This window comes from Canis lupus, chromosome 28 (assembly GCF_011100685.1).
Source record: "Canis lupus familiaris isolate Mischka breed German Shepherd chromosome 28, alternate assembly UU_Cfam_GSD_1.0, whole genome shotgun sequence".
Classification (NCBI taxonomy): Eukaryota; Metazoa; Chordata; class Mammalia; order Carnivora; family Canidae; genus Canis; species Canis lupus.
This window is the reverse complement of record NC_049249.1, coordinates 4,394,582-4,623,782: the sequence shown is the minus strand read 5'-3', so window position 1 is coordinate 4,623,782 and position 229,201 is coordinate 4,394,582. Positions and strand designations below refer to the sequence as shown.

Genomic DNA, 229,201 nt, shown 5'->3' with positions numbered 1-229,201 from the left:
TTTTATATGCAGATAATCTAAAAAGTTAAATAGTTCCAGAAGACTAAGAAAAAATAGCAGTACCCATGTTTTCTTTTCTTTTTAAAAGATTTTATTTATTTATTATTTATTGGGATCCCTGGGTGGCGCAGCGGTTTGGCGCCTGCCTTTGGCCCAGGGCGCGATCCTGGAGACCCCGGATCGAATCCCACGTCGGGCTCCCGGTGCATGGAGCCTGCTTCTCCCTCTGCCTATGTCTCTGCCTCTCTCTCTCTCTCTCTCTATGTGACTATCATAAATAAATAAAATTAAAAAAAAAAATTATTTATTATTTATTTATTCATGAGAGACACATTGAGAGAGAGAGAGAGAGAGAGGCAGAGACACAGGCAGAGGGAGAAGCAGGCTCCATGCAGGGAGCCCGACACCGGACTCAATCCCGGGTCTTCTAGGCTAAGGCAGCGCTAAACCGTGAGCCACCCAGGCTGCCCCCATGTTTTCTTTTCTCTTTGTTTTTCCTCCCTCTTTCTCTTTACACTTTATTAATGACACATGATACTTTCTCGGTGCTTAAAGGCAAAGCCAAGGGCAGGGAAAGAGTACTTGGATATGTCAGACCACCAAGGTTGTAGCTAAGACTCATAGCCACAGGGACTGTTTTGGTTGGTTGGAAGATTTGGGGAGAGGGGTATGCTCAGCATTCCAACCAATGCCTGGGTATATTTTTATCAGGAACTCATTTTTCGGGATCCCTGGGTGGCGCAGCGGTTTAGCGCCTGCCTTTGGCCCAGGGCGCGATCCTGGAGACCCGGGATCGAATCCCACGTCGGGCTCCCGGTGCATGGAGCCTGCTTCTCCCTCTGCCTGTGTCTCTGCCTCTCTCTCTCTCTGTGTGACTATCATAAATAAAGAAAAAAAAAGGAACTTATTTTTCAACATTGGCTGCTGGGCTTTTCTTGTTTTATTTCATTATTCTGAACAAAGCAGCTTCCCAGATAAGGGTAGGGTGATGAGGGGAAAAGTTTGAGTAGCTTTATGTCTAAAATCTTCTAAAAATATTTTTATGCTATGCTCATACTCAATTGATAGTTTGGCAAAGTATAGAATTTTAGGTTAGATCTTTTTCTTCAGAATTCTGAAGGCATAGCACTATTATTGCCAAGCTTCCAGTGTTGCTGTGAGAAAGCCTGATGTCAGCCTGGCTCCTGATCTTCAGATGTAACTATTTCCTCCCTCTTTTCTAGAAGTTTTTAGAAACTTTTCAATTTCTGGTTTCAACCAATCCATCACCCTCAACCTTATCAGAAAAAAAGGCTAAACAAACTGAAAACCAATGACTTTTCTCAGACCTATCAGAGAATTGAGGTCATAGAACAAACTGCCACCCTAAAATTTGAAAAGACAAGGAATACTGAAAATCACAGCTGAATCGATTTACCTATCACCCATAAACTGGTAGGAACACTTAAATGGCAATTTTGACAAACTGATGGAAGCTAAGTGTGGACTTACATAAGAGTGAGACATTCCTGGGGACCCGTGGTCTTAGGGAGGGTCCCCACACTTCCATGAGTCCTACCTCCAGGAACCCCACCCAGTTCTCATGGTGAAGAGCTGAGAAAAATTCTCCTATGTCTCTGGCAGGAGGACAAAGTACCATTCTGAAATTTATCTATAGTGCTCTCCATGAAAAAGGGCTGCTTTCCAGGGGACAGGATTTTATCAGAGACTTATTTTACCCCAGGGGGAAAGGAAATTACCTAACTTCTGCCTCCAGTTGTGTTCCGTCTCAACTAAGGCTGAAAGGGGGAGAGGCTGCTGGAGGAGAGAATGGGAAAAACAGGAATGCTGAAAAACACTGGAGACCACAGCCCAGGGACACAGGCCCTCTGAAAGGCTGAGATTTCTTTGTTTTTTTGTTTTGTTTTGTTTTTTTTTATGATAGTCACACAGAGAGAGAGGAGAGAGAGTCAGAGACACAGGCAGAGGGAGAAGCAGGCTCCATGCACCGGGAGCCCGACATGGGATTCGATCCCAGGTCTCCAGGATCGCGCCCTGGGCCAAAGGCAGGCGCTAAACCGCTGCGCCACCCAGGGATCCCCAAGGCTGAGATTTCATCTTGAAATTATGGAAGTCTCTCCTCCCCCTGTCCTCCCACTATGTCAACACAGCTTTAATATAGTAACAGTGGATTTCAGCCGAAAGAGACCTGTAAGGTGCAGATTCTATTTAAGAAGAACTTATTAGGGAAACTCAAAGAAAATGGAGAGTTAAAAACAAGGACATAAGAGGAATTTGAAGCCTCTGGTACCTACAGCTACAGCAAACATTAAACAGCCCAACTTCTAGCTGGATTCACAATAAACCTCACACTAACAGCCATTTTACCTCAGTTTCTATTACCTGATACATCCCATGTAGCTTGCAATAAAAGAGTATATGACATGCTTAGAGGCAAGAAAAAAAGAGACCAACCAAACATCAGACTCCAATATGACATAGATTTTGAAATTCCTAATCAGAGAATTTAACATAAATATGATTAATATGTTAAGGACTTTAATGGAAGAAGAACAAGAAGTGATTGGCAATGTAAACAGAGAGATAGAAAATCTAATGAAGAATCAAAAGGAAATGTTAGAAATTAGAAATGTTGCAAAAGAAATGAAGAATGCCTTTTTTTTTTTTTTTTTTTTTAAGATTGATTGATTCATGAGAGAGGCAGAGACATAGGCAATGGGAGAAGCAGGCTCCATCCCAGGACCCCAGGATCACCAAAGGTGATCTGAACCAAAGGCAGATGCTCAACCACTGAGCTACCCAGGTGCCCCAGAGAGTGCCTTTGATAGGCTCATCAGTAGACTAAACATGGCCAAGAATCAGTAAGCTTGAAGATATGTTAATAAAAGCTTCTAAACTGAAACTCAAAGAGAAAACAGTATGAGAAAGAACAGAATACCCAACAGCCATGGCACATTTCGAACAGTAAAAACATATACATCAGACACCAGAGGAGAAGAGAGAATGGAGCAGAAGAAATATTTAAGTAATAATGGTTGAGAATTTTCCAAAATTAATGACAAATACCAAACCACAGATCCAGGAAGCTCAATAATCAAAGTGAGATAAATACCAAAAAATCTACACCCAAATAAATCCTATTCAACCTAGAAAGTCAAAGACAGGGGATCCCTGGGTGGCTCAGCAGTTTGGCACCTGCCTTTGGCCCAGGGCACGATCCTGGAGTCCCGGAATCCATTCCCAAGTCGGGCTCCCGGCATGGAGCCTGTTTCTCCCTCCTCCTGTGTCTCTGCGCCTCTCTCTCTATGTCTATCATAAATAAATAGATAAATCTTTAAAAAAAAAAAAAAAAGAAAAAGTCAAAGACAAAGATAAAATTTTGAAAGAAGCTAGGATTTGGGAGGACTTGCTGGTGAATAATTGGGGAACAATGTGAGGACTTACAGTGAACTTCTCAGAGACCACACAGTGATAAGAGAGTGGGTTAAAAATATTTAAACACTGAAGAAGCTTTCCTGCATCACCAGTATTCTGAAAATGTATAATAATAGGCTTTAGTATTTTCATCAACTAAGTTGGTTCCATAATAGATTCCTTCAAACTAGAAACATATCCTTCACCTCTTAGAAATTTTCTTAAATTATTTCTTTGGTAATAAATTTCTCTGATATCTTTGAAGAATTACTCCTGTTTGGATGTTGGACTTCCTGTATTGGCTAATTCTCATATTGGTTTTCTTTTATTTTTCATCTTAATCTTTTTGCTTCATTTCAACTTTATCTTCCAGCTCTTCTATGGAGTTATTCTATTATTATTCTATTATAGTTATTCTATTTCTACCATCATGCTGGAGGTCCCAAGAGCTCTTTACATACTCTCATTCTTTTGTAACCTATGTTTTATTTCTCAAAAGATACATTGACTTTTATGTTTTTACATTTCTGAATAATCTCCCAAGTTGCTTCTTTTTTTTTTTTTTTTTCTGTTTTTCATTTTAGAGTCTTTCCCTAGGTGTCTTGTGATCCTTCACTGTGTGACAAAAAATTGATTGAAGATTTAAGTAAGCAGTGTTACTTGTTGATTGGACTTTATTGTAAAGTGATCTGGCTCAGCTGTTCCTTTGAAGAGCCCTACTGTCAGTATATTTGGAGCTTTTCTCTGGGATTGGTGATACCCTCCAGAGAAGGTGTTTTCCATGTCTTTTCTGGAGGTATACTCTTGACTGCAGCATTTCTAGAAGTGGAATGGGAGGAATTTGAACTTTCAGAGTAAGAGGCAGTGAGGTGTAGGTGGTACTCTGGAGCCACTTACTGTATGAATTTAGTCGAGTTAACTTCCCTGTGATTCACTTTCCACAACTGTTTTTTTTTTTAAGATTTTATTTATTTATTCATGAGAGAGACACACACACAGAGAGAGAGAGAGAGGGGAAGAGATACAGGCAGAGGGAGAAGCAGGCTCCACGCAGGGAGCCGGACGTAGGATTCGATCCCAGGTCTCCAGGATCATGCCCTGGGCCAAAGGTGGCACTAAACCGCTGAGCCACCCAGGCTGCCCATTCCTCAACTGTTAAATGTAAACATAATTTGTTGGGAGGATTAATCCAGTTAAATTATGTAAAATGTTGTAGAGTACCCAAGCACCAAGTAAGTGTAGGCCATTATCATAAGTAGACTGACTTAAGGGGATCCCTGGGTGACTCAGCGGTTTGGCACCTGCCTTCAGCCCAGGGTGTGATCCTGGAGTCCTGGGATTGAGTCCTGTGATTGAGTCTCGCGTCGGGCTCCCTGCATGGAGCCTGCTTCTCCCTCTGCCTGTGTCTCTGCCTCTCTCTCTTTCTGTGTCTCTCGTGAATAAATAAATAAAATCTTAAAAAAAAAAAAGACTGACTTAATTCCCCTATTTTCAGTACTCTACCTTATCCAACAATGCCAAATGTTGATCCATCCAGGTCTCTCTCAATCTCTCACTCTTTCCTATGTATATGCATATAAATATATAAATAATAAATAAGTTATATATAAATATATATAATATGTTTATATATGTTATTTTGTTTTCACAAAATTATTCATCAAACAGCAAAAACATTGACAGAGCTACCAGTAAGAAAACAGGAAGGAAATAAAATGTTTGAGAGACATCTTGAAAAGCTTCAAAGGAATACACAACAGGCTAAAACTCTATAGTTCAACCATGCTTGCACAGCAGGTATATTCATTCTTGCATTTTCCCAAATATTATATTTACCTTTCTCTTTTCCAACTTGTCAAGATTTTACTTTGTATTCAAGAATTATTTTCCCAATCTTTGTCCAGTTTTAGCCTGATGATGACTACCTCTTGGGGTAAGAAAACAGATCTCGCTGGGATGCATGCCCACATGGACAGTTGTACCATTAGCCTTCTCACACTGCACCCACTCCATGTAGATGACATATATCTTTCTGTACACCTGGACTACCTCGCCAAGATGCTGACCTTTACAGTGTCCTTGAACAACCTGGATCCCATCATCCTTGCAGATGGGCATGGCACGCTGTACTCCTGCTGCAGCTCCTTGGACAGGGGGGAAGACAGTTCTTCCTGTGCATGTGCAAGTGGGCGTTGATGAGATGTTTGAGATTTTTGCTGCAGCCTGAGGTCACAGAGGGGTTGAATTTCCTGGTGACGATCTATCTGGCACCGAGCAGTCTCATTTGTATTTTATTTTTTGATAGTTACTGCCAAATTGCCCTCCCAAACAATATGAATGTACACATTGTAGATGATTTTGGTAGTGCTTATTTTCCTACACACTTACCCACACAAGGTATTATCAATCCTTTCATATTTTCCAATCACATAGATGAGAAATAGGATCTCCTTTGAAGAGCATAGAAAGTCTTTGAGATCTTCTCAATTTGGAGCTCGTGTGGATCCCTGGGTGGCTCAGCGGTTTAGCGCCTGCCTTCATGCCCAGGGTGTGATCCTGGAGTCCCGGGATCGAGTCCCACATAGGACTCCTTGCATGGAGCCTGCTTCTCCCTCTGCCTGTGTCTCTGCCTCTCTCTGTGTGTCTCTCATAAATAAATAAATAAAATCTTTTTAAAAAAATCTGGAGCTCATGAGTCTAATGTTGGGAATTACAATGAACTTGTCAAGTCAAAAGAGAAGGTATCTTACGGGACTTTGGAGGGCAATGCATTTAGGTGAATTGGCAAGAAACCCTTCTGTAATGAGCCTGCTTTGGTTAAAGCCTGTCGTTAAGCTACAGTGTGACCTTGGGTGAATCCCCTAATCTCTGAAAGCTTCAGTTAGTTCATCTGTAAAATAGGGATAAAGTTAGTTATTCCCTCATTTGATTGCAAGGATTAAATGATGATGAAAAAGAGCTGAGGATTCCATGCTGGTGCTCATGCTCTGCAAAAGTCAGCTACAGGCAACCTCAGCGAAATCAGCCCTTCCCACTGCCTCTGCCCCCCAAGAATTGTGGATGTGACCTGCCACATTGTCTTGCTTTTTTTGGCTTTTCACAAATGCTGGTTTTTTTTTTTTTTTCATGTGTGAGCAATCATTTTCTTTTTATGCAAGATCTGTAAGTGATAAAAGTGCACTTATTAAGTACATTTAATGTTCAAAATATGTTACTAATTGGTTATTTTATCCTCATGGTATCCTTTTGAACTAGGCAAACAGGTGATGTTATCTCTATCTTACAGTCAAGAAAATCAAGGCAGAAAAAGCCAAAGCAGCTTCTCTAGGTTAAAAGAATAAGTTGGTAGCAGATCTTGGATGAAAATTTTGATTTTAGAAGTCAAGAAGTGCCAAAGTGTGGCTTTATTCCAGAAGAGCTAACTTGGTGTAATATATGAATGCCTACTGTAATGAGTCGGTAAGGATGAGTTATAATTAATGTAAGTTATTCACAGATAAATGTGCTTCATTTCTAAAATGTCTAATGGTTTTTGGAAACTGTGCAAAGTAGTTAAAACATTCTCCTTACAAATACATTGGAATTAATAGTAATACATCCATTTTGTAAAGTAATGAATTAATTTGTATTTGTATTATAAAATAAGGCAAATCAACCTAACTTTGCCTATTGTTTAATAGTAGGGGGACCACTGGGTGGCTCAGTGGCTGAGCATCTGCCTTCGGCTCAGGGCATGATCCCAGGATCCTGGGATCAAGTTCCATGTCAGGCTCCCTGCACGGAGCCTGCTTCTCCCTCTGCTTGTGTCACTGCCTCTCTCTCTGTGTCTCTCATGAATAAATAAATAAAATCTTGAAAAGAAAAGAAAAAAATCCTTTGAATATTGCACAAATGTGAAATTATGATGTTAATAATTAGATGTCCTTTTTTAAAAAATCCAAAAATAACTGGCATCATTTTTAATTTTGTAAAATAGTCTACTTGTTGTTTCGCTTTCCCACTGTTTTTTTTTCCTGTACATTTCTCGAATTATCACATTTTTAGACAAAATGGCCAGGTGCATTTAGTCAAATTTGTGTGGCCTAAAGTTGATGTGGTGACAGTAGGGGCCTTGTGGTATAAAGGCAAATAGCCTCAGCCCCAGTTGTGTCAACTGCTGGATTTTTTTTAAGCAAATGGATTTCCTTTTTAAATTTTGCAGTTGCAGCTTAAGGAGAGTTTTGAATTTTCCCTTAGGTCATTAAGCAACGTGAAAAAATTGGACCCTTTAAAATATATTACATTTTTTTCTCTCTTCTCTTCCTCCATTCACTCAATTCAATGAGATTTACTGTTGCTATTTTAGCCAGGTTTGGCATCTGAAGAACTTATGCCATTTGGCTGCCATGACATGGTTAATGAATTATGTCTACGTTAGCACATGCTATAAGTGAGACAGGTGGATCTCATGTGTCTTTGAGAGATCTTCTTGTGTATCTTTAAGAGGTTCCTAAATTTTAATTTTGAAGAAAACTATGAATTTTAAAATAATTGTTTTCTGGGATCCCTGAGTGGCTCAGCAGTTTAGCGCCTGCCATCGGCCCAGGGCGTGATCCTGGAGACCTGAGATCAAGTCCCACGTCGGGCTCCCTGCATGGAGCCTGCTTCTCCCTCTGCCTGTGTCTCTGCCTCTCTCTCTCTGTCTCTCATGAATGAATAAATAAAATCTTTAAAAAATTGTTTTTCATTAAATACTCAAATTTATTTAACTTGACATAGTAAATATGTTTTCATAGTATATTCTCAGACTGTGTTTTCTAGACTGTTTTCCAGCATTTATGGTGTCTGTGTGTGTGTGTGTGTGTGTGTATGTGGTGTATGGGAAAAGAGATAAATCTCAAGTTAATCATGCAAATAACGGATCTGGAGTTTATATCAAAACTGTAATTTTGGCAGAATATATTTTTAAATTAGATATCTGAATAGTCTGTCAAGTGACATATTATTTTAAATATAGATCAAAAGTGCTTTTGTATTGAGCTCCAGAAGTGTGTGGGTTGAAATTAGGCAAGTTAAATGCAACAGGAACAGTTTTAAGCATTCTCCTTTGAGGTTTGATTGCTATTTATATTGGATTTATACATTTTGAAATGAGCAGTCACTCTTGAACTATCTGTTCCTGTGCCAACATCAACATTGAATTTATCAAGTAGTTATTTATGCAATGTTTAGACAGGCAAAGAGGAGTTGAGAGTAGATCCTACCCACACAATTTCCAGCAACTTCAGAGAAAATGGTTTGGTTGTCCAGAACAATTGAGTTTTGTTGGCTCTGCCTTGAACATTTAGTTGATTACACAATTCTTCCCGTCCTTTAGCCTGTGTCTACGGTACACGTCTGACCTTTGCTGTCTGTGGCAGTCACAGTGGTGGTGGTGAATTAAACATGAGGTCTGTCTCAGCAATCAATATTAGCCTGTAAGGATTGCTGCTCATTATAAAGCTTGGTCTCAGAACCCTAACGGTGTTTTCATCTGTGGCATAATCTGTTTTGGTGGCCATCGAGAAAGATATTACCAAGATGTAACCTCTCTTGGATATAAGAAATTAACCTTTTTAAAAGGGTAGATGGCGTTAAGATTGGTCTTAAAAAGAAAACACCGAACTGCCTAGTTTTGGGATGCCAAGCAAATTCTAAATACAGTGGCATGCAAATTCTTAGATAAAGGGGTTTATAAACTCATTATATAATGTTAATTACTGATTAATTACTACTCACATTCAAATGCCAGCTATTACTCATTGATTCGGTGCTACAAAAGAGCTTTAGTGGAAGCAGTAAGTCTTGCTTTTCAACTCAGAAGTTAACTTTGATCATTCAAGTGGTAAATTGCAAAACTATGCTAAAGGCCTTGCCCAAAGCAAGGTTACCAAGGATAAGAAGTGGAAATTAGACTTTCCACTGTCATTCTAATTTAAAAATTCCTAAAGAAATGTTCAACAACTGTTTAGAAAATATCTGTTCAGGGAGGTGTCAGACCATTCGAGTGAATTCTTAAGAATTCTCTTAAGCCCTCACAGGATTCTAACCTAGCACCAATGAAGAGAGAAGGCCTGGAACAGAGATGATCTTTAACAGCCTCCAAACCTAAGCCTCTGTGATTCTGAGCTTCAGGCACTGGGCCTGCCCTTTTACAGAGCTATCACAAGGGAATAAGTGTTTACACGGAAGGGAGTTCATAACAATGGCAGCACTGACAGATTAAGCCCCTCATGTGCTTGGAGCTCCTGCAACCTCCTTGAATCCACCCAGACAGTGAAGGAGGTGAGGGTTCCTATCTTTATTTTTTAAAAAAGATTTTATTCACTTACTTGAGAGAGTGAGAGAAAGAGAAGAGGAGAAGAGTTCGGAGCAGGGGGAGGGACAGAGGGAAAAGCAGACTCCCTGCTGAGCAGGGAGCCCTATGCAGGGCTTGATCAGGGGACTCCAGGATCATGACCTGAGTCAAAGGTAGACGCTTAACCACTGCGCCACCCAGGTGCTCTCCCCGCTCCCCCCCTTCTTCATTTAACAGGAGAGAAGGCTGAGGCTTGAAGAGGTAAAAGACCATGTCCCCAATCATGTGCCAATAATCAAGAACCCTGAAATGGCCTTCTGGGGGAAACTCAAGTTTTCTATGGGTCCAAATGATCCAGATATTTGCTTCCATTCTCCAAAAGGGATTTATAGAGGCAATGCTTGACTGTGTAACTGTTACTCCTACAGTTCATCTCATTGAAATTTCTTCACAATTTCATATTGGTTGGTCTGAGGTCCTAGCTCAGGTGCCTTCCTTCTTTGTTATTCTGTTAATATTAATGCTCTTTCATTTGGTTCTCTCTTTTTTCCTTCATACTTCCACCACCTTTTACACCAGCACCGGTGCTAGACCTGCACATACTAGAATATTTTTTTTAAAGGTTTTATTTATTTATTTATTTATTTATTTATTTATTTATTTATTTATTTATTTATTCATGATAGTCACACACAGAGAGAGAGAGAGGCAGAGACACAGGCAGAGGGAGAAGCAGGCTCCACGCAGGGAGCCCCACGTGGGATTCGATCCCAGGTCTCCAGGATCGTGCCCTGGGCCAAAGGCAGGCGCCAAACCGCTGCGCCACCCAGGGATCCCTAGAATATTTTTAAAATAAACAACAAACACAGAATTTATTGACTAAACTTCTTTGTGGTTAAAATAAAAAATATTTCACCTTGTCCAGGAAAATATACTGGACTCTACAAAATACTAATTTGTCATTGTGAAGACCTATGCCAGAATTGTTTTTGAAAAATGAAACAATTATAAGTTTCTGTATCAATTTTCTCTGTTATGAATTGAAACAGATATTTTCTGTTTTATTCAATAACTTGCATTTCTTAGCTCTGATGTTACTTTTGAATATTTATATTTTTCATAAAAACCAGTTCATCTTGATGTGATTTCTTTTCTTCTTTAATCTTTCAATGATAAATTTTGGGAGAGAGATATATAGAAATTATGGCATTTGGATTTTAGTATTTCTCATTAAATTTAAATTTTTGAGTGGTGATACAATTTTTAGTTTCAGTGAGTAAAACTCTTTTCAATAGCTAATCAATTTTTTAAATGACCTATCATTGTGTCATGATTACAACTTATATGATACTTTGTCTTCTAAATCTCTTTCTATCCTTAAAGATGGTTTACAAAAAGAATTTTTTATTGAATTATGTTTATTTCTGTTCATTTTTTCTTTTTTTTGTCCCTAGAAATGATGTAGGTCAAAGATACTTTTCTTTCTTTCTTTTTTTTTTTTTTAAGATTTTATTTAGTTATTTATGAGAGACACACAGAGAGAGGCAGAGACATAGGCAGAGGGAGATGCAGGCTCCCTATGGGGAGCCCCATGCCGGACTCATTCCAGGACCCCAGGATTAGGCCCTGAGCCAAAGGCAGATGCTCAACCACTGAGCTACCCAGGTGTCCCCAGTTTTTTTCTTGTAAATCAAATTCTTTGTTTTCAGTAATTCAGCCTACCTCAATTGCTTAAGTAATAGTAGCATTTCAGATGTTAGATGGCTATTATTGAAGAAGATGCTTATAATACAGAGTATCTTAAAGTGTGGTCTAGGCCAACATGTCTCAGAATAATCTGGAGAGTTTCCTTAAAGGCCTGTTTGGGGACTTTTCCCAAGACCCTTTGAATCCAAATCTCTGGGACTGAGATCCCAGAATGCATTTTTTAAAAAAATATTTAATTTATTTATTTGAGAGAAAGAGAGAGGGCACGAGTGGGAGGGAGGGTCAGTGGGATTCCCCACTGAGAAGGAAGCCCAACTCAGGGCTCAATCCCAGGACCAGGAGATCACAACCTGAACTGAAGGCAGATACTTAACCGATTGAGCCACCCAGACACTCCCCAGAATGCATTTTATTTTTTTTTTTATTTTTTTTTTTTTTAATTTTTTATTTATTTATGATAGTCACACACAGAGAGAGAGAGAGGCAGAGACATAGGCAGAGGGAGAAGCAGGCTCCATGCACCGGGAGCCCGACGTGGGATTCGATCCCGGGTCTCCAGGATCGCGCCCTGGGCCAAAGGCAGGCGCTAAACCGCTGCGCCACCCAGGGATCCCCCCAGAATGCATTTTAAAAAAATCTCCTCAGGGCAGCCCAGGTGGCTCAGCAGTTTAGCGCTGCCTTCAGCCCACCGCAGTGGCGTCATCTTGGAGACCTGGGATTAAGTCCCACGTCAGGGTCCCTGCATGGAGTCTGAGTCTCCCTCTGCCCATGTCTCTGCCTCTGTGTGTGTGTGTGTGTCTCTCATGAATAAATAAGTAAAATCTTTAAAAAAATAATAAGAAGAAAATAAAAAATCTCCTCAGATGATCCTTAAATACTTAATATTTGAGAATCACTGTACAGGTTATGTTGCTACAAGCATTAATGATGATTTCCACACTTCACACAGACCTTCCTGATTTTTTGGCAGGTTAACCCAATTGTGAAAACAGCATCCATTCTGTCAGTTCACATGGAAAAACTAACACCAGAGGTCACATTGCCTACAGGCACCACAGGACAGGCCAAGGAACACAGAGGCCTAGGCTCAAGGGAGAAAAATGTCCAACTGCCATTCAAAGGAATCTGTAAGACAAGTAGTTAATCAGCACTACCCTAAAGATATAATCACTAGACGTGAAATAAGGATAGTTTTCAGATTCCAGGCATTTTGAGATGGAACAGGCCTCCACAAAACCTAAGTGGCATCAGAAGTTATTAAGTAACATCTGCTCACATGATCCACTCAACAGCTCCACCTCCCCGGAGACCCGTGCCCCCAATTTTACCTTTAAAAACCCTGAGCGGGGATCCCTGGGTGGCTCAGCGGTTTAGCGCCTGCCTTTGCCCAGGGCGCGATCCTGGAGTCCGAGGATCGAGTCCCGCATCGGGCTCCTGGCATGGAGCCTGCCTCTCTCTATGTCTATCATAAATAAATAAATAAATAAATAAATCTTTAAAATAAAATAAAAACCCTAACTGGCAAGCCATCGAGGAGTTCAAGACTTTTGAGCATTAGCTCCCCCTTCTCCTGGGTGGCGCCATATCAATATATAGCCTCTCTTTCTTCACTGCAAAAGCTCAGTGTCAGTTTTTATTGTCTTGCTGCATGTTGGGTGGATAAACTCCCATTTGGTTTGGTTACAATTGTTGGAAGACAGCATTGTTTAATGGCCAACTACTGATCAAACGCACCCAACTATTAGCTCAATGTTCAAAATGATGGCACCACATCAGTCAGCCATGGCTACTACAAGATGGCTGGGTCTCCCAAAAAACAATACACAAACATGTCGGCCACACTATGTTGAAATGTTTTGCACTGGAGTGTACTTTGGCTCTCCAGTTTTCACCAGCAGCTTTACTCCCATACTTTTCCAATACCTCCTTTGGCCTCAGAAGGGAATGTTTTCAGTTTAGTTTGTAAGGGAGAAGAAATCTCTTGGCTGGGCAGTTCCTCTGCTTCAGACTGTCTGAAGTTCATCTCAGGTGAGTCACTATCCTCTCTCCAAACCTGGCATTGACAAAGACATCTCCACCAGGTCAGCCTGCACTTACTGTTGCTGTCGTCTCAGATTACACAAACACTTTGCATGTTCTAAGCACTCTTCAAACACACCGGAAATTTTCAGGACAAGTTGCATGGAAACGTAAAAATTCCATTTTTTTCCAAAAAAGACTGTTGTCCTGAATAACAGAGGCAGTGTTGTGGTGTAATTATTTTAGGCTGTGGGAAAACAGCAATCACACCTTATAGCCATGTAGTCCTTCTTCACCTAAGGATGCTCCAAATTTTCTCCAACAAGAGCAAGAAAAATGATGACCAAAAACTCAGCTTTCTCACAGAGACCATGTTTATAAAGGCTTCCATGACAGAAGTTAATTCCTGTTTGTTAATCTCCATTCCACAAAAGACTGTTAAATTCAATAAGTATTTGTTAACTGCTTCTTGCGAGCCAGGCATTGAGTTTAATCCTAAAATTCACCTCCAGGTTGGCACAATCCAGAGCCCTCTCATCATCTTCAGAGATTTCTTTCTACTGCCTCCAAATTTAAACATAAAAATAATTGAAATTCATTACTTCTTTTTTTTTCCAATAAGTAAGCCACTATGGAAGACAGTATTAAGCTTCCTCAAAAATTTAAAAATAAAAAAATAAAAAAATAAAAATAATTTAAAAATAGATGGGGATGGGTGAAGTGGGTGAAAGGCATTAAGAAGACACTTAGGTTGATGAGCACTGAGTAATGTATAGATTTGCTGAATTACTATATTGTACACCTGAAACTAATATAACACTATATGTTAACTACCTTGGAATTAAAGTGAAATTAAAATGAAAAATTAAATGAAAATAAATAGTGCCCTCCATGAATTGAGAAAATGAGAGAGGTTGTTTTATTTATTTATTTTTTTAAAGATTTTATTTATTTATTCATGAGAGACACAGAAAGAGAGGCAGAGACACAGGCAGAGGGAGAAGCAGGCCCCATGCAGAGAGCCCGCCGTGGGACTTGATCTCAGGTCTCCAGGATCACGCCCTGGGCCGATGGCAGGCGCTAAACTGCTGAGCCACCCAGGCTGCCCGAGAGGGGTTGTTTTAAATTCTTCAGGCCCTGGAATGCCAAAATTCCCAAATGACTGCAAATCACTAATTCATCTACGCATTTAGATTTCTTTACAAAACTCTTAATTTCAAGGACACCGTGTTACTTTGAAAAACTTGTACCACATAAAATTAACGATTATTAAAATAAACATACTGTCTTCAACGGTTACTCTGTAATTGCTAAAATTTTTCTCTCCAGTGTCTTTTAATTTATCTAGAACTAGAGATGTTTTTTTCTCACTAATGAGGTGATAATGAACTGAAAATATCAAGAAAAATGCCTACTTTTTTGTTGTTACTGTCAATTTATGCGATATTATTCTGAAAACATAAGCTGCATTTTGAAAGCTTAAGCTATAGGAAATAATTTCACTGCAAAGATATATACATGTATCTACATCTAGGTCAATATTGCTGTTTCGGGATCCCTGGGTGGCGCAGCGGTTTGGCGCCTGCCTTTGGCCCAGGGCGCGATCCTGGAGACCCGGGATCGAATCCCACGTCGGGCTCCCGGTGCATGGAGCCTGCTTCTCCCTCTGCCTGTGTCTCTGCCTCTCTCTCTCTCTCCTCTGTGACTATCATGAATAAATAAATAAAATCTTAAAAAAAAAAAAAAATATTGCTGTTTCATGGACTTACCATGTGCATTTATAGATTGCTATTATGTTTTATCATTAATAAGCATTTATATTATATTAAAAACTCTATTCAAAGTAAGCTTTTTAAAATTGTTGGATTTCACGCAATTATGACCTCCGAAAGTTTCCTTGTTCTACTTTGATAAAGAGTTAACAGGGAATATGCAAAATCCCAAATGATTTTTGACACTTAAACCAATTATGTTACTGAAGGCAAGGCTCATTGTTCTTTAAAGTGGCAGCTGGCTGTATGAATGACTGGCAACCCCCATTCCCCTTCCCTGCTAAGTACAGGCATTTGTTCAGACTTTTGAAGCACGGATTCTGCTTCCAGAATCAACACTGCATAGTGATTATTTCTCTCTCCCTCCCCATTTCTCACTAGCTTTGTCTGTTTGTTTCTCTCTCCATTTCTTTATTTCCAATAATACTTTCCTGAAGGCACTGACATAGAGAGTGGGGTTAAGCAGAGACCACTTCTTTCAAAGGAGGGTTAAAGTTGGTATTTTATTCAATCGAAGGCAGTGAGCATAAAGAACATTCTAGTCATGTGACTACATTACATTTTTCTGTTTAAATCAAATCAGGGTTACAATGGTGATTAATAAGACACATTGACTAAAAAAGTCAACTGGCATGATTATGAAAGACAAACTTTTCTGGTTTTAGTGAAGAAACAGAATAAGCATATAATTGACCTTTACATTCCATTCTACTGGGAAAGGCTTTCTAGCCTTTTTAAAAAAAATCTGTATACTTCTGTTACACATCAAGCTTAGAATCATATGCTTTAAAAAATACTATTAGCAAAAGTTCATCTGGGCAGCTGGTTCAAATATTTATTGAAGACTATGTAGCATTTGTGGCACTCATGATTTCAAACAGATGGCAGGACTACGCTGGCACTGTGCATTAATAACCAAAGTAGTCTATTTGAATTTCCTTAAATTTTTGTTGCTTTGAAGTTTGAGGGGACATAATTTACCCTCTTTTACTCTGTCCTTGGGAGCGCAAAGAAGGTTTGGAATGCCCGCTCAAAAATGATAACTCTGCAGATGTGTACAGCTGTTCAGGGGAGTAAATAGAAGTAGCCTATACCCTCAGGATTCTTGCCCCTCATCCCCTTCCAGCTCACTCACTCTGTCCTCTCGTTAGGACATTACCTTCCTTGTAGATTCAGTGCTCAGTCAAAACACTGAGAGAATTCATTTTCCTCATCAGCAAAGAGTAAGAAAAAGAGAAATGTATAAAGGCAGAATATGTGTTGACATCATTTTTCTCCCCACCTCAGCCATTAAAAACCAAAAAGTCCTAATTTTGGCAGAATCTTAATGACTCTGGGGTTCAACACTGGGTCTGGTGCAGAGCACGTACTCGGTAAATCTTGCACAATTGGGGCACCTGGGTGGCTCCCTCAGTTAAGCATCTGCCTTCAGCTCAGGTCATGATCACCAGGTCCTAGGATCCAGCCTGGCATCCGGCTCCCTGCTCAGTGGGGAGCCTACTTCTCCCTCTCCCTCTGCTCATGCTATCTCAAATGAATAAATAAAATTAAAAAAAAAAATCTTGCCAAGTGAGTGCTCCCTCCAGTTAGACTTTCTTCAGCCTTTTGGACTCACTGGTAATATTTTTTTAATTTGTTCAGTTACTTCTCCATCCATTCGACCAAAAGATATTTCCTGGGAGCCTTCTAAGTACCCGTGACAACGTGAGGAATTGGACAATTCTTTTGCCTAGACATTTGATTTCTACCCGCAAGATTTTATTATAAAAACAAACATCATTCTATTTTTCAAGCATTTTTTTCCTGTAATATTGAGCAGTTTTCTACCACACAAGATACTTGTTTTGTTAACAAGACCAAGAACCATTTAGATGTCTCAGGCAAGTGTTAAAATCTGCTTAATGTTTGGTTTGTGTTAAAGCCATTAATGAGCTTAGAAATCACTTGTGAGACTTGTTAGAATGTAGATTCCTTGGCCCCGTCTGCAGAGTCGTCAGTTAATTCGTCAAGAAAGATATCAGGTGGCCAGGATTTTGAAACTCCCCCTAAATGATTCTAAGTGTGAAATCAGGGTTGAGAGCCATTGGATTCAACGCAGCAGAGAGTATTGACGGTAAGTACACATAAACATGAGTGAGAGCTCCGGCTGCAGGACATTCTGTGAGGTGAAGGCAATTAGTGAAAGATTTTCTGAGCAGGATAATGTGATCTAAATGTGTTTCTTTGGGGGCATCTGGGTGGCTCAGTTGATTAAGCTGCAGCTCTTGATTTTGGTTCAAGTCATGATCTCCGGGTTATGAAAGCAAGCCCCATGTTGGGCTCCATGCTGGGCGTGAAGTCTGCTTCAGATTCTCTCTCTCCATCTCCCTCTGCCTCTTCCCCCTGCTTTCTCTCCCTCTCTAACTCAATCAATCAATCAACCTTACATTTTCAAAAATAAATAAATACATAAATAAACAAACCACATTTCTGTTTTGTTGTTGTTTTGCCAATTTAAAAATTATAAAAGCAGAGGTTCCTGATTGGCTCAGTCAGGGGAACATATGATTTTGATTTCAGGGTTGTGGGTTCAAGCCCCATGTTGGATGTAGGATTACTTAAAAAAATTATAAAAATAATAAAAAATAATTTTAAAAATATAAAACTAATATAACTTTCTTGTGATAATTCAGTAACACATTAAATGAGAATCTCATTTTACCCTTATTTACCCTCCATCTCCTCAGAAATGAGCACAGATGGTAATTTGGTCTATATGTTTAGAGCTTTTTTTTCCTATTCATTTGTATGTATAGGTACTCATGGAAATAAGTGATCTTTAACCTACAGATTGGTTATGGAGACATACTTGCATATTGGAAATATAAAACCACACATGGTGGTTCCCTGGGTGGTTCAGTCAGTTAAGCATCTGCCATTGCTCAGGTCATGATCCCAGGGTCCTGGGATCAAGGCCCAGGGTGGGGGCTCCCTGCTTCTCCCTCTCCGTCTGCTCCTGCTCCTCCTGTTTGTGCTCTCTCTCTCTGTCAAATAAATAAATAAGATCTTAAAAAAAATGAAAACACGCATGGGACTAATAAACATGAAGTTCAAGATAAGGTTATGTGGGGAGAAAGGCATAGATAACATGAGGTGGTTTCATATGTTGAGAAATAGGCTGGATTTGGGGTAAATGACTATCTTTTATATTATTACCTATACTTCTCTAAATGCATGAAATATAATAAAGATCCATGCCTTTATCGTGTGTTGAAACACACATTTAAATATATTTTTACTTTAAAGCAGCTTTAGGTTTAGAGAAAATAAAATGAGAAGATAGTACAGGGCTCCTGTATACAGTATACTGGTTTTCTCTCTCTTAACATCTTACAATAACAGGATACATTGGTTACAATGAATGAAACAATATTATTTTTTAAATTTTTATTTATTTATTTGAGAGAGAGAGAGAGCATGAGCAGGGGAGAGAGACAGAGGAAGAGGACAAGCAGACTTCCCATCAAGCAGGGAGCCCCACGTGGGACCCTAAGATCATGACCTGAACCAAAGGCAGACGCTTAACCAACTAAGCCACCCAGGCTCCCCAGTGAACCAATATTACTAACACTTTTTTCAGAGTTCTGTAGTTCTATTTAATGTTCTTTTTCTGTTCCAGGATCCCATCTAGGATACTGCATTACATTTTGTTGTCATATTTTCTTAAGTTCTTCTTGGATGGGACAGAGTCCTTGTTTTTGATGACCTTGACAGCAGTAAGTATTGGACAAGCATCATGTAGAAAGTCCATCAATTGGGATTTGTCTGGTGTTTTCTCATGATCAGACTGAGATGATGGGTTTGGGGAAGACCACAGAGGTAGAGTGCCATTCTTACCACCTTATATCAAGGATACGTACTATTAACATGGCATTGCTGCTGAGGTTTGCCTCAACCACCTGGCTGAGGTAGTGTTTGTTAGGTTTCTCTACTGTAAAATTTCTCTTTTTCCTCCTTCCCATATTGGGCTCTTTGGAAGGAAGTCTCTGAGAAGCCTAAGAAGTGGGGTGTTATGCTCTACTTCTGCATAATTTATTCAGAATTCTTCTGCTTGGGAGACTTGTCTTTTTTTACCCACTTATCTATTCATTTATATCAGTATGGATTCATAGATATTTATTTTATTCTTTAACCCAATACTATTTTATTGATTTTTTTGCTCAGATTCTTCCAGCTTTGGTCATTGAGAGCTCTTTTAGATTATATATTTGGTAAATTGCTTTTTATTTTATTTCTTTTTAAAGATTTTATTTATTTATTCATGAGAGACCAGAGAGAGGCAGAGACACGGGCAGAGGGAGGAGCAGGCTCCGTGCAGGGAGCCCAATGTGGGACTTGATCCCGGGACTCCAGGATCAGGCTCTGGGCTGAAGGCGGCGCTAAACCACTGAGCCACCCGGGCTGCCCCACAGACATTCTTGTACAAGATTTTGTGTGTATCTGCGCATTTAAGTTAAGAACACTATACCTATATTATTCTGTGTTCTTGCTGTCACATCTATGGTAATTCTACCATGGGCTTAAGCTATTTTGCCTTTTAATGCAATTATGACCAATCACTTGTTGAAACATTTTATATTATAAATTGCTGTCCTTTTTATTCCTTTGTATTAATTTCAGTGTATTACAAAGGGTATTTAGGGTGATTCTTTTAAAATTCTGTTAGGTAAGTTGTATCCAGGAATCTTATTTCAGGATAGCCAAAGGGGCATTATAATGTATTTCTTACTTAAAAGGAAGGGGTGTTGGAGTTCATAAGATTGGAGAACACTGGTTCTTTTCTTTCTCCCAATCAGACTTCAGGATTCCTCTCCCTGAGCACCCCTGTATATACTGTCACTAAAGCAAATTATGTGACTATATGATCATGGTTAATGGATAAGTTCTTCAAAGACTACAAAACCCTTTGTGTGCAAGAATGCTGTCTTTATTTATTTATTTATTTTTATGTTTCCAAGGTTTAGACAGTTTCTGGTACTCAGCAAGTATTTGCTATATGATGAATAATAGGAAATAAATGAGATGACCACCCAAAATACTAGGTAGAAAGAAGGAATGAGTATTGTGTGCCAACATCTGAGTCCAGGCTCTGCTCCCTCGCTTCTGGTCTAATTCTCCAAGTTGACCTCCCCAGACCTGGGTTCTGAATCCATCAGGTGGAACTCCCTTAAGCCACCACCCTTCACCATCACCTGCCTCAGCTCTGGGTGACCAGGACTCCACAGACTGCCCCTACCTCTCAGCAATGCAGTGTAGTGGGAGTTCAAGTCTACCTATTGGCTTTGTGCCCTCTAGGTGAGAGCTGCCTTCCAGAATATTAGTGCCTCATCTGGCTGCTAGAACAGGCATCAGCGAGATGCACACTCCTACACTAGTTGGGCTCAATGGCAGCATATTTAGATTAAAGCTGAGGTTCTCTGCACCTGTATGCTGGTTTCCATCAAGCTCCGGCTCTGGAAACTTTTCAGAGGTCTTTGCTAACGGCCACCCTGCCTCAGCCTCCCACCTCCGAGATGTTGTGCCCTTCTCCAATTGACTAGAGTAGTTTTCTTTCCTCTCCCTTGTGCCACTTATCACATTCCACATTCTACTATTGTTATTTGAATGTACAAGGCTTCACCACTACATTGTAACTTTTAAGGACAGAAACTGGGTTACACACCTTCATACCCTCATAACACCTAGAACATTGCCTCAGTCAACAAATGACAGGACATATGTGGTTTATTATATGTTTCGCGTAAATTCAGTTATTACAAATTAATATGTTTCATACATGTATTTTATTAAAAGTATGTCTTAATGAAGTGAAATTCATACAACAAAATTAACCATTTTAAAGCAAGCAATTCAGTGACATTTAATACATTCACCACCTTATGCATCCACTATCTAGTTCCAAAACATTTCTGTCACCCCAAAAGAAAACCCTGCCTACTGAGCAGTTACTCCCCATTCTCCCTTTCCCCTAGCCCTGGCAAGCACTTACTGCTGTTTCTATGGATTTACCTATTTTGGATATTTCCTATAAATGCAATCATACAATATGTGACCTTTAGTGTCTGAGTTCTTTCACTTGCCACAACGTTTTCAAGATTCATCCATGATGTTGCAATTAACAAAATTTCATTCCTTTTTATGGCTGAATAAATTATTTGCAATTATTGCAGGCACCTGATCTTACCACTAGATGGCACTACTTTCCTAGCAATTTCCTGGTGGTTGTTCGTGAAATTAACAAAACTGAACTTCCATCAATTCAGGGACTCCTTTCATTGCAAAGCCTAATGAATTAGCCATTATGAGTGCTTTGACAATACAGCATACAAAATGCCATGGATCTAGCCATTCTAAGTTGTTATGAGCGACAGTGGCTTCCACCAAATTAGATACTACTTTCCAGATCTATTTAAAGTATCCGTATCATATTGAATTATCATAACATAAATCTTTTTATCAAGCTATCAGTGAACAACAATATCACTGTCAAGAGTGGAATAACAAAATACAACAGAGGAGTTTGTAATGTCATTGTAAAATCTGCATGATACTTGGCTTGGTTTGGACTCTGGCTCTGCGTATTAGCTGAAAGACCATGAGCAAACCTTACTGGGCATACTTAATCCCCCAGAAAGAAATGAAAGTAAATTAAAACTTTCCTTCCAAGGATTTATGAGTATCAAATGAAATATGTCTGTGAAAATGCCCCACTATCTGGGAAGCATTATGCTAATTGTTACTAATTTTGAAGATTTAAAAAATTCACACTCAGTATTTACATAATTCATAAAAATGTTATTCTCTTTCAGGTAGTATAATTAAGCTTAGAGCTTATCAAGAATTTTAATAATTATGGGGCACCTGGCTGGTTTAGTCGGTAGAGGGGGCAATTCTTGATGTCAGTGTTATCGGTTTGAGACCTTCATTGGATGTAGAGATTACTTAAAAAAAAAAAAAAAAAAAAAAAAAAACAACTTTACCAACTTAAAAAGCAATTCCATTTTGAGCACTTCTCTAAGACCACCATCAGAGAGCGTGGTTTGAGAAGATTCTATGAGGAAACTACAGCAATTTTAAGTAAGTGACCTCTGTACTGGAAATTCCTAGTTTAGTTTAGTTAGATGAGGTAACTTTGACTTCTTCCTTCCTTCCGTCTTTCCTTCCTTTCTCTCTTTCTTTTAAAAAATAAGTAATCTCTGCACCCAATGTGGGGCTGGAACTCACAACTCTGAGACCAAGAATTGCCTGCTCCACCAACTAAGCCAGTCAAGCACCCCAACTAGGAATTTCTTTAAGGTAACAAATATTTTATTTATCAAATTCTCCTTACCAAATAATGCCTGGCCCTCAAAAAAAAAAAAAAAAAAAAAAAAAGAACAAACACAAGTGTTTATTGGATGCATAAGTGACTAGATAAGTACATTAGTTCTCGGATGCAGAACATACAGGTTTAAAATTGTTATGTTTTTAAATCATCAAAGGTCTGGGGGATCCCTGGGTGGCGCAGCGGTTTAGCGCCTGCCTTTGGCCCAGGGCGCGATCCTGGAGACCCAGGATCGAATCCCATGTCGGGCTCCCGGTGCATGGAGCCTGCTTCTCCCTCTGCCTGTGTCTCTGCCTCTCTCTCTCTCACTGTGTGCCTATCATAAATAAATAAAATAAAAATAAAAATTAAAAAAAATTATCAAAGGTCTATTTCAAAGTTACAAATTCTCCCCCAGTTGATCTAGCTGCTTAGTTAAAAGCTATGCAAGCAGTTAACATCTATAATCATCTTCTGACAGATGAAACCAAGGCAAGCTGGTGGTGTTCATAGGTAGGTTGGCAAATGATTCGTGTGACCTAAATTTCTTAAAATGTAAGCAATATGGAGTTCTTTGCATGTGTAGAAAGCACTGGGATCTTGAAAGCAGAACGGGTGGGGTGTGGGACAAATGAATTAAATGAGATTAAATCCACACAAAGAATTGAATTCCATACCTGGCTCAGAGCACCTCTGTGCTAATTAGGTGAGCACCTCTCTGGGCCCACAGCAGGCAAGCTGAATGGGGATTGGGTTTCCATCCCCAAGCTGCTTTGGTGGGGGGCAACCTTGTAAGACGAACAATATGCAGAGCTGTTTTTGGAGGCCCTGGGGCTAGCTATTGTCATTAAGAGATGGCATAGCAGAGCAGTTAGACTGTTTCCCACATTTTACCAGTGGATGGTTAGTAACAGAGTGATCTTTCTGTGCCCTCTTGCTGACTTGTAAAGTGAGAAAATATTAATGACTCACTGGGTCGTTTTGCAGACTGAGTGAATGCTGCCTACTGACCTATCAGGACTGCTGGCTAATTCTGACATCAGACAAAGAGGTTTACTCAATCTCTTCCTCTGAGATCATTATTTTTTTTTAAAGATTTTATTTATTTATTCATGAGAGAGACACACAGACAGGCAGAGACACAGGCAGAGGGAGAAGCAGGCTCCATGCTGGAAACCGGATGTGGGACTCAATCCCCAGTCTCCAGGATCACCAGGCTAAACCACTGAGACACCCAGGCTGTCCCTGAGATGATTATTTATGAGTACTTTCCCAAATACTGCAGTAGTCTGAAACATATTCTCCTGCATCTCCTACATTTGCTGTCACCTCCACTTTCTCATCAAGAATATTTCTGTTCTGGGGATCCCTGGGTGGCGCAGCAGTTTGGCGCCTGGCCCAGGGCGCGATCCTGGAGACCCGGGATCGAGTCCCACGTCGGGCTCCCGGTGCATGGAGCCTGCTTCTCCCTCTGCCTGTGTCTCTGCCTCTCTCTCTCTCTCTCTGTGACTATCATAAATAAATAAAAATTAAAAAAAATTTTTTTTAAAGAATATTTCTGTTCTGGAATGGCAAGATATATAAACAAAGACAATTCTTGGAGTGCGTTCTCCTCAATTTTGAATAGAAAAATTTCTTGTCATAAACTTAAAAAACATGAGTAGACTTTATTTTCTAGAGGAGTTTTAAATTCACAGCAAAATTGAAAGGAAAATGCAAAGAATTCCAGTATACCCGTCCCCCACAACAGCTTCCTCCACTATCAACACCATGCCCCAGAATGTTATGTTTGAACCAACACTGACACATCATTGTAAACCAGAGTCCACAGTTTACATTAGGGTTCACTCTTTTCTTTTTCTTTAAGATTTTATTTATTTATTTGAGAGAGAGTAAGAAAGAGAGAGCACAAGTTGGGGTAGAGGCAGAGGGAGAAGCAGACTCCTCACTGAGCAGAGAGCCTGATGTGGAACTTGATCCCAGGACTCTGAGATCATGACCTGAGCCGAAAGTAGACACTTAACCAACTGAGCCATCCAGGTGCCACCAAGGATTCACTCTTGGTGGTGTACATTCTATAAGCTTGTGCCAATGTATAATGACATCTATCTACCATTATAGTTTCATACAGGACAACAACAACCCCGCCCCCCCGTGCTTTGCCTATTCATCTGTCCCTCCCCTGAACCCCCAATGACCACTGATCTTTTAACCATCTCTACAGTTTTGCCTTTTCCAGAATGTCATATACTTGGGATCATACAGCATGTAGCCACTTCGGACCGCCTTTTTTTTTTTTTTTTTTTTTCATTTAGAAATTTATATTTAAGGGCAGCCCGGGTGGCTCAGTGGTTTAGCATCGCCTTCAGCCCAGGGCATGATCGTGGAGACACGGGATCGAGTCCTGCGTCAGGCTCCCTGCATGGAGCCTGCTTCTCCCTCTGCCTGTGTCTGCCTCTCTCTCTCTCTCTCCAAATAAATAAATAAAATCCTTAGAAATATATATTTAAAGTTTTATTTCTTGTCATGACTTGATAGCTCATTTGTAGTGCAGAATAATATTCCATTGTATGGATGTACCATAGAGCGTGTACCCATTCATGTACAGAAAGGCATCTTGTTTGTGTCCAAGTTTTGGCAACTATGAATAAAGCTAATATGAGCATTCCCGTGCAGGTTTTGTGTGGATGTAACTTTTCAGTTCTTTCGGGTAAGAATCAAGGAATGTGACTGCTGGATTCATGGTACTAATATGTTTAGTTTTGTAAGAAACCACCAAACTCTCTTCCAAAATGGTTATATGTGTTGCATTCTCACCAATGAATGAAAGTTCCTTTTGCTCCACATGTTCACCAGTATTTGGTGGCTTTTGGGCTTTAACCATTCTAATAGGTGTATAGTGGTGACTCATTGTTTTAATTTGTTTAAATTAATTTGCAACTCCTTAATGACATATGATTTTGACCATCTTTTCATATGCTTACTTGCCATTTATCTATCTTCTTTGGTGAAGTGTCTGTTCAGGTCTTTTGCCTAGTCCTTATTTTTTTTTTAAGATTTTATATATTTATTCATGAGAAACACATACAGAGAGGAAGAGACAGAGACACGGGCAGAGGGAGAAGCAGGCTCCATGCAGGGAGCCCATTGTGGGACTCGATCCCAGAACTCCGGGATCACTCCCTGAGCTGAAGGCAGACGCCCAACCGCTGAGCCAGCCAGGCGTCCCTCTTTTGCCCAGTCTTAACTGGATTCATTTTCTTATTGGGTTCCACCATAATTTTTTTTTAAGTTGTGGAAACTTTTAGTAAATGCAGGAAAGCACAGGGGGAAAGAAATAGAAACTTCTGTAACTTAGAAATAACCAGAACACTGTTTTATACCCTTTGGACCTATTTTCTCTGTACATATATAAATATTGTTATACATGGTACATACAATATTAGGAAATAACAACTAGAGAAATGCCAGATTCATAAATGTCCCTCCTTCAGTAGGATCTGGAGTCTTCATGTCTTCATGTCACCTCAGTTCCAGATGCTCTTCCTATATTTCTTGTTGCAAACTCTGCCAACATCTTCACAATGGCTGAGTGATTGGCAGATGGCCTTCCATCTTTTTTTCCTATAAAACCACAGTGATGTCAAGCAATATAAATATAGTATGGGAAGATTTTTTTTCTTTCTTTCTTTTTAAAGATTTTATTTCACAGATAGAGCATAAGCAGGGAGAGTGGCAGGCAGAGGGAGAGGGAGAGGCAGGCTCTCTGTTGAGCAAGGAGCTCGATGTGGGTCCTGTGGCTCCAGGACCCTGAGATCATGACCTGAGCCAAAGGCAAATGCTTAACTGACTGAGCCACCCTGCTGCCACCTGGAAAGATTTTCTATGAATCTCTTACAGATGATACTTATTTCTCAAGAAACTTGGAAAATTATACCAAATTTAGTTTCTCATCCACATGTGTTCAATTTACAGCTTGGTGTAGTTTTGGATTTAGATAAACTTGGATTCAAATTCTGGCTCTGGGTGGTAGAATGTAAGTTTTTTTAAACCCATCTCATTTTCTCATTTTATTCTTCTTATAATTAAAGGTAAGAATCAAAAAAAAAAAAAAAGGTAAGAATCATATCTACTTTGTAGGACTGCTGGAAGATAATGAATAATGACCAATGATAATCTGCCTGATTCATTTCAACGCCTGGCACCTAATGACCCTGCACAGTTGGTAGAAAGTACTAGAGGCCGACACACCAAGTAAGCACCACAGTCCAGGTTGGTATTATTAAAATGAGTGATTACTGATATTATTTATTCATTCAACAAATATTATCTATCTTAATGACCTATTATGACCATATGGGTCTTTACGCATTGAAGATATTGGGGAAAAAAAAGAGAAAGAAAGCTTCTTGCTCTCAAGAAGCTTGTTTTCTAGTGCTCCAGGTAGATAAATAAGCCATCAGCTAGAATACAGGGATGGAAGGACAGGACAGAGCTGTGCACTAGGTATCAAGGTATTCCGAAAGGATGCTTGCCTCATCAGGGTGGGGGAGGCTTTCCAAGGCAGGCCATGATTAAGCTTGACTTGATATGTGATGAAGAGTCAGCCCAGATCAGCAAAGAAGGCACGGAAGGGTGAATGAGTATAATCTATCTGCAGAGCTGTGAATGGCTGTGTATAAGGGAGTAACATCACCTTGGGCAGCCGTAGGAGATGAATCCAAGAGGTAATTTCAGCAGACATCATTATCTGGCATATAGTTTGCCTTGCCCTGACCTCACCTCTTCTACAACTCCCTCCTTGCTCCCATCCCACTGGCCAACTTTCTTTTCCTCCAATACACCAAACACTCCAAACTCAGAATCTGTTCCTTTGTGGCAGGTCCCTCTGGAATGTTCTCCTTGCAGATAGCCAGGCCTGCTCCCTCAGCCCCTTCAGGTTTCGGCATACATGCCCCTTCCCTGACCACACTGTGTTTTCCCTGTGTGGTCCCTCTCCATGGCATTTGCCATCACCTGACACACTACATACTTTACTAGTTATTTGTTTGTTGTTTGCCGCTCTCCCCACAACTTTGGGAACACAGCCTGACCTAGGCCAGGCAACTCACATGTTTTCATTTTTACCTGAGTGCCACGTGATTGCCATTATTTTGAAGTTATGACAATACATCTCATTGAATGATAATTCTGTTCATGTTTGTACATCTTTTTTTATTGTATAGTCATGTAAAAGCTAAAGATACACAGAGTTCTTATCTAATCTTTTTTGATGTCTTAAAGCAGCCAGCACTATGATCAAAATAATTTAAGTTGCTCCTAAAAGATGCTCCAAATCACTCATCATGAGGGAAATGCAAACCAAAACCACAATGAGAAACCACCTCACACCAGTGAGAATGGCTAAAATCAACAACACAGGAAACAAGTGTTGGCAAGGATGTGGAGAAAGAGGAACCCTCCTGCACTGTTGGGGGGAATGCAAAATAGTGCAGCCATTCTGGAAAACAGTATGGAGGCTCCTCAAAAAGTTAAAAATAGAGCTATCATATAATCAGCAATTGCACTACTGGGTATTTGCCCAAAGAATACAGAAATACTAATTCAAAAGGATACGTGTACCCTGATGTTTATAGCAGCATTATTTACAATAACCAAACTATGAAACCACCCCAAATTAACATTGACTGTGAATGGATAAAGATGTGGTATAGATAAACGATGAAATATTATTCAGCCATCAAAAAGACTGAAATCTTGCCATTTGCAAAGATGTGGATGGAGCTAGAGAATATTATGCTGAGTGAAATAAGTCAGTCAGAGGAAGACAAGTATATGATTTCAGTCATATGTGGAATTTAAGAAACAAAAGAAATGAGTGAAGGGAGGGGAGAAGCAAACCAAGAGAGAGACTCTTAACTATAGAGAACACTCTGTTGGCCACCAGAGGAGCAGTGGGTGGGCAGGGGCGGAGGGGCGGGGGGGGGGGGGGGGGGGGGAGGAGTGTGAAACAGGTGATGGGGATTAAGGATTAAACACTTGTCATGATGAGCACCGGGGAGTGTTATAGGAGAGTGTCAAATCATTATATTGTACACTTGAAACCAATATAACACTGTTAATTAACTGAAATTTAAATAAAAACTTAAAAAAAGAATTTAAGTTGATTTTGGGAAGCGGTGATGGAGAAATCTGTGAGAAATTTTTTATTCCTTTTTTTTTTTAAAAAAGATTTTATTTATTTATTCATGAGAGACACAGAGAGATAGAGGCAGAGGCAGAGACACAGGCAGAGGGAGAAGCAGGCTCCATGCAGGGAGCCCGATGTGGGACTTGATCCCTGGCCCCAGGATCACGCCATGAGCTGAAGGCAGGAGCTAAGCCGCTGAGCCACCCAGGGATCCCCAATTTTTTTATTCCTTTAAAGGGGGTTCACACATTCCTCATATTCAAGGAACACTGTTATAGAATCTTGGATTGTTTATGTGTTTTTTTTTTTCACTTCGTAAGGTATATATGAATTGAACTAAATTAAACATCTTAGTACGATTACCTACAAGCTCTGTGTTCTTGTGCAAATTATTTATCTATGAACTACCTGTCTACAGTTTTTAAGAGGATGAGATAATGCATAAGAAGTGTTTAGCACAGTGCCTGGGCATAGAAGGCTCTCAATAAACTGAGCTGTGTTATGATAACTATCTTAGGAGGTGAGGAATAAAGCTGAATCATTTTCAAAGAGCCATATCCTTTCCTCCAGAATATGTATTTGAAATACAAATTCCATATGTATTTGAAAGATGGGCGTTTCTCTCACGAGATCTCAGTGGCTTTTGCTCACTGCGGTTCTCTAGCTCCTAGCCAGATGCCCGGTGTGCCCATGGGGGACCATCTGTCAGGCTGTCCGCACAGACAGGCCATGTAAGTCCCAATGGTGAACACGAGGGGACAGTGTTGCACCGCTTATCCCCACCCTGGCTCCATTTAGAAAACATGTTTGAGGAAAATGCATTTTTTAAGCCTACTTTTAGTCATGGAAGCAAGTTCTTCATTTCTTTAAGGCTTGGGCTCTCTGTTTCTGCTTCATTACTGCCTGGAATATATACCTATCCTTTCCATAGAAATTAAAGTAAAATCTAAAAGCTTGACTGTGTTTGTACCCAAGACTTAATAGAGAGTTTAAGCGACAACACATTTAAGTCAAAGCAATTTAAACTGGTTATCCCTCTGTACTGGGTCACATAAAATACAATGATATTGCAATTAAGGTGATTATCTGGGCTCTCTTAAACACTAATTTTCTCAGTTTATCATTGTGGACACTTTCCAAAGGTAATTACTAACCTTGAGTACTTCATTCTACACATATTTACTGAGTGCCTTCCAGGTGCCAGGGATTTTTCTGGGCGCTGAGGAATCAATGAGGCAGACAGACAATAGTTCTGTCTTTGTGTTTAGCTTCGTGGGTATTCTATCAGGACAGGGAAGGAGGGATATACCTGCCTGCAGAGGCTCAACACTCTTGAAAGCATATCTTAGAAACATTTAGATGTATTTAGAGGGACGGGGACTTAGAGATTATCTTGTGGAAATTCAGATGCCTAGAGAGGCCAGACAGATAATATAAATAAAATGGACCAGGTTGGAACTGGCATTAAATGAAGAGCAGCGTCCAATTTAAAGACCACTCCCTCTCAATCAGTTCAGGCTAGAATTTTCTTCTTTCTCTGTCTCTTTGTCTCTGTCTCTCTTTCTTTTTTCTTTTTTTTTTTTTTTTTTACAACCAAAACCCCACTGCCCTCAGCACACACAACCTTTTCCTCAGGTCACCAGAAAGAACTGCTCTCAGAAGGGCGAATTCTGAGAACCAGGAACAGGGCATGAGCCTCATCATCTTCAGGTGCTACAGAAAAGGAATGAGGTGGGCAATTGGGCCTTTCTCCGTGCCATTTGCAAATGTGAGAAGCATGTGAGACACAGAAGGGAGTCGCTGAGGCCAGATTTTCCCAGGGAATTCAGATTTGGATTTTGCAAAATCTTGAATTTCATGGGAAATCTCCTAATTTTAGAAGGTTGCCTATGAACTAATTTTTTTTTTTTAATTCTGTGAGGGCCAATCCCCAAGCTTAGCTGAGAGCTAATTTGTCTCATTGCCCAGTGGTCTAATCTCTACCCTAATTCAATCCTCTAATTTCATACAGCAAATAACAGACTCAGAAACTAATGGCTTGCACAACATCCCTATTCTTTCCAGTCAGTAGTAAAATAGCTGAAAAAAGTGGAGGAAATGTCTGCCAACTATGAGACAACTCTTGTCAACTTTAAATAAGTTGGGCTTGATATGAGCCATGCTACTTGGCAATGTTGGTGCTAGGATGCTTCAAAGATTTATCCTAACAACGAACATAGTACCCAATGCAGAAAATGGTGATTATCGCCAAGGGGCCAGTATGAAAGCAAAAGATGCACTCCAATGGCAGCCATGGGTTCCAAACGGGCACTGTGATGGCCCTGTCAGACATAAGTAACAGGAACATAACCGTGTATGGAAAATCAGCTGCAGGATAACACATCAAGAAATCCTGGGTAAGTTTGCCATCGTACTATTTCACAAAACAAATAAGAGAAGTGCTTATGGATTTTACTATTAAGAAAGAAATGGCTCCATATCACACAGGAAATACAGTGAACATGTGGGTCTGGTGCAGAAGCTCAAATGAAGAGAAATGGAGAAACATTCAGAAGACAGCTGGAGATTCAAATTTTGGGGCCATTTCCAATGCATCCAGTGGTCCTTTCATGGAAACAGGAACTAAAAATATTTTGGTACCATTCAAGAAATTCCATGTTTTTATTGTTCGCTCCACATGGCTAATTCTTGTGTCTTGATATTCCAAGGGGAGAGCCAAGTGCTGACGTCATCCTCAGGTTTTGTGAAGTCTTGTTCACCTCCCACTTATTCTGTTAGGGCAGAGCAGGTGTCTGAATTTTCACTGTTCTATTCCTAGCGCAGTTTCTGACACTCAGAAAGCCCTCAATAACTTTGTTTTAATTGGGTTGAATTGGCTTAGATGGAACTAAAAAATCAGAAGCAATTGGAAGGGATCTTAGACATAGTTCTCATGGTCCACATACACTCCCACCTCCTTTAGTGTGACAATACCCCCTCCTCTCACACATCCACTTCCATCACCAATGGGAAATGCGATATACTAGTGTGCTATAGTTGGCAAGCAGCCAAACCTAATTGCTCTAGACCCTCCCCAGATGATAATGACTAACTCCAAAACAGATTGTCATAATGTTCTTGGCCAAAAGCCCATAGTTTTAAAATGAGATTTCATGTGATTCATGGATTTTAATATAACTATAACAAGTATTAATAACACATGCTGCGTAATCAATTGGCATTCTCCCTCAAAGAGCTCTAACTCTTCCTATTTCATATTGTGCTATCTTTGTACTTACAAATGAACATTAATAAATCTTTCTTCATAAGGGGCAAAACAAGCTTTTAGCTCCATGGAACTTTCCCAACAACAATGTGATCTAGCTCCGCTAGGCTGGAAGAGCAAAGGGCTTAGGAATTTTATTTTTTATTTACTTTTTTTTTAATTTTATTTTTTAAGTAATGTTCACACCCAGTGTAAGGCTCAAACTCACAATCTCAAGATCAAAAGTTACATGCTTTACCTACTAAGCCAGCCAGGCATCCTATAGACTTGGGAATTTTAGTCACTGAGATAACTCCAGAATGGCACTTAATTTCTGAATGCACACTCTCACTCCATCCAAAATGAAAGTTTCTAACTTGTTTAAATCAGGGACTTCCACACCTTGAAAACTTTGTGTTCTTTTATCAATTCACCCAATAATTAAGTTCCTCATATATGTCAGGCACCATGCTAGTTACCAGCGACACAAGGCTCCTGTTCACACTGAGCTTTCTAGTTTAGAGCCAAACAAAATGAAAGCAAAGAGCAACAAAAAGCTCAAGTTGCAAAAAAAAAATTATGAAGGAAAAAATATGCTAAGATGGAGGAAAATGGAGAATCAGGGAAATTGAGTTTAAATAGAATGGTATCAGAAGACCTCTGGGGAGATGACATTTTTAGCTGAGGTCTTTGCAAAAAAAGATGCAGGGCTTTCTAGGCAGGAGGAAGAGGGAATACAATGGCCTCTACTTCCTTGGCTTGATGCTGAGGAAAAACAAAGCGTGACCACAGTTCTAGCAAGACATGGGATGTGGCACCAGATGGTGTACAGGGACATGACACACTCATGGGACATGCTCAGAGGGGCCCAGATTTTGTTTCAGGGCTTGGGAGCCACCAAAGAGTTTTAAGCTGTGAGGCAATGTGGTCTAATTTAAATTTTGAGAAAAATGTTCTTGGTGTTCTAATGAGAATGGTCTGGAGGAGGCAAAGAGCAGAAACAAGTAGATGGGTTAGGAGGATACTACCCCAGGAGTGGAAGACCAGACAGCAGGCTAGATTAGGGTGTTGGCCGAGCAGATGGAAAACAAGTGATGTGGATCGGGTGTTCTATTTTGATGAGGTAATTGACGGGACTTGCTGATGGATTGATGTGGGAGGTAACAGGATGACTCTTGGATTTCTGGCTTGATAAATGGAATGCATGGAATCTCAATATAATAAAACCATAAATAGAGCTGCTCCACTTAAAGAGGAAGAAAAGAAAAGGGGCTGGCTGGGTCCCGTCTACTGGGGTGCCTTCCTCTTTTCCAACTCTCCTTGGGTCTCCCCAGAATACCCACATGTGGTTCTCTGTTTGTAGGGTGCTGAGCCACTTGCAAAGCTTATTAAATGCTGGTTCCTACATGTAGTGTTACTGGAACAGAGCACTTAGAGCAGAGACAGATCAGAATGGTTAATCTGGATGTGTCTCCTGATAGGAACTACATATCCACTGCTTTCAACTAACCCGTGGATTGTTGATTAGAAATACCTTAAAGCAACTGGCAAGCAGTTTGCTGGCAGGCTTATGGCTCCTTTTTGTAAGCTTTTTCTTTTTTTTAAAGAAGTGGGTTTTTTTTTTTCTTTTTTTTTTTTGTGGACCTTGTGCTTTTCTATTCTTCACACTCTACTGAAATACAATAGAGCCAGTAGCTATTATTTATATTCCTAGAAACTCTACCAGTGGTTCTTCCAGTGGTTGGGATGAATTGTCTGTCCTTCCTTCCTTCCTTCCTTCCTTCCTTCCTTCCTTCCTTCTCTCTCTCTTTCTTTCTTTCGTAGGCTTCACACCCAAAGTGGCACTTGAGCTCACAACTCTGAGATCAAGAGTCAAATGCTCTACAGACTGAGCCAGCCAAGTGTCCTTGAATTGTACTTTCTTAACTTAATGATGTTGTTGTGGTGTCATCTATAACCACAAGAACTAAGTAACAAGTAACATGGATGTGTAAATATGTGTCTCTGCTGAAAGCAGTAGAGACAATAGTGTCCCATAGTGCAGCTTCAGAACATTTTGGATATACTTACAGCATATAAAAAACTAAAAGAAACTAAAAAAGGATTTGGCCATTGTTTGTTTCCCATGATGCCTTATCTATTTGAACTGGCTTTACCCCCATCTTTCATCAATTTATACTTTCTGAATTTATTAAAATGAATAAAGGTGAAGCAGAAACATGCTAATTAATCCATTAAGAAGATTCAACACAGAAGGTCACAAAAGGTAAATCAGCCCCAAACAAAGCTGGCTGGTTTTTGTTTTCCGTTATAATGGTTTGGGTTTTTTGCTTTTGCAAGTAAGTGTAACCAGTCTGTAATGTGTTTCTGTTGTTAGCAGGTGAGTTGTCCAGCTGGAGCCACGCATCCCTCTGAATGACTTTCACAAGCCATGTGGTCCTGCTGAGAGCAGGTCCTGCCCATGATCACTCGTTCTTCTCTTGAAAGAGAATGTTTCCACTCTGCTGGTGTGTATCTCTTGCCCTTCTCTGAATCATTATCACACCTCTGTGACTCCTCTGGCACTTGCTACATCCTGCTCAGCAGTCCGCTGTACATCTTTCTTATCTCCCCTACTAGACATTGCAGACATTCCCCAAGATCCAGGCCTTGCCCTTCTGCTCTGGTTTCATCTTGGCTTGCTTGCACTGAAGATTTTCATGCCATATCTCTCATTTTGACCTTTCCCCTTAGCCCCTGACCTGAATTTCCAACAGCCTGCTGAGCATTTCATACCCGCCTCAAGCTCCACGTGTCTAACATTGCAGAGTTCCCCAGCTGCTACCACCTCTTAACTTCTGTTAATGATCACCATCCTCCTGGCTGGAGACACGCACAGTCCTCACGTCTCTCCCACTCCATCTCTCATCAGGCACTCTATCCTATTGATTTTCTCTGCCCTCATCAAAATGACTTATTTACTCTCTGCCAAATACACCTTGCACTTTCCCTTTGCTAATAATATTACCTGCAGTTGCGCCTACCAAGACAGCCCTCCTATCTGCTTACTGAAAGGCTCCCAGAGAGAGTTCCAGCCCCACCTGTAAAGTCAGCCTCCACCTGGGCAGCTTCTCTGCCAAGAATTCCACTTCTGACTTCCTTTTTCAAAATGGTCACACATCTTTTCCTTTTGAGACATCAGGTTGTAGTGCAGGGTTCTTGAAATCTTTTCTCATTATTCAGTTTCTCTCATTTCATGGCTACCTATATGTCGGACTGTAAATTTCTTGAAGACAAGAACCATGTCTTAAAAACACTATTGTACTGTGCACAGTGCCTGAACAGACTAGACACTCAAAACTATTGGTTGGTTTGCACTGGATTTGTCTGATGAGAGAAATGAAGGAGAGACACACACTGCAATTCGGTTTGCAATTTAGCTGCTCATTCAATTGACCCATGAAATGCAAATTATTTCTTTTCAAGTATATTGCTCACAGTGTGTTCCCCCCCCCCCCCCCCCCCCCCCCCCCCCCCCCCCGTGATGAATTGAAAAGAACAAAGTAGCATGATAAAAACTGGGGGAAAGGACTTCTGGTAGATGTGTTTGCAAAAGTGTATCCCTTCATAACATACAAGAGTTGCTGGCTGGTGAATTTATTTTCTTCCTTGGCTAAATGATGCTACATGACAAACAAGCACAACACCCCAGTGGCTACAACAGTAAATCATTATTTCTGTGTGAGTGTGTGGGCTGGCTGGGCAGTTCTCCTGATCCGAGCTGTTCTCAGTGCGCTCACTAATGTCCCCCAAACCGGCTGTGGGGATCGTAGCCAGTTTTGCTGATCTTGGCTTGGCTTTCTTGGCATCTGGGGCCTTGGGTAGGGTGGCTGAGCTGACTGAACTCAGCCCCATGTGTTCTCCCACCTAGCCCAGGTTTGTTCTTGTGGCCATGCAGTGTTGAGAGAGAGAGAGACAGAGAGACAGAGAGACAGAGCTCACCAGGTTGGGGCATGGCCTCTTAAGATTCAGAGGTAGCCCATTGCTATTACTCTTTCCCACTGGTTAAAATAATCACCAGACTAGCTGGGATTCAAGGGGGGAGTAATAGACCCCACTTTTGATGGGGAAGATACAAATTCACATGACAAAGTATATGGAACTAGAGGTGGAGAGCGTCCCAGTTGTTTTGCACTCAGTCTACTCCAGACTTGACCAGGTTCCACGTACCAGCACTGCTTTCTAGTTTGCATAGTATTGGGCAATCCATTGAACTACTGTGTCGGGACCAAGGGCAGGCTGCCCCAAGATGAGCTGCTCCGGTATGAAGATTATTTGAAGCCAAAGACAATCGAGACCCTACAGGTTGAGAGACTTTTGCCTCTCTGTGAACTGCCTAGAAGAATCTAAATTGGGGGTGGGGTCAGGGAGGGCCTTTCCCAGAATAAGGGTTATTGGTAGAGGTAAATTTTATCTAAGTGACCATCTGTATGGCGGGGCAAACATCTAAATACCAAGCATCTACTCTTTTTGTTTCCCTGTGATTTGCATTCCTTGTCTCTGAAGTCCTAGACCTTCTTCCCCTCTTCAGGAAAATAAATATGCCTCACCTCATTTTGCCTGTTTTCAGAATTTCTGTGTCTGTGTGGATTCCCTATAAATGCACTAATAAATTTAATTTTCTCTTGTTCATCTGTCTCACGTCCATTTGATTCTTAGTCCAGCTAGAAGGACCGAGAAACGGACAAGAGCTCTTACTTCCCAAAACTCTGAGCTACTTTCCCTCACTTGGAAAATTGGCACTGCAAGAATGAATGGAATACACAGGGCTGGAGCACTGGAGGGGATTCAGTAAACCCCCTCACAACCCACTTCCAGCCACATCAAGGTGGGAAACAAGTGTACACCAGCTGTGAACATTATGGACATTAACTTTATTTAAATTTAATCTGGAGAACAAAAATGCTAAAACCAAACACATACATTGGGGAAAAAATGACCTAAAAGTTTCAGCAATAATTTGAAAGATTGTGGATAAATTAACTGGGAAACAAAGCTCAATGTTATTAAAATCCTCAGGGCCTTGTGCTCCTCCAATGGGAGCAAGAAAGGGCAGGTCATGAAGTCTGTGGGTCAGGCCCTGGGGAACTTCTCACCTCCTTTTTTTCCATACTCCACATCTGGTTGGGACAAAACCAGTAGCTTTTGTCTCTTTCCCATTCTTTATGGAAACATGCATTTCCATCCCAGATGTGTTCCCTGAAGGAATCTCAGCTTGGTCAGAGAACTCTCAAACTGTACACACAGCAGCTCTGAGACAGGGAGACTGTTGATTTCAGGGAGAAAGCATTGGGTTAGGTCTGAGGCTATCATGGTCCTGCCCATGGCTGCTGACTTTGTTCTGAGTAAATGCTTCATAAATAGTAATTGAATGAATCTACCAGAGGAAGAACAGCAGAGGTAAACAAACAAGGTGATGCATAGCTACCTTCACTCATCTTGCAAAGATTTCTTGAAATTCCTATTCTGCTAGCATGAGGTGTGTGTGTGTGGGGGGGGGATTGTAAATGGACAGGGTTCCTGCCACCAAGTAGCCTATCCTCTATGTGCTCAAGAGAGGAGTATTTGTTATTTTCAGCTAATATCTATTTTTTTCTTTTTTAGATTTTATTTATCCATGAGAGACACAGAGAGAGAGAGAGAGAGAGAGAGAGAGAGAGGCAGAGACAGGCAGAGGGAGAAGCAGACTCCATGCAGGGAGCCCGATGTGGGACTTGATCCCGGGTCTCCAAGATCAGGCCCTGGGCTGAAGGTGGTGCTAAACCACTGAGCCACCCGGGCTGCCCAGCTAACATCTATTTTTATTTTTTCCCAGCTTTACTGAGATATGATTGGCAAATAAAGATTGATCTAATATGCACAATGTAATGATGTGATATATATATATATATACACATTATGAAATGATTACCACAATCAAGCTAATAAAACATCCATCATGTCACATAGTTACTTTTCTTGCGTGTGTGTGGTGAGAACACTTAAGATCTACCCACTGGGAAAATTCTAATATACAATAGAGTACTATTAACTATAGTCACCATGCTGTACTTTGGATTCCCAGAGCTTTCTCATAAGTAAAAGCGTATATCCTTTGACCACTATTTCTCCATTTCTTCCACCACCGACAATGGCAACCACTACTCTACTCTCTGCTTCTGTGAGTTGGAATTTTTTAGATTCTACATGTAAGGAATATCATACAGGAATTGTCTTTCCATGTCTGGCTTATTTCACCCAGCATGATGTCCTCCAGGTTCATCCATGTTGTTCCAAATGGCAGGATCTAGTTCCTTCTTTATGGCTGAATAATATTCCATTTTATAAACACATACCACATTTTCTTTATCCATTTGCAGCAGCAGATATTTAGGTGGTTTCCTAAATAGTGTATAATTTCCTAATAGTGAATAATCACTTCCTATAGTGAATAATTCTGTGAACATTTATTAAGTCCTTACTGTGTGTCAGCTCCTGTGCTAGGTACTTTAGTGTTATGCCTCATTTAACTTCCACAACAGACCTACAAGGAAGTTGTTCTTATTTCATTTTGTAGGTGTAGAAGCTGAAATTTTGCATTGCCCAAGGTGGAGCTGACTTTGAACTCAGATCTACCTAAAAGCAGAGCCTGAATTCTTTTTTTTTCTTTTGAGCCTGAATTCTTAATCACTATGGGCTAGAGTTAAATGGGAAGGCTTTGATATGTTTGTTTTATTTTTTTAATCTCATTTATTTTTATTATGACAATTTTCAGAGAAAATGTTGAAAAGGTATATATCTGCTGCTTCCTAAATTCTAGGTTAACATTCAACTAAATTGCTTATCACCTGACTCTCCATCTCTCTCCCTCCATCCAACCATTCACTTTTTTTTTTATGCCTTACAAAGGAAGTTACAAGTGTCAGTAGAAGTTGGGATTTGAATTAAGCCTGGAAAGATGTTACCAAGTTTATAAAGATGGAAGAGAGAGAAGAAGCAGAAGTCCAGGTATGGGGAAAAGTGTGGGTGAAAGAACACTGGGCAGGAATGTGCATGATGACTTCACAGAGCAAGAAAGAGACTATGACAGAGGGTAACAGGTGGAGAGAGTGATAATGAAGGATGGACAGGAAGGCTGGATGAAAGAGAACTTTGGCGAACCAACAGAGGAATTCCATTTCAATGAGAATAAATAAGTAAAATAGGAACAACCAGAGTTTCCAGCAGAAAGAATGTAGGGCATGAACAGTACCGTAAAGGTTAGTTGTCCAGATTGGCAGGAGTAAGGGAATACTAAACTAATAGAAGGCTCTGCATAAGGAAATCTGAGTCTGGGGATCGGTAAGAATAGATAGGGAGAGAACATAATTATTAAGAAAATTTAATAAGAAATTTGTTTTATTGTTTTATTGTTGCTTAAATTCAAAAACAGTATTTGCTAGGATAGAATAATAATGTAGAACAACACAATCTAAATTAATTTTTTTCTAATAATGTTTTTCACCTGTGATCTTCAGAAAATACCTTCACTTGACAGAGCTTCGTGAGTGAGTGGATATCCATGTTCTGCAGATGTTGACCTGGTCAGGCTCTGTGCCAGCTGCATTCATGCCCATTATCTCATAGAATCCTCATAGACCCAGAGAGGGAGGCACTTCTTCTCCTCTCAGCATTCCTCTAACCCAGTGGTTGCTACAGGAGGTGATTTTGCCCCTGCCCAGGGGACATTGTGGCAACGTCTACAGACAATTTTGATTGACATGACCAGGAGGGTTACTGCTGGGTAAAGACCAGGGATGCTGCTGAACATCCTACAATGCATGGGGCATCCTCATGATGAAGAATTATCAGGTCCAAAATGTAATTAGTGTGGAGGATGAGAGTCTAACCTAATTAGTTCAGAAGCTGGGATAAGTAGCTGCTCAAGTCATATTTTTTGAAAAGTACTATTGGTCTAAGCTTATAGATGAGAAGCATGGGCTTAAGAGGGTTAAGAAATTTCCTAAGTTCATACTGCCAAGGGTGGAAAAATGGGGTTTTTACTTTGGTCTTTTGGTTCCAAATTCAATGTTTTCCAGTTATATTAAGGACTCTGAGAAGAAGAAAAAGGGGTTAAAATAATCCCATTGTTTCAAGTCACAGGAAATGGGAGAATTTTAGCACCAAAGACCAAGGTGGTGATGTCTAAGAGGAAAAAACAGAAAGTCAGGGTGTGGGGGGGTGGCTAACCACAGAGTGTACTAATAACTTCAGTTCCTGATAGGTTAACATTTGAAGGGATGGGGGTGGGGATAAGTTAAGTGACTATGTCCACTGGGGATCTGGCAAGAAGACCTGAAACTCAGAAAGAGGTCAGAATCGGAAATGCACTGCCTGTGACAGGCAGGTGTTAGCCATGGGCATGACAAAAGGGGTGTGGGATATGGGTTAAGAAAAGAGAGCAGAGAAATAGAGGCTGAAGTCTAAGAAAATCTTCGTAAGAAAAGAAGTGCTGAAAAAGGAACCGAGGAAGACAATAAAGAAAATGGGATCCCAAAGCTGCCCACAGGATGTGATTTTATTAAAGAAGCCAGAAGATTAGGAGTTTGAGAAGAAGGTCATTCAGAAATTTATGTTTCTTGGTGTGCCGGGAACAAGGTCCCTGTTTCCCACTCCACAGATTGCCCTAATTTGTATAACTGGCAGCTGACAATACTCGCATCTTTTGTATGCTGTTTGTCGCTTTCCTTAGAATTGTGATTAGTCATAAAAATAAGCTTTCAACTTCTATTTAGGCAAAAGCCTCAAATTGCCAGCCCTAACCCTTAAGCTTCCAGTAGCTTCCGGTCTGACGTGGACACCCCAAATATTACTTACCTGGAGCCAATGTTCTCATTTCTCTCTGCTGAGTCCACACATCCTTGTTTGACCAAATAACAGGAACAAACAATTCCCTCTATAATGGATGTACCCTAAGGTGTCACGCTTCCAAGAATCTCAGCTGAAAATTGATTCCTCTGAACTATGGTGCAATATGATTTTAGTTAACACTCTTCCTATTACTGGACCCAAATGGTAGGGATTTGAGCAAGTATGCCTAGCCTCCAGGCCAGGACAGTAGAGGCAGCGCCCAGCTCTGAGCAGGGAGGAAGAACGGAGGGGTGGGGTTGGAGCACAGCTCTAAATGGTAGCTGCAGTCCCAGAGCAGCTGACATGTCAGCAAAAGGCCATTTAACTAATAATGATGTAACTGTAGTGCTATGTCCCCCCAACAACTTTATTTTTTACAGCAAAATGGCTATTAATGCATATACTGGTAAGATTTTTTGCATGTTTGCTATATGCAGGGAATTACATTCAGTGCATCCTATGGATTACTCCATTCTGACCCTCACGAGGATTCAGTGACCACGAGGACTCAGTGGCCTGCATTTAATTATCAATTCCTCCATCCACCTTAGGACAGCTGAGGTTCTGACAAAGATTTGAAAAGCTGGAGTATTGGGGCTCGCTTCCTCATCAAAATCCTGGCTCTAAGCACCACTGTACACTAAAACTTTCTGTGATGAGGGAAAAATGGTTTATATGCTGCCCAATACAATAGCTACAAGCCACACCTTGGTATGGAGCCCTTGAAACTTGGTTAGTGCAACAGACTAGCACTAAACACACACACACACACACACACACACACACACACACCCCACCTGAATTTTCATTAAAACATAAATATAAATTGCCACATTTCATAGCCGTATGGCATGCGAAACATTTTCACCCTTGAAGGATGTTCTATTGGGTAGCGCTGCTTAGGAGAAATGTTGCCTTTTCCCTTTCCTCCCTGGTTGGATTCCAGGGCAAGCAGAAGGGTCTTTCTCCTCGCCTCCCACCTCCTCCAAACCTCCAACCTCTGAGGAAGGAGATTCCTCTCCTCTCCCCTTCTTTCCCTGCTCCACTTCCACACTGCCCATCCGCAGGGCATCAGATTGTTCAACAGCCTTACATACGCAAACGGAAATGACCTTTCCAAATCAGGCACTGCCAGGCGGCATCACCCTCTTCTTCATCAACAATCTGCAATTACTCCACTCTCACAGGACGGAAATCATTCTGCCAGAGCCACAATCAGGCAAACTAAATCTGAACATTCCAAGAATCAAAAACAAACACAAAACCCAAACACATAGCATTTAACGAAATAAACAAAGCACATGCTTTGGGCTTTGCTAGAGCCGCTCTGTAAGTGGTGACTTTAGTTAGACAGAAAGGAAGCCTGTGAGGTTTCCTTCTATTCTCCAAAACTTTTTTTCCTCAAAACTTTTTCATAGAACTGGTTGTCCTACATTATTTAAATGGAGAATGGACCTTATTTGCCACCCAAAACAATGTTATGAAATGCAAAAGTGTTCAAGCCTGGAACCTAAAGACCTTCACAGATGAGTGCTCAGGGCTTTCCAAGGTTCTGCATTTATAAATCCATTTTCAGTGCTAATGAATTCTTTTACAAGCCGTATTTGCTAATTCTTAGGTGTGTTTTAGACATAGATTCGCTAATCATTACTTAGATGTAATCCAGAGGTTATTGCAGGGAAAATAGGACATAAAGTCCAGATTTATAAAGAGCAGAAGATTAGGGGGAGAAGGAACGATCAGGGGTAAACTGAGGAAGGGCTTTATTAGTCTATTTTTTAAATATCCTGAAGTATTGGGTGGGTACTGCTCAGTAACTGTGCAGTTCCCTTTTCAAATTTTCCTAAAAATCTAACTCATACTGAAACTTTGATATGCCACTGATCGAATCACCCAAGGATTCTTGTTAAGATGCAGATTACCACCCAGAGGTGCTGGGGTTGGGCCGGAGGTCTCCCAGCCCTAGCAGGCTCCCAGATGACCGCGGTGCTGTTGAGCAGCGAAGGGTGGAGACGGCAAGAGGTTGGAATCAGACCGGCAGATGAGGGAACTTGCTTCCGACAGAGTGATCTACAGGAAGGTTAGCCTAGAATCTGCCTTAGGTGGGGAACGTCTGGGCAAAGCTGGGACGCCGCTTCTGCAGGCCCCTGAGACCCCAGCTTTCAGGCAACATTGGCGGGATGGGGCGAACCTCGGCAGGCCAACCGCAGTAACGTCTCGCGGGGGCGTCTTACGCGCCCAGCACCTGCACCTCCTTCACCGGGTCCGCCCCGCACACACAGGGACTGTGATTATTCTCCCTTCGCAGGAGAGGACAGTGAGGCTCAGGGGCTTAACTCGCTCAAGGGCACAAGCGTTTCAGGAGAGTTGAATCCGGCTTCATCTAACTCCAAGACACCACGCTTTAGACTAACACTTTGGAGCCTCAGTTTCCCGAGCTGTGGCCGGCGGAAGACGCATCCCTGCCATCACCGTGTAAGGGAGCCCCCTGCCCGCCTTCTCCAGGCCTTGCTCGCCGACCTGCAGGGAAAAGTTCCTTTGGAGAGCACGGAGCTCCCTCCGCTCGCCCACGGCTGCTCCGGGTCTCGGCGGCCCCCGGGAGCGCAGGGCGGTCCCCGGGCGGGCGGGCTCGGGACACGCGGGCGGACCCGCCACAGAACCGCGCCGGCCCCCGCCCCCGCCCGCGCCCCCGCCCGCGCCCGCGCCCGCGCCCGCGCCCGCGCCCGCGCCCCGCCGAGGGCCGATCCCCGCCGAGAGCCCCTTCGGCCCGCGGGGCAGGGTCCGCCGCGGCGCGGGCGGGCGGGGGCCGAACCTGCGGCGCGTTTCGGAGTCCGGGCGCCGGGCTCTTCCCCGCGACGCCCCCCGCCCGCGCCTCCGCCCCCGCCCGCCCGCGCCTCCGCCCCGAGCGCTCCCCGCCCCGCGGAAGCGCGGACCGCGGCGGCTGCGGCCCGGGAAGGGTGCGCCGGGGGCATGTCCGCGCGCCGCCGGGTACAGCGGTCCACGCGAGGTGAGGGCGCGGCGGGCGCGGGCGCGGGGCGCGGGGCGCGGGGAGCGGCCGGGCTGGGCTGGGCTGGGCCGGGCTGGGCTCCCCGGGCGCAGCCTCCCGCGGGCGGCCGTTCCTCTCCCGGTTCCCCGGCGGCGCGGGGCTCAGGGGACGCGGGGCTCCTGCGCGGCGGACCCGGGCCCCTCGGGCCGTGCCCACCTGTCCTGCGGGTGTCGGGCCCGCGCCCCTGCAGGGTCCGCGCAGGTGGCCGCAGAGGAAGCGCCTCTGACCCCCCCGCCCCCCCCGTGCTTTCCAAGGGCAGATTTCCCGGTGGGAGAGAGACTGCTTTTCCGCTGGACTGGGCTGTCGGTGTCTTTTTCAAAAAAATGTTTTAAATCTTCTGCCTCAGGTAATGATTTTCATCTATCGTGTGTAATGTACTAACAACACGTCAGCCTTCAGAACCCTCACTTTACTGAACTTAATTTCTCTTCCGTTTCTTGTCCTCAAGGAGGGCCCTGATAGCTGTAGTGCACACTTAGGGACAAGTGTTGGCAAGCAAAATTTTAAAGCGCGATTCCAGTAAGCCCTGGGGCTATTTGGTTAGCCTTCCGTTTCCACAACTCAGCTTTCGGACCATCTTACAACTCTCCCCGCCCCACCCCCCATGTTGAGTCAGATGGAACCTACCAGAACACTGGTTAAACCATTCCATTCTGATGGGACTCAAATTGTTTCATCCAACTTGTTTGCTGAGAGCTGGGCACTCTAAAGGCGTAGCCAGCTGAACCCAGAAGAAAGACAAGGTCTGACAATTTTTTTTTTTATATTTTTAAATTTAAATTCAATTTGCCAACATATAGTATAACCCCCAGTGCTCATCCCATCAAGAGATGCCCTCTTCACTGCCCGTCATCCAGTTACCCCATCCCCTTAGGAGTACCCACCATTTGCTTGGAGGTGGAAGCCTGACAAATTTAGAAACACATTGTCTCCACAGATACCTGAGATCACTAGCTTTTAAAATCATCAACGGATCCTGCAGTTTGTCTCCCTGCCCTCTACCACCCCTTATCATGCCAAACTAGGCTAATGGTGTCTGACTCTCCCCAGGTGCCCGAAGTATGTCTGTTAACGAAATAAATGATGAAAATAAAGAGTCATAAATAAGTGACTAGATTTGGTCACATAATCACAGGATCTTGGAAATTGAAAAGGGATTTAGGGATCTTCTACTCAAACCCTTTACCTTGCCTGCCAGGAAGCTCAGATGCCCATTGGCAAGGATTGGCTAAACTCATACTGTTCATTGGTGATGGAAGCAACACCACAGTCCAGGCCTTCTCCTCTCCACTTAGTTCTGCTTTCAAAGCATCTTGCTTCTAGGCATTTTGAACAAAAAGGATATAAGTAGAATCACCTGGAATGATATCATTTTCCTGTTCTTATTTATTTATTTTAACTGGTGGAGTTTTGAAATAATTGAGAGGTTGATTTAGTCAAACCACCTCTGTAGTACAGTTTTAAAATTACAAACCCTTAATTTTAAGTAATATTTGCATTCTTGAACAATGATGAATAAATATGCAGATATATCCTAGACAAATATCCAGAGAAGAAAGGTACTCAAAACAGGTGGGCTCAGTTTATCTCCATCTCTCCTTGGAATCTCAGCTCCCTGTGGAGATGACTGGTTAGAGTGAAAGGTACAATGTATGACTTCAGGGCCAATTTGAGAAAAGGAGGATATGAGGATCATTTGTGTGCCATGATGAACAGCATGAACTTATAACAGAGCTGAGATGGGAACACTAAGCTGACTTCTTCAGCATTTTGGGCATTGCACATTGTTTATGTTTTTCAGTTTAGTTCAATTTAACAGAGATATTTATTCACCTACTATATTATATAGTGCCTACTATGTGCCTGGTGCTGTTCTGGGCATTTGGGATCTATCCGCCAACACAGCAACGAAGTTTGTTTCTGTGGAGCTCAAGTTGTGATTCATTCATTGGAATTTTTTCTGGATTTTGTTTGGCAGATAGAAGAGAATTTTGGTTTTGCCTAAAGTGGGGAAATGAACATAAATGTTCCAAATTATCTTCCTTCCAATCCCCTGATCCTGCTGATTTTATAATCACTGAAAACAAACAAAAGAAGGGAATTCATATAAAGTACTTTGACTCCTATGAATGTATATCCTCCTGTACATGAAGAGCGGGTCCCACAGTTGTCTATTTTATGTATGTTCATTTGGAGACCCTTAAATTATATTTCCTTTAGTGCAGGGACATCATTGTGCTGACATTAAACTTAATGAAGTGTGGGAGAATTCGTGTTCTTGATAGCGTTAGCGCTAGCCATGTTAGTGTTGCATACGGTAATTGTACCAATGTGTGAGATGGAGCTTCTTATTTATTTATGAAGATGGTGTTCTGCTTTCATTTTCTCTCACTTTACATTCTGTCCCCCACTCCCCTCCGCATCCCCAGGCCTCACAGTGTTGTGGCTTCTCGGTAAATCCGTTACCACGGAAGGTTTTATTCAGACATTCCAGTTTTAAGCATTTTTCTAGTTCCCCCAACTGCTTTTTCTTCAAAATGGCATGGTTTGCAAGCTTAGGCATGTTTATTGTTTTTAACAAAGGCTTATCAAAATGAACTTGGCAGTTTTTCAGTCGTATACAGCCAAAAAAAAGTATTCAGTGCAGCTTTTGTGGTTGTTTATGCATTCCTTACCTAACCTATTGCTTTGCTTTTAAAAATCGCTAATTTGGAAGCTATTTGCTTCTGAGAACCTTGGTAGGATATCTCAAAACTCACCCATTAAAGTGGTAGAGTATAATAATTTAATTGAGAAAAAATCAAATCCACATTTGATGTTGGGAGATTCTGAGTACCAAGATTTTTCTGTTTTTAATTTGTTCGACATCAAAGGATGTCAGAAAGTGTCATTATCTAACAATGTCCTATTTGAATATGGTCTCTGTTAAACACTTGGAGAAGAGTCACGATTTTTCTTTTTTCTTTTTTTTTTTTTTTTAGATTTAAAAAAAATATTCACCACACACACACACACACACACACAGGCAGAGACATAGAGGGAGAAGCAGGCTCCTCGCAGGGAGCCCGATGTGGCACTCTATCCCTGGACCGGGACCACGCCCTGAGCCAAAGGCAGATGCTCAACTGCTGAGCCACCCAGGCATCCAAGAGTCATGATTTCTGATGGCCGCTAGGGACCCAGATTAGTTGATTGCCTTCAGCTGGCCACCACGTTGCCCCATCAGATGCTCAACTCCGCTTTCCCTCTTCTTTTATCCCACATTGATGGATGGGGTGAGCTGCTGTAGCCACATAGGAAGTCACACACCTAAATAAATTATTTAATGTGCTCCTTCTTTGTTTACTTAATAAATAATAAATACTTATTGAACTTCTCCTTATTTTATATATTTGTATGAAGATGGGGTTTTGAGCACCTCTTTTTCCATGCTGGTGGCAGTAGGGGATATAAAGCCACAGAACCTGCCTCTGCAATAGCTTACAGCCTCGTATGGGGAAAAAAAAGACATTGTATGACTAGCTATAAGACAGGTTGTGAACACCATGAGGTAGGTAAGTACTTTGGAAATTAAAGAGGAGGAGAGAAAGCATGCAGAGCATGCGGATGCTGTGAGGAGTACAAGGTTTGGGGAAGACATGCTTGAGCTTCTCCTTGAAAGACAGGTAGGATGGTAAAGCTTCCTAGAAGCAGGAGGGTAGATCTGTCTTTATGGGAACATACCTTTGCTTTTTTTTTTTTTTTTCTTTTTTAAAGAACTATCAAAGAGTTCCTTTTAGGGGCCAGGTAAAGCTGTGTTGGGTTGCATGATAAACACTTATCACTTCTGCATGCTTCGCCCTCCATCTTGGGTAATAGAGTACTGACCCACACTAAAATAACTCGGGGTTGGGATGTTTAGGTGGCTCAGTTGGTTAAGTGGCCAACTCTTGGTTTCGGATCAGGTCCTGATCTTGGGGACCTGATCACCTTGAGCCCTGCGTCCGGGCTCCGCACTCAGCAAGCGTCTGCTTCAAGATTCTCTCTCGCGCTCCCTCTGCCTCTCCCCCTACCCACTCTCTCTCTCTCTCTAAAATAAATGAATAAATCTTTAAAGGAAAAAAGAACAACCAACAACTCAGGGTTAGCCAGTACTCTCCTTCCCTCTGAAACCCCTCCTGGTTGTTGCTGAGAGCACAGAGGTCACTGTGGCAAATAGCTATCATCACAGTAAATTGGTGTACTTTGCTTTTTTATGAGCTCTTGTGCATGCTTATAGTAGTGTTTGCTCATAGTCCTGTGTATTCCAGTAGCACTGGCCATTATAATTTTGCAGTTTAATGAAATATTACATAAGGTGATACAATGATACATTTACATAAGGTAAATGCCAAAGAATGCTTTTCTATAAAAACTAAATTGATTGCCATAGGCGCATAAAAGTAAGTTATTTCGAAAAACAATGTCAACACATGCTATAACATGAACCATGAAGACATTATGCTAAGTGAGAGAAGCCAGATGCAAAAGACCACAGATTGTATGATACGTCCACAATAGGCAAATCCATAGAGACAAAAGTATGTCCGTGGTTGGCGTGGTGTGGGGGCGAGGAAAATTGATCATGACTGGCAATGGGTACGTCATTTCTTTTTGGGATGATGGCTTTGTTCCAGAATTAGATGGTGGTGATGGCTTTATAACATGTGAGTGCACTAAAAACCACTGTAGCCTTTAAAATGATTAAAATAGAAATTTTATCTCAACCCCTATTCCAAAGACAATGAAGCTAAAAAGAGAAAGGGCAACATCAACAAACAGCTTACTACTGCTGAGATGTGGTAAAGCTGTAAAAGATTAGAAAACTATATTAAAATACAGAAAGATTTTGTACTCAGGCTTTTCCACAAGTAACTTTAAGGTACAAGTACTTTTATTGTCTTTGAGAAATGTGGTACCGTGATAGACAAAGTGAAAAATGCTGATCTAGTGGACTTCTTAGAAGTGATCTTGTTTTTAATGACATTTGTTCTTATTTTACATAGTAATGGGAATTCTTACCCCTTGTTACCAGTTAGATATCCCCAAATGTATCTTCACTTTTGATTTTTGTATTAAAAGTAGCACTGTGATGGATTTGACCAGTCTGAACTCTGTTTTGCAGATTTCTGTGAGTTTTCAAAGAGTCTCGGGAGCTGTTAGGGACATGGGGACAATGCGGGGAAAGATGTCCTTCATCCAGCGTGGGGTTCTTTATGGTGATCTCTTCTGTAACCTGAGCAGGTGTGCTATTCTAGATTTCACAGTTTGGGTTTCCAAGTAAGATTTTATCTGAACAATGGATTTCTTGGTGAAAATAGGTTTGTAAATGATTGGGCCACGTGTTTGTAAGTTTCTGTTTCCCTTTCCCTGCCAAATTTGGTTATGTCATTCTGGTAGTTCCTAATTATTTCAAAATACTACTGTGTACCTGTGTTGAAAATGCATGGGAAGACATTGGTCTTATTAACTTTATATCCTCTGTGCCTGAGAGAGAGCCAAATGAGCAGTTAGATATTCTGGGCAAGAAGCATAGATTGGGAGTTATTAGCATAGAGTCAGTGTAAGTCCTGTGTGTATGGAGGTAACCACCCAATGAGAGTGTTGATAGAGAGATGTGTGGTGAGTCAAAGATAAAATTCTGAAGAATGGCTGTGCTGGGTCAGGTACTCTCTGTACTCACATTGTGGTCAATAAAGTTTTCTCTTTAGTTTGCTATTTCCCCACATATGCTTGGGCATAATTGTCAAAAGAACTGGAACCTGAGTGTATACAAGTGGGGGTGGGGGTATGGGGTAGGGTCGGAGCATAGGCTGTGGAAAGCAGCCAAGGAAGTTTTCTCTTTCTTTGAATACCCTACATATCCTAGAGGGCTCCTTCTATATGTGTATTGATGTACAGAAGGAGAAGATAAACTTGAGTGTTTGCCTCATGGATTTGGTACTGAGAGAGCCATTGCTGTGTTTTTGGCATGCAGTGATTTATTAAGAAGCATTATGGTTTCTTGGTTTTTAAAAACATGGACTCCACCCCCCCGCACCTCACTCCAGGTCTTCATTCTAAACTTGTGGTGCTAAAGTGGTGACTGCTAGGTTCTGAGTATGGTCCCAGTGAGACCTCAGGTAAGTCCCCATTCCAAGGGGTCTGAAGCTTTATTTTGTTTCTTTGACACAGATCCTAACTTCAATGCTGGCCAGCTGTTTGGCAAATTTGTTACAAGTCTTAATAGGCAACAGCCTGTTAACATAATTTATAAACTCATAAACCCTCTCAGAAAAAAATCAAAGTACCATGGTAAAGAATAAATAAATGTTCATGAAGAAGACACTGGCAAAAATATTTTACTTAATAGTTAGGGAGTTCCAGTGATAAGGGTCATTGTATCAAAAAATTAAGCACTACATATTTTTCCCTCTTGTTTTTACTTCTTTCATTTGACTCCTTCCACATTCAAAAAAGATAAGTTCTAGGGACACCTGGGTGGCTCACCAGTTGAGCACCTGCCTTTGGCCCAGGGCGTGATCCTGGAGTCTCAGGATCGAGTCCCGCATCGGGCTCCCTACATGGAGCCCGCTTCTCCCTCTGCCTGTGTCTCTGCCTCTCTCTCTGTATCTCATGAATAAATAAAGTCTTTTTTAAAAAAGCTTTAAAAAAAAGATAAACTCTAGATAACCATATATTCTAATTTTATGAGAAATTAAGGTCTAATTAAAATTTCAAATTTCATTAGAGGGTACCTGGGTGGCTTAGTTGGCTAAACATTTGACTCTTGATCTCAGCTCAGGTCTTGATCTCAGAGTAGTGATTTCAAGCCCTGTGTTGGGCTCCATGAAGCCTACTTAATCAATAAAATTTTATAAATTAAAAAAATTTCAAATGACATTGAATAGCTGATGCATATGAGTTGGCATTTCAGAATCATTCTGGCACATTCTGCTTTCTTTACAAAATTTTGCATGATCATATATCTAATTAGCAGCAAATACAGGCTGTGTTAAGGTAAAGTTTCAGTTTTGTTTTTAAAAATTTTTTGTTAGTTTTAAGCTTGGAAGAGACATTTGAATGAGATAAAATAGAATTAGTTACTTTTAAAGCCTCTAATAAAAAAATACTGGGATTAAGCAATGTTAAAATAACTCAGTGAATTTATCTTTTCATCAGGCAAATGTTTGCTGAGTACCCAGCATGTACTAGACACTGTGTCAGGTGCTGAAGGCCCACAGGGAATAGACAGGGTCTTACCCAAAGGTTTACAGTCTCCTAGGGAAGGCAGATGTGTGGACAAGTAGTTAGGGCATGGTGATGAGTCACCTAAGCGACCACTTGCTTTGGTTCAGAGCCAGAGGTACTTAATGCTGTCAGGTACTTAATGCTTCCTCAGGTGAACAACCTGAGGAAGGGCATTCTAGGCAGCAGGCACAGTTTGTACAAAGGCGCTGAGGTAGGAAAGTAACACTGGGCACTGAAAGACTCGTGTGGTTCTTCAGGGGGGTTAGGTGTAGCTGACCTGCAGGGCGAACATGTGGCTGGAAGCCAGATGGGATCAGAGGAACTGGCGGGAGCAAGATCATTCAGGGTCTTGATGTACCACACAGAGGAGTTTCGGTTTTGCTTTGGCTTCTAAGAGGAGTTCTTGAAGGCTTTTGAACAGAGGAGTGGGGGTGGGAATGGGGGTTTGGTGATAAAATTAGCTTGTGTCTCAAACACACATTTCTGGATGAGGCTTGAAGAAAGGTCCAAGAAGGTGATGAGGTAGGGGTCTGTTGAAATGGTACAGATGGGGAGTAAAGTTCCTGCCTCATGATGAAGACTTCTACTTTATTCCTATTTATACTTCTTGGTGCTTGATGACCTTTAGGGCATTTGGTGGAGATGTCTGATAGGCAATTTGATATTCTGGGCGAGCAATACAAGTGTGGACACCATCAGCTAATAGGCTCAGTTGAACATGACAGGATTGGACAAACGAGACATAATTGGGTGTAATTACCCGAGGAACATATAAAGAATGAAGTGTGAAATGGGTCAAAAAATTGTGGAGAATAATTAGGGTATGTTCACATTATACCTTGGGCACATGTTGGTCATTGTACCTTTCTTTTTCCCTCAGGTTACATGCTGATCTTTTTCTAGACCAACAGAGAGGGCAGGGACTATGTCTTCTTTCCAATGTCACTGCCATTGTTCGCGGTTCAAGTCCTGTGTTTGGAAATAATCAGGGAGAGTGTTTATAGAGAGACGTGAGATGGGTCAGAGATAAAATCCTTGTGCAGTTCCAGAAAGCACCACTCATGTGTCTGAGTAGATGCGCCTCACTGGGAAGAGTGCCTTCTGGAGTTGTGCTTCAACTGTTGCTGCTTCGCTCGGCCCAGCAGCTGTCATGGTACCTGAGATGTGGTAAGTGTTCCATGTGTTTGTTGAATATATGAATCAATGACAGAACATCTAATGAGTGGTCAGAGAAAGAAGAATCTAGCAAAAGAAAGCAAGAAGTGTAGATCTATAGGGAAGAAGAATAAATAGGGAAGACTCCTGTCATGGAAATTCAAGGAAGAAAGAGTTTCAATAATGAGGGAGTGCCAGATGCTACAGAGAGGTCAACTGATGAAGGATGGCAGAGTTACCGCGGGCAGTTAGGAGTCACTGGTGCTTAAAAACAGCTTGAGTGGCATATAGGGGAGGGTGGAGGCAAATTCCATTCCATTGAGGTGGGAATGAGAAAAGAGGAGAGTATAGACGGGTCCTTAAGAGGCTGGGTTTGTGAAGGGAAGAAGGTAAGTGGGGGCTGCTGGGAGGCAGGCAGGGTTGACCGGTGTGGGGCCGTCTTCCCGTCTTCAATCCTCTTCCCTTCTTTCCTCTCTTGCATTCCTCCTTCCTGCTTTCAAGGTGAGAGATATTTGGGGAAATTTATAGGCTAAAGAGGATCCAGTGTAAAGGTCTAGGTTCAAAATAGAGAATCCAGGAGAGGGGAGACTTACCTGAGAAATTAAATACGAGAGGGAGCATCTTTCTTTGTCAAGGGAACAAAAGGGATTAAGGATGCATGTGGATAGGGATGAACTGGAGGAATAAAGCTGAAGGAAAAAATGGAAAATAAACAGCCCATGTGGGCAGCCCGGGTGGCTCAGCAGTTTAGTGCCGCCTTTAGCCCTTCAGCCCGGGGCATGATCCTGGAGACCCACATCAGGCTCCCTGCATGGAGCCTGCTTCTTCCTCTGCCTGTGTCTGCCTCTCTCTCTCTCTCTCTCTCTCTCTCTCTCTCTGTGTGTGTGTGTGTGTCTCATGAATAAATAAATAAAATCTTTAAAAAAAAACAGCCCATGTTTTCTCTACAAACTAGTAACTGGTATCTTGGGGACATTTTATATGTTCTAAGCATTGTTAAAACCACTATGTATGTTAACTCTCTGAGTTCTTGCAACAGTCATGTGAGGATGGAGTTCATCCTAATTTTACAAATGAGACAATAACAGCAGAGATGGGCTAAGCATCTTGCCGGAGGTTGTGCAGCTGCTCAGAGGCCGGACCAGGATGCCTTTCAAGCTGGTCCTTGCTGAGGAGTACATGGAGTACTTAAGATCTTGAATAAGCAGTGTGCATGTGGAACAGGTACAAGTGTTGTTGCTGAGTCACTCCACGCATTTAGTTTGGGTTGGAAATCATCACTGCGCCTTTAATTTGCAAGGTTGAGAGACTTCCTCTAGCAAAACTTGCCTTACCAGTTATAGGAACTGAAATGTTTGGATGGTCAGATTGATTCAAAATTGGGGATTGGTGGCTTGGAAGGAGTGGGGGTGTCAAAAAGAGAGCAATTGACATGATGGAGAACAAGCTCCAGTCTCTAAGGAGCAGGCAAGCTAAGGGAATGGGAGAGGCCAGGGGCCTGGGAGCTCAAGGAGGTTGGAAACCAGGTGCAAGAAGAGTTAGGGAATTGTGGAGGAGAGAAGGCTGGGGTTAGGGAGGGATACTAACATCTCACAACTACCGTAGATTTCAAAAGTGAGGATTGGTGCAGGTGACCTTGGTTGATGACTTGGGGAATACATGGCTGAAATTGAATGGAGGTGAATCTTACAGGATGTGATGAGGTCAAGATTGAGGCTGAGATTGGCAGAGATGTTGGGCATGTGTTTACTATACTCTGATTCTTGTTGGAAGATGGTGCCCAGTAGCCCTAAGGACTGCTCTGGACTTTAGAAAGCTACAACCCAAGCATATTATGGTTCTTGGAAAAGATGCAAAAGGTTGGCTGATCTCTGGCATGCAATAAATATCATCTGATAGTCTCAATAGAACATTGTCAAAAAAATGGTTGAATAGCTTCTATTTTGCATGGTAGCTTTTGAAAAAATAACTTGCAAGTATCCGTTGGCAAAAACTACGTTTCACAAGCAACTTCATCATTATCACCATGGAAAGAAAGGACTGTGTGCTCAGATGAAACCTCCTCTTCTTCTTCCTTCTCCCCCATCTTTCTTTTCTCTGGGAATGTGCAGTACAGCACTCTGGGTAGAGAAGCAACTGAAGATCATCAGGCTTCCAGCTGTTGAGCTTTGTTGTGATCTGTGGAGGTGGGGGTCATGGGAGAGGGGCCAGAAACTTAAATGAGGACTCAGTGTGGTGTCTTTGCCTCCACAGCTGTGCATACCACTGTCTGCTTTTCTCTTCTGCCCATTCAGGATTTCAGGAAATCAAAATTAGATCTGATGTAAGCTCAGCAGCCCCACACGTGAAGACATGGAACTACTGCCTAGGGACAGAATATGTGTGCTGAGCATGATATGAATATGAGTGGCATGTGTAGATAGTGAATCAGGTAGGCTGTTCTGGGGTATAAGGAACAGAAACCCCAACGTGGACTGGCTTCACTGGCAAGTAAAAGGATTTCTTCATTTAGGAGAAAGTCTGGGAGCAGAACATTTGGGCTCTGATGTTATTTTTCTGTGATTCTCTTGGCTCTGTCCCTGCCATGTGTTGGTTTCATTCTCAACCTGATTGCCCTGTGGTTCCCAGATGGCTACAATTATTCAAAGAGTCACAAGGAGATAGGAAACATCCAGTGGAGGGGGAGAAGCTGCATCTTCGTGCCTTCTCAGTAGTGAGGAAATCTTTCCCAGAAGCTCCCAAAAGACTTCCTTATCCCTGGCAAAGATGGGGTCACTGCCCTTTCCTTAAATCAGTCCATGACTGGCAGGCCCAACAGGATTGCTGTAATTCTTGATTAACCACTTGGGATGGACTGGATGTTGGGAATCACGTCCATGATAGAAGGCTTGAGGCCATGGTTATAAATTTCCAGCATTTTCAAGGGTAACAAGCCTCGGATGGCGGTCAAGCCCCACTTCAGCATTTGCTGGCAGTATGAACTCGGGCAAATCACCGGCTTCTGTGAGCTTCTGTTTTCTCTTAGAGGATCATCGTGGTCTGGAAAACACTTTATATAAATGTTAAGGAGCTAATTTGTCATTTAGCAATGATGATGATAACGATGATGCGAATAACAGTTCCATTTACTGAGCACTTATGTGATCCAGGCACTTGCTATGGGCTTTGATGCATTTTCTTTATTACTCACTAAACACATATTAAGCAACCATCATACTCAAGGCATTCTACTAAATGCTTTATTTCTGATCTCTTTTAAGCTGGGATCTGGAACTGTAAGGCTAGGGACAGAGAAGGGGGTGGTGTTCAGTTCACCTATGCGTTTCAGTTTTTTTGGCCTGTGTGACCCAGTAGTGGAAGCTGGCTCTGGGGCCTCTGACAATTGCTCCCTTGTCTGCCGATGATGGTCTTTAGCTAACTAGTTCAGGGCTCACCTTGCCAGGGATTTGCAATACACAGGTGTACAAGTGCTTTTAGAATATTTGATACTCTTCTTTTCCTTGTTCCTTTATTTCCCAAACATAAGTTTTTTTGTATATTTATGCTTTAGAAATATTAGATGTTTATTAGATGCTTGTCTATATTGTCTCTGAGCCTCATGAAGAAGTCAAGCCTGGATTTGCATTTGTATTGAGGCTTAGTGGTCATGAGATCCATCAGGTAATGATGTCAGTAGGTGGTGGGTGAAGTCAGTAGGTGGTGGGGCGTCATTTTTCGTTGTTGTTGTTGCAAATTACCCTGCTTTGAACGTTGTTGTGAAGTGAACTTTTCCCATATTTTGGTTTCTGTCCTTAAGATAGTTCCCCTGAAAGGGAGAATCTAGACCAACGGGTTTGAAACTTTTTATATGGATTGCCCGATTGGTTCATGGAAGGTTTTTGTTTTTGTTTTAAATATTTTATTTATTTATTCATGAGAGGCACAGAGAGAGAGAGAGGCAGAGACAGGCAGAGGGAGAAGCAGGCTCCATGCAGGGACCTTGGCGTGGGACTTGATCCTGGGTCTCCAGGATCATGCCCTGGGCTGAAGGCGGCGCTAAACTGCTGAGCCACATGGAAGGTTTTTGAATGGTGAAAATGACACACTAGAGTTATTTGGGCATTATGCATTTTCTCGTTCTACTATATTTTATCTGTCTGGGATCATAAAATATTTTGAACTGTTCTAAAACCCCATCTAACTTACATTTTCCCAGGTCCCCCTTGCAATTATAGTAAAAACAGTGTTTCTGTGGCTCAGCCTATGCTGGATTTTGAGGAAATCCAGCCTATGTCAATTCCTTCTCATTGGTTCGTAAAGTCCTGGGGAGAAACTAGTCCATCTTGGTTCATCCTTTCCTTAATGTGAGTTATTGCCCTTGAGGCTTCTTGGTCTGCCTCCCTGAAGGTCTCCCTGAAGAGATAGAGTCCCTGAGGGTCTTTGATATACATCTGCTTTTTTTTTTTTTTTTAACATCTGCTTTTTATTCATAGTTCTGGCTCTCATGCTGGGAACTCTGCTCTTAGACAATATTCAAGTAGGTTGTTGCAGACAATGAAGTGAGATATACTGGGTTTTTTTGCTGATGCAGTATGAATATGGAGAATCTGTTTTGGCGTTGTGGTAGAAATATGAAGACTTGTATTCATATGACTTTACTTCCCTTGTAATTCTCTCAACGGTTCCTAAAAAATGCCTCTTCCCACCTCTTCCTACCCCATCAGATATATTGATGAATAAAGCTATGTGAGCAATGGAAAGTCAGAGGAAGGAACTGTCCTTATTCTTAAATAGATTTTTAAAAAATTGTAGTTGCAACCATAGCATATACAAATTGTATTTGTATTTGTCCTTTGTACATTTCCTTTTTTTTATAATAAATTTATTTTTTATTGGTGTTCAATTTGCCAACATACAGAATAACACCCAGTGTACATTTCCTCAGCTAATTTTAAACACAAGTGTGTCAAGTGGGATAATAGGAAGAAGCAAAAGAGTGGGACTCTGGAGGGGACCATCAGTAGACCACACAGTGTGACCAGGACTGGGGGGGACACAGAGAGTGCTCTGGCAGTGACAAGTTGTTTGGGGGAGGGCCCGTACCACCCTGGGCAGCAGTAGAAACTGGAGACCCCAGGATGCCCCTCCTACCTGGTTACACAGCAAATCAGTGGGAGAGCCTGAATTTCAACCCAGATCTTTCTACATTCAAATAGCACCTTCTTTATTTGCTTCTTTTTCTAGATTTGAATTTTCAAAATTATCTCTAAAATAATTCAGACTTTACAGAAGGGAACGGGAGGGCATACTGCTTCTCCTACTTTCTCTTATATCTCAGATTTACATTATTTTTTATTATTTTAATTCCAATATAGTTAACCTACAGTGTTATATTAGTTTCAGGTGTACAGCATAGCGATTCCACATGTCTCTACATCACCTGGTGCTCATCACAAGTGCCCTCCTTCATCCCCATCACCTGTTTCACCCCTCCCCCCACCCTCTGCCCTTCTGGTGACCATCAGTTTGTTCTCTAGAGTTAAAGTCTGTGTCTTGGGCTGCCTCTCTCCCTTCCCCCACTCCCCCCCCACTCTCATTTGTTTTATTTCTTAAATTCTACATGTGAGTGAATCAGGTTTACATTTGATATTTCTAACCTCCCCCTTCTACCAATAGGATTTTTGTTTTGAATTTTTTTTAAAAAGGCTCTTAAACATTTGAATTTTTCTTGAATTAAGCCTTGTCAAGAACTGTTTGCCTATCATGGATTCAGTGGGTTCCTGACCCTTATTGGAAATATCAGATTGGCCACAAAACTCTTGTAACTTGGCCAGAATGTTGACCCAGAAGAAGTGCTACAATTCAAATGGGAAACTACAGCACCACTTAGTTCCTGTCATTTGCCAAGTAGTACGAGGGGATTTAAAACAGTTACTCACTGTCTTCCTCTTCAGTTTGGAGAACTTTCCAAGGGCAAAGACCAGGCACTGAGCTAAAATTTCCCTTTCCAGCTTGATTCAGCCAATTTGCCCTAATAACAAGTTTAAAGGAGTTTATAATTGAGTAGGAAACAAGGTAGGCATTTACCTTGCCAGGTAAAAATAGGGTGCTAAGCAAGTAACTTGTAGAAACAAGATCACAGAGAGAATATATATATTCCTACAAGAAATCTTATCAGTTATTTACAGTATCCGTTTATAAGTAAATGATCGGTCATGGCACTTAAGCCAGAGGTTGCAAAATCCCCGGTCTTTAGGAGCTCAGGCGTGAATGTGATCTAACAGGGAGTGGCCTGGATCTCGCCAAATTAAGAACATTCTTTCTATTCGTTTTTGAGGCCCTGTCACATGGCCAATGTTTCTGGATAAGTGAGATGACTGTAACTACAATATAAGCCTCAGCCTTCTGCTTGTTCTGTTGTCTTAATTTGCCAAATAACCACAATTCTAAAATATTAGTGGCTCTACAAGGCAGCCCTGGTTTAGTTCATTCTAGTTTTGCTATTTCATGGAAAATGCAGCATTGTGAAAAATTCCACCTGTCCTCATATTGATTGTGACGACTGCTTGATGATGACTTGTGCAGTTTCTGAGCACCCCGGAGGACAGAGGACGGATTCCCTGGCTCGGGGCTCCCCCATCCCCGAGCCCCAACACCTCCACCCCCACCCCTGACAGGGAGCAGTCCTCTCGTGGGCCTGGTTTTCTGCCTAGCAGTGTGGCTCTGATGAAGTCACTAGAATAACAAGCCCGGACCTAGGAAACCATGTGCCTTTTCTTTGAGCTTGTGGGAAAATGGGGATAGGAAGCATCTGTGACTGTACTTTTATCTCATTTTCACAAACGGAACTTCTGCTGGGCTTGCAAAATGAGGTCAGATTGATAGTTTTGAAGAGAGAAAATGCTGGCTGCTGGCAGGTGTTAAGAGACCTCTGTCCTTGAGAGACTGTCTTTAGCAATTTAGCAGGTACTAAGGACATGAATGTGTGTGGGCTGGATTCCTGTCTTGGGAGCTTGTTGGCATGTGTGCCTGGGAGCTCCTGTTTTTCTCGCACTTCGGGGGTGCTGTGCTGACTCGGAGGCAGCAATCCTGCCCAGCCAGGGTCTCAGCATCCCCAACCTGGAGCATTTTCAACTGGGGGGACCTGCGAGCCCTTATGACCACACCTATTACAGAAGCGCCTTGGGTTGTTCTAGTGAATCCGTGCGCCCCAAGTGATCATATCACCCACTGAAACCGTGGCCAAACATCTCATGGGCACCTTTACATCTACACAAAGTCCCATGGGCACTTTAGAAGGCCAGTGTTTGTTTCTCCCCTTCATATATTGAAGCCCCAACACGTAATGGGGCTGTGTTAGAAGTGGGGGCCTTTGAGGTTTAAGTCTAGATGAGGTCCTGAGGAGGAAGCCCCAGGATGGGATTAGTATCCTTAGAGGAAGAGGAAGGGAGAGAAGAGCCAAGGGAGGCCGTGGGAGCACGCAGCCAGAAGGTGGCCCTCTGCAAGCCACAGAGAGAGCTGTCACCAGAGCCCCACCCAGCTGGCAATCTGCTCTCGGACTTCCAGCTTTCAGAACTCCAGTAAAATAAATGCCTGTCGTCTAAGCCAACCCAGACTGTGGTATTTTGTGGGGACAGCCTGTGCAGACTAGGACAGGCTCCGTGCCTCTTCTTAGGGTCTTACCTGATCTGTCCATAGGCTTGATAAGCTTTTCCCTTTCTTCTCGGACCTCTGACCCTGTGCTTTCCTGGATTTATCTTTACCTTTCTCAATTTCCTTGCAGCCTCTGCTTTTTCTAACCTTCCCTGAAAGACTGGCATTTCTCAGAGTCTGCTCTCTCTTCTCTTCCACCCACCATCAGGATACCTTGCTCCTCAAACTGGGGTCTGTGGACCAGCATAGGCCTCACTTGTGAGTTTGTCAGAAATTTGAATCTGCTGAATCTGAATCTGCAATTAAGGAGATACCCACAGAAGTCTGAAAGGCCTATTCTGTAATATCTCCATGACCTTTGCTGTGCCCCAACACCAAGTATACGTCTGGACACCAGATCTCTCCTGGGCTCTAGACCAACAGAGCCCCTGGTCTGTCTACATCAGGATCCCAGGATGTCGCACTTTGCCAGTCTAGAGTTTAGCTCCTCTTTTTTCCAGATATGCTCCTCTTCCTCTGGGCAACCAATAAAAGATAGGGGCTCTTCAGAAACTTCTACTTTAGAACTCCCATTCAACCTCATACTCCTAGTTTAATGGTTTCTTTGGGGTTGGGAGGGCTAATAGCCAGGCTAATAGCTCTGATCTGGCTGGCCCATTGTTCAGCTTGCCTCTCTTCTGATGGATTGGTGCCACTAACAGCCTTTTGTTAAATATTTTGAATATCGCCCATGGTGTCATGTTCAATTAGTAACTTGTCTCACTTTTTTCTTCTGTAGTAAGTTTGAAAGTACACAGGTACTGAATATTTAAAATTATAGTTAATGACAAATATGAATAATTCTAATATATTAAAGGTACTCATACTTAATTTTTGATCGTGAGCAAATAGGAGGTTCTCTGACTGAAGTGTAAGATTTTCAGAATATTTGTGAATGATCATGGATAGCCCGAGGAAGTTAATTGGGAATGTAGTATGACCTGATGTGTCACATGATTAAATCCTACAACATCTTTTTGGGAGAGAAAAATCAGAGGCAATATGACTGTCCACCAACAGAGGATTGGTGACATCAATCATGGTGCAGTCATACAAATTCTTTGTAGCTATCAGAATGATCAGAGTATATTTGTTAACATTCATGGTATCAAACTAAGTGAAAAGAACAAATTACAGATAAAATGATAAGTTTTAGATTTTTTTGAAGTGTGGAGAAATGTATATATATATATATATATATGGTACAATTTACCGTTTTAACCATTTTAAGAGTATAGTTCTGTGACATTAAGAACATTCATATACTGTTGAGCCACTATCCCCACTATCCATCTCCAGAACTTTTTTTTATCATTTCAAACTGAAACTCCATACCCATTGGACCATGACTCCCCATTCTTTGTCCATCCAGCCCCTGGCAACCACTGTTCTTTCTGTTTCTATGAATTTGACTCCTCTAAGTACCTCGTATAAGTGGAATCAGATAATATTTGTCTCTTTGCAACTGGCTTATTTCACTTAGCATACTGTCTTCAGGGTTCATCCATGTTGAAATGTGTCAGAACCTCCTTGATTTTAAGGCTGAATAATGTTTCATTGTGTATCTGTACCACATTTTGTTTCTTCATTCATTTGAACATTTGAGTTGCTTCTACCTTTTAGCTATTGTGAATAATGCTGTGAATAATATGGATGTATATGTATCTGTTTGAATCCCTGCTTTCACTGCTTTGGGGTATATATCTAGCAGTGGAATTGGTCAATTGTATGATAATTTTTTTTTAATATTTTGAAAAACTGTCATATCATTTCCAATGGAGGCGGCACCATTTTACATTCCCACCAGCAATGCACTAAGGGTTCCATTTTCTCCGTGTCCTTGCTAACACTTGTTATTTTCTGATTTTGTTTTGTTCTGTTTTGTTTTTTATAATAGTCATTGTAATAGATGTGAAGTGTCAGTTTTGTTTTTAAAAAGACATACTTACATACATATACATAATATAGAAAAAATTTCTCCAAGGACTGACTCCAAATAAAAGCAGTGCCTATTGGATGGCAGGACGTAGATGATTTTTACTATCGTCCTTTTGCTTTATTCTCTCCTTTTTCTGCATTAAGGATATATGTTATGTGTAATTAAAGATGCCTGAAATTCAGAGTCATGCTGTGTAAATTCAGGTGTTGGCAGTAACTTGTTTGCCTCTGGCTGTGCAGCCTTAATGTGGGCTCTCATATTTGCTGATTTGGGACTCAGTGCTGCCCCAACATTACCATGTTGCCACTCTTCCTGTCAAGGCCGTCCACGGACGCTCCAGTGCTCCAGGCCTGGCTGCCACTCCTTCCTCTGCAGAGTGGAACAGCACCAGGCTCTCTTGGTAGTGGATGAGGTGAAGGAAACTATTATAACCAGGTCTCAGCATGTGGCCCTAGGCCACCTTCCTTCACCATTTGGATTTTTAGCACAAAGAAATCTCCTTTTGGTGTCTGTTTATTCAGCAAGGTTTTGGCTGGTCCTCTTAGTTGATGACAATTGAAAGGGAAAGTTACTTTCTTCTTATTCTGTGAATTATATATTCTGTAATTTTCCAAAGAGTTTCAAGGCTCCTTCATCACAAGAGCCTGTGTGCTTCCAAAGCAGTAAGGATTACACATGTACCAGTTCAGAAAGAGTCAAAAGTAATCCTTTCATGGAGCACATTACTACATTTATGCAAATGAGAGTTGTCCAGTTTACAATAATTATTCCTTTCTTTTTTTAAATTATGTGCAGGCAGCAAAACGGTGGCTTTTTGGCTTGTTTTTGAGGGAGCGAGAGGGAACAGGGTGGGGGTGGGGCAGGTGATAAAGAAACACAGCTTCCGTTGAGACTCTGTACCTGTGACTGGGTGTTTTAATCAATTATCAGTGACCTTTTGTGGGAACCTTCTCATGGTGGTTTTGTTTTGACCTGATGGTGCTGGCTGCCTAGTTTGAGGGCCAAGATGTTGAAGCAAAGTCAAAGCGACTGTTGAACGGTTCAAATTTGAACTGTCAGCACCCGGTGCTGGTTTCAGGTCGACAGGAGAAAGACTGGCTAAGATCTGACAACCTAGTCTGGGGCCTCTTAGAGATAGACGGAGTTGAAGCTGAGGGCAGATTGTGTACCGGGAGGCACAGGAGCAGCTGCACGTCTTCATCATGTTCCATCTGGACAAGGTACCACTCTTCCTTTTCTCTCAACATTTCTTTCTTGTACCCAGATGTCTCACAGACTTCTCAAAGAGAAGCAGTCAGTGACTCTGGGTATGGCTTTCTATCACCTTCCTCCCTCACTTCCCGTGTCCCAACTAGGCGGCTCGTCTTCCTCCATGCTCGCCATTGGTTTCTGGCACTGTGGCCCCACCTGGCACAGGCCTTGGTGGCCCAAATCATCTGGGGACGACTGCGGACCCCCCTGCAAAGCACTCTGCCTGCCCACAATCGGAGTGTGGGCTCAGCTTCTCAGGTTAGACAGAGCACACCTGCCCCCTACCCTGCTGGCCCCATGGTCTTCCTCAGGTCACTGCCTATGACTCACCCACTTATGTCTCTTCTTTCTTCTTTCTTTCTTTTTTTTTTTTTTGTCTCTTCTTTCTTTAGACACATCTAGAAAAATCCATGTGGTCCAGCACTCACTGGACTTTCCCTCCTCTCTTTCCCCACAGGGTGCAAGCCAGCTTCATGTTTGTCTGTTCACCATTGTGTATATGTGCATGGAGAAGGCAGCCAGCCATTGGGAGAGGCCCTTCTTAGGTTAATAGGGTTTTTACAGGGAACTTTTAAAATTCTAGATGGGATAGCAACTGTGGATTAAAGGGCATTGCATTAACTATTTGTCAGTTTTCTTCTTCTTCTTTTTAAAATTTATTCATGAGAGAGAGGCAGAGACACAGGCAGAGGGAGAAGCAGGCCCCATGCAAGGAGCCAGACATGGAACTCAATCCTGGGTCTCCAGGATCAGGCCCTGGGCTGAAGGTGGCGCTAAACCGCTGAGCCACCCAAGCTGCCCTGTCAGTTTTCTTCTTACCAAAGTTAAGTCACCACCTTATTTTAAAATCTTTCTCAGATAAAAACAAGACCATGTTTATGTAATATGGCTAATCCAGGACCTACCACTTCAGTAGGACATATTTAACATAAAAAGAAAGTAATGAAAAAAAAGGTAGAAGTCACAAGAAATAAGTCATATTTATTTATTTATAAATTTTATTTTATTTTATTTATTCATGAGAGACAGAGAGAGGGAGAGGCAGAGACACAGGCAGAGGGAGCATGCAGGGAGCCTGATGTGGGACTCCATCCTAGGACTGCGGGATCACACCCTGAGCCAAAGGTAGATACCCAACCACTGAGCCACCCAGGTGTCTCCGTTTTGATGTATTTATAATTTAATAAGATTTGTTATTCAAAGAGAGGGTCGCCTTATCCTTTTTAAAATTTATTGTTTTGAATGATGTGGGGCTGCTTCTGAGAACATTCATCAGAGAGAAATGAACTAAGTGCTAGTCTGTTCTGCAAGATACTTATTACCTAACGGGACCCCCCTGACCCTGGCCTCAGATCTAATTTTGGTTAAGGGGAGAACACACGTTTTCTATAAGTTTTGCTGGGCACTGTTGCTTCTCATTTTTAAAATTTTTTGCTGAAGAGGTAAGAGAGAGCCAATTGCTGGCTTCTTTGGACAGATGGAGGTCTAATGGATATGAAGTTGGGGAATTCCTGATCCCCTGCCAAATTAATATTTATAAGCATCTGTTGGTCTCAGTCTGTGGCAACCCATGTGATTTGGTAGCTGGAAACTTAAATGTATGCTCTTTATGGAATGGGTATTGACTTTATCGATGCCTGGCAAATGCATAGCCAAGATGAGTGATATTTATTTGCTTCTGCAATCCCAAGGGCTCAACGCACTTGACACATTTTTGATAGCCCTCCAGTGCCTGGCTCTGAAATCCTGCAACCCCTTGGGCAAGATGTTGAATTCTCAGGAGCATTGCCCGTCAGCTGGTGAACACATGCAGGCTCCAATTCTGTTGTACCAGGAATATTTCTGTGGATGCCCCTCCTGCTTGAATTCCAGCATCGGATGGTACTTGTGTGAGCTGTATATTCCCTTCACTCCTCTCAGGCAGGGCTCCTAAGCAGTTATGAATTTGTGAGTAGCCAACCTATGTAACTGAAATGAAAAGCAACATGGTAAGGATCAAACTGTTTTCTTTTTTTTTTTTTTTTTTTTTTTAAATCAAACTGTTTTCTATGTATGAGGCCATTAATCTCTCATTTTCAATAAATATTTGTTGGGGGCTTGCTATATGTTAGACTTATTCTAGGTATTGGGACTCCAGCAGTATTCAAATAAGAAAGGCAAGATTCCCTCCCTCTGGGAGCTTACAGTTTTGTAGTGACGACAAATCAGAAACAATTAATGAATGAGACTTCAAATAGAGGTAGCTATAAGGGAATGAAAAAGTCTAATTAGTAGAAAGTTACTAGGGGTTGTGGGGATAAGAGACATTGTAAATTATGATGGTGAGGAAGAGCTGTCTTAGAAAGAGGCATTTGACCTGACATCTGAATGACAAGAAGGAGCCATCTATGTGACCATGCAGAACAAGGGGGCTTTCAAGGCGTAAAGGAGCAAGTGTCATGAGGCAGAAATGAATTTGGCAAGTTCAGAGAACAGAAAGAAGGCATAGGACCCTACTCCTTCATGATTTCATGAAAGGAGGAATAGTAGAAGGTAACATTTGAAGGTTTGAAAAGGATCACATCAAAGGGCCTTATGGGTTATGAGGAGGTTAGGCTGTATTTTCAGGGCAAGGCAGAAGCGATTAGAACATTTTAAGCAGGGGAGTGATATGATTTGATAAATGGTGCTGCCTACTACCCGACTTTGCGTTGCTAATTCATTGTCTTCCCTTTTTGTATCCTGACCTTTTAACATGTAATATTCCAGATGTTTTATAAATATTTTATTTATGTTTGATAAAAATGGGGTAGATCATGCATAGTTTGTAACTTAGTGCATTTACATTTCTATATATTTGGAACAACTTTCCTTGTCAGTAATTATACTTTAGCCCACCGTATGTAAATGAGAAATCATTTGTAATTAATTACAAATGTAATTAATCTCAATCAGTTGAACTAGTAAATGTTACTGTCTTTATTTTTACTGGTCATAAAAGTAATACTTGTTTCTTGTTATATTTTTTATTTGCTTTGTTTTTTTCTTGTCACATTATTTTTTAAAGATTTTATTTATTTATTCATGAGAGACTCAGAGAGAGAGAGGCAGAGACACAGGCAGAGGGAGAAGCAGGCCCCATGCAAGGAGCCAGACATGGAACTCAATCCCGGGTCTCCAGGATCAGGCCCTGGGCTGAAGGTGGCGCTAAACCGCTGAGCCACCTGGGCTGCCCCATGGGGGATGTTTTTGTAGTGTTTTTCATCATATATTTTCTCTGTTTCTGGGACACCTGTTATCTGTATGTTGGATCTTCTGAGTTAATCCGATAATTTTCTTAGGTCTCCTCTCTAATATTCTGTATCTTTGTGTTTTTGTCTGCTTTCTGGGCAGACAAAAATTTCCTTTCCAATTTTTCTATTAAATTTAACATTTCTACTCTCATTTTTTTTTAAGATTTTTAAATTTATTCATGAGAGAGAGAGAGAGAGGCAGAGACACAGGCAGAGGGAGAAGCAGGCTCCGTGCAGGGAGCCTGATATGGGACTCGATCCTGGGACTCCGGGATCACGCCCTGGACTGAAGGCAAGCACTGAACTGCTGAGCCACCCAGGCGCCCCTCTACTCTCATATTTTTGTTTTTTAATTCTTATTTTTAATTATCTTTAAGTGGGCTCCATGCTGAGATCAAGAGTCAGATACTTATCCCACTGAGCCACCCAGGCATACCTCTACTGTCATCTTTTTTTCTTTTTTAAGATTTTATTTATTTATTTGAGATAGAGAGTGCACATGCATGAGCGTGGGGAGGAGAGGGCAGAAAGAGAGGGAGAGAAGCAAGCTTCCCAAGGAGCAGGGAGCCGGATGTGGGGCTCGATCCTAGGACTCTGGAATCATGACCTGAGCTAAATACAGATGCTTAACCAACTGAGCCACCCAGGTGCCCACTGTTGATCATTTGCTTTTTAGGTGAGGGTCTCTCCAAGTAGAGTTAAAAACAGCTATTGGCAAACTATATATATCCATTCTGGCTTGGAAACACCCCCCCACTCCACCCCACCCCCCATATAAAGAAAGCACTCTTTCCCAGTTGAAAAGCACACATTTCCCATTTCAGCAAATGTCCCATGGCTGACTCTTACTGGTCTAGCTTGACTCCCAAGTCTCTGGATAAATTGGTGTCTCTAAGTGGTCTGGCCTCTCCAGGAGCATGTAGGTTCCCAAGCCATGTGGACTGAAAAGGGATAGGATGCCCAAGGAAGGGCCATGGATGCTGGGCAGAAAGAGAAGCAAGAGCTGACCATTACCCTTCCCTGCTTTTCTCACTAGATTGTTGGAGACTGAAATACAGTAATGTTTTGAATTATAAGCTCCATAGTGCTATATAACCAATGTAAGATATTCTTTTTATACATTTTATGGATACTCATCTATGACCAGGTAGTACAGAGTTACCTACATAAATTGTTTGTAGTTAATTTTTTCAAGCTCTTTTAGGCCTGAACAGAGTGTCCTTGTGCTTGTTCCTAAACTGTTCTCATCTCAGGCTCCATGAGCTGAAGAATAACTTCAAGGGAAGATCGATAATCTTTAGTGGATAGTCTATGTTCATTTATCATCATCATCTATATAGAGTGTTGTCAGTGAAATAATGATCATGATAGATTATTCTGTCTTGGTGCATAACAGTTATGGCCAATTAAGATATGCACAGTTTTAAAACATTGAAATTGATCTTTTGTTTGCTTGTAGGTATCACACAGAAATAAAAGAAGCTAATGGGAAGACATGGTTATTATGTTAGCACAAAGTATGACAGCATCTTCCAAATACTCCCTTTTTCTCTTGGCGACCTATTTTGATATTATTTATTTGATAGAGAGCAGGGGGAAGGACAGAGAGAGAAGCAGGCTCCCTGCTGGGCAGGAAGCCTGATGTGGGGCTGGATCCCTGGACCCTGGGATCATGACCTGAGCTGAAGGCAGACTCTTAGCTGACTGAGCCACCCAGGAACCCCTTGAATCTATTTATACTTAAGTTGGTATTGCCTCTGGAGCTGAGTTCCAAAACTTTTTTGTGGGTCCTATCAATATACCCTCATTTTGTATAGATGGTATTTTGAATGAGCACTAGTTATAGGATGTAATAAAGCTGCAATTTTATTTTTATTTTTTTGAATTTTTACTTATTTATTTATTTATTCATAGAGACACAGAGAGAGAAAGAGAAGAGGCAGAGACACAGGCAGAGGGAGAAGCAGGCTCCATGCAGGGAGCCCAATGTGGGACTTGATCCCGGGTCTCCAGGATCACACCCTGGGCCGAAGGCAGGCGCTAAACCACTGTGCCACCCGGGCTGCCCTGCAATTTTATTTTTCATCTCCTATTTTCCTTTAGAACTTGTTCAGTGGAGAAGAGCTCTCTGCCATATCCGAATAAAGACCTAGACAGGTACCATGGCTTTCTGTTCAATGTTGGATAATAGGTGGTCCCTCGTCACCTCAAGTCACAAAAACGGTCTCGATTCAGAAATTAGAATAGCTAACCCATGCAAATAACAAGAACATAGAATTTAATTTAATGCCAATCCTCAACCTCTCCCCCAGGCAGGGCCACTAAAAAATTGGCTGTTTGAAGTGGGAGAAGGAGGCATGATTCTTTCGTTTTGGCCAGCCTAATGTTCCTTCCTTACTAGCTTGCTACAATTTTTTTTTTCTTCTAGGGCCTGGCTCAAGTAGGAGAGGGGATGAGGAGAATAGGGCACAATCTTACACTTGTCAGCTCTTTATCTAGTGGATGGTGTTTGTTTGTTTGTGGCTCTTGTTTTTTTGTTTTGGGTGAGTTTTTTGTTGTTGTTGTTTTATTTTTGTTTTGTTTTTTTGCTCAACCCTGGGAGGCATATGGTACTTCTCCTCTGGCTGGTTGCAAACTGTCTTGACTCCTGGTTCTCCAGCAGTTTTGGACTTTTGATGTTAGAGAAGCACCACCCCCAACCCTGGCAAGAAGCCCCCTTGGTCAGGACTCTAATGGCTCTAGACAGCTCTTCCCTCAGCAATGTCTGGGCCTGGCCTCTTGAGTCATTGTGAGAGAGGGGGAAGAGTCACTCTACTTTGTGGCAAGGTCAAAGCCATGTATCAGCCATTCTTCTGATTCACTGCGCCTGGAATCAGATCCCCATGACTATGTTTTCTTTTTCTTTTTTTTTTTTTTAAAGATTTTATTTATTCATGAGTGAGAGAGACAGAGGGAGAAGCAGGCTCCACACAGGAAGCCTGATGTGGGACTTGATCCCGGGTCTCCAAGATCAGGCCCTGGGCTGGAGGCGGCGCTAAACCGCTGAGCCATCCGGGCTGCCCTTGACTATGTTTTCAAATGTAGAGTCCCAAGTAGGATCTCCAGTGGTTTCACTGATACCTACTTTTCTAAGCTTGAGGCAGGATGGGGGCATTCTCCATCTCTAAAAAAATTGCCTTAAAAGAAAAAAAATCTTTTTTTAAATTTCCACTCTCTCAGCTTTTTTGTATTTTTAGAGCCTGATGAAGAGCCCAAGAACTGTGGAATGAGGTTTTTTGTGTGTAAATTCTGAAGATAGTCATCTGGCCAGTCACAATAGGATTTCACATTTATTTTACCTGAATGTTTCAGATGAGACTTTAACATTAACATATTTCTGGTATGATTAAAAAATCTATTTGGTCTTTGTTCTTGGCTCCTGGCACAGCACTCCTAAACTCTTGGAATTTCCTGAGTGTTAGGAGAATGTCTTTTGTCACTTAAATGGAACTGCTTTTGAGCTTACTTGAGTTTGTGCTAATGAGGTAGCTTAGGGTGGGGCCCCTGATAGCCTCAGGATGGATCTGATTACTGGAAACACCATGTGATTTGGGTTTTCCAACCCTCACTGATCTCCTGGAAGGGGAAATAAGTGGAATTGGAGATTAAGCACTATGACAACTCTTGAACAGTAAGATTCAGAGAGTTTCCGGGTTGTTGAATACATCTACATGCATGGACCTGCCAGGAGGGTGGATCACCCCAAGGCCATAGGCAGAAGCTCCCAACTCAGGACCCTTCTGGACCTTCCCCTATATACCTTTCCATCTAGCTGTTCATCTGTATCCTTTATAATAAACCGGTAATCATAAAGTGTTTTCCTGAGTTTTGATAGCAAATTATCAAATCTGAGGAGGGGGTCATGGGAACCCCAGTTCCTAAGTGGACGGTCAGGAGTATAGGTGATCCAAAACTTGAGAGGGTGGCTAGCTAGAGTGGGGGCAGTCTGCAGACTATGGCCTTTAACTTGTGGGGTTTGATGCTAACTCTGGATTGATTGTGTCAGAATTTAATTGTGGATACGCCGCTGTGGAGGATTGTAGGAGAGTTTGAGAGAGAACATTGTTTCATGTATAAGCCACCACAATCTCTTCTAGGCTTTAGGAATTGCCAGCAGGTTCTAAGTTTGTTGCAAATCCAGATTCATCATGATTTTGTAATCCTTGAGCCCTTCAACATTTGATCTATTTTTTTGCCTGCTGAAGAAGAGCCCTACTTTTTAATTCCTCTTCCTGTGAAGACTCTTGAAGTCTTGAGACACTGTAGTTATCTATCTCTGACCCTTCTGAAATTGTTATCTTTTTCTTGATTTTGAAATGAACAGAACTGTAGCATTATGGATGCTGATGTTTGATACAAGGGGAATTATATTTTGTAGTTTGTTCCTATTTCCAGTTGGTGATGACCAGTAATTATTAATTATATTGATCCTCTTGATTGTAGAAGTGCATTGAACTGATACCATTAGGAACCAGTCAACAATAACTTATACACCTTTTTTTCATCATTTCAGAAATAACCTTATTATTTTTCAAAAAGATTTTACTGGGATCCCTGGGTGGTGCAGCGGTTTAGTGCCTGCCTTTGGCCCAGGGCGTGATCCTGGAGCCCCGGGATCGAATCCCATGTCGAGCTCCCTGCATGGAGCCTGCTTCTCCCTCTGCCTATGTCTGCCTCTCTCTCTCTCTGTGTGTGACTATCATGAATAAATAAATAAAATCTTAAAAAAAAAAAAAAGATTTTACTTATTTGACAGAGAGAGCTTGCGCGTGCACAAGCAGGGGGAGGGGCAGGTAGAGGGAGAAGGAGAAGCAGGGCAGGGCTCTCGGGGCTCCATCCCAGGACTCTGGGATCATGACTTGAGCTGAAGGCAGATGCTTATCCGACTGAGCCACCCAGGTGCCCTGTATAACAAACCTTATTATATGTTCACATATTTAGTTTTTTTTCATTTAAAGATTTTATTTATTTATTCATGAGAGACACAGAGAGAGAGAGAGAGGCAGAGACACAGGCAGAGGGAGATGCAGGCTCCATACAGGGATCCCGATGCAGAACTCGATCTTGGGACTCCAGGACCATGCGCTGAGCTAAAGGCAGAAGGTCAACCACCGAACCACTCAGGTGCCCCCACATGTTTAAAAATTTTAATACAATATTGACTAAAAAAAAATATATATATATATCTTAAAAACAGCCACTTTAGGCATTTTTAAGGTCAACCTATCATCATTCACAATATTTTAGAGCCTCATTTTTTTGAAAGTACTTTAAACTTTTAGCATGGTTTTTTTTTTTTTTTTTTTTTTTTAATATTATCAACAGTGGCTCTTCACTCCAAGAAAGTGCTGTGAGTTTTGGAAACATCAGTCATTTGGAGCCATGTTTGAGGTGTGATTTTTTTTTTTTCCTGAGGAGCGATATTGATGATCACATTGAGCGGTACTGTTTTGATCAAAATAATGTGCCTATATAAAGAGGTAGGCCTTCCTTATTTAAAGGAAAATAATACCAAGAGTAATTTTAAAGGTTTCTTGACAATGATAATGCCACTGATACTAATATGCCCACATTTTCTAGAGCTGACTATTTAAATAAGCAAAGAGCACAATCATTCTTTCTTTCCTCTGAAAGACTCCTTCCCTGAGGCTGGACAGTATCCAGAGCTGACAGAGATGAAAGCCACTCACTTGTCACTTTTCTGACATGTCCATTTTCATTTTGACTCTTGTCACATCAAAGCTTCTACTTAATCCTGATACTGTGCAGAGTAATCTCAACCAGGCCTGGGTATCACTTGGTAGAGCCTGTATCTTAGTTCCCTATGGGCTCTTTGCATCTTTGACTGTATCCTTCCTCCTTATTTCTTTTACAAAAAGGTGGTGGTCCTTTGGGAATCCATAATGCTCAGAAAAGGAGCATCTCTAGATTTCTAAGGCATCTGGTGGGAAACTGTCACTTTGGTTTGTTGCTGCTCCTAGCCCAAGTTATATGCATTACAGTGACCAAATTAATTAAAGCTAGATTATTTTCAAACTTCACTGAACCTTTCGCACAGCCTATTAATTTGAGGGAGAGGGTGTTTGATTGCCAAGCTCTTATTAGCACTTCTATAGGCATGGTATCAATTTGGAAAGGAAAGTGAAATTCTGCTAAACAAAATCATGGTACCACAATGCCAAACTCCACCGACAGTGAAGAGCAGGTACCCAGATCCTCTTCTGAAAGACCACTATGTATGTGAGTCCCTGAGCACAGTGCCTGGCCCATAGATCAGTGCTCACAAAACAGGTGCTGTTGCTATTATGATGATATTAATCTATAGAATTAAAATGTTGAGTTGTCTTTTTTGCCACACCATTCTGGGCATTTCCTTTAAATACCCAATTAGTCAGTCAAATGTTCTTTCCCTTAGAGAAGACTTATTGCCTTGTGCATGATGGTCATGCTTGTTTGGAGGAATCTGACCCTTTATACAAATTGCACAGAGCCTATGGCCTCCATCGTAGCTGGCTGTGAAAGGGAATCATGGTGGCTGCCCACTAGCTTTCTGAAGCACTGCCTACTGGAGTGAAAAAGTCTGCGATTCATCCCATTCTTCCAAATTTCATCCTTCAGTGTCTTTTGCCCTGCAGGGATTGATTTGCTACCAGGAAGCACACACATCTCTTCTGGAACACTGTGTATTTACTGTTTTCTGACCTAGGACCTTTGACCTGCCAATTGCAAAAGTAACTTTTCTTCAGAATCACATTTCCATATTAGAAGCAAAGCTGAGAAAAAGAAATAAGAGATTGAGGAGGCTTCTGTTTCTGTAACATTCATTTCCTTTTTTCTTTGTTTTTAGACTTATTTGTATTTATTATACATCAGAGTCACAACATAATTTGCATATGCTAATCACAAACAGCATTTGACTCTGTTTTTTAAAAATTTTCTTCCTCAGAGAAATTTAATGATTCTTTTTGGGGGGGGCACCTGGGTGGCTCAGTCAGTTAAGCATCTGCCTTTGGCTCGGGTCCTGGGATTGAGCCTTGCGTTGTGCTCCCTGCTCAGTGGGGAGTTTGCCTCTCTCTCTGCCACTCCCCCTACTTGTACTCTCCCTCTCTCTTTCTCTCAAATAGGTAAATAAAATCTTTAAAAAAAATAATGATTGTTTTTTTTGAATCCTGAAACTCCTTCTTTGACTGAGGTGAGGGGATGTCTATTTCTCAGTCTTTGTGGACTTTTTCTTTTTTCATATATAGAAGGAAACCATATGGAGCGTTTACATCCAATGCCAGATGCTCCTAGTGCCAGGTAGTGAGCTGGCTGCCCACCAGTCCTGCAAGTTCCCCTTACATCGCTGGGGACCAAACAGCTCATTGAGGACCCTTTCAGCTGATGGGCACAAATGCTAGAGATTTCTGCCTCTGCTCTGGTTTATTTAGCAAAAATGACTCTAAGCTCTTGAATTTACTGGATCTTTTCTTTTTTTTAATTTTTCTTTCTTTTTTTTTTTTTTTCTAGGTCATCTCTATTGCTCTTAGACCCTTAGCAATGATCTCACATTTGGTTACAGATTTGTCTGTGATACCTCCCTCTCCCTTCCGATGATTCCAGCTTATCATTGGTGGGCCTGAAACCCATAACTTATTCATGTAGAATACACAGTAAAAATACACTGGCCTTTGAAATGTAGACTTCGGCCATTCAATCAGCCTTTTTTGCTGTGTTCTTCACTGGTTGTGTTTTTGAGAAATGAGAAGCAAAATGAATTGAATTTATATTATTTGACACTTGATTTTTAAAAAATATTTTATTTATTTCTTTATGAGAGACAGACAGAGTCAGAGAGACAGGCAGAGGGAGAAGCAGGCTCCATGCAGGGAGCCCGATGTGGGACTTGATCCTGGGACTCCAGGATCACGCCCTGGGCCGAAGGCAGATTCTCAACCACTGAGCCACCAGGCGTCCCTTGACACTTAATTCTAAGTGAGGAATTTCAGTTTAAGACATGAGTAATTAAATACACACAAAGCTATACTTTTAAGTCTTATAGATGATGGTTTTGTTGAGATAAAAATGTTTATTGGGCAGCCCAGGTGGCTCAGTGGTTTAGCGCTGCCTTCAGCCCCAGGCATGATCCTGGAGACCCAGGATTGAGTCCCTCGTCGGGCTCTCTGCATGGTGCCTGCTTCTTCCTCTGCCTGTGTCTCTGCCCCTCTCTCTCTCTTTCTCTTTCTCTCTCATGAATAAATAAATCAAATCTAAAAAAATAAAAAAGTTTATTTTCTCTGTTCAGATTATTCTCATTCCAAGATTCTAGGAATTATCCAATATAATTCAAGCCTGTATTCTTATCCTGAAGACATTAAGTAATGTCTTCCCCCAGTGAAGATGATTTTGTCATTGTCAGAGTTCCCTCAAAAAGATTGTCAAAGAAGAGAGAATGATGTTCTCATGTGAACCTCAGATGCTGTGAGCAAGGACGTCACATTCTCATTTTCTCCAGTACAATTGTCCTAAGCAGACTTTTTCATGCTGTTACTTACCCATCAAATATTGCAACACTATGTAAGAGGAAAAGAAACTTGAAAATTATAGTAAAAGATCAGGAATAAATGTCTTTATTTTATACACACAAATACACACACATTATACCATACATACATATATATATGAAAAAAAACAATAAAACTAAACTCTGTCAATTTAATCTTTTCTTAGACAACCTTAAATATGATCAGAAAGCTTCTCTTCGCACAGGTACATTTCTTGTTTTCTGCCTGTTGGGAAGAAAGGAAGTGAAGGATGACTTTTAACTCATGTGTGAGAGGGTGGTCCCAAAGCAAAGCCTCCTTAGGTATTACTGGGAGGATAAAATCTTGACAAGTTGAATAAAGACAGCAAATGTGATCAATATATTCAATGGGAAATATCATGTATGTCAAATATATAAGAAAGCATATATAAACTGATGTAAAATGGAAGAAACAGCAAGTACACACTCAATTACAAGTATGTAGAAATGGTTTTATTACTTTTTATAAGAAGACCGAGTCTTCCAAGAAATTCAGAAAAGAACATTCATAATCTTACTTTCTTCACACAACTACTTTCTATTTTTGTGCATTCCTTCCTCATTTTGTCTTTATGCATATGTATTTTCTGTAGTTGTACTCATGGCACGTACATTTTGTGTTCTGAGTTAGCTGAGCATTGGCGTGGTTTTGGTGCTGCTATAGTCCTGACCATCACTAGGAAGGGTTTATTGTAATCCATGCCTGGGACGTGCTATACGTTTACCTCTTAGGAAGAGTCATCAAAAGGGAAGACAATGTGGATTCAGATATTTGGTGTACAGATAATTGCCTGCAAAGAATTTCAGTGTGCATTTCCAAAGAACCAACTAAAATACTGCAAAGTGAAAATTGATCTAAAAGTTCAAAAACTGAGTTCTGCTCGAATCTTTATTAACTCTCTTCTTCTGCTGGGTGTAGGATCTATTTGCTGTTTTTTCTCTAGCTCCTTTATGTGTAAGGTTAGCTTTTGTATTTGAGTTCTTTCCAGTTTTTGAATGGATGCTTTAGGACTGCTTTTGCTGCATCCCAAAGATTTTGAACGGTTGTATCTTCATTCTCATTAGTTTCCATGAATCTTTTTAATTCTTCCTTAATTTCCTGGTTGACCCTTTCATCTTTTAGCAGGATGGTCCTTCACCTCCACGTGTTTGAGGTCCTTCCAAACTTCTTGTTGTGATTTAGTTCTAATTTCAAGGCATTATGGTCTGAGAATATGCTGGGGATGATCCCAATCTTTTGGTATCGGCTCAGACATGATTTGTGACCCAGTATATGGTGTATTCTGGAGAAAGTTCCATGTGCACTTGAGAAGACTGTGTATTCAGTTGAGTTTGGATGTAAAGTTCTGTAGATATCTGTGAAATCCATCTGGTCCACTGTATCATTTAAAGCTCTCGTTTCTTTGGAGATGTTGTGCTTAGAAGACCTATCGAGTATAGAAAGAGCTAGATTGATGTCACTGAGTGTAAGTGTATTATTATCTAAGTATTTCTTCACTTTGGTTATTAATCGATTGATATATTTGGCAGCTCCCACATTCGGGGCATATATATTGAGGATTGTTAAGTCCTCTTGTTGGATAGATCCTTTAAGTATGATATAGTGTCCCTCTTCATCTCTCACTACAGTCTTCGGGGTAAATTTTTATCTGATTTATCTGATATAAGGATGGCTACCCCTGCTTTCTTTTGAGAACCATTCAAAATTGAGACCAGAAGAACTGTGAAACAGATCAACAGAACCAGGAGTTGGTTATTTGAAAGAATTAATAAGATAGATAAACCATTAGCCAGCCTTATTAAAAAGAAGAGAGAGAAGACTCAAATTAATAAAATCATGAATGAGAAAGGAGAGATCACTACCAACACCAAGGAAATACAAACGATCTTAAAAACATATTATGAACAGCTATACGCCAATAAATTAGGCAATCTAGAAGAAATGGACGCATTCCTGGAAAGCCACAAACTACCAAAACTGGAACAGGAAGAAATAGAAAACCGGAACAGGCCAATAACCAGGGAGGAAATTGAAGCAGTCATCAAAAACCTCCCAAGACACAAAAGTCCAGGGCCAGATGGCTTCCCAGGGGAATTCTATCAAACGTTTAAAGAAGAAACCATACCTATTCTACTAAAGCTGTTTGGAAAGATAGAAAGAGATGGAGTACTTCCAAATTCGTTCTATGAGGCCAGCATCACCTTAATTCCAAAACCAGACAAAGACCCCACCAAAAAGGAGAATTACAGACCAATATCCCTGATGAACATGGATGCAAAAATTCTCAACAAGATACTAGCCAATCGGATCCAACAGTGCATTAAGAAAATTATTCACCATGAGCAAGTAGGATTTATCCCCAGGACACAAGGCTGGTTCAACACTCGTAAAACAATCAACGTGATTCATCATATCAGCAAGAGAAAAACCAAGAACCATATGATGCTCTCATTAGATGCAGAGAAAGCATTTGACAAAATACAGCATCCATTCCTGATCAAAACTCTTCAGAGTGTAGGGATAGAGGGAACATTCCTCGACATCTTAAGAGCCATCTACGAAAAGCCCACAGCAAATATCATTCTCAATGGGGAAGCACTGGGAGCCTTTCCCCTAAGATCAGGAACAAGACAGGGATGTCCACTCTCACCACTGCTATTCAACATAGTACTGGAAGTCCTAGCCTCAGCAGTCAGACAACAAAAAGACATTAAAGGCATTCAAATTGGCAAAGAAGAAGTCAAACTCTCCCTCTTCGCCGATGACATTATACTCTACATAGAAAACCCAAAAGCCTCCACCCCAAGATTGCTAGAACTCATACAGCAATTTGGTAGCGTGGCAGGATACAAAATCAATGCCCAGAAGTCAGTGGCATTTCTATACACTAACAATGAGACTGAAGAAAGAGAAATTAAGGAGTCAATCCCATTTACAATTGCACCCAAAAGCATAAGATACCTAGGAATAAACCTAACCAAAGAGGTAAAGGATCTATACCCTAAAAACTATAGAACACTTCTGAAAGAAATCGAGGAAGACACAAAGAGATGGAAAAATATTCCATGCTCATGGATTGGCAGAATTAATATTGTGAAAATGTCAATGTTACCCAGGGCAATTTACATGTTTTTTTTTTAATTAAAATTTAGCAATTTACACGTTTAATGCAATCTCTATCAAAATACCATGGACTTTCTTCAGAGAGTTAGAACAAATTATTTTAAGATTTGTGTGGAATCAGAAAAGACCCCGAATAGCCAGGGGAATTTTTAAAAAGAAAACCATATCTGGGGGCGTCACAGTGCCAGATTTCAGGTTGTACTACAAGCTGTGATCAAGACAGTGTGGTACTGGCACAAAAACAGACACAGAGATCAATGGAACAGAATAGAGAATCCAGAAGTGGACCCTCAACTTTATGGTGAACTAATATTCGACAAAGCAGGAAAGACTATCCACTGGAAGAAAGACAGTCTCTTCAATAAGTGGTGCTGGGAAAATTGGACATCCACATGCAGAAGAATGAAACTAGACCACTCTCTTTCACCAGACACAAAGATAAACTCCAAATGGATGAAAGATCTAAATGTGAGACAAGATTCCATCAAAACCCTAGAGGAGAACACAGGCAACACCCTTTTTGAACTTGGCCACAGTAACTTCTTGCAAGATACATCCATGAAGGCAAAGGAAACAAAAGCAAAAGTGAATTATTGGGACTTAAGATAAAAAGCTTCTGCGCAGCAAAAGATACAGTCAACAAAACTAAAAGACAACCTACAGAATGGGAGAAGATATTTGCAAATGACGTATCAGATAAAGGGCTAGTTTCCAAGATCTATAAAGAACTTACTAAACTCAACACCAAAGAAACAAACAATCCATTCATGAAATGGGCAAAAGACGTGAAGAGAGGGATCCCTGGGTGGCGCAGCGGTTTGGCGCCTGCCTTTGGCCCAGGGCGCGATCCTGGAGACCCGGGATCGAATCCCACGTCAGGCTCCCGGTGCATGGAGCCTGCTTCTCCCTCTGCCTGTGTCTCTGCCTCTCTCTCTCTCTCTCTCTGTGACTATCATAAATAAATAAAAAAAAATTAAAAAAAAAAAGACGTGAAGAGAAATCTCACAGAGGAAGACATAGACATGGCCAACGTGCACATGAGAAAATGCTCTGCATCCCTTGCCATCAGGGAAATACACATCAAAACCACAATGAGATACCACCTCACACCGGTGAGAATGGGGAAAATTAACAAGGCAGGAAACCACAAATGTTGGAGAGGATGCGGAGAAAAGGGAACCCTCTTACACTGTTGGTGGGAATGTGACCTGGTGCAGCCACTCTGGAAAACTGTGTGTAGGGTCCTCAAAGAGTTAAAAATAGACCTGCCCTACAACCCAGCAATTGCACTGCTGGGGATTTACCCCAAAGATACAGATGCAATGAAACGCGGGAAACCTGCACCCCGATGTTTATAGCAGCAATGGCCACAATAGCCAAACTGTGGAAGGAGCCTCGGTGTCCATCGAAAGATGAATGGATAAAGAAGATGTGGTTTATGTATACAATGGAATATTCCTCAGCCATTAGAAACGACAAATACCCACCATTTGCTTCAACGTGGATGGAACTGGAGGGTATTATGCTGAGTGAAGTAAGTCAATCGGAGAAGGACAAACATTATATGTTCTCATTCATTTGGGGAATATAAATAATAGTGAAAGGGAATAGAAGGGAAGGGAGAAGAAATGTGTGGGAAATATCAGAAAGGGAGACAGAACATAAAGACTCCTAACTCTGGGGTGGTGGAAGGGGAGGTGGGCGGGGGGTGGGGGTGAATGGGTGACGGGCACTGAGGGGGGCACTTGATGGGATGAGCACTAGGTGTTATTCTGTATGTTGGTAAATTGAACACCAATAAAAAATAATTTTTTAAAAAACAAGACCATCTACAAAAAAAAAAGTAAATGTTCAAAAACTGTAGTATTTCTTTGATGTTTTCTCTGTCATTTTCTCTCTGCATTTTCTCTCTCTGTCCATTATTGAACTCTTTCGTATTGTCTGTATATCATAAGAGAAAGTTGACATAGCAACATGAAGTCATTGAACATCTCCTTGCCTTTTTTCCCTTTGGATGCTTTAGGAAGGGAAATATGGGTGCTTTCAGCTATGATGAAGATATTCATTTACTAATAATTTGGTAATCTTGTCACTATTTGAACTGGTATAAGTTTAACTTAGGTAAGCATGTTTTGAGTGTGTACTGTGTTAATATGAGAATATTTTAATAGGTGGGAGGTGCTTCTACATGTACCTTGCCCTTTACTCCTTATTAAAGCCCTATTAGAGAGGAACTAGTAATTCAGATGTACACAGCAGGAGTCTGGGATTCAGAAAGGGAGGTCACGTGTCAAGGTCGTTCAGCCAGTGGTTGTCTGAGCTGGGTTTCCAAGCCAGACAGGTCTGAGCCACCCCAAATGCACTGTTCTGTGTGTTTAATAGTGTGATGCAATGTTCGTATTTGTGGCAGTTTAAAATGCCCAAGGTGCAGTAGTAGAGGAGACAGAGAACCCCTGCCATCCTTTAGAGAGGGGTATTCAGTCAGAGGAATGTGGGTTTCTTTTTATGTTTTTAAAGATTTATTTATTTATTTATTTATTTATTTATTTATTTATTTATTTATTTATTTTAGAGAGTGGCAAGGGCGAGGTGCAGTGCAGAGGGAGAGAAGCAGCCTCCCTGCTCAGTGCAGAACCCAACGTGGGGCTGATCCAACAACCCTGAGATCATGACCTGAACCCAAATCAAGAGTTGGACACTTAACCTGCTGAGCCACCCAGGCACCCCTCTTTTTTCTTTTAAAAAATTGTTTCTGGCCATCTTATGTTACTGTTTACCACTGTATCATGGCCTGAGGGCCTCTTGTAAGCCTCCTTCTCAGAGAACTGCTCTCTCAGAACATTTTTCACACCCAGCCTCAGAACACACATACATGCTCCAGTGTGAAGTCTCTGGACAGGTAAAGATGATAGGTCTTTTTTTTTTTTTTTTTTTTTTTTTTTTTTTTTTTTTTTTAAAGATTTTATTTATTTATTCATGATAGTCACAGAAAGAGAGAGAGAGGCAGAGACACAGGCAGAGGGAGAAGCAGGCTCCATGCACCGGGAGCCCGACGTGGGATTCGATCCCGGATCTCCAGGATCGCGCCCTGGGCCAAAGGCAGGCGCCAAACCGCTGCGCCACCCAGGGATCCCAGATGATAGGTCTTCATTTGCAGTTTATAAAGTTCTACCGGGATGTACCTGTTACTCTCCCATGCTATCTCAATATAAAAAATTATAATAATCATAGAATATGGAAATCTTAAGTTCCTCACCCCTCTCTTAATGCCCATAGAGGCAGTCTACAATAACAAGACTAATAGTAGCTACCATTTATTTGAATGCTTATGCTGTGGGGAGAGCCTATGCTTCATGATATAATATGGATTATTTCATTTTTTTTTTCCAAGTAACTCCATAAGGCAGGAATTGGGATTTGAAAGGATCAATGAAAAACATTCCTCCTTTCTCTAAGCTCAAAGCCAATTTAGAAGTAGGAAGAGGAATCCAACTGATGAAGATCAAAATGCCACCTTCAGTGTTCATGATACTAATAATCGGAAAATGAGGCTTATGACTACCAGCCAAGTAGGATTGCAATACTTTCCCCTGGGTAAGTCTGTAAAAAACACACACACACTTACCTAGTCACGATCCCTGCAACTTGCAAGGGTACCTGGCCCTATTTCATTTATGGGAGACCTGAGAAGGATGAGCACTCTCTACTAACAGGCAGATCCCAGGAGGAGAGAAAACAAACAGACACCAAAGAGGAGAAGGGCTGAACCGAGCATATGTGCACCTGTTATCTGTTTCTCCCAAACTCACAAATCAGATAACTGCTTTCCTCCTGTGGGGAAAAGTCCGTGAGGAGGTGGAGAAAGGCCAGGATGTCACAACTACCAGGGTTCCTGACACATGAATCAATGTAAAGGAAGTCTTTGTGCCCAGTTGTAGGTATTGTCCACAGATCTGTCCTGCAGATAAGGTAACCCAGGCCCTGAGAGACTAAGTAAGAGTTTGCGATTAGTGAGTAGCAGAGAAGTCTAAATAGGGTCAGTCTCTAAGTGATGGATCAAGCTGGACAGGTTGGGGCAGGCTCCAACTCCATCCCAGGTACAAGACAAAGGGAAATAAAAATGGAAAGGCAGATGTGAGAGGCACACAAGCAGAAGTGATAAGAGTTCCCCCATGGGGCACCTGGGTGGCTCAGTTGGTTCAGCATCTGCCTTTGGCTCAGGTCATAATCCCTGAGTCCTGGGATCAATCCCTGCGCAGGGCTCCCTGCTCTTTGAGTGGCCTGCTTCTCCCTCTTTATTGCTTATGCTCTCTCATGTGCACATGCATTCTCTCTCTCTCTCTCTCTCTCAAATAAATAAATAAAATCTTTAAAAACCAAACAAAGAGTTGGCCTCACTTGTTATGAGAGCTGGGGAGTTGTTAAAGGGACCCAAAGCGTTCTAGTATGCCTAGTTGGAAAATGCTGAAAGCATTACACACATACACACGTTGTGTTTCCAGGGGAGAAGAGCCTGTGCTTTTTGCACAGGTGAGTTTGAGATACCTTGTCGGCTGGGCTGTTGGAAGTTTGAGGGAAGGTTGGCAGTGGAGATGAAGATTTTGACATTGTCCCTTTAAAGGTGACTGCTGGCTGAAATTAAGGGAGCACTAAAGTCAGAGAAGCAAAAGAGGCAATCAGTTTCACAACTGAGTTTTGTTTTCGAAATAAGCCAGATCTGAGTTGGTAACCTTGAGTGACTTGATGTTTAAAGGTGAGCCCATAACGACTTAGGGACTGACGTCATCTTTTAACCATAGCCCTGGTGCATGACACAAGCTGACAGCCCACACTGGAGTGCGGGCCAGCTGCCATTTGTCCCTCTAAGTTCACTGCCCATCCTTTTCTACCCTAGGAGAGTGACATGTAGGAGCTGCATCAACTGGATCCCCATTGGGTCCAGCCGCTGGGAGGACTTGGGAGGCATCAGGAATGAGAGGCTAGTGTATTTGTGTCCTTGGCTCTTTTACTGTCTGATCCTCGTGGACTTGCTGCTTTCCTTTGCCCAAGACTTCCTATGGTAATTTTATAGAAGGTTCCAGTAATTGCTCTCTCTCTCTGTCCTTCAGGCCTAGAGGTGGTAATATCTTCCACTATTATGAGCCCCAGGGGACTCAACTGACCTTTGTTAGAGTTTATGAACACAGCTCACATATTTTTTTAAAAAGATTTTATTTATTTATTCATGAGAGACAGAGAAAGAGAAAAAGAGGGGCAGAGACACAGGCAGAGGGAGAAGCAGGCTCCTCACAGGGAGCCCGATGTGGGACTCGATCCCAGGACCCCAGGATCATGCCTTGAGCCGAAGGCAGACACTTAACCACGAGCCATCCAGGCATCCCAGCTCACATCTTTATAAATGTCTTTGTTGAAGCCTTCCCAACTTCCTGGCCCCTACTAGGACCATGGATAAATAATATATCTAGTAATTCAGAAGGAATTTATGTTCTCTAAAGTACTAGCCTTATGCTTAATAAACAGAGAAGGGCTTCTAATCTGAGGGTCTCCGACCTGGAAAGGGACAAGAGAATTAGTACAGGGTATGCAGATCCACATGTACATGCAGCACCGTCCATGAACAGAATAATAGCTTACACAGTTGCTAGGCTTTTTCAAATGTTTGTTAAGTGCCTTAGTGATTTCTAAAATTAAAAAAAAAATGCATTTGAAAATACCATGAAAAAAAAGGTTTTTTTAAAGATTTTATTTATTTATTCAAGAGAAAGAGAGAGAGAGGCAGAGACACAGGCAGAGGAGAAGCAGGCTCCATGCAGGGAGCCCAACATGGGACTCGATCCCGGGTCTCCAGGATCAGGCCCTGGGCTGAAGGTGGTGCTAAACTGCTGAGCCACCTGGGCTGCCCATGAAAATGGTTTTAACTGATATCTTTATATATTTCCTTTTATAAAAATTTTTTTGTTTGTTTGTTAGAGAGAGAGTGAATGGGGGGCAGAGGGAGAAGGAGAAGCAGACTTCCCACTGAGCAGGGAGCCCAAGACAGGGCTTGATATCAGGACACTGAGACCATGACCTGAGCTGAGCCAAAGACAGATGCTTAACCAACTGAGCCACCCTGTCACCCCTTTATATATTTTCTTAACCAACAAATAACATGTAAAAAATATAACTATTGCCATGTTTGGCTAAGGAAATATTTACTTTTAGGAAATATTTAAAAATATATAGAGTGAATTCACATGTGAAAATGTTGGTTGGGAACTTAACTTCTAAGACCTTTGTTGTTAAAGTTCACCAAACCTTTCCTTGGGTCCAAAACTAGAAGGAAGTAGAATGACCCAGGTCAGTTATAGCTATTTCTCTCAGGATGGAGACAGACGACCACCCACATCTTGAAAGAATTTTTGTAAAATCGTTTCTAAGTTTTTCATTTCCAGAATGAAATTCAGGTCCTTGGTCTTACACTAAAGAGTACACCACATTCTCAGCCTTGTCAACACCTTGTCCTTTGTGTGACCTACTGTGGCTCAAGCAGTGAGCAGAGTCTACAGAGCGCAAAAATAAACATCTCTAAGGGCCTGTGGAATTTGATGGCCTGTGCAGTGTGGGGCAGACAGTGGGCTGAGTGCCAGGCTCTGTAGGTGAGCCCTCCAGCAACCCGCCTGCATTTTCAGCCGCTCTCTTGGTCACCAGAAAGGCCAAGCCGTAATTAGAAGCTTGGGATTTTCAGCCCCACACCCACCTCCCTTTTTCAGAGAGAGGAGAGGGGCTGAAAATGGAGTTAATAATTGATCACATCTATGTGAGGAAGTTTCCATAAAATCAATAGTATGGGGCTCAGGGAGCTTCTGGGTTGGTGAACACATGTAGGTGTGGGGGAAGTGTCATACCTGGAGAGGGCACATACCTTGCTGTATGTGTCTCTTGCATCTGGATGTTCATCTGTATTCTTTGTCACAGCCTTTCATAGTAAACTGGCAAACATGTGTAAGCGTTCCCCTGCTATGAGCTGCTCTAGCAAATTAGTGGAACCCAAGGAAGAGGTAGATCAGCGGTTGGTTGGTCAGAAGTTAAGATGATACCCTAGGCATGTGACTAGTGTCTGAAGGGAGGGCAAGGGACAGTCTTCTGGGACTGAGCCCTAAACATGTGGGATCTGACACTTTTTCTGCATAGAAGTGTCAGAATTGAGTTGACATCTTGGATACATTATTGGTGTGCAAGAATTGCTTCTTGGCGTGGAGGTCACCAGAAGTGTCAGAAGTGAAGCATCCTATGTAAGTGGTAAAGGAGGCTCATGGGAGAGAAACACATAGTAGGGAACAACTGGATTTTCCCTACTCAGGAGGGAAAAAAATCTGAGTTTTTCCATTATACTGACAATGATGTTTCCAGGTTTGGCCTGGTCTGGGATTAGTGAGATATATTCACTTAAGGCTCTGTTACCCAGATGCTGGAAGGCTGGTTAATCTGGTTTGAGTGGATAAAAAGAATAAAGAACTGATGGGTAATTCCTTGCCCCCATCCCTCAAGCTCCCCATACCCCTTCCCCATGTGATTTGAGAAAAGATCCATAACTCGAGAGTTAGGGATGTTCATTCCCTAAATATCTACTGAGGGCCTCTTCTCTTCCAGGTTGTGTCAGAGGCAAAGGAGCATCAAGGGCCCCCCGGCTCTTAGGGAGCTCATACTCCATGCAGACTTGAGTCCTGCCTACACTGTCTTACAAACACCAGTTCTCCACAACACTGCATGACTTGAGGGGTTAACTTCTAGCCAACTGAAATATTTGACTGGTTGCCTCTCCCATTCCAACAACATGGCGGTGGTAGTGATTATAGAGTGAGGAAACTGTTGTGGTATAGACAGGCAGCGCTGTTCTTCAATAAAAGGTTCTCTGTGAACTAACAAAAAAGACTCTGTGCGATACATCTCAAGCCCCGAGATTCTCCTCTGCAGCCAAGCAACCTCTGATAGAACATATTCTGACCTAATAATTCTATTCACTGTAAGAGTACAAAATTCGAATTAAAGACTTCTGCAAGGCCACAGAGTTAGACACAGGAATTTATTCCCTGAGCCACACAAATGTTGAACATCAGCTATATGCCAGAAACTGTGCCAGGCACAGGCATCCCTGACTGTGTATCATATTTTTTTTTTATCGGAGAGGGCTATAGCCCAGGCCTATCACTTCTTTTATTGGCACTTGCAAGGAAGAGAGACAAGAACTCCATCACTGTAGAAAATGGTCATGGGGGCAAGCTCCTGGTTATGAATTACACCATCAACAAACTATTAGGTGCAGAAGTAAGCATTTTTCTGATGTTGTCTAGAATCAGTGACTCTGGGGGTTAGGAGCTGGCAGGGAGGGAAAGAAGGGTGCTTTCTACTCTCTGTGTCTTATGTGGATCACAAGTTGTACCTTTCTCTCCCTTTCTGTAAACCAAATGCCATATAAATTGCTCTGCTGTTTATTCTAGGTCTTATGTAAAGTCTTCCTGTCCCCAGGGTCTCACACCCAGTGTAGGCACTCAGGCAGCTTCGTTACCAGTAGCCAGTGTTTAGTGCTCAAAGGCACCCGACAGACACCCCCACCCCACACACAAAATTTCTGGTTGAAGTCTATAGTTATGTATTCCCTGTTACCAGAATCCGTGGGAGGACTAAGCAGAGAGAAGCAGAAAGGAGAGGGGGAAAAAAGCAAATGACTAGTTTTTCTTTACTAAGAACAATATTATTTTTCATAGCACATGTGTAATACCATTAAGCAACAAAAATAAATAAATCCATATGCATTAGAAGGCATCTCTAAGACCAGAGACTCCAGATGGAAAAAATAGTTGGCTCCCTGGGCCAGAGACCGTGCAGACCCAAGCAGGAGTTTCTTTAATTTCCCTCCACATTGAGTCCTTTTCAGAGCTTGTGCTTGCCCCAGGCTAGAAGTCTGTAAGGCTAGCAGCTGGAACACTGCTCTGCTGCTAGGAAGGCTGGGCGGAAAAGTGTTGGAATCCTCTCCCAGCATACTTGGAGGATTGCCCTGCGGTACACAGGCTGTCCTCTGTGATTCCCGGCCATTGAAAGTTATCAATCAACTTGGATAGACGACATCGTCCATGGAAGGAACATAGTATCTCCCACTCTCTTTTAGGCATTTATAAACTCCTCTCAGCACTGTTTTGTAGTTTTTAGAGTAAAAATAATGCAAAGATTATGTTGTTTATTCCTGGACATTTTGTGGTTTTGGATGCTACCAGAAAGTGATATTTTTAAATTTTAATTTGTAATTGCTGACCATGAATATATAGAAGTACGATTGACTACACAAGAGAAAAAAAAAAGAATAAATTCCAGTTCATCAAAATTAATAGTTTCTGCTCTTCAGAATGTACTGCTAAGAAACAAATGGGCAAGCCACAGAATGGGAGAAAATGTCTACAGAGGACATGTATTACAATTTTTAAAAATTTTTTTTTTAAGATTTTATTTATTCATGAGAGACAGAGAGAGAGAGAGAGAGAGAGGCAGAGACACAGGCAGAGGGAGAAGCAGGCTCCATGCAGGGAGCCCGATGTGGGACTCGATCCCGGGTCTCCGGGATCGCGCCCTGGGCCAAAGGCAGGTGCCAAACCGCTGCGCCACCCAGGGATCCTGGACATGTATTACAAATACAAAGAAATTTTATATCTCAATAAAAAGACAAACAACCTCCCCCAAAATGTGCGTGATATTTGAATAGACAAAAGAAGATGTATGAATAATAAGTACATGAAAAGAAAAGATTAACATTCTTTGCTGTCAGGGAAGCATAAATTAAAACTACAATGAGACTCCATTACATGCTGGGGAAACTGGACTTCTATTACTCATAATATTGTGTAGCCATTTTGAAAAATACTCTGGGAGTATTTAACTCTAAAGTTAAATATATACTTACAATATGGGGACGCCTGGGTGGGTGGCTCAGTGGTTGAGCGTCTGCCTTCGGCTGGGCATGATCCTGGGATCTAGTCCCACATCGGGCTCCCTGCAAGGAGCCAGCTTCTCCCTCTGCCTATGTCTCTGCCCCTCTCTCTCTGATTCTTATGCATAAATAAGTAAAATATTAAAAAAAAACACATAATGACTCAGTAATTTCATTCCTACATATCTATTCAATAGAATGAAAGTAGATGTCCACAAAAAGACTTGTATATGGATGTCACAGAATCTTTGTTCATAATGGTCTAAAACTAGAAACAACCCTAATGTCCATCAACAGGTGAACGCATAAATAAATTGTGTGTATTGTTGTATGATTTATGTATATCCATAATACAGATTTCAGCAATTAAAAGGAAGCTGGAAACAAAATAGTCCATTTTGTGTGATTACATTTTTACAGAATTCTTGGCTGACAAAACTAATCTATATTGGGCAGAAAGTAAATTAGTGGTAGTGTGGTGCTGAGGTTGGTGGAGATTGACTGCAAAGGAGCATAAAGGAGTATTTAGGGTGAGGAAAATATTCTCTATCTTGGTTGTGGTGGTTGTGGTTGCGTGAGTTTATACGTTGTCAAAAGTCACCAAAACATAGATTTAAAATGGGTGTGTTTTATTGTGTATAAATTATACTTCAATTTTAAAAAGTTTGCAGCAGTCTTTGCCAGTTTAAAGTACTTTCTTTTATCTTAATCTTTTTTGGATCAACAGTTAGCGAAATCCAAGGTTAACCTCTAAGTAAGCGATGTTTCTTTCTGTGGTATTTTTCCCTCCTTCTCCTTTCTGCCCATCTGGTTTAGGGGAGAACTCCTGTGTGTCCTCATGAGGTGGTTGGCCTGCAGGTCCTTGAATTCTCATTGGCCTAAGCAGAGCTTTCCTTACTATTGGTGCTTAGGCATTCTGCCGGTGACACTCATCTTGCTGGCCTCTAGGTACTGGCTTCTGTCCTCACCGTCTCCCGTGCCACATGTCTGCTGCTGGTGGAACTTCTGGTTCGTACTGTCTCTATGACCAGGACCCAAGGGAGTTGCCTACCTTTCTTGTTGCAGGCTCAGACTATTTCCCTTTTGCCACAGCTCTGCCTCTCATCTCTTAGTTGTAGTCCATGTCTCCACTGAGAATATGGGAGAGCATCTGTTACACTCCTGTGTCCCAAGGGAGGTGAGGGACAGACACTGAGCCTTGTCTTTGGCTTTCTCTCTGCCCAGACACGTCAGAGGCCAAGGGCACCCAATGAAGTTAGGTCTTTTCCCAGGTACCCAAGGGGTACATAGCACAAGCCTCCTTATTGCAACTCCCTCTCCCAAATACCCGGTTTCCTAATTCTTCACTCTTCCACTTATCTACTCCTGGTCAAGACTCAAGACAATGGGAAATGCATTCCTGAAAAACCTAGGCAGCTCATCACTATTCCTTTATAAAAAAAACAAAAACAAAAAAACCAAAACCTTTCCCCCTTCCTCTCTGGGTAGGTGTCTACTTTCCCTTGGTATAGTAGAAATTTCCCCTACAGTACAATCCTATGATTTCATAGTTATAGATGAATTTATTATGGATGGGACTCATCTTCCTGTGTCCCAGAGCAATAAACTTCTTGGCTTAGCTTTAATGATGGAAGGGGACCAGTGAGAGAAAACCAGCTTGCCCGCAAAAGGGAATAAGTACCTCAAGAGATATTCCAAAAATATTACCTGCAGTATCAGAATATTTTAGAAGTGCCCCAGAAAACAGAGAGACTGGCAAATGTCATGATTCTTAAATAAAAACAAAGAGTAGAATCAATTAGAGTTTACTGAGAAGTGCCCAGTCTACCAGAAGAGATACCTAATAATCAATTACCTGGTTTGAAGGATAAACGTCAGTAATCCAACTCCCTGGTTTTATAGATTAGGAAATGGTAACAACAAATGTTGTGTCACTTGGACCCAATGGTCTTAACTCCCGCTCTTGATATCTTTCTCCCACACACCTTTATCTGGTTTGTGGCTGCAAAGCAATTTATAAAGAAGGGTATATAAAAAAAAAAAAAAAATAAAGAAGGGTATAGCTAAAGGTTAAGGTGCTGGAAGTAAAAGGGAATGGAGGAAGGAACGAGCAAGAAAGACAGTTTGGAAGCCTAACAAAACAAGTGGTTCCAGGACCACTGTCAGACTTTTCTCCTGTAAGAAGTACAGTAGGTCTGCTACCGACAGAAGAGATCACTTCAGAAGACTTTACCAAGGATAACACGAAAGATTTGCCCCAAAAATGCTATGCTTTACTGGAAAGTTCTTGACTGTTAGCAAGAATTCTTTGCAAATGGTTAGATTTTTGAAAGCAAGGAGGATGAAGTGAAATTGAGCATATATCCTAATTTGTACTATTAAGGAGTAATCTTAGAGGAACATCATGACATAGAGCCTCTCTTGTTCCAAAAAGATTTTTCTGGAACTAGAAAGAGATGCAGAATGCAATTATATTTTAGTGGTTGGATGTCAAAATGAAATAAATTGGAGGCTGATTAGTAAAGTGAAGAATTATGTGATGCTAACATGCTTCCTTTGCATATAGTTTTAGGTATACTATTAACTCAGTAAAGGACTCTTTTTCCCCTTATATTTGTGCCATATCAGGTCAGTTAATTATTTATAAGAATGCGCAGGCTAATATTCTAGGGGAACTGCAGGCTGCTCCAAAGTCTCTATGAAACTAGATTAGCCTTGTGTAACCTGTGCGTTCTTCTGAATACATATGGATCTATTAAATGACCTGTTTTGAAAGAAACACAAGTTGTTTTTTGGGCAGTATACCCTTGGGCAGGCTTTCCCCTGTCTTTTGTCGCGATCACTCACACAAATGGGTACTCAAGCTTTACCATTGTTTGCACAGCTTATTGACAGAAATGACCGATAGCGGTTTTGAAATCTGGAGGGTGGATGGGCAAGTGCACTGTCCAAAATCTGCCAGAGCCGCTGGTCTCCATCTGTATCTCCATGGAGAACTACCAGGTGAGTCTCTTCACTTCTTAGGGCTTCAGCTTCATCATCATGAAAGGGAGAAAACCTGGAGGATCTGTCCCTGGGGCTTGTGAGGCTCAAGTATGCCTGTTTATGAGGAATCATTAATCATAGTACTGCATACCGATGCCTTCAAAGCCATTCCTCCCCACCCTGGAACCCTGTGAGAATGTTCCTGGTTCTGTGGTTTTACCCAGGTTGACTTTAATTTACAACAGACTGCTGCTCACTGTGCTGTCAGAAAATCACTGCTTGGGCATGTTACTCACATCTTTAATTCGGACTAAGTAAGTGTATCTTTTGAGAGATCCTCACAAATTGCTTCTTAACTCGGGCGCCTGGGTCACTCAGTGGTTGGGCGTCTGCCTTCAGCTCAGGTCATGATCCCGGGATCTGGGATCGAGTCCCACGTGGGGCTCCCTGTGGGGAGCCTGCTTCTCCCTCTTCTCATGTCTCCACCATTCTCTCTGTGTCTCTCATGAATAAATAAATGAAATCTTTAGAAAATTACTTTTTAACTCATAAAATGTGGGAATGCCAAAGAGAGGTTGCTCAACTAAAACAAATGAAAATAGAATCATCTGGAGACCCAAGAGGCAAAGTAAAAGTTAATGATGCTTAATATTTTTGTAATGAAACGGAACATTTTATTTTGCCAGGGCTTGTTACCTATATCACATCCTCTACTGTAAAATCACCTAATTTTTATTGTGTTGTACAATAAATGATATGGTTCTTTCTAGTTCTTGAGATACTATCCAGGGGAAATTTTTGTGCTCATATTTACACCGCAGGAATAGACCTGAACTATCTAAGAAAACTATATATAAATTGGTATTGGGGGTGCCTGGGTGGCTCAGTTGGTTAAGCATCTGCCTTCGGCTCAGATTATGATCCCCGAGCCCCCTTCCTGCCCCCACATTGAACCTCAGCATTGGGCTCCCTGCTCAGTAGGGAGCCTGCTTCTCCCTCTGCCCTTCCCACTACTTGTGCTTTCTCTCACTCCTGCTCTCTTGCTCTCTCTCAAATGAATAAAATCTTTTAAAAAATAAAATAAAATGGTATTGAATACCATTTTTGAAAACAAATCATAACAATTATGCCAGCTGTATACCTTTTTGCATAGTCTTTGCAACTGTATACCTTTTTGCATATCCTTCCTGTTCTTTGTGACAGCTGCAAGTATACAACTTTTATGTAAGTTTTCGATAGCTTCCCCTTGCCATGTGCACACAATTTTAGAGATATCTTTTTGCCTTAACATGGCATCATAGATGCTTTCCCATATTACAGTATTATCTTCTTGCTTATGGTTTTAAAGGACTGGATACTGTTCCATTTGTTCCATGTGTTATAACTCTCGGATCACTTCCTAGTTGTTGAGCACTTAAGTTGTCTTTGTTTTATATATTATTCATGATACAACTATTATTTTCCACCCCTAGTGTCTGTCTTAAATTGTCTTGTTAGAATAACTTCCCAGCAATGAGATTACTGTTCAAAAAATTGGAATAACTTTCTAATTCTTGATCTATTGCACTCTATGACGTGGCGTGTTTTAGCATTCTTGAACAGCCCTGAGCAGCACTGACTGATGATGGTCCTTGTACAGGACATTTATGTGTTGGTGGATTTATAGTCTTCAATTGGAAAACAGCTTAACCTTGGAGTCATAGTCATTTTAATGGAAAAAACTGTGAAGAGGCTAGAACTAAACTAAGACAGAGGTTTTCTTTCTTGCTTGTACAATTGATTTTATCATTCCATGATACTTGGCACCGAATTATGTCTAAGCAGTGAGTTATTTCAGAGTGTGTGTGTGTGTGTGTGTGTGTGTGTGTGTATGCCCAGGTGCAGGTAGAACCTTGAATGCTAATCCTAGACATAAAGCATCCCATAAATGTGACACATCTGGCTGTTTAAGAAACTTTGACTTATGGCAACTTGGGATGGGCAGATGTTGAGAAGCTGTTGCTTGCAGGGGCCCGTCAGATGTTGTATATGAGTGAGACAGCAGAGGTTGGACGGTACAGGAGTCAGGGACAGAGTGAAGTGGGGTTACAGGCCTTATCCAGGAATGTGCTGGTACTTGACTCTCTCTGACAGCTGCCACAAAAGAATGCCTGTCTGATATCTTCAGCACTTTCAAATTTTCAAGGGAATTGGGAAATCTAAAGTTTTAGGTGTCTTAGTCCATTTGGGCTACTGTAACAAAACTACCATTGACTGGATGGCTTGGATAACAACCTTTATTTCCCACAGTTCTGGAGGTGGGAAGTTTAAGATCAAGGGGCTGGCAGAATGGGCACGGGTGAGAGCCCACCTCCTTGCTCCCAGACAGCCTCCTTTATGCTGTGTCTTCATCTGGCAGAAGAGGGTTAAGGAGCTCTCTGGGCCGCTCTATGAGGGAATGAATGCCATTCACTGTCTTTGCTCTATTTGCTCTCTGAACCCATAGGCTGCCAGGTTGTTCCAATGGCTTTAAAGATGCATATTTGCAAGATTCTACTGTGAGCCCTCCCCACCCCCAAGAATTGTAGTTTTAAAGTAAAATTTTTATTAGTTTGATTTTCCCATAATTTACCAAGTGGTACATAGCCTATGTTCTAAGTAATGCATGCTTTGTCATAATTAGAATGATGTTTCATTGAATCATTTTTACTTAGGATTTCTTCTGGTGCTCATAATCCAATTGTACCAAACAACTGAGTGATTTGCTCTGTCCAGGGGAAAAAGTATCTGTCAAAACTCTTATTTTTGCCTCTTAAACAATTAATCCCTAACAGTAATTCAGAAGCCTGTCTGACATGTTAAAGAAGACTTTAAGAAGCACCTTATATCACAGTTTCTGTGGGGCCAGAATCCAGGACTCAACGGGATCCTTGGCTCAGGATGTCACAGGCTGTGGTCAAAATGTTGACTAGGCTGCATTCTCAACTGGAGGTTCACCAGGGAAAAATCTGCTTCCAAGCTCGTTTGGGATATTGGCAGAATTTGTTTCCTTTCTGTTGTAGGGCTGAGGACTTTAGCTTTTTACTATCTTCCAGAGGCTGTCCTCAGTTCCCACAGGCTGCACACAGTGCCCTCCATGTGGCCCTCTTTCTAGGCAGTGTGCAATTAGCTTGTTCATCAAGGTCAGCAGGAGAGTGAGAACAAATTTTCTAGCAAGATTGAGTCTTACATAGCACGATATAATCTTGGGATTCATCTCCTTTCACCTGTGCCCTACTCTCTGGTTAGGAGCAAGTCACAGGTCCCACCCACACTCAGTGGGAGGGTTTATACAAAGTCAAGAAAAACAGGAGGTGGGACCATAGGAGTACCTTAGAGTCTGCCCCCCATAAGGATTCCCAGTGCCTTGAAATACTACCTGGGACATAGTAGACACTCAGTAGATTCTGGTAGTTGAATGACTTAATGTTGCAGATATTACTTCTTTGCACCATGTATTGCTAGTGTTTTTTTCACAAATCTATGGCTTATCATTTGGCTTCATTTATTACATGTTGTGATATGTAGAAATGTTAAATTTTAATTAGACAAATTAACTCAAATTTCCTTTTGGTTTATTACATGACTTCACATCTCAGGGAATCCTTCTCCTATCTAGAGACCAGATAAATATTTGCCTGTATTTTCAGCTGGAATTTTAATGATTTCTTTCTTTTTCTTTTTCTTTTTCTTTTTCTTTTTCTTTTTCTTTTTCTTTTTCTTTTTCTTTTCCTTTTTCTTTTCCTTTTTCTTTTCCTTTTTCTTTTCCTTTCTTTTTCTTTTTCTTTTTCTTTTTCTTTTTTGCATTTAACTCTGACCTATCTAGAAGGTTAAGAACTAAAGGGAGAGGGCTGCCTGGGTGGCTTAGCTGTTTAGCGCTGCCTTCGGCCCAGGGTGTGTCCTGGAGACCCGGGATCGAGCCCCATGTTGGGCTTCTTGCATGGATCCTGCTTCTCCCTCTGCCTGTGTCTCTGCTTCTCTCTCTGTGTCCCTCATGAATAAATAAATAAAATCCTTTAAAAAAAAAGTAGAACTAAGGGGAGAGTTGTAACATAATATAATGAGTAATCCCTTTTTCTCCACCAATCTTTACTACCTTATTTAGCTATGTTGAATTATTATGTACTTGGTACTGGGCCCTCTATTCTGGTTCATTTATTTGTCATTCTCTTCTTGCTTTAAGTATACACGTAAAATATTATAGTATTGGGGACACCTGGGTGGCTCAGTGGTTGAGTGTCTGCCTCTGGCTCAGGGTGTTGTCTCGGAGTCCCAGGATGAGTCCCGCATCAGGCTCCCCTCAAGGAGCCTGCTTCTCCCTCTGCCTATATCTCTGCCTTTCTCTGTGTCTCTCATGAATAAATAAACAAAATCTTAAAAAAAAATAGCATTGAAGAAGAAATTTAAAAAATAAAAAATAAAAATTATAGCAGTGCTAGTCAGAAATGCCAGAGAAGTTACTATCAGACTCATTCAGTGTCATAGGTAGGACATGGTCTAAGTTGTTGTAACAGCGAGACTCCAAAATACAAAGGCTCAAATAAAATGGAAGTTTTTTGGTATTTAGTATTATGGTGTAGAGGTATGTGAAGTCCAGAGCTGGAGAGGCAGCCTTTCTCCACCATCCTCTGGGGACCTAGGCTCCTTCTACCCCGTAGCTCTGCTAGCCCCCAGGGTGCTATCCTGGTCTATGTGGGTGAAGCTGTCTCACCCCCACATCCATGCTTGTCTTCTGTGTGTTAGAAGTCCTGGGAACGTAACTTTGCCTTTGGGCTCATGAGCCAGAAATGATATATTATTTTTTCTTCTATATCTTTTATTTAAACGAGACCATGTTGCCACATCTACCTTCAAGAGAGGCTAGGAAATATGGTATCAAACTGGGTGGACATGGATTTGGCTAAAATTTGGGAGGCTCTATTATTAAAAAGAAGAAAAATGGTGCCAGGGACAATTAATGGTCTTTGCCCCAGTCCAGCATTCATAGTTACAAATAATCAAATTTAACAGGAAAGTAGTGATCATTTTTGTCAAGTGAAAAAAATCAACCTTGGATATGTCAATAAAATATAATTATGTCCTGATTTTTGGTTTTAGATGGCCAGTAACTCATGTGCCAGGTAGCATTCTATGCCAATCTTGAACGCCAATTGGAAGTCACTGCACGGCATACCTGGTCCAGGATCATAACTGGGCTACTGGAGTAATTCAAAAAAGAAAAAAGAATTGAAGCCATGGCAAAGGGAACTAGAGTTCGGTCTACCTCTCCTCCAGATGGAGGCTGGGGCTGGATGATTGTGGCTGGCTGTTTCCTTGTCACCATCTGCACCCGGGCAGTCACCAGGTAGGTGGCATTCTCTTCTTCATTAATAAGATGATCTGGCTTGTCTTTTCTTCTAAGTTTGCTTCATTCTATTTCTGAACCTGTCATTCTGAAAATATCTGTTTAGGTATGGGATATGTGTGTGTGTATATTTCCTTTGTTTGAATGTCTTTTTCTTTGCAAGGAATGTGATTTTTTGACACTTGAAAGTCCTGGATAGTGGTGTCTTCTATAATATCTGGCACATAAACCTGGGGTATTAGGACATTTTTAGACTAATGTTGTGGCTATTCCAGCCATTTGTTTTCATAAGCAGCTCATCCCAGAAAAGAAAAATATGTAAGGTCAAAACATCCTTTTTTTTTTTTTTAGGATTTTATTTATTTATTCATGAGAGACACATAGAGAGAGGCAGAGACACAGGCAGAGGGAGAAGAAGGCTCCCTGCAAGGAGCCCAATGTGGGACTCGTTCCCAGGTCCTGGGATCACACCCTGAGCCAAAGGCAGACACTCAACTGCTGAGCCACCCAGGCGTCCCCATAAGGTCAAAACAATTCTTGAAAACCTCCTGACTCACCAGATACTGAGCTACTGAAGGCTTATAATCTAGAATTTAAATTCTTCTGCTTCATTTTACATTTGTCTGTGCTGCTGGATGCTAAGTTCTAGGTTGAAGGAAAGGAACAGCATAAGTACAGGCTACTCTCATTCTCATTTGTTCATTTCTTCTCTCTTTCTTTTATCCAAGGGCATAGTGTTGAATATGCTTAAATTACACTTGTATACCTTGTGACTCATTCATCTTATTTATATGTGGAATAAATACATGCTTGAACTCTGCACGTGCTAGCTCTTTCCTCTACATGTGCTTTCTTTCATTCAAGTAAGAACTATTTCTTGCTCTTCTCTGGCAACACACCTTTAGCAGTGAATGAAAGTAATCTGCAGTAAAAACTTTTTTAAATGACATCCTCAATACACACATGCATCAATATTTCCCCCCATAGCAAATATATAATGCAAGAAAGAAGCGGGATATTTGTTTTTGCTACAATAAGAGTTGGTTGATTATGTATCATTAAAACTATAGATTTGTTTAAAATAATACGATTGGTATTGAAGCTGATTTTTTTCTTCTTTTTTTTTTTCATAGTCAATTGCAGGAACAACCTGCACCCCAGAACACTTTATTAAGACCTTATTGCTTACATAGTTAGAGACACAGATTGAGTTATGCCAAATTTCCCTGTGCCTGGTTCCAGGTTACTCTGTGTAGAGCTTCCCTAAACTATTGAGAGCTAGGACACTGCTAGGCAGGGGCAGGACCCACAGTGAGAAGAATGGTACCTCCTAGGAGTTGTAGAGGGGGCAATGGGCTTTGAGAAGGCCCTTGGGGTGAGCAGAGAGATCAGGAATATAGCCTTAAGCCAGGGCCTAGGGGCAACATTCCCTGAGATGAGTCAAGCTCCAGCACTCGCTGGAGTTTCCAGAACAAAGCTGGGTGGATTTGGAGAGCAGCACTGTGAAGGGAGCAGGGGGCATTGTCTCCAGGTGCTGCTGGAGACTCTCCAGGGTTACTCTCCTGGAGTAACCCTTCATTCACTCACTTCCAGAGACTAACCTGGCTGCTCTCACTTCCCCACCTTTTGTCACAAGGCATTTGTTACAGGGCTGGCTGCTGAGGAAAAGGTCGGGAGGCCTGGGAGGTGGCTCTGATGGTGGCCAGTCTTCAGGGTCAGGAGTCCAGGTGAAGGTGGTCAGGGGCTAGCGGCTGCCATAATACAGGTGCACAGCCAGACCAATGAGCAGTGTGGCCAGGAAGAAGGCAGCTGTGAGCTGTAGCCACAGCAGGGCTGCTGAGAACACGGCATTGACCACAAGTGAGCAGGACACAACAAACAGGCGTGTGATGCTGCTGCCGTGCTTCATGACAGCTGACACGAGTAGTCCATTTACTGCCTGGCTCAGTACCACAAGCGCTGCCTATCCTGAGAAACCCTCCAGGAGGCCTGGGCCAGGGCCGCCACCTGCATGCAGACCTAGATTTAGGAGCACACCAAGTGTAGAGGAAGAGGTTCTGAAGTGCTAGGGGCAGCCACTGTCGCTTCATGAGCAGTTCTGTGTACACGGACGAGAGGCCTGAGATGAGGCAGTACAGGATGAGAAGCAGCAGTCCAGTGGAGTGATATGCAGGGGCATGGGGCCAGCAGCAACTGCTAATGCATAACAAGCCCTGCCACCATCAGCAGCAGTGGTGCTAAGCCCTGACGTGCAGAGAGGCGGTGCCGGAGACAGAGGCAGTAGAACAGGGCCATGCTTCCAATCTTGAGATTGCTCAGCACCTGGTAGGTGCTGGGGTCCATATAATGTTGAAGATAGATCACTAGGTTGTTGTTAGCTCCATAGAGTAGGGCTGATAGTGCAAATGGGGCAGCCTGGCACCATGGTGGGGCCTCCTGGGGCCATGCCTGCCAGCCCACCAAGAGGGAGAAGGCGCACAACAGTAGCTTGGTCAACTCGGTCAGCCAAGGAGGGCCGGAAAGGCACTTTGCCATTCACATGGCACAGTGCCAGCAGTGGGGCATGGGCACCATACATGGCAGTGGATAAGAGTAGCATCAGGGTCCAGCGGGCCTGCCTGGGATGACCCAGGCCTGGCATACCCCCATCCTCTACACTCATGCCCAAACCAGACCCTGGGCGGCCTGTGTAGCTAGCAAGGGGGCAGTGGGAATTGTATCAAGTTTGGGGAAAATCAGTATGGAGCCAGCTCCCCGGAGGGAGGAGCTGTGGTACATTGCTAAAGAGTATACTGAGAATCAGAGTCAGCAGCAAACTCCACAGTCAGGGATGGAAAAGAAAGGGGCTGGTGGCTCTAGAAGCCACAGTTTTGGGGTCAGTCCCATGGGGTTAAGGAAGGGCATCCAAACTGCTGGCTGATAAGCCACTGTTTACCCTCTGTAGGAAGGAAAGCAAGGATGAAGGCTGTGGGGAAGTTGGAGGTAGCAAAAGGGTGATAGGTTGGGAAGCAAATACGGTGTCTGTGGTTGAAAGGCCTCTACCTGCGGGCCAGAGGTGTTCATCCTTTCTCCCCCATGGGATCCAGAGCTAGTCAGGCCCCTTTCGCAATGACCGAAGATAGTCCCTCAATGTCTTCTCCACACTGGGCATGGCATATGCCTGAGCCGCGTAGATGCCAGTGAAGGTACCCACAGCAAAGCCCAATACTGCTGATGCCCTCAGTTTGGCCACCACATAGCCGGCTAAGAAATCCTTGAGGAATGGGGAAGACAAGAGCAAGCCATCCTGGCTCATACCACTGCTGACTTCTTCTCTCACACACTGCTGCAGGCATTCCAGATGGTTCTTGAGAAATGCCAGGTCCTTAAGCTTGGGTGGAGAATCCTTGTCATCTGCCATCTTCCCCGGCTAACTTGTTCTGATTTTTTTCTTCTATCTGTATCATGGATCTTGTGTGCTGGATGTGAGGAGTCATAATGTTAAAAAGGAATCTCTTGGTTCTTACATGTGTAAGCTTCCATCATTTCCATGATGGGAAAGTTCTGGAAGTGAGTTTAGGGCTTTATAAGGAGGGCTCAGGTTGATATATTTTGGGTAGTAGAGTCTTCATGACTCAGTTTAGGCAGAATAGGCTTATTTACCCCCATGTAATAGATTAGGACACTGGTGCTCAGAAAGGTTAAATGATTTACCTACAGTTTTGATCTGGTGGGACAAAACTGGACTGGATTGCTAATCTTTTTTTTAAATTATTATTTCTTGTGTATTTGCCATTGCACATGCACACATGATCCATTGACTCCTTCCAACACAAGTCAGGCACTTTCCTATCCTGTTATTTCTCATACATGCCCCATACTTTGGCCTGATCTTCCACATACACGTGTCCTCTCTTATTGCCTTTTCATTGTGAGAAGTGACTTTGCTTCGATCTTTGCCTTCAGTCTTTGCCTCTGCTCCAAGATGTAGGCACTTTGAGGAAGCTCTGTGGCCAGTTCCTTGTCCCATAGGATACTTTGCACCTTATCCTCTAGGATAGCATAGTCCTTCTAAACATAGGTTTTTAGAAAAATTGCCTTGGTGATGGAATCATTGTCTTAAGGTAGGCTACTTCCTAATATCCATAGGGTTGTCATGTCAGTGATGAGAAGTCATGGTGCCAGGGGACAGTTGCTTCTAAATTATTTTTACAGAGGGTCTCTCCTCTCCTCATCCTGTTGGTAACCAGTCATAAGAATTGTTACCCCAATTTGTGTACAAACAACTACACATTAAGGTTGGGAGATGTGGATTCTTTGAGTGCTGCCCTCTGGAACTGTGAAAATAACTTGGGGTAAGGTGTCTGTAGAAAATGGAGGACTTATATCAAGGACACTGATATATTGTTGCTCTTTAATGCCATTTAGCATCTTGTGTGGCTTGTCTTGTTTGGCAGGACACTGAATCTCAGTTTTTTCTCAGTCACAGTGGATTTGCCAGTGGAACCCATGACTGTCACCAAAGGCTGAAGGTCTTGCATATATATATTTTAGGTTGTCCCCTTAAGTTATCAACTTCAACTTAACAGAAATCAGGTCCACTACTACATAACAATGCATTCATTGAGGACAAGGCTCTATCTAGGTGCTTCCCCAAACACAGATGTTGGCACACCACCCAGTGGGCTCAGGCACAAACCACTGAAATACAAATCAAAATGTTCTAAATATACATCAGGTAAAAACAGAGTGTAAAATAACACTGGTGAGAGAGGGGTTCATTCTGACCTTGGAAGTTCAGGGCAGGCTTTCTAGAGAAGTTGTCCCTGGAGTGAAGTCTTGAAGAATGGGTAGAATTTGGCCAGGAAGAAATGGAGAGAGATGTTTCCAGCTGCATCAGGTCCATGCACTTCATCTGCTATTTGCTCTGTGGTAATGGTGGGCAGCCCCCATTCCTGAAGAGCTAAGAGTTTAGCCGGGAACTGGAAGAGGGTTGCGGCTGGTAGAAAAGACCTATTTATTATCAGAGGTTAATGGGAGAGGCTGAGAGGGGCATAGCTAAGCAGAATTAAGCTTAGAGGAGAAAAGTGTGAAGAGACAGCCAGCATTGGAATTCAATGTCATGAACAGGCAGCAGCCAAGAGGACTGGAGATAGGGCCAAGGAAAGCCACCGGAAGGATGATTTGTCAAGGCAGAGGGTCAGTTAAGTCTTTTTCTCCCATTTAAACTGTATACTTAAAAATTAAACCATATGGGGGCGTGGGGCCTGGGTGGCTCAGTTGGTTAAATGTCTGACTTCAGTTCAGGTCATGATCTTGGGATCTTGGGATGGAGCCCCACATCAGGCTCTAAGCTCAGCAGGGAGTTTGCTTGTCCCTCTCGCCCTTCCTCTTCTTCTCCCTGGGCTTTCTCTTTCTCACTCTCCCTCTTTCTAAAATAAATGAATAAATCTTAAAAAAAAATTAAACCATATATGCAGATGGTAAAAAATTTGGACAACAGAGATGCATATAATAGTCTTTTTTCCCTTACTTTCTGAATGCCAGTTTTACTGCCCAAAGTTAACCTTGTTGGGCAGCCCCGGTGGCCCAGGGGTTTAGCACCGCCTTCAGCCCAGGGTGTGATCCTGGGGACCGGGGATCAGGTCCCACGTTGGGCCCCCTGCATGGAGCCTACTCCTCCCTCTGCCTGTGTCTCTGCTTCTCTCTCTCTGTATCTGTTATGAATAAATAAATAAAATCTCTCTAAAAAAAAAAGTTAACCTTGTTCATAGTTTCTTTGGGCCTGTACAGAAAAATTTCAAGAACTTTATATCCATATATAAAGCATATTCTTTTCATATTATACACAGTGTTTTGAACTTTTTTTTGCTAGGTAATATCTCTTGGAAATACTTCTATACCAACACATACAGTTCTACCTCACTGAAAAATAACTGCTTAAAATTCCATCACAAGGATGCATACATAATTTAACATATTTTTATTGAAGGACTTTTGTTCCCTGGTTTTTGCTTTACAGATAATGCTACAATCATGACCTAGGCCACTTTAAAATCGTATTTCAGCTCCTGCCTTGTAACTAGTGATACTGCCTTACATGTAAAATTTATGTAAAGCTTAAAGTTCCCCAGGCTATTAAAGCCATCATTCTTATTTATTTTCCCTCTGTTTGTTAATGTGTATTGATTATTTTTTTTCCTTCAAGATAACCTTATTAGCAAACACATTCTCTATTTTAAGAATCATATTTCATTGTGAAATTACATGACATTCTATTTGTAAACTGACAGCTTGAGTTGCGGTTGACTTGAAAAGCAGTAGTTGATTTAAATGTTCAAGGAAAACCTCCAGCTATGAGACCTATTTTTCTCTCAACGTCTTCTGGATCCAAATTAAGTTAATTGCAGTAGATGTCTAAGTCCTGTGAAATTGAGGAGCTCTTTTAACAACAGCTGAATTCCTATAAATGATAGCTAATGTTAGCTGAGTACTTGCTCTGTGCTGGTTAACATTGTTGCAAGCACTTTTCATTCATTAAGTCATTTAATCCTTGAAACAACAGAGGTTGAATGATATATCCAAAGTCACGTTGTTATCCTGAAACCAACATTGCACTGTACGTTAACTAAGTAAAATTTAAGTAAAAATTAGAAGAAAATTATACAAATAATCCACATTTACTTTAATAAAAAATTAAAGAGCTGCAAAAACCAAAAATAAAACAAACTCACACAGTTAGTGAGTAGTAGTTCTTTTTACTACTAGGCTGCACTGTCTAGTGAATCACTTCCTGCATTGATGTAGTGGATAACTTCATCAACCAGAAGGAAGTCTTAACCAAATACCAGATGTTGTCAATATCCAGCTCTACAGAAGCCAAAGAAGAGTTTTATAGCAGAGTGATAAGGTGGAGATAGTAGGCACTTTGTCCCCTTGAGAGAATGTATCTTTGAGAATATTATTTCACACCAGATGACACTTGGGTGATACTTTGTTTCCTCATTCTTCAGAATAGAGCCTATCAACCCTTGAAGGATGTAGGAGTTGTTTGCTACTGCAGCGTGATCTAATACCTTACGACAGATCTAGTTGTGTTTATCAAACTGATCTAATACCTTACGACAGATCTAGTTGTGTTTATCAAACTGCTTATTTCGTAAATGAGGAAATTGAGACCCTGAAAGATAAAGCTTTATCAAAATTCTTACTCAGTGTGAGCCTCAGAGATCAGGACCCAGCTTTCCTGACATATCAGATGCACAAATTTTCCAAAGTACAGTAAAAATTACTTCTGGAGTGAGAAGCACATGTGCTCCCAATAACATTTGTTTTCTTTAAGGTCAAGCCTATGTTTAGAAACCATAAATCATTAAACTTTACCATTTGAAAAGTACTTTTCCCTTTTGAGAATAAATAAGTGATACAATATTCTTCCTGTTTTTTAAAAAAGATTTTATTTGTTTATTTATTTGACAGAGAGAGATGGAGAACAAGCAGGGGGAGTGGCAGAGAGAGGGAGAGGGAGAAGCAAGCTCCTCAATGAGCAGGGAGCCTGAGGGGCTCGATCCCAGGACCCTGGGAAAATGACCTGAGCCGAAAGCAGACGCTTAACAGACTGAGTCACCCAGGTGCCCCTATTCTTCCCATATTTTATGAAAGTCACAGCCAATCAGAAGCATACGTGTGGTTATTAAACTACCTCTGGCACACTGACTCACATGTTTAGATAAGAATGTCCGGTGTTATTTTTGAATTTTACATACCTAAAGCTTGACTGATATCACTAGTCAAGTCAGTTAAGAAAACCATCAAGCAGAAAACAAAACCATAAAGCAAGAAAACAAAAAGTCACAGAGACAAACATAGTCGTACAAATATTAAATCCTTCAGAATGATTTAGTGATGAGAGGGACTATGATTTACAATCCCAAAATGTCTTATCATCATCTGGGACCGTTTTTTCTTAGGCTTCTGCATTTCCCTCCTACGAATTTGTCTGTCAGCATATGCACTCAGATTCTTCATATCTCTACTGTACCTTGTCTAGCTACACGTTCCTGGGTAGCTATCATCTGGTCTTCGTCTTTCCTTTCCTTCATATATGTCCTTGAAGCTGCTACTCAGCCTTGCTTCCTCAGCTTCCAATCACTTCTTTACTCATGCTAATCACTTCTTCCTTCAATACCTTGAACCTTGGACAATATTTAATGAGCACCCACTACATGAAAGGTAGTGTACTAGATATTTGGGATTAAGTGCAAGATAAGACAGATATGGCCTTTGCTGTCACAGGGCAACAGTCTGGTGGAGAGTACACACAAAGGCGAAGGGAATTGCTATAAGCCTGTAATGTGGTTAAGTGTCCTGCATGTCATGTAAACATTTAAGAGAGGTGTCAAACCCAGATTCAGGTAGTTAGGGAAAGCCTTCCTGGAGGAGTTGACTGTTATCTTGAGAATAAAAGGATGAGGCAAGCTGAGAGAGAATCCTAGAAAGGAAGAAAAATCTTTGATGTTCAGAGGTGTGAAACAGTACGGGTGGTGTGTTGAGAGTAATGGAAAGCAGTTCCATCGGTGTGAAGTGCAGAATGCATTTCGGGGTAGGGGACAGGGGTCGGGGGTACACACTGAGAAGGGCCAGTCATGTAGGTCTCAGAAGTTGTGTTAAAAGGTTTGAAGTATCAGGATACATTTCACGTCCTAGTAAAGTTACTCTGACCATTGTATGTAAAATGTAGCCAAGGCAACCGTGTGAGTTTGGGGAGAACAGTTAGGAGGGTTTGGGCTGTAGTCCAGGGGAGAGGCATTGGCATGAATTATGAATGATAAGGGGAATGCAGAGATGTGGAGGCATTTGGGAGATAGGTATAAGGTAGAATAAGTAAAATTTGACCATAGATTAGACTCTCAACCAGGCTGATTTTGGTCTTCAAGGGGCACTTGGCAATGTTGGGAGACATTTAGGGTAGAGGCCAGGGATGGTGCTAAACATTGTATGATGCACAGGACAACATGACCAAAATGTTAGTAGTACTTGGGTTGAGAAACCTGGGCTAAGGATAACTTAACTATTTTGATAATGAGGCTAAATCCAAGGGGTGCCAGAGTGGCTCAGTTGGTTGAGCTTCCAACTCTTGATTTTGGCTCAGGTCATGATGTTGGGGTTGTGGAATTGAGTCCTGTGTCGGGCTCTATGCTCTGAACAGAGTCTGCTTGGGATTCTCTCTCTCTCTCTCTCTCTCTCTCTGCCTCTTCCCCAGCTCACACACATGCTATCTCTCTTCCTCTCTCTAGATAAATAAATAAAATATTTTTTTAAAAAATGAGGCTGTATCCAAGAAGTTATTTTTCTCTTAAATTGAAGGCCTTGTGATTAGGAGAAAATAATAGACTTTTTAATGATGGTCAAACAATCTTTGAGATGTTAAGAAACATGGGGCTCCTGGGTGACTCAGTCAGTTAAGCGTCTGACTTGATTTTTGGATCAGGTCATGATTTCAGGGTCATGGAAACAACCCCCACATCAGGCTCTGCACATCAGGCTCTGCACTCAGCAGTCTGTTTGAGATTCTTTCCCTCTCCCTCTGCTCTCTCCCTCCAGTTGTGCAAACACTTTCTCCCTCAAATACGTCTTTTACCAAAAGATACTAAGAAACATCACAGAGGTTTTTTTGTTGCTGTTGCACTGAATTAAAACTAGCTTAAGGCTGTTGCAGTTAATTCATGCTTTTAAAAAAGCTCTGCAATATTTTAATTAAATTCAAATTCATGGGACGCCCGGGTGGCTCAGCAGTTTAGCGCCGCCTTCAGCCCAGGGCATGATCCTGGAGTCCGGGGATCGAGTCCCACATCAGGCTTCCTGGATGGAGCCTCCTTCTCTCTCTGCCTATCTCTGCCTCTTTCTCTGTGTCTCTCCTGAATAAATAAATAAAATATTAAAAAAAAAGAAATTCATATCATCAGCCCAGTAGTTTATGTCACTGTTCTCCATAACATTACCTATGACTGTGTTGCGGTACTTCAAACTCTGATACAATGATTAATCTAGCATCAGATCTAGTGCAGTATGTTGTCTGGCTTCTTAAATCAGTGGATGCAGAAGTGCCACTTTTCATATCCTGTGACAGAGAGAATTACCTAGGGTGCTCAGTGCGGGGAACAAGAGCAAGACTGTGGTGAACACAGTGGAGTGTCACTCAGGCTCAGCCATGGTGGATCCATCAGCAGAGGACCTGCAGCTGTCAGCGTCCATGGGCTCCCTCCCCCACAGGTGGCCACCTCCCCCAATAGCAGGAGCACACCCTGCCAGGGGCGCCCGCCCACATACAGGGATGGATTGAGGGAGGCGCACAAAGGGTCACCAGCATCCTCAGTTCTTTGTGTTCCTTAGAACACCATTACCTTCTTTCTGTATTTGAAGTAAATTTTGGTTTGAAAAAAGCATGGCCTCTCTACCTCCATACTTGCTCAGTTGTAGATGTAGCTTACCTTGTGCTCACTCTGCATCTTACCAGACTCCCACACATTGTGAGTCTACCAGAGTTTGTGTCTCTAATACTACATCTGTCAAGGGAAAGGCAAAGAATCGAAGCACATTGTATGTGTGTCTCCTCTGCTTGTGTGCGTGCCCCATTGTTCCTTTCGACTTCACTTACAAAAGACAAATTCAAAGATAAAATTGTTAGGAATTTTAAGACTGTGACAGCTGAAATTCTGTGCTTCTGAGTACCAAATTCTGGGCAGTTGCAGAGGATGCATGCTGGTAAAGCTAGACTTGCCTAACATAATCACTCTGGTTATACCTGATTCTCTTCCTTTTTCTTTTTCTGCATCACCCACCTTCATATCCAGCAGCAACTGGAGAGGGGAGGAGTGAAATAGCAGGTTACCATGGGCTGCGGAAGCATGAGTCAGACTGTAGCCCTCTGGAAAGACACTGACAACCTCCTGTCTCATCCCCATCAGGGCCTGATTCACTCTTGCTGTCCCAGAGTACTGAAAGCTCCTGCCCTGAGTTAGGAAACTTGCTAATCTGTATGATGTTCATTTCAAATTGTACAGTGATACAAACTATTGCTCGTGAATCACTTAGGTCTTTTTTCCCTAAGTAATTAACAATTTTCAACATAAAGTTTCTCTTCTCTATTTCTCTCTCTCTCTCTCTCTCGATCATTTATAATCTCACCATTCAAGTATTTTCAATTTATATACTTTGGCATTTTTCTATTTATATGAACTCTGGGTTGTTTTTTTTTAAATCAAAACAAGCCTTATTATATAAAGTACTTTGTAACTTACTTTTTTACTTAACATTGCATTGTGGATTTATTCTCAAATTAATAAATATATATCAAATCATCCTTTTTAACACCTAAAAATATTTTATTGATAATTCAAAATGTATTTATCCAGGCTCCTTATTGATGGGTAAACAGATTCATTATGATATTTGGCTGTTATAAATAGTTCTCCAGAATATATCCTTTCATGTGTATCTACTATTGCTATTATTATCATCATTTGATTATTACCTTTTTAAAACCTGGAACTGAAATTGCCTGGTGATGTATCTTAATTGTCAAATTTTAATTGGTGTAACAACCTCTTAGAAGTTACAGATGTTAGTGAAATATTAAAATAAATATGAACTCATGTTTCTGACCTGCCATCTTTTCCATAAAACCTTCCCTACAGCAGTCATCCTCATACCCACTTGGCTTCAGCAGCCCTTCCAGTGGATAAATATTTGTTTTATCCTTTAAATGGCCCAATAGCTTCTGACATCCCACTTACTATGGTCCAACAATGTACCCCTGAAAACCAGTTAAAGCCTATGGAGATTCAAACAGCTGAACCAGAATTTCAAGCTGTGGTTTAGATCCATGTTCATTCATTCAAATAATAATAATAATAATAATAATAATAATAATAATAATAATAATAAAATGCTTGCACTGTATTTTTCAGATGTATTTCAATTTTTTTTGTGGAGTTCCAGTCGTACTTCACTCAGGATTATGCACAAACAGCTTGGATCCATTCCATTGTAGATTGTGTGACCATGCTCTGTGGTGAGTATTACTTACCAGGGATAAATAGTTACTGGATAATCTTGAACTATACACAACAATGGTCTTCTACTGCTTTTGTTTATCCATTTTTTTCTGAAGAGCAGATCTTTGCTAAAAATTGGCTAAGACTATGTAAGAAGAAAAGACCAATCCTACTTTCAGCCAAACCCAACCAGATATGCTCTTGGAATTAATGATGTTGGCTGAGGGCAGGTGGAATAGGTAGTTAATACTCTGAAAAAGATACATATTATTTGGTTCTCCCATAATGAGATAGGATGCTGGGCATCACAGGACTCCTCCTGATTTGGGAAACAGGTAACCATACAGTACATGCAGGGCTTCTCTCTTTTAAATGCTATGGTCGCCTCATTCTCCAGGCATGTAAGCAGTCATTGGATAGCACTCTGAGCCATTTCTATACAATCTCCTTAAACAAGTGCCAACAATATGTGCATCACATCTCAAGTCTTGTTTTCACTCTGTTCCCTTCCCAGAGGTTCAAAATTTGGCTCATGGATTTCATTTTTCATGCATAAATCTTCATTCTTAGAAAAAGTATGAGGGAAGGATAGGAGAGTGTAGTCATGAGATAAGCACACTCACCATGGCTATAATTTCATTCAAAGAACCCCAAGGGTACAAAGTATATAGAGTATTCTCAAAATTTGTGGAATCTCTCAATCCATCATATAATTGAGAAAAACTAACCTTGAGATTTTTCTTTTTGAACTTTTTTTTTTTCTTTTTGAACATTTTAAACTGAAGTTACTAATATCTTAGAGAGTTTCTGAGATTTGGTCAAATTGAAATGATCTGTTTGGATTTTATTTAATTATTTATTTCCATTTAATTATTTTTTTAGATGAATCCTTAGTATTAAAAAAAAAACTACTTATCTCTTCAAGCCATGTTTTGGTGGCAAAAGCGAAGTACCATATTATTCAATAACTTGTAAATAACCTCAACTAACTTTATTCTAGATACTGATTCATATTATTTTTAGAAAAAAATGTACATACTCAGGAATCAATTGAATTGTGCTGAAATGTATTTCCTTTGTTGGGAGGAATTTGAAAGCAGTTTTAGCGAGTTTCATGAGAAGGCTGAGTTGACTCTGTCTCCTGATAACACTGGAAGGTCTTATGGGATCAAAAATAGCTTCATGTTCACTAATCTATTTTTTTAAAACCAATAAGACAATCACTTTGTTTTCAGGGTCACATTATTAGTCACAGCCTTTGTATGAGCATGCTGAGTGAGCCATGTTTATCTTTCTCAGAGGACACAGGTGACTCATTTCCCTCACTGTTACCTTCTGGAGAATATTTGTAATCCCCAGAAGAGGAATAAATGGCCTTCGGTGACCAACATGATCACGGTGACTGTGTGATAAAGCAGGGTCATGTTAGATGTTGCATTTTTAAATTCAAAGACTTGAGGCCATGCAAGGACTTCAGGCCTGCTGTATCTAATTACCATGCGCCCACTTGCTCGCTCACCTGGCAACATTAGTTAAGTTCAGGAGATGGACAAGAGGCTGCAGAGTCATATATAGGACACTCACTAGGGGCATTGTGCCCTATGATAAACAGAGAAGTAAACATTTTTCACTGAGTTTGGTCGAAATTTTCTCACTTGCTGATAGCCATAGCAGCAGCCTGGAGAATTAGATATATTCTCAGGAGGTTTGCTCCTTCCTGTGTTTGAGAGGTTGTATATACAGCCAGCCACTGTTTTAACTAGACAGGAGACATCAAGCTGATGACTGGTTCCATCACGTACATTTTTGGTTTTGTTTTTGTTTCGTTTATTTTTTTTTATTGGAGTTTGATTTGCCAACATATAGTATAACACTCAGTGCTCAGCCTGTTACGTGGCCCTTCAGTGCCCATCACCCAGTCACCTAATCCCCCCACCCACCTCCCTTTCCACTACCCCTTGTTCGTTTCCCAGAGTTAGGAGTCTCTCATGTTCTATCACCCCCTCTGATTTTTTTCCCACTCATTTTCTCTCCTTTCCCCTATAATCCCTTTCACTATTTTATATATTCCTCATATAAGTGAAACCATATAATGTTTGTCCTTCTCCAATTGACTTACTTCACTCAGCATAATACCTTTCAGTTCTTTCCATGTCTAAGCAAATGGTGGGTATTCGTCGTTTCTAATGGCTGAGGAATATTCCATTGTATACATAGACCACATCTTCTTTATCCATTCATCTTTCGATGGGCATCAAAAATGTCCATCAGTTTGGCTATTGTGGACGTTACTGCTATCAACATCGGGGTGCAAGTGTCCCGGCGTTTCACTGCATCTGTATCTTTGGGGTAAATCCCCAACAGTGCAATTGCTGGGTCATAGGGCAGGTCTATTTTTAACTCTTTGAGGAACCTCCACACAGTTTTCCAGAGTGGCTGCACCAGTTCACATTCCCACCAACAGTGCAAGAGGGTTCCCCTTTCTCCACATCCTCTCCCACATTTGTTGTTTCCTGCCTTGTTAATTTTCCCCATTCTCACTGGTGTGAGGTGGTATCTCATTGTGGTTTTCATGTGTATTTCCCTGATAGCAAGTATCACATACATTTTTGAATCAGGCCCCAGGTGCAGCCTGATCAATATGAAGTTATACTCCACAAATACCCAGAGAACTTGCTCTTCTGATCTTGTTACTAGGAGTACTGGGATCAGTATGAGTTGTTCCATAGAAAGAATCCACATGCTTTCCCCACCCATCTCCCTAGCCATCAGTCTGGGAGGCCCAAGGAGACAGAGTTAAAAGGGTGAAATGACCCTGCACTTGGTGTCGGGTGCCCTGAGCTGTACTTCTTGGTGATCCTGGACATGTCATATTCCCCCAAACTTCAATTTCTCCTCAGTCACTTTCCACTTTATTTGATACTCTATAACCTGGAAGTCGGCACAATTCTGACACAAATAGAGTGAGGCCCACCAAAATGTCACCATGGACATGAAGCGTTTGTTTTGATTTCTCATCCACAGGGTTTCCTAGAGCCTGAAAACAGTACCAGATTGTGAAATTTGTCTGTGGGCTTTTCCTGGCCTTTCCTGCCTAATGCTGCTGGCCACACGGTGTTGCTCATTTTCTTCCTCACCAGCTAATGGTCATAATTATTGCTAATGGTACATGATTAATACTATATGAAACATATAAAGCCCTGAGATGATAGAATGGAGAAGTGGAAGGGCTACTGAAATGCAAGTCAGCAGACTCGACCCTATGTCTAGCTTTGCTACAGGTTCTCTGTGTGACCAGGGACAAGTCGTTTCCTCTCTCTTCAGTTTCCAAATCTGTAGAATGAGTAGGATGGGCTTGATGCTATAAAGGTCCATCATTCTTGGCTTAGCCAATACAACACCAGAGCCTTTTCACAGTGCCATCAAGGCTTTTCTGTTGAACCTATTTATTATTGTTTTTGAAGCTCCACTTGGGAGTGTTGTCAGTAACCATTTATCCTGTCAAGTGGGAATCATGCTGGGTGGCTTGCTTGCATCTACTGGTCTCATCCTGGGCTCATTTGCCACCAGTCTGAAGCATCTCTACCTCACTCTGGGAGTTCTAACAGGTAAGGGCACTTTGTACCACTTTGTCTCACCCCTCCCCATTCAGGTATTGTCAAGCACATCAACAGAACCATAATCCATAAAATATTCATCTTGTTAGATGCATAATTTAGCTGATCTCTCTTCTGCCCACCTACCTATCAGTTAAAAGAGCTAGAAATGCAATTGATTGTACTACTGTAATGAAAATGTATCACCACTTGAATTCAGCCATATGATAGAAGTAACTGCTGGCCTCCCCTCTGGCAATAGTGTATGGCTGCGATTCTGTATCAGAAGCAATGAGATATTAGCCAGCATAACATAAATTTTCAGCAGTGATCTTTCTCCCAACATCTTTGCTAAGACATAAAAATACTGCCTGTGGTCAACCTGAGTTGCCCCTGCTTTATAGTGAAGATCATTGTCTAGTAAATGGGAGTTTAATTTTTAAAAAAAGCCCCTTATTGTGAATATTCTTATATTATACATTCTCTCTCAATGTTATGGAAGTATACTTTAGAGAATTATAGGGAACCCTGTAGGAAGAGAAGTCACCTATGTACATTCCATAAATCACACCTAAGGAGGCTACTTAGCATCAAGGTGGGATTGGTTGGTAGCACTGGAGTGGCAATTTGCCCCATCACTCAGAGGGATGTGTAGTAGCACTCATAGTCTGGGTACTGTGCATAGGGTTAGCATGATCTGGCCAATAAAGGACATAATCTCATAGTGATTTTATAAATCTAGCTCTGTCAGCTAAAAAAAAAAAAAAAAAAAAAAAAAAAGGTATCTGTCCTATGTCACCCAAAGGGCCCACCTGCTAGGGTGTCTAGTCATTTCAGTTTCCCGAGGAGCATCCTGGTCTTAGCACCGAAAATCTCACATCCGGGAAACCCATCAGTCCAGGCAAATCAGGATCATTGGTCACCCTGCAGTACAGATGGAAACAGGAGCTGATGGTGGTTCTGTTTTTCCATTTAGATGCCATGAATTCCAGGTTTTACACCCTTCAGATTTTCTTGACTTAACAGGAATAAGAGCTGAAAATTTTTAAGAGGCTTTCTGCTGACTTTAAGAAATATTTTCAGGTTATATGTTCACATATAAAGTTGACATAAAGTTTCCCAATTATGTGAAATTGCTCTGGAACTTTCATGGGATCATGTATGCTATTTAAATCCAAATTCCAGGGTGGTCCAGATTATCCGAGTTCTGTTTTCTTTCTTTTCCTCTTTTTTTTTTTTAAAGATTTTATTTATTTATTCATGAGAAACACAGAGAGAGGCATAGACATAGGCAGAGGGAGAAGCAGGCTCCCCCTGGGGAGCCTGATGGGGGACTCAATCCCAGGACCCCAGAATCACCCGCCGAGCCAAAGGCAGGTGCTCAACCACTGAGCCACCCAGGTGCCCGCAGAGTTGTGTTTTCATGGGCAGTGAAGAGTTGAGGTAATTCTCTGGATAATTTATGATAAAAAGAGTGTTAATGGGGAGAATAAGTTGGTTAGGTCAGCATTATCCTGATTTTCTTGTTAATTCAAATTCAGTTTGTGTAATAGTTTCTAAGTTCTACATTTCATTTTAAGAAGTCCTATTTTTTAAGATTTTCTTCCCAAGGGGAAAGTCATACATATACTGTACTCTCCAAACTGGGTGACCGGTGGGGAAGACAGCTTCAGCTTGGTGAGGAAATAGTTTTAAAAGGCTTTGACAAAAGGCCAGATTCTCCTTTATCCAAATAAATGTATTCTGAGAGGTTTTCTTTCATTGGCTGTTGATGGTAGCACTCATAGACCTCTCTCTCTCTTTAGGTCTTGGATTTGCGCTGTGTTACTCTCCAGCTATTGCCATGGTTGGCAAGTATTTCAGCAGACGGAAAGCTCTCGCTTATGGGATTGCCATGTCGGGAAGTGGCATTGGCACCTTCATATTGGCTCCTGTGGTTCAACTCCTTATTGAACAGTTTTCCTGGCGGGGAGCATTACTCATTCTTGGGGGCTTCGTTTTGAATCTCTGTGTTTGCGGTGCCTTGATGCGGCCTATTACTCTGAAAGAAGACCAGACAACTCCAGAGCAGAATCACGTCTGTAGAACAGAGAAACAAGACTTTAAGCGAGTATCTCTCTGCTCCACTTGGACTAAAAAATGGGGGCAGACCTGCCTTTGTTGCTCTTTGCAGCAGGAATACAGTTTTTTACTGATGTCAGACTTTGTCGTGTTAGCCATCTCTGTTCTGTTTATGGCTTACGGCTGCAGTCCTCTCTTCGTGTACTTGGTACCTTATGCTCTGAGTGTCGGAGTGAGTCACCAGCAAGCTGCTTTCCTTATGTCCATACTTGGGGTGATTGACATTGTTGGCAATATCACATTTGGATGGCTAACTGACAGAAGGTAAAAGTCATTGAAACCACACTTGGTTCCCTACCAGGGGACTTTTGAGTTTTGATTTCCCCTCGTCCTCTTACCCTGTAGAAAACCTGTGTCTGAATCCTGTTTTCAATTCAATTGCTGGTTTTTCTAGTGAGAGGTTGGCAAACTTTTCCTAAAAAGGGATAGCTAGTAAACATTTTTGGCTCTGTGGGTCATATGATCACAATTATTCAACTCTGCTGTTGCAGCGCAAACCAGCTGTAGACAATATGGGAACAAATGGCCATGTGCCAGTGGACTTATGGATACTGAAATCTTAATTTCTCATATAATTTTTACATATCAACATAATGTTCTTTTGATTTCTTTAACCAATGACTTGAAAGTAGAAAAACATTCTTAGTGCACAGATAGTGCAAAAACAGGTGGTGGGCTGGATTTGGCCATAGTTTGCTGGCCTCTGTTCTAGATGGTTTAGGATAGTGAGTGGGTCTAAGTTGTAGAAACCTGTGTTAACTACAAGTCCTGGTGACAGATTTATTTCCAGCCAAGTCAAGTCAGTGTTCAGGCTGGGTGTTGTGCTTTTAGTTATTTTTTAACGACCTCAGAGACTGTCTGGCGATGGAGAGAGGAGCAGAATTCAGTCCAGGCAGGAAGATCAGATGCAATAACTATATATAATCTATAGGCACATATTTCTGTTTGTCAATACAAATAGCAAATACTTATTTCATTATCATTTTAGGCTTAGAAATCAGAGTTGTCAGAAATCTGCCAAGTAGTTTCTTCAGCTAATGCTTATCTGTTAGAATTGAAGAGAGCGAGGTACTCATCTTCTCATCAATGATGGACTCTTCACACTTGAGCTATGACCTGGGAGAGCAATCATCCTGTGGCTTCTCACATATTATGTCTTTGGTAATTAATCAGGGTTCAACTGCCATTCTCCAGTGCTATGAATATAATATTTAAAATTCATTCCAAAAAATGTAATGGTTAAGGAAAAGAGGGGAGAGCAGAGGTATCTATCTTGACAATCAACTCAACAACAGCCCAGTGTAGGTTTGATAGAGGTATCTCTAGTTGGAGATGTTCAAGACCTAAATTCTTGTGCTGGCTCTGTCCCTTATTATCCCTGTGACCTAAGGAAAATCACTAACTCTCAGATCTTCAGGGGTCATCATCTATAAAACAGGCCAGTGCAATATTTTTCTATTAACCTCTTAGCATTCTGTGAGGCCCAAAGGGGACAGTGGGTTGAAAAAAATGTTTGTAAAGTACTAACTACTGATATTTGCTGAGTCTTTGAAATAGTGATGTGTTGTGCTTTTAGTTATTTTTTAACAGTGCTGATATTTTACTGAGTCTTTGAAATAGTGATGGTATCAATGCCATTTGGTATCAGTCATGAGTTTGGAGATATAGAGGAAAAGTGGAATGCAAGTGCCACTGGGAAGGGTCAAAATAAGACTTAGTCCTAGTACAAGACCTTCATAATCCCTGGCAAATCATTTTAATGTCTTCATATTCTAGCTTCTACCTTGTAACTTGGGTTTTGGAGCATATATAATGTGCCAGATACTAGTGGAGGTCCTATATGAAAGCATCTAATATGATAGAATGCTAGAAAATATTAGTCTCCTGATACTCTACATGTTATTTTACAACTATCCTCAGGGTAACCCTATGAGATAGATAAACTTCCCATTTTATAGCTAAAGAAATTGAGATTAGGGTTAAGCAGTTAGCAGGTGATAGAACTGGATTCAAACTTCCATCTTTCTAACTTCAGAGCATATATTATTTTCTGCCACACCATGTTTCCTGGGAAGATGAATTGTGTTTTCATATACCAAAAGAAAGATAAGCAGACAACATAGATAACACACCATGGGAAGTTATTCTCTATGAATAACTGCAGTGCTTACTGCTGCATGGCCATGGTTCTAAAACTCTTTGATAGAACCTGTGCATACAGCACTCATTCTTGATCTTCAAATCTACAGGTGCCTGAAGAATTACCAGTATGTCTGCTACCTCTTTGCCGTGGGACTAGATGGGCTCTGCTATCTCTGCCTCCCAATGCTTCAAAGTCTTCCCCTGCTCGTGCCTTTCTCTTGTACCTTTGGCTACTTTGATGGTGCCTACGTGACTCTGATCCCAGTAGTGACTGCAGAAATAGTAGGGACCACTTCTTTGTCATCAGCACTTGGTGTAGTATACTTCCTTCATGCAGTGCCATACTTGGTGAGTCCACCTATTGCAGGTAAGTTTCCAGAGAGATCCCCCAAGCACCTCTTCTCTTTGCTATACTGATGTGAAAAAACAGTGAACTCACACATAGACAGTGATGATTGGAAGTTAAGTTGGGATAATTTTCTTCCAATTGAGTGGGGACCTTAACCTACTTGGAAAGAAGAAATCCAAAATTAAGGTCCTGATTCCATTCCACACTAATGATGGGAGCAACGGAATGGAGCAGCTGTTCAGATTTATAAATAAGTTAGGCACATTCAGGGGGAAATCTAGAGGGAGTACAGGGTCCCACTTGGGGATAGTGGGCAGTGAGGCTGAAATGGTAAGTGACTCTGTCATAGTAGTGTGTCTTGAGTGCCAGCCAAAGGAGCTAAAAAGTCCCTATATTCTTCAGAGACTATGGATAATATTATAGTTTTTGTGCAAAGGGGTAATAGGGTAAAGAGTCTATTTTAGAAAACGTGACCTAGCAATCGATCTGGTGCTTTAGGGGAGAAGCAGTTAGGATTCCATTCTAATGGTTCAGAAGCAAATTGATAAAGTCCTGAACTAGGGCCATGGCAGCAAAAATGAAAGTGAGCTCTGGGGGTGAGGAGGAAGTTTTGGAAAAAAATATCAACTGAATTTAGCATGTGAGGGTGAAGGAGGGGAAAACTCAAAGATAAGCTAGAAAAGAATGGCATGGTTGAAAGCAAGAAGGAAGTTAGAAAAAGTGGCTTTGCCAGAAAAAATAATGAATTAAAAGTTTAGAGAGATTCAGAAATCTGAAATACCCAATAAAATGTCCAACATTGCTGTGTGAGGATGAAATCTGAGCTTTAGAGGGAGGCCAGATTTAGATTTAGAGTTTTGGAGATCATCAGATAAAGAGCATCTAGAATGTTTTGTAAACTGTCAAATGCTGTCGAAATTTAGTGTGGTTAAACAAGTAACTTGACAAATATTTATTGCTTGTGTACACTAGCATTGCTTTTGGCGCTACTAGAGCAGCAAACAGGTCAAAGTCCCTCCTTCCTTCGTAGGGTATGTGGTCCAGACCAGTGTCTCTCAAAATGAAGTCATAGGACCGCCCACCCACCCACCACGTCAGAATCTCCTGAAGCCCTTGTTACAAAATACAGATTCCTTGATCCTCCATTGTGATCTGAATCTTTCCAGGAATCTATATTCTCAACGAGCTTTCTTGTGATGCTCATGCACACTAAAGACTAAGAATAACTGGCGACACCTGGGTGGCTCAGTGGTTGAGCGTCTCCCATCAGCTCAGGGCGTGACCCCAGAGTCCCAGGTTCGAGTCCCGCATTGGGCTCCCTACAGGGAGCCTGCTTTTCCCTCTGCCTCTGTCTCTGCCTCTCTCTCTCTCTCTATGTCTCTCATGAATAAATAACTAAAATCTTGAAAAAAAAGATTGAGGATAATTGGTTCTGATTATTACCTGCCTGAACTAAAGCCAAGAGAGTGAAGATCCCTGAAGACAGGCAAAAAAGAAATGAGCCATTTGCTTAGAAGAAAGGAAGGGAATTTTTGAAGAAGGCAGGATTTCTGCTTTAGCTGCTATTATGAATAAACAATTTAGAATTATTTTCAAACCTCAATGATTGCTAAATCAGCAAACTAAGGGAAACTGCTTAATGGCTACAGATTAAAAATCCTGGTCAGTTTAAATTCTGTGATATAGGACTATGCGTTTAGGAAACGCCCCCGAAATGTCCCCACATCCTCCCTCAATAGCCAATTTTTGTGTTTACCAACCTTTAGGAGCAGTGTAATTCTGTTAAAAAGTTACAGTGCATTATGGAATTGGGATTCCTAGATCTTTTTTCATCCATGGCCTTCATTTGGCAAATCAGACATCATACTCGTTGCCAGGTATCAGAGGATTAGGGTTTAAGTTCTTACTGTAATACTTCTCTTATTTAATCACCTTTAAAATGACAATTCTCTACTCAATCATTTCTGTTTGGTGCTACAGAAGTACATAAGTAAATCACACAGTAACTAAAATATTTGAGAATAGTTTGGATTGCAAGAAACTTTGTGAGGCTTATAACAACTTCTACATACCATTTTTAATTAATGAGTTGAAGTGGGTGAAAGGAAAAATCATATACTTTTACAGTGGATTTAAGTTTAGAGGAACTTTTTAGAAGATTTATTTTATTTATTTTAGAAAAAGATGGGGGTGGGAGGAAGAGAGAGAATCTTCAAGCATACTCCTTACTGAGTGTGGAGCCCAGTATAGGACTTGACCCCATGATCCTGAGATCATAACCTGAGCTGAAACCAAGAATTTGATGTTCAGCCAACTGAGCCACCCAGGCACCCCAATTTAAAGGAGTTTTTTAAAAAAACTTTTTAATCACAAAATACTTGCCTGCCGAGGTCTAATTTGACTCCATTGATTCTCTGATCATTATGGCCCATATTTTCTTAGCATATACCCTGATACTCCTCAAAATTTAGAGCTGGAAAAAATTTTGAGGAGTATCAGGGTATATGATATTGAGATTCATTTGTTGCAAGAAGAAATAAAGAGGAAAAAAAAGCCATGATTGTAGAATGATACCTGATGAAGTTTGCATTGACAACTTCTACAATGGCCCAAAGTTCTGATTTTCAAACTGCATAGGGTACAATGACTGGATCTAATGGAAAATTTGGATTTGGCTTCATCCAAAGGCATGTTATGTTACTCATGATAGACAGTATGTGGGTACTGGGAATATTACTAACGTTCAGTACTATTATATTCTCTCAGCAGACATAGATGATCTCAACATCAATATTTTGAGTGACACCATTTTTATCCTTTCTACCATATTAAAAATAATATATATTGTGTGATTATTGAGAATGAGACACTCTTCCAAGTACTTTACAGAAAAACAGTACATTTTAGGAGTTTCCTAGAAAACAATGCACTTTTCAATTGCTGCACAATATTTTTAGATATGCTTTTTGTGTCAAAATTATAACGGTGATGATAGCAATCTATCGTCATTACCCTTAGAAATTATTAGATTTGGGAGTAGGTAAACAACTGGATTTTCAACTCAACAATGTAATTTTGCTGTTGCTTGTTACAGGATGGCTTGTCGATACAACTGGCAGCTACACTGCAGCATTTCTTCTCTGTGGATTTTCAATGATATTTAGTTCTGTGTTGCTTGGCTTTGCTAGACTTGTAAAGAAGATGAAAAAAACCCAGCTGCGGTTCCTTGCCAAAGAATCTGATCCGAAGCTGCAGCTCTGGACCAATGGATCGGTGGCTTATTCTGTAGCAAGAGAGTTAGATCACAAAGATGAGCAGTCTGTGGCTCTAGCTCTGTCGGTTACAACCCCACATGACCAATGGCCTTGAGCCTGGGAATCTTCAGGGCTGAGAGAGGTGGGACCACTAGATTGTACATGTCTCTGAAGCATTTAACTTTGGCAGAAGCATTGCCTTCCAAGGAAATTATTATTACTGTTTTATTAACATGTTTATAGGGGAAAATAGCAAATCACAAAGCAAGTTGGAGTGGTTCAGAGTTTCCTCATTTAGCATTTGTACTCACAATTGAACTCCTATCTTTCAAGCAATGAGCATCACTCCATGGGGAATGTTAGGATGTAGCTGCTATAATTAGCTGTATTAGGGGTAATTTCAAAATATGACAAAGGCAGACTTGGGAAGCTTTGTCGCAAACTCTCTGTGCCTCCATCTTACTCCCTCAGAATGTAAACAGAAACAATGACATGGAGGTTTGCTTACTTTATGCTTTACTTTATGGAGAAAAGGGTCTGTATTAATCACTGCCTTTTGAAGAATCTAAAGCATTCTTCAACAACCCTGTCTAAAGCCCTAGTGAGAGACCCCATTATGAGGAAGGTTTGGCATCTTCACCTTCCACCTCCACCACAAGCTTTCTTCCTATGACTGAGCCCTGACTTCTGACCAGGCACTCACCTCTGTTACTATCACATATAATACTGAATTTAACAGAACACACCACAAAATCACAAGGTTATTTCTAAATCCTACCTGAAATGTGAACACCAACGCTTTCCCCTTTTTTTCTTTAGAAACAAAGCTTTTATTTGAATTGCGCACACATTCCTGCTAGGAACTGAAAAATGTGGGCAGTATTCCAACTGGGCAGGAATTGAATTCTTGGATCAGCAGGTCTCTGATGAGAGTTTTCTTTTCAGATCAGACATTTAGGTTCATCATTACCCAAAACAGACCTTGGGAGGTTAGCCTGAAAAATATTGTTCTAGAGATAGTCTAAAGGTGAGATTCCTTTTCCCTGTGCTAATGCTTGCTTGTTCCAATGTCCACAGCCCTTTATCTCCTTATCGAGAATCATTAGAAACTTGATGGGCCTCTTCAGTTGAATGAGAAGACTTCAGGGGTTAAGCTCAGCATCACAGTACTCCTTAATTAGAGCTTTGGTCAGGGGAGAGGGAAGAGAAGTTTGAGAAGGCAGTGGCCTTGTAAAGTGATACTTTACAGTTCATAGAACTCTTTCACATACCTTCACTCATTGGATTGGAATAGTTAACTCATTCTTAGGTACTCTGTTTTCCCATAGTTTGGGATAATCTCTGACTTTTCAGAGGGAGGATGTGGGAAAGAAGGGAAAGGCCAGATCCTTCAGTCGTCAGCCATTTTATATCCACAGAGGATAGTGCTGAATCCCCAAATCATAATATACCTGTAAATGAGGAGCAAGTTGCACAATTGGAAGGGGATTTTAATTGTTGAAAAATTTAAAATCTGAACCCCAAAGAAATCATTTGTCCCTGAAGAGGCTTCACAAATTCCCTGCCAGCACTGAGGAAGATCCTAGGTGGGCTAAGCATGTTCAACAAGAGTTTTTGCCTATCACTGGATTATTTCATAAAATTACATATTAATATATTGCTTTCAGAATGAAATGCTGACTTGATTGAATGGGAAAAAAGCTGTAATATTTCATAGTTGTTTTCCAAAGATAAATTTGAATGTTGCCTGTTATCTTTTACTTAGACTTTCCTTTTGAACCCATTTACTTTGTCATTTTCAATTTAAAAACAATATTTGGGAAATATCTGTAAAAAGTCAGTTACAATGAACTTACGTGTGTTTGGAACAGCACTTTACACTAAATGTCATTTCTTGAATCTTCAAGCCTAAGGATTTTTTAAAATATAGTTATAAATATTCTTATATATATATTTTTCCTAGTGATCACAGTAAAATTTTGTTTATCCAGCTCTGCAATATAATTTCTCTAAAAGTATTATAAGTATTCATGAAAAATGAGTATAGAAACCAGAGCTTTAAAAAATTTGTATAAGATATTTCAGATATTTTTACTTTATACATGCATAAATTTATATCTTATTTTCCCTTTTGGAGCAGCATTTTTAGAAAACCAGCAAGGGAAATGTAGATCTTAGAGTCTACTGTTGTCAACTCCACAAGATTTTACTGTTAAGGTTCCATGTGCCTATACTGTTTATTTCAAAAGGGAGGGATTTGTGGAAATGATGTTCTGTGGGATCAAGAATAAAATTATGGTGCAATGATTCTACATCTAAATATTACTTTTTATCACTGTAAACTCTACTTTGAAATTGACTAGAAAAGCAAAGAAACTAACTTCTATAGATACATTGTACCATTGGGCCTTTTTTCCAGATTGTGATTCTACTAATAAATCAGATATTTATGCTAATATTTTCTTATTTCAAAAGCATAATAAAATGAGTTTATATTTGTGTTTGGAAAAAAAATCTTTTCCCTGTACAAGGGATTTATATTGAATGGTGACTGGGCTTGTCTGGATTGCTAAAATGTAGCTGGCATATAAAGATGTGTAAATAATCAAATAATTTTCCAAAAGCCAAACCCCGTTTATTGAGTACTTCCAATGTATTAGCTACTGTACTAAGTACTTCCTATGCATTATCTTATTTAATCCCCATAATTACCTATATTATTGTCATTTGATAGATGTGCAAACTGGGACACCAGGTGGCCACTGCATTTCTCTGGTTTCAGTGAAATCCTGTCAAGCTAGGAAGCAATCTGATGCTGGAACCTGCCTTCTTCCCTTTGCGTCTACTTGGGTTTTCTTCTTACGTGGATTCAAAAAGCCATTTGAAAACAGGCCCTCTTTTAGGAAGTAAAATACTTTGGATTATGCTTCACTCTTACAATTCATATAGATGGGAAGATTCTAGAATGGAAACTTCCAAGAGTTTTCCCAAGAGTCTTGTTCTATCAAGACCACTACTTCCAGGCTAAGTGGTTTAATTTGCTGTCTATTGATCCAGGCTTCTCTTTGGGAGTATTTATGTTTGTGTATCAGGGAGAAGGTTGGAAAACATACTTTGTCCCAAAAGAGAGTTCTATCTTCTGCGTTACCAGAATCGCAGGTAGGAGTTGAATTCTTTCTTAAGTGCCTGCGCAGTTCATTGCCCAGTGATAACGAAGATGGTAATGTCTATCTGGCACTCACCTTCCTGGTCTCTGAAATTGTTTATTGAACTGAAATAGTGTGAACTCAAGGTAGATACTGGAGTTTCTCTTCTCATACTTCAAAATTCAAGTCTTTATTTTTTTCTACTCTGACAAAGAACAGATTAAAAAAATGTTTTAAATGATTTTATTAATTCGAGAGAGAGAGCATGATTGGGAGAGAGGGGCAAAGAGAAAGAGGGAAGCAGACTCACCACTGAGCAGGGACCCCAATTGGGGATCGATCCCAGGACCCCAAGATTATGACCAGAACTGAAGGCAGATGCTTAACTGACTGAACCACCCAGGCACCCCAAACGATAGATTTTTATACCTGTTGCCAGAGCAGCTACCAGTGAGAGATGACTGGGATTTCTTTCCATAACACAGAGAAATATTTGTGAACTATTTCACAAATAGAATAGAGAAATACTAAATCACAATAAAGAGACTGACATTTAAAACATTTTATTATGGAAATTTTCAAACGTACAAAAGTAAAACAGTAAAATGAACTTGACATAACGATCCCATAGCATCTACAATTACTTACTCTTTACTCTTCTCTTTGATGAAACTATTTGAAATATATAAACATGCTGACAGGACATGAGTTCCTTCAGCTGTCAAGGAATAACTGAACCTGGCAAGAATAATTTATTCATGCAACCAGAGGGTATGGGTGGTTGGTATCACCTATTAATGGATCATATAGTTACAAAGCTGATTGATTCCCCCCTTTTTTTTCCCTGTGGACTTTGGGTGAATGAATTCTAGGTTAAAATGTCACTTTCTAGACAGCCCATCTTTAATCACTGCCCCATCTAAATTACATATCCCCACCATCACCACCTACATTACACTCTCAGAACACTGTTCTTTTCCTTTAAAGAATATATTCTTTAAAATGTTATCTCCTCCACAAAACCACAAGCTTTCTGAGGATGGGGATCATACTGACTATTCACCAGGCAGTCCAGTGTCTAAAATATAGTAGGCACTTTATAATACTTGGTGGGTAAATGAATTTAAAAAAAGGAAAAAAAGAATGAATAAAGCAACTGCTAATGAGAATTATAACACAGCAGTATGGGGTCTGTTTGAAGGGTTGGGTTTTCTTGAAGTTGCTCTTGCACTCAGAATGGATATGATATGTTAGATGTTTCTAATTCCATGGGTCTAAATAAGACACCTGGTGTGAAGTATATCACATGATAGTAGGAGCTCCAGAGCACCAAGTATCATGGGACAGGTTTGGGACAGCAAATAAAGGTGGCAAAGAGAAAAGTTGGTAAAAGTAAATGACTAAAGCTTTTGATTGAGGCCTGAAAGTGAAAGTGATGTGACTGTGTTCAACCTCAACAGGCTTAACTAGAAAGTTTTGTTGGGCTCAGATTGAGCGGAAGCTCCAGGGGTAGGGCACTGCTTACACAAGGAGCCCCAGAACATTAGGGTAAGGTGGAGCATTGTGTCTCATGCATGACAAGAAGGGATTTCAGGTACAGGCACCTCACAAGCTGCTTTTCCTTTACAGGGAAGACTACCTGTGTTTGGCCAGGGGAAGACTAGAGTCTTCTGCACAGTCCTATGGCTGTCCTCTAATTCATAGCGCATTACTGAAAATTAGCATGCTGGCAAACATTTTCAAGAGTTGGTGAGAGGCTTTAATCACCTAACAACTATTTATCACGCACCTCATCAGGATCTGATATCATTTTTTTATGGCAGGGAATCCAAAATACAGAGAGCACACCCTCCATGATTTCAAGTTAATTGCCTAATTGGTAAATCGAAACCATTGCCTTGAGAACAGCAACACCATGAAGTTGTTAAATGCTGACCTGAAGCTAAGAGCACTGCATATTATGGAGGTTAGGAGAGGAAGAATTCATTAAGGGCTGAAGAAATCTGAAGGTCATTCCAAGGAACTAAGATATAGGGCTGAATGGGTTGGAATCAGCCTCTACTCTTTTTAGGGGAAGAAGCTGGGAGTAGGGAAAAGGGGTGTGGGCAGCCACTTTATGTGTGTGACTCCCGAGGTTCCCACATACACTCAACACCAAGGGAGCCCTGAATACTAGTTAACACTAATAAATGTTCTGATGAGCGGATCTATAAGGGTGTCTGGGACTTTGGGGATTGCTGAGATTTGGGGTCTCTAAATTGAAAACGGTAATTTTCAGGGAATGGGGTTATACTCGTTATTCACTTCTCAACTCTAAAAAGGAGCCATTTAGGAGTGCCTGGCTGGCTCAGTTGGAAGAGCGTGCAGCTCTTGATCTTGGGGTTGTGTGTAAGCCCCACGATGGGTGTAAAGGTTAATAAATAAAACTTAAAAAAAATTAAATAAAAAGGAATAATTTGTAAGTTTTCTCTCTTAAAGGGTCCAGAGCTTCAGGAAGTTTTTTGTTTTCGTTTTAAATTGACATGTTATGCAGCACTGCCATCTGCTGGAATTAGTGAGATCACCTCCCAAAATTTGGTGACTCCTCCAATTACAGTTCAATTGGACAAGGCCAGCATTAGAAAAAACATGGAAGTTTGTTATTGTTTCCTCCTCCTCCTCCTTCTTTTTTATAAAGATTTTATTTGTTTATTCATGAGAGACACACTGAGAGAGGCAGAGACACGGGCAGAGGGAGAAGCAGGCGCCCTGCAGGGAGCCCGATGTGGGACTCCATCCCAGGACTCTGTGGATCACAACCACTGAACCACCCAGGAGCCCTCTTTATTGTTTCCTTCTTTTCTGGCCCCCAGTTCCTGCTCATTATCCATCCCATGTTTATCCTCTTCCTCTTGCAGTAAAAATATAGGAATAAAGATGCTGTGTTCTATTTTTCAGCATTTTGATTGCCTATGTCAGTTTTCTATGTGGAGTATTAAAGTTAATATGAAGGTTTTGATTGACTTAACTAAAGATAACAGTTGGTAAAATTTAACATAAAATTTTTTTGAGGGCTCAGTGGTTTAGCGCCTGCCCTCAGCCTAGGGCATGATCCTGGAGAGACAGGATCAAGTCCCACATTGGGATCCCTGCACGGGGCCTGCTTCTCCCTCTGCCTGTGTCTCTGCCTCTCTCCCTCTCTCTCTCTCCCTCTTTCTCTCTGTGTCTCTCATGAATAAATAAATAAAATCTTTAAAAAAAATTTTTTTTTGAGCCTTCTGCCTTCCTTAGGAATCCAGATTGCCATCCCAGATCCCCTTCCCGGTTCCCTACTAATATGTTAACTGATTTGATATGTGAGACACAGACTCTTAACACATATCAGAAGTCAGATTTTGAGAATTGTTGAAACCAAGTGACATAAAGGAGTGTATTCTGTGTCAATTTGGAAACATAAAATAAAACATCATGTTTATTGTACACAAATCATGAGAATCAGGGACTGGATTTCCTTTAAAATGTATAATTCTTATGAAATAAAAGCGGATACTATTTGTGTATAACAGTAATTGCCTTCAAAGGAAAGTGGATGGTGTTAAAAAGGAAAGATCCTTTTGTTGAACTTGATGACTTGGCTATGCGTAAGTGGATCTGTGGCTGATTGTTAGGATGATTTAGAACTGAATTGCTCTTTAAGGAAAATGGAGGAATTGGTTCTAACTTCAGAGGGAGAGTAATAGAGGAAGGAAAGACATAAGGCCCAGAATCATGGGAAAAGGCAGGAGCATCAGGAAATGGTTGAGGGTGTTTCCTTCTTTCCTTCTCTGTCTGCCTCAATCCCTCTCTTTTTTTTTTTTTTTTTTAATTTTTATTTGTTTATGATAGTCACAGAGAGAGAGAGGCAGAGACACAAGCAGAGGGAGAAGCAGGCTCCATGCACCGGGAGCCCGACGTGGGATTCGATCCCGGGTCTCCAGGATCGCGCCCTGGGCCAAAGGCAGGCGCCAAACCGCTGCGCCACCCAGGGATCCCCTCAATCCCTCTCTCACTTTTCTTTCCTTCTTCCTTTCTCCGCCCCTTCTTTTCTCTCTCTCCTTTTCTTTCAAAAAAAAAAGGGGGGGGTGTTTATCTCATATTAAGTTTTAAGTTGTAGATTCTTCCCTCTTGAAACCTCAATAAAGGGGGCAGCCCGGGTGGCTCAGCGGTTTAGCGTGGCCTTCAGCCAGGGCGTGATCCTGGTCCCATGCTGGGCTCCCTGCATGGAGCCTGCTTCTCCCTCTGCCTGTGTCTCTGCCTCTCTCTCTTTGTGTCTCTCATGAATAAATAAAATCTTAAAAAAAAAAAAAAAGAAAGAAACCTCAGTAAAGGGTTTTTATATACAAATGATCTGTAAGTGGTTTTAATTTTTTGTGTTTGTTTTGGTTTTTATGTTTGTTGTTGTTTGCTTGTTTTGATGAGATTGAAGCATAAGGTTGCTGGAGTTAATGTGATATGGAAAAGAGAAAGCATGTGAAGAGAGGTGAAGCTACTCCAACACTAAATTAAAGTCCAGTGGAATTAGAGCTCAGAACCACTTTCCAAAGTCCACACCTTAGAGGCTCAAGGCAAGCCCAGACTGTCTTAAAAGGCAGGTGGTCCTAGCCTACCTCTGGCTGTTATATTGTTACAGCACTTTTCTCCCTTGCCTTCTGCTGGGGCTTTCCACACTGGGAGGAGGCTGTGATTCCCTTTGGTGTGAGAGACATAGCCTTCCTCCCAAGGACAAACGACTGCGTGTCTTGGCTTCTAATTGTTTACTGGTTCTTTAGCTTTCCAAAGTAGGTTTACTTCCTTTTCTGGGGAATTTATTCCAAATCTCTGCTTTCCAATATCCAACTCAAGACAAGCCTCTCCTTTAAATTGAGTTCCTTGGTTTCTTAGGCCATTCTCTCCAGGGGTTTCAGAGCAGCTTTTAATCCCGGGATCAAAGGTAGCTAATGAGGACAACTAGATCTTTTTCATAATGCCTTCCAGGGAGTTTTGGGACTCTATGTAAAACAGTGTTGGGGGACCTATGATTGTAGAATGCCTGAGCTTGTGATCCTCTGTAGCATTCTCCTACAGTCTCTATAAAGTCTCTATAAAGATTGGTCCTATCTCATTCATTATTCCAAATTTTAAGACTATATCAAAAGTGGTTAAGTATCAGACATCTAGGGTTTGGATCCCCTTTCCACCTCTTCTTAGCTATGTGATCCTGGGCTTACTTAATTTCTCCAAATTTCAGTTTATTCATATGCAAAGGAAAGAATAAAAATGCTTATCTATAGGGATTTGGTGAGGACTTTATATGTTTAATACATGTAATGTACTTAGAACAGCACCTGGTACATAGGGTATCCTGTGTAGAAGTTAGCTATGGCTATTCATGTGTCACCAGTACCTACAGATGTGGCTAAACTAGCATTCTCTTTTTCTTAGAGCTTTGCTCCACTCTGCTGGTTAGTCAGAGATATGTAGAGCGGGAACTCCTCTATAGGCTGTCTTCTGAACTTATGCATATTCATCTCTTTCTTTCTTTACCTTCATGCCTTTACTCCAGATGTAGAAACGGAAGCTTAGACAGAAATGGCTTTTTCTTAAGGAAAGGAAAGGCCAGTGTGTTCAGTGTCTTCAGTTTTCAATCCAAGTGACATCAATCCATGCTTGTCCTTCAGAGTTTATCCATGAGGCACCTATGTTTTTTCATGAGATACGGCTTTCCTAAATCTTCCACATCTCACCTTCATTATTTCATTGTTTACTCAGCCTACGTGTCATCATGAAAGGAGATATTGAAAATTCTGGTTTACCACTTACAGAGACCTCTAGGGTCAGAGCAGATATGGGAATATATATATATATGGTGCTACTGTGCATATTTCTAGTAATTAGATGCTGTTTTTTAATTCAATTGTATTGAAATACAACAAGATCCTTAATGAACAAATTTATTTTAGTAAATATGAAACTGCCCAGAGAAGGTGGGAGTTTTGTTTGGGGTAGAATGAGGTATATATGGCTTGATCACAGGAAAAGAGAAAGCTAAAAAGGAGAAGAAAGCACATCATGCAGAGAAACTTGGCTAAGAAGAGAACTGGAGAGACACAAGAGTTTTGGTCTTGCAAGAGAGGTGGGGAAGAGGAGAGGAGGGAGTATCAGAGCAGAAAGTTACAAATAAAAGGTGTGGCCATTAAATATAAAATAGCTCTGCTGTTTTGCGGTGAGGGAGAGAGGAAGAAAGGTCAGATTTGGAGGAGGAGGCTATCGCAACCTGCAGTGGGTGCCCATGGTGTGCTTATAATGCTATGGATCTATTTAACGTAGATTTTATTGATCCCTATGTTAAGAGAGGATTTAATTATTGAATTTATTTTTTATTTTTTAAAAAAGATTTTATTTATTCATGAGAGACACAGAGAGAGACAGAGACAGAGAGAGAGAGGCAGAGACACAGGCAGAGGGAGAAGCAGGCTCCATGCAGGGAGTCCGACGTGGGACTCAATCCTGGGTCTCCAGGATCAGGCCCTGGGCTGAGGGTGGTGCTAAACTGCTGAGCCACCCAGGCTGCCCCTAAATATTGAATTTAAAGAACTATTCCAATTCCTCCCAGTTATGAGTTATGGCTCAATTCGTAGTTACTTTATCAATTAGGTTTATAATTTACAATAATATATTTAAACTTTTATTTCTTCTTCCATCAAGTTGTAATGCAATCTCTTGACTTCCATTTTTGCAAGATGAGGTCTATTTTTGGTTTCTATCCTCCCTTAACCTCTTTCCACTTTTCTTTCCCAACTCAAATATTACAAGGTTGGAAAGATTATGTTCTATTCTTTCACCATATTATGGATCCAAAAAGTCAGAAAAACAATAAGCAGTATTTAATATTATGTGAACATGATTTACCCTACAGCAATTAGAATCATCTAATTGCATTTCTTTTACTATTTGAGTTCATCTGACCTCCAAAAGCAGACACTAACATAGTACTGAATACAAGAAACTTATTAGAGAAACATCTGTGAGAGAAAATGAACAGGAGCAAGGAGAGGCAGGGAGAGCCATCAGACTGTGGTTCAGGTCTGACTCCAAGTACAGGAGAGAGAGGAGGAGAAAAGTCGGGTGGAAGCATCTTAGAGCACAGTACGTTTTTTTTTTTTTTTTTAAGTTTTTATTTTTATATATTTTTTAAGATTTTATTTATTTATTCATGACAGACATACACACACACACAGAGGGAGAAGGCAGAGGGAGAAGTAGGCTCCACGCAGGGAGCCTGATGTGGGACTCGATCCCAGGTCTCCAGGATCATGCCCTGGGCCTATGGCAGGCACTAAACCGCTGAGCCACCCAAGGATCCCTTAAGTTTTTATTTTTAAGTAATCTTTATAACCCAACATGAGTCTCAAATTCATGACCCTGAGATGGAGCCACATGTTCTACTGACTAAGCCGTCAGGTGCCCCAGAGTACAGTATAGTTTTAAATAAAATTTAGCAAGGCTGATGGGGAATCCTTGAGCCTAGATTGCCTGTCAGAGGAGTTGTGCATCTCTCAGGTGAGGGCCTGAGTTAGTATCCCTGCCATGCTGGGAAGGGTGGCCTCAATGCAAATGCAATGATAGATGTCAGCATATAGCAGATAGGACCTTCAGCCAGTATAATCCTTATAGCTGTAGATCTGAGAGGTGCTTCTCATGGCCATCACGCTAGGATTATAGTGTTATTGTTCCTGAACTACTCAAAGGAGACTATTCTGATTGTCAAGGCCAAAAAGATTCTCATTTCTTATAATCCGCCAATAATACAAAAGCATTTTAATGTGTTTTATATTTCTGTCATGTTCTTAACCTCAACAATAAATACATTCCATAAAAGAACCATCCTTGGGCCTTGTGTTGTGGTTGATGTCATTTAGGCACAGTCACATCATGGCCAAACTGTCAAAGTTTAATTGATATGACAAATGTTATTGATTACAGGTAGAAACTGTCAAACAGTGAAGAGTGCTGTTGAACTAGGAGCAAGGAGAAGAAATTATAGTCCAAAAAGATGGTAGATCTTAAGTGATGTTATCAATCTGGGGCTCAACTTTTTTATTGATATATTTGGTTAGAGCAGGGTCCTCCTGATTCTAAAGTTCTGTGGATCTATGAAGTTTTTCTTGAACTGAGGTAATTTGCATCTTGGACTCCTAGGAAAGAATATTGACTGTTTATATTGTCCTTGAAAGTCAAGCAGATAGCATATGATCAACTGCTAAGATCAGCTCTGCACCCAGAGAGGTTAGAAAATGTTTAAAAGCTCCATTACTCTGAAGCCAGTTTTCTTGCCAGCTGATTCATTTGTGGAAAGGGTTTAATCTCAACTTTTGTGAGACTGGCAGTATAGCTTTAGTGAACAAAATAGCTTCCAAGAGCACCTGCCATCCATTGAAAAAGGCTCTTCTATTTTCTTGAAAAGACAGATTACCTAAAGGGCAATTACAACCACTTCCCTGAATATATATACACATATATATATATACACACATATATATACACACATACATGTGTATGTATGTACATGTGTGCATATATATATTTTATTTTATTTTATTTTTTTGGTTTGTCTAATAGGCCAAGAAATAAACTCAGGCCTGATGTCCTGGACTTTGTCAGGCCTAATGATGAGTTTATATAACTACTCTGATTTGGACCCATTTTACAGATTTTGGGTCAATTGTTAAGGTTGGCTTTCAAACTTTGCAGCACAATAGTTTCACCTAGGGAACTTAAAACCATAACACTGGGATCCCTGGGTGGTGCAGCGGTTTAGCGCCTGCCTTTGGCCCAGGGCACGATCCTGGAGACCCGGGATCAAATCCCACGTCGGGCTCCCGGTGCATGGAGCCTGCTTCTCCCTCTGCCTATGTCTCTGCCTCTCTCTCTCTCTGTGTGTGTGAATATCATAAATAAATTTAAAAATTAAAAAAAAAACCATAATGCTGGGTGATTAGGTGGCTCAATAGGGTAAGCATCTGACTTTGGCTTGGGTCATGATCTCATCCGGGAGTTGGGCCCAAGTGGAGTCTGCTTATCCTTCTTCCTCTACCCCTCCCCCTGCTCAGGCTGTCTCTCTCACTCAAATGAATGAATGAATGAATGAATGAATGAATGAATAAATAAATAAACAAATAAATAAATAAATAAAATCTTTTTACAAAGTTGTAATGCCAGTTTAGTCAGCCTCTGAAATGGAATCCAGACACCAGTGTTTTGTTTTTTTACTTCTCAAGTGATTCCAATGTGTAGTCAAACTTGAGGAGCAATGAATGATGTAGACTCTTACCTGAAAAATAGCAACATTATGATTACCTGGGACCTTGCTTAAAGTGCAGAATCTCAGGCCCTCTGTGAAATCCACAGAATCAGGATCTACCTGTTAATGAGATTCCCAAATGATTTGCATGCACATTAAAGTCTGATAAGTGTCATGGTAGGCCATGTTTCCCAAAGACTTGTTGTGTATGAGGCAGCTCTTCTCTGCTGGTTTTCAAAAAGAAGTTATTGAAACAATCTTTTCAACGATTCATTGTCCAAATGGTCCCTGAATGTGAGTTTTATGAATTAGGTGGCAAATGTCAAACTTATTATGTTCTTTAAGGTAAAACAGCAGAGTGGTTGTCTATAGTTCATACTTGAGGTCCCAGAGAAGGCCATGTGGAAGAGGAAAAGGAGAACTGAACTTGAAAATCCAATTTCGCAGTATAAAGGGCCAAGGGCCTCTCTCTGGAGAGAGAGGAAAGGAGGGAGGAAAACTTTTTACTGGGCAACTCTGACAGATTTTGAGGAGACTCCTCATATAATTGATAAGGTGGAATTTTGGGAAGAGATGCAGGGTAATCCTGGGTTATCTCATTCTACTTTAGTTGATGTGGCTCCAGAGTTATGAATCAGGCTGACATTCTGAGGCAAGATCCTTCCCAAACCTGATTCACCATTATTCTTGCTTATTCCTTGTTATCTCCCCTAACCTCTTTATTTGGAGAGCTTGCACATAACAGATTGAGAATTGTGTGCCTAAATTTGGACTGTTAACCTTTACCTAACATAGCTTTCCTTAGGATTTCTACTTGCAAATGGAATGCATACGATATAGAACAAGGCCACCCACCAATAGTATTAGAGGCTGTAACAGTCATTTCCCTACCTGGCTAAACCTCAGAATCACTTTGGTTGCTTTATAAATATGTAAACTTCCAGACCTCACCCCTAGAGGTTCTGGTTTAGTTGGTCTGTGGTGGGACCTGGGAATTTGAGTTTTAAAGAGCTTAACCAGTGACTCTGATTGAGGGTTAGGGTTGTGAAAGACTGATACAAAGTGGACCATAAATTAGGTCAGATCTGATTTTATTATTTTTTTAATTTTTTATTTTTAATTAATTAATTATTTTTTCAGATCTGTTTTTTTATTTTTTAATTTTTTTATTTATTTATTTATGATAGGCACACAGTGAGAGAGAGAGAGGCAGAGACACAGGCAGAGGGAGAAGCAGGCTCCATGCACCGGGAGCCCGACGTGGGACTTGATCCCGGGTCTCCAGGATCGCGCCCTGGGCCAAAGGCAGGCGCCAAACCGCTGCGCCACCCAGGGATCCCCCTCAGATCTGGTTTTAAATCTTAGTCCTACCACTTAGTAGCTATATGATCTTCAAAATGTGACTTAACCTCTCTGAGCCTGTCTCTACTCATTTGCAGTGTTGAGATAGTTAAATAAAGTGACATACTAGAGTGTATAATATAGGGAATGCAAAGCAGTATTTTTACATGGGTCTTTGCCATCATGAAATACATATATATGTATGTATTATATATATAGGCTGATCACATGGGTAATCTGATTTTGTCCTTCAATGTCCAGATCTTTCCATGCCTACCTAATTTTATCCTCTCCCTTTGTCACCTTGAATTTGCACTAGTCCTATTCAAGGCCTGGAGACCTCACAGCAGCTGGTGAATAAGCTGATGATGGCTTTATTGGGAATTGCTCAGCTTTACAGATATAGATAATTTCAGTTGTCATCTTTGGTACTTCAGACACATTCACAGGTCATAATGCTTCTGGTTGTTTTACTTTCTGAAGCTGTCTGAATTACAATTGGTAGTCATCACTACAATGTATGACTACTTCCCTTCTTCTGTCTGCCATACACCATCCCCTTACGAGTCTGCCCTCTATGATGCTAAAGTGGAAAACAGATCTGAAGGAATAAAGAGGAGTAAGAGAACCAGATTAAGAAGACACAGCACCTGAAAGCTCAAGAAAGTTTACCAGGGGCTTCAATGTTAAGAAGGACTCCAGCTCTTTTTTGAAGTATTTTACTTGCTATAGGGAACTGTATGGAGTAGGGGAAGAAGGTATTAATTTGAATCTATATACCCTTGGTGTTTGGGCTGTCAGTATCCAATACCAATTTTCTTGAAAATTTCACCCCTGCACCTTGTAATCCATATGCTTCCAGGGAAGTCCATTTTCTTCCTATTCCTCACTTTCAGGGGCAGCTATGTGCCTCAGGCCTAACTAAAGAGCATGAGAACTTACTCTCTGGCCATGATGACTGATTTGAGAATGGCATGTACTCTACGACAGTCCTATCAGACAGCAAACTTGGACTTCTTAGGTCCCTGGGCGAGCAGACACATGCTTTTCTACTGTATTGTGACAGAGTACATGTGGCAGCCATACATGTGGCGTATCACAAAGATGGAGCTTTCTTAGAATAGTCCAATTTGATCACAGCTGAGTAGAGTGATTATGTCTTGGTCACACTGCTTAAACAAGATTATTAGGTCTTGCTTGAAAAATATTTATTTGTTACTATTATATTTATTTATTTGTTACTATTTGTTGTTACTATTATAAATATTTGTTACTATTATAAAGATAACTTCAGTTTTCCATTATCTGTTATTTGTAGTGATTAGCATTTTATTTATTTTTTGATTTTTATTTATTTATGATAGTCACAGAGAGAGAGAGAGAGAGAGAGGCAGAGACATAGGCAGAGGGAGAAGCAGGCTCCATGCACCGGGAGCTCGATGTGGGACTCGATCCCGGGTCTCCAGGATCGCGCCCTGGGCCAAAGGCAGGCGCCAAACCACTGCGCCTGTGATTAGCATTTTATATACAAACTTTTTCTCAACTTCTTTAAGAGGTATAGGTTATCTGAATTGAGGTGCTGAATGCCACCAAGTGACATAAAACACTTTCAAAAGCCAAATGTTCAGGTACAGGATGTGAAAAACATCCCTTAAAAGGCATGTGTGGAAAAACCAACACATGGGTAGTTACCAAGGAGAGATTTTTATTTTGGCTTAATTGAAGTATACTTCATAGAAAAAAGAAAAGGTCATTCTACCATCTTCCTAAAACCTTACTTTGGGTATTATTAAATTAACCTCTTAGCACAAACCACTAGCAAAGGATAAACATAATTTGGAGAGAACTAAAGTTAATTATGATGGAGATGGGGATAGGTTTAAAGAAAATGGCATATTTAACTTGAATTCTTAGGGGACATAGAGTGATTGTCTTCAAACACTTTTAAGACATGTATAGTAAACATCTGGTTTTTGGCTAGTCAGTATTACTTGATTTACAATAGCCATGATATATAATTTGGTGACTCACTTATCCCTTCAAATTTATCTGAAAGTAGTACTGCCTCTAGACTATTAAATTGCAACAGCCATTACATTCTCATTTTTGCTTAGGTCAGTTTGAGCTGGGTTTTCTGCCATTTGAAACTATGAGTCCTGATATCCTGATATCACATCTATAAAGGATAAGATCTTCGAGGTCCCTAAAGACAGCTCAAAATATTTAAACTTTAGGCTAGAAGTCTTCAGTTAAGTGGAAGGAACAAATTTCTAAGAATAAGGACTATCTGAAGATGAAAATATCACTTATGAAGATAATTCAAGCTCTAAGTTTTGATGGTTAATTGATAAAGGTGAGTGAACTCTGAGGTCTTTTTTTAAATCCAAGACTATGAAATTATCTCTAAGTAGTTTTAAATTTTAGGAAGGCAAGCGTAATTAGTGACAAAATTTAAAGTTATTATAAATATACTAATTTTAGTTCAGTATTTTATAGTTATATTTTTCATATGCTGATTTTATACTTTCTTGGTATTTATGACTTCTTATATATTGGTATAATATCTAGTGAATTTTAAAGTCACTTTATAAACTTTAAAGACTAAATATCTAAATAGAGACTTATAGTTGTATTGTTGTTTTGATATCATAACTGTATTATATTGTGTGTGCCTTCCCTACTTGGGAACATAACATTAATTAGAATATTAATCCCAATGGAGGAAGGTGACTTGCTGCAAAATAAAATATTTGCTACAAAATGTGACAAATGCTTATACTGATCAGTTAGGACTTCAGTCCTGAATTTCTGAAATACTTAAGTATCATTCCTTTCCTCATTCTTCCTTCTTGAATAAACAATGAAATGAGTAAAATAAACAAAAACAGCAGGGACTTAAGTAAAGCAAACTTTTAAAAAATTTAATTTATGAAATACATTGCAGTATCCATGTATGTTTGATTATGCATAGAAAAAATATCTGGAAGGATACAAATTAAATTGTTAACAGGTTACCATGGGGGTGTAGAATTAGGGAAGGGCAAGGAGGTTCCCTTTTGCCTTTAAACTCATATGCATCTGTTATGTTTGAAGTTTTACAATGAGAATTCATTACTTTTATAATAATAATAGAAAAAATTTTTTTAAGTAACAAGAAGTAAAAAAACACACAAACATGTATACAGTAGTTTTAAGAGCTACATTAGAGGTATGGAGAATTAAAGCACATGGCACACATTTCCACTAATACTGTGGTGGTAAATATAATTGTGTAGTCTATAATCAAAGAAACAACATTAGAGAAGCTATTTTTAGCAACATCCCATTTAAAAATGTCCCCTGGAATAAGAGCCCTTAAACAGTGACCCTTCCAAGATGGTATTAATACTGAAAGTAGGGCTTAACTATTCCTGTAGGATCTATCGGAAAACATGTCATTCTGAAAATCTTAGACAAAAGAAAAAGCTTTACAGAAGTAACTCTGGAATACTAAAACAGTTAACCAAAGGCCAGAAATTGGGAGTATGAGAATGATCCAGTCCAGGCCTGAAACCAAACCATGGAAATTTTGGTAATCTAGGATGTAGGTTAGGAACATCTATATTATCCATTTGTTTATCATTTCTCCCAATTTCTCAATTGACCTGCTTTCTATCTCAATGATTTTAACCTAAAAATACTGGAATTTTAATGGGAAGGAATAAAATTAATTTCATCTAGATTAGTTCAATAGGTTCATTCTTCCTGTTTTAAAAGAACCAGAGAAACTTACATGATTTTCCATTATTCTTTTTTTCCCTCACAACTATTTCTAGCTATTTAATGAACATTTTGAGAGATACTTGTGATTTCTCATGGGTCACTTAAATTCTGTATTTGAAGAAATCTTTTTTTTTCTATTCGTTTTTTTCCTCCCTTTTTTGAAGTCACCACAGATGACAAGCTTTTTATTGTTAAGAACTTTTTTCTTTCAACAAAGTGGATTCTTTAGGTTACTATCAGGTTGATGGTTAAATATTCTCATCTAAGTCAGAACATCTATAACTGGAAGGGCCCATGTTTTGCAAGCTACCTAGTTAAGGGCTTAACTAATAGGATTTTGCATTCCTGAAAGATTTTTTTGACCTAGGTGTCAAAGGTTTATGCAGAATTATACTCACTGTGTAATATGGGAAATTTAACAATTTAATAGAAAATTATTATAAATAGTACAGATAAAAGAGTATAAAGTCATAATGGCCATACCATTTTTAAAAGTTACAATAGCTGAAAGGTTTCTGTTTCTTAATGGGTTATATTAATTAAGAAAAAAGAAAACAGCAAAAAATTCATCATTGCATATATATAAAATATTTAGCACGATGCTTGGTATGTAACCATTAAAAAAAAAAATGGCTCTGTAATGAACAACGGATTAAAATAAAAAAATATAATGACCCAAAATGGAGAGAAAAACTTAGAACTAATTTCCTAGAGTATGTATTTAAACAGAAAGTCGAAGCTCACAGAGAGCAGTAAGGAATTCTGCATTTTCTGGATCTATCTTTTGGGCCCTCTCATAGTATTCAGCAGCTTGCCTCTTTTCTCCTTCCAGCTTATAAACAAACCCTAGGGCACTTAAACTCTGCACATCTGAAGCATTGTGACCAAGTCTCTTGATAGCCAGTTTCTTCAGAGCACTTGCCAATTTGGTGCGTAGGGATGACCGGTCTTTGACCTTTAAGGCTTCTAAATAATGGTGGATAGCAGTACTTTCTGATTTTCGGTGAAATTCCTGAAAGCGGCCATAGTGATAGTGGATCTGATGTTTGTGATCATCAGTTATGTTCTCCAGACGAAGGGCTTTCTGGAAAACGTCTTCAGCATTGCTATACTGGCCTCCCTCAGCATACATGTTGGCCAGATCCGTGTAGGCAAATGCAAACATAGAGTCTCTTTCCACAGCTGCTCTGAAATGAAATATGGCAGATGTAATCAGCTCATCAACTTTCATTTTATCCTTTCCTTTAGGTCTGTTGCGTGTGGCCTTCTTGATTTGGATCATTTGTGCCCTATAGCAAAGTCCCATCTGGTGATGCAGGAAAGAAGAGGTTGGTGTCACTTCCAAGGCCTTTTTCAAAAGTTCCAGAGCTTTGTCCCAGGAATTTTTTCTCCTATAGAACTTGGCTGCATAACGAAGGACATATGGTTGGGATGATATTTGGTCCAGGATTTCTTCAATATACCTTTCCCCTTCAGCTTCTGCATGTACATCTTGAAGCTTTAGCGCCAGAAAAACCTTAATGTAGGAGTTATCTGGGTTCAGGGTAACAGCTTTCCTCAGAGGGCCCAGGGAAAAGCTCTTTATAGACCCTTCTCTGTCAGAATCATCCAGCCGATACACTGTGATGGCATAGCCGATGTTAAATTCTGGATTGTCGGGTTCCACTTCCAAAGCCTTCTCAAAAGCTGCTTTAGCCTTTTGGTAATACTTTCCTCCAAATTTCAAGAGTGCCCACCCTTTTTCACAGTCAATTTCAGGACACTCCAACTTATAGTTAGAAGGACTGGACAACTTCTTGCAAACATTCCCTATCTTGTCTATATACTTCTGAGATTCTTTGAGCTGGTCCATGTGATAATATACCCAGGCATAATTTCCCCAAGTGACCAAACTTCGTATTTCCTCTTTGTCTGAGTGTTCTCGCCGGATTATTTCTTCTGCTTGTTCCAGGCACTTTAGAGCATCTTCATTTTGGCCTTTTAGGTGTTTCACATAGGCCAATAGGTTATAAAGAGTGAGTCTGGATTTTGTGGTAAGAAATTCAAGCTGTTGCCCAATTGTATCTTCCACATCAAACAGATCAATGTCTTCCTTAAGTAAATTCCATGTAAAGTGACATTCTAACTCCAACAGAATGGCCTTCAAGGATTCCTTAGGAATTTCACTGTGAAAGACAAAATTCCCTTTAATTTTGAAGAAATGAAGGAAATAATCAATCTTTAAACCTTAAATACGTTTTTTTTTTTTTTTTTTTTTTTTGCCTAACAACAATTCTACCTTTTATTTGATCTTACAGTTCAAACACTAGTCCCCTGTATCTTTATATAGGCTTCCTTGGTGTAGAATTAAATTCCAGAAATATTCTCATTATGTACTGCAAAAGCAGTTCTGAAGAGATGACAGGGTTTTCTATGTCACAGGAATCTATTTCCTTTTGGCAGTCTTTAGCTCACCAGTGCCTTCAATTTTTACTGAGGGGAATTTTAAATGTTTTATTTACTTAACTTGAAAATTAAGAATAGTAAATATATACAGTCAATACTTAATATAAAAATTCCATTCCTATATTATGAGTATGAAGGGGGAGAAGAAGAGGTGAGAAATAAGAAAAAGAGTACACTAAAGGATAACACATGGTTTAGTTACAGGTAGAGCACTATGTACCGTGAGAAATGGTCCTGAAAGGTGGCCTGGTCGTTAAGACTGTCCAACATTTTAACCCTGATCTGCTTTCTTATTTCACTCAAGAATACAGTATTTGCAAACTAACTGTTTATTACCGTTAGAAATTGCAGATATACTTCCTCTTTGACCTGTTATTGTAGATATACTATACATTTGAATTTATGTTTAAGACCAAACCTCTTGTTTGTTACCTTTAATACTACATTGGGTAACTATTGCAGTGATTCTTCCTGATGATACATAACATGTGGAAGAATTATGTCAGAACTTTCTCAATTCAGTTTTCTGTGCTTTATTTTTATTTGGCTTTTTGAGAGTTTAAAGATGATCAGTCTGCATTTATATAACTTTTATAAGAATTATAATTTATGGTTTAAAATAATAAAACATACTTTTCTCTGCAAAAAAAAAAAAAAAAAAAAAAGGAGACACAGAAGCCACACCAATGTCATTTTTGCAGAGGAGAAAGAAAGGGAAGGAGAGAGGGATGAAGGAAAAGAAAGGAGGAAAGAGGAGAAGGATACCCCATAGAGAGAAAAAGGACAGAAAAGGATAGTAACTGGTATACTAAGAGATGGGGAGAAGCATAAGTTTGAGATAGGTAAAAGGAGAGTAACAGATTTCCAGAAAGATGGGGGAAAGGCACAAGGAAATTAAGTAAGCTTAATAGATTCGATATAAGTGCCACATCTTTTCAACCTCTGGGGTTGTGGGCAACTATACTTATTATTACCTTAACATTGCTCTTAAAATTCACTTCACAAATATTTGTTGAGCTCCCTTTGTGCAAGGCACAGTATAATCTCTGCAGGGCACAATGGAAACACTACCTCTGAATCTACAAAGGAGGAAGGAGGACAAGGAAATGTTTATTCATTACTGAGGCTCTTTTATGTGCAAGATCTTCTAAATAACCCTGGGTATGTAACTGTGAACAAGACACAGCCTTGCTTATGCAGAGCTTTTAAGTAAACAATTATAATTCAGCATAAAGTTCCATGGAAGTGACCCAGGAAGTGTACATAGTCCAGTGCAGTGGACATCCGTGGTTTTTACCTGGTGAGGATCCTTTCTTTCGGTTTCCATTTCTGGAACATCTTCTCCCTCTACTCTTAGTCTATATAATCTGAAATGGACTGTCTACTGTTTAGTCTGGGAAGGCACATGATATTCTGGCCATTCCCTGGTCCCAGTGATTTATTCAGAGATAGTCCAATTAAAATATATTTTTGTTGAAATGGAACTTTGATGGAACTATCTCTCTTCCTTCCAAAGGCTTCTATTAGCTTGGGTTTGCTGGTGGCCATCTTTCCAAACTTGGGAAGAGTCACCCTGCCTGAGAAAGAATCTAATATAGAGGAAAGCAGAGCTTAGGAAGATAAACTGCTCAAGACAGTGACTAAACAGTCTTGCCTGGATCACCCTGTCCACCCCTGCCCCTTCTATTTACTTAAGGAAATTACCCCCACACACACACCTTAAGCCACTCTAAATTAGGTTTCTACTGTCTGCAACTGACAAAATCCTAATTAACATTCTTGGTTTTATTTATTTGTTTTGCCAATAGCAATAGTATGGCAGTCAAGAAGACGTTCTTAGGAGCACCTGGGTGGCTCAGTCAGTTAAGTGTCTGCTTTTGGCTCAGGTCATGATCCCAGGGTCAGAGAATTGAGCCCTGAGTCTGGGCCCCTGCTCAGTGGGGAGCCTGCTTCTCCCTCTCCCTCTGCCCCTCCATGTTGCCTGTGTTCTCTCTCTTGTGTTCTCTCTCTCAAATAAATAAATACAATATTTTTAAAAAGGCTTTCTCAGTCTACGATTAACCATAATTAAGGAACGTACAGAAAAAAAAATTCCTTAAGGCTTCTCTCAAAGAGGAAAATGCCCTAATTGTGGGATGAACAGTATACAGGGCATGTGTGTATGAATGTGTATTTATTTCCCTTTCTGGTGCATACCAAACACCCCCCCCTTGTATGTAAAATATAAATATATAGTCGTATAAATGTTTATAGAACTATGTAACAGTGCCATCAAAATATTCATTGAGGGGAACCCTGGGTGGCACAGCGGTTTAGCGCCTGCCTTTGGCCCAGGGCGCGATCCTGGAGACCCGAGATCGAATCCCACGTTGGGCTCCCGGTGCATGGAGCCTGCTTCTCCCACTGCCTGTGTCTCTGCCTCTCTCTCTCTCTCTGTGTGACTATCATAAATAAATAAATAAAAATTAAAAAAAAACCAAAATATTCATTGAGCACCTCATGTAATATATGCCATGGCATATGCTAGGTAATTCTATAGTTGTAGTGGACAAGTTAGAAAATGGCTCTTTCTTCATGGCAATTCCATTCTGGGCGAGGAAAGAACTAAAGGAGTTGAGGCAAAACAAATATGTAGACAAATCAATATGAAAAGAAATGGGCAACATAATGCCAGATAGTAGTAAATGTTAAGAAGGAAAAAAAAAATCAGAATAACAGGATTAAGGGTAGTGGCGGTTATGGGAGGGGGAGGGGTATGTTAGTTATAATTATGAAGGATCAACTTTTGTAGAAAGGGACAATTTGAAGTAAGAGCTCAACAATGAAATGGAGGCAATCATAAAAGATCTGAGGGCAGAATGATCTAAGCCACTGCTTCTCAACCAGGGTGCTTTTGCCCCCTAGGGTATATTTGGTATGTCTGGAGATAATTTTGGTTGTCACCACTAGAGGAATGCTATGAGCACCTACTGGGTAAGGGCAGGGATGCTGCTAAATATCCTACAATGCACAGCTCAGTCCCAACAACAAAATGTCAATAATATTGAGACGAGAAACCCTGAGACCAGTGAGTGCAAAGGCCTTGATCTGAGAACAAACAGGAGTGTTCAGGGGACAGAAGGAAGAAAAGTGTGGCTGAAGCATAGTAAAGAGGAATAGCAGAAGATGAGGTGTAGTACTAGGCAGGGACAGATGATGCAAGGTATGGTAGTCCATGATAAGGAACATAAATTTTACCCTAAATTTCGAGATGTCTAAAGCGAAGATGCCAAGTATGAAGTTGGATATTAATGAATAAACGACTGAGGAAACCACTGAAGGAAACTTTTTAAGTAGGAAAATGATAATGTTTGATATAGGTTTTAAAAAGAAATTCCTCTGTCTACTGTGAAGAGAATGGATAATGGAAGGTCAAGGGAGGAGGCAAGGAAACTGATAGGGAAGCTATCTATTCAACCAAGAATTACCGAGACGTACAATGTAGAGGGTACTATTCTAAGTGTAGGGATACACCAATGAACAAAACATAAAAAACACCCTGATTTCATGTAGCTTATATTCTAATAGGGCAGTGGGTGTGTCAAAAAAAGACCAAAAAATAAATAAAAATATATAGTATGTGAGATTGTAATAAAGAGAAAAATAAAGCAGAAGAGAGAAAAAAATGAGAAGTTGGCAGGGGAGTCTGAGAAGTAGTTAAAATTTAAAGAGCATGACCAGAGGACATTTCCCTGAAAGAGACATAAAAGCAGCTGTTGAGGAAATTCAAGGAGAGATGATACAAGTTTACACTATAGTTCTAGTGGAGGGTTAGTCAGGACTGGATTGGTTCTACATGAGACAGAGCTGACAGGTCTTTCTGATGGATTGGGTGTGGAGAGGGCCATAAGAGGGAATACCCCAGGATGATTCCTATGTGTTCGACTTCAGGAAATGAGTAGATAAATCAAGAACACTATTTGGAAATGTTAATTTTGAGATGTCTAAAGCGAAGATGCCAAGTATGAAGTTGGATATTAATGAATAAACAACTGAGGATAAAAAGGAGTGAAGTTGTGATGCCTGGGTGGCTCAGCAGTTGAACTGGCACTGGCGTGATCCCAGGATCCAGGACTGAGTCCTGCATCAGGTTACTTATGGGGAGTCTGTTTCTCCCTCTGCCTATGTCTCTGCCTCTCTGTGTATGTGTCTTTCATGAATAAGTAAATTAAAAACAATTTTTTTTTTTTTTAAAAGGAGTGAAGTTAGAACTAAAGATATAAAATCAGGAGTCACTGACATGCAGATGAGCTTTAAAACCACAAGATCTGGAATTAAATTACATAAGGACTGAGCATAAACCGAGAAGAGGGTTTACAACTAAGCTGTAAAACACTCCCAAGTTAAGCAGACTAGAAGGACCAGGAAAGGAGGCAAAACAAAAACAAAAACAACAACAACAAAAAACACAACAATGAGGGAGCTGGAAAATTAAGAAACCGGGTATCAATGAAAGCCTAAGGAAGAAAATGTTTAAGAGAGATGAATATTCAATGTGTAAAATGATTCTAAGAGACTGAGTAATTGAGGACAGAGATCATTATTTTGTCAGGAGTAAAGCTGAGGAGGACCATGATAGGTGTTTCACTAGAAAGGTAGGGATGAAAACAGTACTGGAGTGGGTTGAGGGGATAATATTTGGTAAAGAAGTGGATATGGGGAATAGAGGCCACTCTTTCAAGAAATTTTACTAAAAGAAAGTAGAGAAATAGAGCTAGAATGTCAATTGGCATCTCAAATAAACATGCAATCCAGAAATCTGGATTCCTTGAGCCTGTTCTTCCCTTAATCTTTTTTGGCACCTCTTAATTCCACAGGCCAACTAATCCAGGAGTAATCTGATTCCTCTTCTCTCAACCTCTCATCCAATCCAAATGGAAGTCCTGTTAATTCTACCACCCATTTCCCATCCACTTTCCTCCAATTTCTACTGCTGTTTTACTAGTCTAAACCATAATTACTTTTCCTTTGAGCTGGGGTGAAAATCTGGTCTCCCAGCTTTGACTCTTGATCCCTTCGGAGTCCTACTATACTTCTGAAAATGTAAACCAGATGATGTCAGTCTCCTGCTTAAAATCTCCCACTGGCTTCCCAACACCCTTAGATATTAACCTAGCCCTTGCCGTGCCCTACAAGTTCCTAAAGAACTTGGCCTTATCTGTCCAAACTTTGCTCCTTCTACTCTTCTCATTCACTGTGTTTTGGACATACTGACTTTCCTTTCTCAAACATATCAAGTTCAAGGACTTTTCTACCTGTTGTTTTTACTCGTGGAATATTCTGCTTCTAAATCTTTGCATGACTGGTTCTTTCCTGTAACTCAGGTCCAATATTCTCTACCCAGGCTACTCATAGCAGAAATATTTAAAATAGACCCTTCCATTCGAGGTCACTCTCTTAGCCCATTAATTATTTTATTTTCCTTGTAGCTCTTAACACTTTCTGAATTGTTTTAGTCAAATATCTATTGTTTATCTATTTCCCCCATTTAAATGTACGCCCCATAAGAACTGGGACCTTGTTCTTTTTTTTTTTTTTTAAAGATTTATTTATTTATTCATGATAGACACATAGAGAGAGAGGTGGAGACACAGGCAGAGGGAGAAGCAGGCTCCATGCAAGGAGCCCGACGTGGGACTCGATCCCGCAACTCCAGGATCGCGCCCTGGGCCAAAGGCAGGCGCTAAACCACTGAGCCACCGAGGGATCCCCTGGGACCTTGTTCTGATTTTGTATTTTTCACTACTGTGCCCCCAGCACTGTGTTCCTGGAATCTATTATTGAGCTTCTATTAATAGAAGCTCAATAAAAAACATTATTAGAATAATAGTTAATAGAAGCTCAATAAATAAACATTTGTTGAATGAATACAATCATATACTGGCAGTTTCTGGTATGTCCTAACCCAGGCTTAGCATAAAAAGTACTGGATTCCAGATTAGGGGATTCTTACTAGTTGTTTACCTCCTGCTAATGCCTCCCAACTCTCTCCCATTTCAGTCTTCCCTATCCCACTTGTCTTTATATCTTGGCATACTCTGTGCCTTCATATTTGGACTTTTTTTTTTAAATGTATTTATGATAGTCACAGAGAGAGAGAGAGAGAGAGGCAGAGACACAGGCAGAGGGAGAAGCAGGCTCCATGCACCGGGAGCCCGACGTGGGATTTAGTCCCGGGTCTCCAGGATCGCGCCCTGGGCCAAAGGCAGGTGCCAAACTGCTGCGCCACCCAGGGATCCCAATGTTTGGATTTTGAAAATACGTTTTGGACTGTTTCCCATGGTCCTGACCGGGAAATCTGGTATGACTGTCCCTTTCTCTGGTATAACTGCACCAAACTCATGGGCAAGCCTGTCCAGATCCATGGCAAATGGGCTTATCAGACATCTGCCCATTCAAAGAGTAAAATGAACATCTACTTCTGTTGTGAACTTTGATACCAGCCCAGCTCGAGGATGATGATGAGGGCTGCCTTAAATAATATGAATGTGGTTGTGAGATCTCAAGGGGATACTGTGCCTTACCCAGGTTCTGTGGAATTTATGCACAACTGGATGCTGTGAGAAGTTTTACCTTTTAAACTTTGCTTAATTTTTAAACTCTGTCTCTGGGAAGCTGGCAGAGAGAAGCTACTGTATCTGAAGAGGCAATATTTATCTTTAGAAAATGTTGGCATTTTTGCCAGGAAGGAGCAGTCTTTCGCAGTTCTTGGGAGGCAGTTAGCTCCCCAAGTTGGGTCCACTCCCTTCCAGCCTATCTGCATACACATACAGTGCACCTACCCTTTCCTCCTCCTTTCTTCGGGCACATTTTTTCAGGCCCTTCCTACAAATGTTAGAGGTGAAGCCCGGATTACGTTTCTTTTTCACTTAAAATAATAATAAACAACATTTGCAAATATTAAGCACTAAGCAATCAACTAAGCACAGCCCTAAGGCTTGGAGGTCATTAATTTGTACATATGAGCAACCGACTCAGAGTTGAAGCAACTTTGCTTTGGACCACCCGACTCCTAGGTGTTCGGAACAGGGTTCAGAAGAAAGAGCTGCCTGCTTCAGGAGCCCAGGCCTTACCCTCTAACTGCGGACGGTTCACCCAGCAGCAAAGGGCGGTGCCAGTCTCTGGGGACACAAAGCGGGTGAGAAAAAGGCCCCCCTCACGCGAGGCGGTAAAGGGGACCCCCTAAAGTAGCGGATTGGGCGGAATAAGCAGAATCTCGCTCACAGCGAGGGAAGAACTCAGACCCAGACATCAGAAAGGCAAAATGGCAGTAGCCGGCCGAGGTGACAACTGCAGGGCTGCGGCCGAACCGTGTCGGCCCACGTCGGGGGGACGGCAGCTGCGGCCCCGGGAAGGGGGGAAGGCGACGCGCCCCGGGAAGCCCGCGCCACGTAGAGGCCGCCCGGAAAGGCCCCGGGGCCGCGGCCAACCAAGCACGGTCGCCGCCTCCCCGAAGAGCGGCGGGGGGCGGGCTCCCGGGGCGCGTCGCCGGCTCCCCCACCCCGTCCGCCCGGCCCGGCAGTGCCGACCGCCGGCCGCCGCCGCCCGGAAGGCGTGGGGCTTGGGGAAGCGCGCGCTCCGCCACCGCGACCGCCAGGCCCGACCCCCAAACGCCGCCACCGGGACGGCGCTCCCGACGCGCCCCAACCCGACACCCCGCTGCGGGGCGCCGGGGGCTCGGCCCCCTGAAGGGCCGCGGCACTGCGCTGGCCACGGCAAGAGGAAAACACGGGCTTGAAACAAAGGCCCACGCGGTCTGGGGGCAGAAGCCGGGAGCCTCACCTCATGGTGGCTGCGCGCTCCGAGCGGTCCCCTCGGGCCTTCTCCTCAGGACTGGGATCCCGGCCTGCGGGGCGGCGCGGCGCGCGCGGGCGGGCGTGTGCGCGTGCGCGTGCGCGACCCGGGCGGGCGGGGCTGCGGCCGAGGTCTGTGGCCGGGCGCTGGCTTTGTTACGCGCGGGACCCGAGCGGGAAAAGGAAACTGGAAAGTGGACCTGATCTCGGACTAGGCGGAGTCCTGCTCCAGGAAACGGAAACTTGTGCTGGAGCGCAGTGGGTCCCGGGCCGCCGGGAAGCCAGGGGCGGGGGGCGGGGGGGGCACGTTACAGAGCTTCGGGCGGTTCCGTGGGGAATTTGCCCTCAGGACTTTGGCCTGGGCTCTCACCCAACCTCATTTCTTTCTTTCTTTCTTTATTTTTGAAAAAGGAGGTTGTTATTTTTGTTGTAAAGGCTGACGTCAAGTGATGCTCTTTTCAGCTTTCTGCATCCTAAGCTGAAACCGAAGTCCTTGCATTTTAAAAGTTGATAGGTGTTGCCAAATAGCTTTGCAAAGAAGTTTATGCATTTCTCCTCCCAATTGTGTGCGACTGCTCGCCTCTGTGCCCTTCCTTGCCAACCATACTCACCATAGTAGGATTCTAGCAAACCCTGGATTGGTCTTGGGAATCTAAGCAGAAAATACTGAATACCGATAACCCAAATTTTTGTTCCCCTTGAATTCAATCATTCATTCGTTCGACAAATTATATTGGACAACTGCTAAGAACCAGACCTTGCTCAAGGCACTGTCAATATAGTAATGATGAAACAGAGGACCTACTCTACAGGAGTTATCTTCTAGTATGGGACATAAAAATAATAACAAATGAAACATTGTATGTCAAATGGTGCTATGGAGAAAAAGCGAAGAGAGGTTTGGAGTCGGGGTATTTCTTGCTAGTATAAATCCGTTGGTAATAGCTGGTTTCACTGAGAAAGTGGCAACTGAACAAAGATCTGAAGTGGGTGAAGGAATGAGCACTGTAGATATGGAGCTAGGGAAGAAAGTTCCAGGCATGGGAAACAGTAAGTGCAAACCCATTAAGGTGGAGCATACTTGCCATGGATGGTATGGTTAGAGTGGGAAGAGCAGGGAAAAAGTCCTAAGAATTGAGATCAGAGAGGTAATGCGGTGGGCCAAACGACTATTGTAATGTCTTTTTTTTTTTTTTTTTAAGATTTTATTTATTTATTCATGAGAGAAACAGAGAGAGAGAGAGAGAGGCAGAGACACAGGCAGAGGGAGAAGGAGGCTCCATGCAGGAAGCCTGACGTGGGCCTCGATCCCAGGTCCTCAGGATCACACCCTGGGCTGAAGGTGGCGCTAAACCGCTGAGCCCCGCCCCCGGGCTGCCCTGTAATGTCTTTCTGAAGCAGGAAGCCATATTTTAGAAAAGGTACTGAATGGTTTATTATGGGTAGAAAAATAAACAGAGTTTCCTTCTTACTAAGGATTTAGAAAAATTTAATAGTGCTCCAGTAATTGAAAATATTTCCAATGTGTTAATCATGTTTTTTCTTCCTTGTTCCTACTTCTTTCCCTTCCTTTCTCTTAGCTGTATCTGGGCCAAGAGATCACCTTTGCTTATTAAGGTTTAAATGGGTAGCAACTAAACAATCAGAGGTAAACATCAAAGGAAAAAGAGATCTTGGTTATCTACCTATATTGTTAAGAATTCAAAATCAGAAAGACAAAAACCATCCATAAAAAAATTGAAAGAATATACACTTTCAGGATTGAAAGGAAACAAAGACCTGACTGTTGAGTGGGTGTTGAACATGTTAAAATTATTTGATGGAATTTATGTATCAATATTTCTTTTCACAGAATGTTGGATTGGATGTGTTTTTTGGAGAATCAGTAGTGCATTGTCTTTTGTATGTATTCTTCTCAAGACATAAAACACAGCAACAAAAGAAATAGGGAAATAGAAAGTGAAACATGGCAACTGATCTAAAATCTACCTGAGAAACTGAAATAGATGAAGGCAGGGTTTCCCGACCTTGGCAACTGTTGACATTTGGGCTGCATAATTCTATGCTGTAGAAAACTGTCTAGTGATCTTTAAGAAGCATCCTTATGTATATACACCCACTAGATGTCAGCAGCACCCTGCAGTTGTGATTTAAAAAAAAAAATTATCTCCATAATTTGGCAAAAGCAACCTTTTTTTTGCTCTGAGGCACAAAATCCTCTCCTCTGTTATATCCCTCCCCCAAGAATCACTGCTGTAAATAATACCGTCATGTATATAACTAATTTATTCCAATTTGTCTTCAGAGCACAGCCTGAAAGATGTAGGAAGTGGACTTCAGTTCAGGTAGGAAAAGAATGATTGAATACAGATAAAGAGCAGTTGGGGATGGTACTGGAGTTCAGGAGGAACCTGCATGAAAGGGTGGATATCAAAGGGAATGTCCCAGAAGGCCTACTCCCTTCAGCATAGGCCCCAGAGTAGAGTTGGCTGTATCACATTTGGCCTGGCTGGGGACAAGCTACAGAGCTGTGGACTCAGACTGAGGGTGATTTATTCAAGCTCGACAGGTTACAGCTAGGGTCCCTGAGTCCCAGTATAATTCCAGCTTTCACAGCCTCATAGGAATGGAGACATTGGTGGTTGGGGTGATCCCCAAAGAGCTGGAGTTTGCAGTGGTATATTGGCTGCAGTTAGGAAAGACTTGGGCCAGAGTACCTTAACAATAGTGAATGGCAGGCACTGTGGTTTGGCCTGATTGAGGAGTCCATGAGAGATGCCCCGTGGGCACTTGGAGAAATTCTTGAGTGGGGGTAACTTTAAGGACACAAATGAGGTTCTGTCAGTCATTTGCATGGGAGAAACAAGCCCATGAATTTCAGCTGTCAGTTTAAAGAGACCACTTGTTGGGCAGCCCCATGGCTCAGCGGTTTAGCGCAGCCTTACAGCGCAGGGTGTGATCCTGGGGACCTGGGATCAAGTCCCACATCAGGCTCCCTGCATGGAGCCTGCTTCTCCCTCTGCCTGTGTCTATGCCTCTCTCTCTCTCTGTCTCTCATGAATAAATAAGATCTTTATAAATAAAGAGACCACTTGTTAATGCCTGGAGGTAGTCATGTGTAAGCCTGGCATAGTATTTTCTTTCTTTCTTTTTTAAGATTTTATTTATGTAGAGAGAGCATGTGAGCCAGGGGTAGGGGCTGAGAGAGAGTGAGAGAGAATCCCAAGCAGACCCTACCCTAAGCATAGAGCTCAACATAGGGCTGGATCCCATGACCCCAAGATCATGACCCAGGCCAAAATCAAGAGTTGGACATTTAACCGACTAAGCCACCCAGGCACCCCTGGCAGTAGCATTTTCAATACTAAAGAGCATCTGTTTTCCTGGATTTGATGCTTCTTGTCATTCTCTGTAAACATCCAAGCTGTCCCACACTTTAGAGCCCCAAGAAGTGCGGAGATCTCTCCCAGAGTAGGGAGGGATGGGATAGAGAGATGGGTTAGAAGACACTCTAGTAACCATAATCTCTGGAGATTGTTAAACAGGCCTCACATAAACACATCACATAATCCAGGGAAATACTTTGCATCAATGAGCTCTGCTTTCTGGGTGCAAGTGATGTATAGCAATACCTGAGAAGAGTTGACTAACTGTCCAACAGATACTTACCTCTAATATTTCTCACTCTAGGACAGTTGGTAATGGTTAAACTCATTTTAGCGCCAAACCAAGCACTTTAGAATATCATTCTTGTTAAATCTAATAAGTCTCTTGTTTTAGTGATAAACAAGTTGGGAAGATGGCTTCTACCTGACTCTGATGTCTGCCCTTAATGATACAAAGTTTGCTTCCCTGCAATTTCTTCCCTGCAATTTAGAGTTCAGTAGAAATCCAAACGCTACCAGATAGTTCTATAAATGCCTGGGGGATTTATAATCTTGTGGATTATGGGTCTCTACCAGGGAATGTAGGAAGCTTCTAGAAGCTGGAAAAAGTACAAAAAGGATTGTCCTCTAGAGCTTCTGGAGGCAATTGGCTCTGCCAACACCTTGATTTCAGTCCAGTGAAACTCATTTCCGATTCTGACCTCCAGACCTGTAAGATGATAAATTTGTATGGTTTTAGACTAACAAGTTTGTGGTAATTAATTAAGCCACAATAGGAAATTAATATATTTTCCCCCAAAACAAATACAAAAATGAAAAAACAGTACCATTGTTTCCTTAATTTTTTCCTTTTAAAAATAGTACTTGGTGAGGGCACCTGGGTGGTTCAGTTGATTAAGTATCTACCTTCAGCTCAGGTCATGATCCCATAGTCCTGGGATCAAGCCCCAGATTGGGCTTCCTGCTCAGCGTGGAGTCTGCTTCTCTTGCCTGTCCCCGTGCTCATCCCCATGCTCAGGCTCACTCTCTCTCTCTCTCTCTCAAAAATAAGTAAATAAAATATTTTTCAAAATAAAAATATTATATGGCATGCAACTTCTTTTAATAAAATGTCATAATCAAAGGTGTTTGTTATTGATGGTCTCTCAAATCATATAGCAACCTTCTCATGTTTCTTGATCAATACCAGCAAATGACTGAATTAATAGTGCTTCAAACCAAATGGCATAAAACAAGAGAACTGCTTGGAACACTTTGGCAAATTAAGTTCCAAACTTCTTCATGGAGAAAGCTGACCTTTAATCGACTGCGAACTTGTTTTAACTATTTTTCTCACTGGATTATAAGCTGCATGAAGTTTGGGGGAAATGTCTGCTTTCTTCATTGAAGTTAATTACCTCAGTTAACTTGAGGTAGACCACATCTGTCCATTCCTAGTTCCTAGTTCCTAGAAGAATGTGCTGGCCCACCTGACATCTTATGACCACAATATAGTTTAGATCCATGTGTTCATTTCCAAACCCAACAAATCAAGATTACCTAAATAATAAGAATCCCACTCCCTAAGTAAACTATAATTATAGGAGTAGGTAGTAAAACTCTCTAAAGAAAATTGGATCATAGAAATGGAGAATAGAACTCCCTAAAGGAGTAAAGGAAAGCGGACCGTGGCCAGGTTAGCCCATTATGGGAGCCTAAATTCACTTAAAGGGAAGAGTGGCTATTAGACAAAGCTTGTTCTATGGGAGATGAACAAACCTAACGCATTAGAAAGAAGTCTTAGACCTGTTCCCTTGACAGAATTACCTGATGGTAGGGGATTCATCAGGCATACACCATCTCACTTATTACAGGGCTGTGTGCTCTGCATAGGTAAAGATCCATCACAGAACAGTCCTTATTACCAGATATGGGACCAATGAGACAGTTTTCCCCCAAGATTTCCTTCACTCCTCCCCAGCTTGGGCACAATGAAAAATATTAAGACATTTCATCTTCATTTGCTTTTGTGCTCACAAGACACAGCGGTGAAGCCACCTGGAATCACACTGTCTGGTTTCAATATTGGACTTTGTCATTTACTGGCTATGTAATCATGGGCTAGTTGGTTCACCTTTTTTTTTTTTTAAGTTTATTTATTTAGAGTAATCTCTATACCCAACGTGGGGCTCCAACTCACAACCCTGAGATCAAGGGTTGCATGCTCTTTGGGTGCCTGGGTGGCTCAGTCTGTTAAGCGTCTCCCTTCAGTATGGGTCTTGATCTTGGGGTCCTAGGATCAACCCCTAGACCCCCACATCAGGCTCCCTGCTTGATGGGGAGCTTGCTTCTCTCTTTCCCTCTGCCCCTCTTCCTGCTTGTGCTTGCTCATTCTTTCTCTGTCAAATAAATAAATAAAATTTAAAAAAAGAAAAGAAATTTAAACAAAGTGCCGAAATGTATCAAATGGATCACTTAAGATGCATATGTACATTAAAAAAAGGGGGGGGGGATCCCTGGGTGGCACAGCGGTTTGGCGCTTGCCTTTGGCCCAGGGCGCGATCCTGGAGACCCGGGATCGAATCCCACGTCAGGCTCCCTGCATGGAGCCTGCTTCTCCCTCTGCCTATGTCTCTGCCTCTCTCTCTCTCTGTCTCTCTCTGTGACTATCATAAATAAATAAAATTAAAAAAATAAATAATAATAATAATAAAAAAGAGTTGTATGCTCTTCCGACTGAACCAGCCAGATGCTCTGGTTCACTTTTCTAAGCTATAATTCCTTACCTATCAAATCAGGATAGTAATATATCTTTCCTCATGTGGTTGTGATGAAATGAAATGAAATAACACATGGATATCATGTCTCATTGAAGAGCCATCATAACTGTGGATGTTACTTTCACTATTCAGACAAGTCCCTCCATCTGTGCAGTAGGCAGTCTGCACTAACCTCCAGCAGGAGCCCTTCCACATTATAATTTGGGGAATTATGTCATGTCTCTGTGCAGCTGCTGAGGCAAATGCTCTGCTGTGATCCTCAGGCCAGGGCAATCTAAATCTTCCCATCTTAGGGCCTGAGTCAGGGAGTCCTGGACGTGCCCACACATGAAGCTTGGCAAAGCCTCTTGGGCAGGAGGCATCCAACCTTCCCTTAGAGGGACTGACCTATATGGGGGAGAAGAGAGTTTGGAAAGGGGATCACTACTCAGTTCTCTCCTAGTTCTGTATCAGATGGGATGCTTCTAGCAGACCAATTGAGTTTTCAGGTGAAAATATTTTCTGCAAGGCACCAGGTCTAACCTAACTCTGAAATAAAGGGATGGAAATGTAAGCAAATACTGAAATAAAGATTAGAAGGGCTGTATGCACTAATATCAGTATGGCTTTGGAATTTTTGTGCACAAATTAGTGCACATAAAATATCATTTTTAAATTGAAGTTGACATATATTAGTTTCAGGTGTAAAATTCATTGTTTACCTACATTATATATTGAACACTATGGTGAGTCTATACCATCACCAAAGTTGTTATAATATTATTGATTATATTTCCTATGCTGTACTTTGTATCCCTATAACTTATTTGCTTTATAACTGAAGATTTTTACCTCTTCATCCCCTTTACCTGTTGGCACCTAGTGACAGTATGTCAGAGAAACAGAACAAGTGTTTATCTTGTGATCACTATGAATTTGGCAGCAGTCCCAGTTCTGTGGGGCTCTGACTTAGCTGATTAGGTATGTGGAATCTTGACCACTGTGTCTTTGGTATAAACAAACCCGTGAACTCACAGGACAGTAGCATTAAGGAGAGATGAAATAGCCAATATAGTATGTAAGTGTGTCTATATGTATATGTGTGTCTCTGTGTATTTACAAATAGGAAAGAACAATGAAAACTAAAGAGGGAAACTCATTTCAAATGAACAAGGTTTCGACTGGAAGAAATGAAACTTGAGCATAGAACTATGAGTCCAATATCAGAATTCCAGGACCAGTTCTGTGTTTGACTGATGAGCTAGGTGAGTCAAACTCTATGTGTTGCCTTATCAGTTAAATAAAAGGGTTAGCCTTGGACAATGGTTACAGCCCTGGCTGCAAACAGGAAAATTCCTTGGGAATCTTTAAAAACAAACAAACAAACAAAAAACCAAACAAAACAAAACTAGATACTGACATCTGAGCTGATCTCTAGTCTGGTGAATCAGAATCTCTGGTAGTGAAGCCCAGGCAACGGAATTATCAGTAATTAAAAGAAAGAAAGAAACTCTGAGGTAATTTTATTGTACAAATATGATTTATAATAATTGCACTAGGGATGTCTGGGTGGCACGGTTGGTTAGGTGTCTGACTCTTGGTTTTGGCTCAGGTCATAATCTCAGGGTGGTGAGATTGAGCCCTGCATCAGGCTCTGGGCTCAGGGAAGTGTCTGCTTGAGATTCTTTCTCTCCCTCTCCCTCTGCCCCTATCCCTGCACTTGTGCCCGCTTTCTCTCTTTCTCTGTCTCTAAAATAGATAAATCTTAAAATACAAGAACAACAACAACCAAACAAAAAAACCACTGTGCTTGGTTTTTGCTTTTCAGTATGGTCTCTGGACCAGCAGCAGCGGCATCAACTAAAGCTTATTAGAAATGCAGAATCTTAGGCCTCTGACACAGACAATCAGAGTATTTCTTTTAATAAGATGTCCAGATGATTTGTTGGTACATTTAAGTTTGAGGGGTGCCTGGGTGGCTCAATTGGTTAAGTGTCCAACTCTATCTCAGCTCAGTTCTTAATCTCAGGGTTGTGAGTTCAAGCCCCATGTTAGGCTCGATGCTGAGCATAGAGCCTACTTTTAAAAAAAGGTTTGAGAAGTACTTTCTTAGATGATTCCTGGGTCCCTTTCAGGTCTAAATGCTGTAGAAGTGTGAGTAGGGACTCATTCCCAGTATGTGCCCATCTTTCTTTGAGGCTCTGAGTCAGCAGCTTTGTTTCTCTGTACCTTAATATCCCCATGTTCACCTTAATAATTCACACAATATGATAAAAGAATATAGATCAAAGTGCTTTGACCTCTATACATAGTGTCTGATGTCTGCCTCAGAGATTACTCATGTTTGCAAACGCATGCCAATCACATCCATAGAGAAAATACTCAGCTACCATGAACTGCACTGCTCTGAAAGGTACAGTAATTTTCATACCATCTTCAGTGTCTTAATGGCTGTCTTTGGCCTACCATGATTTACATCTCTGGCTGACTCCTTTATATTCTATATGGAATATAAGGAATATATGGAATTTTTGTGTTTTATTTTTACAGGTCAAGCATTCATTCAGTTGGAATTGTCAATATAAATGTTAAGGAATATTTACACCATTGGACTAGGCTCAAGAAATTGCATAGCCTGCTTCTATGATGTCTATGGGAAAAATTCTCAGGATCTTAGGAGGCAAACAGTTTTAGATTTGTCTGAAATCTCTTGGATTTGGGGAGTTCAGTCTACTAAGAAAAATGAAGAGAGCTGAAGATATTTTCTAATTGCAATGTTTAGAATTCTAAATTGGGCGGAAAAGCACAGGTTCCACTATTCACATCATTTCATAGCTCTGTGAAACCCTTAGATGTTCAGGGAGCCTGTGGCTTGAACATGTTGTTGGTATGTCCAAGGCAACCTTCATTGCCATTAGCTCCTTATTTTTTTCAAAAGTCAGCAAGCCATGGATGATCATTAGTTATATGCAGGCTGCTCTTTTGGCACCTGGATAAACCAGGTATACAAAATATACATATTTTCTTTTCCTAAGTGACTTGCCATCTAAGTGGAGTGATAGATTTATAAGCATTTATTCAAATGTGGTAGACGTTGGTTGCCTTGTAAGCACAGAAGTGACGTTTATCTTTTTCTCAGGTACAGAAAAAAAAAAAACAAACCCTTCTTTGGTTAACTCTTGAGGTTTAAGCTGAAGTGTTTTGGCAGTCATAGTCCTGCTGGCTCCCCACCCAGAAAATACTCCCAGAATGTATACTGTGACCAGGCCTGGCTCTGCTAAGGGAGATTTTTAGACGCTGCTCATGCAATGTGTAGTGATGCTGGTTGCATATGTTAAGGTTTTCCAGAAGGCTTTGGTCTAGGACCACCAAAGCAGATTTGTATCTCAAGTCACAGTAATTCTGCATAAGCAGATAAAAGGGAATATGTGCCTGTGTCTGTGAAAGTGCTGCTGACCACCAACTTGATATCCTAGAAATTGGGAGTTTTACAATAGGGGCCCAATATTTAGTATATGTCCTTAATGTCCACTCAAGCATGATTTTGTTTCAGGTGTCCTGCTACTTGTACCTCCTGAAGGTCATCAATTGTTCAGTGGCCTGTAGGTGAGATCTAGTCCCTTACTTTTCCAAAGCCAGGCAAATATCATCTGGGACAGACTAGACTCAGAGAACCAGAGATGCAGAACTAAATCATACCCATTTCCTTTCAGGGTGTTAGCTGATAAGGTACCCCTTTTGGTGCCAAAATCAGAAGCAAAACTGGATATTCTTCATTGGGTGAAGGGATAAATAAACTGTGGTATATCCATACAATGGAGTATTATTCAGCAATTAAAACAAATGAAAAAAAATAAAAATAAAACAAACGAGTGCTCAAGCCACAAAGACATGAAGGAACATTAAATGTATATTGCTACCTGAAAAATATGTCCCAAAAGACTACATATTATATAAATCCAAGTACATTCTGAAGAAGGCCAAATTATAGAAATAATAAAAAGATCAGTCCTTGCCAGAGGTTTAAGGGGAATGGTATAGGTGGAGTGCAGGATATTTTTAGGACGGTGAAACTCTTCTTATGATACTGTAATGATAGATACCTAATGTTATGTACAATATAAAGAATGAACTGTACTGTAAACTATGGACTTTAGTTAGGAATAATGTATCAATATTGGTTCATCAACTGGAACTAATATACCATACAAATGCAACATGTTAGTATAACATCATGACAATTGGTGTTAAGGGTTGATTTGCTTCAAGTTAACACACTCCTTACTTGGTGACCTAAGTCCCTCGATTTGCAACAGACTAATTTACTTACTTTGAGATTTGCAGACCACTGGCTTTGAGGAGTGAAGGACCAGAACTTTCATAGGCCACAGAAGTCAGCAAGTCTGTTAAAGCTGCCTCAGCTTTCTGATTAACCCAGAAATTTTTTTTTAGCAAAATGTTTTTCTTTTTTTTGCTCACACAAATGATTTTACTGACCTCCCTTTATATATCTGTAGACATTGCCTTCCTTTGCAGAAAGAACAGAGTACTTCTCCACATCACGAAACAAGAACTAGACCTCCCTTTACACAATTCCCAAGCACTAAGATAACTTTTGTAGCTGGTATCATGGACTCTGCACATAATCAAGAATTGTTGCAGGCCACTGCACTCCCTTTGCTGATTAACTACCCTTTAAAAACCCTTGAGCCAGGCAAAACCCTTGGAGCTGACTTTTGAGCAAGACCCCATCTTCTCCTCAGGTTGCTGGCCTCCTGAATAAAGCCCAAATTCCTTTCCAAACAAAAACCTGTTTCTTGAGTAATGGCCTTTCGAGGGACTGGCAGCTGAACTTGGGTTCAGTAACATTAATAATAGGGAAGCTGTAAGAAGGGTGAGGGGGTGGAGACAAGTGTATTAAAACTTTGTATTTTCTGTGCATTTTTTCTAATAAGCCTAAACGTGCTCTAAAAATAAAGTTTGTTAAGTGAAAAAAAACCTATTGCAGTAAAAGAAGGTGACTACTGCAACGAGAGAGAGTGACTATGGAAATAGGGAAACATCTCCAATCTTAGGTTTGCAAATGTCTGAAAGATTAGTTCCAAAAGTGTGTGTGTGTGTATATGTTTCTTTACAAATAGGAAAGAGCTCATAGAGTAGGCAGTTAGATCTGAGCCGGTGATAAATAGGTGACACATTTGAAATCTGAGGGTACAACATCCTGATTTTGTGGCTTTTAACAACCTGGCCGTAGGGCTTCCAACACTCTAAGGCTGACAGACCTAGGGTCACAGGTTCAGAACACACCTCTCCTCCTCAATCTCTGCCCCAGGGTAACCTATAGCTTCATTATAATGTATTTATACTGTAGTTTCAACTGCTCCCTCCCCAAGGGAGAAGGTGGCCAGGATAGTTGTGGGCCAGAATCTCGTTGAGCTAAAACTCCCCCTCCCAACTGGTAGGGGACCCTTAGATGATTAGAGACAACCTCTGAGGCAGCCCAGATTTAGCGCTGCCTTCAGCCCAGGGCATGATCCGGGAGATCTGGGATTGAGTCCCAAGTCAGGTTCATGGAGCCTGCTTCTCCCTCTGCCTGTGTCTCTGCCTCTCTTTCTCTCTTTCTTTCTCTCTCTCTCTCTCTGCTTCTCTCATGAATAAATAAAATTTTCAAATCTTAAAAAAAAAAAAAAGAAACAACCTCTGTTGGAGACTGCCCTAACTAGACCCATAGCCTCCGCAAACGTAAAAAGAAAGACACCTTTAACTCAGTGCAGTTGCCACTTCTGGGCTGCACACCCTCCCTTCTCAAGGGTGAAATATCCTTAATTAAACTTCTTTGGGCTTGCTACTTTCCTTCTGGCTGTCTTTACTGGAGCATGGATCCATCCTTATGTAAATCTTTTATGGGTAATTCAAGAATCAGTACCTCCATTCATACAATGCAGACTCTCCCATTGGTAACAGAGCAATGAAAACTAAAGAAAGAAACTCATTTAAAAAAAAAAAGATTTTATTTATTTGAGGGAGAGAGAGAAAGAGAATGAGCAGTGGGGAGGGGCAGAGGAAGAGAGAGAAAGAGAGAAAGAGAGAGAAGCAGACTGCTCAGCAGGAAGCCCAAGTGAGATATGGGACTCAATCTGGGACTCAACCTGAGCCAAAGGGAGACACTTAACCTACTCAGCCACCCAGGCACCCCGAGAAACTCATTTTTAAATTTTTTTTTTTTTTTTTTTAATTTATGATAGTCACACAGAGAGAGAGAGAGGCAGAGACACAGGCAGAGGGAGAAGCAGGCTCCATGCACCGGGAGCCCGACGTGGGATTCAATCCCGGGTCTCCAGGATCGCGCCCTGGGCCAAAGGCAGGCGCCAAACCGCTGCGCCACCCAGGGATCCCAACTCACTTTTTAAAATGCAAGTGTAGACAAGGCTAGAAAAAACTGGGTGTCAGGAGCAGGGGAGTGGGTGGCAAGATCAGGAAACATCTTTCCATTTTGTCAGCCAAGTTTTGAGAGGGATCATTTGGCATTCCTATACTTGTTTAACCTTAAGAATAAGGCAAATTTCAGGGACAAGAGAAATTTGGTCAAGTTAAATTTACAGGTATTTTGTTCTGATTGGTCATGGGAATGAATGGTTCAGCTGATCATTTATGAGGCATAGAATGGGAATTTGGTGGGTTTGTGTCTGGTTTTGTAATAGGTAAACAAGGGGCCTATGAAGTCTTATCTAAGTAATACAGAAAAAGATAGTTCTTTGCAGTTTAACAAAAGACCACAGAAGAAATTGAAATAGACAAGTTTATTACTCACGGCCTTGGAGCCAGTAGGAAGGTCAAGGCAGGCTGCAGGCAGAGAGGGAGGCATCACCTAGGCCACAAACCTTTATTGCGTTCTTTGAATAAAATGCTTTGGAGCTCCTTGGGTAAGGCTAGATTGGTCAATTTGTAAACCAAAAAGAGCTGGGGGAATAAGGTGGTGGTTTGTTAAACACCCAAAAGATGCCGAGGCAAAGACTTATGGGAAATGTAGTTTTCACTCTGGTTTCAGACCTTCCGGGCTGCTTTTACGCGTGCTCACTTTCACTCCGGGTCTGTAAATTGTCTTTGCTTAGGTCCCTTCTCTGCGTGGGTGGCGCTTCCAGGGTCGTGGAGTCTTTGCGCTCCCTAGGGGCAGTGCGACAGGCTAGGGGAGTGGCAGGTCAGTCCCGGAGGGTTGGCGGAGGGCCAAGAAGAGTCATTGCAGGCTGTCCTTTGATCAGCTGTAAGAACTGAAATAAGGCGGGCCGCATGAGCAAAGGGTCGGCAGCACTAGCTGAGGGCACCTCGCGGAAGGCTTGGTGACAGCACGGTTCAGGGAAAGGAGGCATCAGCCACAGAAGGAAAAACTGCCCTTCTTATTCACTCTCATGAGCCCCGCGCCATTCTTTTTGCGCTTGCTGTACAACCTAGAGTGGTGCATCACTGCTCCTTCTAGTCGGCCAGTGTAAAGAGTTTGAAGATTTAAAATTTTTGCCTTTATCTAAGCGGTGAAAAAAGTGTGCCAAAAGGTAAATGACTTGTTTAGAGTCACATAATTTATTAGTGGCATGCCTGGAGAACTCCTTGCTGTCACCCCTTCAAATAACATCACAGCAAATTTTTTATTAAAAGATCGTTTTTGAGAAACCATAACCAAGTTAGAATAAACAAAGTACCCCATCCCTTTCCAGGAGATGAGGATTTTCAAATTCAAGGAGCAAACATTGTTATTAGGCATGCAGAGAAATAAAGGCAATTTCTTTCCTGTATTGTTCTTTGTTTAATTAGTTCCCAGTGTTTTATTTTTTTTACAATTTATTTTTTGTATATTATTTTATTGGAGTTCAATTTGCCAACATATAGCATATCACCCAGTACTCATCCCATCAAGTGCCCTCCTTAGTGCTCATCACCCAGTCACCCCAACCCCTCGCCCACCACCCTTTTCACCACCCCTTCTTGGTTTCCCAGAGTTAGGTGTCTCTCATGTTCTGTCACCCTCACTGATATTTCCCACTCATTTTCTCTCCTTTCCCCTTTATTCCCTTTCACTATTTTCTATATTCCCCAAATGAATGAGACCTTATAATGTTTGTCCTTCTCCAATTGACTTTCTTCACTCAGCATAATACCCTCCAGTTGCGTCCAAATGGTGGGTATTTGTCGTTTCTAATGGCTGAGTAATATTCCATTGACCACATCCTCTTTATCCATTCATCTTTCCTTCTTTTTTTAATAATAATTTTTTATTGGTGTTCAATTTGCCAACATACAGAATAACACCCATTGCTCATCCCGTCAAGTGCCCCCCTTAGTACCCGTGACCCATTCACCCCCACCCCCGCCCTCCTCCCCTTCCACCAACCCTAGTTCATTTCCCAGAGTTAGGAGTCTTTATGTTCTGTCTCCCTTTCTGATATTTCCCACACATTTCTTCTCCCTTCCCTTATATTCCCTTTCACTATTATTTATATTCCCCAAATGAATGAGAACATATACTGTTTGTCCTTCTCCGATTGACTTATTTCACTCAGCATAATACCGCCCAGTTCCATCCACGTTGAAGCAAATGGTGGGTATTTGTCATTTCTAATGGCTGAGTAATATTCCATTGTATACATGAACCACATCTTCTTTATCCATTCATCTTTCGATGGACACCGAGGCTCCTTCCACAGTTTGGCTATTGTGGACATTGCTTGCTAGAAACATTGGGGTGCAGGTGTCCCGGCATTTCATTGCATCTATATCTTTGGGGTAAATCCCCAACAGTGCAATTGCTGGGTCCTAGGGCAGGTCTATTTTTAACTCTTTGAGGAACCTCCACACAGTTTTCCAGAGTGACTGCACCAGTTCACATTCCCACCAACAGTGTAAGAGGGTTCCCTTTCTCCGCATCCTCTCCAACATTTGTGGTTTCCTGCCTTGTTAATGTTCCCCATTCTCACTGGTGTGAGGTGGTATCTCATTGTGGTTTTGATTTGTATTTCCCTGATGGCAAGTGATGCGGAGCATTTTCTCATGTGCATGTTGGCCATGTCTATGTCTTCCTCTGTGAGATTTCTGTTCATGTCTTTTGCCCATTTCATGATTGGATTGTTTGTTTCTTGGGTGTTGAGTTTAGTAAGTTCTTTATAGATCTTGGAAACTAGCCCTTTATCTGATACGCCATTTGCAAATATCTTCTCCCATTCTGTAGGTTGTCTTTTAGTTTGGCTGACTGTTTCTTTTGCTGTACAGAGGCTTTTTATCTTGATTAAGTCCCAATAGTTCACTTTTGCTTTTGTTTCCCTTGCCTTCATAGATGTATCTTGTAAGAAGTTGCAATGGCCAACTTCAAAAAGGGTGTTGCCTGTGTTCTCCTCTAGGATTTTGATGGATTCTTGTCTCACATTTAGATCTTTCATCCATTTTGAGTTTATCTTTGTGTATGGTGTAAGAGAATGGTCTAGTTTCATTCTTCTGCATGTGGATGTCCAATATTCCCAGCACCATTTATTGAAGAGACTGTCCTTTTTCCAGTGGATAGTCTTTCTTGCTTTGTCGAATATTAGTTGACCATAGAGTTGAGGATCCACTTCTGGATTTTCTATTCTGTTCCATTGATCTATGTGTCTGTTTTTGTGCCAGTACCACACTGTCTCGATGATCACAGCTTTGTGGTATGACTTGAAATCCAGCATTGTGATGCTCCCGGCTCTGGTTTTCTTTTTCAAAGTTCCCCTGGCTATTCGGGGTCTTTTCTGATTCCACACAAATCCTAAGATGATTTGTTCCAACTCTCTGAAGAAAGTCCATGGTATTTTGATAGGGATTGCATCAAATGTGTAAATTGCCCTGGGTAGCATTGACATTTTCACAGTATTAATTCTTCCAATCCATGAGCATGGAATATTTTTCCATCCTTTTGTGTCTTCCTCCATTTCTTTCAGAAGTGTTCTGTAGTTTTTAGGGTATAGATCCTCTTTGGTTTACCTCTTTGGTTAGGTTTATTCCTAGGTATCTTATGCTTTTTGGTGCAATTGTAAATGGGATTGACTCCTTAATTTCTCTTTCTTCAGTCTCATTGTTAGTGTATAGAAATGCCACTGGTTTCTGGGCATTGATTTTGTATCCTGCCACACTGCTGAATTGCTGTATGAGTTCTAGCAATTCGGGTGGAGTCTTTTGGGTTTTGTAGGTATGGTATCATGTCATCTGCAAAGAGGGAGAGTTTGACTTCTTCTTTGCCAATTTGAATGCTATTTATTTATTTATTCATTTATTTATTATTTTGTTGACTGATTGCTGAGGCTAGGACTTCTAGTACTATGTTGAATAGCAGGGGTGAGAGTGGACATCCCTGTCATGTCCCCAATCTTAGGGGAAAGGCTCCCAGTGTTTCCCCATTGAGAATGGTATTTGCTGTGGGCTTTTCATAGATGGCTTTTAAGACGCTGAGGAATGTTCCCTCTATCCCTACACTGAAGAGTTTTGATCAGGAATGGATGCTGTATTTTGTCAAATGCTTTCTCTGCATCTATTGAGAGGATCATATGGCTCTTGTTTTTTCTCTTGTTGATATGATCAATCACATTGATTGCTTTACAAGTGTTGAACTAGCCTTGCATCGCGGGATAAATCCCACTTGGTCATGGTGAATAATCTTCTTAATGTACTATTGGATCCTATTGGCTAGTATCTTGTTGAGAATTTCTGCATCTGTGTTCATCAGGGATATTGGTCTATAATTCTCCTTTTTTGGTGGGGTCTTTGTCTAGTTTTGGAATTAAGGTGATGTTGGCCTCATAGAATGAGTTTGGAAGTATTCCATCTCTTTCTATCTTTCGGAACAGCTTTAGTGGAATAGGTATTGTTTCTTCTTTAAATGTTTGATAGAATTCCCCTGGAAAGCCATCTGGCCCTGAACTTTTGTGTCTTGGGAGGTTTTGGATGATTGCTTCAATTTCCTCCCTGGTTATCTGCCTGTTCAGGTTTTCTATTTCTTCCTGTTCCAGTTTTGGTAGTTTGTGGTTTTCCAGAAATGCGTCCATTTCTTCTAGCTTGCCTAATTTATTGGTGTATGGCTGCTCATAATACGTTTTTAAAATCGTTTCTATTTCCTTGGTATTGGTGGTGATCTCTCCTTTTTCATTCGTGATTTTATTAATTTGTTTTTAATAATGCTGGCTAATGGTTTATCTATCTTATTAATTCTTTCAAAGAACCAACTCCTGGTTTTGTTGATCTGTTCCACAGTTCTTGTGGTCTCTGTTTCATTGAGTTCTGCTTGAATCTTTATTAGCTCTCTTCTTCTGCTGGGTGTAGGTTTTATTTGCTGTTCTTTCTCCAGTTCCTTTAGGTGCAAAGTTAGCTTTTGTATTTGAGTTTTTTACAGTTTTTTGAGGGATGCTTGTATTGCAATGTATTTCCCTCTCAGGACTGCTTTTGCTGTATCCCAAAGATGTTGAACGGTTGTATCTTTATTCTCCTTAGTTTCCGTGAATCTTTTTAATTCTTCTCTAATTTCCTGGCTGACCCGTTCATCTTTTAGCAGGATGGTCTTTAACCTCCACGTGTTTGAATTTCTTCCAAATTTCTTCTTGTGATTTAGTTCTAGTTTCAAAGCATTATGGTCTGAAAATATGCCGGGACAATCCCATTCTTTTGGTATTGGTTAAGACCTGATTTGTGACCCAGTATGTGGTCTATTCAATCCCTTTCTTTTGGTATCGGTTAAGACCTGATTTGTGACCCAGTATGTGGTCTATTCTGGAGAAAGTTCCATGTGGACTTGAGAAGAATGTGTGTGTATTTAGTTGCACTTGGATGTAAAGTTCTGTAGATATCTGTGAAATCCATCTGGTCCAGTGTATCATTTAAAGCTCTCGTTTCTTTGGAGATGTTGTGCTTAGAAGATCTGTCATTTGCAGAAAGCGCCGTGTTGAAGTCTCCCAGTATTAGTGTATTATTATCTAAGTATGTCTTTACTTTGGTAAAGACATTAACTGATTGATATACTTGGCAGCTCCCACATTAGGGGCATAAATATTCATGATTGTTAGGTCCTCTTGTTGGATAGATCATTTAAGTATGACATAGTGTCCCTCTTCATCTCTTTTTTTTTTTTTTTTTTTAAATTTTTATTTATTTATGATAGTCACACAGAGAGAGGGAGAGAGAGGCAGAGACACAGGCAGAGGGAGAAGCAGGCTCCATGCACCGGGAGCCCGACGTGGGATTCGATCCCGGGACTCCAGGATCGCGCCCTGGGCCAAAGGCAGGCGCCAAACCGCTGCGCCACCCAGGGATCCCCTCTTCATCTCTTACTACAGTCTTTGGGACAAACTTTATCTGATATGAGGATGGCTACCCTTGCTTTCTTTTGAGGACCATTTGAATGGTAAATGGTTCTCCAACCTTTCATTTTCAGGCTGTGGGTGTCCTTAGGTCTCAAATGAGTCTCTTGTAGACAGCAAATAGATCGGTCTTGCTTTTTTATCCAGTCTGAAATCCTGCGTCTTTTGATGGAATCATTAAGCCCATTCACGTTCAGGGTTACTATCGAAAGATATGAATTTAGTGTCATCATAATACCTATTCAGTCCCTGTTTTTGTGACTTATTTCTTTGGGCTTCCTCTTTCTTTTACAGAGTCCTCCTTAATATTTCTTGCAGAGCTGGTGTGGTGGTCACATATTCTTTCAGTTTCTGCCTACCTTGGAAGCTCTTCATCTCTCCTTCTATTCTGAATGAGAGCCTTGCTGGATAGAGTATTCTTGGCTGCATGTTCTTATCATTTAGGACCCTGAATATATCTTGCCAGCCCTTTCTGGCCTGCCAGGTCTCTGTGGAGAGGTCTGCTGTTAATCTAATATTTCTCCCCATATAAGTTAGGGATCTCTTGTCTCTTGCTGCTTTAAGTAATTTTCTCTTTATCTTTGGAATTTGCAAGTTTCACTATTAAATGTCGGGGTGTTGAACAGTTTTTATTGATTTTAGGGGGGCGGATCTCTCTATCTCCTGGATCTGAATGCCTGTTTCCCTCCTCAAGTTAGGGAAGTTCTCAGCTATGCTTTGTTCAAATATGCTTTCTGGTCCACTGTCCCTTTTGGCGCCCTAGCCCCAATTAAACGTAGATTTTTCCTTCTGAGGCTGTCACTTATTTCCCTTAACTTTTCCTCATGATCTTTTAATTGTTTTTCTCTTTTTTCCTCAGCTTCCTTCCTTGCCATCAACTCGTCTTCTCTGTCACTCTCTTGTTCTACCTCATTAACCCTCATCGTTAGGACCTCCAGTTTGGATTGCATCTGATTTAATTGATGTTTAATTTCGGCCTGATTAGATCTAAATTCTGTAGTCACGAAGTCTCTTGAATCCTTTATGCTTTTTTCCAGAGCCACCAGTAGCTTTATAACTGTGCTTCTGAATTGGCTTTCTGACATCGAATTGTAATTCAAATTTTATAACTCTGTGGGAGAGAGGACTGTTTCTGATTCTTTCTTTTGTGGTGAGTTCTTCTCTCTAGTCAATTTGCTCAGTGCAGAGTGGCTAAAATCAAGTTGTACTTGTTAGAAGCACAAACTCTTCTCTCTGTAGTGTTCCAACTGTTCTCTCTTTAAATCTCAGGTCGGATTCATAGGTTTTCAGGATGATTTGAAAGTTGTCTAGGTAAGTTTTTAGGGATAGGTGACTTGGGGACCATACCCTACTCCTCCTCCATCTTAGTTCTCAGTGGTTACTTTATTTTATTTATTTTTCTTTTTTTGTAACGAGAGGGGAAGATAAATTCTTTCCATTAGGAAATTAGTAGGAAATGTTTACACTCATCAAATAAAAATTTTTATTGTAAGCTATCTTTGACCCATCAGAGTCAGCATAGACAGTGCTCCTCCACAGACTCTGTGCTGCCCTTGGGGGCTTTGTATGTAGCTGCTGTGTGAAGCTTGCTAGGCAGGTAATTCTGAGAGCTGCACAGCTCACCTGGTGGCATAGGACCTCATTTTCTTTCCTTTTTTCCCAGCTGTACCTTTACAGTTCTCTTCAGTTTTCCAAGAGCAACAGGAAATGAAAAAAACACAGATGAGTTGTTTATTCCTGCTTTGTTTTACAGTGGGTTTTGTGAGGTTGGTGAACAAATTAAAATAGAAAAATAGAAATAGATGAAAATTGACATCACAGATATATAGACTTTCAGGTCAAGAGCTGAGCAAAGTTAACAGATAGATATATGCTGGTCCTATAAAGTCCCAGAGTTATCAAAGGTGAACTGCAAGTTTGCCTCTGATCTTTCTGACAGCAAAGGAGAACCAGAGAAAAAAATCTGTTAGGGCACTAAAACACTGACACTGCTGTAACAAATTATCAGAGACTGGTGTCTTAAACAACAAACACTAATTTCTTATAGTTATGCAGTCTGGGAAGTCCAAGATCAAGGCACCAACACATTTGGTTCTTAGTGAGGACTCTTACCCAGTTCCCACATGGATCTCTTCTCACTGTATCTTTGCATGGTGGAGAGAGAGGCTAGGGAGCAAGCCCTCTCATGTCTTTTTTTTCAGGGCTCTAATCTCCTCAGGGCTCTATACTGATAACCCAATTACCTCCCAAAGTCCCCATCATCAAATATTGTCACATTGGTGCTTAGGGCTTCAATAAATGAATTTTGGTGGGGCGACACAAGTGTTCAGTTCATAACAGAGTTCGGGTACACAGTTTTCTAATGTCTAGCTTGGCGCAGCAGTATAGAACATTTGGAAGAAGGCTCAATGGTCTACATGTCCTTTACATGGCTCTGCATGAATTTCCCTCACCTAGACGGCTGCAGTATATTTGTGACTGCTACTTAACCCTGCTTACCTGTCAGCACTTGGTGTTGTCAGACTATGGACTTACTGCCAGCCAATCTAACTTCTGAGAAAAACTCATCATTTTAATTTGCTTTTCTGAGATTATTAATGAGCTTGTACACAATATATTTATTGGCTCTTCGTTGCTTTTCTGAATGACTTCATTTTTAATCATCTTTTTATATTTTTTAGAATATGTATTTTCGACAGTAATTCTTTGTCTGTTGTATTTGTTGCGAATGTTTCCTCCAAGTCTGTCCCTTGACCTTTACTTCTACAGTGCCTTTGGCCTTATTAGAGTTTTATATTTTTACATAGACCAATCTTTTTTATCTTTTCCATTTTCTTTTTTCTTCTTTAATTTTCTAAAAGATTTTATTTATTTATTCATGAGAGACACACAGAGAGAGGCAGGGACATAGGCAGAGGGAGAAGCAGGCTCCACGCGGAGAACCTGATGTGGGATTCAATCCCAGGACTCCAGGATCATGACCTGAGCCAAAGGCAGATGCTCAACCACTGAGCCACCCAGGTACCCCTTTCTTTTTCAATTTTAAAATTCTTCCCTAACTTAAGATAATGATATTTTAACTTTTTGTTTAATTAATATTAATGCTATTAAAACTATCTAAGCCTTGAATCAATATAGAAATCATTGTTGTAGATAATATGAGGAGAGAATCTAATTTTAGCTTTAAATGCATAAAGCACCAAGTCTTTACTAATGTTTTTCCCAATGAATTATAATGCCACAGCTATCCAGTATATTACCATGTTTGCATGTATCTGTTTCTGGGTATTCTAATTCATTTCATTAGTCCTTCATTCATTCTTCTTTAGGTTCATCTTGTCCTTTCTAACCTTTTTTCCAGTTTTGATGCACTTAGCATTCTTCCTTTGTGCCTAATTTTCAGAGATTACTCAGGAAGTGTTAGCAAACACCAGAATAGTCTCTGTGGGTTTTGGTACATGCTGATTATCCCATTAAGTTTCTTCCTACAACTTAAGTTGTGAATATCCATTATATCTAGTGGTTTTTCTACACCCCTTAAGGATAGATTTGATTACTTATATGATTTCTTGGATGGTTTATAGATTTTTTTCAAGTTTTCTGAACTTTTTGGTTCAATTTTGGACACATTTAAAAAAATTGTACATTTTTAAAAGTTCTCCAATTTCTTTGCATAAGTATGTTTAAAAGACTTAACTTGAAATCTTTAGTGAATGCTTATTTTTGTATTCTAGTTTTTATCAGTTATTAAATTGCACTTTGATGTAGAAGCTGCTGACTAGAAGTGGAAAAACTGTGGTCTGGCTGGTCATATATCTGGAAACCTACAATTATAGCATGTGGATATAGGATTGATATATTCAGATGGTAATAGCATTCTCAAAATGTTTTGCCAGGAGAGGACACATAGAGTTGCCATAGTGATGCCAACCATTAATGCATCCCAAGCTATTATGTTTTTATTTATTTTTTATCTGTGTGTGTGTGTGTATTGTGTAATGTATTAACATTACAAAATCAGTACAACCACAAACAATACAAATAGAAGTCAATTCTTACTCCCATGTCTGTCTTTCACTGCAACTTCTTCTTATAATTGCAGGGAACAAATTTTGTGTATGTGTATTTTCTCCATTTTTTTAAAATGCAGAATCAAGTGAATATGATTTTATAGCTATCTATCTGGGTAGAAATATATAAATACATATATAAAATATATACACCTAACTATGCATTTCATTTTCAAAAAAGAAAAAGCATACATATTTGTATGTATATATTGTGAATGCATATGTATATACATGTATATACATGTATATATATATGCATGTATTTATTTTTAATCCTTCTTACCCAAAGGATATAAGCATATCATATAATAACATGTTATTCACCTTAATTTTTGCATTTAGGAATATATACTGGAGATATTTTGAAATTAGTATATAGTAAAATTTATATAGTTAATTTAAAAATGTTTTATAGACATAGAATTCACATATCATAAAATTTACCTTTTAAAAGTGTTCCATTCAGGAGCACCTAGCTGGCTTTGTCTGTAGAGCATAGAGTGTGCAACTCTTGATATCAGGGTTGTGAGTTTGAGCTCTACATTGAGTGTAGAGATTACTTAAAAATAAAATCTGTAAGAAAGAAAGAAAGAAAGAAAGAAAGAAAGAAAGAAAGAAAGAAAGAAAGAAAGAAGAAAGAAGAAAAAAAGAAAAAAGAAAGAAAGAAGAAAGAAAGAAAGAAGAAAGAAAGAAAGAAAGAAAGAAAGAAAGAAAGAAGATAGAAAGAAAGAAAGAAAGAAAGAAAGAAAGAAAGAAGAAAGAAAGAAAGAAAGAAAGAAAGAAAGAAAGAAAGAAAGAAAGAAAGAAAGAAAGAAAGAAAGAAGAAAGAAAGAGTTCAATTTAGTGTTTTTTAGTATTTTCACATACTGGTGCAACCATCACCAATATCTATTTTCAAAACATTTTCACCATCCCAAAACAAGATACCATACCCATTAGTTGTTACTCCTCTATTTTACCTCAATCCCAGGCAACCACTGATTGGCTCTTTGTATATATTTTCCCATCATGGATATTTCATACAAGGGGAATCACAAAATCTGAGGTCTTGGGGCACCTGGGTGGCTCAGTGGTTGAGCATCTGCCTTTGGCTCAGGTCATGATCCTGGGGTCCTGGGATCGAATCCCACATCAGGTTCCCCAGGGGGAGTCTGTTTCTCCCTCTGCCTATGTTTCTGCCTCTCTCTGTGTCTCTCATGAATAAATAAATAAAATCTTTAAAAAAATCTGAGGTCTTTTGTGTCTGGTGTCTTTGACTTAGCATAATGTTATCAATGTTCATCCGTACTGTAACATGTATTAGTATTTCTTTTTTTTAATGGCTGTATTACGCTGTGCAGATATAGCACATTTGGTTTATCCATTATTAGTTGATAGACATCTGTGAATTTCCCACTTTTGTCTATTATGAACATTTATAAACAAGCTTTTGCATGAATATATGATTTCAGTGCCATGGGTATGTACTTGAGAGTGGGAGTGGAGTTGCTGGGTCATATGGTAACTTTATATTTAACTTTTTGAGGAACTACCAAACTGTTCGCTACAGGGGCTGCATAATTCTGCACTCTAACTAGCGATATATAAGGGTTCCAACTTCTCTATATCCTTAACACACTTGTTATTGTTCGTCTTCCTTATTACAGCCATTTTAATGGGTATGGAATGTAATATCATTGTGGTTTTGATTTGATTTTCCTGAAAGATTAAAATTGTTGAACATCTTTACATGCACCTGTTGGCCATTAGTGTATCTTCTTGTGAGATATGTCTATTCAGATTCTTTGCCCATTTTTAATTGTTTATTGAGTTATGAGAGTTCTTTATATAAACTGGATATAGACTGTTGTCAGATACATAATTTATAAATATATTTCCCATTTTGTGGATTGCTTTTCACTTTCTTTTTTTAAAGATTTAATTTATTTATTCATGAGAGACACACACACACACACAGAGACAGAGAGAGAGAGAGAGAGAGAGAGACAGAGACAGAGACACAGGCAGAGGGAGAAGCAGGCTCCATGCAGGGAGCCTGATGTGGGACTTGATCCCAGGACTCCAGGATCATGCCCTGAGCCAAAGGCAGGCGCTAAACTGCTGAGCCACCCAGGGATCCCTGTCTTTTCACCTTCTTGGTAATTTTTTTTAAAAGATTTTATTTGCCCATTTGACAGAGTGTGAGAGAACACAAGCAATGGGGAGGGGCAGAGGGAAAGGGAGAAGCAGACTCCCTGCTGAGCTGGGAGCCTGATGTGGGGCTCAATCCCAGGACCCTAAGATTATGACATGAACCGAAGGCAGATGCTTAACCAACTGAGCCACCCAGGTGTCCCTTGGTAATGTTTGAGGCACAAATATTATAATTTTATTGATGTACAATTTATCTTTTCTTTAGTTGTTCATGCTTTAAGTGTCATACCCACGAAACCATTGCCTAATCCAAAATCTTGAAAATTCAACCCTGTTTTCTTCAAAACGACAATTGTTGTCTTAAAGTCTCTTTTACTTGATATTAATACAGCCGTTCTAGCTGTCTTTTGGTGACATGTTGAGCAGAACACCAGGCACAAATTACCAATACTGGGAAGACTGACTGTGTTGGAGATAGTAAATACCATCATTATACTAGTCTGAAGGACTAGAAGTTCAAATACTTCTGCCCCGCTGCATCTTGGTATTGAAGTCACCAAGGAAAACTGAAAAAAGGTGTCTTCTAAATCAGGAGAAAAAAAGAATTACAGATTAAAAAAAAAAAACACATTTAGACTATTTTTTGCTTAGATAGTATTACCTTTACCAGTGCTCTTTGTTTCTTTGTGTGGATTTGTGATACTCTCTAATGTCCTTTCATTTCAGCTTGAACAACTCCCTTTAGTATTTTTTGCGAGGCAGTTGTGGTAGCAATGAATTCTCTTAGTTTTTGTTTAAGCCTCTGAGGTTTCTGAAGCAAAATGACCTGTTAATTTTATTAAAAATCCATTATACACAATGATTTGCTTTGGTTTTTCTGCTTCCAGGATTCTGTCTTTGACCTTTAACAGTTTATGATGTATGTAGTTAATTGATGTTTTTGAGTTTTATTTGTAGTTTGTTCAACTTTGTGGATGTGCGGGTTCCTATCTTACATTAAATTTGGGAGATTTTTGGCCATTGCTTTTCAGCTGTTGTTTCTGTCCCTGCCTCTTTTCTTTTTCTGGGTCTCCCATTATGCATATGTTTGTACATGTGATGCTCCACAGGTCTCCAAGGTTCTGTTCAACTCTTTGCATTTTTGCTTTCTAGTCTTCAGACTAGATAAATTCAGTTGAGCTCTCTTCCATCAAGTTTGTTGGTTATTTCTTCTACCGCCTCAAATCTGCTATTGCACCCTTCTAATGAACTTCTAATTCCCAGTTACTGTATTTTTTAACTCCACAATATCTTTATGGGTTTTTCTAAAAATAATTGTTATCTCTTTATTGGTGTTGTCTGCATAGTAAGACATTGTTCTCATACTTTTCTGTATTTCTTTTTTTAAGGCTTTATTTATTTATTCATGAGAGACACAGAGAGACAGACAGAGACAGAGAGAGAGAGAGAGACTGAGACATAGACAGAGGGAGAAGCAGGCCCCACACAGGAAGCCTGATGTGGGACTTGATCCCAGGTCTCCAGGATCATGCCCTGGGCCAAAGGCAAGTACTCAACCGCTGAGCCACCCAGGCATCCCAACTTTCCTGTATTTCTTTAGATGTGGTTACCTTTAGTTGTTTGAACATATTTAAAATAACTGATTTAAAGTCTCGGTCTAGCAAGTTCAGTATCTGTACTTCCTTAGGGACAATTTGTATCAATTGTTTTTTCCCCTATTGTATCAGACATACTTTGTTTCTTTGTCTTATAATTTTTGTTGAAAACTAGACATTTCAAATAATATTGTCAGCTTTCAGAATCTCTCCTCTCTAGTGTTGGTTGTTATTGCTGTTATTGGTATGTTGCTAGGTGAATTTTCTAAACTGATTATGTAAAGTCTGTATTCTTTATCATGGGCAGCCACTGAAATCTCTACTCAGTAGGTTAGTCAGCTAATGATTTACCAGATTCTCTCAAATGCCTGGAATTAATAAATCTCCTACTCTGTGCCCAGGGGCTCTCTGTGCAGTTTTGGTGCCCACCTTCAACACTCAGACATGCTGTGGACAACTCTGCCATAGTCTTCACTCCCTGCATGTACAGAGCTTCCAGGTTAGCTGAGGATAAGAGCTGATGGTCTTGTTAGGTCTTTTCTGAGCATGTGCATGCCCCTGGGCATGCATGCGGATTTCTAGATTCCCAGGAATAAATTGAAGCTTTCAAAGCTCCTATGGGCATCTCATTACTTGCTTTTCCCTTTTCAGCTTTTAAATTAGTCTCTTGCTTGCTCCGACTGTTATTTACCACTGCAGGCAGCTGTGAAGTTAATAATTTTCCTCTAATTCTTTTCCAAGTATGTCACCTGAGGAAAAGGTTATTTGTATTGTGGAAGCTCCAAGTTAGCTTAAAGACAGTAGAGTCTTCCATGGAATAATCAGCCAGGTAAATAATGACATTTCTCTGGGAATGAGGCTTTGAAAGAGCACCATCCTTCTTCTGTTCTCTCTGCTGGCTGCCTGGTTGCTGCTTTGAACTGTGATTACAAGCTGCTCATTTTCGAGGCTTCTGTGGAGCTGGGTTGTAAAGGATAGGAATGAAGCAAGTTAAAATGCCACAAATCTCACTTCATCAGTGTTTCATGAAACTAACAGTGTTTATTACAAAAGTGCTCCCTGGATTTATGCAAGTGTTTGGTTAGTTTCAAACTTAAAAAAAAAAAAAGCTGATTGTTACAATTTTTGCTAGTTTTCCTAATTTTATGGAGGAATTTTTGAAATCTTTACTCTTTTTATTACTTTTGCTCCTCATTGTGTATAGCTGCATGGTTTCTGTTGTGTGCATTTGTCATCCATTTTTTAACCAGTTCTCTGTTGAAGGACACGTGTTTAGAGTCTTTTGCTGTTACTAACAATGTTTCATTGAATCACCTTATGTAAATGTAATTTCATATGTGTGAATCTTAAGGAAAAATTTTCTAGAATTAGAATAATTGGGTCAAAGGTCCAAAATACGTCATTTCTTAATTTTAATAGATACTAAAAAATTGCCCTGAACCACTGTATCATTTTGCATTTCCACTGAAAATTAATTTGTAACCCTTAGTTCTTTAACTGTTAATTGAGTTTTGCTTTTTGCCAGGCACTATTTTACATGTCCAGGATACTGGCAGTGGTCTGCGGGTAAATGTTTAACAAGTAGTTCTCTTAGGAGAATTCCACCCTCTGATGTAGTGTTTTCTGATTTTTGTAGTGTTAATGCACCCATCATTCCTAGTTTTAGGCTAGCAACCTGATGGTACTGAACATGGAGTTGAGGAGAGATATACACATCAACCCTTTCCAGCTGGTATGAGCTAGTTCTAGCAACCACTGGATGCAGCCATGAATAATGTTGACTAAAAATAATCCCATTCACCTAGAGGAGAGGGCAATAGGCAATACATGTCATAAGTAAGTAAATTATACAGTATTATTAGAAAATAAATGGTGGAAATATCAAGTTGTATAAGGCACATGGGAAGTTGCAGGGTTATTAAATAGGATAGTCTGGGTAAAACTAATAAGGAAGTGACATTTAAACAAAAACATAAGGAAGTGATGGAGTAGAGCAGTGATTCTCAAGCTTTAGCAGGCATTAGAATTACCTGGAGGGCTTGTTAAAACACAGATTATGGGTCCCATTCTTAGATTTCCTGACTCAGTATGTATGGAGTGGGGCTCAAGACTTTCCTTATCCAAAAAGTCGTCGGGGGGCGGGGCAAGATGGCAGAGGAGTAGGGTCCCCAAGTCACCTGCCCCCACCAACTTACCTAGGTAACCTTCAAATCATCCTGAAAACCTACGAATTCAACCTGAGATTTAGAGAGAGACCAGCTGGAATGCTATAGAGAGAAGAGTTCGCGCTTCTAACAGGTAGGAAGACGGAAAAAAATAAAGAAATAAAATAGCCTCCAAGGGGGAGGGGCCCCGCGAGGAGCCGGGCTGAGGCCGGGCGAGAGCCCCCAGGACAGGAAGGCCCAGCCCCGGAGAAGCAGGAGCTGCACCAACCTTCCCGGGCGGAAAGGGGCTCGCAGGGAGCTAGGGCAGGATCCCAGGAGGGGCAGAGATGCACCCCGGTTCCCGGGGTCACTAACAGAGTCTGGGTGGGTCAGTGGTTGCGCGTCTGCTTAGGCTCGGGGCGTGATCCCAGAGTCCCAGGATCGAGTCCCACATCGGGCTCCCTGAATGGAGCCTGCTCTTCCCTCTGCCTATGTCTCTGCCTCTCTCTGTGTCTCTCATGAATAAATAAATCAAAATTTAAAAATAAAAAAGAATTTCCTTATCTTTGAAGTTCCCGGGCAGTACTGATGCTTCTGGTCCAGGGACCATCCTTGTAGAACGACTAGAGTAAGGCATCCCAGAGAGTTGTGTCAGTCTTAATGTATTAATAGTGATGCTGTTGGCTAGGAATACCTGAGCCACTCACTTGGCCTATGCTCATTGAATGAGACACACACACTCGTTTCCCTGACCAAAACCAGTGTTGTGGCTGGCCCAGCTCTTGCTGCTATGATAGTAGGACACACTTCAAAATCCACCAGGGAACTTTGAGGGACAAGATTTATTACTTATAAGTTCTGGAAGGTACACTGCATCCCCAGGATCACACAGTAGTGAGGTCACAGGTAAAGAAGAGAGTGGACCTCGGGCTCTGCCTTTATTAGGATTCAGGGGTAAAGAGTCTACAGTCCTGTGGATTTACTATTTATTAGCTAATTTAAATCATAAGGGCTGAAACGAGGACACAGGAGGAATAAGCTGAGTCACTAAGACTTTCAGTAGTCTACATTACCCAGGGCTTTCTGAAACAGGGTACTTCACAGATGGGGGCAGCCTAATGCCTTATCTGGTTGTTTTGTTAGTACTGCTAGAAATACTGCTAGAAATAGGTTCATTGAAGATGAATATATTTTGAAATGGTTGCCTCAGCAATCAAAAGCTAGTATTGGGCACTTATACCAGAGGGAACATGTAGGACAGAGAGGCTGTTATGTTTAAGGAGTAGCAAGGAGGCTGGTTGAGCTGGAATAGAAGAGTGAGGAGGGCATAACAGGGAATGAAGTGAGAGTTAATAGACCCAAGTCATGTGGTGCAGTGGAAGGCATTATAAGGACTTGGTTGCCTTGAGTGAGATAAGAGTCACTACAAGGTGTAGAGCATGATCTAAGTTATGCTTTTGAGAATCAATAGTTTCAATGTTGAGAGAAGATATTCTAGGCAAGGAAGCAACGTGGAAGCAGGAGTCTTTTGCAGTAATTTTGGTACAAGTTCAATAACACATGTATTTTGGATGTAGTACATATATAAGCATATGCATACATACATACATATATTCACATATACACGTATACATACGGATAGAGAGATACAAAAATAAGTAGAATGTCTGTGCATGCATGGGTTAGTATTCACATAGTATTTCCAAGCTCTGCCTATAAAGGGCCTAGAAGTGCTGATACCCCTATAACAGTGAGCACATTTCATACCAATAGCTTTGGGTCTCAATACCATTCTCCTATAAAAATAACCAGAGTTTCCTGGAGAAGTGATTGATTGCAAGAGTGAGACAGAAAGGTACTAGATAATCCTAGTTCACCTTGTGGTGTCTAGAAAATAAGGAAAAACTCCAGAAAAGGATAAGTGCATGTTGAATGGGTACAGGGGCCAACCTGAAAAAAATGAAAAAGAAATGGCTGAAATTTGATCAAGAAGATAAATGACAATTGTATTTGATTATAGCCCACAGAAAAATAAATATCCATAAGTCCATACTGATATTTATTTATTTATTTTTTGCTTATTTTAAAGTGGAGAAGGGACCTCTCTATAGAAAAATTTTAATAAATGTAGAAGGAATGAGGAAAACTGAAAAGTCACCATTGGTAAACCATAGGAACCATTACTGAAGGAAAGATTCTTCAATGGAGGCTCAAATTAGAATGTTTGAGGAAAATGAGATGTATGTATTGTTTCAAAGTAGCTTTCCCCCAAGATATGTATTAATTACAATGGGAGCAATAGTAAGTGCACTGAAGAGAAGTCCTGCAGACATCACCTTAACCAAGTGATCAGCATTAATATTCACGGTCACAAGATGTATTGATACAAAATAGACTTTTTTCATGTACCCCCATTCTGACACACAGAGAAGAACACATCTCTTTCCTGATATTCTTGCCAAAAATGCCTACTCAATGTAATCATGAGAAAGCATCAGATAAATCTATATTGAGAGACCTTCTACAAAATGACTGACCAGTGCTATTCAGAAGTGTCAAGGTCATGAAAAACAAGGGAAGATTGAGGATTTGTCACAATTTGGAATGTAGGATTATGGATTAAATCCTGGAACAGAAAAAAAGATATTAGTGGAAAAGCTGGCAAAATCTGAATAAAAACTATAATTTGGTTAATAGCACACCAAAGTTAATTTCTTAACTTTGGTAATTATGTTAATTAAGATCTTAACTTGAGCAAAACTGAGTGAGAGTATGCAAGAATTCTCTACTATATTCGCAACTTTTCACTGAGTCGAAAATTATTTAAAAATAAAAAATTTAACTGTAAAGAAATCTTTAACTTAGTAGATCTGGTATTGGTATTATAATTTAAGACTACTTTGTATCAATTGAATGGGTAAATAATACTGAAGTAGTTCTGAACTAGGGTTCTATTGGAAGGGAAGTACAGATATGGGTGGGAAAATTGTTGGATATGAATTGGAGAATCATTATGAATTCATGATTTTTTAAAACATGAATATTTTCTTGCTCTGGCTTCTTGAAAGGGCCTAGAAGCACTAACCCATCTATTGCAAACCTAGTGGCCAGATCTTGGTTTCCAAATACCCTTTTCCACTAAAAGAAACCTAACTCCGGAACATGTAAGGTATAAATTCATTCTGGAAGATAATTTTATGCTAGAAACAAGATGTGCTGAGAGAATTGACAAAAGGACACAGAAGGCCATCATTGACCAAATTGGAGCAGTCTAGTATTAAAAAGAGTGACTGGTAATGGGTTATTCTTACACAATGACAAAAAAAGGTCCATGAGTTTCTAGTGATACAGAAGAGACAAAAAAACCTAGGAGGAAAGGGAAAGCTCCTCTTTATTAAAAAAAGAAAAAGAAAAAAAAAGCAACTAGCAAATACGGAAAGAATAAGACTAAGAAAATCACCATTTCGTGAGCCCTAGGATAAATAATTTGGCAAGAATCATCCTGATACTAAAACCACTGATTTAAAGGTTGAAGGTGAACAGTATAATTTTATGGTCTCAAAATATTGCTATCTCTCCATGGATTACTTACCAATTACAGGGAAAATGTGCCTTACAATGGAGAAAAGTGGTGACCACCACTTTAACGCAATGGTCATACTAATTATCACCAAGAGAAAGACAGTGGATGTTTAGTTTCCCTATACGTTGCAATAAGAGGTGTGTAATAGCATCTCTTGTGTTTTTGTCCAAAAGATAAAAAGTTGATCTGCATTTAATCATAAGGAAACAATCAGACCAATCCAGAATATGGGATATTCTCTAAGACAACTTGCCTGGATTTTTGTAAAATCAATGCAGGGGCACCTGGGTGGCTCAGTTAAGTGTCTGTTTTTGGCTCAGGTCATGATCTCAGGGTTGTGGGATTGAGCCTGCATTGTGCTCAGCAGGGAGCCTGCTTCTCTCTCTCCCTGTGCCTTTCCTCTCCACTTATGCGCATGTGAGCATGTGCACATGTGCTGCACGTGTGCGTGTCTGTGTGTGTTTGTGTGTGTGTGTGAAAGAAAATATTTTTTTAAAATTACAAATAAAAAAATCAAAGCAAACAAAAAAGATAGGGAGGCTTGTTCTAGGTTAAAGAACATCAAAGAGGTATATAACAACCAGATGGAATGTGTGATACTTGGTTGAATCCTGGGTTGAAAAACTATTTTCTTTTTTTTTTTTTAATTTTTTATTTATTTATGATAGTCACACAGAGAGAGAGAGAGAGAGAGAGAGGCAGAGACACAGGCAGAGGGAGAAGCAGGCTCCATGCACCGGGAGCCCGACGTGGGATTCCGGGGTCTCCAGGATCGCGCCCTGGGCCAAAAGCAGGCGCCAAACCGCTGCGCCACCCAGGGATCCCTGAAAAACTATTTTCAAATAGTTGAGAAATTTATTTATTTATTTTTTTTAGTTGAGAAATTTAAATAAGGACTGTGTATTAGACAATTTAAGTGAATTAACTTTAGTTTCTCTAGGTGTGAATGTGATGTATGAGAACATAACCATTTTCTTAGGAAATGCATGCTGAAATGTAGAAGAGTGAAGTGTCATGATAGCTGCAACTTTCAAGTGATTCAGCAAAAGATATGATTATATAGAGTAAAGCCAATATTGCAAAAAAAGATTTAGGTGATGATGATTTAGGTGTTCATGTTATGTTTTTTCAACTTTTCTTCAGGTTTGAAAATCTAAATTAGAGAGTTGGGGATAAAAAAAAAACATCATGGCACACACCTGTTGTACGGAGCTTGGTGTCTAATACCATTCTCCACTAAAAGGAACCAGTGCTTGCTCCTTGAAAAAATGGCTAATTCTAGGCCTAAGGCAGGGTATACGTGAGTGTGGAATATCATTTTATGCCAGAAAGTAAGTACTCAAAGTAATTGTGGGAGCATGTCAGATTGAAAGGGCTTCTAGGGGCCAAATCTGGGACAATGTGAAGATCAAAATAATTAAGTACAGGGATCCCTGGGTGGCGCAGCGGTTTGGCGCCTGCCTTTGGCCCAGGGCGCGATCCTGGAGACCTGGGATCGAGTCCCGCATCGCGCTCCTGGCATGGAGCCTGCTTCTCCCTCTGCTGTGTCTCTGCCTCCCTCTCTTTCTCTCTATGTCTATCATAAATAATAATAAATGAATATTAAAAAAAAAGAGAGACCCGGGATCGAATCCCACGTCGGGCTCCCGGTGCATGGAGCCTGCTTCTCCCTCTGCCTGTGTCTCTGCCTCTCTCTCTCTCTCTCTCTCTCTGTGACTATCATAAATAAATAAAAATTTAAAAATAATTAAGTACAGTAATGAATTATAAACTATTAGAAGAAAATAAGAATTCATGAGTCTACAGTTATAAACGGGGCTGGAAAGAGGCTGCTTGCTTATGGTAGAATGCTGTGAGCTAACTGGTAAATGTGGAGGGAGTGCAGGAGTTAGAAAAGTAGCACTTTACATATGTCAAAGTAGAGGTTGTATCAGGCAAAAATCATCCATCAGTGCTAAATATAGGGGGCAGTCTAATGAAGATCATGGGATTTGCATAGCCTTAAAGTCTCCCCACAGATTGCTTACTGGTTCTAAGGGAAATAAAAGGGCAATAATTATACAGTGGAGAGATCAGAGGGTTCATTGCCTGGATGATCAGAATTAGCATTTCCACTGAGGGACAGATGGTAGCATATGCCCCCAGATAGGATATCTGTGAAGGAAATGACATCACCAATGGTCTTTCTAGCTTAGATCACATAACCTGAATCTAACCATGAGGAAACATCAGAAAAATGAAGAGTGAATATTCTATTCTTCTTTCTTTTTTAAAAAAATATTTTAGTTTTTTACTCATGAGAGACAGAGAGGCAGAAACATGTGCAGAGGAAGAAACAGGCTCCACACCAGGAGCCCGATGTGGGACTCTATCCCAGGACCCCAGGACCACACCCTGAGCCGAAGGCAGATGCTCAACCGCTGAGCCACCCAGGCTTCCCTCAATATTCCATTTTTCAAAAAAGAATGGAGAACCATATCTTTCAAAGATGCCAATGTTATAAAAAGTAGAAGATGTGGAAATGCTCCAGATTAAAGGAGACTAAAAGAGACATGACAGCGACATGCATGGGCACTAGACTGGATCTGTAGTGGAAGGGAGAACACAAAGAGATTATTGGGTAACTAACAAAACTGGCATAAGAAAGATTACTTAGACAAAAGTACCGTACTCGTGTTAAATGTACTGAATTTGATAACTGTGCCATGGTTATATAGGAAAATATTCCTATTCTCAGCAAACACACCCTGAATTATTTAGGAGTAAAAGGACATGATGTATGTAACTTTACCTTCAAATGGTACAGAAAAAAAAAGTGTGTATATTTTCTTATTTGTGTGTTTGTATGTAGAGAGGAGGAGAGAATACATGCAAATGATAAAAGGGGTCAGATGTTAACAATAAGTGAGTCTGGGCATACGGGTGTTCTCTACATATTTCATTTGTGTTCTTTCTGTAAGTTTGATATTATCCCATTTTTAAAAAATAGCATTATTGAGTCTGGTGTATATATTTGCTAAGATGATTCAAATGTGCAGCCGGAGTCAAGAACCACCGTTCTAGGAGTGCCTGTATGGCTCAGTCAGTTAAGCATCTGTCTTGGGCTCAGGTCATGATCTCAGGGTCCTGGGGCTCCCTGCTCAGCAGAGAGTCTACTTCTCCCTCTCTCTCTGCCCTCCCTCCCATTCTCTCTCTCTGTCAAATAAATAATAAAAATAAAATCTTAAAAAAAAGAACATTCTAGAATGTTAAATCTAAAATTATATACATCCAGGGCTTATTCACATCTTTTTACTGGTTTCATATTTTCTGGAATGGAGGTCTCCAGAATAGAAGGTAGACATCCCAGGAGGTGTGCAAAACTATCCCATTAGGGTCTCTGAAAAATATATTGCAATCCACATTTTATTTTTATCTAAAATTAAGAAAGCAATTATGCTTTATAAATAATACTTGGACTGTCAGTATATGTACTTATGTATATATGCACAAATAGTATCAGTTTAAATGATGGAGTGGTGATCAAGGAGTGTTTGGAGACCATAGGAACTGGTCCAGAATTATTCCATATCTGACCCCCGAATAGGTATTCAGTATTAAATAGTTAGTATTTTATCTTACTATGTTCCTTCATCGTGTCCATCTAACACACTATGCTATTTGCTTTCCCCTGTACTTTTAAAATACTTCCATGCATTTTACCACATGGAGGCTAATGCATATTCTCCCATGATGCAACTGTTCAAAGATTTTCAGCATTATAGCACCCACCTCATAACATGGAATGGAACTAACTTTTCTCTCTTTATGTCTGTACTTATTTATGTATATACCCTATGAACATTTCTAACCTAGTTCCTATGATACTTTATTGTAAAGGTGTTTGTATATCTCCTTTACTACCAGAATATAAGCTTAAAAGCAGGAACAATGTTAACACATCTTGATTTTTCACAGCAACAAGAGTGTTTCTACATACATAGTAGAAAGCTCAATAGGAACTTTTAGTTTCAATAATTAGCACAGTGATAAAATATTTCTAATATAGTATCTATTTCTCCCATAAAAATGAAAACAGAGTATATTGTACGGATCAAATAGAAAATTTTTTCTAAGCCCTAGCAATACAGGCAGTAAGACCTGTTTCTCAGACATTTTGCACATCCTCCAGTTTTTTTAAAAAAGATTTTTAAAATTTATTCATGAGAGACACAGAAAGAGAGGCCAGAGACATAGATAGGCAGAGGGAGAAGCAAGCTTCATGCAGGGAGCCTGATGTGGGACTCAATCCCCAGATCCCAGGACTACCCCCTGAGCCAAAGACAGATGCTCAACCAATGAGCCACCAGGTGTTCCCATTCTCCAGTTGTTCATTCAGATTAGACAGACGTACTGTTGTTACAGGGACTAGTATCATTCAAGGATATGTCAGTAACTTCACCCAGGCAGAGTGGCAGTGGCTGGACGTGGCTCAGAAGATCCCAAATAGGGATGTGATGCTGGAGAACTACAGCAACCTGGTTTCAGTGGGTAAGCAGAGTTTCCCATGTAACCTCCTGGAGCATGAATTTTCACTCTCAGTTAATGAAACATGCCAAACCTCTGAAGGCTTGAATTGTTTATATATATATACACATAATATTTATTTATATATATATATTTATAAATATATATTTATGTCTAAATTTATAAATATATATTTATATGTATTTGAATATATCTAACATGAATTCTTTTTATTGTTAAGGGTTTGGTTAAAAAGTATTCTTAATTGCTTTGGGGCTCCAGAAAGGATGTCAGTGTCTTTACCTCCAGTGAGAGATGCTACTCTGCTGAGGTTGAAATAAGCACTGTCATCATGCATGACAGTCCTTAAGTGTCATGAAGCACAAGTGTCTGGATATGAGCCTTGTGTCATTTCCCGTTGACAGGGTGTCTTACAACCAAACCAGATGTGATTTCCCACTTGGAGTAAAGAGAAGAACCATGAATAATAAAGGTGGCATTCTCAAGCCAGAACCTTCCAGGTGAATTATTGTGTACCCAAGAGATGGAGGCTACTGGAAATTAGATCTCATGTGGACAGTTGGTTGCTTCCTTGGCATCTATATTATTTTTCTGATAATTGTGCTCAACCTTCTAGACATTTATAAAAATCTTTTACCAGTGCATTCACATTTAACAAAATAAAAGACTACTGACATACTGTGGAAAGAAACAACAAAATTTAAGAGACACACATAGGCTACTTTTCAGGCCCAAGATGAGAACTTGACTCTTTTTGTTAGAGTTGCAATATATTTATACTGTACATCTTCAAGAGCTCTCTGAAGGGAGAGCTGTTTTTCCCCCCAGAAATAAAACATTTTCTTCTTTCGTTATGTTGAGGGATTTAGGGAGGGGCTGGGAGGGTAGGGATGTATTTATGGAGGGATTTAGGGATATGGTCGCAGGTGCGAGAGGGCGCTAGACCTATACATCCAGCAAGAAATCCTCCCTCCATCCCTATCCTCCTCTCTCTCTTCTCATATCTCTCTCTTTCTCTTCTTTCTTTCTTTCTTTCTTTCTTTCTTTCTTTCTTTCTTTCTTTCTTTCTTTCTTTCTTTCTTCCTACCATAAGAAGCTATATGAACTAGTATTGGATAACAGTTAATGAAAAGTAGAACTTACAGTCATGATAGGGAAGACTGTAGAGGTCTGAACATTACAGCTTTGGGTGGAAATGAACAAGATTTCATAAAATTTACAGGTGAGGAAGCCAATGCTCTTGGATTAGCAATTGGTCCTTTAGAATATGAGCCTTGACAAGTAAAATACCTTGATTATTTTTTACCATTTTTCTTTTTGGTACAATGGAAAAAAAATCAATTCCTTATAGTAATTGTATGTGGGTGATCGTTACCACCAAAATGATAGTGATCATTTAAAATATATTTTAAAGTGAATCTTGCAAGATTGCAACGGCATTTAAAAATCTTTGCTTAGTTTGAGCATTTTCATTTGCTGTCATTTCTTTTAACTAATTGCTATTTCAAACAGTTCCTGTCCAGAATACTTATGGGTAATATAGCATAGGAGCAAATTTGAAGCCAACTTGAAAGAAAAAAAGGAAGTTCAAGAGACAGAAAGCTAAGTATAAAATAGGAAAACTTCATGATAAGTTTTTTTTTTTATGATAAGTTTTAAACAGCATCTTGCTACAAATTCCCAACCCAATATATACTAGCATATTGGTCCAGGCAGGTTTTAAGCACAATAGAGAAGATAAGGCTTATAGTTCATTCATTCACTTCCTACTTCAATCGTTCAAATGCTGAAAATGTCCTAGAATTTAAGGAATTCTTAGTAGATTAACCTGAGGAATTTTTCTTTGTTCTAGTGTAGAGCAAATATTTGTTTATTGAGAAATCTATAGATCTTTTCACCATTTGCATAAAATTTGCCAGCATCCACCTGTAAAGAGATGAATACAGGCTGATAGTCTGTTCCTGCAGGCTCCTAACTCAACTCAGTGGATGTTACAGAGTCCTGGCTTGAGCTTTACAACTTTACCTCAACCTTTCATGACAAACAGATGAGATTTTTTTGAAGCATAGGATATCCCATCATATACTCTAATTAATTGTACCCATCCTTTTTACTTGTCTTAGACAACTTTAGATGAGTGTGATCACACCTGAGCATTGGCAGGAGGCTCAGTCCCACTTGGAGGGAAGACTGTAGCCATATTGCCCATCCAGATCCAAGCCAGGTAAATAAAGTTGGAGATACCATTGAGATTAACTGTAAAGAGGTGCTTCTCTTTCAGGTGGGAGATTGATTTGTTTACTTTCCATGTTTTGGGAATCCAGCTAAAGCAGTCACACATACTTTTTCTTGTCTGGTCAGCCGGAAATCCTGGATAATGTGATTGTTTTTCACCACTCACACTATAAAGTTTATTCTTAGTTGTAGTGACCTCTTCAGGGTCACTGGTCTGAATCCAAATTTTACATGTCTCAAAGTTGGGATTATAATGTGAGGAATCTTAGATACCAGAAAGGATTTGTAGGAGGGAAGTATACAAAGGAACAGTTATTAAGGTTTTATCAGCACAGTCAGACTCAAGATGACCAATCCAGCAATAAATTTCAGAGCCCCAGGAAAAGTATACAGGGAGTTCTTTTTTTTCCTTAAGCAATATGGGAACTATAGAATATCAGCAATAATATAAGTCTGAGGGGACTCATGCTTGTCCAGAAAATTAAGCTTGTTCTGTCATCTTGAGGTGGGGTGGCTATCCACTTCTAAAATTTGCAGGCCTCAGTGGAAGGACACCAGTAGAATAGAATCCAGTAGTTAAGTTGAGGGCAGTGGTGATAGTCTGAGATGACAGTCCAGTCCGGGTGTTCAGCAGATGAGAACCAAGAGAATTTAATTGTCCTCCTACCAATCCTAGCCTCCCAAGTTCTAAGATGTTTCTTCCCCAACAGCTGAATATGTTCTACCTGCACGACCATATGATCAGTGTAACCAATCCCTGAAGTCTCCCCTTTTTGCCCCATCCTTAATGATTTTCAACCCACACTGTTCAATCAGATATACCATGTAACCATTCAGTAGTTTCTTCCTTGTACATTTTGTACCATCCTAGAACATATCCTTTTTATGTTATGTGGGTCACAGTAGGACCCACCTTATGTATTGCTATCTCATGTCTGTGAATACTGTCATCAATATTCAGAACTTTTGAGATGCAGTAAGTATAACCACATGGTAAGTGAAACACCAAGTTGGAATCTCCTACCATCAGCTCTTCTTTACTACCCATAAGTTTCTGTTTCTCAGAGGTAGGTAAGAGGAAAATATGAGTAAGAAGGGTTATTTATGTGGTTTGGGTTTCATACAGCTAGATGCCTCTTCTTCCCCCATATCCCAACATAATTAATCCTCATAATTTTATCCGGTAGGGAGGCACCCATTTGGAAAATTTTCACAGTGAGAGCTGATACTTTGTTTCAGTGTGTGCTCCACTAGGAGTATTAGCTGTCTACTTTGCTTTGTCTCCTTTAATAATACATTTTATCTTTTAATGGTAACTGCTTCCTGGGGGGTGATATGGAATATATGTCTAGTGAATGCTGCAGAGATTTGCCTACTGCTGAGTATTCTTGGCAATAGAGACAGCACTATTCATTGACTGGATGTATTTGGGTACTGAAGGGTGTAATATAGTCCACTTAGGAACTCTTGAATAGTATGGCCTGCATCTGCTTTATGAATGAGAATTGCTGTGCCATACCTGAATAGTCAATGCCCATAGATATCCTCAAAAGGAAGGTATAGGATATGGATGGTCTATCTGCCAGGACCTGCCAGGTCTGATGCCCAGGCTGTATGCCTGGAGTTCCTTTGCCATTTGTATTAGTTTCCTTGGGCTTCCTTAAAGAAGTACCACAAACTAGGTGGCTTACACAACAGAAATTTATTCTGTCTTTTGGAGGCTAGAAGTCCAAAATCAAGGTGTTGAACTCTCTGAAGCCTCTAGGGAAGACTTCTCCCTTGCCTTCCTAGCTTCTGGTTAGATGCTGACAATCATTAGTGCTCCTTGGCTTGTAGGTGCATCACTCTGGTCTCTATCTCCATGATCACCTGGTGTTCTCTCTTAGTCTAAATTTCCTTCTTGCAAAGATACCAGTCATTGGATTAGGGCCCACATCTTAACTTGATTATGTCTGCAAAGGCCCTATTTCCAAATCAGGTCACATTCACAGGTACCATGTGTTAGCTCTTAAAAATATCTTTTTGAGGGACACAGTTCAACCATAACAGTCTGCTCTCTAGCTCCCCCCAAATTCATGTCCTTCCTACATGCAAAATACATTCACCAAGTCCTAACATACCCCCCAAATCTTAATTTATTACAGCCTTAATTCTTCTAAGTCCAAAATCTTACCCAAATATATCAACCCCCAAATACCCCAATCCCAACTTCTAAATCATCTAAGTCAGAAATGGGTGAGACTTTGGGTATAGGCTCTTCTGGGGCATAATCATTCTTTGTCCACAGACCTGTAAAACTTGAAAACAAATTGTTCATAAAATACAATGACAGGGGACATGCGGCTAGAGGTAAGGCTACATTTGGTGGAGAGTAGGGGACTTCAGTGTTCTAATGCCCTCAAGAAGCATAAGGTTCTGACAGACTCTAACCTCTGAGAAAATCACATCTGCCCCACAAGATCCTCATAGATTGATTACATTGAACCTTGATGGGTTGTCAGTGATGCATCACTGCTGTTGACATTTTCATGTTTGGCTCTTCCAGCCTTTGAAACCAAATCATCTTATTTCATCTTATGAAATGGACGTTCTACACACCAAGTGGCTGTAACTGGATACTGCTAAATGTATTGTAGAAATTGATATTTTAAAAGACATGTGATATTTCTCTTAATTATAAGGAATCTCCAACAGAGGTACTGGGACAAGTGTACAGCCAGGCTCTTCCAGCCTGGCCATGTAATATCAGTAAAGCAGTACAAGACAGAGGGATAGATTAACATCCTGATAAAGATCTGGTAGAGATAAGAGTACTTAACTATTTAGCAAGTTCTATAGTATGCTCTCCTACTTGGGTCAATCAGTCCTAATAAGCGTCTTGAGCTACAAATGTCAATGACCAACCACTTTGCACACTAAAGCACCAGTCAGGCATCAATCAAACTTTCCACCTACATGAAGGTGGACATTTACCTCTGTAGATGTGGCTTTCTCCAAGGTTGGAGTCTGTGTCAGAACCTATGCTTCTTGGGGGCATTGGAACGCTGAAGGAGGCCTGGACTTCAATGATAAACAGATTAGCTAAGTTAAAGGCTGATAGTGCACGGAACCAACATGGCTGTGTTACCACAGAGAAAACTGTTATAAACTTTATATGCAAAAGAAAATTCCACCAATAGGTCAAGTTACAGGCTGTGGTGCTTGTCCAGGAAAAAACTCCCCTAAAATACATGTTGCTACATTTTCACTGATTCATAAGCAATAGACAACAGGATGGCAGTGTGCTTCAGTGCCTAGCAGCAGGTCACACACTGTTATAACACATTGTGTAGGATTCCTTTACTCCTATTGTCACCCATGTGGACTCCAATGGAAAAGGATCCTTTGACAATGAATATCACTGAAACCAACAGATGTTAGTTTAGGCTGATCAGACCTGAGCCACCCAGATAAGAACATTGACATCTGGATATACCATCACATGGGATGTGCATCTACATCCCAGTATTGAGACCAAAATCAAAGTTGAGTGATTCAGCCTATGAGGCCCAGAAGCCTGACAAATATGCCTAGAGTACCAATACCACAGTTGAATGGTGTACTAATTTCCTAGGGCTGTCTTAACAAAGCACCACAACCTGGGTGGCTTAAAACAACAGGCATGTACTCTTGTGGCGGCCAAGAAAAATTAAGGCCATCCCACCTTAAGTTTAGCATTAGCACAAGTACAGCCATCTTAGGCCCCTGTGAATAAGAACTGAACTTTACGGGAAAAACTGCAGAATGTTCTCAATGTCCTCGGCAGGGAATCCCATATCAGAAGGACAATAGAGCTCAGAATTGCCCTTGGTAGAGAATCCCATATCAGAACGACAACAGAGCCCACGCCCATGGTAGAAAGTCCCATATTAGAATGAGAACAGAGCTCAATGCCCTTGAAGTTTTTTTTTTTTTAATTTTTATTTATGATAGTCACACACAGAGAGAGAGAGAGAGAGAGAGAGAGAGAGAGAGAGAGGCAGAGACATAGGCAGAGGGAGAAGCAGGCTCCATGCACCGGGAGCCCGACGTGGGATTCAATCCCGGGTCTCCAGGATCGCACCCTGGGCCAAAGGCAGGCGCTAAACTGCCGCGCCACCCAGGGATCCCGCTCAATGCCCTTGAAAGCCCCATATTAGAATGAGAACAGAACTTGAGAAATTCCTCCACCCCTTCTGAAAATCTCCTAGACCAGCCTATAAAAAACCCAGCTGTAACCCACTTCGGGGTCCAAGTCCCTGCTCTGCTGTGTCCGGTATACTTGGACCCAAGCTCCAGCTTGCTAATAAACCCTCGTGTGCTTGCATCAAAGTTGGCTCCTTGGTGGTTTCTCGGCTTCGCAATCTTGGGCACAACACTCTCTCACAGTTCTGGAGGCTAGAGGTCTGAAATTATACCCAAACCAAACCAGTGTTTGTCTGTCCCATACACAGCAAGCCAGTAAAGACTGACAATGAGCTTCTGCAGTGAAGAAAGATAGGCTATTTATTGGTGTGATGACTTGCAAGAGAATGAGGAGCTAACACTCAAAGTCTCAAACTTCCTGATGGCTTACAGTAGGTGAGGACTTCTAAGGGCAAAATTTGAGGCAGGGGTCTCCTGAGAAGGTAGATGCTATTGATTGGAGGCCTAGGAAGTAATGTTAACAGATAGTTACTTCTGGTGCTACTTCATCTGGTCCCACAGAGGTGTGTTCTATCTCAGGAGACTTGGAATCTGAGAAATATTTTTATATATGTTAGAGATTTCATTAGGTACATCTGGTGATTATGTGTTTAGGAGTGTGGGACCCAGAAAATTTAACAAAAATCCCCTACCCCTGGACAAGCAGAGCAGGACTAACTCCATTTTGTGCTACACCCGCCACCTCCTGTATGACCCCCACAAGACCTGTTTATTGCTTAAGGCGCTGCCCCACCCTAGTCAAGCCGCTGGGCACACCCTAATCGGAAATCGGCTCATAACAATGTAACCCTGCCTTGTGCCCGCCAAAACTGCGCCCGATTCTGACCAAAGTAATAGGCCAGCTCAAGTGGATACTATAGGGTAAGATGTAATTCAATCGGCCACCTGCGTGTGGACCGACACGACTGTGCAACTGGCTGCGTATCCCATTGGCCACTGGCCCCTATAAAGCTGCTACGCGGGATCCCTGGGTGGCGCAGCGGTTTGGCGCCTGCCTTGGGCCCAGGGCGCGATCCTGGAGACCCAGGATCGAATCCCACATCGGGCTCCTGGTGCATGGAGCCTGCTTCTCCCTCTGCCTGTGTCTCTGCCTCTCTCTCTCTCTCTCTGTGTGTGACTATCATAAATAAATTTAAAAAAAAATGAAAAAAAAAATTAAAGCTGCTACGCCTCTTAGTCTCGGGGTCCAAGTCCCTGCTCGGCTGTGTCGGGTGCCCTTGGACCCAAGCTCGAGCTTGTTAATAAACCCTCGTGTGTTTGCATCGGTGTCGGCTCCTTGGTGGTTTCTCAGATTCACAATCTTGGGCACAACAGGAGGGTGCTGATCAGCTGCTTCTATCTGCTTGTATGTGCCTAAGCGAGTGCAGTTGCTTTCTTTCATCTTCCTGAAACAAACATTCCTATCGTTGTGTTCCCTGGCTGGTCCAGCTGTGCCTGGGGACAATATGACCCCTAGTGTTCCTTATTTCATCTGAAAGATGGATGCCTGCTTCAAAATCAAGGTGTCAACGGGGTTGTTTCCTATTAGAGATTATTTTTTCTTTTTTAGATTTATTTATTTTTATTTATTTATGATAGACATAGAGAGGGAGAGCGAGAGAGGCAGAGACACCGGCGGAGGGAGCAGCAGGCTCCATGCCGGGAGCCCGACGGGGACTCGATCCCGGGGCCCCAGGATCAAGCCCTGGGCCAAAGGCAGGCGCCAAACCGCGGAGCCACCCAGGGACCCCCCCTACTAGAGATTCTAAGAAGGTGTCTGTTCCATGCTTCTCTCCTAACTCTTGATGGTTTCCGGCAATCTTTGACACCCATTGGCTGGTAGCTATATCCCCTCCAATCTGTCTCCATATTCACATGACATGCTCCCTTGCCTGTTTTGTTTTAACGGTGCCAGTCATTAGGGCTCACCCTAATCCAGTATGACCCCATTTTAACTAATGACACTTGCGAAGACCCTATTCAAAAGTAAAGTCACATTCTAGGGCTCCTGATGGACGTGAATTTGGAGGCAAGGAGATACTATTCTACTCTGACCAACTGACAAAATGAACCATTTCATGTTGTAGCCATGTAGTTCACGGTCCCCCCCCAACGGTCCCTGACATTTTTTTACAGCTTACTCTCTTAGACGGATGCCTTCGACAGCCTCGCGTCACACTGCATCATTTGGCAGCGCCCCGCGGTCCGGAAACGACCAGGCCCCACAAGGCCCTGGGAGAAACCCTGAGAGCGACCTCTGCCCTTCAGGGGAAACTCCTCAAACCGGGCGTGGCGCCAGGGCTTATGGGAAACGTAGTCCCAGGCTCGGTCGCCCGCCCGGCGCGGGGTCCGCCCAGGGTCTTGAGGGGCTCCGAGGCTCGCGGCGCACATGCGTACTTCGTTCTCCGCGCGTCTGCCTCGGGTTCGCGCTCCCCGCCGAGGAAATGCCGGGGCGCTCGGGAGGCTGGCGCCGCGCGAGTGGGAGCGGCGGGTGAACCCGGCCGGGTGGGCGAGGGCCCGCGGGGCGGCGGTGGGGGCGGCCTCGGGGACGGTCGGCTGGGCCCGGCGCTGGGCCCCCGGCAGGAGCCGCGCCGTCCGCGTGGGGCCGCAGCGTCCTCGTGGCTGCGGGAGGGGACGAGAGCCCCGGATCCAGGTGGAGCCGGCTGTGAGTTGGCAACTGCCGGCAGGATGCCGAGCCACGTGAGACGAGGTTTCCTCCTCTGTAAAATAAGAATATCATATGCCACGTGGGATTGTTTGGAAGATTACGTTTTTTACACACCTTTTAAAAATACGTATCAAATCTCAACGTTCGGAACAGAGCTTAGTTGATATTAGCTGTTAAGGTAACAAGGTAGCTATTTGGAAGGTATTTTTCCTTGTCACTGGCTAAATTTTATTTAAACCCAATAACGGTCTTTATGTAAATGTTTTCTGTTTTGGCAAAAAAGGAAACTGAGGCTCAGCTGGCTCAAGTGAAATACTCAAGGGCTCACAGTTCTGGTAGACAACCTTGTCTAAAACCAACGTTGTATTTCTTTAGGTTCCAAGGAAGCAACCTCGAAGTGTGGAGCAGAATCGCACCCTGTGGTCATGTATTTTGGTATTTCTTGGCATCTCAGAACTCAAGGTCAGAATTGCCTAACTGTTGCTGGGACTATTGCACTGTCCAACTTTCAGCATCCTCAGTGGCCTTAGAGTTTAGGCAGGTAAGGCCTTTGAGATTTGGATCCATGAGTCAAACTTCTAAATAAATTGTTTTGTCTTTTAAGGCCAGGTTCCAGCCCCCTTGGAAGAAAGCAGCTTTTGTGAAGTAAGAATGAAGGAAGCCCCAGGAATAGGAATCCCACCGTGAAGATTGCTCCTCTGACCTCAGATTTCTCACCACAGCTTTAGAGCAGAGGCAGGAAACTGGTAGTAAGGAGCAAGGCCTTGGTTTTCATAATCTGAAGTAGCAGCTCTTTATTCTGCTCAGAATGAGCATGGCCTCACTTTCCCCATACTCAGAGGGTCTCACGATGATGGTGAAAAGTCTGGACCAAGCTTCAGAAAAAATAGGTGAGTGGGACACTGAGAGTAGTGGGTGAGGGGCAGGTTGCATAACAGAAAATATTAATTCATTAGAGGGTTCATGTCTGCATGGTCTGTAGGGAGAGAGCACTAGGCACAACTGAGGAATTCTACCTCCAGCCTTAGTAAATATCCCTTGCCTTCAACCTCCACTCACTTTTCCTAGATTTTGACCTGCTCTTCTATGTCCCTTTAGAGGTATACTACAGCTCTATCTACCCTGACATTATAGAGGCATAGAATAGGGTCATCTGTGTCTGCGTAATTTCAGGGCTGAGAAACCTTGACTCTTATCACCAGATTCTGTTGCAACTTAGACACGGATTTTAAAGTAGGCCTGTCCACAAAACAACTTCATTTCTACAGAGTGATTTCTAGAACTCTAAGGATAAATAACTTAGCGGGAATGTAAGTAAACAATTATCTTGAGTATTTTTTCCTACAACATTGATAATGAAAAATAACAATTTGTTTTTTGATATATTTGTTAAATTAGTTTTGCATTGGTTCTAAAAGAAACATGAAATTAGTAATGATTAGGAAGTAAACAGTGAAAAATTGCTGAGCCAGGCTCTATGGTTCTTGTCAGAGTCACACATGTGAATTCTCTCTGCACGTGGTTCTTTCTCACTCTCTCAGGAGCCAAAGTACTTATTCTTACAGGGTAACATTTAACCAGCTGGTGGGCATGGGGTTTTAGGAGCTGAATCTCAAAAGTCTGTAGTAGCCAAATATCATATGACTTACTGTTTTCTTTTCCCATAGCTGTACATTCAACCTTCTCTGTACTTTACCAAAAGGAACAGAAAAAGAACAAATCCCAGGTGAGCTGCTTTTCATTTCTCACATTGTTTTCCATTGTGTAAAACAATGAAGGATAAAAATGATAAAAGCTATCATAGAGTTAACAGATCTAAAGCAAGGAAAGGTCAACATGTTAATTGTGTGGCAATTTCTTTTCCATATTATGTAACAGTAATTTTTTTTAGTAATTTTTATAACAATAATTTTGTGCAAATTTATCTTTGATACTCTGTCCAAAAGGAAGATGCTTTGATTTGACTACAAAAATAAACAAAAGTAATTCTTCATGGAACACAAAGTTTTCCTGGCCTAAAGTCTGAAAAACTTCTTTGCCTTCCTGAAAGTAAGGTAGTTGACAACTGCAGTTAACAAGTCTGAAATGAATGCTGCCCATCATCTTCAACTCTGATTGTTCTTTTTAGTAGGTGCAGAGAGAAGGCCAAAGCATAACTTAGATGATTCAAGTGGATGATTTTTTTAAAAGATGTATTTATTTATTTGAGGTGGGGAGGCAGACAGAGAGATTCTCAAGCAGACTCCTGCTGAGCATGGAGCCTCATGTGGAGCTCTGTCTCTCAACCCTGAGATCATGACCTGAGCCAAAACCAAGAGTTGGACACTTATTCAACTGAGCCATCGAGGTGCCCCTCAAGTTGATGATTTCTTTTGTCTGCTTCACACTATTGTCCTTTTCCGGTTGCCTTTTAGCAAAGCTTAATGTGATTATCTTTGGTCCATTATAGTTCTTACCTTATTTTTCTTGACTGATTTAATCATCTGTGGATTTTTTTTTATAGTTAAAAAAGGATGGACAACCACCCAATTTGAAATTCAAAAGCTGAATGTTATGCTTGTTTAAGTGAGAGCTATTGCTGGTCAGATGTATTCCTACTGAGCAAAGCAAACTGTTGATTTTCTATATGGTTTTTGCAAAGAGTTGGTGTATTTGTTTCCTGTGGATGCTATAACAGGTTACCACAAATTTGGTAGCTTAAAACAGCAGAAATTTATTTATTCATGTCATGGAGGCTAGAAGTGTGAAATCAGGGTGTTGTCAGGGATGTGCTCCTGCTTAAGCTTCCAGAGGAGACTCCATCCCCTATCTCTTTCAGCTTCTGGTGGTTTTGGGGAGAGAGGCAGGAGAAAGAATGGAGGGAATAAAAACTAAGATGAAGAAAAATAAATATTTTGTAAGCCCTGTATCCATGTTCCCCAGAGAAACAGAACCAATAGGATGTGTGTGTGTATGTGTGTGTGTACAGGTAGCATATAATATAGATACATGAATACACATAGTATACATTTGTTTTATGGAATTGGCTCATGTGGTTGTAGGTGCTAGCAGATCTAAAATTTGAAGGACAAACCAGCAGACTGGCAACTCAGGAGTTAATGCTTCAGTCTTGAGGCAGAATTTCTTCTTTTGAGGGAAACCTTAGTTTTTGCTCATAAAGGCCTTCAACTGTTTGGATGAGGTCCACCCACATTATTGAGGGTAATCTATTTAAAATAATTGATTGTAGATACTAACCACATCTAGAAAATACTTCATAGCAACACTTAGACAAGTGTTTTATGAAATAACTGGATACTGTAGTCTACCAAGTTGACATACAAAACTAACTGTCACAAGCCCTTTAAGAAGATACAACAGTTATCTGTTATGTTGTGTGTGTATGTATACATATATACATATGTATATAGATATTTATGTGGTATGTGAATAAGTAAATACATATATACACATAAAAATAAGTATATACATACTTGTGATCATGTGACTAGTAAACAGCACTTGTCTGGATTATTTTTATGGGTGACATGAGATTTCATTTTATATTGGGAATTTAACTCATTCACATTTATTGTGGTCACTGATGATGTTTAGTTTTAGTTCCTCTATCTTTATTTGTATTTTTATTTATCCCATCTTCTTTCCTTTCTTTAATATTTCTCTTTCAATTATTTATTTCTCCCTTCCAGTGGTTTGAAAATTCAGTAGTCTACTTTTTTCCATTGGTTCTCCTGGAAACAGTTAACATAGTTTATATTTGTACTTTTTCTGTAAGCATCAGGAATTTTTATTTTCTGGACAGACCTTTTCATGTTTTACTTTCCCTTTCTTCCGTATCTCATGTTCTATAGAAATGATTGGAATTGTTTTTTAATATGATAAACATTTAAAAATCCTTTATTAACAGGTGCAGTGTGTAGACATGACTAAGCTATCTGGTTATTCTCTGTAATTTCCAACCTCCAGAACTGTGAGAAAATAAATTTCTTTTGTTTAAGCCATCCAGCATGTGGTAGTTTATTAGAGTAGTTTAATAGGCAGTTTAATAAAGTCCCATTATTATTATGGGAGCCTTAGCAAACTAATAACAATTCTATTTTTAATTTTTTGAGGACACACCATACTGTTTTCTGTATGGCTGTTCCATTTTCTGTTCCCACCAATGTGCACTAGCGTTCCAGTTTTTCCACAGCCTCACCAATGCTTTTGTTTGCTCATAGGTGTGAGGTGAAGTAATGTTCTTTTGAGTACTTTCATCTCCAGTGTCTTTAAAACTCATGGAATCATAATAATTATATAGTTTGTTTTCTTCATACTTTCTCACTTTATCTGGTGCATGTCTTTTGTTTTACTGGTTCTAAATTTCTAGTGAACCTTCATTGTCTCTTTATATTTATATGTGAAGATTTGGTTTGATTCATGTATGTAGCTATTGTGAGTTTATTCAGAAATGTAGAATGCTGTTCCTTTATGTTTTCTCTCCTCGGTGAAAGAACTGACTTCAATATTTGTAAAAGAAATTGTTAGAAAGATAAAACCTGGTGAATTTCCTTTCAAGTTATCAGCAGAGAGTATATAGGCAACTTTAAGGGATTATTGATTTGTGAAGTGGAGATTTCCTATACTATACAGTTAGACCATCATGATCTGTCTCATCAGAAACCTGTCTTAAAACAAAGTCAGTATCCATTTTCTTCCTGGCTGATTGGCCATTGCCAGAGACCCTGAAGCATTTACCTAAAATATTTTTTTAAATTTGGTTTATCCTTCACCATCAGCTGTGTTTATACAGAGTGGCAAAAGCCCAGAGTGTCTGACAATACTTTAGTTAATTCCTTAGCCAATCAATCAGCGCACTGCCCACTTTGAACTTAGATGAATTTGGTGGCTATATGTACTATATACTGAATGTATGCAGACACATACATGGGACCCGTAGGTAGTTCTTACTTTGCACTATAGTGTGGGGCTATAAAAATTGGCATGTACACTGAAAACATACAAAGCAATCTTAATCATTGGGGTAGTTCTGCAATCTTTAAAAATATTTGTTAAAACATTAAAAATCTATTGATGATACATATGTATACATATTTTATGTATATATTATACATATATATATAAAAATTAAAAAATACTGTAACTAATATTTAGTACTGAGTACCTCTTCATTAAGATTTTTTGGTTGTAGATCTAGAGTGTCTCAAATGGAAGCAGTATCAACATCCCCACAGTCAGGTGTTTCTTCTAAAACTCCATTTATATTTAGTTTGAGTTTCGCTTCTACCATAATCACTTCTCATTTCTTTGCTGCTTTTTCATTTTTGTTGGCCAGTTCTCTTTTGCAAACCATTTAACCATTTTTGCAAAATGCCATATTGCTAGGAGACAAGAAGGGGACATATGTTTTGTTGTTTGTGTGCGGACTGAGTAACAGATAAGCAGTGATCAGTCACTAGCAGACTTTGAAAAAAATGACACAATTGATCGTTGTTCATGTTTGTTATTTATGTAGTGATTTGTGGATTGAAGAGCATGCAGCAAAGTTTGTACTTTATGTGATTACTCACAGATACCATAGTAACTGAAATCTGATTGTATTGTTGGGGGACTGTTGTTACTTAAGTAAATAAATTGTGGTAATTGAAATTCATGTATGTCAGGACTATGCAAAATATGGACTACCTGTAGAGAGAAACATTCAGACATATCAATACATTGCCACAAATTTGTGCCAATTTGATGCTTAAAAGTTTTCCTCCCTTGAAGGGTGAGTCATCAAATACTTTGGAGAACTCTTATCTAAATGAAAAATGCCAAAATTACCAGAGATTAGGGTATTTTGTACCATTAAAGTCCCAAATTCGGTTCTCTCTTGATCTTATGCTATCATTTAATCCAGTTTGCATACCTACTAGATTGTAAGCTTCCTGAAAGTAGAAACAATGTTTTATGTATTTTAATGTCCACAGAAACCAGGACACTTTCATGTTAATAGCATTTTTTTTTTTTTTTTTAGTTTTTTTATTTATCTACGATAGTCACAGAGAGAGAGAGAGAGAGAGAGAGAGGCAGAGACACAGGCAGAGGGAGAAGCAGGCTCCATGTACCGGGAGCCCGACTTGGGATTCAATCTCGGGTCTCCAGGATCGCGCCCCGGGCCAAAGGCAGGCGCCAAACCGCTGCACCACCCAGGGATCCCTATAGCATTTTTTATGCTTGTGTGTGTTTGTATGTGTTTACTGTTATTATTATTATTATTATTATTACATTTCTCATTCTCCCACCACATATAAAACAAAAGAGGGACTGTGGTAAGTCTCCTGTAAAAACTTTTTCTAATAAACTCAGTAGTAAACATGGTAAAGAATTGGTTCCTAAATATATTTCTTCTGTCATGTAGTTTTGACTACTTTTGATTGATCAGATACATGTCTTACAGGGATCAATTTCATTTGAGGATGTGATTGTAAACTTTACCAAGGAGGAGTGGAGTCATTTGGACCCTGATCTGAGGACCTTGTACAGGGATGTGATGTTGGAGAACTATAGTATCTTCATCTCACTGGGTAAACAAAGCTTTTCTGAGTAACATCAGGCTTGTCCTTTTGCTGTTACCAAAGCATGTGGACCTTTTGTAGAGTTTAATGATACTTAGGTGTGGACACCAGGAATATTGTTTGTTTTTTCACATACCCATTGAAAGATTCCAGTGGGGGCAGCCCCGGTGGCGCAGCGGTTTAGCGCCGCCTGCAGCCCAGGGCATGATCCTGGAGACCCCGGATCGAGTCCCACCTTGGGCTTCCTGCATGGAGCCCACTTCTCCCTCTGCCTGTGTGTCTGCCTGTCTACCCCCGCCCCCCATCTCTGAACGAATAAATAAATAAATCTTAAAAAAAAAAAAAGAAAAGAAAAGAAAAGAAAGATTCCAGTGGGTCCCTTCACTTCATTTGCAGCTCCTGAAGCTGGACCTTGGTTTTTCTTCTGAGTTCCTAAAGCCAGGCAGCTTTTCAAATGTCCTTTATAATTAATTTTTCATTAGCAGGACATTGCATTACCAAACCAGAGGAGATCTTCAAGTTAGAGCAAGAAGCACCATGGGTGTTAGAGAAAGAATTTGCAAGCCAGTGTTACCCAGGTGAGTAATCCAGAGGAAATTAGATCCCAGGTGGTTTCAGGAATATGCATCTTTGGAGTGTTTTTAAGAATCCTTTTTAAGAGTCTTTGTTTGGAAGTGACTAAGGATAATGAGGCTGTATACCTAAATTCACCACAGATACACTGTCACACATGTATGTTCTCTTTTCTTGCTTGGCTTTTTAAGAGTTTACTCCCTTTTATTTGTACCTTGAAATTCATTCCTGTGTCATAATAAATATTTTATGTTGGTCAGTCTCCTTCTTCTAGCATTCTTAGCTTCATATTCCTTTCCATTATTCCTAATTTTCCATATTCCATATTCCATTCCATATTCAATTTTCCATATTCCATTCCATTATTCCTAATTTTCAAGGACTTCTTTTCTTTTCAGAAATTAGTAAATTAGTTTAACCAGTATTAATTGAACACTTGCTCCCCATGCCACTCATGTTTTGTTTTGTTTTATTTTATTTTATTTTTTTAACTTTTTTTTGTTTTTTGTTTTTTTTTTTTTTTTTTTTAATTTTAATTAAGTTTTTAATTTTATTTTTTTTATGATAGTCACAGAGAGAGAGAGAGAGAGAGGAGAGAGAGGCAGAGACACAGGCAGAGGGAGAAGCAGGCTCCATGCACCGGGAGCCTGATGTGGGATTCGATCCCGGGTCTCCAGGATCGTGCCCTGGGCCAAAGGCAGGCGCCAAACCGCTGCGCCACCCAGGGATCCCTGTTTTTTGTTTTTTTAAAAATTTTTATGATAGTCACAGAGAGAGAGAGAGAGAGAAGCAGAGACATAGGCAGAGGAAGAAACAGGCTCCATGCACTGGGAGCCTGACGTGGGATTCGATCTCGGGTCTCCAGGATCGCGCCCTAGGCCAAAGGCAGGCGCTAAACCGCTGCGCCACCCAGGGATCCCGCCACTCATGTTTTAAATGAAAGAGATGGAGCAGTGGTGAAATAAGTTCTTTTATCTTATGGAATTCGTATTAACTGGAGAGAGAGGCAGGAAGCAGATTGCCATGAAAGTACAGAGTAGAAGGAAGGGGACTAGTAAGGAAGAATGACACCCCAAAGACTAGGTTTGAGGTAACAGAGTGTGCAAAGTGATAGAATTCTGGCTATTTGTTGAAGGTAGGATTAACAAAATCAGCACCTAGACACTAATTCATCTCTGAACACTTCATTCCTCTAATAGTTTTTTGGAACAACAATCTTGTGTACCTGTTTTCCATGGCACATTTACTATATAATTTTTTTATTGAGCATATCTTACTGTGAATTCCACTCATTGTTACTCATCCACTCTTATTGAATCCTTTATTTTCTGTTCATTTGTGGATTATGTTTATTTTCCCCCTTCTATCCATTTTGAAATGTATATGCATGAAGGGCCCAATAAATATGTGTGCATTCATTGCCAATTTTACTTTCCCCCCTGTCCACCACAGTAGCTTAATAGCTTTGGTTGGTTGGTTGGTTGGTTGGTTGTCACCTCCTTCTCCCAGCTGCTCAGAAAAGTAGAGGGAATGGAACATACTGATTTAGTATTACTTTTATCCCAAACGACTGGCTCTGAAACCAGAGAGCTGGGTATATAAAGGGTATTTGTGTATTAGACCAATTTTTTTAGAAGTAGTTTCAGATTCATAAGGTATGTTTTTCTTATTTCTAGAAGAATTGAAAGTTGATGGCATGATAGAGAGCAAAGAAAATCAAGACAGACATTTATGGCAAGATGCATTTTTCAATAACAAGAAAGTAATTACAGAGAGAGAATGTATTAAGGAAAACATTTAATTTGTACATAGACTGTATTTCTTCTAGAAAAATCTCCGGTAAATATAATCTAGATGGAATCAGTTTAGAAAATACGTCATAGTTAACCACTAATAGAATAGAAACTATTTAGGAAAGAAATCTGATGATGCCAATGGGTATGAGAAATTGCTTTCTGATATTATTAATCATGAGAAAACTCATACTAGTGAGAAGTTTAATGAAATTAAGAAAAATGAGAGCATCTTCTATCATAGTGAGGATTTTATTCAACAACAAAAGATTCACACTGTGGAGCAACTGTTTGAATATAATGAATGCATTAAAGCCTTCCACAGTAATGCTCTCTTCATTACACATAAGGGAACTCACACAGGAGAAAAATCATGTGATTATAATGAATGTGAGAAAATTTTCAGGTATGAGTCAAACCTCATGTTACATCAGGTAATTTACTCAAGGAAGAATCACTATACATTTAATGGATGTGGGGTAACCTGTGATAAGTCAGTCCTTTGGAAGAAACGTCCTAGAATTCATATGAGTGAGAAATACCATGAGTGTGATATATGTGGGAAAACCTTCCTCCGAAAATCAAATCTCACAGTACATCACAGAACGCACACAGGTGAAAAACCCTATAAATGTAATGAATGTGGGAAACCCTTTTACCATAAGCCAGCCCTCACTGTACATCAAAGAATTCATACAGGAGAGAGAATGTGGGAAATATGGGAAATGTGGGAAAACTTTCTACCAGAACTCAGCTCTCTGTCAGCATCAAAGAACACACACAGGGGACAAGCCTTACAAATGTAGTGAATGTGGAAAATCTTTCTCCCAAAAGTCAGACCTGACTGTGCATCAGAGATCTCACACAGGAGAAAAACCTTATAAATGTAATGAATGTGACAAATCCTTTAGTATAAAGTCAAAACTCACTGTACACCAGAGAATACACTCAGAGGAGAAGCCCTATGAGTGTAGTGAATGTGGGAAAATGTATTACATGAAGTCAACCCTCAGTAAACATCAAAGACTTCACATAGGGGAGAAAATATAGGAATGCAGTGAATGTAGGAAGACCTTCTGTGGGAAGTCAATTCTCCTTAAACATCAGAACTCATACAGGGGAGAAACCTTATGAATGTGTAGAATGTAAGAAAACCTTTTCTGAGAAGTCCTCTCTCAGTAAACATCATAGGATTCATACTGGGGAGAAACCCTTTGAATGTAACAAATGTGGGAAGGCATTCTGCCAAAAGTCCCAACTCATTCAACATCAGAGAATTCATACAGGGGAGAAACCCTATGAACGTAAAGAATTTAAGAGAACATTTTGCCAGAACGCATCCCTCAATGTACATCAGAGAACACACACAGGAGAGAAGCCCTATCAATGTAATGTAACGAATGTGGAAAATCTATTTATGATAGTTCGACCCTCATTAAGCATATGAGGATTCATTCAGGGGAGAAACCCTATAAATGTAATGAATGTGGGAAGACCTTCAGCCACAAACCAATTCTTGCCACACATCAGAGAACACACACAGAAGAGAAGCACTGTAAAGATGGATGAAACTGTTGCTGTAACTCAGAACTTTTGGCCTGACAGTATATCTAGGGAAGTAACCCTATGGTTGTAATGAATGTAGGAAGAACTACCAGAAGTCAGCCTTCAGTTTACATTATAGGACTCCTACAGGAGAGATACCTGGCAATGTTTTTACCAAACTGGTCACAGAACAAGTCGTTCTCACCTGCTGATGCACCTGCTCTTGCATCCAGGTAGATGAGATGCATGATGATGTGCATGAGAACTGGCCAATGGGATGTGAGTATAATGATGTAATTCTCTTCTGGTCTGACATATAATGGCCTCCATGTCAATTCTTTATAGTCTCTGTTCTCTTTGGGGGTAGGATATAGAATTCCTTCTGTCGAGGGGTCAGCACTCACTGTATGTTGGTGAAGTCACACAAGAGTAGAAATTTCTTTCAACATCTTGATGTTTCAAAACCTAATCCACAAATGAAATTGCCTGTAACTGGAGAAATCAGAGTTAAGAAATCTTGAGATTGCAACAAATTTAGAAAAGCCTTTACAAGAAGGCTTGTATCTTGTTCAATTCTCTCATTGAGCCTCAGGTAAATAATAAACTAAAACCTTATAAGCACATGGTTTTCTGAAAGCTTTCAGAAACAAAAACATACTTTGTTGAAACAAAGGTGAAACAAAACATACTTTGTGGTATTTCAGAGAATGATTACTGAGGGAAACCGAATTTAGAAAATACATTTAAGTTGTAACATAGGAAATACAGAGGCCAAGTATACATTTTTCACTTCTAGCACAAGTCTGAATTTAAGAAACTGCTGTGAACAGAAAGCTAATTGTACTTATCACCATAAAATGTATTCATTAAGAAGCCCCATCATTGAATATCCTGAAATGTTTAATTGGGGTATCTAAGTAGGTTTGAGTGTGCCAAACCCAACTTAGTTGTAACTTGGGAACTGTTTGTATATAACATGCCATATGTTCTTTGCCTTCCTGGTATTGGCAACCATGATATGATGCAAGAGTTAGCAAACATTTTCTGTGAAAGGCTAAATAGTAAATACTTTAACCTTAGAGGTTACATATGCTTTCTGTCACTTTTTTTTTTTTTTTTTTTTACAACCTGTTAAAAATGTAAAAAGTCATTCTTAGCTCATGGGCCATTGAAAAACAGACGTGGCCAGATTTAGCTTGTAGGCCAAGTTTGTGAGCCCCTGATATCATGGTTAAAAGCAAGGACTCTGGAACTTTATTTCCTAGGCTCAAGTCCCAGTTCTGTTGCACATTAGCCATGTGGCCTGGGATAAATCCCTTAACATTTGTTCCTCAGTTTCCTTATTTGCAAAATGATGATCCTGACATTATACTACTACACGGAGTTCTAGTAAGGACCAGGTAAGTTAATAAATATAAAAGTATTAAACCACTGTATAGAATACTACAAGTGTTAGCTATTCTGTGACTAGCAGTGGATTTGTTAGAGCTTTTACAGGCTTTTGATTACCTACTCAACAGCTGTCCCTCACTCCATGCTAGTAGACCAGTTGTTTTTGTTTCATTGTCCATCTTCTATATAATTCAGGAAATGAATAATAATTGATCTAACCTGAATTTTTTCCAGCTTATTGAGGTATAACTGACAAAATTATAAGATATTTAAAATGTATAATGTGATGATTTAAGTGTATGTGTAAGAAGATGCCCCTGTCAAAAAAAAATAAAATAAAATAAAATAATAAAAAATTAAAAAAAAAAAAAAGATGCCCCTGTCAAGTTAATTAACTAACCATCATTTCACATTTTTACTAACCTCACTCCTCTTTTTTGGTGAAAACCTTTACATTCCAGTCTTAGCAAATTTCAGTTATATAATACAGTGTTTTGTTTTGTTTTGTTTTGTTTTGTTTTTATAATACAGTGTTATTAACTCCAGTTACCATGTTATACATTTGGTCCTCATGGTCTAACCTAATTTTGAAAAATGTGTCCTGATTAATGACTCATTTGAAATATGCATCGGACCCAGCTGTGGCCAGTGAAAAACTCTGAAGAATATTCAGTGAAATACAGGGAAACAGGATTCCCAGGGGCTAACAAACATTTGATTAAAAAAAAGAAGCCCTTGATTTTGCTGGATGTTTTTATGTTTGGATACGATATCTGATTGCATTTTTGATCCTAAGGTAGTATCTGGGGATGGGAGAACACAAAGCTGGGAAGACGTTGGGTCAGCAGTGTCTTTTGAGCAGGTGAATCAACCCCCCTCACACCGGGGCTTCTATATATGAGATCTTTTTTTTTCTAATTATGCCATTTGAGTTGGGATTTTCTATTTCTTATTTTATTTTAATTTATTCATGAGAGACAGGGAGGCAGAGACACAGGCAGAGGGAGAAGCAGGCTCCCCATGAGGAGTCTGTTGTGGGACTGGATCTCAGGACCCTGGGATCACGACTTGAGCCAAAGGCAGACTCTCAACCACTGAGCCACCCAGGTGCCTGGGATTTTCTGTTTCTTAGAGCTAAAGGTGGTTTAACCAACTTACATGTATATCTTTTTGAAAAGGTGTTAATTCAGAAATATTAACATTCCTTAGCCTCAGGAGAGGATATGTTCTCATGAGTAACTGGTTCAGAGGTGACTGTTTTTCAGTCCTGTAAATCTCCATGATGAATTCCACTAGAAATAAAGCTATTTGCTAATCCATTATATGAAACAAGTGTCTAATTCATTGAGCTTTCGTTGCATCTAAGCAAGAAAAAGCATTTAGAAAATAATTAGCTCATGTAGGTCTTATATTTAAAATAGGTGAAATAAACACTAAGTTAAATTGTCCATTGATCTGTCTCAATGTTATTGCCTGATTAGGTAAGGTGTGAGATGGATCTAATGTTTTCCCAAATGAATAAACAGTTCTCAACACTATGATTGAAGTTTGAACTACCATCTTTATCAAGTGCTAAGTTATCATTTGTAGGGAGTATTTTTGCTCAGGACTCCATCCCTTTATTTTTTTTTAATAACTAGCTTGCCCTCATGACATAGCAACTAGTAGATCTCCCAAAGATTCCACATCCTCTTGCCTTCACATTTACTCCTGGGAAAAACATTTGATCCAATTGGGCCAGTAAGAGCCCTACCTGAGACTTTTGTAAAAGGAGAACATCATGTTCTTGGATTGGTGACCATGGGACTCCTCACAGCCAGGAGAAAGTGTCTGCATGAAGGAAAATAGTTAACGTGGAGAGGAACATTTAAGAGAGAGACAGGGCAGCCCGGGTGGCTCAGCGGTTTAGCGCTGCCTTTAGCCCAGGGCCTGATCCTGGAGACCCAGGATCGAGTCCCACGTCGGGCTCCCTGCATGGAGCCTGCTTCTCCCTCTGCCTGTCTCTGCCCAACCCCCTCCATGAATAAATAACATCTTTAAAAAAAAAATAAGAGACAGAATCTTGATGTTGCCCTAGACCAGTCAGTCCTGGACTCCCTTTTTCTACGTGTTCCAAAGATATACACTGTCATGTTCTTCTGGTTTCATTATTAAACCAACACGTGTTAACATCCTTTATGTACCATGATCAGTTTGATTCTGTTTCACTAAATTCTCTATTTATGCTTATGCCAAAGGTAACATTTTAATTAGTATGGCTTCCTAATACTTTTTATTATAGAGCAAGTCCTTTCACCCATAATTATACAATTAATCTTCAGCAAAGGAGGAAAGAATGTGCAATGGGGAAAAGATAGCCTTTGTTGAAATAAGGGTTAGTGAGGTACATAATTTTACATAAAATAAAATTCACCATTTTAAAAGTGTACTCTTTGATGAGTTTTGACAAATATATGTGATTGTGTAACTACCACCATGCTCAAGACACATCTGGCAGCCACTGATCTGTTTTATGCCCCTACAGTTTTACCTTTCCTAAAAGATCATATGAGTGGAATTGTAGATTATGTATGCAATCTTTTATGTCTGTATAAAAACTTTTGAGATTCATCCATGTTCTTGCATGCATCAGTAGATTGGACTATTACTCAGCAATACAAATAAACATTGTATGGACTGTTTATCCATTCACCTGTCGAAGGTCATATGATATATTTTCAACTTCTGTCTATTATGAATAAGCCTCCTATGAACATTTCCTTAAATCTTTTTGTGGACACAGACTTTCATTTATCTTGTGTAAATACCTATGAGTAATGGCATTGGATCATATAATCAATAAATGTATGTTCAGTATTTGCTTATTTCATTCCAATTTCAGAGATAAAAAAGTTATGGAACCACTGTGTCCTGGTTAGGATTAATTAAAAAGATCACGCCTGAATATATCCTAGTAAAAATTTTGAACTTCAAGATCAGAAGTCTTCAAAGCTTCCAATCAAGGAAAATCAGTCACTTATAAGGAATGATGAATCATAGTGGTGTTTGATTTCAAAATCAGTAGGAATACTACAACATTTAAAGATATATGGCAGAAATGGACTATATGTGAGTGACTCAGTAACTGTTCAAAAGTGCCTGTAGGAAGGGAAAATATTTGGAAAGTGTACTTTAAAAATGTAAATTTCAGAGGGACAATCTGAGTAAGCTGTTGTATAGAGCCCAATTAAGTTATATCAAAAACATTAATAGGGAGAAATTGCAAGAGAAAATGAATGTAGTAAAAATTGTAGGTCTCAAAGGATGATAATAATGATTGCATTATATTTGTATATAAGTGTTAAATTTATGAAATAGAATTTAAGGTGTATGTATTAGACAGGATTTTTGTTGTGTGCAGCTCCTTTGAACAGAACAAGAGCTAAGTTTACAGATAGAGAAATTGGAATAAATACTGTGGTGTTGGCATTGTTAACCAACACGAATTTATGGCTTCCAGTATTAATAGATAAATATAAATATGCAAAAGTGCATATGGGGAGTGTACAAACACACAAATACTGTGGTGTTGGCATTGTTAACCAACACGAATTTATGGCTTCCAGTATTAATAGATAAATATAAATATACAAAAGTGCATATGGGGAGTGTACAAACACACATTTCTTGGCTCTGTAGAGCTAAGTAGAGGTGGTACACACACACACAAAAAAAAAACCAGTAGAAATAGACATGGCTAGTTCCTACATTTTGGTTTCTTTCTTCCTTTTCCTTTTCCTTTTCCTTTTCCTTTTCCTTTTCCTTTTCCTTTTCTTTTTTCTTTTCTTTTCTTTTCTTTTCTTTTCTTTTCTTTCTTTTCTTTTCTTTTCTCTTTTCTTTCTTTTTTTAACATTTTGGTTTCTAAATCCATTCTTCACCAAAAGGAACTAGAGAGTTCTTAAAGAAATAGCTGATTCCAGGAGTGGGTCAGGGAAATTACAAGATAAGCCTGAACATTTTTTGTGTAAGAAAAATTGCTAAAGAATAATGGGACCATGTCAAAAGGACATGGCTTAAAAACAAAGAGACTTCTACTAGTAGACTATGGGACAATGTAAGAATTGAAACAATTGTACAACATTGAACAAAATAGGAATCCAGGAGTCTATGCTAATATAATGGGTACATGGGGAAAAGAATGTGTTTTTTCTTTTAGGATAACATCAATAAATGTAAAGGGAAATAATGGAACTGAGAAGTTACCATTTGGTTATCACAGTAATGATTACTTCAGGTAAATATCAGTGGATACTAAAACTAATGGATGAAAATGGATGAAGAATTCTATGGTCTCAAAGTATCTGTACAAAATAATTACAAAGGGTGAAAAAATAATTCAAAGGATAACATGGCAGACATCCTCTTAAGTAATCAAAGTTAACCCTCTCAGTAATGGTTTAACCACATCATGGGCCACTTGTAAGCAACATCATGTACACCTGGGTGGATACAGTACAAAAACCCAGCATTTCAATGACAATTCAGCCAATAGATCGTCTACTCATGAGAAAGTATCAGGCAAAGCAAAACTGAAGTACATCCTACAAAGTAGATTATAATCCTCAAAAATACCGAAGTTATCAAAATCCAGGAAATTGAAGAACTGTCTCAAATTGAGGGAGACTAGAAAGATCGGACACCTGAGCAAACCACGTGACCCTTGAAGGATCCCTCTCAAAAGGGCATTATAAGAACAATTGGTGAAACTTGAATTTGGTCTTTAAGTAAAATAAATGCATGAGTTTTTATACTGTACTTTCCTGAAGGTTCAAAATTTTTTCATAATTCAAAGCAAGAAAAAACACAAGGGAGCAAACATTAACATCATGGCAGCCTAAGACCTCCCTTGTTTTCATCCCCCCCTTTCAACACCTAAAATTCAGCATCTAGCCATGGCCAAAAGTGCCTTTGTGGGAGCTGTGAGATCCAGCACAATCCTCCCAGGGATCCAGGAGGAGTTTTCCCTGTCTGTATCATGCAATAAGCAGACAGATCCCCATATAGTCTGTGGAACTGACAGGAACCCGTGAAGTGATTCTAACACCTCTTGGCTGCAGTCCAGGAACACCTAGAAAACACTAAATTTTGGCAGACACCCACTGACGAAAAAGCCTTTGTAGAAGCCCAGGTCTCTAGCGGAGAAATCCAGTACTCCCCTGCACCAAAACCAAAATAAAATGAATTTGGACATATTTGTGAGAGGAACTTGCCTGCCTCACCCTTTTCCTTAAGGCAGCACAGCTTGGAGAAAGGATGCTGGGGGTCCCTCCAATGGGAGAAGAGGGAGAGGAGTGAGTCAGCAGCCCGCACAGCTGCTGTTAAACCCATCTCTCCAGTATCACCCAGAATATTAAAGCAGAGCTCCCAGATGGGGAGGAAGGAGATCTGGAAAGATGCAGATAAGAATATCAAAGGACATTAAAGAGATGCAGTTTCTACTGACTGCACTCTAGACTTCAACAGGAAGCCCACTCATGAATCGCTGGGAAAATGTCACCTGAGAGTCCCTCAACTGGTGCATGAGCACCACCAATGCTCCAAGTGCCAAACCCACATCTTCCCCCAGTTTGCAGCCGGCTCCTTGTGTAGACTTCCAAGGGCAGTAGTAAGAGCAAGATCAGGTGGATGGAGTATGTGCCGAAAGCAAGCCAGTGTCTGCAGGTATGGGAGAAACCACAACTTAAGCACTTTTGCCACATTTGGGAAAACAAAAAAAAATTACCATCAGCTGACTTGGTAAGTTGTAAGATCAAAAGAAGATCTGCCACAAGAGGGAACAAGATGAATGGAGCAGGTGTATTCATACAAGAGCAGGGAAAGCCCCCAGAACATAAACAGGATCAACAAAAGGTATCTCCCATCTAAAGGCAGCTAGTAAAGACTGGAGGAGATGTCTGCTATTTGAAATGTAAACACGGCAATGCAAAACCCCAAGGAAAATGAAGAATCAAGGAAATGACATCACTAAAAGATCATAAGACTCCTCCAATACCAAACCCAAAGACATGGAAATCTGCGATTGGTAAAAAAAATTCAAAATAGCTGTTTGAGGAAACTCATTGAGCTAGAAGAAATCCCAGACAATTCAACAAAATCAGGAATCAATACATGAGCAAAAATAGGAATTTAACAAAAATCACAAAGAAGGACCAAACAAATTCTGAATTCTCTCAATGAATGAAATAAAGTGATAGAGAACATCAACAGAAGAATAGGTCAAACAGAAGCTAGAGGACAGGCACTTCGGGATAACCCAGTCAGAGGAGAACCAAGGAAAAAGGATGAAAAGGCGCCAAGAAAACCTATGTGATCTGTGGGAAACCATCAAAAGAACGAATAACAGAATTGGAATTTCAGAAGGAGAAGAGAGGGAGAAGGGGGCAAGAAGTTTATTTAAAGAGAATAATGGCTGAGAACTTGCCAAACCTGGGAGAGACTTAGATATCCAGGTTCATAAAGCTAATACATTAATCCATTATTTCAATTCCAAATGATCTTCTCCAAGACACATTAAACTGTCAAAATTCAAAAAGACCCTACAAGATCCAAAAAGATTAGGCTATCAGTAGATATATTCAAAGTCCTGAAAGAACAAAGTTACCAGCTAAAGAATATTATGTTGGGCAAAGATATCCTTCAAAAATGAAGGAGAAGCAAAGAATTTCCCAGACAAAAGCTCAGGGAGTTCATCACTACTAGACCTGCCTTATAAGAAATGATGGAAGGAGATCTTCAAACTAAAATGAAAAGACACTGAGTAACATGAAAACATGAAACTGATAAGGGTAAACATATAGTGAGATTCAGAAAACTAATTCTATAATATGATGTTGTGTTACTTTTTATAGCATAAAGGTTAAAGGAAAAAGTATTAAAATAACTATAGCTACTATAATTCGTTAATGAATATACAACATAAAAAGGTAAATTGTGACATTAAAAACGAGAGTAAAAGGGTAGAATTTTTATATGCAATTGAAGTTATGTTGCTATCAGTGTAAATGAACTATTATGCAACTATTATTGCATACAGATGTTTTATGCAAGCTGTATGATAAGCACAAAGCAAAAACCTAGAGCAGATTCACAAAAGATAAAGAAGGAAATCAGCATACCACCACAGAAGATCACCAATGCATAAAGGTAGGGGGCAAGAGAGGAGAAAAAGAATAGGAACCTATGAAGAAAGTATCACCATGTTAAATGTGAGAGACCAAATGCTCTTCTCCAAGACCAGTACAAAAAAAAAAATGGGACGCCTGGGTGGCTCAGCAGTTAAGTGTCTGCGTTGGCTCTGGGTGTGATCCTAGGGTCCCAGGATTGAGTCCCATATCAGGCTCCCTGTATGGAACCTGCTTCTCCCTCTGCCTGTGTCTGCTAGTCTCTCTCTGTGTGTCTCTAATGAATAAATAAATAAGATCCTTAAAAAAAAAAAAGTTTGCTCTCATCACTTGCATTGAACATTGTACCAGAGATTTTACGTTAACCATTGAACTAGAGTTAGTACAATAATGCAGAAAAGAAACAGAAAGCATCCACATTGTATCGGTAAAACCTATTCACAAAAACATGATCATCTATACAGAAAAATCCAGTAGTCAACAACAACAAAATCCAGAATACGTAAGTTTCACAAGATTGCAGGGTACGAGATCAATGTACAAAAATACAATTTCTCAATATCCTTGCAAAAATTTATCTTCTATTTTTAAAACTATAGCCATCCTAGTAGTGTAAAGTGGTATCACATTGTGGTTTTCATTTGCATTTCCCTAATGACTAATGATGTTGAGCATCTTTTCTGTTTAGTGCCAATGAATAATTGAAAACAATATAAAAATACAGTACCATTAACAATAGCATTAAAACATAGGAAAAATCAGGGATAAATCTGAGAAAAAGATAAATAAGACCTGTACATTTTGTAAAGTGGAAATTATTGATGAAAGAAAACCAAAAGACTTAAAGAAATGTAGGTATGGTAAACACTATTGATAGACTCTAGGAGTCATTATTGTTTTTTTTTTTTTTTTTTTTTTTGTTGTTGTTGTTGTTTTTTAGTCATTATTGTTAAGATGTCAATTCTACCCAAACTGATATGTAGGTCAAATGCAATCTGAGTTAATATCCCAGCAGGCTTTTTTTTTTCCTCTTTACAGGCACATAACTTAATATTTATTATATGTATTTTTATATATACACTATTTTTCAGTAGCTATATGTTTGCTATGTGGTACAATCTTTTTAAAAATTTTTATTTAAATTGTTAATATATAATGTATTATTAGTTTCAGAGGTAGAGGCCAGTGATTCATCCGTCTTACAACACCCAGTGCTCATTACATCACATGCCCTCCTTAATGTTCATCACCCAGTTACCCCATCTCCCTCCCCCACTCCCCTCCAGCAAACCTCAGTTTCTATGATTAAGAGTCAGTTATGGTTTATCTCCTTTTCTAGGAAAAATACTCTCTTAAGCATTACACAAACAAAATCTTTAGTTACACCATAAAATTAAGCTTATCTGAAAAAAAAAAAGAAACAGGGATAACTAGTCTAACAGATTTCAGCAGTTTGATTCAACTATTTTTATATTTCGTTAGTAAATAGCAAATAAAATTTTAGTACAAATGGTTTTAAACAAGATAGTTTTGTTTAGAATCATGGTAAACCAAGACACATATCTTGGGGAATCATCTTGGTTTGTAACTTAAACTATAAAATATTCCATTTTTGGTCTATTTTAGAAGATTCAAAGAGTTCCAAAATAAACTAGTTCCTTTATCACATTAACAAAAGGATATAAAGATTAACAAAAAGTGAAATAAAAAAATAGGCTGTTAGCAAGATGGGTAATCCTTGATAAATGAACTTGTAAATACAGTAAAGTGTACAAAGTACACATAAGATGCCAAGATTAGGTTTTGTTTCATTTGGGGATTTTTTTTAGGAGTTCATTTGGAGTACTAAACTCTGTTGTTTCATTTTAACACAGTTAATAGTCCTTGGTTTATGAAGACAGTATGTGATGATGGTGATTTAACATCTTTAACAGATGACTTAGCTAAGCTATCTGTATTAGGGAAAAGAAGAAAAGAGGTGGTTACACAGCAGCAGGTCAGACAGCAGCAGGTCAGTGAGATCTCCGTGTAGGGTTGTGTAATGCATAAGAACTTCAATCCTGACCACTGTTGTGATAAGTTAAATATATAAAAGACTTACAAAAACTAGAGTTTTATTCAAACATTTTCTGCAACCAATGCTAAAATATCTTAAGTTAAATTTTTAAGCAAAATAAGTTTAAAAAGAATTTGTGGCAGTCCTCTGATAAACAGAAGATCACTAAGAGATGAAAAAAAACCTACTCTTGGAGCTCACCTCCCCTTAACAAGAGCACCACATTCCTAACCCTAAGGAAGCATACAGAGTCCAAAATAAAAGTCTTTTTGTAAGATTAGACTCCACATTGGCTTAAGACACCTAAAAATCAGACATATGCAGTACAGGGCACAAATACTGGAGTCTTTTCCTTGTCCCACAAAATATAGTAGTTACAGTTAAATGAATGAGCCAGAAATTAAGAAGTGACTTCCACTGATTTATGTCTACCCCCAAATAATCTTCATCAGGCGGATCAAAGCAGTAACCTCTTGATGGCAGTGTTGCAGACCCTCTTTCTGTCTAAGCAAATCTGTTGTTATGATGCAAGTTTTTGTTGATTCACACAAGTACTTTGGCAAATGTATCAGCTTCTACACTGGTAATAAATGTTTTGATGGATGGCAAACAAAATAATATGTTGATTTATCTAATTTCTTCGTATGTACTGTCTAAATTCCACAATCTCATGAAACAGCCATGGCTCCAGACATCAGATTGATTCCATTAGGGTCTACTGCTATACTTGTAACACCATCAAAATGAACTACCATAGAATGGGTCATTTTACCCATTTTTATTGTCAAAATTTGATGTGTCTATTAGCATTTTTTTGTAACAGAAAGTGTGGGATGATTTACTACTCCTTTAATGTGTTTATTGGATTGTAAACCAGAATCTATGTGTGATGAAATCATCACCAAATGACTGATACTTCTAAATCCTAAATTAACTGTACTTCCAGCTTTGAAAGAGGTCACCATAAACTGAATCCCAGCTATAGAGTGAACTGATGTAGGTATTACACATTCCTGGTCTCTAAGTGCAAATACATGGCAGTTCTTCCTGGATTCTATAACCTAACAGTGCCATCTGCTGAACAAGACAGTAACTGATATTTTTTTATTCCACTACAAGCAAGACCCCAAACAGCAACTATATACTGCTAAAGTGTCAGGTAGAACATTTGGTTCATATGTATAAACAGGGCTAGGCATATTCTACAACTGGATGGTTGCATCAGTACTACCACTACATTAGAGCTAATAGCGAATGACAGAACATGGCCAGTGTGGGCTCTAAATGTGTAGGTAGGCTTTACATGTAAAGAGACACTCTTTTGAACAGAAGCTGTTTTCAAAGTTTCAGAGCAGTCCTCAGACGCAGTAACCAGCACAAGTTCTACAGGATGAAAAGCTAATGCCTATATTCCATCAAAATGTCTATGTAGTGTATACTTGGGGTTTCCGTATCTTTTGGAAGACATCGTTATTGACAGCAAACAAGCCATAACTATAGTCTGCATGGTTTATTACTGTCAAGTCTCCAAGGTCTCCAAGGCCCATTACACTAGACAAAACATCATCAGAACCAATAAAAAAAAATAGCGTCCTCCAGATGGAAACAGTATTGGTTCAGCCCATTCTGTAACATTCTTCCCTGCACCTCATGATTCTTCAGCTCCTTCACCATATTCAGCAGTCACAAAACACATTCTTTCCATATCAGGATCATTAGGCCAAACTTCGTTACCTATTTTGTGTTTATTCATACAATGTTTGTCTTTTCTTTCTGGGATAACTTCAGTCATGCCATTATCCTCTTCTTTATCCATATCATCAGCATTTTCTAAGAAACGGAATATCTCAAGAACACCATCAGAGGACCTTTTTGGCCTTTTTTTTTTTTTTTTTTTGCTTAGGAGACTTACTTCCCTTCAGGATCGGTTTTAAAGTCTTTTTTTCCATGATCCATTTGGTTTTGGATTAGTCCAAGTTATGACCTTACCTGCTGACACTGTATATCTAATGTATATGTGTAACCTCCTTCCTAAAGATGTTGTCTTAACAGCTGTCTGCCTTGTTCCCACTCTAACCAACTCTTCTGATGTACGGTGGGAGCCTCTGTTATCTTTGGTTTCTTCACACCTAAAGAGTGGCATTTTCAAATCATCACGGTTCAGTTTTGTGCCATATAACTCGTGATATTTTACCCTCTCTTGTTTTAGTGCATATGCTAACATCATTATTCTCACAAAGTACTTCAAGTTTTCTTGATCTTTTCTTTTTCTTTGCAAAACTGCTATCTGAGTTTGCAGTTTGGCCCATTCCACCTTCTAGTGTACCCACTATATCTTCAGACAAACCCCTAGTGCTAGATATAGTGCAGTGTTCCCAGATTGTGTATTGTGTACTGCTGTGTGGACAACAGCCTGGGCCTGCCAAAGGACCCTCTCCATTACCCACCCCCTCTGAGAAAGGCTCATGTTTCTCCTAGGTCTCAGGTCTCCCCTGCTACCAGGGTACAGAGTGAGATGCCTACAGCTAGGGAGAGGGTCATTGCTATATCCTTCTGTAAATCAGAGCAAGGAGCTGCTGGAAGCCACCATTATAGGCCCTTGTCCATCTGCTTCAACAGGCTTTTATAAAAAAACAGACATTGAGAACTTGATTCTAAAACTCATATGGAAATGTAAAGGACCTAGAATAATGAAAACAACATGGAAAAACAAGAAAAAAATTGGAGGATTAAGATTTCCTGGGTTTGAGTTTTATAAAGCTACATCAATCAAGACAGGGTGGTATTGGCATAAATATTGACAAATATATTATTTGGACAGAAAATAGAGTCCAGAAATAGACCAGAATATATATATTGAGAACTGTGTATGAGCAAAATGCAAAGGCAATTCAGTGGAGAAAGGGTAGTATATTCCACAAATGGCATTGGAACATTTACATATTCTTACACAAAAAAACCTTTGATCTATACCTTCTACAATATATAACAATAAGTAAAAGTGGATATAGACCTAAGTGTTATACATAAATGTATAAAACTTATAGAATAAAACCAAGGAAAAAAATCTTTGTGATCTTGAGTTGGAAAAGAACCCAAAATCTTGTGATTGTTCAATGTTTTGGGGTTGTTTGCTAGTGGCTATAGATAAAGAGAACACTGAATTTAGTAATCTCAAGGGCTGCTTCAGGACAAGCCAACACCAGTCATCATTTAGACCTACGTGACTACTGTAGGTCTGCCATATAATTGTCTCCATCAAGCACAGCTCTAAATACAATATTTATCTCATAATTAAGTTATCTGAAAGATACTGGGACAGCTTATTGAGTGAAAACAGATGTACTCATTGATAGAGCAAATGAATAGACTGCTTTTCGTATTATATCTGAAACCCTTTCAATGTCCCCTAGACCAAGTTACATGAGCACGGGGAGAAGGCCATGTAGTGGAACTAAGGGAGGCAAGTTTCTGCCAGAGGGGAAGCCAGGCAGAAGCCCCAGAATGAGAGTACTCGTTTCCATGCCTAAGATAAGCAGGTCCTTGTGATGGTTAATTTTATGTCAATCTGGCTGGGCCACAGAACCGATATTTGGTCAAATATTATTATGGATGTTTCTGTGAGAGTGTTCTGGATGAGATTTACATTTAGACTGGTGGACTTTGAGTAAAGTAGATTGCTTTCTGAGATGGGTCTCATCCAATCAGTTGAAGGCTTGAATTTTAAAAAGACTGACTTCCCCCAAGCAAGAAGGAATTCTCCAGAAGACTACCTTCAGACTTCATCTGCAATATTGGCTCTTCTTGGATTTTGAGCAGATAGTCCTCAGACTCAAACTGCAACTGTTTCCTTAGTCTCCAGTCTGCTAGCCTCCTTCATCAGATTTTGGACTTGCCAAGCCTCCTCAATTACATGAGCAAATTCCTTAAAATAAATCATATATATATATATATATATATATATATATATATATGTCTATCTCTGTATTTATGTACTCTTGGTTCTTTTTCTCTGGAGAACTCTGCTAATACAGTCTCCTAGAATGGTCTTGCTTGAGGGAAGCATGATCCTAAGATGGTGGGAAAGTTTCCAGCTTAGGGGTTGGGTATTAACACATCACCATCTCTTTGTCTCCCTTCCCTGATTTTTGAAAATCCTCTCATCATTTATTATATCCATATATATTTCTCCCCAACATATGCTCAGGCCTTATGAAACTCTGTTGCCTAAGCAGAGGAGTACTGAGGAGAAAAGTCTAAACAGTGGTGTCTGGTGAAGAAGAGAATGTGTGTTGTGAAGCAAGTTACTCAGGGTAGATGCAATCTTGGCCTTAACTTCCACTGCAGATGGCATGTAATTTTATGTCCTTAGAGATCTCCTCTTTGATGTTTTTACTTAGATGTTTATTTCCTAATGGAAGTATAATTTTCTTAAGCACAATGTTACATGGTCATTTTAAGGGGGAAAGTAAGGTTTTGTGCTAGGGTCCTGGGATTCTAGACTTCCAGCTCTGGAGAGGATTGGCACTACAAAGGTTATCACACCTTAGCTGTATTAGCGTGTGATCAATAATTATGGGAAAACATTTTTCTGAAAGTGAAGATTTTGTTCATGAATATTAATGTATAATGAATGTTCTAAGAGCAGGTATGGATAGAGAGATGGAAAGAACACTATCCTTACCCACCTTACCCTATGTTTTAGCTTAAACTGTAGCAGGAGAATGTAGTTGTGAACTAAATGGAGAAGAGAAAAAAATCACCCTCAGTTGAAAGAGCCAGACTATCACTCTTGAGTCATTCAACATCGAACCCTAACTCTCCCTTTAACACCCCAAGGTAAGGGAAGGACAGAGTTTTCCAGGTGATTAAGTTTTATTTAACTCATGTATTTAGGGCTAAGAAGGTAGGTGCCTTGCTTGAGTTTATACACCTATGTGGTCTATGTAGGAATCTACTGTATTGGCTTTGTGCATTTTCTCTTCGTTACAGAGAAAAAGCCTTAAATCTTCTATTTCACTAAAGTTGCCACCATATCCATATTTATAAGGTTTTTGAAATCAGATGTAACTATTTGTCATTAGGGGAAGTAGAGATTCAGGTCTGGTCAATACTTCTCTTGCCACCACTGCCAGAAGAAGGTCCTTTGCAGCCTATGGTTCTCCCCCACCACCAACATCAGTCCCAGGTAAGGACATCCCAGAATCAGGGCTGCAGCCCCAGCCTACAGTCCAGCCACACCAGCTGCAAGGGCATCTGGGAAGGCTGGCTCCAGCTTCATCTCAGGAATGGACAACATGAAGTGTGGGGGAACTCTCAGACATGAAGAGTGGACAAAAGAAGATAAATAGTGCCAAAGCCTGACAGGTGTTCCTCTATGAACTCCAAAGAATCTGGGAGCCAATTTACCATCTCATTGAGAACTATAAAAGTGTGAGGGTGCTTGGGTGCCTCAGATGTTTGGGAGTCTGCCTTCAGCTTAGGTCATGACCTCAGGGGCCTGGGATCGGGCTCCACTTCTTCCTCTCCCTACTTCCCCCTCCCATGCACGCTGTCATTTTATTGCTCATTTGGTTCAGTTTAATGGTGGGCAACTTAAGTAAATGCAAACAGCCCTTGGTCCAGTGGGCACTCAAGAACTCATGATCAGACCTGCAGTCAGGTGGCACAGTGAGCACTACCTGGGCTGGTAAAGGTGGACAGCCATTGTCTGCACTGTGACACTGGCCCCACAGTCTGTGACCTTCAATGACATAACTTTTCTGAGCCTCAGTCTTCACATCTGTAAAATAGGAGATAATAGTGCTACATCCTAGTCATTCTTGTGAAGATTAAGTGAGATAATATTTGAGAAATAGGCTACTCAGAGTCCTGACTTGGAGTGAGCTGCACACAGTGGCAGCTGTTTTAAGTCACTGGGATTATTCTAGTACACTGAGGGGACACCTCGATGTCTGTGTTTCCCTGATGATTTCCTTGAGGGGAGATTCTGAATTGGAGGCCATGAGTGTGTTCAGACTCCATACACAGTATTAGATTGCTATACAAGTGGTTTACATGTCATCTTTACTTAGATTCCACTTGAAATGCCCTGCCTTGTAAACCTCTACAGTCGATCAGTGGGAACTTCATTATCATTGAAGTTCCAACAGTTCCTCAAAGTCTTCTCCAGGTGACTCCATGCTGTCTCACATGCAGAAATAGGACACAGTTCACATTCCTGGATTTCTAGATGATTCAGGCTGTGAGGGGCCTTGGAAACAGGCTAATACAAGTGCCCCATTATACCTGTAGTCCTGGTTGTATCAGTCTGGGGAAAGGGCCCACTTGGTTAAGTGGCTATGTGGTCCACCACATGGCAGAAGTAGATGATCAAGCTGAATTCAAACCAGGGCACCTAAAGCCTGGGATCTCAACTACCGTGTTCATGTCCTCAACAGAAGAACAAAAATAATCAGTCCTCTTGTTTCATATTAGTAGACATACGGAATGGGAGCTGCTGCCCAGCAATGCTCTGGATAGGTGTTCTCTGGGGGTTTTGGGGTACCCTGCACACAATAGTCCATCTGAGTCCCTTAAGCTCCAAATGTGTGCATGAGAGAAACACTATGCTTCATGATACCAAAGCAAATCAACAAAAAAATCTCATATGGATTTGAAGGCTGCTTTGAAATGATCATGCACCCTGCCTCTTATAACAGTGAAAGAGGAGAACCTACATATGCATTGTTCTTTGGCATATGGGAGATGTAGGGGTGGGGGTAAGATGATTCTGGAACTCTATACCTTGCACACTCTAGATTCAATGATCTGAGGTTGGCCCAAGACCCCTTACACAGGTAGGACAATGCTGGGCTTTTGGAGGGGAGGGGCTGAGTATGGGAAGTGGTAGGCAACACAGCACAGTAAACCCTGACTGGAGAATATGGCATTCTAACGGAGCAGTGCAGGCTTTTGTGCTCTCCCCAGTGTGCTGGCTCACAACTGGGAAAGGCTGCAGCTAGTGAGAGAGAGAGCTCATGGTCTTCTCGGTAGTATTTGAGGACAGACCTGTCTTATGGAGCACATCTGTGGGATCCTTCCTACAAACATCCATTCTGTGCTATGGCCCTGCCCAGGCTGCTGGAATGTGCTCCAGCTGCCTAGGGGGCATCCCCTGCATATGTCTATGATCTCTACCAGTGCTCCATCCCCCCTGAACTGAGATGAGAGCCTAAAAGCAAAAGCACATGAGCCTATTTATCTAAAAGCTGAGTTATCTGTAACAAAATCCTGCTCTACAACTATTAGTTCTGTGGCCCCGGGAGGTCAGCACCTGTCCCCCACAGCTGCTGACTTAGTGACTGCAGATGCTGAAAGATGTGCCCAACCTGTGCTAAGCATGTGGAATGTTTACACATGAAACGTTTTTTTCTTTAGTTTGCTCTTTTGACTATCACTTTCTACTGTATTTGTCCCAGGTCAGGGATTGGATTCTATTTCACCCCTTTGGGTTAAACCGTAGGGAGTGAGATCCGATCTGTGGGGGTCCTTCTGGGGTGCCCCATGATAGCCCTTCCCACAGGACATGCAGATCCAGACGACCAGAGGACAGAGCAGCACACAGAGCCAGGCTGAGAAAATCAGTCACCAGATTCTGGGGTGCAAAGGCAAACTTGACCCAAGTTCTTCTGCCAACAAGGCAATAGGCTGAAACCTGACTGCTCCCCTCTCACTGCTAATCTGTCCAACCTTCCCTGCTGTTCTCAGGACCCAAAGCTTCACCTCCAGCAAGGTGACTCTACCATGGCCTTGTCCTCCTCGGCACAGACAGCGCCTCTGCCTCTCACCTCAGCTCCCTCATTGACTCGGCCCAGTAGCTCAGCACTGCCTGTGCCTCGCTGGCCTAAGTGCAAATAAAAATAAAGTATTAAATCGAGGCTAAAGATGTGTTAAGTTTTTCCTCCAACTTGGTCCTTTTATCACAGAAAGATAGTTTTTAATTAGATTTTTTTTAGTCCTCATTATAGCCATTAGCCCAATGAGATCAACATAAGGTTGGCTCAAATTTCTATCAGCTGTGGAAATGAAAGCACACCAGCCTGGACTTGAGAGTATCCCCCAGTGTGGGGCTGGGTGGCAACAGCCCAGTGTAGGCCTGGCCTGGCTATCCCAGGGCTTGGGGCTTATATAAGTTTCCTCAGGGTGCTGTAACAGATGCCAGAGAGTGGGTAGTTTAAATAACAGAAATTTACTTTTTCACAGCTCTCAGTCTGGAAGTTGGAGATCAAGGTGTTGGTAGGTTTTCCCTGAAAATTCTGTCCCTTTGCCTTTCAGATGGCTGTATTCTCAATCTGTTTTCACATGGTCTTCCCTCTATGTCTGTGTCCTAATCTCTTCTTGTGATGACAACACTCATAGTGGATTAGGCCCATCCAGGTGACCTCATTTCAATTAAATTGCCTCTTCAAAGAGAAACACAATTCAGCCCATATTAGGGCTGAAGTGAGGAGGCCCCAGCTTTGGAACAAACCTATTAATGGTTTCTAAGGATCTGAGTACAAAGGAGAAGAGAAGTAAACATCTCCAGATGAAAAGCAGACGGGCTTGACCACGTTAAAATTCTATATATAACCTTCAGGTTGTATGCCTGGGTTAGGGAGGTCTGGAAACGGCTGGTATAGAGAATATTTAAAAGTAAAATCAAGAACATCTGCAAAGTCACATCTGAAAGCCACTGGTGGTGTTGGGTACATATGTGGTGAGGAGTGGGTGCTGTCCTCTGTCCCCTCTAGACCAGAAAGTATATATGGCTAGTTTGCCTGAGAACAGCACAGGCTCTGCCTAAGTGGCATGCAGGTAAGTCAAAGGGCTGAGTTCTCCAGCACATTTCAAGGCCAGAGTGGTGATGGACCCTTCCTGGGGGCCAAGTGCTCTTCTTTTCAGGAGTTAAGCAGGGATCTCTGGGCAGAACCTCCCACACAGGTCTGGGCAGTCACTGGATGCTGTTGGGCAAGAATGGTGCTGTGTTCACAGCTCTGCCTGGCCTTCTCTGAAGTCGGCTGTTGCCAACAGTGGTGGCCTTACCTGCCCCTGGGGCCCCCATCCAGAGGGGATGAAGAGTCACACTGACAAAGACCCAGGACTCTGAGGGAAATGGCTCTACAAGTTAAAATACATCAGAGTTGAATGGCCCTCAGGCATAGCCATCTTATCCTCTTGTGTTCCAAAAAAGAAAAACAAGGCCTAGAAAGGGAAAGAGATGTGTCCAGACCCTGTGAATCAGGCTCTGTGCACTGCTCCAGACCTGGTACAGAGATCATGCTGGGGACGGAAGAAAGGCCTCCTTGTTGATGAAGTGGGAAGCTTTGGACAGACACACAGGATGAGATGAGGGATAAGATCAGAGAATGAGCCCCAGTGGTTTGAGAGGTGAGAAAGATCTGATCAGTGAGGGGATGCCCCTTCTAGAACTTTCTAGGTCAACCACAAATGTGCCTTTTGCACAAGGCAGGGCTCTTCTCCTTTGTTGACATTACATCTAAAGGTTTCAGGAGACAGATGTCTTGAAAAGAGAAAGAATTCGAATTTCCAAAGTGAGTTATAATTACTGCATATATAATATGCTATATAAAATGGATGGTGTATCTAAGATAGAATATGCTCAGAAGCTGCCCCTGTGCCAGGTGGTACGATTCTAAGTTTCCAGCTGGTCCTGTCCACCTCTCCATCATCTTGTTGCTCTTCAAGAGAACCTCCTCCATCATTATGTACAAACCTTTAGGGCCAGCAAGACTCAGACTCTGTTCCCACAGAATGCTAGGTCTTCTTTTAAATACAGAAAATAACAAGAGGAATGCCATATTCCTCTTTTTGGCCTATATAATTGTAAAACCAATATTAAAAGATGATAGCAGTAACAAAGTAAAAAGGGAATTTGGGAAGCAGCCATTGTATCCGGATGGACAGACTTAGGTGCTACATGCCTATGATTCTGCATACCTATGTACCCACAATGGTTGCCTGCTCCTGAAACATCTAGTTTGTGAGACTAACCTGTCTACTGAATGGCGAAGAGCATTGGCTTTGGGCTCAGATGCTCGCAAATCATGTTACTGGCACAAGTTTCTCTGATTTTCCACTTTCTCATCTACAAAAGACAGATGGTAATGCCTTAGTCATAGGCCGTTAGTGAGAATTGCTTGGGATAATGTAAAGTTCTTAGCAGATTTCCTGGCAGATGGAAAATACAATGCTGGTAGCTATTATTTCGATTGTCATTATCATTATTACTGCATCACTAATCCATGTTGTTTTTGCTCTGACCCCAGAACCTAGTTGGACTCACTGGCTTGGAAATGGTTCTCCATCTCTGTCCCAGACATGCACCAGAGGCCATGGGGCAGGTCCAGTAGCCCAAGGGGTACAATTCTCCTCTGTGATCCTCAGTTAAGCAGCATATCCAGTGTGTTGATAGGAGAGGAGACTAAGAGTGTCTGAATCCTGCGTTGTTCTTTAGCCTTTTCTATTCCTTGGGGCCTACAAAAGGTTGCTACCAGGCTGGCCTTGAATGAACAGCTGGAAGGGATACTTGGATGTCACTCCTGGGTGCTCCCAAAATAAGTGATGGTTTTCTCTGATTTATTTCTACTTCATTTTCTAGATATCCATGATGTGTCTGCTTTTTTCAATTAGGTTGTGAGGTCACTGAAAGCAGGGTTGTCCCTATGGCTTCTAGATTGCCAGGGCCTCGTACCAAGTGGGCATTCATGGATGCTGGTAGGGAGAGAGGGATGGGAAAGGGGAGCAGGGGCCTGGATGGGGTCATGGATAAAATGCACAGCTCCACCTGACTGGTCATGGCTCATTTCTCTCTTAGACCCATCCAGGTTCCTAGCAGCAGCAGACCCGCTGCCACCTCACATGCATTCAGGCAAGTGACCTTGCCTTGTGTCCTCCCACCCTGGCACTTTTCACAGTGTGCCCTGGTGTGCAGCTCAATGGAGAAAGCAAGGGTCTGGGTTGAGCAAGAGAGCTCAGAGTTATAGAGCACTAAAGAACAACGCAGGATTCAGACACTCTTAGTCTCCTCTCCTATCAACACACTGGATATGCTGCTTAACTGAGGATCACAGAGGGGAATTGTACCCCTTGGGCTACTGGACCTGCCCCATGGCCTCTGGTGCATGTCTGGGTGTCTGGCCCTGTGTCTGAGTCTTCACAGCTCTTGTGAGCATCTGCCTGCCTTCACCTACCTGAGACTTCAGGACGTCAAGCCAATGAGGCTGAGTGACCTGCCACCCATGGTGAATGCCAGGGCTGAATTTGGAGGCCAGATCCACACCTCATTCCCCAGCAGGTGCAAGAGAAAGAGAGGAGGCTGATGATACTGAGGGATGCTATGGAGATAGTAGCATTTGGCTGGCTTCTGCTACATCCAGGAAGCAGCTCTTACTAGCTCCTGGTTGTACTTTGTGCCATACAGAGGGATTTGGCAAGCCACAATTACGGGCAGGACATGAGTCTCCAAGATTAACTGGATGGATAACACATCTATAGAGGTAGGGCCTCCTGCAAACTTGAAATCCTGTAGACCGGTGGTTCTCAATGCTGGTCCTAGGACCAGCAGCAGCAGCTTCTCCTGGGGAACTTCTTGAAATGCAAATTCCTCAGCCCCCCACCCAAGTGCTACTGGATCAGAAATTGAGGCGGGACTGTCAATCTATGTTTTAATGAGCCCTAAAAGAGATTCTGATGTGTGCTAGAGTTTGAATACCATGGCCCTACACTAACCTCTTACTCACTTGTAGCCATCAGCCCTTCCAATCCCACCTTCCCAAGTCCTCCAGTCTGTTTCTGAAATTGCTCTGATGGGGCTTGAGTTTACAGGTGAGGAGCCCGGGTACTTCTGAGCACTTCTCCCTTCCAGGGACACAAGTCCCTTTCTTGCAAGTGGAAGACCCAGGAGGTAGATGGCTCTGTACCTCATGTGGAGCATCTTTATGCTACCATGGGACTGAGCTGGTGGTTGCACAATCTGACATAACCTGTCTGGGTCCCCCTGTCTGACCATAGTGTGCTCATGATAAACCTTTGATAGAGTGTTCCTACTGAGGTAAAGTGGTCCAGCAGTCATCCAGTGATGCCATGGACACCCTAGCAGCTTCTGTGACAGTTGAACAGCCTCACCTCCAGCTGACCTGAATAAGGGTCTCACTGTCCACTCTCCCAGGCCTGCCCCTCTGGGCTAGGGACGCCTTGCCTCATGCTTGGCCCACTGCCCAGAAAGCAACAAATGTGGAGGAGACTGCCCCTTCTTCCCTGTAGGCCCATCTGGGGTTGGACACCAGCTCCTCTTCCTGCAGGTGAACTCCTGGGGATTTCAGTAGACTCTGGAAAACTTTAACCTGGGCTGTTGTAGGCTTTCATGGGTCCAAAAATGTGTGAAATTTTAACAACTATATGTGAGGGTGAATTTTCTGGACAGGCATCAGATTCTCCAAGGGATCTATTACCCCAAATAAGCTAAGAATAACTTTCTTTAAGGAGCCCCTTGGCAATCTCTGAAAGATTCCTAGATGTAAATAGGGAATCTTAATCCATAATTAAGAATTAAAGAGAAAGAAAAATGGCAAAGAATGTAGAAAGATGGCAATTTATTGACTACAAAATATGTCTTATAAACATGAATAGAATATACATTCAGAAAATACACAAAGCTCAAATGTATCACTCAATAATTACAAAGTCAACAGCCCATTAACTAACACCCTGTGAGTAAAGAGAACATTACTAGGTACTCCAGAAGCTGTCCACAGACGAGCCTGATATGGGACTCGATCTTGGGACTCCAGGATCATTCCCTGGGTGGAAGGCAGGAGCGCAAGCACTGAGCCACCCAGGCATCCCACTAGTTTCAAACTTTAAACAGAAACAAACATGTTCTCCTTTGTGTCTTGTCTTCTTTTACTAAACATCATCTATGTTGTCCCTCATTGTAGTTTATTTTCATTGTTATGTATTATTCCATTGTACCAACATACTAGTTTATTCATGTTTTTGTTGATGGACTTTTGGAGTTTTCCTGGTTTGGATGATGCTATGAACACTCTTGTACATGTCTTTCTGTATATATGTCACTGGCTCATAGGATAAGTCTATGCTCAGTAATAATATGCTGAACCATTTTCCAGTGTTTATACCAATTCGAATTCCCAATGGCACTCTTATGTTCACAGAATCACCTCTGGCTGCTGCATTGTGAATTTGCAAGGGCAAGGGTGGAAGCAGGAAGATCATCAAGAGGTTTTGTATTAATTTATGTGATAAGATGGGGCTCAGTTCAGAGTGGTGTATGAAAAGTGGTTGGATTCTGGTTGTATTTTAAAGGTAGAGTCAATAGGAATTTCCTGACATGTTGGATATGGAGGATACAAAAGAGAGGAGACACGGATGTTCTTAAGTATCTGGCCTAATCAACTTTATGGCTGGGACAGTCATCAACTGAGATAAAAACTTGGCAGTTTGAGAGAGATCATGAGTTCTATTTGGGCATGCACATTTGAGATGTCCATTATGCATCCAAATGGATATGTCAACTCAAATTTAAAGGCCCCGCCACACATCACAGCATACGTTAACTTTCTAGCAGGGGGAGAATAAAATAATTGGCAGAAAAGATTTTGGAAAGTTTTAAAAATGTTTCTTTTATTCTCATTTAAAGTAGATAAATATATTCACATCATTCAAAATTCGAAAGATTTGTAAATGCATGAAGAGTCCCCATACTTTTGTCACCATGCTATTTGGTTCCATTACCAGGACATAACTGATTTATTGTGTATTTTTAAGTGATTTGTAAAATTTTTCTTTTTTGGCATTAACAATTGGAGTTTCTATCTCTTTTTTTTTTTTTAGATTTTATTTATTTATTCATAGAGAGAGAGAGAGAGAGGCAGAGACACAGGCAGAGGGAGAAGCAGGCATCATACAGAGAGCCTGACGTGGGATTCGATCCAGGGTCTCCAGGATCACGCCCTGGGCTGCAGGCGGCGCTAAACCGCTGCCACCAGGGCTGCCCTTGGAGTTTCTATCTCAAACAAAACAAAACAAATGGATATGTCAGGGAGGCAGTTGGAGTTCAAGAAAGAGGTCTAAGTCATTTATATAAATTTGGGAGTTGTTGGTAAATGATGGTGATTGGTAAGGGTCCAAGAAAAAGAGAAACTCACTGTAATTTGAACAGGAAAAGTTTACGTCAAGCATTATTTTTTTAAAAGATTTTTTAACATTCATTTATTTATTCATGAGAGACACACACAGAGAGAGAAAGAGAGGCAGAGACACAGGCAGAGGGAGAAGCAGGCTCCATGCAGGCAGCCTGATGTGGGACTTGACCCTGGGGTCTCCAGGATCACGCCCTGGGCCAAAGGCAAGCACTAAACCGCTGAGTCACCCGGGGATCTCCTACATTAAGCATTATTAACTACAACAGGTAACTGGAGCAATGGGAGGGTATGGTGGCTAATAAGAAGAGAATTCTAAAGAATATTAAGAATAGCAGATCTGAGGAGCAGCCACTACCCTAGGACAGGTATAGAAGGCCCAGGAAGAGTCCCTCTTCTCAACTCCACCCCCCATCAGCTGAGATCTAGACC

The 229,201-nt window shown here is 40.7% G+C and overlaps 4 protein-coding genes, 1 long non-coding RNA gene and 2 pseudogenes across 22 annotated transcripts; 3 read left to right on the top strand and 4 right to left on the bottom strand.

The window, feature by feature from the left end:
• Window positions 1-42,870: 42,870 nt before the first annotated feature.
• On the top strand, window positions 42,871-122,538 carry SLC16A12 (solute carrier family 16 member 12). 11 transcript variants are annotated; one of them, XM_038578159.1, is made up of 8 exons: window positions 43,013-43,386; window positions 52,086-52,372; window positions 96,281-96,527; window positions 108,476-108,579; window positions 112,027-112,170; window positions 113,964-114,543; window positions 116,529-116,788; window positions 119,865-122,538. In XM_038578159.1, exons 3-8 carry the CDS (start codon window positions 96,418-96,420, stop codon window positions 120,137-120,139), a joined length of 1,473 nt encoding a protein of 490 aa, XP_038434087.1. In that variant the 5' UTR covers window positions 43,013-43,386; window positions 52,086-52,372; window positions 96,281-96,417; the 3' UTR covers window positions 120,140-122,538. The 11 variants fall into 11 exon arrangements, with proteins under 11 accessions (XP_038434089.1, XP_038434087.1, XP_038434084.1 ...); XM_038578157.1 differs by lacking the exon at window positions 43,013-43,386 and adding an exon at window positions 43,822-43,918; XM_038578158.1 differs by lacking the exons at window positions 43,013-43,386; window positions 52,086-52,372 and adding exons at window positions 43,855-43,918; window positions 44,217-44,303.
• On the bottom strand, window positions 98,208-99,189 carry LOC111092975 (annotated as a pseudogene).
• Window positions 122,539-136,704: 14,166 nt separating the features above from the next.
• Window positions 136,705-147,979, bottom strand: IFIT5 (interferon induced protein with tetratricopeptide repeats 5). 2 transcript variants are annotated; one of them, XM_038578149.1, is made up of 3 exons: window positions 147,838-147,916; window positions 140,991-141,095; window positions 136,705-139,736 (listed from the first exon to the last, which is right to left on the bottom strand). In XM_038578149.1, the coding sequence occupies exons 2-3, from the start codon at window positions 140,996-140,998 to the stop codon at window positions 138,293-138,295; spliced, it is 1,452 nt and encodes a 483-aa protein (XP_038434077.1). In that variant the 5' UTR covers window positions 140,999-141,095; window positions 147,838-147,916; the 3' UTR covers window positions 136,705-138,292. The 2 variants fall into 2 exon arrangements, with proteins under 2 accessions (XP_038434077.1, XP_038434078.1); XM_038578150.1 differs by lacking the exon at window positions 140,991-141,095 and having other exon boundaries at window positions 147,838-147,979.
• A 3,173-nt stretch (window positions 147,980-151,152) lies between these two features.
• LOC106557970 lies at window positions 151,153-193,299 on the bottom strand. Its single transcript, XR_005380410.1, has 4 exons — window positions 192,960-193,299; window positions 170,843-170,971; window positions 160,784-161,240; window positions 151,153-151,943 (listed from the first exon to the last, which is right to left on the bottom strand). It is a non-coding gene; the product is annotated as an uncharacterized LOC106557970 (long non-coding RNA).
• On the top strand, window positions 193,078-202,540 carry LOC119866553 (zinc finger protein 248-like). 7 transcript variants are annotated; one of them, XM_038578153.1, is made up of 7 exons: window positions 193,080-193,323; window positions 193,862-193,948; window positions 194,091-194,376; window positions 195,154-195,212; window positions 199,929-200,055; window positions 200,532-200,624; window positions 202,296-202,540. In XM_038578153.1, exons 3-7 carry the CDS (start codon window positions 194,295-194,297, stop codon window positions 202,418-202,420), a joined length of 486 nt encoding a protein of 161 aa, XP_038434081.1. In that variant the 5' UTR covers window positions 193,080-193,323; window positions 193,862-193,948; window positions 194,091-194,294; the 3' UTR covers window positions 202,421-202,540. The 7 variants fall into 7 exon arrangements, 3 of the variants coding, with proteins under 3 accessions (XP_038434081.1, XP_038434082.1, XP_038434080.1); XM_038578154.1 differs by having other exon boundaries at window positions 200,529-200,624; window positions 202,299-202,540; XM_038578152.1 differs by having other exon boundaries at window positions 193,081-193,323; window positions 200,529-200,624.
• Window positions 202,540-205,800, top strand: ZNF25 (zinc finger protein 25). Its single transcript, XM_038578151.1, is given in 5 exon segments — window positions 202,540-203,137; window positions 203,139-203,515; window positions 203,517-203,811; window positions 203,814-203,867; window positions 203,869-205,800. Coding segments are annotated over 5 exon segments (1,209 nt in total). The 5' UTR covers window positions 202,540-202,834; the 3' UTR covers window positions 204,049-205,800.
• Window positions 205,801-215,192: 9,392 nt separating this feature from the next.
• LOC106557929 lies at window positions 215,193-219,821 on the bottom strand (annotated as a pseudogene).
• Window positions 219,822-229,201: the final 9,380 nt, after the last annotated feature.

Bases quoted from the DNA above. Each gene is read 5' to 3' on its own strand.
- SLC16A12 (XM_038578161.1), top strand. From the start codon at position 96,418: ATGGCAAAGGGAACTAGAGTTCGGTCTACCTCTCCTCCAGATGGAGGC. The intron at 108,580-112,026 runs GTGAGTATTACT...TTGTTTTTGAAG, and splicing joins TTGTGTGACCATGCTCTGTG to CTCCACTTGGGAGTGTTGTC. The intron at 116,789-119,864 runs GTAAGTTTCCAG...TGCTTGTTACAG, and splicing joins GGTGAGTCCACCTATTGCAG to GATGGCTTGTCGATACAACT.
- LOC119866553 (XM_038578152.1), top strand. From the start codon at position 194,295: ATGAGCATGGCCTCACTTTCCCCATACTCAGAGGGTCTCACGATGATG. The intron at 195,213-199,928 runs GTGAGCTGCTTT...CATGTCTTACAG, and splicing joins AGAAAAAGAACAAATCCCAG to GGATCAATTTCATTTGAGGA. The intron at 200,056-200,528 runs GTAAACAAAGCT...ATTTTTCATTAG, and splicing joins TAGTATCTTCATCTCACTGG to CAGGACATTGCATTACCAAA.